Here is a 261,921-nt window from a genome sequence, read left to right on the forward strand (position 1 = left end):
TAAAGTTGTAGGCCAAGGCCCGAGTTTCTGAGGTCACGCTTTAAGCCGTTAGAACTTGAGGGGGAAGGAAAAATAAAAACTGGCCTTTGAAAAAATGTTTCTTGATGCGCATTTCTCAAATTTTGTCATTGAAAAAAACAAAACACAAAAATGACGTGAATTTATTTAAAAGTGCATTTTTTTTTTTACTACTTGAACTTTTCAAATGTAACTTGCCTTGCCTATGTTGGCTAACGCCAATGATGCCATTATTAATTTTATATTACATATGTAAATACAACGTGCCTGAGGATGGAACTTTATTTGAATTTAAAGGGAAATTCAATATATTTTTTTTAATCCGATGGATTCTACGGGGATTTATCACAAAAAACTAAGTCAACCCATTTAAAACCCCCTTCTTCCCCTAAAAAGAAAGACTTTATTCAAAACAACATCACGAGTCACAATCAACACAAAACGTTCATATGTCCATTCCTACAAAAAAAATACATTTGGCTCATCTGCCTGTTGTTGCCATGACAACGCACACACTCGCACACTGATGTACTAAAACGCTTGACCATTTATCTGGGAATACTCGATTTTGGGGGGGGACACACTGTTGAATCATATTGCTTACAAAAATCGGGTATTTTCCAATTGCAGTTTGGAATGAAGAAATTGCAATTCATGTTTTATTAATCGAGGGGTGAGGATGCTTTCAGATTTTCTTAAATCCTCTCAGGACCAAATTAGAAAAAAAAAATCTAATTATGTGTATTCAATCTTAAATTACTTTGGCTTTCAATTAAATTGTGTGTCGAGTGTCTTTCATGGGTGCCTCAAGGCTGTCGAGGACTAAACGGGTCTGATATTAGGAGAGCAAAAGAAGGAAGAGACCGCGGTGGTTCAGTCGTGGATGACGATGGGACCTCGCATCCTCAAGCTGGGGTGCGGATGCGGGGGCCCCAGGACCAGCCCCTGCGGTGGGGGTGCCTGCGAGGCCCTCCGCAGGGTGATCTGCTCGCAGGGCTGCCGACATGCGTGTCGCAGCTGCGAGCGCGACAGCAGCCGCCTCGCCCTCCTGCAGGGGGCGCAGCACGCACACGTGTTAATCAACACGGACTGATGATGACGCCATCACATATTAAATGTAGTCCTTAATTCGAGTCAAGGTGTTTTGAACATGTATACCGCAAAATGAGTACGTAGGGCCTGATTGATTCATCGGCTGATTTTGAATTAGCAAAAATCAGCCTGTTTTTTTTTTTTTTTGCCCATTTCTTCCTCTTATTTTTGCACTTACATTACATGAAACAAAAAGAATGACATTCAAACAATATCATTCCATTTTAACAAGTTCCGCTTTTTTACGTATAAGTGACCATTTGCCAATCATTTCCATATCAGTCATGACCAAATTAGTCACTTAATTGAAACTATATTTGGTATATTAGGAGCAGCCAATGTGGTTCCACTTGTGCTAAGTCAATTGGAAGTCGAAAAAGTCAAACTTGGGATAAGAAAAGCGTTCATTGGGCCTTTTTTTTTTTTTCTCCACCTCTTTGTCCCTCTCACCCGTGCTCTCTCTCTTTCACTCTCACTCCCATCTCTCTCGGCTGTGCCTCACGGCGTTGCTCACCACACTGAGAGAGAATGAGAGAGGGAGAAAGAGATGGAGGAGAAAACCAAGACGGCGGTGTCGTTAGCGTTTTCTCCCATCACAACCATTAACATGTATTACTTCCTCTGAAGCAGCATTGCGTGTGTGTGTGTACATTTTTTTTGCGCATGCACACACGCACGCGCAAAGTGGTCTGGACCCATGCGAGCCCTCGGCGCACCCGCTAATGTGCTAATGACATTTCCACTCAGGACCCTGCGACGCGCGGCTCCTCGCCGGCCCATCTCGCCAACCAGTTAGCGACGCTAATTTTAGCGGCGGCGGCGGCACTCCGAACGGCAGCTGTGCGGGGCCTGGTACCATGACTCAATTAGACAGCATCTAAATGGAAGAACATCTTTCTCCCGTACACCCAAGCAATGAAGGGGGAGCCTATTTGCATCCAATAAGAACATCACTTCCAGAAGGGTGTCGCGTTGGGTACAGAACCATTTTGGCTAACCCAAGAGGAACCATGTTTGGGAATTTATAAGACAAACAATTTGTTTACCTAAGTGGAACCATAATCGGAACCTTATTTGGTAACCTAAGAAGACGCATATTTTGCAATTAAAGTGGAACCATAGCAACAGAAGCGGAACCAAATTTCCAATCAAGTCGGAGTGCGGAACCATATTTGACATGCCAAGTAGAAAGGTCTTAACTGGAGCCATATTGGGTATCTCTGCTGAACCTTTTGGTAACCTTAGTAGGTAACCCAAACAGAACCACATTTGCCGACCCAAACGGAACCGTATTTACCAATTGAACTGTATTTGGCAACTAGAATCACATTTTGGCTACATAAGCATCTTAAACTGATGCGTTTTGGGGAATTTGGTGCCTTGCTCAAAGGCATGGCAGCCGTGATGATCCACGGGAATCAAACCCGGCGCCTTTCAGTTGCAGGCCGCCAAGACTCGCAGCAACCTGAGACAAGAGTTTGAGGCATTTCTCGTTTCAATGCATTGTAATTGCTTGCCTCCGTCATGTCGTCTTTCCTTGAGCAGGACAACATTTCGGCGGCGGCTGCCGCTTCTGTTTTTATTGGACCATTTTTTACCCGCTTGACCCTCGGCCATGTTTTTTAATTTTTTCCATTTCGATTCAGTCATTCAAATGAGGTTCCGAGTGACTATCTGGCATGGGATTTGGATCTTACATCTTTTGTATGGGATGTCGGTGACGGGGCGTCGACGGCGGGAGGGGGTGGGTCACCTTTAGCTTACCTGGTCTCCCGGGTGACGAGGAAGAAGCTGTCATCGGGGGCGTCGATCCAGTTAGGGCGGCGCTTTCGGATCATCACGCCTCCACGGGTGCTTCCGCCGCTGCTGCTGCGCCCGTTGTGCTGTCAAAAACAGCAATGATTACGATTAGCGATTAGAATTGCAATCATCATGACGATGATAATTAGATAATAATACTTGGCAATCTGCCCAGAACTATATTTGGCAAAGTCAACTCAGCGGAACCAAATTTGGAAACCTTCGCTACAGGAAGAGGACTCTTACAAGTACACAGAGCTGGGCACTTGACCCTTTTTTGCCGGTCAGCCTCCCGCTCTCCGGATGCCATCTCGACCCTCGACCCTCCGGCCTTATTCATAAAAATTGTTGGCACGCGACCACGTTCCGGCACCAAAGGGAACCAAATTTGGTCCAAATTCAGTTTTATTTGACCCAACAGGATGCGCTTTTCTCACTCACCAGTAAGGCGCCACCCGCGGTTCCGGGGTTTTCTGCAACACAAAAACACCCATGACAGACCTGCATGACGCACGACGGTGTCATTTCACGCACATCTAAACACCGTACCTGAGCGCCGGTCCTGGTCGGCTCCCCTGCTGTGGTGGTGAAAACTGCGCTTTCCCAGCATGCCGTGGGGTCCGTGCGGCAGCGAGGACAGCAGGCGGCGCGGCGGCGGCGTCTGCAGGCCGGCCGTGCGGTGTGAGCGCGGCGCCTGCGACGCCGGACGGGACTCTGCAATGACCGGCAAAGTGGCGTCAACTGTTCGTCGCCACGGCAACGGGGCAATCAATCCGTCAAGATGGGCTGGACTTACCTAGAAACTGCACCACGCTCGTCAGAGTGCTACGCTGCGCCGCTCGGATTTTGGGGAGGCGGGTCCCGTGACCTTCAGACACCCTTGAGACATCTACACACACACACACACACACACCGTTTACATATCAGCAGAAGCTTGAAAGTCAAACCAAAATGGATGATGATGATGTCACTTACACTCGACACAGACATGAGGGCGTGGTGATGGCGCAACGATCCATGCGGCGGAGTGGGAGAGGGGGTTTGTGTCTTTGCGGCGAGCAATCAATCAGTCGATGGACAAGTAACACACACGTGACACACGAAAGCACACAAGGACTCGGAAGAGATGCTTTCAATGCGGAACTTTATTTGGACGAGCGCGACACCGAGCGTGCCGACGAGGTAGATGGCGATGGAGGGGTGACGAGAGTCCATTGATTGATTGACGGCAATGGAGTGATGATGTCATGGCCCGAGTGGGAGGGAGGGGACGTTCTGCTCCAACGATAGCGTCGCGTCGCGTATAAAAACTAAACATCTGATGATGTGCAGCTCTTCCTAGTGACTCCAAAAAGAAAAGATGATTGAAACTCAAGCGTGATGAGGACAGGCAGTCTTTATTGGAAATGAGGGAGGGGGAGAAGGGGGGTAGGGGGAGTTGAGGTTGTTGGGAGAAAACAGGAACGGGGAGAATACAAAAACAAGCCCAAAAAATGAGAACAACAATAAAAACAGGAAGAGACAGACGGCGGGGGTGCTGATGGGGGTGAGAATGTGCGTGTGTCCACGTTAGGAGGAATTGAAGGCGCTCTTACACTCTGCCTTTATGGCGCCGCAGTTAATGGGGACAAAGGGGCGGCGTGCGGCGCGGCGCAGCCTGATGACGTCGCGGCACATGTGGCGCGCCAGCTTTGTGAGGCGGGTGGCCTGCAGCAGGAAGGCCTGCTTGGTCTTCATGGACGACTTAGGGCTGCCGCTGTTGCGCATGGGAATGTGGTTGGACTGGCGCGGGGCGTGACTCCGCGACCGGGGCTCCTGGGGGTGAGGAGAAAGCCGCAATCACAAAGACCTCCGGGCCAGATCATAACATCGAAAAGAGGTAAGCGAGTATTACGTAACCGTAGCAGAACCACGTTTCGTTACCTAAACAGAACTATATTTGGTAACCTGAGTTCAACTATAAACTATATTTGGAAACTTCAACAGAATCCTATTTGCTAAGTGGAACAATTTTCAGTAACCCAAGCGCAACCTAATAACGACATTTTAGTAACTTAATAGGAGCCAGAACCATATGATCATGACCATCACTTGTCATTTTTTTTAACCTCACCTGATCGGCCTAAAAATCTGCATCGTTTAAAGCAGTGCTTCTCAAATTGTGGGTCTCGTGCGACCCTGGGGAACATGCTTTCTTTTTACAATGTCCAACAATAAAGTGTAATTGCACCTCCACTCCAGTAGTTGGCAGTGGCGCTCTCTTTGCTCATTGCGCACGAGTATTAAATCGACGGTGTGGGTTTGTTTTGCAACGAGAATGCTATTATTTATAGTGGCGGCGGAGAGTGTCTGGTGGTGGGGGGGTCGTGGATTGTTTTCTTCTTGCTTGGGGGGACGTAACAGAAAATAATTGAGAAGCACTGTTTTAAAGCCTGATTAAGAGAAGCTAAGAGGAACCGTAATTGGCAACCTAAATGGAAATGGTACCTGCAATTGAAGCACATTACAACCCCACCCCCCAAAAAAAACATATTTGGTAAACAAAGCAAGAGAATTCCATTGGAAGTCAGATTTGATTTGGATAAATAATTCTTCCACGCCAATTATCTTGACATAGCATTCCCCTCGCTCTGCCTGGCGCCCCCTTTAAAATCGCCCTGTGCTCAATGTATGAACATCAAACATGTGAGAGGTTTGCAGCTCACTGAATAATTAACGACGACGCCTGCCACAATAAATCACAAAGTGTAGCTTCAACATGCACAAACACGTCCTCGAGAGCGCGCGCTGACAAAGTGGCGAGCCGCGGCGGCCGCCGGGACTCACGTTGGCGGCCGGGCTGGGGGACGTCCTCTCCTCGGGCGCCTCGGCTCGGCTGGGCATCTTCAGGCCGCCGTACTTCTTCCAGTACATCCAGCAGGACACGCACAGGCGGCACTGCATGTTGGGGGGCCCCCACGAGTACCACTGGGCCGACTGCATGGCTGCGTGAACACACGCACGTGCGTTGAGACACGGTTAGCGCAGCCCAAAGACGTTTATTGATCCCCCAGCGACGTCCCGAAGGACCTCATCTCCTCGCGAGCGCCTGATTGATCTCACGGAACGACGACCGCAAGCTGAAGGAACTCCATTGTAATAATGACAAATCAATACGCGAGTTGATTTTCATTCTCGCTTCATTTTCTGCTGCACTTGGTGTGGACAAATGTGTCGATTCAAGGGTGCTAATCAAATACATCTCCGAGGGGATCGGACGAGACTCATCATGAAGACATTTTGGACAATTGTATGCGAGCAAACTTCTGCACAGTATGCGTCTGGAATAATCGGCGGTGTTGCGCAAAATGATCGGCGTTGTCCGCAAAGCTCTCAAAATTTCACATCTCCATTCACGGCTTCCGTTTAACAAACTTACTATAGCAGCTCTCGCAGGCTCGGCCCCCGCCGGCCGCGTGGAAGTTTCCGGGCCCCGCGCCGTTCACGGTTGCCATCTTGCCGTTGGTCAGTGAGATCTGGTTGGGGTTGGGTTTATTACTGTCAGAAAAAGAGCGCAGGAGGGGGGGGGTGGATTTAGACTGGGGCCGTGCATTCAATCAAAAGTCTTCAATTATGCATGAATATTTCCGTCTGGCGTCGAAGACGACGGGAACACTAATGATCCCGTCGCCGTGGCAGGGAAGCGGCGACTTACTATGTGGGAATATAAACTTGCTTCAGCTTGCTCTCGGCCTCGGCCGCCTTCAGCCTCTTCTGCAAACACGCACACACAAAATAGTGAGTGAATGCGATAACAACAATGATGAAGCAACATGTGCGGTCGCAATTAATGTTTTGGGATTCCAGGGGTTGATGGATGTTTTTAATTACAGCAGAAGGAAAAAAAAAAAACAGCTTTGGCTTGTTTGCAAGCAAAGCTTACAACTAAACGCGACCATATTTGCTCATTTGAATGGAACCAAACCATATTTAGTAAAAGTCAAATGATATTTTTCTCTCTTAAACGAAATCTCACCTGTTGCACGTATCTGTCTGTGGTCTTCCACATGTAGTAGTACTCTATGATGCTGGTCAGAGACTTCCAGGGAAGCTTGAAATGAGGAACAAGTAAGAAGCGGGAGACGAGACAAGGAGCAAATTAACGATATTCATTTCTCATGTTCTCGCCATCTGGGCGTCCCTTCATGTATATTCATCGGCAGCGTCGTCGTGACCACAAAAGACTGAGAGCTACACGCTTTTGGACCAGTTAGAGTACGGGGGAAAAAAATTGCATGTCGGACACGTATTCATGAACACCTGGTGTCAACACCTCGCAGTGTCAACACAGAAAATGGTGTTCAGGCACGACAATTGAATCAAACAGACGCCATATTTAAGGCTTGAACGTTTGGGGAAAAAATGGCAGCTTTTTTGCCATGCAATATTAACGTCAGCAATTACGTGAAGAAATTGGCTCAGAGCAAGATGACACTCGAGAGTGGCCATCTCGCGTCTGAGCGAGAGCTCTCGTCTTCACACGTCCGCACCGCAGAGGATCGGCGTCTCGGCGCGCAACGCCACTTACAAAGTCTTGTCGGATGTCGTTGAAGTCCTTGCCGTATTTCTCCAGCGCCTCCTCGAACATGGCCGCTTCCGAGGCGCTCCACTCCTCCATCTCGTCCCGGCAGAGGACGGGCCCGCCCGCCGGTACCAGCACGCTCAGCGCGCTCGACAGGTCGTAGTTGTGCGCGTGCAGCGTGTCCATCGCGTGGAACTGCGCACAAAGCAACCAACTGACTTTTACAAGCGGCGAGCCTTGCGAACCGTCTTTGGGAACCAAAGAGCAACCGTTTGCTCATGTGGGCGGAACTTGTAACCGAATCGGACCCGCAGCGTGCAGCACTGCCAGGTGACGTTCGGCAGAACTCACCAGTGTGATGTCACGCGACGCCGCCGCCGCGCTCATGTGTAAACTCGGCTGTCGGACCGAACTGCTGCAGTCCAGCGCCCGGGCGAAGGTACCGACCGCCCTGCAAACAGCACGCAGACCAATCCGTAAAAAAGTCCTTTCCGTCTAAAATGACTCGAGCACGTCTTACCGCGCCACCACCAGAAACTGGTCGATCTGTTTGTTGGTGAGCGGACACTCTGGATCCCAGAGTTTCTCCTCCAGTTTGGCCTGGTCCCTGTCGTCGGCTTGACCTGCTGAACACGCAATTCACATTTTCCGGCTGAAGCAAAACATCTTTTGCTTGGAAGACGAAGCAAACATTGGCCCAAAATTGAAGAATACCTTCCGGGAGCATTTCCGGCACGTCGGCCTGGAAGCGCGGCCCCACTCGGATCTCGCCTTTGTCGGCCAGCAGAGTCTTCTGCGTGGGGTCGTACACCAGCGAGTAGAAGAAGGTATCCTGTTGGGAGGAGGAAGACACAAAAAATGGAACTGCTGATGATTCTTTTGCAAGGCCCAGGATTTTGAAAAGTAGAACGACCCCACCAAGAATGCCGATTTCCTCGTACCCGGCCTTACATCCTGATTTTGGCCACCCCCCCACAACCTCATTTACGAGCACTTATGAGTCAAGATTTCCTCGCAATTTTATGTGAATTTCCAAATGTTTCTTTTTTTTTTACATTGTCTCTTTAGCTGAAGAATTTTTAGCTGTTCAGTAGATCGCTGAATGCTAACCCAAACCACACGCAGGAGCACAAAGATGGCTTAAAACGCATTTTGCGCTCTACTAAGATCCGCATGAGAACAAAAAGATTCGACAACAGCATTTCAAAGAGTACGCACCTCCTTGTCGAGGTACGAAAGAACCGCTTCAGTTTCATTCAATAACGCCACGCTGCACTTCCCCCTAAAAAGAGAAACAAGGCGGGATCGTTAGAAACAGGAAGTGAGCCGAGACTTTTCAAGTGGCGCGTACCTGATGTGCGTGGCGGGTAAGCTCTCGTACTGCCGCGAGAGGAAGAGCTCTCGGTGGCGAAGCTGGTGCTTCTGTTTGTCTGTGAGCTCCGTTTCTGTGGGGTTCTCCTTCTCCTCCTCCAGCTCCTCTGCGGCGGCACCAACACAAAAAAAGGGTGAATGAAGACGTACAACAAAAAGACGAGAGGAAGAAGAAAAAAAAATAATCACAATAAAAAATAGCTTCACAATTTTGCCAGAGAATAGTCTGACGTTGCCATGGCGACTCTCGATCATCTACTGGAGTTGCCGATAATCTTGGTGGACCAGCTCGCTAGCGTAGCTCTCGTCAAAACGATATATTTCGCACTGACTGTAAAAGCAGGCATTGTCCCATCTTTTTAAGTATCAATATTGCGGATAAACGACACTGACACAGAGCGCGGGAAGGTTGACCCGTCAATATTCCGCCTTTGTTGGTTACCAGAAGCCCATTTGAAACGGACTAAGAGCAGCCATTTTCAACCTTCTTTCTCTCGCCAACGGCAGAGACACAATTTTCTGCCTTTTACACAAGTATTAAAAGCCTCTTTTATGTCAGCTCGGAAGCGGGCGTTTTGCCGCCATTTTTCATGCAGCACTTCTGTATCAATGGCGATGATGAAGCTGACCCGAAAATGTTCGGTGGCATCGGAAATTCATTTTAAACAGACAGAAAATGTTTCCGTGACACTTCGTTGCAGAAATGCCCCTCGTGCTGAAAGTGGAGGACAAAGTCGACCCTGGCAATTTTCCGCCTTTGGTGGTAGTTTCCACGGCCATTTTTAAAGTGACTGTAAAAGCCGACATTTTATTTTCCAACGTCTGTAGAAATGCTGCAAACAGGAAACGGGCGAACTCAAAGTCGTCTTTTGAGGCGCCGTCAGAACAACAACTAAAGTCACTTTTGTCACTTTAAAGCAAGGAAATGACACAACGCCGAGAAAGGGTGCGAAGTCTCACACCTGACACTCACTTCTCGCGCCCTGTTGGGTTGCGTCCAAAACTGAATTTAGACATCAAGCCAGCTAATTGGAGATAAAGGCAGCCGCTGTAATAATGTGCCTTTGGTGGTTTCGGGGCAAACGCAAAAGGCGGCACGGCGCAGTATTTCACCGGCTCCTCCTATAATCAGAGAAGCTTTTACGGAAAAACGACATTTTGCCCACTTGTCAAATCAACCCTGGAGCGGAGAGAGTGGCTTCACTGGGAGGAGCAGCAGGGTGGTTTTAAAAATCCATTAGCGACGTAGCCCGCAAAAGCACAAAATGGAGAAAAAGCCCTTTTGTGTGCCGAGCGGAGCGTCACTCCCTCTTTCTGTGTGCACAAAATCTTGCTGGAGCTCCCTTGAGTCATGTCATGTTGATTTAAAAAAAAAAAGAAGAAGAAGAAACGTCTCTTCTTTTTTTTTTTTGCTTTGACTGAGTGAGCGCCGCCGTCATGACAGGCCGGATGGATGTCATGTCGTTGCTGCCTTTAACATGAATCATCCAAGATGGGAGAGAGTCATGTTTGGTCGCATCCTCGCACGTGCGCAGCTGTCATTAAAAGGGCAACTCAAAAGGAGACATTTGGCTTTTCAAAAGCAGCAACAAAAGGGCATTTCAATTTCTTTTTTTTTTTTAGTCCCATCAATGCTTTCCTTGCGCCTTATTTTCTGTTCCTTACAGGCCATCAAAAAGCTGAAAAATGCATTCCAGCTGAAAGCAGCTCAGGTTGGTCCGCGTTTTACGGCCGTCCTGTCAAGGCGCACGCCGTCACGACGCACTTACTGTCTTTCATGCCACGGCTTTATATTTATGGTGCGGAATTTACTGTAATTATGACTTCACCACGACTGCGTTCGTGTCATTTAGTGACAGACGGCAGCCGGTCCAGACTTGTTCACACGTAGGTAGGAATAGAAATCACCCACCAACTAAGCGACTCGAAAACGATTAACGAACACATGACACCTCAAGATGTGAAAGTCAGCCAATCAGAGTGTCGAGTTGGCGGTTGTTGGCCCAGAACAGCGGCTGACCGTTGACTGGCCAACGGTCAGCCGGCCTACGCGTTGACAGCCTGCGGGCGTCACTTGTGGCCGTGCAGCTCACGTCTGAATGAGCTTTAGACGCGTTTATCTTGATATCGTTCGTCCACCGGCAGGTTGTGTCCACGTTGGACCGCCCGTGACGCGATTACAATTTGCGTTCCAAAATCATTTCTCCGATTTTTAGAAACGGTCTTCCACGGACGGCCCTCGGCACGATTTCCAAGTTTGAAAATGTCAAGGGTGGGCGTGTCCCGGTGGTTGCACTCACTTGCATGTTTGTCCGCCAGCTGAATGAGGCTGTGCGAGATGTCTCGCCTCCTGTAGAAGCACACCACCTTGGCCTCCACGTTGCCGCTGGCCGTCTGAAGAGGCGACACGGGAGGGGGTTGGGGGTGGGCGACATGAAAAAAAAAAAGGTGACACACTACCCAAGCTCCTCCCCCCTCCTCTCAATGCAGCCATCATACGACAAGCTTCTTAATTTCCCCGGAGAACCGCTCGCCTTTGTGTCCACGTCAAAGCGGCGATGACAAGCTGAACGGGAGCCGTAATGGCGGCCATTTCACCACGACTGACTGATTGATTGATTGTCTGGCTGGCCGTGTAATTGGGCCGACGGCATTAAAAAAAAATGGTGCTTCTATTAATGAAACAAAATGGACGAAAGCGCATGAAAGTCGGCGTAAGCTCGACCGACGTACTGATTCACGACTTTTTGGCACGAGTCTGTTTGTGCATCAGCCACGAAGTGAAAGTGTTCCTTCAATTCAGCTTCCAAGCTTTTATTTATTTACCTGACATCAAGGACAGAAGTGACAACAAAAGTTTTCCTTTTGTTTGACTTTATTTTGTACAATAGACGTTAGGTTGCTATGCTACATTGCAAAAGTTCCGGAAATGCCTCATAGCAACATGGAGACGGGGGAGAAAAGAACGCATTGAATCCCATCGCCTCAAATAAAAAGGCGTAAATTCTGATGGGTTTGATGTCTGCCAGACGGATAGATGGGATATTCCTGAGTTTGACGACCGATCGGTGACGTATACGCGAGGGCATCTGGCCAAACAGGACAAGAAATTAGACAAACATTAGCCCGTTGATTCCAAAAATACCAAACAAGATTTAAACTGCCCCATTCCGCGTTGGAAATATATCTTCAATGTGTCAGAAAACAACTTGCATGCACAGATGTCCAAATTGCAAGGAAATAACTACCCCAAGGTCAACACCGGGCAGTGTCAAAAAGGAAGTAAATGCATACCTAAATAATACGAACATTGAATGTCACATGACCCTTAACCTGTGATGATCACCACAAATGCCCCCCCCACCAGTATGTTATGGCGCCTTTCTACTTTCCACAAGGTTGTTGTCATGCAAACACAAAAAAAAAAGACCACTGAAAAAGTAAGAGCACCAGAAATCAAATCCACGATTAAATGCAACACTTCTCCAGCCGTTCCTCTTCCAACTAAAACGACATCTCGCTCATCATAATATCCATTAAGACCAATTAAAGTCAGATTTTCTTTTCCTGCACTTAGTCAGTATTTGATGCATGGATGCCACAACGCATCACATCACCACTTCTGGGTTTTACACTTCCATCACATGCGACCACCGAACCCGTTTCGCTCGCAAAATGCAAACGCCGGGGGGTCGTTGGGAAGGAATCCTGAACATCCCCCCTTGGGCACACGTGAACAAAATTGAAGGGAAACACCGAAATACCTTGTTGAGCTCTTCTATTCGCCGGATCAGGTAAGGGTTACTGGAGGAGTTCTCGAAAAAGACGTAATCTGCAATTGTGGGACAAGACAAAAAATTGCATGAGATGTGGAAAACGACGTGTATGAGGAGCCCCTCGAGTTAATCCGTCTTGCAATGCACATATCTTAATGTAATCGAACCTGTGGCCGGCCCCAATTCATACAAGCGACACAGACTCAAAGTAAATGAGCCTTAAAATGAAATGAGCGTGCACAAATTAAGTTGACGTCAAAGCTTTCATCAGTCATTGTGCTCCTAATTTGCTTTGAAACAGGCATCTTGCACTTCATCAATGAAGATTGGGGAAATCTTTGACCTCGACGTGTTGTAAAATAACAACACAGGGATTGGGCCTGTTTTTTTCTGCAACTACTACGACGAACATTTTTTTAAACTTGACTTGAACTAAACTCATTGCTGATTAACATCTAAGTTAATACGGAAAAAGTGCAGCAAGCACTTTCTCAAACTTTTTTTTTTCAATTAAGCTTGCCGTAAACAACGGTTCCAAATTTTGATGTTGTTCACTATTAACTGATGTAACAATTCCTGAATGGGTGCAATGAAAACACTCCTGGACACTGTGATTTATTTTTGCATATTTCACATGTATAAATGATTCTATGCATATTAACAGCACACTATATACCGTTTACACCATTTACATTAATTCAATGTGCAGCATCATGCACACCTACGTGCAATGCATGTTACGATTGTAAAAATGCACACAACTGGATGCATTATAACTCATCAACATGTCATCAAATATCACTGTCACAATGATACGTTCGCTTTACTCTGTTGTATGAGTAAGCACTGGTAAGAAAACATTAACACATGACCTTGATATGCATATTAAGGTCACAAATTATACATTTTATCCTGACACGAAGGACAGCGTTTGGATTCTAATAAAATACAACTACAGGGAAAAAAAGTCAATATTTGCAACAATATTCTATTTAAAATAAAATAACATTTCATTGGCAATTCTGCTGTAATAGCACACAGATGTCCACTATTGCGTGGTTTGTCTCACTTGCATCAATCCAAATCTTAATTTGACCCAAAACATAAAACTCATTGAGCCAAATATCTCTTGTTCAAGGATGATGGGGCCAAGAAGGCTTCACTTGTAACTTGAATCATGCAGTTGTCCTTCAAGTGTGAAGAAATGTCATCCTTAACTCATTCTTGTGACACATTTGAATTCTAGTTTGGTAGGTATGCATTAACTGCAGAAATGGCGACGTTTGAGCGTGAGGAAAGGTGTTCATCAAGGCCCGACGCCATGAAGCGAGACAATCGCTTGATGAATTCCGGTGGGCATGCTAACAATTAGCCGAGGAAGCTAAGCCAATTTGGCCGATTTCATCGCACCGGCGGTCGGAAGCCGGGCGTGCATGTGGGGGGCTGCACGACGAGGCGGTGGAGCGGACCACGACGCCGGTATCCCACGTTGCACAAAAAAAAAAAAAAGAAAATACGAGCGACGTCCTTTGAGGCGCTAGCGTTAGCTAAATAAGGACTCGGCACTAAATGGCTGCGTGCCAACGGAGGCAAATACAAAGGCAGCCTCTCACACACGTACTTCTTGTAGCTCCGAAATCACATTTAAGGGAATGCGAGGTTAGCGCGATCGCGTTGAAACGTTCCAAATAAACAAACGATCAACATCAAGTGTGCCCCCCCCCCTAATAAAAATGTTTACATTGTATGCTAAGCTAGCTGACGGCTAGCGGTGGCCAACGCGAGGCCTGACCCATTTTGGAGCCCAAATATTTAGAATTCTCTTCCTGCCCGCATCACGTCTACTACTCCGGGGTGGGCAACAGCTCCCAAACGACCGTCGGACGCGAGCCGACGCGGGTAACGGCGATCGGACGATCCCGTTCGGTTAAAAAAAATAATAATAAAATGACAAAAAACACACGTCTGTGCACAGTTTTTAAGACAAGAAAAGATCCACATTGACGTACATACCTCCGACCCGGTACATGTTGGCCGCCATTTCTGCCCTCCCGGAGTGTTAGCGTAAAACATCCACTAAGAAAACATAAGAATAAATTAATAAAAAACTATATATTTAGAAAATCGAGTTCCGGATGTGCGCACCCAATCGGGGATTGTGTGGGGGGGATTATTTTGCGTGTGTGTTGTTTTTTTGTTTTGTTTTGTCAATGGAACCCCCCCTGCCTGGTGTTCACACAGTAGCCCTCACAATACAGTCGCAACCCGAAAAAAAAAAGAAAAAAGTACACTGATGACGTCGCAGTGGGCGCGCACGCGCACTCACACGTTCGCGCACACAAGCGCAGCACATCAAATTAACAACCATCATTTGAGATTTAACTCAATGGTGGGTTGTGTTGTATTAAGTATTTTTACCTGAAAGCGATGTTGAATTAAAACAGTTTCTCAAACTTTTTCCACACCACCTAAAAAAACTGAAAATAGATTCTCAAGCTCCACCGTCATGACCCACATTAAAATACAGTAGTGTAGTAAGCCTAAGTGTTAATTAAAAAATAATCCTTAGAGTACATTTCGTTGTATAAACCACCGTAAAATTGTGCATAAAAAATTACTATTGTAATAAATAAATAAAACGGAAGGATGTATAAATAGCACATAGCTAAATTGGGAGGACTATTCTCTCATTTGTGCTCTTGATTTTATTTTCCAGGTTAGGGGGAAATTGTAGCGAAGTAAAGTTTCCATTTTATTTAGCAAATGTAATGGAATAAAAGTTGCCAGAAATATACAAAACAACATAATGAGAAATTATACATATTCTGAAATGCACTCAAGTTATTTTACGTACAAAATTCAAATGAAATGTCTTCCATGTTACATTGTTTTTAAGTCACTGATTCTTTGAAGGAGCCTCTCTCTGAGACTTTGAAAAGAAGAAATCCAAGACATAATGGACACATTTGCACAACCGACACATCCTGTCAATTCGGAACATCAAGACAAACCAAAGCTGCAGAAAGAAGAAACTGATCTGAAGTCACAAATCTTCAATTTGCTCTCTTGGCCAGCAGAACCAATTAATTTTCTGTGTGTTGTTAAAAAGAACATTTTATGCTTTGTTGTAGTTTGTCCTGATTTGGGAACTGATATTGCATGTTCATGGTGTTAGATTAGTGCACATAATTTCTGATGATACTAATCTGCAAACATCAAGCACCAGCCTGAGAATGTCTCGCCTCTTTATTGAACTTCTACAGTGAAAACTCATCACTGAGGAAAAAAAACTTGTCTATTAAAAGTTTGGTTGACACTGCAAGTGAAGACTGATTTATTTGATTTGAACAAACAGTGATGTCAAAGAGAATATCAGATTTGAACATTGAAGACGTGTGACAAAATCATCACAGAACAAGGAGTTCAAGTTACTCAGTTATAATATTTTTTTTAAAAAGCTGTCGGAGTTTGCACGAAATCTCCAGACTAATTATTGAAAGCAACAAAATATATATGACATTAAAAGCCCACTAGAACAACAGAAATTTATCTATAGGACACTTAAAATGGTGGCAGGTGTGCTTATGCAATGGACATTAAAACACAAACAGTGAAGCAGCACATGTAGACAGACACTATGAACTGATGCAAAAAAACACCCACAATGCATTTTTTTTTTTTGCGGCTGATTAGCTGTGACATTTCCATTCATTTTGACTTGGAAAGATGACTTGATATACAAGAACGTCGCCTTGTTACGAGCGTAATCAGAGACTCGATTAAGCTCGTATCTCAAGGCACCACACTCGCACACACATTCACAATGATCCGTGTGAGACTTTTTCAGTGACGCGATTGGCTCTCTCGAAGTCTGGGTGGAGAGAGAGCGAGAGAGTGAGGGGGGGGGAGTCCTCTCCGGGACTGTGCGAGAAGAGGGCAGAACAGCAGGGAGCAACGACACCGATCGACCGACCGACTTCACTTTAACTGCACTCGGATCCCAACCACGCCCCGGGGGGGGGCAGGACAGTGCAGGGCAGCATCATCGCGGGGAGGCTCGCCCGGCCGCCAGGTGTCCCAGCTTCCGCAATGGAAACAGCAAAGAGTCGCTAAAGGAAGGAGGGCGCCATGAAGTTCGGGAAGAGCATCTGCGTGCTGAACGTCGGGGGGACCCGTTACGCCTTCACCCGCGACGTGATCCGGGATTTCCCCCTGAGGCGCGTCAGCCGCCTCCATGCGTGCGCCACCGAGAAGGAAGTCCTGGAGCTGTGCGACGACTACGACCGCGAGCGCAACGAGTTTTTCTTCGACCGCCACGCGCAGGCTTTCGTCTTCATCATGCTCTACGTGCGCTCCGGAAAACTGCGCTTCGTCCCCGGCGTGTGCGAGCTGTCCTTCTACACCGAGATGCTCTACTGGGGGCTGGAGAGCGCGCACTTGGACTCTTGCTGCCAAAAGCGGCTGGACGAGCGGCTGTCCGAGGTCGGGCTCTCCGAGGTCGGGCTGTCCGAGAGTGGGCTCTCCCTGCAGGGGGACGCCAGGGAAGAGACGGCCGCCAGTCCGGTGGGGGAACCGGTGGCTGTGATGCAGCTCACTCGGCGCGCCAAGTGGCTGGAGCGGGCGCGCAGGGCGTTCGAGGAGCCCAACTCGTCGCTCGGGGCGCAGCTGTTGGCCACCGTGTCCGTCGTCTTTGTCATCGTGTCCATGGTCATGCTGTGCGCCAGCACACTGCCCGATTGGGACACTGCCAAGAGGAATACCGTGGAGGAGCACAGGTAATTTGGAGCTCTCCATTTCTGGTTATAGATGATGAAACATATCTGAGGCAGAAAGGAATGTATTTTCCAAGAGAAAAATCTGGAGGCACAGCAACAAACACAAATGTCGCAAAAAGTGATGATCTCATCTCTATTAAGTCACAAATTTACTTGAACAAAAATATATGACAATGTTATGTTGTGCACAATGACAACAGGTGCTTAAAGAACATGTTTGCATAGCTCATGAAGTCATGATCAACATCAAGGTTCTGTAGGTAGTGGGCCCAAGTGTCCATCATAAAAAGAAAGACAGAGGTTTTTATTCCTAAAATGTAATATTATTGTCACCTACTGTCACATAATGCAGAGTTTAAACCTTAACAGTGAACTTAGCTTACATGGAAAATAAAAAATGCATCAAAAATAATGACTCACTTAAGATGTAGCGCTAAAAAAAGTCAAAAAATAGTCACCAAATAAATGTGCACAACAGTCACAACAATTTTATAAGGTGAAAAGAAAATCCGTAAAAGTTAAATACAACTGAACGGTCCTCAGGCAGTGATTCTTTTGTGAACCACTAGAGGGAGCCCGTGTAGCACTTGACACTCAAAACAGCCTCAAGGAGTCCCATTTCCGGAAAATTTCAGGGCTTGTGCTATCAGAAAAACACCGACCAGGGAATTTGATGACCTTATTCTGTATATTAAAAATAGTCTCATATGGGCATCTTCATCAACAGTGAAGTCTATTTGCTGTTACTTAAAAAAGTGTGTTAAACATTAACATGGAATATCAACAAACACTAATCTGTAACTTCAATAAAGTCAATGATGGGAAGCAGTCGGCTTCAGCTCGGGTGTCCAAACACTCTTCACCTTAAATTTTTCCACACTGCAACCATATTATCAATGGCCATAAAGATATGTGCAAAGTACCGGTAATAACATATTGGTTATGTACAGTTTATATTTTCTATTTTTCCAAAAAAGCAGGGTGTTGAAAAAGCAAAAAAGTCAAGGATTTTACTTTGTGCCAGTCTAATTACATCTCCACATTCAGACAACAAAAGCAATCTGGACTAAGCTGTCCTTGACACGGACCTGAGCAAGCAATTTTCCATCTGAGCCACATCTTGCCGGATGATGTGATTGGTGAAAAGCAAGAGAATGCAATTGTCGCGCGCATTTTAGAAAGTAAGCACATGGCAAGCCAAACGACACGGGCCGGCCCGTTCAAGTTCCTTTCAAAGTGAAGCGATATGTCTGCTAAACAACCCCGCCAAATAAAAAAACTGCAAATATATAAACCGAGGCTTCAAAATTGTAAAAAGTCAAGCAGCAGTCAACTGCCCACTGTCAATCACACATCTTGACTACGACCTGGAAAATATGATTTCTTTAATTTCGTAACGACAGGTTTGTCCTGTAAAAATCTGAATTCACCTAATTTTAGCAACAGCCGGAATCTCCTTGAATTCGGGTCTTCATGTGATATCGTATCGCGGCGTACTTTGTACATGGCGGTGGATGCCGTTTTCCGTGTGACTCGATAATGCTGTTTTTTGGGCCTAATTGTGTTTGCGTGTGTGCTTGCGCTGGGCGTAATTCACTTGTAATTGCCTTTCCAATCAATGGCGTAATTACGCGCCAGGGAACGTGTCACCCTTCTCCCGCTTTGCATAACCCTCTTGACTCCTGCTGCGCTCAAACGCCGGCAATTTTCATGTCCTTCATCGTGGCGGGACGTCGGCCTGCTTCCTGGTCTCGCGTAATGAGCCGGCAGACGGATTATCTCAATGCCGTCGAGGATTATGTGTCTCTGGTTTCCTGTTGACAGGATCGTGGAGGCCGTCTGCATCGGCTGGTTCACGGCCGAGTGCATCCTGCGCTTCCTGGTGGCGCGGGACAAGTGGGACTTCCTCCGGCGGCCGCTCAACATCATCGACGTGGTGGCCATCACGCCGTACTACGTCACCATGGCGATGGCGCGGGCGGGGATGCCGGGCGCCGGGTTGGGGGTGGCGGGCGTGTTCCTGCGGGTGCTGCGCATGATGCGAGTGTTCTGGCTCATGAAGCTGGCCCGCCACTTCCTGGGCCTGCAGACGCTGGGACTGACGTTGCGCCGCTGCTACCGGGAGATGGTGATGCTGCTGGTGTTTGTCTTCGTCGCCATGGCGATCTACAGCGCCCTGGCACAGCTGCTGGAGCACGGCTTGGATTTAGGCGCGCGCAACCAGGACTACGCCAGCATCCCCGCCGCCGCCTGGTGGGTCATCATCTCCATGACGACGGTGGGCTACGGGGACGTGTACCCCATCACCATCGGGGGGCGGGTGCTCGGGGGGATGTGCGTGGTGAGCGGCATCGTCCTCCTGGCGCTGCCCATCACGTTCATCTACCACAGTTTTGTGCAGTGCTACCACGAACTCAGACTGCGCTCGGCCAGGTATGCTCGGAGCCTCTCGGCGGAAATTTTGCAGTGAACATCTTCGGGACGCCTTGAATGTTCACGGCATGTTCAGTTCCCCACAGGCAGATGCGTTTTTACAAATAATTCATCACAGTAAAGAACGCAACTCGTATTTTTCGGCATGGAACAGTCATTTAAGTTTTGACTTTTATCTTGGCCGTTTTCAGAACAGCAAAACGTTTTGTTGACTTCCCCAATTCAAAATCTTATCAAATTTTGTTGCCTTGAAATTTTGAGTTCACCCAACATTTTTTTTTTCACAGTGATGCGAGTGCCCCTCTCTCTACTAATTTACACTGAGCGCCTTTTGCACAATAAAAATAAGAACTCCAAATAATCCACAAAGTTCACAGCGTGCTCGGTCATGTACGTGTGGATTTGACTTTTCCTACTCATTCAAGACCGACAGAATATTTGGTTCTGTTACAATGTAATCACTTGAATGTTCCAAACAAAAGAGTGCACTCTCGTCTTACAAAGCTGGCATTTATAACCCCTGATTACTGACGTGACGAGCCAAGATTCACCTCCTTTTCTTTATCTTCGACTCAAAAGCTGTGCTCAAATCCGAAACGATGCAACGTCGCCCAGCATCGTCATCACAACAAGCTGAGAAAGACTTGCTTCGATGCCCACCCGCTGAAAAATGCACTTGACAAATATATTAGCCGTTAACAACGCTCACGATAACCCTCCTCTTGCTCAATCAAAATCAAGCAAGTGTTTAGAAATACCGGAAAAGGGGAAATATTGCACTAGACTGTTTTCAAATGGCCTCCTATAGCGAGAGAGCGCACACAACATTATTTATTAAAGATCAGACCAATCCGGTTGTCCCTGCGGATGGTTGTTTACATTGCGTTGCCGTGGTAACAACATGTCCATGCATGTGTGTGTGTGTGTGTGCGCTGTGGCCTTCAGCCATGCACTTTGTCAGGGACTGTGCACAAAACTGACCTAGATGCATTTAGTATCTATAAAGGCAAGGACGAAGGGAGGCCACACACACACACACACACACACACCCACACCCGCACACCCCCACAAACACACACACAGGATACACGGAAATATGGAGACGGAAATTGTCAAATATAAACAATAAAACGGGATAAAGCCGATAAAAAAAGTGTGATGTGTAGGCTAATAACAAAAAGAATAAAGTGTGTGTGCGTGTGTGTGTCGTGACCCCCCCGCCCCCCTTGTGTGTCAATATAAGTGAGTGAGGTATTTTGGTGTATTTTCATCTCCGCGGCAACCTCATTTCAGGCACACTAATCATAGAGGCCGTTGATTAGTGTGTTTGCGCACAAATAGGCCGCATACACATCACGATTGCAACACGAGCGTGGGGGAAAATGACATCACACGGCCGCCGACGAAGGTTATGACGCTCCATGAATCACGCCGGCTGCTTAATGAAGAGCCTCATATGTTTCCAAACAAAACAATCCAACGCCTCACACCCACACCGCAGTCTCCCGCCACCCCGTCGACATCAATCAAAGATCAGGCTGGAGTTCATCTCTTTGTATTTAAGTGTCAATTTCTCCTTTCTTCCCACGTCGATATTCTTTTCGTCTGTGTCCTGTGCTTTTCAAGTAGCATAAATGTGACTAAAGAGTATAATCAGTACTGTATTTTGGTCTTGAAGGAGCAGTTAATAGCGTCGCGACAAAGGACTTTTTTTTTCACTATTTGTGATGTAGCTATTCTGTGGTTTTGTAAGAATAAAAGCAATTGCTGATCATTTTGCTGTGTGCTCCACTTACTGCAAATTTCATCTTTGTGAGCTGAAATTGGAAGGAAACAAATCAATGCAGCTGTCATTTTGACACAAAACTTTCTGGACTTAACATTATCATCAATACAAACCAACATACACAACCACAATTCTAATATTTTTTCCATCAGTCTGTTTTCTTTTTATTTTGTAGCATTTCTCTTGGCTGCTTCCATCACATGTTGATGTCAGATTTTTCATCCAATTAATTTTCAACCTCTGCGCGTTACCACGTCAATCTAATTTGCTCGTGACCTTCAGAATCAGCAGAGCAAGCTAATGTAACTTCAACTATATTCGAACAAGGACGGCTTCTTCAACAAACCACATTTCAGATTTTCCCCATAGGGCCAAAGCAGCGGCACTCCATGATGGCAGAATTTTTCTCCACTGATTGGTAAGTCAGAGAAAAACTTGCTACAGCAAAACAATGTCTTTGGACATATTAATACATCTAATAATTATCATCTCTTGTGAGTGATTTGTAAGTTTAGAGATAAAATACAAAAGTTTTTGTGGTGTTATATCGAATTAGAAGGAAAATAGCTTGCCTTTACGTGATATTTAAGACGTGTGCTTTAATGGCAGATATTCATTTTATAAAACTCCAGACAATATCACAGGCAAACACAACACTCAATTCTACTGGCAGCACCTTTATTTAATTTTTTTATTTAGTTATTTATTATTATTCTTATTTATTTGTTTTAATTTTTTACATATTTTTACAACATTCACATGGTACTATTGCAGCGTAATGAGGAAAACACAACTAACCAAGTTGAACTATTTTTGACTGACCTGGACTCTATTTATATGTTAGATAGATTTTTGGAGACGATTAATATGCAAACTACAACGCTATTAATATTTTATTCGTGTTATTGTAAAATACAACTAACTAATCCTACCTCTCTCGTCCCTCCAATGAGAAAGTCAGGGCGTAGTCATGTGACCATGACGTCACTTTCCCTCGACGACCGGAGCAGGAAGCCCTTTTTCGCCGGGTGTTTCTGTTGTGATCAGCGTGTTCTCGCGTCATTCTCCCACGCGCAGAAATGTACTACAAATTCAGCGGTATCACGCAGAAGCTGGCAGGGTCTTCTTCGTCAACGGCCTACGTACCCCAGGTGAGTTCTAAAATCGCCGCATGACTCAAAAAGAAGGAGGGTCGCGGTCGCAGTTGGCGGTGACCTTCATGGCGTTGTGCTCGCTTGGTCCGTGCCTGCGTAAAATGCTAATGTTTCCACAGTCCTCGCTAAATTTCCGTACACGATGAGTGAGGGTAAAATAACAGAATTAGTTTCATGTTTCACCCTTTACGATATAATCCTCTCAAATTTTAAAATAGCCCTGCTGGGTCTATTCTTGTAGCGTAATTCGTTACTCTCCAAAACTTTGTAAACATTGTAAGTTGCTCTCGCCTCAGAATTTCTGTTGTGACAAAAGCCCTCCAAATAACCTTTCCCGTCCACCTTTTTGTTTGTAAAGGTTATCTCTCACTAACTGACTTTGTGTGATTTCACATTCAATACCCACCAGATATGTTCTTGTCATATGTGACCTTTTGATAAAGCCTCCTGCCTGTTTGTCTTGCTCTTTATTATGTGACAGTGATGGTGCTCAATTTACTGGTACCATTTGCCGTATTCTATAAAAACTGGAATTTGAACATGAATGCCAAAAGCCACCTCTGTCAAGCCAAAATACCAAATGCAGAATACATCCCTATGCAATGCATGTTTAATTATCATAAAATATTCAAATGATCTATAGTGTGCCGACCGACTCTGGAGATTTTTTGGGGGATAACGTGGCTTTGAGGAATTGTGTGCAAAATATCTTCATGAAGGGTTTCTTGTTGTATTGACAAGTGCATGAGCGGTCACGGATTGGGGCAGCCAATCTCGGCCTTTTCGGCTGGTGGTACTTTCGAGAACCTTTTGGGGGCGGGGTTTCCTGCAATGAACATATCCAATTGTTTTGACTTCTGGCTAAATTATATTCTTTTTTTTTTGTTGGACACCACAAACCTTTTAGTTGAAGCCATTTCATATTGCAAGGATTAAAAGTTTACGAGAACTTGAGGTGGGAAATGGTGTAAACTATTTCCGCAGGTTAGCTGGAGGTCTTCGTGTCGTGAGGCTGTGAAGCTGTTGCATTTTTGCACCTTCATCTTGGCGCCCTCGCACACACTGTAATTATCACCTTTGCAAGCAGGTCATGTGACAAATTTATATTTCAGGCATACAAATGCTGGCGCTTGGCTTCAAACACTTGTGTCCTAAATGAAAATCTTTCATCAGGCTAACATGTTTATATTATGCCACATTTAAAACCCCTGCACGCATGTCATCTGTTTACACACACAACACAGTGAGAATCCGTGGGCAGTTTGACGTCCGTTTCGTCGACATTAGCGACTGTATAAGACCAAAATGGCAGCCCGCAGAGATGGATAAAAAAAGAACAGACTCATCTGCCTCATTATTCTTCCACAAGTGCAATATTAATCAGAATAGCGTGTTTCCCGTCTACGGTCCACTTTGAAGCTGGATAAAGTTACAACTGTGAGTGGGTTAGCGCTTCCAACGCGCTTCCACAGCCACAACCCTTCATATAAGGTGCCTTGTGGACATTGTGACTTACTGGTTGTCCATTCTTTGTGCAGGGTTTGAAGCCAATTGTACCCGCCGAATCATCAACCATGATCTTTGCCACCCCCACCAAAGTGGTGTCAGAAGCGGGGCCCGCGGTGGAGTATTTGGGCGCCAACAAGGTGCCCGACTTTCAGAGGATATTCCAGGTAATCACGTTTGCAAAAAGCAACACGTTTCGCTACAGTTTTCTTTCGATTTGGCCCTGGCGAATCAATCACAAGCGCTCCACTGGGGGCAACGGTGCAATCAATAACACAAGAATAATTAGAGTATCGATGTTTCACTCTAATTGCAACAACTTTCTTCATTCAAGCCAAGAAACTTTTTGTTGTGATTTTCCTGTTCTATTTTAGACATCGGACGGCATCCCCGTCCACCTGAAGCGCGGCGTCCCCGACCGACTTCTGTACCGCACCACCATGGCGCTGACAGTAGGGGGCGCTCTCTACTGCCTGGTGGCGCTCTACATTGCCGCTCAGCCCAGAAACAAGTGACCACCGCCACCCAACCTTCTCCTCACTTGACACTTTTCTGACAGGTTTTCCACCCAGCGGCCCAGTTCAGTGCGCTTTCAAATTGTCCGAACAATAGAGGCCGCGTCCTTGTCACTCGAAGATCGCCAAAAATCAAATTGTACCGCTTGGTGGAAACTTGGATTGTGACATGTTGCTGCTCAGCATGTCAGCACATCGATGAGCCTCCATTTTCCCGTCTGTGATATCCCCAAAATTACAGTTTATCTCACGCAAACAAAACAATGTCACGTTTTCTATTGTACAAAAAAACATATTTAATTGAATAAATGTGATCGCAATAAACCTTTTCAGGGTATATCTGGTGGCAAACACAAGTTTTCTCCCTGTTTTCAGTTCAACTTTGTGGTCGTCAACCCACTTTTTTGCCGGCTGGAAGTACCGTGGAGCTTTTTGTTTACCAACATTTTCCAACGGCTTGGATTCCGATTTGGTCGCAATCGACTAAACTCTCAAAGTGGTGTCGGTTCTGGTACGACGCCAGGAATTGCCAAACGTGGCTGCAAACGAATTCTTAAATGGAATTCTTATTTTCACTCTCTCGCTCTCTCATCAACGAGTTTAAAGCAATCACTCGGCCGCCATGTGTTCGTATTGATCTTCTGGCGAGGTCACAAGCTTTGGAACAACAGGTGGTCTCCGCCGAATCAACTTAGCTGCTTAGTCGTCTGTAAATACCGTCTGCTCGGCTAACGCGTCGTTTATTTACGTTATTGTTATTTCGCTACTGGTGAAGAGCTTTAATTGGACGCCAGCCCGTTTCGTGACACAACGTGCATCTTATTGATTATGCTTTTATTAGTTGTACAAACGTAATTGAAGATGTTCTACAAAAGAAATGGAGTTAATATGGACAAACAAAATGAAAGCAGGCAACCGACGTTCAATTTGAAGCTCCACTTTATTTGGGCTGATTTTTTCAAATTATTTTTGTACTGAAGCACAAAGAGTGCTTCATGCACAAAGCAAACTGAGAAAAAAATATTTTGCGGCACCTGTTGAGTCCTAAACCAAGGCCTTCTCTTCAAATTCCAATCCGAGTCAAAACGAGAAGCCATGCCAGGACAGGAAGTGAGCGAGATTACGCTTCCTATTTGTCTGGTCTGATGCGTCTCACCCATCCTCGCTTTTGCAAAGCTGTCATCTCACACTCGCACCCCTCTGTCTCGTCTCAACTCATCCCTCCTTTCTCTTGTTTGCTCCCCGCATGCTTCATTAACAGTTGGAGTGTCGCGTTACCGCTCGGCAAACATGCCCCTGCCGAGCGACGACAAAGAGAGCCATTGTTGCCGCAAAACGAGACTGCTCAAGTGGGCTGTTGTGATGCGAGAGGGATCGGCAAGAATGATGGAGGCTTTCTGTGATGTAGCGTTCCTCAAAGTCTACCTCTTGACAATTTCATTCAAAGAATATTGTGTTTGGAGTTGCTCTTTGAAGACACGCACATGGGCAAAATGACTAGAAAATGGCAGACTTACTTTTTTTTTTTTTTTTTTGGGCATGGCTTCTGAAGATTGTTTGGGGGGGGGGGTGGCTTCTGAAGATTTTTTTGTGGGAGGCCTAGTAAAATTCGCTTCAGGGGCTGAAGTTTCTTTTGTGGTAGTGTTCTGACAAAGTTTAGGGCTGCTTTCAAACCAAAGTGGCAAACTTCCCGTGTCTTTTTGGTCATGTGACTTTTTTTTGGGTGGGTCTTCTCCAGATAGGCGTGTCTGCTGAATTTTTTGTTGCTCGGTGAAACTGGTTTCTGGGACAGATTTTATTTATTTTTAACTGAGCACCATTATTTTTTTATCCACATGCAAAAAAAAAAAAAAAAACCTTAAATAAATTAGACACGAGAGAAGGAAAATAAGGTCTGTGCAGAAATCAAGGCCACTCACTCCACAGCCAGCCTTGACGCTGGAAACCGCGACGCTGAGGAGTGACAAATCATCTCTGCTCGCCCCCGGAACATAATGAATAAATAACGTTCTCCTGCATGCGACGAGGCACCCGAGAGACGCCTGTCCACAAATCCATCAGCCACCTTTATGATGTGACGTCACTTTGTGTACTCGCACTCCCAAAATACACTTGAAGGAACAAACAGCAGGAGGTCAGATTAGAATTGCTGGACTGATTGACTGAAATTTTCTTTCCTCTCCGCGCAGGAGGGTGCAAATATGAGGCAAAACAAACAGATGCACCCAAGTGGAAGGGGAAATGAAAACATGAAAGGACAAATCTTTTCAAAGTAGGGTTTCAAGCCCGAGTTAAGAGTTCCAAATGATGGCTTCAAACATGTGTGAGGCTTTCAAGTCGGAGTTACCCAAAGTTAGGGTTTCGAGTCTGGGTTCAAATTTGAAATTAACGTTCTTGAAGATGAAAAGCCTTCATGGAGGCCCAAGGAAAAGAGGGGAGATTAATGGCGCTGTAAAAAAAGAACAACATTCATCATGGCACTTTCAGGTCCTACGAAGTTGCAGAGTACACACGCGTGCGTGTGTGTGTGTGCGCCTCAGCGACTGCTTCCAAAGTTTCCTTTTGAGTAGCCAATCAGAATGCAAATTGCTTTGTGCTACAATTCTTTCAATAATAAACACTTCACATGCATTGTTCAAATATGAATTTAGTATACTTACACTATTTATTGCTTACCATAGACCAACATGCAACATCGGAATGTATTCTTTCTTTTTCATCCTTTTTAAAAAAAAAAAATTCCTTTTTTACTATTTAATGATTGTGTATTTGAGGGAATATTGCTGTTGTCATTTTCCTCACAGGAGAATGATCTAAATAGTTGTATCCGGGCTCCCTCTAGTGGCCCATGAAAGAATTACCGCCTGGGCACCGTTCAGTTGTATTGAACTTTTACAAAATGTTGGTTTTTGAATATGTATCAAGGTTTTTTTTTCTTTTATGTGCAATGAATTTTCTTGTATTCATGATTTAAATAATTCACCCATAATCACGCACAGTTAATTTTAAAACTGCATAATCTTAGTGATTTACGATTACATTAATCCCTTGTTAATTGCGAGGTTTACGTTTCTGACACCCCACTCAATAGATACAACTTATAAGAAAAACATTTTTTTTCCTTTATGAATATTTTCAGGCTTCAAGCATAATACAAAATATGCAATGTGAGGTTCAGGCATCATTTTTGTCCATCTTGGGTCGCCGTCCTCACATTCTTCAGTACTGTACGATCTAAAGCAACACTTTTTATTCATGTAAAAATGACAAATAAGGTGGCTCATATTACACTGGCATTTACCGTGTCAGGAATCGAAATAAATAGCAAAAAAAGTGAAAGGAATACAGCGGCTGCGCGTGGACAATTAGTCTGGTCCATCATTTACACTTGTAGGTGAGCTGCTTGCGATGGTAGCGAATCCACGTCGGCGCAACCACAAGGCCCAACAGGTAGCCCAACATGGCGCCCAGGCTGCAGGAAATAGGCCAAACCTAGGAAAAAAAAAACGGTAGCAGGAAGGGAAGGAGGGCAGATTTTTAGGTCATGACGTTGTCTTATTATGGTAAATAGAAATCGTAAATGACAATATGTGAAGCTCTCGTTGAGACCTCCAATTTGAAGTGTGACTCTGTGGTTTGTTGCAATTTCATTTTTTGACTTGTTACTTTTTTGGACTTATTATTTTGCAATTTGATTTATAATCTGGTTACGGCTATTCTGGTGCTGATTTGTAAGGGGGGGGGGTAATGATCTTCCCACCATTACACCGTCACAGAAGGCTATGCTGACAAAGTAAGATACTGGAAAGTCCTCATTGATTACTTTCATTTGAGATGTGACTCAATGAGGAGTTGTCCCACGTGTGCTAACCTGCCAAGGCCTGTCCCAGTCCAGAGGTATCGGGAAGGCTCCCATCCAGGCGCCCAACACCGTCAAGGCTACCGTGATCTGGAGGCAAGTGTCCCAAACAGACATTGCCCTGTGGAGCAAAAGCAGACATTTATTTAATCTTTTTTAATACAGGGCTCCATATACAGTCACACCTTTACTTTAAAGTCAACTCAAATATTTTTTCTGATTGAAATGAAAGAAAATGGTTGGATGTTGTGACGTTTGCTGCTGCCAGCTACTGGCGGTGAATGACTGAAATTCAATCCTAGTTACATTTACATTTACATAACCCCCCACGAAAAAAATAAAACAAAAAAAATTTTTTGACTCAAAAACTTGTTACCCATGACGACTGAAGACTCGGATCCAAGCCTGGACGTTTGGTCCAAGGACGCAGAGACACCGAAGTGTGGTGAGCGAAGACAACAACACGGCTAGGGAGAAGGTCTCAAAAGCCGTGCTGGAAGGTGGATAGTTCGTGTCAGGTATGAAGACATTTTGAATCGATATGTAGTTTTCTTTCGCTACTCACTCAATCAGCGGAGCTCCATAAAGAACAACCACAGTGTGGAAGAACAAGCAGGACAGGAAGAAGTACAAACAGGAACGAAACAACCTGGAAAACTGTACAAAAAGAATGGAAAATTATTTTAGATTTTTTTTAACAATACTTGTTTCACTGGACGTCAGTCTGGAGAAAGCAGGTCTCTCATTGGTCCAACAGAGTGGAGGGCGGAAGATCCACCGCTAATTGGCTGATTCCAGTTAAACCTATGCAAAAATACGTATTTAATTCTTGATCATTTGATATTCTTATAAACGTAAAAAAATTAATACATAAAAAGAACGCTATGTTTCCTTTAATATACACCCGTTGACCGTGTGTTCGCTGACCTTGTATCCCAGCGTGTGCTTTCTGGTCGGCGGCGAGATGCCGAGCAGCCAGAAGATGGCGACGCTGACTGCGGAGACGGCCCCGGACACCGAGTAGATCCACAGCAGGTGGTTGTCGTATACTGAGAAGCCCGGGACGAGCGCCGCGGGGACGACGGTGGCCATGAGGATCGAGGCGGCGATTATGGCGTGCGTGCTCGCCATGGCTCGGATCTCGTGGTCCCACATGACGCTTGATGACACAAAAGCGTAAATAATAGATTAAAATGGAGACGAATGCAGGGCTGAGCTGAGGAGAAAGTCGTTCACCGATAGTTGTGCATCACTTCCGTAAATATGGAGTTAGACGTACTTCCGCCAGCCAATCACAGTTCCGAATCTCGCGAGGTTTGGCCAATCTGATGATTGCATGTCCAATTTATTGATTTAGTTTTATTATTTAAATCAAGAACCGAATGTTTATGTCTACCTGTCTCTATCTTTTTTTGGTCTTCTTACCGTCGAATTGATATTGTACCATTTTAATTTATTGTATTTTGTGTATGTTATGTGATGTGATTGAAGAAATAAATTATATAAATCATTTCGAAAAGGTAAGAAATAAAAGTCGATTTACCACCGAAATCTGATGCTTAAGTTTAATATCATCGGACATCGCTGCCAGCCAATCACATTTTGTAATCCCGAGACATTGACCAATCATGATACATCAAGAACTGGTTGTTCACGACCATACTTGATGAATTAGTATATTGTGGTTATATTAATGGAAATAATTATTGAATGAAATACAAAAGGTATTAACTGAGTGCCAGTTGATTTTACACTTGAATTAAACGTTTTCTTCATTTCATTTCAAAATCTCGCGATATTTGACTGATCCGATTGGTTACGTTGTCAATAACCGGAAGTTTACAAACATCACTTTCCGCTAGCTAGTGTCGTACTTGAGTCCATCTTCACCAAGCTTGTAGTTTATTTCCTTCACTCTGAAGCAAACGCTCCCTCAAATAAGAAGGAAATATGGTCTGTGAAAACTGTAAGTTTGCGGTTAATGCCTAGCTGTCTTCTAAATGTTTGTTTTCACGAACGACGCACCGTTATCGTAAACTAGCACAGCTAACATGTCTTCTAGCTCAAAATATCGCTGTTTTTCGTCCTAAAATCGCAATTTAACTCGTTATCATCTCAGCGCGTGTGACTCGTTTTTTGTATTTGTCGTAGGTGAGAAAAAGCTCGGTACAGTCATCACCCCTGACACTTGGAAGAACGGAGCACGGAATACGATAGGTAAGGTGAAGGTCACACATTTAGGTAAAATGTCTGGAGATTTTCAGAAATTCGTTTTTGAGCCATTCGAATGTTTGAGGAGTTCCCAGAATACTTATGAATTGTTGCCTCATGCATGAAGTTGACAAGCATTGCAAAAATATCTCGACAGGACTTGATGTGCAGAAAGTTCTACTATAATTGAAGTGATCACGTGATAAGTTCCACATCTTCAGTTCAACTTTTGTACTTGGGGGTCAGCTTAAAACACTCACCAAAAACATCAGAGTTCAGTTGTACCTATTAAAATTGGGAATGGCGTGAGTAAGTGACTTGAATGCGCTTCATCCTTAAAGGCTGTAAAATCATATGGATGTTTTTTTTGGTCTGCAGCATGCTAATCTAAATCTGTCATAGGTGCCCAACGAAAAGAAAAGCATTGTACTCCTTCCATTCACAGTGTGACACACACGTCATTTCATTATCCACACAAATGCTTCAGATTTAGTTGGTGCAATGGTGGATATTGCCTTGAAATTAAAATTATATTCATGACCCCTCCCCCACACCCTTTTCCACCTTTTGGGATTTGCGTTATTTCTGATGATGCTGAAAAAAAAAAGTCATGGCAGTTAAAAAATACATTGGTGCCATGTTGTTGAAATGAGGGGAACGCTAAGCAGATTTTGTATTTTCATTGCAATATTCTGTGAAATGTTTTCTTTTTTTTTCATTCCAGAAAGCGGAGGCCGCAAGCGCAATGAGAACAAGTTGCTGACTTCAAAGAAAGCCAGGTGAGCATAAAATCACCAACGCTGTATCTTTAGGAAAGACAGAGCCCCGTTTCGGGTGCAAAGGCTTGTTTACGCTTAGAGACTCACACTCAGATTTGTTGATGTCACATGCCACCCACCAGGCCCCGCCTCTTAAAGGCACAGTCACTACTAAACTGTATTTTTTTTAAATACAAAAAATGTTTCAGGTTCGACCCGTACAGCAAGACGGGCTTTGCCAAGTGTCGCATCTGCAAGAGCTCCGTCCATCAGTCGGGCTCACACTACTGCCAAGGCTGCGCTTACAAAAAAGGTTGGTACAGTTTGTCACATCGCCGCTCTGCAGAGATTTTTAGGGGCGTCAAACCGTTCGTTTTTGACTGTGGGAGAAAAGTTTTTGTTCTTAATGCTTTACGCCCGCTCTTGGCCACAAATTTGATTCATGCTGAAAATGACATCTGTAACCACAATATTCCCTTTTTTCTCTCCTTGTGAAAAAAAATCGTAATGTTAACAGTTGATAGGCATATTCATTGCCTTTAATCAATTGTGCGGCGCTGATTGTCCATTAGTAATGTCATGAAACTTTTTTTTTTTTTAATGTGACCTCTCACACGGTGCCGCGTCATGAAATAAAAAGGCAGTTAAAGAAAAAATGCCAACCAATGAATAAAAATGACATCTCAAACATTGGCAACGGGTCAAGAAGTCACTGGAAAGCACAGTGGTCCTTTTTCTCCTTAAGCGTAATGATTGGATTGATTTGCAGTGTGAAACCGATTGCTAAATAATGTCTTGAAGCAACTGACTCTGAATTGATTGCGCAGAAGAAATTTACGAGAAGTTCCCTTTAAAAAAAACGAATGTTGAGAATAATTTCTGACAAGGAAATGCGGCCCGGCGTCTGTGATTTGAAAAATAGCGTAAGATTTGCATTTGCTGCACGGCCAAAAAGCTAATCTACATTTTCCGTTTTGTTTGCAAAAAGTCCCTTAATGTGAACAAGGAGAGTCGTTTTCCCAATTATGTGATTTAATACAAAACAGAAGTTTATTGGAACGTCTGCACGATCATTTATTTTGGACGCTACATAAAGAGCACTTGGAGCAGACTTGACCTATGGGTCTTGTTTCACCCCAAAAATCATTTTGATTCAACATTTTTTTTCTTAAGCGCATTCTTGCTTCTGGCTGCCAGTGTGCTCGTTGCGTGTCGCACTTAACGTGGCCTCAGTCAAAATCGGAGGGCACATGCTATCAACTGATACTGCGTCACACTCATAAGTAATGCTTATTTGTGTGTGCGCAGTATAAATTATGACTCTTAACAAATCCTGCATTGTCTCAAATGTTACCCAAAACGACATTTTATCAAACGACAACCCTGGGTGACATTTCTACTGTACAGTGTGTGGCCAGCTCACATGCGCTCTCTCTCCCTCTCTCCTCCTTGATCCCTTCAGGAATCTGCGCCATGTGCGGGAAGAAGGTTCTCGACACCACCAACTACAAGCAGACGTCTGTGTGAGCGTGTTGTGTGTCATACGTTTGTCAAGGTCCCCTGAAGCCACACTTTAACTCTTTGCTCCAACCTAGAGTGTGATTTAGTTGTCTATCACAATTTTCCAGGTGTAACGTTCAATTACATTTGGATGTGTTTTTTTTTTAGCTTTTTATGATTTTTTTGTGTGTGTGTATATGATGTAATTTATGTTTTGCAGTAAAATCTTCAGTCTACAAAAACGGTAAACCTATTTGACTTATTTCAAAAACACACCATTCAATAAACAAATGGGTCGTTATATAAATAAATATTGCTATAAAATGAAAATATAGTTGTCATTAATATATTTTTTTTAAATCCATAAATTTGAAACGCTATTAAAGAATACAAAATTGAAGTGATGTTTCAAAAGACACAATTTAGTGAATTTATTTTTTTTAATTAAGTTATTCATCAAACAAAAAGTGCCATAAGTAACTGCAACTTAAAATTTCATTCCATCATAAATGATACTTATTGCAAAGTATGAACATATCGATAAATACAAATGTCATTGAATTGCAAAAATAAATGCTATTACATCATGAAAATGTCGTAAAACGTTTTGGGTTAAAAAAAAAACATAAATTGCATTTAACAAAAAAAAAAGAAAAACTTTTAACAAACGGGACTTTTTATGGATCTATTTGAGAAATGGCTTCTTTCATCCTGATTTTCTTTGAGATTAGTTCAGTGTGCAACTAATAGTTGTCCGATGGACCGATTACTTGACTTAATCTCTGGCTCGCTGCATTTCATCCCGAGTGATCGTGAGCCTCTTGGCTGCATCTCGGAATAGTGCTCTCCTTGTTTGGGCGGGATGGCCGAGTCTCGCTATGTTTGCAGTCTCATACGCTTTTCGTTACAGTATGATCGATCGAACGCGCTTATCTTCTAGACCTGTCGGGCGTCACGATGCTGCGTGATCTCCAATCTTCTTTGAACCGAATTCTGAGAACGTTACAGAGAAGATACATTTTTGGGATACTCGATTACATCAGAATTATTCCGTTTCGTAGAGAAGACTGGTGCATTCTGGTCATTTTGTAGTCTTTTTTTATTTATTTTTATTTGGGTAAATAATAATCAAAATACATGTTACAGATGACATGTGCACACAAAAAAAGCAAAATTCATCTACTTCCTACTCAAAGAGAAATAAGAGTTTATATCTTTCAAATGCTTTATCTTACAAAGACGTACAATTGCAATTCTGTCATAATAATGAAGCGAGAAAAGGCTTAAAACAAAACATACCACTTTGCGCAAGCACCAATGAAATTCCCAACAGGGTAGAAAAGTCAGTCAAAAAATTGCACAAATTATAACCAATCCATATTTTAATGATTGGACATCGTTTTAAACTTTATAGAAATCTTAAATATATTAGTGGAGAAAAACAAGGCACTTGGAATCACAGTGATGTTACGAATCATCAAAGCTGCGGCATTGAAATTTTTCAAGCTTTGGTGTGTGTGTGTTTTTTAATTTTTTTTTTGCGTCCTCTCAGTGCTGAGTGAGGGACAGGAACTCCTCCCGGGTTTTGGGGTCTTCTAGGTAGACTCCCAACATGGAGCTGGTTATCGTGCGACTGTTCATCTTCTGCACGCCGCGCATCACCATGCACATGTGCCTGCGTGCAAAAAAAAAAAAGGCAGTCGTTAAAAATATGAATGTGTTTATGTGTGTCTGCGCGTGCGTACTTACGCCGCCTCAATCACCACGGCGACGCCTTTGGGTTTCAGCGCCTCAGATAACCCGATGGCAATCTGCTTGGTGAGACGCTCTTGAACTGGTGGGGGGGCAAAAACACAAGCACAATGTTGGCAAAGCAAGACTGGATCCATGAAGTAACATCACAGGTCGTCTGTGACCACTCCCACAGTGGCACAGCCCTCCCTCTGGCATATCTGCCGGCCGCTGGTTGTCAGCAAAATGACCAAGACTTGGTCTAACCTGCCGCCACTATGGATGTTTGTTTTTTTAAAGTGATTTAAACGTAATTTGATTCTTCCGAGATATTTTTTGTTGTAATAAATTTTGAATGCTATCCAAATCTGGAAGTTTTACTTTGCCTGGGTTTGCAAAACCCAAGACGGTGCGGTATCGTGTCTCACCTTGAAGCCTTCGACTGTAGATCTCCACAATCCTGCAAAGAAAAAAAAAATTCACTCATCACAATCGAAGTTGTTGATTTCACTTTGCAAATGTTTTGTGTTGTCGCCGTCTTGTATGACTTCATCCTGTTGTTCATTGAACTGCTTTTGTTTAGTTTTTGTCCGTTTACGAGTGAATGCACAAAAGTGACTCCGGTCTGTCAGCTGAAGAAGAATAGCAAAAGGCAACACCCACTTTTCCACGAGAAATGATCTTTTGATGATGCCTTATTCTCCCCATTTTCTGCTGTTTGTTCACGCTCTCATTTTTTTTTTCTTGGGTGTTTTTTTCACCCGCTTGCAAAAGCCAAATTTTATCGCCGTAACATCCCCCGTGGCCGAGCTCCCTGCGCTGGCGTACGTCAGAATTCTGCTGTGATCACAAGCGCCGGTTCCCACGGGCAATGTTCTCACGGGAGTTTAGAATTTAGACTCTTAAGCCCAGAAGAACGCGCTGGGCCGACACAAACGCGACAAGCGCACAAGCACAATGTGGGACCTTTAATCACCTCGCCAGCTTGCTCAGCCCCACCACTTTCTTGTTGGGAATATAGCCGATGTGGACCTGCACAAACAAAGACAAAAATAAATAAATAAGTCAGCTGACTTTCGATGCGGAAACCAAACAAACACAAAACGGCGCCTGGAGTCCCGGCGGCACTCACTTTGCCGAAAAAGGGCACCAGGTGATGCTCGCACAGGGAGAACATGTCGATGCCCTTCACGATCACCATCTCGTCGTGGTCCTCGTCGAAGATGGCGTCGTTAAGCACGTCTGGTGAGACATCAAGATAGCGTTGTTGAACTTTTTTTGTAGTTACGATTCTGTGCCCTAGGAAATGGTTCAACTCCGTGGTGGGCTGCGCATTTCGTACCTTGGCCTTCACTCGCCGCGAGATGGGAATTGAAGAATTGAGCAATTGCGATTGCATTATTGATCCGATTCCCTCGGGGGGTGGAATGAAATTATCCAAAATATTCCAGATTCTGCTACTTGGAGGTATAATTTGGATTCAACGTGTGTTGATTTGGTCATGCTCAAAGATGAAGTAGGAGAAAGGAGTCTCGGACGTGACGAGGAATCGATAAGCGGAATCGTCATGCTAATTAACGATTCAGAGGAAGTGAATTTCTGGAAACCGGTTCTGGAAATGAACTGGATTTCGATTCCCATCCCTAATCATGAGGCAATCGGAAGCCATCGATAAATTAAAATCTCAATTCAACGGCGTGAAACTTAGCCCTTGTTTATCATCAGAAAACCTTGAAGTACAATATTTCCTATTCATCACAGATCCTAGCAGCCATTGAGTTCAATGTGCTCAAATTTGGAACTTATATATTTGAGCCATAATTTATACAACCCAGTCAGACGATTTACAATACTCGTTTGGGGGAAATGTAAGTCGTAAGTTGTACTTGTGCCACTCAAATCATTTTAAGTTGTTATTCTTAACGTCCTGCTCCAGCACATCCCATCGATCAAATCCTGACCAAGTGATTTCTTTTCGAGTGGTGCAGACATGCACTTTCTCTAAGATTGTTCGTGCAAATGGCAAATAGTAACTGACCTCGAGCGGCTTTTACAATATAATTCAACTTGAATCATCGAACTGCTTTTCGGCGAAACATAAAGTCACATCATGCAAAATGTGTGCTCTTGAATGGGAAATAGTGAGGCATAATGTAACTTTATTGACAAAATAGTTCCCGAAATTTAGTTGATATTTAATTGGAAATATTGCAATATAATGGGATCATGCAATATTAGTCGTCTTAAACTGCAACAATTCAAATTTAGTTACATTTTAGATGATCGTATGGCTGAGCTTGGACAAAAGGCAATATTCTCTGCTGTATTATTTCGTTTAAATGCAAATAACACATTAGGAATGGATAATAGCAGAATTTTGAAGAAAAAAAAACTAGAAATACAGACCTAACGACACTTTAAAAAAAAAAATAGTGCAATATGTCAAATAATGCAACATTACGGATCTTAAATGTGAAAACAACGCAATAAAGACGTCAAGTTATTTCTGTCGAATCGTTCAAGGCGAAATGCGCGCTCACCGTCCACCGTCTCGTGGTAGCCCTTGGTGAAGAACTGCATGGCTTTGGCGGCGCGCATCGGCGTGCGCAGCAGACCCTGACGGTCGGCGTCCTCGCCGAGCTCTCGCAAGATGCTCGTGTAGGCGGCCTGCAGGGCGGGCAGCCGGCACTGGTCCTCCGCCTCCTTGCGGGAGCCCTCGTGGAGCTTGCGGTGCGCCGCAACCGCCGCCGCCGCCGCCGCCGCCGCCGCCGCCGCCTTCTTGACGCTCAGCTCGGCGAAGCCGTTCGAGCAGTGGAACTCCTCCGCCGCGACGTCGCTGGCGTTCCCGTTGCAGTGGCCGTTCATGATGGTGCAAAAGATTGAGGATGCTGCTGCTGCTGCTGCTGCTGATGATGATGATGATGATGGAGCCTTTTGGTGCTGTGCTTCCACGTCCAGAAGCGTCTCGCTTTTAAAGCAACCAATTTCTCCTCAACGTCATCGTCATCGTCCAACCCCAAACGGCATTCGTCACGTTGCCCAATTTGCTCCCATTCCCGTCCCCATCACTTGACACGGGGTGTATGATCGTTATCCATCTGTATATCGATTCGTCTCGCTCACTACTTCCCAAGAACGCGCACACGCTCGCGCAAAGCTCATGACTTCACGTGGAAACGTGCAAATCAAATTGTATTCCTGTCGCACTTTTCATACATTCAAAATGTCCAACAGTGACAAAAGCAAACGAAAAACAATGAAGTGGAATGCCATTTTAGTGTGATGTGGTCCATTTTCCCTGGCGTCCAGCGAAAATGGCCTCAAGACATTTTGCTTGATTGCTCCCAAATTTCAACCAACCTGTGGTGCTCAGAAACAATAATGTCCATCATGAGCACACCCACCAAACGTCACAAGAAACCTAAATACGCAAGAAGCCTCCCATTTTGCTCCCAAGCGTCCATTGGAGTCATTTTCAAGTCCTTCAAGCAGGAATTTGAATTGCGACCAACTCGAAACCAGCAAGAGTCCGAAACTTCCCGCGACGGGCAAAGCGGGCCATTTTCGGGCCATTTGGGCCATTTTCCCAAGTCATTTCCCAATGAAATGTGTTTTGTTGCTTCGGTCCGATGGCTTAGAACATCCTCTCGTTTTTATGACTTATGGTCAAATTACGTCTCACTGTACAGTTCGAATTCAAAGTCATGCATCCCAGAGTTTTATGATCTTGGACATTTATTTATAACGTTCCAGGAAGCACCATCTACATCTACATTGCCCTATTATTTTTTTTCTGCTGAGGCTTCAACGATACGCATCTTTTCCTTTTAATGACCACCACTTTTTTTTTTTTTTTTTTAATTATACATGATGGACTTAATGATGGCCGTTTTCCCTGGGCCTTGTTACCCTTCATCACCCGTGAAAGGAGAGTTTGTTCTCCATGGTCGTTATCATCCGTGCATGTGACCTCCTTTTAGACTTAATAGTGAGGTTTTGTAACTTTCAAAAAATAAAATGGACACACTCCATACCAATTATGATGAGGTTACAAACGTTACTCCAGCGCTGATAATCCGCCTTGGGTGAAGATTGCAATGAAGGGCCAATTAGTAGATTTGCCCAATTTAGCTCATGTGATGCCATCAATTGAATTCTCTTTCTTTTGACTTTTCACACAGATTTCCTCCTCAATCCGCTTTTCTATTAACAGCTTTCATACTTTTTACAGTGCTCCCACAGAAATTGAACGTGGCGTCATCAAGCCTATGCTGACACCCCTCATCACATGCTCCGCATCGCCCCGATGACATTTCTCAACGTCCAGCAGAGGATGCGTTTGATTGACACGCTGTGCGACTCACGCCATTTGCTGTCGCACTGTTTCCAGGAAAAAGATGAAAGAATTGATTGCGCTTTTCCACGCAGTCATGACACAAACATTGACATGTGTGCAGCGCTGTCATGAATATACATTTCTTCTCTTGATCCAGTCAACAATTCTTGCCACTGTCTCAATAATGACATTGGCCTTGAAGCATTGGCCATGGCCGCATGGGTGATTTTTCATGTTTTATTTGATCTCTGCACAACTCACTCTTTTGTTGTGTGGACCACTCTCAGTTTGAAAATAAAAGTAGGAGACCCCGTTACGTAGGCCACGTTCCGCATGCAGGAAGACAATAAAAGCTGACGTAAAATATATATATTTTTAAAACAATTAAAAAAAGCAGGGCAGGGGGGTGGTAGGTGTCAAACAGAAGGCGACATTTGAGAACAATTACTGGTGATAAGATTTGCAGTGAGGTCCCTAATGTGCGACCAATGCATTTGTCGGCTAAACCGGCTAGCGATTCGCCGCGCTAACCAGAACGAGCGCTGCTCATGTGTGACGTCAAACTGTTTAATCTGGCATCCTTTGCAGTCACTTCTGTTTATCGTAGCTACAACACAAGATAGTGTCGAAAAGCAGTCGGGAATGTTTGCGAAAACGAGCATATATGTTGGGATGGACACATACGGACCTATTTTTGATGATAAATGGGTGAATTTCCAGTTTGAGATGTTTTGGGATGCAGTTTTGGCAATTCATAATTGCAGTTACAACTACAACTTCTTTTTGCAGAGTTGCAAGCTATTTGAAAAGGCTCAAGCAGATATTTTGAACTGAAGTGAGCTAAAGATATGTCAAAATTAAATTATGACTTGTCAGAATCAAATTGTGCAGTTGATATCTCAAACTGGATTTGCTCATTTAAATGTTCACAGCTGAAGGCCTTTGTTGACTGCAAGCACATGCGACGTCATGGTGAACATATTTTTATTATAAATATTATTATTAATATTGTTATTACTATTATTATTATTTTATTCATTTTTTAGTTGTTCATTAAAATAATAGATCAACAAATACTTTTCTGGCAGCACTGTACGGCTACGTCACTTCCTGTTTGGAGTCGCGTGTGTCAAGCGTGCAGTGGCGGGAGATTCCAACATGGCGGTGCAGCCGAAACAGAACCTTTCCATGGACAGCGCGTCCGAACATGGCTTCCTCAACTTCTTCTTCTCCATGTCGGAGAAACCGGACACAACTTTCCGGATATTTGACCGCAGCGACTATTACACGGTTCACGGGAAAGACGCCGCGTTCGCCGCGAAAGAGGTTTTCAAGACGAACGGCGTCATCAAGCACTTGGGCTCCGGTAAGCTAGCGGGAGTTAGCTTAGCAGCAGCTCGTTACATGCTAATTCATCTAATGGGTCGACTTTAATGCCATGGTAGAAACGTGTGCACATTTTTAACTTGAACATGTGTCGGTCGTCAGGAAGTCGTAAGTTGGAGAGCGTGGTGTTGAGCAAGCTCAACTTTGAGGCTTTTGTGAGGGACTTGCTCCTGGTCAGGCAGTACCGCGTCGAGGTGTACAAGAACCACAGCAAGAGCAGCAAGGAGCATGACTGGAAGATTGAGTTCAAGGTTTGTGTATACTGTATAGATAAACATGCATTACATCATAATTGTTTTTGCCGTGACCATCTCTCAATATTGCTCTCTCATCCAACACGTCTAAATGATATAATAATAATGTTCTAATATCAATTGCAATAATGTAAACAACCCGCCCTCTCACTTGAAAGTGGAGGTGCCGCTTGCTTAATTACGAGTGAATAAAATGGATGTGCAACACGGTTCTACCACCTCTGTAATGAACATTGTTAAAAAAAAAACATTAATAGTTCTCACATTGAACATGGTTATATTTGTTACGCCATGTTGACTTGTCGTGATCTTTCTCGCTTCATTTAGGCCTCTCCAGGAAACCTGACCCAGTTCGAGGAGATTCTATTTGGTGGTGGGAACGGTGCGGAAGGCAGCACCGGCGTGGTGGCTGTGTGCGCTGCCTCTGGCGTGGTGGGTGTGGGCTACGTGGACGCGGCACAACGCACCATGGGCGTGTGCGAGTTCCCCGACAACGAGGTCTTTTCCAACCTGGAGTCGCTGCTCGTACAGGTTGGTCCCAAAGAGTGTCTCCTCACTAAGGGAGACAGCAGCGCAGAAGGCAACAAGTTACGGGAGGTTCGTTTTTTTTTTTTAAATAAAATGTATCATTATTATTTTTTTTTTCATCTTTAATCCTCCATAATTTGTTTGCGGTGGTGGGCTCTGTGCAGGTGGTGCAGCGCAGCGGAGTGCTGGTCTCAGACAGGAAGCGAGTCGAGTTTAGTGGCAAGGACATAGTCCAGGACCTCAACAGGCTACTGAGAGCCAAACGGGGAGAGACGGTGGCCAGCAACACCCTCCCGGAGCTCGACAAACAGGTGAGGGCCACCAGCAGACGGATGCTGGCAAGTGTCCCGCTAGCAGTTCAAGTTTTAGTCAAAAGTTCCGTGTTTTGGATGTGCAGCCCACCTGTTTACAAATTATTTCATGAAACTTGAAACGGTCACCGTGGGATGCCACTTTCCCCAGTAGGCAATGGCAACTTTTCTGCACGAGACCGCATTGTCTCATTGCGGTTTCCCGGCCAGGTGGCCGTTTCCTGCTTGGCCGCCGTGGTGCGCTACCTGGAGCTGCTCTCCGACGAGTCCAACTTCAACTCCTTCAGTCTGACCTCCCTGGAGCTGGGTCAGTACATGAGGCTGGACAACGCTGCCGTCAGGGCGCTCAACCTCTTCCGGGTGGGGCCCAACAATCGCTTGCATTATTTCTTTCTTTCTTTTTTTTGCACTACCTGTTGATGACACGTTGGCCATTTTTTTGCAGGGTGCTCCTGACGACGCCAGCGGGGCTCACTCATTGGCCGGATTGTTGAACAAGTGTCGCACGCCTCAGGGCCAGCGACTGGTCAACCAGTGGATTAAGCAGCCGCTCCTGGACAAAACTAAAATCGAGGAGAGGTAATATATTTACGCTTTTCTGTCACTGGTGCAAAAAAAGGTGAACAAAAAGGATCAAGCTTCTCTCGTTTTCGTTATGGGCCACTTCCTTGTTGTGGTTTGCCTTTGGGGAGTTGCTTCGTATGTTGAAAGCACGGAAATGGCCAGGAGTGGAGCGTTATGCAAAAATCCTTGGTTGGTTGTGTGTGTGTGTGTTTTTTTTTTTTTTTTTACTCGGCTGGTTGTGAATGAGTCAAACAGAAAAATTGTGTCAAGCTTTTGCGGGCTTCATAAAAGGACGCAGCGGGTCGTCTTGACGTGGACATTTGCTGACATGCAGGCTGGACCTGGTGGAGAGTTTGGTGTGTGATTCGGAGCTGAGGCAGACGTGCCAGGAGGACCTTCTGCGGCGCTTTCCCGACCTCCAGCGGTTGGCCAAGAAGTTCCACCGCCACAGCGCCACCTTGCAGGACTGCTACCGCGTGCACCAGGCCGTCGGGCAGATCCCCGCGCTCATCTCCGCGCTGGACAGATATTCAGGTTGCAAACTTTGTCCGTGTCCTTTTTGAGAAAAACGCAACATTTTGTGCCTTTCACATGGATGCGCAATACGTCGTGAAAATGACATGGCAAGAACAATTTTCTGTGTCTAATCGATTTTGCCCCCCCCAACAATAAACGAAAAAAGTACTGACTTCTCACTGACTTTGGAATTATTTTCCTTGTAAGCAATCTCAGGCTTTTATCCATCATCGGGCTTTGTTCTCGTCCTACACAAATCAATGTGAAATTTCCTCCGATTGATTACGTCGTCTGTTCCTCCGCTAAGGCGTTTGGTCTCCCTTCTGTGAACTTCCGAGTTACAAACGGCGCAACGTTTCTCCCAATCTGCTGCGTGTTTCCTCTTAGCATGTTGAATGAGTCACTCTCTTTTTGGTTCCGACTGACTTTGAACACACTCTTTGTTGTTGTTGTTTTTTTTATTTATTATTGTTTGACATTGCGAAGCCGAACCGGAACCAATTCCAATTTCATGGCGTAAACAGCGGACGTCCGAAAATGTTTCTTGAATTTCTGTATTTCTTGACGACCAGCCTGGCCCAGCCCCGCTTCTTAATTAACTTTAATTAGTAAGCTGCTCATGCTTTTTGTCTCAGAAGTCCCCCGTTCACTTTTTGTCGTGTTTGTCATTATCTAAGGCGTCTACCGCATGCTGTGCTGTGATTTGTTTTTCGATGTTCTATGATGGCATTTTTCTTGCTTTAGGAGGTGGTATGTCAATAACGTTGATGCAACTCATTTATGCCGCGTTTGTTTTCTAGGCAGCCACGAGGTCCTGCTGGATGGCGTCTTCATCTCCCCCCTCAGGGACCTGCTGGGTGACTTCAGCAAGTACCAGGAGATGATCGAGACCACGCTGGATATGAACCAGGTGGCGTTTTCTCACACTGAGCAAATTCTGAAGTAGGAAAATGTTGGAGATCGTGTTTACGGCTGTAACGAAAACTTGTGACTTGTTTGCAATCAAAATCAATAGGTTTGATGTTGCTGATGATTTATATTTTAACTTGAATGCTTTGGAGCTCTTTTCCATGTTGCATGCTTTTTTTTTTTAATTTTTTTTTTTATATACATTTAATAATTTGTCTCCTTTGAACAAGACGCTGGTTGCGTCATAGCCTGTCAAACGGGGCCAAGCCCTTTTGAATCGGAATCCCACTGAATGGAATCGAATCCAATCTTTTAACTTTCAAACGTTATTTCCTTGAATCGTTTTGCAGTCGATGTATCGCGACACATATCACGTTGTACTTTATTGTAGCGATGCGCACCACTAATCCAATGTATTATCGCTGCATCGGGGAAAGCTTGAAGTGCTTCAAATTTTCTTCAAATGAACTCAATAGTCTTGTTTGTTTGCTCCAGGAGTGTAATAAATGCATCCCTTGTGGGCGTCTTCTTTATCTTTTGATAATTCAGGCTTAAGAGTTACACGGGAGTGGATTTTCACTCCCGTCCTATCCCAGGCCCACAGAAAAAATGTATTATAGTGAAAAAAAAAAAAATCCTGCCCGGTCCTGCTGCCATTTTGGAGGTCAGCTCCATTAAAAATGGCTCTTCATCTGTCTGAATGAATTCCAATTTTTTTTTTTTTTTTAATCCTATTGTAGATTGAACATCACGAGTTCCTGGTGAAAGCCTCGTTCGATCCCGTGTTGAGTGAGCTGCGCGCGAAGATGGACGCCATGGAGAAGAGCATGCAGGCCGTGCTGAATGCCGCGGCCCGAGAGCTAGGTGACTGCACCGCGCAGCCGTGCCGACGGCGTCCACCGCTCATAAAAATTGCATTGAAGTGTGCGGCAGTCACGCTGCCGAGGAGACGCCGAAATGGTCAATTCTTGGCCTCACGCTCAAATATTTGGTTTGTCCTCAACCGCTGCGCTGGATTCGATGACGTCAGACAGGAGGCGGCGTGGAAACGCGTGTCGCCGTAATGGCGCAGGGTGTTAAATAAATAAGTCACTTGAGGCAACCTCAAACTTCCCGCCAGCATTATTCTAATCAATATATAGCAATAATATGTCCAAATAATTTTTTAAAATGCATAAATGGACCTTGTAAAGCTTATGCAACAAAGTAGCGATGATTAAATATTGTGCACAACGAGAATGTTGAAAGCGTGCGAAATTCAGCGCGTACTGGTCACGCCGTCGCAGGTTTGGACGCCGGCAAGACGGTGAAGCTGGAGTCGAGCGGCGTGCTGGGCTTCTACTTGCGTGTCACCTGCAAGGAGGAGAAGAACTTGAGGAACAACAAGAAATTCACCACGTTGGACGTGCAGAAGAACGGCGTGCGTTTCACTAACAGGTGTGTCCCGTTTGAAATCTGAATTGCGCTCTTCACGCTGCATGAAAAACAAAATCGGATTCGTTTAACATTTGGGTAAAAAAAAAAATTGTGAGTGTTTGTGCGCAAGCACTTGTTTGCATTTCTGTGGAGACGTTTTCACGTGTCTGTTTATGTGCATCGTTCTCGCTTTTCCCGATCTGACCCGGCGTGTGTCCTCAGTAAATTGAGCGCCCTCAACGAGGACTACAAGCGCAGCAGGGAGGAGTACGAGGAAGCGCAAAATGCGATCGTCAAAGAGATCATCAACATCGCCTCAGGTAGAGAAGCCGCGGCATGTGCTCGGCATGCCATCGCGTCGCCATGTCATCGATTAGATAGGTGGGGATCAGCTGCCAGCCGCCTCTTCAACTGGAAACAAATCCACAGGATCTAGCCATCCACCCAAAGCTTTTTGAACTTTCCTGTCCAGATTATTTCTATTTTTAAATTTTTTGAAATTATTTGTTAAACTGTATTTCATATTCATTTATGCCCTTATTTTACCGTAAGCCTCACCTAGAAGACCAAAACATTGATCATCTGTTATATTTTATCAGACAGATTCATTTGCTGCTTGAAAAAAAAAAGACATTGGCAAGGGGTCCTTGAAAATATAATCGGATTATTTTTCAATCGTTCACCCCTCAAATGTATTAAATTTCTCTTAATTGCAACAAGGTTACGTGGACCCTCTGCAAACACTTGGAGACGTCGTGGCGCTGCTGGACGCGGCCGTCAGCTTTGCCACGGTGTCGGTCTCCGCCCCCGTGCCTTACGTGCGGCCGCGCCTGCTGTCCGACGGCGCCCGTCGCCTGGAGCTGCGGCAGGCGCGCCACCCCTGCATGGAGACGGACGCCGACACGTGCTTCATACCCAACGACGTCACCTTTGTGCACGGGGAGAAGTGCTTCTACATTATCACAGGTGAGTTGAGCTGCCCAAATGCCTGATTTTAAAAAGCTAAGCTGAGTTTGGTTGAAGTATTTAACACGCCAGGTTGCTTCTGGTCATTGTCAGTCAGTCTCGTTGCCGTGACAACTCATTACGTTTGCGGGAAGTGTCATTTGGAGCTTTGTCCACACGAGCGCAGATTTCCCCAAAATCAATTAAAAATAATTTCACATTAAATGGTTTGATATGTCCTCATTTACACAGTTTTACTCTTTTTTTTTTTTCTGTCTTGGCCCAAGTCAAAAAGTATTTCCATTGAGCTCAAGTGCCATTTCGGTCAATCAAAAAGCTCAAACTTGCATGTGGCCAAAATTCATTTGCTCGATTGTTCTGTCATTTGGTCGTCAGGGCCAAATATGGGCGGAAAGTCAACGTTCATCCGTCAGGTTGGCGTGATCGCGTTAATGGCTCAAATCGGCTGCTTCGTGCCGTGCGAGGAGGCGGAGCTCAGCGTGATTGACAGCATCCTGGCCCGGGTGGGGGCGGGAGACAGCCAGGTGAAGGGCGTGTCCACTTTCATGTCCGAGATGCTGGAGACGGCGGCCATCTTGCGGTAGGATTCCCCGCCATCTATTAGCGCCGTCTCATTCGTCTCGCGATGGTAACATCCCGAGTTCTTCGCCGCAGCTCGGCCACGGAGAAGTCGCTGGTCATCGTGGACGAGCTGGGCCGCGGCACGTCCACCTACGACGGCTTTGGCCTGGCCTGGGCCATCAGCGAGCACGTCGCCGCAAAGATCGGCTGCTTCTGTCTGTTCGCCACGCACTTCCACGAGCTGACGGCGCTGGCGGCGCAGCAGCCCACCGTGCACAACTTGCACGTAACGGCGTTGACGTCCCAGAACACGCTCACCATGCTCTACAGAGTCAAGCCAGGTCAGTCGCCGACAGTTTTCGTGGAAGACTTACGTGTTAGGGTTGAAAAACAATCAAAGTTTTTTTTTTTCCCTCCTCAATATTATGTTTGCAAATTACAATAAGGAATAAATTAACCTGTCTTATGATATTATTCTATTATATATTCTACTTTTTATTGCCGCATCAGACTTCTGGCAAATTAATATGAAAGACCGTTAACGGACTTAAAATAGTTATTTTTTTTCTTTTCTGTTCCTTTTTCCTAAAATTGCAATCTTTAACATTTGAAAATTGCATTCTTCAACATTGCGAGTTGAATTGAATTTGATGAATTGTTGTCGTGTCCAGAAGTGAGAGTTGGGCCGTTTTGCGGAGAACAAACTTAATTGAGCATTAAAACACGCACTAAAATAGTTTCTTTCTGTTACGTTTGAATCTCCTTGCGGTGAGGTGAAATATATTTGCGTGCGCATGCTTGAATGAGCCGTGCGTGATCCAGTGAGACGAAGCGCTCCTCACAGGGCTCTTTTGTCCGGGTTGCCTTAACCCCCATTCACCCCAGAAAATTGATGCTCCACATGTGTCTCGCTGGTGAGACAAGATTGCACGCTGGCTCAAGTCACCACCAGACTCAAACCGCATTTGGGGAATTATTATTCCATAAGAGTTGCAGACTTGCAACTTGTCTTGAGTAAAAAGTGCCTTAACTAAAAAGCTTTTTCAGTAGCTGAAATCGATTAAAAAATATTGAAAGAATAAGTCTTAAAACAATTTTAAAAGTGGAAATATTTTTTTTTTAAATTTGATTGAGAATAGTCAACAGCAACAAAAGCAAATAAAAAAACAAAATATATATATCTTTTTTTTTTTTTTTAAATGTTTTTGAAATAAAAAATTGTGAGCATACGCGCTTCCTGCCAGGTGTGTGCGACCAGAGTTTCGGGATCCACGTGGCGGAGTTAGCTTGTTTCCCGCCTTCGGTGGTTGCCATGGCAAAGGAGAAGGCCGAGGAACTGGAGGAATTTCAGGAGCCGGCGACGTTTGCGAAGGGGGACGAGCCCGCGGCCAAAAGACGGCGCAGCGACAAACAAGTAAGCTACGTCAGAGCTGCGGGAACTTTTTGGCTGTGGGGAAAAAAACGGACCGAGTCACCCCTTTGGCCAATTAAATTGTTTTGCCACGTGAACTGCAAAATGCGTGAAATGAGTTGACGTTTCGTCGTAGTGCCGCAGACACCTGAGCCTCAAAACGGCGCCTCACTTCTGTCGCTCGTCTTCTTCTTCCAGGTCGGAGAAGACCTGATCCGAGACTTCCTCGAGGAAGCCAAGTCTCTTCCCGCCGCCACCATGACGGAAGAGGAGGTGAAAGCGGCGTTGCGACGCATGAAGGCGGCGCTGCTCGGCAAAAACAACACGTACGTCTCGGAGCTGCTCGCGCGCTCGCTTCCTGTTACCTCGTCGTGAATTTTTTTTTTTAACACTCACTTAGTGTCACCCGTGATATTATCTTGCTGAGATTTCTTAAAATGTACTGGAACATTTTTTACAATTAAAAGAAAACAACAAAATTTGAGACGGTTTTCCGGATTATGTCCCAATTTGAGAATTTACTTTGATGCCGACCAAAGAATGATTGTTACGGATAAAGAATTTCCCAATTGATTTTTTTTCTTTCAAAACCAAAACAAAAAACAGTCACAAAGTCAAAGTGGAAATGTGACTTTTCATTCTTTTTTTTCCCCCCTGAAACAATCTTTTGTTTCTGATGAGAGGAAAAAAAAACGTTTTTCCCACTGGGTTGAAACGTTTTTGTTCATTTCCAGCTGTCGAAGCGTTTACAGTTTGTTGTACAGTTTGTCAATAAAGCTTTGTTCCTGGAAGGTCTTATGACTGACATTTTCAAGCTTTTAACTGTGACATTGGCGACATTTTGACGCTCCAAGCGTTGGGAATTGAAACCAATCTTTTGATTCGAACAAAAAGAATCTGTTTGCTCACAGTGATAGTTTCTCTCTCTGATACGGAACAATACACAAAAACAATTGTTCCACTTAAAGAAGTCAACCACAAATTAAATTAAATTTGCTGCATAACTCATATTCCAAAAATGCAAAATTTATCCGAATGCCGTGTTGAGACTATAGAACATATTTTGCGGGTGACTTCCCCTTTAAATGTTTTATCTTACAAAATGTAACAAAAAAAGTGATTTTGTTCGGTGTGATTTAGGATGAAGGTTTTGTCCTTTTCAAAAGATGAGGAAATGAGTATGAATACAAGAAAAGGTTTGCGACGAAGTGCAACTGCGTCAACCACGAAAACAGAGTACTCAGATCTAATAAAGTTTTATTTAGAAATGGCCAGTTTCCTGTTTTCCTCTCTTTTTTGCCTTCCAAAGAAAGAGGAAAAAAGTATACCCCCCCCCTTTTTTTTTTTTAAATTCCAACTAGCATCTACATAATGGTTATTGAATACTTCACAATATATTAAGTCTAGATGTTATGGTACATGCATACGATTCAGGCTGCATGAGGAGCCACAGTCACCACGATACAGGGGAGTGGGGGGGGCGAATTTAAGGGAGGAGGGTGGGGGCTGCAGATCAACTCCTAGTGGTCCAGTTTAAAGAAAAAAAAAAAAGGAGCTCTGAGGCATCCTATTGGAACCCTCTCCACAAAACACTGACTGCGTCAAACTGTACACACACACACACACACACACACACACACACAACACACATTTGTACAATTGTGGGTGGAGTGGCCCCACCTGTCAATCAAGCCTGAACACAGAGAGGGTCCTTTTAGTGTTTAAACCAGATTCTCTTTCACAGAAAGAACTTGAGCATTGGCTCACCAGGGAGCATCTGCAACCGCTTCGACGGGGGGATGCGACGGGAGACAGGACAGGACGCTAACCAAAGAAATAATAATTAGAATATATAATAAAATAAAAGACATTCAAATACAGTCAGCTTTTTGCTTGGAAATACAAAACTACATGATAAAGCGTTGAAATAAAATCCATTGATCGGAACGTCTTTTTTTTTTTCCTTCCTATTTTTCTTTTCTTAAAAAAAGCAGAAGTGCTCCACACGCACACAAAAAAAAAATCATACACACAGTATTAAGTCTTTCCTCTGCCTCCCCCTAGTGGAGCTTTGCCTGCACTTCCTCACCTTTTGAGCCACACATCTCATTGTCTCAATGGGGTTGGGTGCCAGGGGGGAGGGGCTTTTGCCTGTGTGTGTGTGTGTGTGCGCGCGTGATACGTTGCTGTGTGTGCGATATTGTGCCGCCAGTCCGGTCCGCCTTGTTGTTCAATTATGCTGCAGCGTGTTGGACTCGATAGGCGGCGCCGAGTCGTACAGAGTGTCCGTGTCGTGCGTGGGCTCGCCCGCCAGCGTGCATGGGTTGGACAACGTGCCCGCTCCGCAGTCGCAGAAGAACCTGGAGTGGAGGGGGGAGGGAACCAAGCCACGTCAGCAACGCTACATAAGTCTACACACCTGCCCAAATGCTATTTTTTGTGTGATATTAAATAAATGAAACCCTTGCAACTCAATTGCAGGGAGAAATTCTCCAAAAGAGAGTTAAGTAGCTGAGATGTGGTTGCCTTTCTAAATGGGGGCGTGGCCATCTTAAATGCAAGTCAACACCCAACTGCCACTGTTTCAAAGAACCTCAGATTCAGCTTAAACTGTTCCAGTGGCTTTTTGCTGACATTAGCGTAGTGACAGCTTTCCACAGAATCCATTAAGTACCGTCAGGCAATCAGTTATTAAGTGGAGAAAATCTGCGCAACGATGACATCACCGAGGAACTGGACATCCCCTCCAAAATTTATGATAACAACCGATTAGGGAGGCTACCAGAAAAATTGAAGGAGCTGCAGAAATCCTTGGCTAACACTTGCTATTCATGTGTTTGGGACAGCATACTCAGAAAACTTACCGGAGCAGCTGAACTTTATTTTTGGTGAATCAGAAGTATTTTAAAAAGCTGCCAGTTTTGTGACACTTATTGAATACGAACCCGCCTCTATTATAGGAGGGTGTGTACACTTTTGCAACCACATGACCCAAGTTTATTTTCACTTCAAATAACCGGTGTGAGTCGTTGAAGTTGCCTCACCGATCGTGCCGTATAAACTCCACGTCGTGTCCTTGGTGGCATTTCTTGATGCAGTTGACGCAGATTGCGTTCCTGTCTGTCGTGTTGCACGTGTGACACCTGAGCGACAATGCGGCGCCGTCAAGTACGCAGAGTCCACAAAAGACGGGCGGGAACGTTCTCGGCTCACCTGTAGAAGTCGTGCATGGGGTAGCTGGTGTAGCTGGAGATCTTGTACAGGCACTGTCCTCGACTCACCGCTTTCTCAATGGCGTCCTGGTTGTTGTTGATCTTATTGTCTGTCAACAATGATAAGATCGTCATGACTTCATTCATGCCCCGCCCCCCAAAAAATAAAAGTAAACTTTGTGAAAAGTGAAGCAAGCGTTTGTACCTTTCATGGTGACGTTGACGCCCGATGCCAAAAAAAGTCCGCCAAAGCGATTGTTGAAGATCTGGTTTCCCTCCAGAGTGGCGGTGGCGTGGTTGGTGATCTCGATACCTGGAGGGAGGACACACAGTTTGAGCAGAGTGCTTTTTTTTTTTCTTTCTTTTTTTCCAAATGATGAAAGGGCGTTGCACGGACGCGTGACGGCTCCTTATTATCGTGACCTGCAGCGAAGCCGTCAAAGATGCGGTTCTTGCGGAGGATGGGGTGACTGTTGGTGCTAATCAGCACGCCCGCTTGAGCGTTGCGGAAAATGTCGTTCTCCTCCAGCAGGCCTGAACGCACCAAAATGGAGTTAAAGACGCGCACGTATGCGTCGTGTAGCATGGCGTGACACACGGCCGTACCTCTGCCTCCGTTGAAGATGCAAATTCCGCCGTCGCGGCCGTCGTGTATCTTGTTGCGCCTCAGCGTTGGGTTGCTGTCCGTCTTAATCCACACGCCCGCCATCGCGTTGTCGAAGATCTCGTTGTCCTCGATGAAGCCCAAACCTGCGCGTTGCAGAGGTCACACACGTGGGTCTTGCGGGTCGTGTGTGTGCTCAAAGCAGAATTTGCGGGAACGCTTTGCACTCACCTGAGTTGTAGACCAAAATGCCGCCATTTTGTCCACCCCAGATCTTGTTGCGCCGGATCTTCGGGTTGCTGCCCGTCCTGGCAACCACAAACAGATCACATGAAGTCAAAGTTACATACGGCAGGGAGACAATACAGTGGACCTCTGCAAAAAAGTCTAATGGCCTAAAGAAGCCAGAAGATGGCGCCAAAACACTTCTGTCTAAATTAACAAGCATTCAAAAAAGCTGTTCTTTCGTTTCAACAATGTTCCTTGGCCACAAGATGGCACACAGCAACATTTTTCATTTTCAGATCCAAACCTTGCAAACCCTAGCCCAAGCTGACAACCTTAAACCCAACAACCCTAGCCTTTTTATGAAAAAAGACGACCATGTGTTGTAAGACGTTTAAAAAAAAAAAAAAGGTCAGTTTTAAAAAAAAAAAAAAATAAAACATGTATAAAAAGGCTTTTTTAAAAAAACAAGCAAAATAAAACATGTATATTAAGTCATATTTCTAATAAAAGATGAAATATATCGTCAGGTGTGTTTGTTTAGTCTTAATTTGGATCTCAACAAGGCGGGTTTTGAACCATAAACCGCTTAATCACAATGCAAGGTTCAACCAGGTGAGCTAAAGCTGATTTTTTTTTTTTTTAACAACCATTTATAGTAAGGCTTTTATATTAAAAAGCCCATATATAGTCAGGATTTTTTTTTAATTAAAAAAAAAAAAAAGACCATATATAGTCAGGCTTTTTTTAATAAAAAAAAAAGACCATATATAGTCAGGCTTTTTTTTTTTTTTTAAGAAAACGATGATGTATAATAAGGCTTTTTTTTTTTTAAACATGTTTAGTGAGGCTGTTAAAAAAACATGTATATTAAGTCATTTTTCTAATAAAAGATGAAATATATCGTCAGGTGTGTTTGTTTAATCTTAATTTGGATCTCAACAAGGCGGGTTTTGAACCATAAACCTCTCGATCACAAGTCAAGGTTCAACCAGGTGAGCTAAAGCTGGTCTTTTTTTGTTTTTTTAACAACCATTTATAGTAAGGCTTTTATATTAAAAAGCCCATATATAGTCAGGATTTTTTTTAATTAAAAAAAAAAAAGACCATATATAGTCAGGCTTTTTTTAATTAAAAAAAAAGACCATATATAGTCAGGCTTTTTTTTTTTTTTAAGAAAACGATGCTGTATATAATAAGGCTTTTTTTTTTAAACATGTATAGTGAGGCTGTGATCTCAACAAGGCGGGTTTTGAACCATAAACCTCTCGTTCACAAGTCAAGGTTCAACCAGGTGAGCTAAAGCTGGTCTTTTTTTGTTTTTTGTTTTTTTAACAACCATTTATAGTAAGGCTTTTATATAAAAAAGCCCATATATAGTCAGGCTTTTTTTAATTAAAAAAAAAAGACCATATATAGTCAGGCTTTTTTTTTTTTTTAAGAAAACGATGCTGTATATAATAAGGCTTTTTTTTTTAAACATGTATAGTGAGGCTGTGATCTCAACAAGGCGGGTTTTGAACCATAAACCTCTCGTTCACAAGTCAAGGTTCAACCAGGTGAGCTAAAGCTGGTCTTTTTTTGTTTTTTGTTTTTTTAACAACCATTTATAGTAAGGCTTTTATATAAAAAAGCCCATATATAGTCAGGCTTTTTTTAATTAAAAAAAAAAGACCATATATAGTCAGGCTTTTTTTTTTTTTTAAGAAAACGATGCTGTATATAATAAGGCTTTTTTTTTTAAACATGTTTAGTGAGGCTGTTAAAAAAACATGTATATTAAGTCATATTTCTAATAAAAGATGAAATATATCGTCAAGGTGTGTTTGTTTAGTCTTAATTTGGATCTCAACAAGGCGGGTTTTGAACCATAAACCTCTCGTTCACAAGTCAAGGTTCAACCAGGTGAGCTAAAGCTGGTCTTTTTTTGTTTTTTGTTTTTTTAACAACCATTTATAGTAAGGCTTTTATATAAAAAAAAAAAAAGGCCATATATAGTCAGGCTTTTTTTTTTAATAAAAAAAAAAAAAAAAGACAATATACAGACGGGCTTTTTTTTTGTAAAAAAAAGACCAGATATAGTCAGGATTTAAAAAAAAGAAAAAACAGGCTTTTGTTAATTAAAAAAAAAAATAGAGTCAGGATTTTTTTTTTAATTAAAAAAAAAAGACGACGTATAGTAAGGCATTTGAACAAAAAAAAAAAACGACCACGTATAGCAAGTCAAACGACTTAATATACGTGGTCGTTTTTATAGTAAGGCGTTTAAAAAAAAAAAAAAAAAAAGCAACGACCATGTATAGTAAGGCTTCTTTTTTTTTTTTTTTTAAATAGACCACGTATTAGTAAGGCCTTTTCTTTAAGAAAAAAAAAAAAAAGACAACCATGTATAGTCAGGCATTTTTTAGGCTCGGGTCATGTAACTTTTCTTGGGTGGTGTATTAACATCCCACTGTTTATGTGTGAAGGTTACCTTATTTGTACGCCAGAGTACATGTGATTGTAGATGTCGTTGTCCTCGAGGACGCCGTGACCGTTGTCGTAGAAATACACGCCCACCTACGACAGAAAAAGGGCCACACCATCAAACCGATTGCACATCTTGACACATCGGCTCTGCTTCTGATTGACTTTTGTGGAATTCATTCGCCTAAAACCACAACATAAAACGACAAAAAGCTTAACAAAGCCTCATTTCAGATTTCTCTCTCGGTCTTAACATCGAAAGACTCTGACATTTTTGTTTGCTGGCTTGCTGTCCGATTTTTTCAAAATGCGCACCGTGTCTCACTTAAGGTTCAAAAAACACGGCTCGGGAGTGTAAAAGCGCAGTCCAGCACTGCGTTTGCGCTAGACGGCGATGGATGCGTGTTTGTGGGACCTGTTTGCCGCTGTGGATGCGGTTCTTGCGCAGGACGGGCGTGCTCCCCGTGGTCACCCAGACGCCGGCTAGCGTGTTGCTGTACACCTCATTCTCCTCGATCACTCCTTGGCCCTTTTCGTGCTACCGGACGGTCAAGCACAACGATTAACGGTGAATATAAAAAAATTAAAAAGTCACACGTACCACATAGATGCCGCCGTGCTGGCCGTCGTGGATCTTGTTGTGGCGCACGATGGGGCAGCTGTTGGTCCGGATCTGGATTCCCGCTAGGGCGTTACCGTAGATGTCGTTGCTCTCTATTAAACCCCGCCCATCACCAAATATGTACACGCCTCCCTGGTTGCCATTGAAGATGGCGTTGCCTCTGCGTTGGGGACAAAAAAGGTCAACGTCGCCGTGGGAACAAAGCACATCAATGTTCAAATTGATTGAAATGCCCGCGTTTGTGTGTGAGATGCGTGACTTCACGGGCCGCCCCCGCCCTCGCTTACCGTATCGTGGGGTCACTGTTGGACGTGATCCACACGCCGGCAAAGTTGTTGGCGTAGATCTTGTTCTCGATAAACTGTCCCCGTCCCTTCTCGTGCACGTAGATGCCACCCGTCTGGCCGTGGTGGATCTCGCAGCGCACCACCGTCGGGTTGGCGTACGCCTTCACTTCGAAGCCGGCGATGCGGTTCCGGTGGATGTTGCAGTTCTCGAAGTAGCCCTGAGAGGACGCGCAGCCATAAAAGCGACAACGTTATCGAGGGCTGGGTGAGTTGGCCATCACGGCAAGCATCTTTTGCAAGACGGGCCACATTTCCTTCTCCCCGGCCACCGTGAGCGGCGCACATCAGCACCGGCTCGCTTTTAACGAACAAAAAAAAAAAAAAGAGCTCTGATCGTAATCTTGAATGCGAGTTTGTTTACCATGCCGTGATCGAACGTGAACACGCCGACGTCTCTCCCGTGGTGGATGTGGTTGCGTCTGATGATGGGGTTCCCGTGGTTCTTGACCCAAATGCCCGCCAGTGCGTTGTTGCTAATCTCGTTGTCTTCATAAATGCCCTGAAACGAAACGCACACGCGCCCGTGAGCGCTCGTCGGCCGGATCAGCGGACGAGCGCTTACCTGCGCGTGATCCGTGATGTAGAGGCCCACGTTTTCGCAGTCGCTGATGTTACAGTGCTTGATGGTCGGGCACGCTCCCTGGCCGCTCACGCACACGGCGGAACCCACTGAAAGGCAACACGGGATATCAGCAGACCCGCTCGTGCGGTGCACCGTGCGCACCGTCACGAGTTTGTCTTGGTGCAATCCTTCGAGGGATATTTGCTTTTCAAGAAGAATGACTCGGCGTTGCAAAGAGGGGCTCACGGGACGCGGCTTACCTGTGCACGTGGAGCGTATGATGCAGTGGTCGATGTTGGGACTGCAGTTGACGGTGATCTCCAGACAGTGGTGCGCGTTGTGGTGCTGCGCCGACTTGTCGTCGGGGTTAAACTGACGAAAGAGACAAATGCTCACGAAAGTCCTTCCATTTGGAGCGGGCCGAACGCAAAGAGACATTTTTTTTTTTAAATAAATAAATACAGGTGACTTGCATGGATTCCAAAGCTCAAGTAGAAGTTTTAAATGAAGGAAGTTTATGGCTGTCATCATCATTTTTCTCTCACCTTTATGGTCATGTAGCCGACGAACGCGTCCTCCGAGCCCTCCATGAAGACGAACGTCGAATCTCTGGTGTTCTCTATCACCACCTTGTCCGCCACTTTACCGGGCGCTGAGGGCGACAAGGAGGCGGTGCTGTTAACAGCGGTGCCTTGACTTACAAGTTCAATTTGTACATTCGCCAAGCTTGTAATTCAAATCACCTTTCCCATTGAAATGAACTGAAAGGATTATTTATTTATTTTTTTTATGTGTGGACGTGTGACCTGAAGCGGAATGGGGGCGTGGCCTAGTGGATGACATCATGAGCCTGGAGACTGTTGGCTTTATCTGCGTGCCCCTTGCTCCTCGCGCGTGTTTTCATTTTGTATTCGGCCCTTTGTCAGCTCAATGAATGGCTGAAGGCGCACTCGCAACGCAAAGCAAAGAGTCCCCCCCCAAAAAAACAACGGTAACATCTAAGAGGAAGCTCGTAACTCGGCCGCAGCACATCAACATGCTCGTTGCAACGGGTAAAAAAATATTATCACCCGCGCCAATCATGGTGATGGGAGACTCGATGTAGATCCACTCGTCCGTGTAGATGCCCGAGTGCACAAAAATGAGGCCCTCAAAGTGGGCCTCCTGCACGCCGCCCAACGCATCCTCGATGGTGTCGTAGTACTGAAAAAATATATATATATATTTTTTTTAAATTAGAAAGGCTCAAAAGCTTTACGACGCAAGCTAGCGACACCGCCAAGGACACGTTTGACTCACCAGCATGTTCTCCCGGCCTTTGTACCGGCCCGGGTTGCTGTAGAAGTGCTCTGCGAAGCCCGGTTTGACGTGGGCACCTTTGTACTGAAACACACACACACACACTTGCGTTAGTGAAACATGACCGGAACATCTTCGGCTTGCCGCAAACCGAGCGACGTGACCGAATCCGACCAAAATGCGCCACAGCGCGAGACGTTCGGCAATTACTTTGGAATTTTTATGCGCAAATGACACACCGGCAATTGAACACCCAACTTTTGTTTTTATTGAACGACATTCTTGCTTTTTTATACGGTTACGACTATTACTTGCTGTTATTGATTCAAAGTGAACAATTTGCGTTCTTAAGCAACATTAACTTAAGTTAATGTTACGTTCTGAACGCCGACACCCAAGTTATTAAACGTTGACAAACCTGTTAAAGCGCATCATTATTCAACTTTTGGCCGCTGGACCGCCGTGTGCAGTTACACGCCGGTCAATGAATATTACAGCTCAACGATTACATGGCGCTCGGACGACAACTAACAATTATTTTAATCATAGAAACATCTGTTAATTATTTTGTCAGTTTGTCAGAGAGAGAGAAGAAACCTACTTAAATTCTCATCCCTATCGTCAAGAACATGATTTAAAATTGGCTTCTACTTCTACCTCTAAACACGTGTACGTGTCATTACTTTTGACATTTTTCACAATTGGAATGATCACTTTTATTTTCATCAGCACTCGCTGCTTCACCACTAACTGACATTTTTTTTTTTTTGGAGTCAGAAAAAAAGGTCTCAAAAAATGCGTCTTCCTCAGCTTCTAATGTTTGAAAACTTACCAGCTGTTGAAAGCTCTCCTTCCAGGGGTTGGGATGTTCGTGCTCCTCTGGGCTGACCTGATAGAAGCGTCCCGGCTCGGGGTGCATCATGGGACGCGTGTACTCAAACACCTCCATGTACAGACGCTTCCTGGGAGATCGCACCCCCACCCCCAAAAAAGCCAGACATCAGCTCCATGCAACAAAACAAAAAAGCCGAGTCCTCGGGGTGGGTATCCACTGACCATAGTATGGGGTCATTGGCAAGCTGGCTGAAGCGCTTGCAGACACACGCCGCCCGGCATAAGTCCTGCTCCAGTAAGTAGGAGAAGATCTTCAAGACCACCTCGTCGGGGAGCTTCTGCTGCAGATATTGTTCTGCTGGGGCAGCTGCAATGGGACCACAGTGACATGTCAGAAAGGAGGGAAATACGACAGCAATACTGCAAATTAAATAGACCGAATACAAAAAATAAACTAAACAAAACACAAACCTGGCAAGTCGTGGCTCTTACCCGACACACGCGCCCGCTTGGCCCGATGGCTGAAGGCCTCTGTGGAGGATGTGGACGCTCCCTGCAGAGAAAGACAGTCCAGCTCACCACACACGCGCGCATACACGCAAACGCACACTGCGCCGAATAAAATCAAACCTCCATCAGGCCCTTGCTCGGGCAGGCGGCGGCAGCAGCGGAGGCTGCGGCGCTCCTCTTGGGGAGCAGCGTCTTGCGTCTGAGTTGGTAAGGACTGTTCTGCGCTCCTGGACCAGACTCCTCAATCGCCATCTCTGCTGCGGCTGCTGCAGGAGCCTCCTCATCTACACACATCATCAATATATTTATAACACAGACACACACATTGAGTGGAACAAAAGGTGCAGTGCACAACATAAACTGCAGTGTTTAATAATGACAAAAAGAGCATCTTGACGTAAAGCTCTTGTGCAGGGCAGGCAGCAGCCATGTAAGGCAGAGAAAAGGTGGGTCGAGATTGATAATGCTGTGACGGACACTTTCATTTTGCTGCTGTGTGAGGAATGCAACTGTGATGCAGTCCAACGAAAACGGGCCGCACATTTAAAGGGGGCGACAGGACGCGAGCCTAAAAGGCTCCAAAAGCCAAGTGCGTAGCAAGCAAATTCGCGGTGTAAACAAATGCAGCTAGCTGCGGCGGCTAGCACGCAGAACAAGGAAGGAAGCAAGCAAAAGGGGACAAGAACTTCTTCCAACCAACGCACAAAATGGACACTGTCAAATGCGCTGCAAAGGCGCATACATCCGCGTCCGTGCGGCATTTTCGGCGCAGTGTTCGCCGAGCGTCGTCGGCCCAATGACGGCCGCTTAATGTTTTTGTTCCACCCCAAAGATGGCAGTGCTGCGGGACGCCGCAGATTTACACCCTCGGAATCGTTAGTGACAGCTGGGAATGCGGCGACACACACCGCGAAGGGGGGGAAAAAAACAAAGCGAGGGTGTCCGGAAAGGACAGCCCCATTTCTCCCCCTGCACATACCGAGAACAGAGGACCGATATCGGCAGCGAAACGTCCGCCGTCTGGCTACATACGCATTACGTTGAGCGGACACAACCCCCCCCCCCCCAACCTTCCGCTAGCTTGTAGCCTAGCCGCGCTACAGTCAAACCAAACAAAGCGCGGCCTGGCCTAGGCTACACACAGCGAAGCCTCGGTCTCTCCTACTCAGGCCGGGTGGCCAGTGCCGGGCCTGCCGAGGGGAGCTCGCCGTCCCGCTTGACGCGGTTCTCAAGCCAACCGGGGGGGACGGGGGCTCGTCTTACCTCTGTCCCCGTTGTTCCGCTCCGGCTGCACCGGGCGCGGCCGCGACACTCGCCTGGGTCTCCGGTTGGTGGCTCTGACGGAGTTCATCTGGGGAGTTGGTCGCTGGTTACAAACGCGGAGCTGTCCTCGAGCCGAGTCGCGTCTAAATTTAACCCTCAGCTCCGCACTAGCGCCCGGGCGGCCTCTTTCCGGTTACAGCGAGACAACTGCGACAGAGAACCCGCTGGTATTTGGGGTGTAATTGGCCGTTTTTCTCCGCCGTGTTCCTGCTTCCCCCCCCCCGTAACGCCGCTCGAGCCAGCTCCGTCTCCGTCTCCGTCTGCAGCAGGAGGAGCCATTAACTCGCACGGGAAACAATCGCGAGAAAAAAAAAACAAGAGCCACGACCTCTCTGGCCAATCACGGCACAGCTTTCATATTTCTCTCACGCGCCAGCCAATTGGGTGACGCCTAACAAAGTGGCCTCTTCTCGCCTTTCTGTTGGCGTTTAGACGCAACCAGCCGGCGCGTTGACAAATAAATACAGTACACTATATACACTGAAGCCTTTTAATTGCATTTTATTTTTAATGGACGATACAATAAACTGACATCATTTTCATTGAAATAGACAAATGACGCAGCGTATCATTTATCTTCGCGAGATAGCATACTGCGTCACACTACTGACTGTAAATCGATAATTTAATTTCCGGTTTCCTCCAGTGGCATGTTTTCTTTCTATTAATTCGTCGAAACACATTTAGAATGGAGAAAACAAAAACAAATTTATTGCTGCATTAATAAATGTTAATTCGCCCTTAACAAAGACTAAAGCCACCAGTGACGTCATTGACTAGTAGTGACGTTCGAAATAGGTCCAAATGTCATTTAGCCAATTACCATTATTTTCTTTTCAATTAATGACTAAATTAATGTCCTAAATATTTACATCCATCATTAAATTAAGGGTTTCTTTTTTTTTTTTAAATACTTCACTGTATCGATCAAATTGCAGACGCCGATATTCCATTTGACCACTTGTGGTCAACATTGAGTCCCGAGCACGTTTAACACATTCGAGCACGATAACAAACATCCATCCATCCATTATCTGATCCGCTTAGCCCCACGAAGGTCATCCATGCATGATGAAATATTAAATATAATAACTCTGTGACATGGACAATCAAAAGTGAGCAAAATTATTACTATCACTGTACTATTAAAACTGAGTGACCAGCGTGAAATGGCCGCGAGATGGCAGTACACACGAATTGCAAAACTATACAATACGATACATCTTATGGAAACTTTATTACAATTGATTTATGAACGTCTCCTATACAAACAGTTGCTTTATTGTCCACCCATCAAAGGTGACCATGCACCATAAACACTTCCATTGTCTTGGGCAATCACTTGTTTTATACATCAATTGCCAATTCCACAATGTAGTAGAATATCACAAGATATATAGATACACAAAGAGACACGAAAATTACATCCCTGGATTACATCATAAAAACAGAATAAAGTCAATTATACCCCCCATGAACGATGGGAAACAATATCAATGCTGCCATCTAGTGGTGGTGTGCAGCCATTGCTCGAATTAATACAATGCGGGGGGAGTGCTGTGCTTGTATAGTTAATTAGGCACACGTTGCTTAGGTCTCGCGAGATCTACCGTCATCCCACGTGATGTTGAGTTTGGGGGACATCGCACTTCATCAGCTTGTTTTGATTCTTGTAGCTGGGGCCTTGAAAATGTGGGTTGCCGCTCAGAGTGTGTGCGTGAGAATAAATGTTGCTGTAAGGATAAAAACAAACAAAAATAGCAGCTGAGATTGGTCGGGTCACTTTGTCCTTGAATGCCTTGCAGGCCGTGAAGGATAGCTTGGCTTCAAGATAATAGCAGTTCTCTCACTCACACACACACACACACACACACGCACGCACCCCCGACTCAGGCACACACGTGTTTAAGGAAAGCATCTTTATAAAGGTGATAACACAACAGAGCATATAAAAAACATTTACAAGTCCTACATGTTACAAGATCGGTAACAAAATATAATATTAATAACACTTAATAATCTTGACTTGTGTTCATGTGGTGCCTTTCAAAGATTCTCCGGATACTTAGAAACAATATTAGTTCATGTTTATGACTTCAAATGGTGAATTTATCTGGCACCCAGAAGCGATGCGCAATAGGCTGTGAATGGCTTTTGTTCATTTTTTTCTAATGTGTGAGGGTTTGAAGGATTTTATTTTATTTTTTAAAGATGTGCACAGGCCACAGTGGTGCTTTTTTTACGGAATATAAATGGGCAGAGGGGGTTGCAACATCTTAGTTTTTAAAATTGAAGGCGAGTCAGCCATGTCTCGTATTGGACCTATGAGTTTTTTTTAAAGCCATTTCGTTGGCCATTTTGAACCCACGAGTACAGAAAAAGAATGCGTCAATCAATCCATGAATACTTGTCTGCTGTCCTTTTAAAGGCGTTTACGTCGGGAATGGGATGTCACGGCACCGCCAAGGTGCGGCGAATGTCCTATCGTCATCTGTCGCCGCGGCCGGCTGCCATCAAGCAAATGTTGACCGGGCCGCTCTTGGGCGCCGCCCACGCCGGCTGCTGGCACGACGAGCTGTCGGCGCGGTAGCCGTGGGCGCGCGCCTTGCACAGGCCGAAACGCGCCACCAGCAGGACAAAGTCGCGGCGGAAGGCGCGCGTGAAGAAGGCGTAGAGGAAGGGGTTGGCGCACGAGTTGATGGGGTAGAAGAGCACAAAGAGCAGCTTGGCGTCCGACACGGTGATGAGCGGCCGCTTGAGCGCCGCCGACACGGCGAAGAAGGAGATGGGCGCCATGCACAGGAAATCGGTAAACACCAGCACGGCCATGCGCTGCGCCACGCGGGCGTCGGCGCGGGCCGGCGCGCCCGCCGGGTGGCGCACCGCCAGGTAGATGCTGAGGTAGCAGGCGCACACGCACGCGAAGGCGGCTATGTTGAGCAGAAGCAGAGTCACCACGTACACCTGCGACCACACCGACTCCACGTCCATCGGCAGGCAGATGCTCACCTGCCCGGAGGACACGTCATTAGAGACAACCTCCAGTTCTGAAGATTGCAAAGTGCTACAAAATGTAAATACACATGTGAAAATTTTGGATCTACAACATAAAACGTGAGCGTTATGTATCATGATGGATGCCAAGTGTGCCTAATGAAGTGGCCGCTGTGTGCTCACTTTACTATAGCTGCTCACGCCCAGCGTGGGCATGGTCGCGGCGAGGCAGGAGAAGATCCAACCGGCCGTCATGACCGCACAGGCGTGCCTCAGGCGGAACTTGCGGTCCAGACGCAGGGCATGTGTGATGGTGTGCCAGCGCTCCAGCGTGATGGCCGTGAGTGTGAACACCGACAGCTCGCTGGAAAACACCTGACGCGCACACACACGCACACCATTTCAGAATCTAGGAGAAAAACACGGAACATTTTTTGCGATATTCTCACACGTGACCTCAAATACGTACGGTGAAGAATCCGGCGGCGCCGCATCCCAGCCCCGTCTGCCAGTCGATGGCGTGGTTGTGGTAGTGTCCCCGGGTGAGCGCGTCCGTGGCGGCGATGACCAGGAGGTACACGCCCATGCACAGGTCTGCGAACGCCAGGTGGCACATGAGGAAGCGCGGCACCGTCAGCTTGGATGCGCTGCCTGCACGGACCGCGCGGCGTTAGGGGAGACGCAAACAACAACAATGCGGCTCTTGACACCTTTGAGGAGCGAAACACCGAAGCCATAAGTGGGCAGGAAGTTGCAATGGATTCTCATTCAGACAATCCTTTCATGAGCGAGTTATATGCATGGATACAAAAATGTAGTCATCATAAAAACATTTAAAAACAGTAGCATGTGAAGAAATAACACAAACTTCACATGTAGAATGTCAAGAATCCAATTTTTTCCCCCCACAATGCCAGCACCAACAATAGAGAATGTGTTTCCTTTCTCTGCGCAAGGGAACCAACATGAACGGATCATGTTCAGATGTTGTGAAGTCCGCTGCCGCCATCTAGTGGCGGACTGCCAGAGGTTCACTCGAGTGTCCAGGCACCATCGAACGTCATTCGCGCGTGGCGACATCGAGCAGGCGGACGGCCGCAAGCGTTACCTAACAAGACGAGCAGCACGACCACGTTTCCGAGCAGAGCCAGCACGGACACCACCCAGATGAGGACCCGCAGGGGGGCGGCGGTCATGATGTCCTCGCAGGGGTTGAAGGCGTCGGGCGCCGGGCTGCACGTGACGTTGAAGCTCCCCATGCAGTGCTCCCAGAAGAAAGCGGCGTTCTTGCGGGCCTCCGACTGCGAGCACAGCGGATGCTTGGAACTAAAAATAACACAGGCTCAGAAATCGCGTCTTAGTTGGCGACACCGCAATCACGTGTCAAATGCATGCTTTACGGCGTCATTATTTTTTGTTCATTGTGTCGTCCATTCACGCGTACGTGTTTCTTTGCATGGGCAGGAAGATGCAGCAGTGCGACGGGTAGGTGACGCGAGCCTCATGCAGCTTGGCGAAGGCGCGTTGAGGAGGAAGTTTCTTCAGACGGATGGCAGACTCGGCAATCAAGCTATGGAGGTTGCCCAAGATGGCGTCCGGCAGCGAGCTCAGCGCCGTTTGCGAGACGTCGCTAAAAATTCATTTCAGTGGCGAAAGTGGAGGTGATTTGAGATGTAAGTTAAGGTTGCACGGTCCACTTTTTTTTTTTTTCAAATCCATATGTTGACTCGAAGGAATCCCACTCACAGTAAGAGCAACTCATTGGAAGCGGCAAAAGCGTTTGGGTGGATGTGACTGAGTTGCCGGTTGCCCTTCAGCGACCTCACAGAAAGAAATGTGATGAGGAGTCCGCTCACGTTTGCAAAAAATGTGCCATGCTTGCCACTCACAATCTGTGCATCTTCGTGCCGTTGAAGGCGTCGCTCGCCACCGTCTTGATGCCGTTCCTGGTCAGCCGTCTGTCGCCACCGACGCCAGCCAGAAAAAAAAAAAAAATCAACGCTTTGCATATTTCTGTGGCCCAGCCACGCTTTTTATTCAAGCAGTTTTTTTTTTTTACATGTTCAACTGATCATAAATGGATGATGCTTAAATAAATCGTAATAATGTGCAAATATGTGGAAAAAAAAAAGTATCTCACATGTCTCGGATCGCTTGCGTGCAAACGCCGTTGAAGGCGTTGGCGGGCACCTCCTGAATGCGGCTGTTGTCATGCAGGTCGCTAGGCAACGCACAATTCACGGAAACACATCTTCAAATACATCAAGTGCGAGTGTGTAAGTGTGTTTATGCCCTCACAGCATCAAGTAGTCGGCGGCCGAGTGCATCTTGGAGAAATCCGGTAACGTCAGGATTCCCGTGTTGGAGATGATCCTGTCAAGGGCACAAATATTTTGTGACAGGACTTACTTTGTCAAAATAGGCTTTGTACTTTTTTCGCCCTCCATGGATGAAGGAAGTTGGAAAAAAAAATGAAAAAAGACAAACAGAGTCAAACGTAGTTGATTTTTGAAACGGCAACTCACAGACGTTGCAGCTTGACGAGGTCCTTGAAGGCATCTCCGTGGATGTAGGTCAGATGTTTGGACTTGGCGATGGTCCTGGAAGACGCGAGATTCACTCATGTCAAACAAAATTATATACATTTTTTTTTTTTAACTTTATTTAATTTTTCTTTTCTTCAACGTTGGCAGCAGAACTCACAGCTCGATGAGTTCGGGGAGATCCGAGAAAGCGAACGCTCCGATGGACTCCAACGCGCCGTTTTCTGAGATGAAGCTGTGAGAATCAAAGAAAAAAGATGGATTTTTTTTTTCTCGTTACAATCCGCTTGATTTGGGGTGGAACAGTGACCCCAAAAGGTAAAGGCGAAAAAAAAAAATCTCGCAGTATGTTAGCACACACGTTACTGCCATCTACAGGACCGGAATGTAACAGCATCACCAAGCACATCATTTTTTTGAAAAAAACAAAACAAAAAAAAAACGAGTCAGCCGGTCACGCTTGACCTTGGCGGAGGCTGCGATTAAATCCAAAAAATCCTTTCAGAGTTCCTCACGTTCCGCCACAAAGACGAAACACTTTGGATTGGAGTCAAATCAATCAAAATGGCTCACGTGCCACTTACATGTCGGCCAGACGCGGAAGGCGGGAGAAGGCAAAGTCGGCCACAGTCGTCAGGACGCCGTTGTCGACAATGTGCCTGCGGTTTAACACAAATGCGGGAAATTAGGCAACATTTTCTACCCCCCAAAAAAAGACATCAAATGCTTTTGGTGACAGTGATAATCGTTGTTATTACATTTTGTAGAGCACATTTTACTCAAAAAAGACGTCAAATTTGAGAGTCAAATATTCAGCATAAATTTCAAACTGATTCAAAGCATGTGTATGATTCCCTAATAATTCTCAGAAATAATTCAAAGCATTTTCCCTAAAATTGTCCTAAGTGACGGAAAGAAGATGTGATTCCGACTCACACTCTCTTGAGATTGTGAAGGCCAGCGAAGGCGCTGCCACGGATTACTCGGATTTGAGTCATCTTGGCCTCCCTGTTGACACACACACACACACACACACACTCTTGGATGGCTGCGAGTGTGGTTTTGGGTGTTTTGCATGCAATCGGGGAGGTTCGTCCTTCATGTTTTTGTTTTTTTGCGCTGGCTCACACCTGCATGGCGCTGCCTTGACCTTGGAGGGAACACACACATCGCTCGCTGGGCAACTTGGACCAAAAATGGAGTGCAAATGTGATTAGAAGCGAGCATATACAGTCATTTGAGTTTTTTTTTTAAATCACACCCCTTTCGAATGTTTACTACTAAGTATCCTATAACACAGTATCGTTCCTCCAATAAAAAAACAAAAAACAAAGTGGTCATCTTAGTGGATGGTGGCAAAAGAAATATTTAATTTGTGGTAGAACAAATGAATGAGTCAATTTGTAAATATTTTTCATGTGAACTAGTAAGATTTTTTTGTGATAGTGGATGGGAAAAATGTAATGTATGTAAAAAAAAATAAATAAAAAAAGAAGTAAAATTTAAGATAATACAAGACCCAAAAAAATCCACATCAAAATGTTCCAAATATAAGAAAAAAACGAATGGAAAAATATATATTTTTATATATTAATATAAATATTAAAAGATACTAAGAGCATACATAAAAAATGACAATGCAACCGCCCAAAAATAATGATTAAAAAGTCCAAGATACAAATATAACCAAACAACAATATTTCAAAAAGCCACATAAATAATATTAAAAGTATAAACTGTAAACTAAAGAAAAAATAACTTGCTAGTGCTAAATAGTAAAAATGGCAAAGCAAAAAAGGAACAAAAAATGGAAAATTAAGAAAAAACAAAAAGAAAAATTATGAAAAAAAGTTGACAAAATTCAGTAATTTGAAAAAGGCCTGTGTGTGTGTGTGTGTGTGTGTGCGTGGGGGTGTGCGTGTGCGTGTGTGCGTGTACTCACAGGCATTGCGTGTAGGAGGAAATGCCGCTTGGGATGTCCGAGTCTGAGGTGCGGACGTAGTGACACACAGCTCGTTTCGACCGACCCGTCGTCTGGGCCTCCGCCGCGGTGACCATCATCATCATCATCATCATCATCATCGTCGTCCTCCTCATCATCTTGTTGCCAATTTTCTTTCCTCTCGTCACTCCAACGTTGTGTGGACATCTCACGCAAACACTCCAGCTTGTGAAAAACAAGGTTTGGTGTTTTTAGGGGGCGTGGGTTTTTCTCACATCCCTCCCTCTTCAGCAGGAAAACAGATCATAGCAATTTGAATTCATTCTGTGGTTATCATCGTAATTGTTCAGACTTTTTGCGAAATCACAGACGGCGCTCGCTAAAATCTTTTCAGTCATCCAAAGGAAGAGGGGAAAAAAAAATCGTTGGCTGTAGATGACATCATCAAGGTAGCTTCTAGTTTTCGATGCGATCTGATTACTTACGAGATCAGATTTTTTTTTTTGTCAAATTGTTCTTGACCAGTTAGCATAGTTGCTATCGTAGCTAACATGTACTGTTGAGCAAAAGCAGCCAACATTAATTCGCATTGATTTGCAATCCTCTTATTTGACATTAAGACGAGAAGAAATACAGACGGGAAGCTTTCAGGCTTCCATTTTTAGGGTCGTTTCGCCACTTTCAAAAATGAACTCAGCCTTCACCATTTTGGCCAATTGCTACCAAACTTTGGAGCCCAAATGCCAGACAGACGGGTGTTGCAAAATTGTGGGCGTGGCCGTAACATTTCACGACTGACTATAAAACACAAAACTTGAATTGCGCCACAATTCAAATAAGAACCTTTTGGCCTTGGAGGAGGTCCACGCTGAAAAGTTTTGTTTCGCTTTCATGCGACACTGGGGAATTGATGGGGAGGAAAAAAAAGGAGGACAGCGTCGTGGCCATTTGTGTCTCATTTGAAGCAATAAAGTTGACAATAAAATACGACATGTTGAGTCTGGCGCTTGATTGCGGCTGACAAAATGTTCTGTTTGCTTGCAAGGACGACCTCCGCGCCCACACGCACACGCACACGCACACGGCCACGATTAAAATGCAGAGGCACTCTCGACGAAAGCGCAGAAGCGGAACGAGGAGATCATTCAAAAGGAGACGTGTTGCAGTGTGTGTGTGTGTGCGTGTGTGCGTGCGTGTGCGTGTGTGTGAGACGACGTGAGCGCCTTGATTAAAATGTTGCTGACTCGCGTGAAGCTGTGCAGGAAGGAAGGCGTGGAGGAAAATATTAAGAGGCTCCGCATTAACATGTGACAAATGAAAGAATTTCCATTTTCATTTTTCACCCCACATTTTTGCAAAAAAGGCTGCAAAATAGACAAAAAATGTGGAAGCAGCGCTTTGCCTTTTGAATGCGAACATTTTGCTGGCTGAATTTTGAGGTTTATTTTTTTATCCAATCAGATTTTATTCACAGTGAGTTGCCGTGTCATGCTAATCTGCCCACAGCCATCACAATCGTCAACTATATTCGCTGTTTTATTCAAGTAATCAGAATAAAAATGAATTCTTCCAAAGCCAGCTTTTTCCGTTCTCTGATTGGTTGATCAGAGCAAAAAGATTGCATTTTTTATCATGAAAAGATAGAAAGGAAAAGAAAGGAAAATGAAATGTGTACACATCCACCCACGCACGCACGCCGACGGCCGGTTCACTTGGGTAATATTTTATTTACTCATTAATCTTCAAAACTATTTTTTTCCCATAATAAATTTCCACTTTTTATGTTCATCAAAGAACCGTAACAATAAAAATCAACGCAAAATACTGTAGAAAAAGTGTACACATGTAGAAAATCATAGCATGGTTGGATGGGACAACCGACGGCGGACGCTCGGGATGGAGAAGACAAAGAAGAGAGAAGAGAAACCACATGAAGCAGGAAAAACAAAAAAAAAAGAAACGCAAGATGTCAGGTCGGACACGACGATCATCTCACACACGCGCGCACACACATTTGCTATTGGTTGAGTTCTACCGGCATGCATCGCGTGGAAGAACTGGAAAAGTGGCGTTATGGCACCGATACGCGTGCCAATACGCAGCAGGACCTTGACTTACAAAAGTGAAAATTTGTTTCGGCAGCCGACTTGACAACATCAGGTCGCGCTCAGTCGATGTTGGTTGCTGACGGACGTTTTGCGTTTGTGCTGAAAGTATTGGATCAAATTAAAATGTTCTTGAGGGAGTGCTGAAAAGAACAAGCGGACAGGTTGCGAGTTACTCGAACCCACAGCTAGCTAGCATCATCCGTGGGTGCGGCAATTTATGGAATAGCCCGGTAAGATTATTTAAATTGCTAAGAGACGACGTTGACGCTACGAATGAAGCCCGAAGTCCGTCCGTCGACTGAGAGGAGTTAGCTTGCGAGCTCCTTTCCAGCCACCGAATGCTTTCAATTTTCAAGTAGCGTCGCGTGTCAAATTTACAGACATTCATTTTTACTTTGGAGCGACTTTAAATATTTGTCGCTATTTTCCAGGACATTGGATTTCCAATTTGTCGTTAAATATAAATGTTCATATTAAGCGCGTATGCAAATTATTTTTTTTTCTTATTGCAAACAGGCTACAGATTTCTGTGGATGGCTTGTGACATTTCCATTCGCTTCAATGATTTGAAATACAAATGATTTGAGCATGAATTCAATCTGTAAGTCAAGGTAAGACTGTACATCGCGTTCACAAAAAAAAAAAAAAAAAAGACAAAAAAGGAGGCGCGAGTTTTCTCCACATTTCGTCTCTTCGGCGATTGGAATCTAAGATGGCCGAGGCGTCTCCTCCGCCGGTCTGCAGTACAAATCCACAATTTCACGTGCAATGACAAACAAGTCCCAACAGAGTCAGTCCTCCTCCCATCATCGTTGTTGTCTTCTTTTTAAGAAAGTTTAGGTCCTCCAACGGGATGTTAAGTGTGTAGGTAGATGTGAAGTCTCCCAAGGGCAAAAACAAAAGCATCCGGCGGCTTTTGCGGCCGCACCCTGATTTCCCGTCCCGTCGCTCGTGTGCTCGTTCCATTTGTTATTGTCGTTGTCGGGAAGATATTTGAAAGGGCTCGGATCCTCTTGTTGCTTTTGATTTTTTTAAATTTTTTTGGGTGCTCCTGCTACACGCACGCGCACGCACACACTTTGTCCCGTACGTGCTTCACGTCCTTAAAGGGAAAAAATGTCAGTCGTCGACTTGATGTTTGTCTTTCGAAGGAATATGACATGAATGGAACCTGCGCTGATGTCAATCAGTCCGAAGCCAAGAGAAAGCGCCGGTGCGCGCGCACACACTGAGAATCGGGCCCAATCGGAGTCTTTCGCTTCCCTTGCCAACAAAGTCAGCAATGTCTCGAAAAGACGATCCCGTGCTGTGAGTTCATTAAGAGCCAGTTTCGCCCCGAAACCAATCACAAAACGTCAACAATCAAAACGTATTGACGATCACAAATCCAGGCGTGCGATCGGCCAGTAAAGCAGGCTACGCCCGTCGCGATCATTGAGGCCAATTTTCTCCTTCTTTGTCGATTAAGGTCAGCCAAGACTCGACTTTGAACGATGTTCCTTTTTGGCTTGTAAAATGTTCACAAGCCACAATCGCAAACGTCGATTTCATGAGTTCAATATCGGCGCGCGCTCAACACGGATTTAGGCCGAGCCACGGATTGATTCCGCGCTGAGAAGTGGAACGCTAGTTAATCAGAGTTTGGATTTCTCCCAAGTCGTATTTCGCACACAAGCAACCGCGCGGCGACGCTAAGTCGAGCGTCTTCCGTTTGTTCCTCGGGTGTCGCCTGCTTCTCTGGCCAAAAGTCAGCTGAGGGAATTTAAAACTCTCCATAAGTGTGAATGTGTGCATGCTTGCGTGTGTGGCTGGCGACAAGTCCGGGGTGCCCCCCTCCCCCCCCCACCAGGCCCCGGCACACCTGCGACCTTAACGAGAACGAGCACTGCAGTCAACGCAGGGGCCAAAAAATGGACGACTGACATTTTGAAGCGATGGGTCACCCGACTTTTCTCTGCCGGGGCGCAGGCGGCGGCTTTCATCATGGCGTCATCTCCGCGGGGCATCTGGAATGGTTTGCAAATGGATCATAAAAGGAGCCCGGTCTCGAGGCTCGGCTCGTTTTGTACATTTTGTCCCTTCAAAAGCAGTTTGTTTGTGTACATGTTTGTGCTTGAATGTTGAGGAAACCTCCTTAAGTGTGTGTGTTTAGTGGGGAAGAATATACCTATTTATGTACATTGAGCCTTTAGGTTTTTTTCGGGGGGATATATATAGTGTGTATATATATATTTATATATATATATATATGTATAAAGGTTAGACATAGTACTCCTTGTCCTTGTTCTTCTTATTCTTGGAGATCTTGGTGATGCCAAGCGGCTTGTCCTTGGCGCTGCCGTTGGGCTGCGTGGCCGAATTGCTGATGTAGTTGCGGCTCTCGTCCACGTGGTACGAGCCCTCGTCGCGGTTGCGGTACTTGTACATGGCGTAGAGCAGGATGAGGATGCACAGCGCCGCCGCCGCCACGATGCCCACCACCATGCCCGTGGTGCTGCTGCTCTCGCGCACCACCTCCGACGGGCCCGGGAACACCTTCACCTCGGGGAGGGGGGGGCGTGCTGGCGGTTTAGAGGACAACAATGTTACAACGCAAGACAAATACTGTACGGTGTGAGTCCTCGGTAAACGTCAGCTTTACAGATGCCACGTCGGAGCTGCCAATTTGAGGCGATAAGTTAACTGGCATGACCACCGCACGGCTCCAAAATGCGCCGCCGCTGCGTGCCAGCGCATAAAACGCAACCTAATTTGCATGCAAATCCTCTCGAGCGGAAAACGACAGGAAAGAAAAGAGGAGAAAGAAGAAGAGAGGAGGAGCGGGAAGGCGTCGACGAGAGGAAGCGGGCGAGGTGTTGGGTGACGCCTGCAGCCGCAAACCAGGAAAAGGGAGCCCGCGAATAATTCATTGTGGCGACAGAAAAGAAGGAAAAAGGAGAGTGAAGGACGCGTGTGAAATGGCGGAGATGAGTGGAAGGAGGGGTTGGGGGGGCGTCTCACCTGAGCTGGGATCGCACGGGTCGATGTCCTCGTCGTCGCTCGGGCACTCGGCCGACGCCACCAGGATGTCGTCCGCCGACTGCCAAGAGAAGGTCACAGCGTTAGCGGCCATGTTTGTTTTAGCGGACCCCCGCTGTGGCAATCACCGGCTCCCGTTAAGAACGCCCCCCGGGGGGCGCACGCGGATGCTTCTTATCATCAAAACACAAACTGAACCGTGCGACAGCTACTACAAAAAAAACGTGAAGTATTTTTGTTCAACTTTGCCTGGCTATTTTTGCGATTCAACATTTGCAGATTTTACAGCAAAATTTATATTGCAGATCATTTGCCACGTCGCCGGATTTTGCCAGGGATTATTTTCCCACTCTGTCACGTAGCAATGAACACAAGCCAGGAGGAAACAACACAGAAAAGACGTTTGAGATTATTTCACAAGGAAAAAAATTGCCGAGGGCCGCAACAAACGCGGTCACTTAACATCACAGATACTACAGTAGAGGACACACTGCAAGATGACGACGGTCAACTTCACAGCATCCGCTCTCCAACTGTTCATTTGGTTACCAAGGTTACCCAAGTAACCGTTACGGTTTTGTTCCATGTTTGCGGTTTCCATTTTTTAGTGCAGGAGTTTGCCAAATAGTTTTTTATTTTGTGCCTCAGCTCACCAAAAGTGGCTCGTTTGCGTCGTGTCGACATGAACGAGCAACCGTCCGTGGCCCGCTTTAACGCTCTGCACTTGTAACCCGTATTGATCCGGCTTCCCCACCACCGCCCCCCCCGTCGGTGCCGGCTTCTGTTGCCATGGCGACAACAACTTCAGGCTGCTCGAAAAAAAAAAAAAGAAAAAAGAATACAGCATGTCGGGTGCGGTCGTGATGGTTTGAATTAGCGCGAAGGGGATGTGGCGCTAAACACGCCGGACGTATTTGCAAGCGTGAGCTATGTGTGAGCGTGCGCTCGATCCAGCGCTAAATTAAAATTGGATTGTGATGCATTGCAGTAGACGTCGGCGGCGGTAAAAGCGGAAGAGGGGAGTGAGTGGCACGGCTGAACAAGAGAGATGTAGAAACGCTTGTTGAAAAGCAACGCACGGATTTGCACGCCACTCGGCGGCACCTAATTGGAACGATTTGCATCCAAAGTACACACTCGGGAAAATGCATGTTTTTTGCAAATAACTCATTTCAGATCTCAAGAAATAATCACGTGTTAAAGTGAATTTAAATACCGCTGTATTGACCACTCTTTTTATTTATTTTGAAGGTTAGGCGCAATTTAAGGCTTGTTTTTAAAAAGTTATTTGAATAGCTTTCAATGGCTTCCAATTTGGCAATTGATATTTAGACAACAAGAATTAAAGGAGGCAACAAGTGGGCCTTTAAAAAATATATACAATTTAAAAAAAAACTGCTAATAACTACAAAACGACACAAAATAAAAACAACCAAAAATAATCGTCAAGCACCTTTTTTTTTTTACCATTTTTCATTTTAAAATATGCTCCGATTGACAATATTGAAATTTGGGAGCTGGCTATAGTTCATAGATGGTACTGTACCTCAAGCAACATTTCATTTTTCACAACCTGAATTTTCCGTAGCTGATGCAAACTTAAGTCACAAGAACAAAGAATTTTCGCTAAAAAATATAGAAATCACAACACCAAACAATTCAACGCCAAATAAAAAAGTACAGCGCTAACTGAGCACACTTTGAACTATTAAATGTCAGAACAAAAAACAAAAAAGTCAAATACCAAAACGAATTCAATCAAACGTGAATCAAAGGTCATCTCTGTCTGAGGCCTGTCCCCGCCTTCGGACGCTTACAGAAGATTTGCAAAAAAAGAAAAAGCAAATTTACAAAGCGCTCTGGCCTGGGAGAAAGACTTTTTTTTCCCCTTGGTTGCTTTTTCCAATCACTTCTGCCCACTGAGTGTGAAAAAAAAGTGGGCGACTGCGGCGTCTTTTGAGCAGCTGATCACCACCCGATCGGCGAGCACGTCACATGAGATCGCCTTCAAAGTTGACACTCCATACGGAGGTCTGCACGCTTACCAGGAAAATGCATAGCATAGGAAATGACATTTGTCTTTTTTTTTGGGGGGGGGGGGGCGAGTGTGGAGACCATCCAGGCCCTCTCAGAGTCCCAAGAAAAACAAAGGCTGGCAAAAACACATTTGAGCAGACCGAATTGAACTGTCAATCAACCTGTCAGCTAACCATCGACGACCACAACGAGCCGAATCGACAATTTATCGAGCTAAGCAAATCTGTGTCTTGCCTCGCAAAAAAAGTTGTGAGCGAAAAAAAAAACGAACGAGATCTCTACCTGAGCGGCCGAGCAGTGCCAGCGACCATCCAAGCCTCCCTGACTGCCAAGTTCACACATGGTCACTCCACCTTTTTTATTTTTTTTTCCCTCCAGGTGATTGGTTGCCGCAGAAAGTCACGCCGCCGGCTCCATCGCTCTCGTCGATGAGCAGCAGGAGGATAAACACAAAGGCGCGTCGCTGACGCCAGGAGGAGAGGAAAGAAACCAGCTCCACTCGCGCAGATGGTGAGATAGGAACGCGCAGCCAATCGCGGGGCTTTATTTGGCGGCGTGGGAGGGGGGGGGCAAGAGGACGAGGAGGAGGAGGGAGAGCCGGGGGATGGATGCTAAAAAAACCTTTGAAAAAATAAATAACATGCAAAAGTAAAAAAGGCTGAAAAGTAGCCCTGGAAGTTGGTCGTTAAGAAGAGAAGGTGTAAAAAAAATAAATAAAATTAAATTAAATTAATAGTTCCCAATTCCATCAGCTGACTCTCAACAACCAATCAGATGAGTTTGCTTTCATTCTATCAGTGCCAATACACTCGTGTCAAAAATCGGGAAAAAGAAAAAGGAAGCAAAAAGGTGAGCAGGCAAACGCAGAGTCCTAAAAAGTTAAAGATAACTGAACTGTACGTCGGCTTGAGGAGCTCACGTACCACCACAAGTACGAGTAGACGCTTTGAAAATCACGGCCAATACACTGCCGATTTTTGCCCGATAAAATAAATAAAAAATAAAAAAACACACACACACAAATGTAACAGATTGACGACATTTAAATGAGCGAAATTGACTTGCTAGTCGAGTCCATTTTGTCGCAAACTTCAGGTAAAAATTGCGCTAACGTGCTCTGACGGGGCCGGGCCGACGTGTGACTGTGAGCCTCCAGCATCAACACTCCAACTCGCGCTCGCTCCTCTTCACTTCTCGCTCCTCGCCTGTCATGCATTATTAATCGGCTTTTTTTGCTGCCTCTCATCATGCCAGAATAGAAAAATGCCGCTTAACACGCTCACACACACTCTCGGGCGTCCAATCTTTCCATGCAGATGGCTTTCACTGTGATGCAAGGATGCTGCAATTGCACCTGTGTGTGTGTGTGTGTGTGTGTGTTGCTAGGCAACAAGCGGCAGGAGCTGCTTCAAGTAGACAAACGCAAGAGTTTTTCTTTTTTCTCGCTTTTGGGCGAGAGCGATTCGGGGCGAGCTCGCCGCACTACGGCGAGCATGCGACCCAGTTCTCATGACAGCTACCCGCCGAGCGCTCCCGCAATTAGCGCCGACGCGTCGGGGTTGAAAAGTCGGCACGCCCGGGCGCAGATTGACGGATGACGGCGCTGTCATCCGTCTCGCGCCGACATCCATTATTGATGCCTGAGGCCAAGCTGACGGCTTTCGATTATTTATGAGTGAAAAAAAAAAATAAAAGCAGGCGCTGGCTCCACAGAGGAGCGATTCCACCGGGCGGGGCGGGGGTGGGCAGCAGGTAGCGGGGGGGTTTCGCTATCGCCATGGCAACTTGCAGGGAAATCTTTCAGAGCAGCAGACGTTATTACAGGAAGCTGCGCTGACACGCAAACAACTTGACAGCCGCGGCACATTTGGACTTTTGTGGGCTTGTTCTGGAATATTTTAACGTCACGTTGCGGAATAAAAGCCATTTTACAAAAACAAGGGCCAAATTTGAACACAAACTTACGCTTGTGTTTTTGGAATATTTTAATTTTTGTGTATTTTTGGCCATTTCAGGAAAAAGACTTTTTTTTTACAGATAAAGATTTTTTTTTTTTTTTTTTTGGTGAGAGTTTCATGATTCTGACCTGCTGCGTGGCGCCCTGCCTCCTGTTGCTGGCGGTGGTGGTGCTGACGTCCCCGGCGGCGGGCGCCGAGTCAGAGCGGTTGCCCCCGGCGGCGGCGCTGGACTGCGGCGTGATGGAGGAGGACGGCATGTCGCCCACCAGCCGGGCGCTGCCTTCCACGCGGATGTGCGGGTGGCCCTCGGCCGCCATGTTGAGGATGCGCAGGCCGTTGTAGTACAGGCCCGACAGCTGGCCTTGGAACATGCCGGCTCGCCGCTCGCCGCCGCCGCCCACGCGCACCGTCGTCTGGCTGTTGAAGATGGTCAGCTGCCGACCTGCCCGTTTGCACGCGCACGCACACACACAAGCGCGCACACACGCGGGCGCACCGGGGGAGGAAAGCGGACACGCACGCAAACACACAGTCACACACAAAAGCAACGTTTGAGTGTTACACAATCCCGCGCCGCCCCGAGCCAAGGTGAGAGGATGCGATAGATGAAGTGATGCGCGGGGAAGGCGCGGACGAGAGACACGAGAGCCGAGAGGGAGAGGGGGGACGTGAAGAGGCCGGGGCGGGGGTGACGCCCAAAGAGACGGATGGTTGCCATGGTGATGGGCCGACAGACAGACAGACGGATGTGGAGGACAGCCCTGAGAAGCATGCACAACATTGTCAAGTGTTGTTAAAGGGACTAGAGGCTACTTGCTTTGCTTGCGTTTAGGACGAAGAAACTAAAGCTGCTACGTAAAGTCTTGACATTTAATTGGATTACACAATTGTCACATGGGAAGAAGAAAGTTAAAAACACATTATTTACCTTGCACCTTTTATCACTTTTATCAGCATTTAAATCTCTCCATCGTCCCTTTAACCTGATATTATCAGATACAGACTAACAACAGGCACTACAGTTATTACACAGGTATTACACACTACAGCTGCCCAACTTTTAAAGACTTAATTATGGATTTAGGGTTTTAGAATGTTAGTTGATGGTGCACAAGATAATATATGTAGATATGTAGATAGTCATATTGAATTGTTTTAAAGCTTTTAAGGAATTTTAATCAGGGTTTTTACCTTTGTCGAGTAGCCAATCGTCAACTACTCGACCGAGCCGATAGGGGATTCGCTGTCTGGCGATGGCCAGGCGCTCGTTATCAATGTTGCCTTTAATTTAGAGATGAGAACACAGTAGTAATTACGCACATCCCAAAATCGTGGCACAGGAGCTGGATACAAAAAGAAGAGCAATGAAAAGAAAGTAACGGTCCGCTCATGCTTTCGCGTGGAGGGGGATCGGGGGGGGCAAACAGACTTTGGCGTGCTGGCAGCGGGACGGGAGCGTAGACATCAAATACACGAGGACCTCAAAGGCGCCCGCCTCAGTGCGGCCGCCATATTGGATGTGTCACATCTCGAGCGAGGCAATCATTTGGATTGGATTCATTTTTATAGTCACGTCATGGTGATTTTTTTTTTTCATGAATTTGAAATTAATGAATTATTGCATTATATCTTAAACCTTTGACACAAAAGTAGCAGCATAACGACCAATGCTAAAATAAGTCGCATGCTGTAGCAATGGACTAACCAAGTGTTCATCAAAAGTGAGGCAGAGGTCCTATGCCCCCCCCAAAAAATATTATTTAATATTATTTAAGCCACTTTATTATTGTAAAAAATGTGAACAGTAACACTGAGATTTAATATAGAAAAAAATGCTCACAAATTACGACTCATGATGTATTCGAATAAAAATGATACTTTTGCATGCCACTAGAGGGAGCTAGCAAACGACTCATATGCAGAATGTTTGGGGCGGTGGGATGGTTAGAAGATACTTGGCCTGCTAGTTGAATGACATTTTGTGTTGTCTACATTTCTTTGTTTTTGTTTAACTTGTGTCTTGTCATTGAGTCAAATGCAAAAAACAAAAACGGTTACGACCGCTTCTCTTGTTCACATCCAATACGGCGGCGACATTGATGCAGAGCTATTTGATGTCTACGGTTAGGATTGTGTCGCAGCGGTGGCGGCTGCGTTGGTGCCAATTGACAGGCCGAGACGTTTCCGGTGAGCGGACTCTTACTCTCTGTTCATTGGCTTTAATCTAAAGAGACATTTCAGGGGTTAACATCTGCAAGAGCACAGGGAAATAACGTTACAGCTGCCACATCACTGGCTTTGGTTCTTACATTGTTACAAGTACAGGACACACACCTCACAACAACTGGCATTTAGCATTTGTTTTAGACGACTACCTTAAGATTTAACACTTTAAATAGAATAGAACAGAACAAAAGGAAGAAGAAAACAAACAACATTTGCTCCTTATTTTTTCTCACTAGTTAAACATAGGACATGATTTTTTTTAAACGATTTTTTTTAACTGACTCCCAAAAATGCACCAACTGTTATTATTCTCTTTTAATGGTGAGAAAAAACACTGAATTAAATATTACCTTTTAGCACTATTTAACAGGCCTAGCTAGCGATCAAGCATACACAGTATCACTTTTATGGTTTAAAAAGTTTCATTAAGCAAAAAAAAAAAAAAAAAAAAAAATGCAGTCAGAATTTGCACGCCGCCTGTCCGGTGCCTACCTGAGGGGTAGCGCTCGATGACGGGCAGGTCGTCCAGCTGCAGCGTGGCGTTGCCGCCGCTGCGCGTGAAGCGCACGATGTGGTACTTCCCGTCGTTGACGAACTTGGAGCTCTCCTCGATGTTGATGTCGTCCGTGCCCACGTTGAACACCACGCGGATGTTGCCCTTGTCCTGCGCAAAGCACGCCAGTTCTGACTTGGCGTTGCGAGGGCAAATTGGAATATTTCGGAGACGTACGATCTGCAGCTGAAGGTAGTCGCCGAGGCCGGACGCGCTGTCCACGCGCAGCAGCACGGCGTGTTTCTGCTGCGTGCTGAAGCCCAGGGCCAGCCGGTCGGCCCGGGTGCTGGGGCGCTCGTTGGGGGGCCACGTGTAGACCACCACGCCGCCGTCGCGCCCGAAAATGTACGTGGTGCCGGCTGGTGGGGACGACGTGAGTCATTAGTCAATGCGGAAAACACAAACACTCGAGTGTTGCTCGGCGCCTCACCGTCGTTGCAGAGCGGGCCGGCGTACGACGTCATGCTGCAGTCGCAGGTGAAGCCCTCCCACTGCTGCAGGCAAACGCCCTGATTGGAGCACGAGTCCTCTTGGCACGTCGTGCTGGGACCTGCATTGAACACGCGTGTGGCCACGCACAGGTCATTTCAGCCAGAAGCCAAAAGTCCAAAGAGTCCAGTACATTCATACAGTCCGGTACTGTTCAGGTCCGTTACTGGAGTAGTAGAAGAAGAAGTAAATGATGGTGTGGGCTGGCATCGAAACAAAGTGAACCAAACTGGATGTGTCAAGTCTGGAAGGGCGTACTGACACTAGGCCATGTCAACGCCATTTGGGTTTATTTCGATTGCGCAATCACGGAGATTCAATAATTATGGGCTTTCCCTTAACTCTTATTTCTAGTTGTTCTGTTCTTTTGTGCAAGGTGGCAATTATCGCAAATTACTGGCAAGCAATTTTTTAAAGGCCGCGTCAAGTGAGGATTTTTGGGGGAATTTTTTCGCAAAGTTTGTAAATGCCAAACATGAGTCCTGTCAACAGTCCAGCATGCATCGCTCCGTTTCCACTCAAGAAGAACTTCGTTCCCATCCAGCGCAACGGCGACATGTTGTTAGCGAGCGAGCGTTGGCTCCACCCCCAAAATGTATCTGCCCTTTTGATTGTCTGCTGCAAGGCTGCTTTAGAGCGCTTCGTTGTCAGCCACGAGTGTGTGGATGTCACACAGAGAAAGACGGTGATTTTTTTTTTTTTCAAATTGAACGTGACAGCCAGCGTGTGGACAGAGATTTTTTTTATTCACAATTGTGAAGGTTCATTTGACAGAATTTGTCATTTGTTTTTTTTTTAATCTCTCAAATTTGGCAGTGTTGTTAACACTGTGGGGTGTTAAACTTATTTTCACTTCCACAGACTTCAATCCTACAATTTCTTTTGGATTATTTGTAGTCATTGTTGTGCATGCTTACGCAAACATACGTGACTTTCGGATGGCCTAGTGGCAGACAGTACGCCCCGAAGAGTCCCAAAAATGGAGAGCATGCAGGTAAGTGAGTCCGGATGAGGACAGCAGGAGGAGTTAAACATAAAAGTTATGTTTAAAGGCCCCGGTGGTCTTCTGGATCGCCGTTCTCTTCCTGCCTCATGCTAGCCACAGCTCGCTTCCCGTCCGTCACGAGGCACACAAGACGGACGGGGTGTGGAATGATCGGAACGGGACAGGACAGGATTTGCGTGAGGGGGGGGGCGGGGTTAAGAAGACGGCATGCTGCTGTTGGCGGTGGAGCTGTGGTCATCCCGGGACAAGCGGTGACCGACTGACTGGGGCGGTGGTGCGGATGTCACAACTGTGATGGGGCTCACGAGAGGACAGGCCACCTGGGAGCTTTTTTTTTTTTTGACTCGGGATCACCGGGATCCACACAAGACTGCACAGCACTGGGTAGTTCGGACGCGAGCGGACGTACATGCCGGGGCGGGCAAACCTTTCAGCTCAAGGGCCACATTTGAGGTTGAAAACGACAGATGGGCCAACGGCATTTACAGATTTAAAAAAATAAATAAATAAAAAGTAGTTTATACAAATAAATTATTCATTCTAGTACTGATCACTAATCATCAAAGAAAATAATAAAAAAAAATAAAACTGAAATTTAAATATTTAAATGGGAAAAGTAGAGGGTGGGCCAAGAGTAGGAAGTCATTTTTAAATTAATTTAACAGCCCGGTGTGACGGAAAGAAGAATAGAAGGAAGGAAGGAAGCAAGCAAACAAAAAAAGCAAGGAAGGATTGAAGGAAGAAGGAGGTATGAGAAGAGGCTAAAAAGACGTAAAGGAAGTTGGCCGTCTTAAAGAAGGAAGAATAAAAAGCAAGTGGAGAAAGGAAGGTGGTCAGGTGGAAATAAAAAATAAAAAATAAAAAAGTGAAACTGTTTGTTGCTACTTTTGGCCCAGCCTGTACACGTCACGTTTCTTTAAAATTTCCAAGCAGGCCTCTTGTTGCGATAGAGCGGTCCGTTTGTGTCCCGCGGGCCATCCTTTGCCCTCCCCAGGTATGTACAGCGCACATGAAAAGCGAGATACCTTGCAAGTCAGCTTTCATCAATGTAACTTTTGTGGGCCAAACAAAAAAACAAAACAAAAAGCAAACCAAGTTAGATGGTTAGTCGATGCACACAGATGCCTGTCAAGTGCACAAAGATGACGCAACCGTCCATCTGGGTTAGTGGGTTAGCTTCCCCCCCCCTTTTTTTTTTTTTTTTTTTACCCCCCAAACAGAGAATGACTTGAATGGAGAACGGAAAAAAACCAAAAACTAAAGGAAGGATGGGAGCCCACCCGGCGCGGCGCAACGCCAAGCGGCGGCCGCCTCACCTTCGCAACCTCGCTCCACCTGGCCCACAGTGGCCAACGCGTCGGCCAGGAGGTCGGGCAGCCGGCCGTTCAGGTCCACGGTGGCCAGGCAGCCCTGGAAGCCTTCGCGCGAGTGCACCAGCTTGGGAAGGTCGCGGTACATCTCTTTGGCCACGCCCCCGATGTACAGGTCACCTGTGGCGGGAGACACAATGACGGACGGCGCACCGGACCAATCGTTGTCAAGGAAGGACTCGGGTTTCGTTTCCGTGGACGTCCAGTTGGAGACTTTTAAGCCAGAGCGGACCCCCCCCCCCTTTCTAGGGGGCGCTAACGAGTCAAGTTTGGGGGGAAGCCCAAAATATAAGCCGCCGCCCACCCAAATCATTTGCATGTTGTTGAGTTGCTCGAAGGCGGCGTACCTTTCAAGTCGAGGTTCTTGGCACCCATGGTGGTCTGCGTGGTGACTTTGGTGTCGATCTTGACGGTGTGGAGGTTGTTGGTGTCCCGGGAGATGTGCACATTGTGCCAGTGGTTGTCGTTCAGCGGGCTGTTGGAGTTGCCCTTGATCAGGTGGGCCCCGTTGCCAAGGTCCGAGATGTAATGAAGGTAGCTAAAGAATTAAATCCACTTTTACCGTGACATAATTGCAACATTTTTGGAATCAAATGATTCAATCGATTAATCAGTTAATGCTCACTCACCCTTTGACCAGCTCCACCACGATGAAGTCGTTGCCATCGCCGCGGTTGAAGAGGACGAGGCCGTCGGGCGAGGTGGTCTTGAACTGCATGAAGAGGTGCATGGAGTAGTAGGCCTGCAGCGTGGGCAGCGTGACGAAGCTGGAGCGCGATCGGAAGGTGACCGGGTCGGCCACGATGCTCTTGTAGCCGATGACGGCGTTGAGCTCGCAGTAGTCGATGTCGCCGTTCTTGCACAGGTCGATGTAAGGCATGCCGTTGAGCGCCAGGCCCTGCAGGTGCCCGATGAAGTTGGACGGCACGGCCGGCATGAAGCGTTTCTCCGTCACGATGCCCGTCTCCACGTTGTGGAACTCCAGCTGCGTGTGGTCGCCCGCCATTTGACCTGCGGGTGGCCACAGTCACGCCTGAGATCCGGTCCACGGTCTTGCCGTCTCACGAAAACCATGTGCGGACAAGAATGCTTCCTAAAAACTTGATATACGTCTGTTCAAAAAGAACTGTGCCAATCAGGCTACCAAATGGTTTTCATGAGACAGGCGGAAACAAAAACCACATTACAGTGAACCTCCGCATATTTGTGGTTGGCTATGAGCAAATTTGCCTACTTGTATATTCTTTGGCGCATGAAGCCACATCTCACCTCAAAATATTGATTTGCTCGCATCTGGATGAGCTTTGGATTTCTCTTCAGGCCATTGCTTTGTTGAATTAAAAAAGGGCTTTGCTGCCAACTTGTGGCCAGAATTGGGAATGACAAATCATTTTGCATGGGCACCAATAATGTATGCGCATCAATTTGTATACATCTTTATTTCTATACGAATGTCTCTCTGAATTGCGGCCGTTCACTGTACTGCATATTCAAGTCGTGTGCAAATGGAGGCATTTGATTGGCGGGTTACCTTCGACGGGCTGCAGGTCATCCACGGTGAGCTTGAGGCCCTTGCCGCGCCGGACCACCCGCACCGTGTGCCACTCATTATCATTGAGACCCGAGCCCGCAAAGATGGTCTCTGGGCCTTTACCTACACATAGCCCAGAGCACCGTTACACATATGCACACAAGGGGGCGCCGAAGAGACAAGACATGTGATGCGAGACAAGGACAGACGGACACACACACACACACGAAGATTGATGAAGGGGAGGAAATGAAAAATGAAGATGGAATCTCACAGCCACACACGTTGAATTCCACTTCCAGTGCAGTACTCCACCAAACCACATGGTGGTGCTACTGATACGAGGTAGTCACTGCACCAAAATGTCCTGGTTTCTTATTAAATGACCTTTGCCTTTAGTCTCATAAAATAAAAGCCATTTTATTTTCTCATAATGTAACCAACACAATACATCCTTATTTACCACTTTATCGTTTTTAAATTATGCTGTTATTGTCATAAAAATAATGTATTTTCTTGTACTATTGCAATCTTCTTGTTAAGTCACAACTTTGTTATCATAGAAATTCAAATCATTTTCGCAAAAATCCCAAGGAAAAAAAAAATTACGAGCATACATTTGTAGCATTTTATCGTAAGTATTTTTACGACAACGTCATGATTTTATGCGAAATGGTTTAAATATTTTGAGAACAATGGCGTTTCTATAAGAAGAAATGTGATTAATCTTTTGTTCATTCAGGAGCAGAACCTTGCAGTTAAATCTAATTTTGGAGCGCACACTGTTTTGCCTTCACGTCTTTTCTTGTGTAGTACCCCAGCAAATCTCATGGGGGCACTACACACACATACACACACGGACACACACAGCAATGAAGGCAAATCTCTCCTTGGAGCGCCCACGCCAGCTCCCAATTTGCCATCATCCGTTGCGCATTCGACAGCCGCAAGTTGCGGCGACCCCACCCGCCAAAACTCGTCACCTCAAAAAAAAAACTAAACAAAAAAAAAAAAACCCACCAAGCCACCACACGCTCCTGCCTGACTTCCCTGCTCGGTTGGAGTGAGTGAGCTGATGCTGACCTATGGGCGATAATGACAGGGGAGGCTGCGAGAAGTCAACTGACCTCAACTCATTTGGCTGCGGAAAATGTCAAGAATCACTCACGCATGCTCACACACAAACACCGCGGTAGGGATGCACACGTGTCACTTACTCAGGACAAGCTTAAGTACCAACAGTTGAGTACTCGTGTCTTGAAATTTAAAACGTTTTTTTTTTTCAAAAACAACATTTGTACGGCTTGGAATTCATTTCACTCAACCACAATTTAAAGATATTACTATTATCGTTACGATTATTTTGTCATGTATTGTGTTGTAATTACGTTTAAGTAGTTGGCGGGCTGGTATCGGAGAATTTTGTACGACATGAAATTATTATTATTATTCAATGGCGTTTGTTCACTTTAATTAACTGAAGTCCAAGTTGTGTAGAAAATAGATTTTGGTCACAACTGCAAATATGTTGCTAAGTATACGAAGCGACTTCTTTTTTAAACCTTGACCCAAATGGGGGAGGAGGGCCAGCTGACCACGCCGCACTCGGCAGCGGGAAATGTCACGCGCGCCGTCAATCACGCATTCACAGGTGCGTCAAAGTGCAAAACACGCAAACGCAATTAATGAGACTGTGTTGCGTGTTTTCGCTCGTTGTGTGTCGTGTAGCGTTGTGTAGCGTTGTGTAGCGTTGTGTAGCGCGTTCCCCGGAGGAGACTCAGCTGTGCTCCAGGCATGAGCATCGCATCCTGTTAGCATGGATCACTGCGCTGCACCGTGCATGAGACAAGCAGACAGTCAATACCATTACGTCCGTATGAACAACACGTATGTGTGTGTGTGTGCGTGCGTAAACATGTGTACTTGTGCTTTTTTTTTCATGCACTGCAGTGGGAGAAAGAAAATTGAGGGAGACATTACTGTGAGGGAGCAGTGATCTGTGTCAACCTGGGGAGCGCACACACAAATCCACAACAAACACGTGCATGTGCACACGCACACACACAGGAGGGGGCTTTTTTGGGTCAGTGCCTTGTGCCACATGGCGAGTCTTGTAAAATGAGATCTCATAAAAAAAAAGCATTTTTTTCTCATATTACAACGTCAGCCTCAGAAAATTCCAACATTTTTTTTTTTTAATTGTAATATTTCAACTTGATTTTGGTAAAAATGGCAATAAACGCAGTCGTCACAAAAAATGGTCCTCATAAAACAATTGCGGGTTTATTTATTAACAACTAAGCGCTTTATTCTTGTAAAATTTCAGCTTTATATTCTTAAAAATTGAGATTTTTTTCTCTCCTCGTGTTACTTTACTGTCCTAAAATTGAGAATTTATTCTCCTTAAAAAGGCCGATTTTATTTTTCAAAATTACCAATCTTGAATAGTTTTATGAGGGTTGTAATATTCCAAATTTTACAGCTTAGTATGATTTATCCAATGTTTCGTAAAACAAAAATTTAATTTCCTCATTTAAAGAGTAATTTTCCCCCGATAATATTTAAAATATTTTGGACTCTCCCTGGTAAAAGTTTGTCTGTTTTCTTTCCTAAATTCAACACTGGTAGAAAGTGCAGCACAAGAGTTGACTGAATGGTAGCATGTCTAAAATGTGTCGGTCAGAGATTGGACGCGGGGCAGTGTGGCTGGCTAGCGGCGTTTCTATGGCAACGGCAGTCGTCCATTTCACCGCCTCCTTGCCGTCACGGCGCATTCGTCTCCCGCTTTGCCTCCCTCGCTCGCTTTCTTCCTCGCTCTGTGGTCGTGACAGACACAAACGCCACGCCAGGGAATTCAATTTCATCTGGGATTCGACTGCGCTCGCAGCAGCGTGACGGGAACGTCGCAAGCACACACACGCACACACACGTGCGGTATGAAGCCGTTTCCTAACATCCCTCTTGCGGCCGCAAACAAATAAAAGTCCCCGAGGCGTGGAGGTGCGGCACATATTTTTAATTAACACACTTGCCACGCTAGCACGTTAGCTTGTTAGCTCGAGCTTTCATTCCACCCGTGCCCATCTGTGCTAAAATGGCCGACCAGGACACACACACACACACACACACACACACACACTGAAAGCGACCATGTTATGAGAAAAGCTAAGTTGTAATTTCACGTCATTTTCGCTGCTGTCAGGAAAGTCATGACGAAAAGGAGTAATTAGAGCTTGCCTTCAAATGAAAATAATAAATCGACAATTAAAAAAAAATCGAAAAATAAATATGTAATATTAATAATAAATTGAACGTCCTGTTTGATGGAACAAACTTCAATCCAGCAACACTGAGGCAGCTCACACACACGTCACGTCCTGTTTGCGCTCTTATTTTGAAACCATTTCCGCAACACGACTGAGCAAAGCGACGCCGACGTTCCAAATGCGCAGAGGCGTTCCCAGCAGGCTTTGTTGCCGTTACAGGTCACACTTGTGAGCGTGTTCTGCCTCGTCACTGGACTATTTTCTACCGACTGGGTGTTGTTTCTTGTCCGGCATTACTGCTACTTTTGGGATTCAATTATTGGGACTTAGTGACAGCCTTGGCAAAAAAAAAAAAAAAGTGCTTTGAAAGTCCCCAATGCATTTTATTTGCTGACTTTAAAACGAGTCGGCTGGCCAGAGCATAATAATGAGCGCGGCATTTAACAGGCCGGCCTGCAGAATATGACGATCACCAACGACGGAACGCACGCACACGCACGCACATTGAATGACAGATTGCGATCAAATGAGTGAACACACACAATTGGCAAGAGGAAGAAAAAGAGGATGAGGATGCGGTTATGCGAGATGGAGGCTGACTTACTGGCGGTACAGTTTATCCTGATACAGTCTGGAGGGAGAGCAGAGCAGAGGGTTAATGCCGCACACGCGCACGCGGCCTCCACGCCCTGGGGACGCACACGTCGACACACCCCCAGCGCTTTACCACTCTCGGGCTCGGGCGACGACCCCACCGGGCGGCCATAGCGAAGATCTCACGCCCGTGTCGCCGCCCAGGCCGGAGTCGGAGTCTGTTTCCCCCCCCCCCCCTCCCCCGCCATTTTTGTCACTCGATGTGTCGCGTGGCGTCAACCGCAGAGAAGGCGTGGCTGCAGACAACCAGAGACCCACGCATGCGCCCCACTTGAAGACGTGTCGTGTTAAGAGGGGTACACGCATATCGACGGTCATTCGTGCCTCGCAAAGATTAGATTATCGAGTGGTGTCGGTTTTCTCACCGATTAAGGCAGAAAACCTTTTCATAAATGTTGAACCTGTTCAATATTTACAATCACAAATCATTGCGTGTTTCAAATTGCAATTTAGTAAAGTCTAAAGGATGATCCTAAGCGATTGTGTGGGATTTTTTTCCCCTCCCGATCTATATGCAGTTGCCGCGAAAAGATTATCCGGTGTTGTGTGGTGGAAAAGGCATCTATCTTCTCTGGTTGTGTCGCGCGTTTCAGTAGCTAGTCTCATAAGTCACTCGCCACGATAAAAATGACAAGAAGAGATTTTCTTTTACTATTCTTCACGCTGCCTCTCACAGGCCAGTCTTGGTACTACAACGGATGTGTGCGCGTGTCGCTATGCATGTACCCCGCTTCATTTTGTGAGTTGTCAAGTAGTTTGTGTTGTGTTTGTATCGCTGGGGGGCTGCACAGGTCCACTGGCAGTAAGCAGAGAGTGCAGCTTGAAGCTCGGACCCTCTGTTCGACAAAAACACAGCTGACCTTTGTTGGCCTTGTTGGAATGCCCAACATACAGTGGAACCTCCAAACGCTTTTCGGGGGGGAAATTGCTTGAAAGTCAAACAAAACCGGATGACATGATCTTGTGGAAAGTTACCAAAACAGTTTGTTACATGGAATGAGTCTTGGGCTTTGGTGAAGCAGCATGTGGCTCATGATTCAAATCAATTGCATGTTTGTGATGGAGAAAATTTGAGGGTAAATTCAAATAAAAATGAAGAGGTGCCACTGCAGCATCACCGCAAATGAATTGTATGCCTCATTTTGCGCAACGTCTGATTGGTGAACATGTCACGACATTCCAGTCGGATTCCCCTGGGAGGTAATCGCGAGGACGAGAAGGAATGCGTGCGAGTACCTAGGTTGACGGTGAGGCGCACGCGGCCGCCGTCCAGCTCCAGGCGCAGGGTGTCGGCCGAGTTACGGGACGTGGTTGCCATGAGAACGCCGTAGGCTCGCTGGGAGCGGAAGCGCAGCGACACGTCCTCCGCCTCCGTGTGCATGGCCATGGGCAGCTGCACCTTCATAAACTTGCTGCCGTCGTACGACAGGATGGTCGCGTCTGCGGGACAAAAGGGAGGCACGGACAGCGAGCGTGAGAGAGCGCCGTGAAATGTGCAGTCCGGTCGTTTGCAAGTTGCAAGCCTTGTATGTTGAATATATTTGATTTTTTATTTTCTGATTGTCCTGTTCAATTTTTTTTTTGGCCGAGTTCATTTTCAAGGGCCAAATTGCATGTTTGCGATGCCAACTGCACTGCACACATCCGTCTCGAGAAACTACGGAAAGTGTGTGAGATCGTATGCCTTCATCGACCACCCCCCGCTCTAAAAATAGCGTCGGCGAGATGCCGGCTTGCAGTGATCAGGTTGCATCAGAATATGCGGCAGCGGCGGCAAAGAAACGCTGGCAGCCCCAAGCCCGCAGCCACCATGCAACAAGCTCAGGTGATCCCATCTGCGTACTCATTTGCATATTCATCATGTTCTCACCTGCTGGGGCCAATCGTCAGCCGCTAAACCGTTTACCTCGGAGGACGGCGTTCGTTATTGGACAATTACATACGCGGCTAAATGCGTTCTCGCCATTTCTTTCTTTCCCTCTCCGATGCTTTTCTCTCGCTCTCTTTCTGCGTTCCTACTTTGCTTTCCACCCCCTTCGCTCTTCCTGTTTCCGCGGGAGACGGCGGGAGCCAAGGCAAAAACAACAGAACAGGAAGAGAGGGAGGCTCATGCATACTGATGAGGGGGAGCGTGTGTGTGTGTGGCCATGTCAGAAGAAGTGAGCGAATTTATGTGTGAACAGAGGAGGGTTTAGTTAAGTGAGGGAGGCGGAAGATGTTGGTTAAAATGCAAATGAAGCCTCATTAATGGTGAGGCAAGAAGAAGAAAAGAAGAACAGCACGTGCTGTTTTTCACACCTATCGGTCTTTACCGACAACGTAATATTCCCTTTGATTGCGGCGGCTTCGTTTTGCAGACGAGAAGAGAAAAGCTCCACGCGTCGCCGTCATGGCGCTGCCATGTGGCAAAAAGAATTTTTCAAATCACGTCACGCCCCATTGAAAACATAAACTAATGATGTCATTAAAAAGACAAAAAAAAAGGCTTTGTCACACGTGAATTAAAAGTTCTCCAAAATATTATAAAATGATGAGAAACCTTTTTTTTTTGCAAAAGATGGAAAAAAATACTAAATGTTTGTGATTTATTATTTAAAAAAGGCAAACCCACTCGTAGATTCGCATACCCACAGATTTGATGACAAATTTGTTTTCAAGATTTTAGTCGTCGCAGCCCCCAAATAGTCTGCTATAATAAGCCGTGAAGCAATTTGTGTTGGTGTGATTTTATTATACTGCCCCTCGGTGGCCAAGTCGCACACAGCAAACGGAGCCGCAATGAATTCATGGCGAGGCACCCACCCACTGTTCAATTCTTGTCGTTCCGTTTTATTAGGTTATTACGAGACGTTTTGTCCAAGGCACCGCTGCAGTCAGAGTGATGTCGAAACACCGGCAGTTTCTATGCCCTGTTCTGTCTGAACGCCACAAACACGGAATTTTGTGACCAAGTCAATTGTGTAATTTTGCGCTTTGGGGGGGGGCATCAGAGGCCCCTTTCACACGGCCTGTAAACGGATCATGGCGTCGAATAATCTTTCAAAGAGGAAGCAGTGACAGGAAACGTGTTCGCACTAAGGAGAGTAAACAACGACGGCGGCGGCGGTGTTGTTTCGTTTTAGAAGAGAGGGGGTGGAACAAAGAGCGGCAGAGGAGGATGAGGAGGGAGGGAGCGATGGAGGATGTAAAAAAAAAAAAGAAAAAAAGAAAAAAGGGAGGAAGAAACCGCAGGTAGAAGGCGTAAACACGGCCAATCACGCTCTCCATCTGCTTCTCCATCTGTGCTTCCTTTAATCCAGCGACGCAGCAGTTAGTGACCGCTCAGTGCACACGCGCACGCACACGCTTTGGGATGAGAAACACTTTGGAGTCCGCCGCCGCGTCCTCTTGTCCGACTCCATCTCACCGGCTGTATCAGTCTCGCCGCCGCTGTTCACCCTCTCAATTTGCCGCTTTTTTTTTTTTCCCATCCTCATATCTCGCTGTCGAGATTCTCTCCCGCCGTCCCCTCACCTGCTGTCACGTCGCGTCCGTTCCGAGCCAGCGCCTCCGTTCCCGCCGCATCGATTGCGCCGCTCCTATCGCGTTTTTCACCTCCGCTGTGGCCCCTCGCTCCATCCGAGACTCCCTTTTTTTTTTTTCTTTTTGCACCGCCGAATCAAAATAAGACGTTAAGCTTTCTTACAAATGCGCGGATGGGCCGTCATTTTGTCATCCATCTTTACAAGGGTGTTTTTTTTGTTTTTTTTTAACGCGCACCGCTGCTGTGGGTAAAAACACGTCAACATGAAGACTGAGCTGGCGTCATGTCTTGACGAGCAAGCGGAACTCAAGAAATGATGAACATATATCGATGGTGGCGTTATTTTAAGACGACAAGAGCTCATTTGCATATTGACCGGCCTCATTTGAAGGTATCGAGTACGAATGAAAGCTGCCGATAACAGCCACTAATACTTAAGGCAAAAAAAATAAATAATCGGACATCAACTAAGTCCTCCTTGGCAATCGTTGGCGCTACTCATTTTCACCAGAAAACTGAAGCAAAGAAGGAACGCAAAAACATTTGTCCCAAGTTCTTCTGTTTTACCAAATGTGCAAATTGTTGTCCATAATTCAATTATCAGAGTCTGACCTCTCTCGCAGGAGCGTCCCAGGTATCCGGTGCCCGAGCAGTCACAGACGTAGCGGTTCCATCCCTCGCGGCAGACGCCGTTGTGCTGGCAGGGGTTGGACAGGCACTGCTTGGGCGGCTCCCTGGAGCACGACGGCTTGACGCCCACGGCCCGCTGGGCCTCGGCCAGCCGTCGGATGTCTTTGCTCTGGCCGTCCACAAACAGGTCACGGATGCAGCCCACGTAGCCGTAGTTCAGCAGCGCCGTCCACACCTGAGGCAGAGAGAAAGAAAAAAGGTCAAGCGAGACTTTGACATTTAGTAGTTTCTTAAAATCAAAATTTGGCGGCACAGCTCGGCAATAAACTCAAACCGTTTAATTAGCTTCTACTTGAGCAGAAACTCAAGCGAGCGTACAGTGTTAAGTTTTTGCATTGACGTGTGAATGCCGTTCAGTAGGATGGCGTGACGAGCGCATTCAATCTTCGTGTGCAAAAAGATGCAAGGGACCATCATTAAGTCAAAATATCCACAAATTCTTCTCAAGAGACTGGAGGCTTTTTTTTTTATTTTTTAACCCAAATTATCTTAATGCACCTCCGTGGGGAAGATGAGACCGGCGCGGTCCTCAGGAAGCCCCCCAAGGTAAAGAGTGTCGTCCAGGTCCAGGATCTCGTTGTCGCCGGGCGCCGTGTATGCCGTTCTCACGCTGTTCACCGAGATGGTCCCTGGAGACATTGTCACAACCACCATCATCATCATCATCCCGCCTCTCGCTTTGTACTCCTCCACAAGATAAGCGACGCAAATGTGCACCCTCATCCGTGAGTCATCATCGGCACTGGCGGCGAGCGAGCAACGGCCACCATTTTGTCATCAATAAATCACAGCCCGTTTATTTTTAGTCACGGCCGCCGCTAACAATGGAGAAGTAACGAGGGCGGGATGAGAAAAGTGAGTGCGCTGTTTGCAATTACAAAGTCATAAACAACGCGAGCGTATATCGATGTTGGATTCAATAAGCCGCCGTTTGTTTTCTGACGACAGACAGCAGGCAGACAAACACTATTACTGCCTTTTCCACAGGGGAGTTGCAAAGCGGGCAAATTTTAGCTCGGGCCCCCCGTCGTGCCAACAACGCCGTCCAAAAAGTGACGCGCTCGGAGAGGCGAGGCGGGGCGATGCCGTTTCCGCAACGTCCGCCGCTCCGGAGTCCATCTTGTCTCGTTTATGTCAGAAGATGCATGAGAGGGTTTTGCGTTTTGTTTGCACTGTGCAACAGAAGTCAAATACATTTGGGTGATCAAATCAAATAAAAAAAAAAGTCAACGGAGAGAAAAATTGCAAATAAATAGGAAAAAATCGAAAATGGGACGCATGGAGCGGTACCTGAGCGTCCGTCCCTCTGAAAGTCCACGTGGTACCATTCGCCGTCATTGACCTTCCTGTCGATGGCTTTCGTCTTGGTGGTTCCTGAGCCCATGTCCAGCAACAGGTAGAGGTGGCCGTCCAGCATCTCGATGGCAAAGAAATCCACCTGAACGGCCGACGGGACGTCACGTCAGCAGCGGCGGCGGTTCAAAGTTCACACAATCCAGTAAAAATGAAGCGGTCCCACTCGGGCTCAGAACACGGCTCCGCCCGCTTGCGTTTACCTTGACGGTGGGCGGCGTGCGAGGGTCCTTGCGCTGCATCTGCCGCGGCTTGCCGTGGCTGAACAGCATCAAGCCGTTGGGCTCGGTGGTCCTGAAGTCGAAGGAGATGGAGCCCGCCTTCTTGGCCGTCCACTTGCTGAGCGCCACGAAGGACTCGGGCGTGTCGAAGGTGACGGGATCCAGCGTGGCCACGCTCTCGCACTTGAAGGAGACCACGCCGCTCACCTGCGGGCGCGTCGGCGTAATTGAGACGTGAGATGGAGCTTATCGCCAATAAAACGCAATCCCGTCGGGATTGAAAAGACGCCAGCTTCTGCTCGCGGCGACTTTTAAACAACATAATCCTATTGAGCGGGAGGACAAAGTCTTTAAAGATGGTGTCGAATGAACCCCGACGATCGCGCGGGGACGCCAACATCTGCAAGATAGCGAGACCGTAAAATACAGTTGTGGTATTTAAGAACATATTTGCCCTTATCAAGGTTGTTATCCTTAAAGATAACGAATAAAATAACTACAACTAAAATAGAAAAAAAACATTTTGGCTTCACAAGAGAGCTGTAAAAAAATAACAACGCAATATTGGTGGCAGAATGTCACCTGTTGAGATTGAAAAGACAGTCGTTTGTGTGCTGCTGGCAACATTTCAACCACATGATCTCGTTTCGTCTTGAAAGCGGCTGCGGGACAATAAAGAGAAGACAATATGGCCGACTTTACCTTCATCTTTGGGTCTCCCTGTTTAGCGAGTCGAGACAGCTCCAGCCGCACATCGTTATTCTTGTACACCACCTTCAGGGGAGGGAAAAAAAAAAAAAGAAAAGCGAAAAAGAGAGATTTAAGGAAGCAGAAAGGATGAAACATGAAGTCACCTTTGAATCCCGAAAGATGGAGCCTTTTATTTTGAAGAACTTGTAATTGGACATCGGGGAGTGTTCTTTGATTATCAGCCCGTGTCAGAAGCGGCCACGCGCAAAAAGACTTTAGCCAGTCCTAAATGAAGTGGACTTGAAACCCACGGATACCACCCAAGACATTTTTTTTTCAGGCCGAGTACGAGTACTTGCATTTAAGTCCATCCATTTGAAATTTTTTTTTTTGCAAGAAATATGCAGACAAACGTCTCCAATTGGCATCTTTTTCATTTGAAATATAAAAGGTATGAATTTCAAGCATTGTCTTGCGTTCTTCCCGCTCCACCCGACACAGACCGCTCTCTGACAGCGCGGCAGAAGACGGCGCTTGTGCCGAGCATTCTGATGCGACCGGCGCAAACACAGGCTCGGCTTTATTAACCCGGAGCGCCTTCTTCACGCCGCCCCCTCCCACTCTGGAGGCCGCTGCCATCTTCCTTTGGCACGTTCGCACCAGTTCGCCACGGCCCGCATTAGTCGAGCACGATAAATAAAACATTCCAACGCGTTTACTGTAAATATTAAGTATGTTGAAATACGGTGAGACGAATGCAAGTTGACTAAATAACGAGAAATTTGTCCAAATAAATAAATTTGGTTTGACATGTTTTTATCAAGTGCAATAAAATCGATAGCGCATATTTAAATAAATAAAGAAAAATTTGCGAGTGGAGGAAAATCAACTTGAAATCAAATCAAACAATTCCAATTTAATCTCCGTGAGATACGTCTTCATGTTCTTGCACGAGCGATGACGGCGCAGCGCTATCAAATATGGCAACGTGCCGGCGTGGGTCCGCTTTAAACGCGATCCATCTTAATGGAGGCATACAACTCCGCGTTTGGCACGTCATCTGTCGCCTCGTTTTTGTTTACGACGCTCGCTTGCCGCGTGAATGAAAGAAACACACTCACGTGTGCGTGCATTTCTGTCCCGTCAGAACGGCTTGCGTTGAAGAAGCACGTGAGTCGCGGCCCGGCTAATTAGCATACGGCTAAGTCCCTCAACGGCGCTGCACATCGGCAATTCTCTCTGATGTCGGCGAGGTGTCTGGGAATTTTGCTGAGAATCTGCCAGTTGGAAGCATCTCTGTTTGTGGACGCGCTTTTTTTTTTTTTTTCTATGACGAGAATGTTGGTAAAATATGAGGAAAGGGATATGTCCAAGCAACCGACACGCTAATGACCATTTGCGGTCGACATCGTCATTGGAAAATAATAATTATTTATTGATTTATTTATTTAATTCCGGGTCAAGATTGAATGTGGCATGATCCACCAAACCAAAACGGGTGAAAGATGCTTCTCGGAATGTTTGCGCACGGACATCGGCGGTTATTTTTCAATTTCACGGCGGCGAACGGAACGTGCGGCTGCATGAGGGATGTAACTCAAAGAGATTTGTGACAGGATTAGTCCCGTCTAGGGATGCGGAATCGCTCGTAAGCGAATGAATCAGTCAGACGGAAGAAGTAACTGAGCGAAGGAGAATACAAATCGATCATTGTTTGAAGAGCCCGTAAAATGAATCCGGACGTTTGCTTTTAAATACATTCGACATGTTTGAAGATAAATACTGAAACAGAGAAAGGCCCGTCGACCACCGTCTAAACGTCCCCACCTCTTTCAAGCAGCCCATGAAGTTGTTGCTGACTGGCGAGCCGGGCAGGTCGGCCGTGCTGGGGCTCCCGCCCACGTAGAAGAAGTCGTCGGAGCCGAGCATGGTGTAGTCCTCCTGCGTGTAGCCCGTGGTGGTCAGGATGCCGTCCACCGAGATGGTCACCTACACAACAAAGCACAGGGAAAGGACACGCTATATACTCACAGCCAAAGGCGGCGCTAGCTAGGTGCACACCGGCCAAATTAGCCCCCCGTTACTCTGGCAACCAAATGTGTATGTGGCGGGGAGATGGCCTGATCGCTTTCGGGGAGATGTGTGTGTGTGTGTGTTTCTGATTTCGATGGAGTGCTGCGTGTCAGGAGTGAGTGTGTTGTTTCGTGAGGTCGTCCAGGTTGCGGTCGCCGGTGGAGGTTGTGTGATGGGGGGAGGGGGGGGCGACCATGTCAAATATCTTGGCTCCATGGTGTGGCCATCGGTTTCCAGGTCACTGGTGGCAGAGGTCTCGGTTTTTGGGCCGGTTATTCCACCCGACAGACGAACGATGACATTTGGCTTCGGTCTACGGCTACAAGTTTCTTCACCCAAATCTTGGTTCAGATTTTCTTGGCTGATGGTCTCGGGGAAAAATTGTGAGCTGCTATGACACCAAAGACTTTTGTCAGTTTGGTTCTTTGCGTTTCGAAGGCTGTCGGAGGTCGCATCGTCCAACCTCCAGAAGGAGGAAATGTTTGGAGAGATGAAGTAGCCCGGCTCTTTGTAGTGCTGCGAGTCTTTTGAATCCCGTCGACATTTGGGTGGAGGGGATTCCTCCTCATTCAGAGTTTGGCGACAAATTGTCTCCGATGTGTGATATAGTACCACGATAGAAGAGGATTTGTTGGACTTGGCTGTCGTTTTTCAAAGCAAGTCCCAAGTGGGGTGGTTAGCCCAGATGGAAAGATCTTGCCTGCCTCAAAGTTGTCGCGGTCAAACGTTTTCCAACCCAAAAGACTAAAGACTTTCTTCTGCAAGACCTCCCGGTGAGAAAAATGGCGTCCCAAGTAGGATTGGTAGCAGTAAGTCAATCCACGTTAAGATATTCAACTCCTGCCAACGCTAAACGTAGAAACCCGCTCACAAGACGTCAACCAGAACATGCGAGCGAACCAAACCAACACCATCGTCATGGCAATTAGCGCTGTGGCGGATGTCCACGCCCACTTCAGGGGTCACTTTGTCATGTGACGCTTTAACAAACAGTCACGGAAGCTCGCCCTAAAACGCCGACTCCACCTTTGCATTTTGATTGGATGTTCCCTTCTAATACAACTTTGAACAGTTCAACACACAATTTTGTCATCCAACACGTTCCCATCCTGTCACTTGAAGCTCGTTGTTAGCATCGCTACCGTTTGTCGGCAGTAGCGGGCGCAAGGTGTTTGTAGAGTCCGCAGGCTTCTTCGTGCTAGTTAGTAGGGTCGACGTACTCAGGTCAGGGTTTGGATGATGTTAGTAAGCGGCGATGGTGTTAGTGTGTTGTTAGTTGCCATGATGCTGTTAGTGGGGGGGGTTGCCATCTTGAGGGGGGGTAGTTTTTTTTTAATTTAATTATTTTTTTCAGCTCAGATGACACCCTGACGACAAACACACACACTTATTGATTCATACACACACTTACTTCCACGTGTTAGATGGCTCACAGCTCATTCCACAAGCAGATCTAAAAACATGCAGCGGGGTTGCGCCAAGACGATGATGATGGGATGATGACGCATGCAGCGGCAGCTGGGAACACCGCAAAACAAAGATCGTTCAAGCTTCATGCGCCGATGAAAGGGCCCTCGCACCCCATTTGTTCTGATGGCGTAGTTTGTCCACATTTGATGGCTCGGGCAATAAAAGCTTCACAATTGAGTTCGGGCACCGGAATTGGCCTAAAATGGCCGCCCTCAACAAAAATGGCCGACTGCTCTTCAGTTGTGCTCCTGCGTCAACGTTGACTGCTTCCAGTTGCTATTCAGGCTCATTTGGGCAAATTACACACGAGAATTTTCCCAAAATGGCTGCCTTATCCTAAAATGGCCGACATTCTTTTCAATTTTAGCTCTGAGAATGACTTAGCTACTAGGAGACCTGCTAGAAGATTCAGGCTTATTTGGACCACTTTCCTTGTCGCTGCTCCTCAAAATGCCAACCCGGTATTGGCCCAAAATGGCTGACTTAACAAAAATGGCTGACTTCCCGTTCAATTTTAGTCATGGGTAATTTTTTGGGGGGCTTCCAAGTTATGGAAAATGATTTGACTCGTCCACCCAATTTTGTAGTATTATATTCAACCGAAAGATTCCAGGAGGTCTGAAGCTGAGCGAGGTGATGAGTCGGATTTTGTGCATGCAAAATGTGGAGGCGTGGCGCTGGCATGCAGGTGACGAATGAGCCAATCAGAAGTTATCAGGCGGGGTAAAACAAGGGAAGAGAAAAGGGGAATAAAGAAAAAATAAAGTTTGGCAACTAGAGGGGGGGGTGAGGGCTGGGTGAGGAATAGATTTGTTTTATTTTAAGCTTAAAAAATAAAAATTAAAAATTAACAACCGCACTTATCCTTTTATTGCTTACACTTTTTGTTGTTGTAAAAAGGAAATAAGAGACGGACGGAGGGGGCAAAAGCCAAACTAAGAAACAATTAGAATGGTATCTACCGAACAATGGAATTTGTTTACCATAGCGTGTCCAATGCCTGAATGCTTTGTAGGAGAGGGGGGAAGAAAGGAAAGCAAATCAAAAACTGTGAACAGAAGGAATTGGAAAAAAAGGAACAAAGAAAAAAAAGAAAAAAAGCTCGAAAAAGAAGGCCCTCTGGCGAGGAGTGCTTTTCGCTAGGAGAAGGGCACAGGTTAGGTTAGTAGTATGAATCATTCCATGGATGGTGTTAGTTAGTTCCGCTGGCAGGTTAGTCACAAGTTAGTAGTCACAGCACGTTAGTTGTTGTTGAGTGGATGAGAAGAAGCACTCACCCATGAGATCTGCCGGACGGACGGCTGCAAACTAACAACAACACACGGACGCTGCGTAGCCACGACGACTTCGACATGAGCCTAAGCGAGCTCACCGTGGGGCGCCAAAGTCGGAAATACCACAACATTTCTTATTTCATGAAGGCGGCCATTCGATATTGACGAGAAGCCAGCAAGGTTCAATTTGCACGGCTACTGATCTCGATGCTCAAATGACTTTCTCCATTTTTTGGGGCTTTTCGGTGAATTTTGGCTTTGACTGGATTTTTGTTTATCAGGCACAGAAATTTGACACTTTCTTTCAATAATAAATATTTTAAGTGAAAGAATTGAAAAAGTGTACATTTCAAAGAAAATTGGATGTTTTTTTAGGTGTTATTAGGAAGAATGAAAATTCAAATTTAAGAAAAAACCTCAATTTAACATATATTTAACAATTAAAAAATGTTTATCTACTAAAAACAAAATACATATTTAAATGTATATTTTTTTATATTTAATAAAGAAAAAACATCCATCACTTTTAAAAATATAAATATAATTGGTCTCTGCAAAATTAAAAAAAAATTCAACTAAATAAAAAAATATTTACATTTTTTGACAATAATTTATACATTTTGGGAGTTACCTTGGTAGACATTTATAGAATAAAATGTTCATGTCACTTAAGCAAAATCAGTCAAATTGATTTTAGCGTATTATAAAGATATATTTTAAAAATTGTATTCTTAAAATGATTTTCTTGACTAATTTTTTATCGTAGCTTTACTTTGCCTGGTGCAACTCACTCTATTCACATTTGAATCAATTCTTAATCCACAATCAATTTCACACAATTGACAAAATTGTTAACAATCAATCCAGCCCAAAAGCCTTGGCGGAGGTCGGCGCCTTGCGAGCGCGACGAGGGCTGCGCGTTTACCTGTCTGAGGTTGCGGGTGACCTTGACGTCGTGCCAGGCGTTGTCGTTGAACTTGCCGTTGACGGGCTCCACCAGAGCCTCGAAGGCGCCCGAGCCCAAGTTGATGACCAGCGACACGGCGCCGTTCTTCAGCGCCAGGTTGACGTAGTCGGCCGACTTGCCCGTGTGCAGCATCAGCCCGTTGCGCTGCAGCGTCTTGAAGGACAGCGTGATCTCGTCGCTGCTCGACTGGATGGGGTTGGGCGACAGGTCGTAGCAGAAGAACTCGGAACCCTTGAAGGTGGCCACGTACTCCTCACGTGCTGTCAACACACACAAAAAAAAATTCAAATAATTTTTCTTTTCTTGACATAAGCCAGTATTTTTTTCCCTCTAGATTTAATGAAGACACATGAAGACGCATATTTTGAGAGGTTCATGTGTGGTAGGACAAAATAAAAATGGGTGGCTTGCTCGTTGAGTGCTAATTTGTACGATATAAAAAATAATTTTCAAAGACTTTAAAAACAAGAGAGAAGACGAATTGAATACAACAAGTTAATGATAGTGATTAGTACATTTCCTGGGCCGCGTCGCCTTCCCCCTACGCGTTCTGCTCCGAGATGACAAAATGGTGGGTGTTGATCACAACCAACCGGGGAAAACAAAGCTGGGAAAATATTCTTAAAGAAGCTCACAATGTTTGTTATTGTCAAGCAAATCCACACTGATGAATTAAAAAAAAAAAAAAAACACACACACACCCCTTCACCCCCCCCCACACACACACACATCCACTGCTCTGGCGCTAATTGTAGCATAGTGCACCGCGTAAACAAGCTTTGATCACTTGTGTGGGTTTGCAGCTTATGTCGAGCGAGCGCAAGATGAGTCGGGAGAGCCTTCCTAAGTCGTTACGACAGCCACGTCCGTCTGCCCAACCACCTCTTCTGCAGAGAGATCGAACGCAACACCAAAGTCTGACGCTCACATGTGACGCCTTAGCAAAAGCAAAAAGTTCATTCAATTTTATTTGGTAAATATTTGTAAAATACAAAAGATAAATGCAAATATTTAAAAAGGAGCTCTTTATATAAAATGAGAGATGCAGTCACAATTATTTTTATTACGTATTGAAAAATCAAGAGTTTTTTTTAATTGAAGAATATTGAGATTGCGATTTTTTCAAAATTACTAAAATATAAAAATGTAAAAAAAAAAATCATAATTGAATTCAATAAGAATATGATGGGAAAAAATTAAATCCAAATAAAATTAATATATTTTTAAAATGCTTTTGAATTATTTAAAATAAATAATCTAGCTAATTGAAAAACAAATAATACCACTGGAAAAAAATATTTTAACAAAAAGTGAAGGAAAAAAAAAACTCAAATCATCCTAAACAGAAAATACTAATCATCATCTATTGATGAAGGATATTTCTGAAATGCTGATGCGTGATTTTCTCCGTCGCCGCTCATCATACGCCGCCAAGACGTAGAATGGCGGCCAAGTGCAGCGCAAGCGGCCAATTAGAATTCCCCACCAATGGCGGCTTGCCTGGCACGCCGTTGGTGACCCCCGAGGACATTAGCCCAAGGTTTGGCAATCCATCATCCTTAAGCTCTCGGGCCTCTTATCTACTCGTGCGCGCGCACGCACATCCGCGCGAAAAGTCACAACGGTATCGAGTGTTGCATACGCGAGCGAGGGCGACGTGTTTTCCCGCACGGCCGCCATCTTGCAAACGGGTCGGGCCAGGGTAAGAGGACGAGAGAAGGGGCGGCCGTGTAATAAATCGAGTCAAGTGTAATAGCTTGTTGCGGCTGAGCCGGAGAAGAGCGTCCGAATGGAAATGGGGGCCGCACTCCAGTCAGGAGAATGGACAGAATAATGAAGAGGAGGAAGACGAGGGGGAGGCGGCAGAGAAGATGTCACAATTCAAAGAGCAATTATGGCAAATTGTCTTCCTTTTACGCGGAGAAGAAGAAGAAGATGCGGTGGCAATGTGTCGCCTGCCAGTCGCACTGTGTGATTACCGACTGGCAATGTTAATTAACTGCTGCGCGCGCGCGCGCGTGCGCGTGCAAGACAACTACACATGTGGGTAAGTATAGTCATTTATGTGTTGACATCCGATTGGTTGGACGATTTTTGTGGAAAATTACGTGACTGCCAAATGCGGTAACAAATCTTTTTTTTTTTTTTTTACAGAAAGAGGACTTAAAAAAAATAAATTGCATATTAAATTGCAATTGCAATAGTGAGGGGATTAAAAAAAAACAACATTATTTTTTAAACATCATTCAGCCCTTCACAGGCAACGTTTATTGGTGAGCAACTCCGTTTTTTATGTGCGACGCAGGCTAAGACACCCAAACACAAAAGCAAAGTTGCACAAACACACACGCTGTAATTTACTCGCGTCGTCCGCTTTGCGTTGTAATTTCCACGCGCGGACGGCGGCGCGTAAAGCATCCTCGTGCTCGCTGACCCCGAAACGTTCACACTTCCTCTTCCTGTTGCAAATCTGAGTGAGTACGCGGCATATGGAACGGCATACGAGTATACAGTACACACAGACACACACACACGCACACGCACGTGTTTGGCACACCTGACGCGCTCAGTGTGAGTGGATCAGCTCGGATTAATCGAGTGAGTCAGAATTAGCTCGGTGTGAACGCAGTCAGAGGCGCAACATATGGGAAGAAAGTGCTACCTTACACGGAATGACAGGAATAAAAAAATAAACCACACACACACACACACGCATCAAATCAGGTGGGCGTGTCCGTTATGAGCGGTCTCATGGCATAAAAGTCGGCTGAACATTCACTACGATTCGCCCATGAAAAAGCCAATTTGAACACCGATTGATTTTAGTCAAAGTGTACTTTGTTGGGGGGAAGGGACGAGCCCCTGCCGTGATGAGCAAAAAAAAAAAACAGCAAATCATTGTCGCCCGCTCAGAAGGGGCCTACAATTTCAGCTGGCAGGAAAAAAAAAGAGGATCATAAAGCATCAACACAATGGAAGATTTTAGTCTTTCAATTATTCAAAAAGCGAACAACCTGCACATCAAGTGGAGGGAACGTCAAAGGCACTTTTTGACATTTACGCACAATAATAAATTGGAGGGAATCCGTCCATCCATCATTTAAAAACTAATTACTTTGATAAAGTACGAGGTTTGAAGTCCGAGCTAAATAAAGTCAAATAAATGCAGTTTTGTAATTATAAAACACTAAATTAAACCACGAAAACCCAAATGGAGAAAAACATTTTTCTTTTTTTTTTTATCTTCCAACATGTATAATGTAACTGGAAACAAATCTTTTAATTCAGACGAGTAAATCAAACCATAAACGGCCTCCCGGAAATTACGAGCTCAGTAACTCGCCGCAATCTGTCTCGTATCTTTTCCACCTGCTAATTTCTCACCGTTTCCACAGCAACTGGGTGTTTTTATTTTTTTTCCCCTCCTCATGGATCGCGGGAGACAAAGAGGGGCTGATTGAGCGAAACGCACATTATCATAGACAGCTGTACTAAAAATAAATTGAAGAGAAGACGCGCAGGGGAGGAAATCAAACTATATCGTGTTTCCCACACGATATGCTCTGCACCTCTGCTATTATCGCCGATTTTTTTTCAAGCCATCGCTTTTCATGTTTTTTCTTGACTATTTGTTCTCACATGTGTGAAAATACAGAAAGCCATCGTCACGAAACACTTTTTTAAGCGAATGCCAGAAGAACAGTCAACGTAAAGCCCACGCGCGCACGTACGCACGCACGCACGCACATGCTGCTGTCAGCCGCAGCTCACATTCAGACGCGCATACAGATTTGCGGACGTCACACGCCATCTCATACGCATGCAAACACATTATTAGGCCACCTTTTGAAGTCACGCGCATTCAGTCACGGATACTACAGTACTGTAGAACGCGAGGATGCAGACCCTGAGGGGCAAAATAATACATCGCACATTACAGTATATAAAAGTATCATCACAACTTCACAGAAACGAGGCTTTATCGTATTGTTAAAACTACCAAGTTTACTATTGCAATGAAATTTACGGGAAAACGTTCCAGAAATTCAACGCCATTTTGCAAAACTTGGACATTCCTGAACTTGTCGAGGTGATTTTCTACGATTTCTTGAATGTATTTGTCTTGTTGTAATTACTCAGCGTTTCCCGGGAAACCGGCTAATCGTTTTTTTCGGGGAGGGAGAAAGCGTGATTGAGTGAGACGCGCACGGTCACGGACAGCTGTACTGAATCAAAATGGCGGATGGCGGCGGCACATCAGGCGAGCGCACACTATGCCGCACCTGATGGCGCCGAGGTTTGTGCGGCGAGGGGGTGGGGGTGGGGGGGTGTTTAATAAGACAGCGGGCCGGCAAACAAAATGGAGGGGAAAGGAAGGATGGAAGGCGAGGTGAAGGAGGGAGGGGAAAAGGAAAAAAAAAAAAACGCTGCTCCATCTCCAGTAAATCCCAATGTGGCGAGCTTCAATCAAAGCGCCACTGTCATTCTGGAGATAGCGTGCTGCAATTCCCCCCCCATGTGCTCATTTTTAGCCCACGATGCAGTTCTGCTATCAGCCGCCAACACACAAACACACGCTGTCGAAGGCGTCCCTTCTTTAATAACCGGCAGGTGGATTAACTACGCGCTTAACTAGCGCCAACAGATAGATGAGCAAAGGCTTGCAAATGGATGCAAACGTATGCGGTGCAGTTCAACTGAAAAAAACTTAACGTGGCGCGTCGTGCGGGAGGATATTGCGCCGTCGCCTTGACGCCACACAGATTGGCTGTCGTCGACTTTCTTTGTGTTCAAGGATTTTTTTATACAAGCTTAAAGAAAATTATCTAAATATCTAAACACGTCTTCATCCCAAAAAATCGATGCTTTCTTGTTGCATCTGCGTGTCTGGCCGTTCGTTATTCGTTAACGCTCGCTGAATGTGTTGCTGCTCGAAGACAAAAGTTTTCATCGGCCGATCGAACGTTAAGTGACTCCGCTTTTTTTTTTTTTGTCGTCATGGCCAAGGTGACTCGCTTTGTCGGCGGGCGCTACAAGTGCGTAACGCTGATTAGCGCTGATTAAAATGGCCGCCGTCAGGTGTAATGTCGGGTTTCCTTGATTGCAACGCAAGGTGAGCAAATGACATTTTTAAAAAAGGCAGGTTAAGAAAATAAAATAATAAATCAGTCGAGAAAAACAAGAAAGCGCTTTGGAGTTTTAAGGTTGACTTATTTTGATACGTTTTAGCCTCGTAAAGACCGTTTCGCAGTGATGGCTCAAAATCTTGAGCGCGATTGAGAAAATAAAAATAAAAGAGGTTTTCTCTCGCTGTAGCTTGAATGTTGACGTGTGAGATGAAAAAAGCTTTTACGCGAGGGAACATTGCTTGCACGTGTAAAAGGAAATATATGATTCATATAATGTCAATAAAATTCAAAAGCTTTTAGGTTTTCGAATATTGAAGCGGACAAGTCGGAAATTTTGGTGGCAATCGGTCACCGTTTTCTGAATGGGCCAAAAAAAAAATAATTGTCTCGTACTTCTTACTTTTGAATCAAGCGGCGTTGAATTTGGCGGCATTATAAAAAAAATGTAAAATCCATCATCCAAATTCACTGGATTAATTTACATTTTTTTTTAAATGAAATGGAAAATTTTTGTTGCTCATTTGGCGGTTTAAGCTCCAGCTCAACACGTTTTTTTCACCACGTTTTCATTATCCTTTTCGGGTCAAGTCAGTGTCATTTGCTCTTTTTATTTTTTGCCGGCGCCGCTCATTAGCAAACAATCGGAAGTTAACGCTGGCTTCTTGACTGCAGCTCACCGTGGCCAAACGCATAAAAAAGGGCGGGTGGGCGCACGAATCGGCCGAGAAAAACCACAAAGTGTTTGGAAGCCTCGCGTGCATTTCAAGATTGGCTTCTTGTGAGACGTTTTTTTGCGCCGCGTTGAATCTTTCGCTTCTCGTTCCATTTTGTACTTTGGGGGTTTTCTTTATCTGCGTTGATCTGCGTCGCGTTGGCCTCATCCCCGCTGGTACCCTGGGAAAGCGGCTTGTTTCCATGACAATGTCTGCGGGCGGAACAATGTGTTTGTCTTAAAGCGGGATAAGATCGCAGCTACTTTCATCCTTTTTAGTCACACATGCGCGCACACACACGAGCCCGGATGCTATATGCTTTGTGCGACGCGACACACACGAAACACACACTTGATGAAGCCGTCTTGTTCGCAAATAATAAGCAAGCGCTTTCCGTGCGGGGGGAAATGAGATGGCTCTTTAATGGACGCCGTGGACGCCTATTTCAGTTGTTGTGTTAATGCCAGACAAGCGCCAAAAATAATTGACTTTTTCTTGTGTGTGTGTGTGTTGGCAAACAGCAAAGAAATGAACTTCAAATGCCAGATGGCGCACTGGAGTGAATCGCCAATTGCGGAAAGGCTTAAGTGTGGCATTGTTATGAGCGTGTGGATGCAAGGAAATTGACGTAAAAAAAAAAAAAGTGTCACGAGTGAGTGGATGTGAAGAACAAGTGGAAACCCTGCAAGGAGGCTAAAAAAAAAAAATGTGTGAAAGACAACAGGAGTGCGAGTGAGCGAGCGAGTGCGTCAGCAGCTCGGGTGAGGTTCTGTATCTGCACCGCTGATGAATCCCGACCGCGTCCAAGGAGAGAGAATCTCTGCAGTCTTATCTCACTTCCTGTCTCCCTTTTTGTGTCTCCGACCTTCTCCAACGCTATCTGTGCGCGTATCTGCACTTGCCATCGCTTCGCTACACTTTTTTTTAAATTTCCCGGCTAACTGGCGCCACAATGGTCGGCGTCTATCGACAGGCGCCTCCGAATAAGGAAAGCACTCTGATGTCTTCATACGTGAACGACCGGAGAGAATGGTGCCCGGGAAAAAATGATTTTTGACGTCTTTAGCCGTCAATGGCAGTTAACACACATTCACTTTTTTTTTTTAAATGATACTACAGTATTAACCGTTGCGAGACTGAGACTGGAAAATTAAGAAAGGAGAGATGCCGAGCCTTGCAGCATACGGAGAAAATCTGCAAATCGGATCTGAAAGCACCAACACAATGCGTCGAGAAAGTTCTTTGCGTGTTGGGTTGGCGATCTTAGCCCAACAGTGCCAATGACCGCGGGGGGGCACGGCGCAATCTCTGCAGTTTTATTTTCACAGCCTCAAGTGGCGAAAATCACACGGAACCATCAGTCCACACTCGGCCTTTTAACACCGGAATGCCCTCGCACCTCCGATCGTCTGTTGGAGTGTCACCTCGGTTTATTTTTAGCCACGACGCCGTCTTACAGCAGGAAGACATTTTTCTCCCTGAGTTGAGTCCACCGACATATGCGGGTGTTTGGCGCAGGATGACGTCGCCGTCCAAATTCGTACATTTGGCCGACTTGAGCAGTCACAAATTCTGCTCACATTTCGAGTAAATGTTTACGCGACACTTCTTGGCAACAAATATGAGGCTTTTAAATGGCGGAAAGCGATGCTGGGGGGGGGGCGTGTGCGTCCCTTGGGGAACATGCTTTTTTTTTCGCCGTACTACAATCAAGTGTAGTTGCCCCTCCACTCCACTAGTTGGCAGTGACGCTCTCCTTGCTCATTGTGCGCAGCGAGTATTAACTTTTTGTTTTGAGAAGAAAATGCAATTATTTAGAATTGCGAGTGAGCGGTGGGGGGGCGCAAATTGTTTTCTTCTTGCTAGGGGTGGGGGGGGTGTAACAGAAAATAATTGACAAGGACTGGCTCGGCTCATTGCTCAACATGCTGCAAACTTCGACGCTGAATCCAATTTTCTCGTATTGCGTCTCAGTTGAAGCCGTATTTTATAAAAAACGAATCAGGCCTGCGCGACTTTTATTAGCCCTCCGGGATCAGGATGAGTAAGAAGTACAGGACATGTTGTACCTCACTGGTACCGACTGGTTCTCTGCGCCATGGCGTCTGTTACCGTCCTCAAGCGGGCATATGGCCGAGTCAGCAAAGAGCTTTCCGTGTGCGTGCGCGTCCCGGAGTGAGGAGGAGGAGGAGGTAGGAAAAGACAAGAGGCCGATTTTGACACAAACGCGCCGGCGAAGCGCCCGTCCATCTGTGCGCTTGCTCACCACAAGACAAAAACGTGTTTTGAGGAGGGGAAGAGAAAAAAAAAGAAGAAGCTGGCTCGGTTTGCCGACGCTTTGTGTGTCACAAGCGATGACTCACAATCCGCCTCCCCTGAGCGCAAACGCTCACACCAGGCACGCACAACATGCCGGCGCGCACACACCTCGTCCTCGCTCCCGCGACTTTCGTCCGCTGACCGTGAAAAATTGGCGCGGGCAGCCTTACTCATGCATATTTACAGCGCACACACACACACACACACGCTCTCACCTACTCAGCAGGCACTCTTTAAAGGTTATTGTGTGCGAGCGTCGAGTGTGTGTGTGTCATTTGGTCTCCCGCTCCATGTACATGTTTAAAGGTCACCGCGCTGACCACTTGACGACGCGGCGCGCAGATTGCCGGGATTGATGTGGAGAACACTCGGCCGCCGAGTGCTATTAAGCGGACAAACGGCCTCTAGAGGTAGCGCGCAAAATTAAATCACGACAAACAAGCCAATTACGTGCGACCACTCTCCCAACCGCGCTGCTCGAGACGCTCCAATCGCTGCTTGACCCCAGAAGACTTCGCAGACGATTTCCGGGCCAGACGGCGCTCGTTTTTTTTTTTTTAGCGCATTTTGCTTTCTGATTGCCGCAGCTTGACACACAACTCCTCCGTTCCGTAATAATCCAACAGCTGTGTTGGTTGGCGCCTTTGCGATTATGCCAAATTCCGAGCGATTTTTTTGAAGCGCTTTTACAGCTTTTAAGCAAGTGGACATCGATGCTAATTTTTGTTAGCCAGTCTATGGCATCACGCATTTTATGTTAGCATTAAGCTAGCAGATTTTTGTTCGAGGAAATGACACGTTGGTGTAGATGGCCAATGAGTGTTTGAGTTTTATAGTAAACGTACGACAATTTGAAGAAGGGGCGATTCCACTGATCTGGGCCATATGAACCTCAGAAAATAGAATGCAGAAAAGCACAACAAAATTCACTTTCAAAAACATGACTAACGACAACAACAAATAATCAGTCACTTTTGAAATTTTGGATTGCCAATTGGAAAACGCAAAGAAGAAATGAAACGCGGATGCTTTGCAAAAAAGAAATGAAAATCCACTTTGGCTGTCTGTCTTCCATGCCAGCATTTTCACGCCCTCTCTCCAAGTGGTGTGTTTTTTTTCCCGCGGAGAAAGATAGCAATGTTTTCTACGTAGGAGGGGAAAGGTCCGGGGCTGGCGTCCCCGGGGCCAAAGTTGCGACGCCCCGCGGGGCAGACCGGAGCAGTGCTGCGCCTTTGCAGATACCGCCCGTCGCCCCGCATCACACGGAGGCGAGACGGCGGCCTTTATCGTCTCCGCTCGCCTTTTTCTCAATTCGTCCCGCTTGCAGACACGCGTGCCGTATATCTTTCAAAGACACTTGGCCCGCCCCCTCAAAGAAAGTCATTTGGGCTCTGCGGGCTCCTCAAAAAGCCACTTTACGCTGAGCTAACCTAAGCGTGGCTCCGTCGGCGCCATGTGACGACCTTCACGGCGGCGTGTTCAGTCGAAGATAGCGTGGGGAAGGGTGCGCAACCCCGCATAAAAGTTCGACTCCATCAAACGACAGACTTTTGATCTAGTTTGCGATCTTGCACAACAGTGACAGGACCGTCCTCGATAAAACCAAGTAGCGTTCGGTACGCCCTTGTGGACCAAATTTTGCATTTCGGCTTCACGCTCGAGTTCAATAAAACTAGACACAGCTTTTATACAGTTGCGGTCTTTCCCTAAATAATCATTTTTTTTTTCAGCACCTCAGTCATTTGTCTTAGTTTTAGATTTAGTTTTTTTTTTTAAATTTAGTTTTAGTTTAGCTTTAGTATTAGTAACATCTGTGATGTAAAATGCGGAGGAAGATGAAGGAATTTCACAGTCAGTGGCGCTGTCGTCTCAGGGCCTCTGCGGCATACAACTCACACACTCCAATACAACCAGCAATCCAATCAAAAAAAAAAAAAAGAGAACAAGCCTTTGAAATGCGTCACTGTGATTGCTTGTTACAGGCGTCAATCAAGATATTTCGGTCCGCCGCTTCTTTCATTTGATCGAGCGTTTCATATGGAACGCGTCATGTTCGCCCGTCCAATCAAAGGTCGCAGTGGGACCGCGTGGTCATGTGGGCCAATCAGTGCATTCATCAGCGTCATGCGGCGCGGCACCTACCGTCTTGCCTTGGGCCGCAGCTCCCAATCATTCGCACCCGGCCGGGCACGTGTATGAAAAGCTTCACACACACGCAGGCACGCACACGCACACGCACATGCAGCAGCAGCTTACCTGCGTGTTCAAATTTGAATACCACTAAATTGAGGAAATGGAAAAAGTATAAAACAGGGGTGGGCAAACTTTTCTGTTCAAGAGCAACGTTTGAGTATGACAGCTCAATTGCAGATTAAAAAAAAAAATAATTAAACTCCACGTGTGTAAAATAGATCATTTTAACAATAATAGTAACAAAAATAATAATACATTTAATTTTTTTTATTTTTACAGTTTAATAATAATGAATTAATCAGCAAAATAATATTACTAAATATAATAAAATATAAAAATGTTTACCTTGGTCATTAATTCATTTACAATAAATCAATTTGGAGGGCCAAAATTATTTAAAAAAAAATAGCTAAAAAAATAATCTTATGAAAAATAAATATAGAATATAACTTATATATTTTATAAGAATAAAGTACAGTATATTGTTGTGAAAAAGTCTACATTATGGGAAAAGCGCTTATTGGTCTGGATTGAAAAAAAAAAAAAAAAAAACGCAAAAGGCTGCATGCCCACCCCTGCTATAAACAACCTTGTCAATCAATGCAAGGCCATGAAAAGCAAAATCAATGAAATACCTCGGAGCTTTCCTAAATTCACACAGTGAGCAGTCCAAAGAGGGCACAGAGAAGAAAAAAAGGCATAAAAAATTTGGGGGGGGGGGGGAAATTTGGCATTGGGCGTAAAACAGCAGAGTTGCAACGAACGGCACTTGTTTTTGGGCCATGTTCAAAAAAAAAAAAAAAGAAAGAAGCAGACTATCTCGGAATTGCTTTCATACACTACGGGAACATCTGCTTGGAGAGACGTGGATGGGCACTATGGAAGGCGATGAAAAGGCGGCGACAACACGAGGATGAATGCCCATCCAGGGAGAGCTGCCACACTCGTTCACGCACGCACACACACACACAATGACCAATGCAGCGGCGGATGAGCAAAGCCCAAAAAAAACCCGCACTGCTGTACCTAATAAAGTGATCTGGCGGGAAGTTGCTCTCTCATCTTTCTCTTCCGCATTTCACATTTATTAGTTCCAGCGCAAACGCTGAACTCATCCATTTGGGCTTCAATTAAAAAGCCAATAATCGTTTCCACGGGACCGTTTAAAAAAAGGAGAAGGCGGCGGAGGGAAAACCTCGATTACAGGAAAGAACTGACCTTAGTTCAGCGCCTAGAGAGACAACTTCCTCCCTGCGCCATGTGGTGATGAAGATGGAGGAGGATGGGCAAAGGGTGAGGGGGGCGTGTGTGTGTGTGTGTGCATGCATGGGTGGGGGTGGGCGATGGGTTGGGGGGGGGTGGCAGTCGATGCTACGTATCAGAGTAACAAGAAGAAGTGAGTTAAGAAGAGCCCATACCTTGGTCGCCAATCATCAGGTGTGCCAGACCTTAAAGGAAGACAAGAGCACAGTCAGCACAGCAAAGGATCATGGGGGCGTCAAGTGTGTCGTGCGGCACGCTAACTGCACGTGTGCGTGGAAACAACTACACCCAAGATCTCGCTGGTGCGTCCACACTTACTCATCGTCAACAGAGGCCATGGCTAACGCGGACTCGCCACGACGTGTGCGGCTAACAAAATGTCAGCTTGAAACACGGGAAACGCGGCACTTACCGGCTTGGCCTTTGCATGGCCGCACATCGCATTTGGCGACAAAGGCTAAGACGCAGACCCAAAACAACGGCGGAGGATGATTGACTCAAAAATGCACGAATAGAAAAAAACGAGTCGGGGCAGAGAAGGAATGAGCGACTGACATCGATGAAATTAAGTATGTGCTCGGCATGAATGTCGCATTTCCTCACATGGTTGCTAATTAGCATTTTGAAGCAGTCAGGCGCTTAAATATATCAAATGAGTTTCATTTGCGTTCAACAACAGCAAAATGTTCGAGGCATCGAGTAGGAGCAAGGCGCTTATTTTTGCCAATGCACGATATTTGAGCGCATTTGCTAAATAGCAGAGACCGTCTGATATGGATTATTTTTAGGAGCAAGATACTTTTGTATCCAAACTTGTGCCACTCACTCAAGCACACTGTGTGAGGCATCTATTGGGGTAAGGCGTTTATTCGTGCAAATGCATTTCCTTTCCGTTCACCTCCTCAAATGCAAAGAGTTATTATTTACTGAGTTATTTCTACAAACGTTTCATTTTTTTGTTCACTTACCGAGTGTGTGTTGGGAGTAAGGCGCTTACTTGGGAGAGTGTCCACTTATTCCAATTCCATATTATGTTTATTTTTACGTTTTAAATTTGATTTACTTAAAGTTGTAAATCTTTTATTGTTCACAGGCATTTATTATTATTTTTTTTTTTATAAAACGCACACGACAAGTGGCCGCCTCTTTGGAGTAAGTAGCGGGTACAAATTTAGCCGAGCACCCTATTTGAGGAAATACGGCGGTCGGAAGGGTGCGTCAGGTCAGGGCCACCTACCTGGGCTGTGGCTGTGCTCTGGACGGGTGTCACGGCCAGGCGAGGAGAGAGAGAGACAGACATTCATTAACATGCATGCCAAGCCCTCGGGTTACCATGGCGACTACTTACTGTACATGCACACCGCTCCGGGGTTACCGAGGCAACGCGCATGCAGATGCCACCATTTGATAGGTCCGCACACACGCACGCATACACTAACACACGCAGCTCCATTAAAAAAAAAAAAAAAAGCATGTGGACTCGCTTCCTCACATACTTGTGGGTAGAGAGCACGGTTGTACACATTCCTACCTGCAGGTTCGAGTGAGAGAGCCGGTTAGCCCCAAAACTTACCTTGAGGCCGCTTCCTCTCCTCCGAGCCCACCCTGACAGATAGCATGCACACGAATGGGCACGCGCATACGCACGCAAGCGCACACGCAGGCACACACACACACACACGCACACACACCCCCACACACGCACACGCACGCTGACAAATGATGATGTCAAAATAATGATGTGAAATAGCAGGAAGGGATGGAGTCGCAGTGCAGGAAGGGGCATGCAAGGTTCAACAACAGTGTGTCAAATGTGTGTGTGTTTGTCACCGGAGCGTGTGTTTACGTGTGTGCGTGAGTTTTTATGTGTGTGCCGGTGCCCTTGTGCTCGTAGCGTGGCAGGAACAGGTGGAGCGATTAGCATGCGAACGGCGCGCGGGGCCTCAAGGACGAGGCGAGCCTAACGAGCCGGGTTCACCGCGGCGGGCTCGGCCGATCGTCTGCCGGCGCCGCCGTCGATGTCACAACGCGGTGACCAAACTTTTCACGTGTGGATGTGTTGCCAACGAAATGTAGACGTTTATTTGCAACCTCAATTTGGCTGCGATCAAGACGTTCTTCGTACATATACTTATTTTACCGGCATTCGTGGACTGAGAAAATAACAATAATGGATGGTATTTTAGTTTTAATCCATTGAAAATATTTTTCCCCTTTTGAATACTTAAAAAAAGAAAAGAAAAATCAATATTGACCTTGAAGGGCTTGTAAAGAGTCTTGCAGATGAATGGAAGTGTCAGGAAAAAAGAGAGACAACCTCGAGTGCGCAGAAGAGCCACCGAAGTCATTCGCTTGAGTTTCACGTTGGTTTCAAATGACTTTATCGCCACGTCGTTCAGAGCGACAGGCCAGCGGTCGGCTAATGAGCAATAAGAACACGTTTTGCAGAAGCGCCGCTATCGCGCTGGGTTATGCAAATGCGGCCGACAACTTCTTGACTGGAGACGCGCGACGAGGCGCTCCAAGTCATAATTGAGAGCCTGGGAGGACGACGTTGGCCCACGGCTGATAATTCGGCCATTTCATTTCCTCTTAGTTGACAGTCGGGAAAAAAAAAAACAAGAAAACCTGGAGCGTTCAAAAACAAACCACTGCAGTTGAGAAAAAAATGCACGGCAAAAAAGATTTCAAATGAGTAACTCACGTCCCTGCTGATTTGCTGATGACTTTTTTTTTTTTTTTTATCTTATTAGGCTTACTTTGAGAAGAACAACAACCAGCTGGGACAAGCGGCTTAACGTATTTGGCAAAGCAAAAAAAATCAGAACGATAGAATTGAACTTGGCCAACTCATACGGCCAAGAAATGTTTTTTTTAATTTCAATTTTTACATTATTCGGACTTTACGATTCGATTGGCCGCTTGTCAAAGCCGCTAAAAATGACGAAATGTCGTTTATTTCAAAAAAGGAATGTTTGGACTGAGTGCCATTTGCAGACAACCCAAATGTTTTTTGTGCACATCAGACCTTTTTCTTTAGCTCCGATTACAGCTGGATTGTGTAAGACCGCAAGATAAGCGTCGGCCAAAATTTACAGGAAGAAGCGCGCCAGCTGGGACAAGCTGACCGTTGTTGAACGTAAACAGATTTCTTTCCCCAAAAGGCCAACTCGCAAAGAAAAGTGGAGACGTTGCTCGTGTAAAAGCACTTGGATCACAGACTCGTCTTCCGAGGAACTGGAACGTGCTCGTAAGCAAACGCCGCAGCGACGACGGAGGAGCATGTTTAGCCTGCATGTTTTTGACGTTTACGTCCTCAAACGCGACTGATTCGAATGATCAGCTCATCAGTAAGTTCTGCAGAAGCCTGAAATACACAATGATTTGACTTTCTTTTTTTTTTTTTTTTTTATTAATCCTGCGCTCAACAAAAATGTTGAAAAAAAACTAAAACCAATACGAAAAATAATAACTACAATTTTTAAAAGGCATTAAAAAACCTAACAAACTTGGTTTAAAAACTAATATAATAAACTGAATAAAAAAAAAAATCCAAATGAAAATAAAAACTAACTAATGAAAATCAAACTGGTTCTGACTTGCTTAGAAACGACTGACTCCATTGGAACAAAATTTTGTTGTAAACCGAGGAAGATTTCATTTCCTTTTTTTTTCATTTTACTCTTTAGTTTCCAAGGAGAGTTTTGAAGTTCACGTGCGTTTATCACATAACGACAAACTCCTGCCCTACTCTCAGACGCTAAATATGGTGTCAGCATCATTAAAAGTTGCCACAGTAATACTCGCTATTTTCAAGGTTTCTCAGTCTTGCTTGCGACAAAGGTTACAAAGAAAATGAGACATCTGAGCATAATGCCGACATCAGGCCGTTTTTTTTTTCTCGCATGCATTTTAAGAGTCGAGCGCTATTAAAGCGCTCCTGCTGCGAGGATATCGCTTCCCGGCGGCAACATCAATCGCGATAGAAATGTAAATCCATCTGTATGCAAATAAAAGAGGCCATTAAAAGTCGCCGTTGGACGCCGTACAGTATATATCAATGTACGTCGCGTTGCGTTTAGCCAGAAGAGCCGCACGGCCGCTGTAACCAATGGAAGGCGGGAATGTTTCACCGCGTGTTGTTTGCACATGCGCACGTCGTTCTGTGTGTGTGCGTGTGCGCGGCGCTTCCGCAGGGCCATCGATCGATGCTCGGCCTCCCTCTCACCTAGCAAACGCAAAGACGCCTCTCAAAAGTGCGCCGACACATTCACACCCATTGATTGCTGGGACGTTGATCAATCGATCATGTTGTCGACGGTTCGCAAACACAAACCCATTTAAATTCCTGGAAATAATGAAAGGCTGGCCTCACTTCATCTTGAATGCAAAAAAATTAATAAATGGCCTCGCAACAAATTGATGAGTACTTTTTTTTTTTTTCATCCCAGCATTGAAACGCAGCAGGCGGTGCAACAAGTCAGATGTAATTATCGTTTCTATGATTGAGAGCGCCGCCGGATGCAGGCCTTCACACGACACCGGCTTGCCTTGGTGGCATCTGTAAAGCTGAAGTGAACGTGATCGTGGACGTGTGCTTTTGTTCTTTTAATTGAGAGCCATTATTTAATGAGGAGAAAAATCTCCGTTTTTATATCGAATAAACACCACTCAACAAATCGGCGACGTGAGATCATTTCAAATAGAAATATTCGAGTACAACGGACCGCCACATTTTTGTGGTTTGCCATTTGGATGCTTTTGAGGGGATGGATCCCCCGTTATTGGTAGAAAACCCGCTTATTTGCGATTTGTTTTTTTGGGGGGATTTTTCTTCCCCACATGGCAATTATAATTAGCATCAATTATTCACAGATTTTCACGATTCAGGGGGACATGCTAATAGTACAGTTTGTAAACAACACTTAACAAAAAAAAAAACAATTTGTAAAAACAAAAGCCTTCCTCCCGAAAAGACTCCCAGCACTCGAATAAACAAGGAAATGCAGGAGATCATGAGAATCTTTTCGACCAAACCAATAAAGGAATGGCAACGGGGACAGGAAGCACAAGGACGGCGATACGCTCCCGGCATGAGGTCTCCCCCATTAGTGCTGTCTCCGTGGTAACGCTGGCCAGTCTGTGCTAAAGACTTTGTGTAAGGTAAGGGAAGAGGGTGCTACGGGTGGGGGGGGACAGAGGGAGGTGCGAGGGGGGCATCGGGGTGCGAAGTTGTGAAGTCCTCTCGGTGACAAATGGCGAGCGTGCAGCAAGGCCACGCTGACATTTTTTGCCGAGCGCCTCGGCGTCCGGAGCCAAAATCGATGGCTGCAAGGTGTCACAAAATGGCGTAACTGAGAGAGTTTATTGATTAAGAATGCAGATTGGTGTGGAAGGTGACGAAATCAAATCGGATGACGCTGCGTGGGGGGAGCGGAGGCGGGTGGCCGACATCAGAGGGCACACTTCGCCGCCAACAGCGCTCCACCACATTCAATTAAGCAGTTGCGCCATAATAGCGGAAGGAAGAGCGGGGGGGGGGGGGGGGGGTCTGCGAATGTAACTTGGAAAACATCAGATTTCCAAACGGGATCAGATGAGCAATGTTAAAATGAGAACCTTTTTTGCTATTTAACATGAGAACAAAGTTTGACGATTTGGAAGATCTGTCATGAAAAGTGGGCGCGAGTGCTCGTTGGATGTTTTTAGAATCGCATGGTGAGCAGAATCAAAGTCGCTGGCGGGCCTTAGATGCTATTTGCAGGAGTTGCCGTAAAATAAGATTCCTTATAGTGGCACTTGTTTGGGCCTGAGGCGGATTTGACCGTATTAAAAAAAAGGGGGCCACTGGAAAACATCCAGTGAAGAACATAATATTTACATCTGTTGTCATTGTCTGATTCGCCGCTCGTTTTGGGTCTGTTAATATTCTCCTTCGGTTCCGAGTGAATAATACATGAATCCCGATGCAATTTGGTGTCGAACCAAATGAGAATCGTTCGGCCTCTCTGAAGCGCTATTCTAGTTTTAATGGGAGTCTGTTCTTCTTGCTATTTAACGACGCGTAACCGGCTTGGTCTCATCTTGTGCAAGAACACAAAAACACGCACGGAGGTGTCTTAAAACGCCGCAAAGCGTTCAAAGTATTGACAGGCCAGAAGATCGGCTGTTCAACTATGAGCTGAGCGCGGGGCGAAGGCCGAGTCCAATCGATGGGAATCCATTAGCAGGTGACAAGCATGTAACCGGCGTTGATTTCCAGCCTCTTAAGTGAAGTCCAATTCAAGTCCGACCAATGGCAACATCCGTATGGTCGCGTTTTTTTAAACTCTGCCCGTCACAGAAGCTGCAGAATCTGCCACTTCATCTGCACTTTACAAAAGGGAGGATGCAGTGTTTCGCCACCTTTATTGTGCCAAGCCACGTCCACAAATCCGAAAGGATGATCTCAAATTGACGTAACGATAAGACAAACGAGGCCCGCCAAGTTGAACACCGGCTTTCTTATTTATTTATTTTTGCTGTATGAATGGCAACAGGTGGAACTCACAGCTTAATTGGAACTTGGCCACCCCCAGAGATGGATTTTGCGGCTTAATTTCTATTCCGATTTTAGACTAGTATAGGGACGCATATAACATACTGAATAGAAGAAAAAAAAAATTGTGTTTGTTTTCTTTCACAGTTAAGAAATGAAATCGTTTTTGGTATGAGCTTAGTGGTGGAAGACACACCCGATGATCTCTCACGACATCGCGGTTGTTGCGAATGACGATCATGGAGGGAGGGTCCACATACTAACTAACTGGCCGGCACGGCAACAAGAAATGAATTTACATCAGCATTAGAATGCACGTCTTGTCGTGTTTGTGAAGGCCGCCGGTCTGCAGACGCCGAGAGAAGCAGCAGCAGTGTGAAAAATGCATGTGTGTGCGTGTGTGTTGCGGGCCCTCCTTCAGTCAAAACTCGGTTCGCGAACAACCGCGTTCAAACACAACATTTGCACATAAACCTGCTTTGGTTCACCAACAATGCAACAATTTTACGGTATTTTTTTTATACTCTTCCTTCAACATCCAAAGACGCCACTAGATGGTGCCAAAGCTCAACTAATAGCAAAGTAGTCATTTGAGTCGAGGAAACACTCTCAGCTCATTTTTTTGAAAACATTAGAAAAGAGATTGCACAGGAATAAACTGGCTTTATAACATATAAGTATTGCGCCAGTTCAAGTAGTAGTGCGTTGGATGTGTGCCTTTAAGGGGCGTGGTCTAGTGAGTGACTCATAAATGAGTTCTGGCCAATCTCCATGAACTATTAAATTCAGGGATAGTGAAGAGCAAAAAAGTGCAGGAAACTGACGGCCCTAAAAAGGTTTAGAGTTGCCTAAAGTTGAAAAAAGATGGCGGCAAAGCACTACATTTACCTTCTCAATTACTTCAATGTAGTTCCTTGGCACCAACATGGCACAGCTTGGCATCAGAACAATATTTCTGTCAAACATGGCTGCTGTGAATTTGTGAAATCAGGAATTCAATGATTTCTTTTTAACTAACAAGGAATACCTGAATTGATTCTGAACCTGAAACCAATTAATTCCACTTCCATTTACATAATAGGGACAGACCGCTTCAGTTGGTGAACTGCGTCTTTTTTTTAATTTATTTTTTTTAAATTTGGGAACCGAGGTTTAACTGCAATTGGAATGCGTGTGTGTGCGTGTGTGTATGTGTGATGAGATGCAAGGGGTCAGCAGGGTTCTTGGGCCTTACCTTCACTGCAGTCGTTGCCTTGGTAACCGGTGTCGGAGCAGTCACAGACGGCCCGGTCGTCGACCAGGCTGCACACGCCTCCGTTCTGGCACTGGTGCTCCGGTCCGCAGCCCACCGTCACCGTCACGCCCTCGGAGGCGTCCAGCGCGGCCGGCGTGCCGTTGATGCTCAGCGCCCCCATCCAGCCGCGAAAGGCCGGGTGGTCGCGCACCGACGGAGCGGTGAGGCGCAGCGGCGAAGCACGCAACTCGGCCGTCACCCCGCCCACGTAGGTGTGGCTGAACACCGTCATGTCTCTCCGCTTGCTCTTCACCTCCGCCCAGCCCTCCAGACGCCCGTCCACCTCCAGCGAGGTGTTCTTCCAGTCCCGCTTGACGCGCACAGCGTGCCAGCGGCCGTCGCTCACCGCCACCCCCGAGCGCAGCTCGGCCGGCTCGGCGCAGAAGATGGAGAAGCGCAGGCGCAGGTGGCCGCGCAGCAGCAGCAACTCCAGGAAGTCGCAGAAGCCCTCGTCGTCCAGGTAGAGCAGCAGGCCCTCCTGGCTGTGCGTCCGCAGGCTGAAGCTGAGCACGCTCTCGCAGCACGCGTTCCACACGGGGAAGCGGCCCCACTGGCTGGACACGCCGCCAAACTCCAGAACCTCGCCTTGGGCCTGGCCCCCCGCACTGCACAGGCAAAGGCCCAGGAAGAGCAGAGGGGCCGCCGCCCAGACGCACATGGCCATCACACTCATACACACTCTTGCTGTGCTGTTCACACACACACGCGTGCGCGCACACACACACACACCCACACTTTGAGGGGAAGGGGAGGGGGACGGAGGCTAGAGCTGGACAGCTTGCCTCATTGCGCTTTTTGCCTTCTGGGTTGTGCTGTGGGCTCACGCCGAAACTCCTTTTCTCATCTTTTACAACGTGTCGCCCTCTCAGTCTTGCGCCAGGTGAGCACGTTTGCCTGTGCGGGGCGGCAACTCCATCTTGGTGGCCTAGATCGGGCCGTCTCCCCCCCCCCCCTGCAAGAAACTCCCCACGGAGCTTCGCGTTGATGTGCGTTCGTGCGGCTCACACGCTGCTAATAGAGAGAAATGACACCGTCATTGCAGGATTCTCCTTCCTTCTTGTCTTCCTTACTCAGTGGGGGCAAGGTTGCAAGTGTGTGCATGTGTGTGGGGGGTGGGAGGGGGGTCAGGTGTGCCTTGTCATCACTCTCGAGCCACCTACAGAGAAAGCAAGATGGCACAATCAAGCTACTTTCCATTTCCGCTCACATTGGCTCTCAAAGTGCTGCGGAGAGCATTCCAGAAGTTCCTCGTCACAAAAATGTCTTTTGAGGGCCTTTTTTTTTTTCTTTTAACGGTGTGGTTGTCGGATCGATATGACGTCTTGCGGCATCGCGAAGCCCCCCCCCCCTTTTTTTCTTCAGTGGGCTTGATCACAAAAGAGCAAAGCGGCGCTGCAGTGAATGACTCAAACGTCGAATTAACAAACCGTCGAGCACACACGTACGCAACGAATAAACCCAGCAGGCGGGGGCGGGGGGTGTCTTAGGTGACATGCTGGTCATTGATAGACGGCGGGAACGACTGCGGTTGAAATATCGATTGTCGATTTGCGGCCATTGCTTCTATTTTTCCCCCCCTCTTCCGCGGTTCACTCCGTCTCCAAGCTCCACGTTCGTTCATCAACAAGCATCGACGTCAAATACATATTTCTCACCGGAACATATGACTTCAAAATGAGAAAAAAAAAGAAAAGACGATAAAGAGTCCACCTACCTCGCTAGCTTCCTATGGTGTCCTCCCCCGCCTCCTCTTCTTCCGTCTTCACGCCGCCGCCGGAGGTGAACCTCGCCGCTGCTCTGAAGCCCGGCGGTGGTCGGTGCTTGGCGGGTGGCTAACGCGGCAGTTAGAGAGCCGCTCCACACACACACTTGCACACGCGCGCGCACACACAAACAGACACACAAATGACCACACGGACGTCCTCACCAACGAGGTGTTTCTCGGTCTACTCCCGGGAGGAGAAAAAGGTGCAGTCGGATGATGATGATGCTCCGAGAGAGAGGAAAGACGCACACACGCACGGAGAGAGCGAGAGGTGGTCACGTGACAGAGAGGGGAGAGGGAGCGACACAGGCGCAGAACCAAGACAGGGAGAGAGAGAGAGAGACAGAGGTAGAGAGTCAAAGAAGAGAGAAACAGAGCGAGAGAAAGACAGACGTGGACATAAAAAATAGAGGGAGCGAGAGAGAAGGAGAGGACACTGAACAGAGACAGAAGCAGAACCAAAAGTCAGAGAGAGGAGAACGACAGACACAGACGCAGAATGGTGAGTGAGAGAGAGACACAGACAAAGCAACGAGAGTAAGACAGAGGAGGGGATAAAGAGAGACAGGATGGGGGGGAATGAAGTACATTTGAGGGGAAGAGAGAAAAATAGAATGGAGAACGTGACCAAGAGACGGAAGCAGAACAGAGAGAAAAAGAAAGATAGAACCCGAGAGAGGACGTAGACCCCAAATGGAGAGAGATACAGAAGCAGAACTGAAAAAGAGTGAGCGAGAGACATGTGTGTGAGAGAGCGACCACAAAAAGAGACGGAGGGAAGGGGAAAAAAAAAGAGAGAGCAGTGGGAGAACAAGACAGAAGCAGAACTTCGAGTGAGACGGGGAGAGAGGCAGATGAAGTGAGAGAGTGAGAAATAAAGACGGAGGGCCAAATTGCAACAGCACAAGTCTAGTGCCAAGTGCAGCCCAAATATGTGCAAGGAGGGAATTGGGGAAAAAAAAAAAGTGGAAATGAGCGTTTGCGCCGTTGTGGGAGTGAACATCGCCGACTTGATTCTCAGAGTCGGGGAGAAACAGCGAGACAGACGCAGAGCAGAGAGGAAGAGAATGTGAGAATTAACCAAGATGAGCGGAACGTTGACGAAAGGGTTACTTCCCAAGAGTCCAAATCAGGTGACCGCAACGTTTTTGTTTTTGACATGTGCCCACGCGCCACAAAAACACTTTTCATGATGATCTGGGCTCGCTTGTCTTCCTAACACTTTCTTGGGTAGCTGTCCTTGCACTTGCACGAGCAAGAGAGACCCTAAAACACAGGTGTCAGAATTCAGTCCTCGAGGGCCGCTAGCCTGCTTTGAAGAGCATCATCATAACGGCCCCCAATGCATTTTTTTTAAATGGGTGGGGGGTGCACCTGGACACCAGTCACTGCTCTGTATTAAATATAAAAAACATTTTGAGAAAGACGCTCGCTCAACCTGATCGATTGGGTCAAGGTAGCACTGAAGTTAATAATGTCTTCTGGAGGAAAAGGTCAGCTCGGCCATATTTTGTCTGGGCTTTAGCTCAACTTTATTGAGCATGTGGAGGAAATTTTGTTTCCTGTGAGAAGACGATGCTCAAACACAGCCACACGCTCTCCAATAATAGTGGCCATCTCCGCGCCCTTTTGGGCTAATACGTGCTTATGTGGACGTATTTACTCCGGCGAGGCATTAAGGGCTGATTAACAGCGTCTGTGCGACCGCACAGTGCGGCCGTGAAGCAGATATTAAGCATATTTAAGACCACGGAGAGCCGCGCCGACATTAAATGCCAGCCCGAGGAGCTGCGATCTGATGTGTGAGGGGAAAAGGGAAATGTGGCTAGAGTGGGGGGGGGTTACCATGGTAACAATCTCAGCATCAGCACCGTTTGCATTCCCAATGGACAGACCACCCCCCCTCTCCCCTCACCACTCATCAAACTAACTGCTTGGCTTTCCTCTCCCTCCTCGCCATCCCCAGACCAAGCTGACCTTTCGGAGCAAGAGGCGTTATCAAATAATAACGCGCCTCCATGTTTTCCTAAGAGCAGCGTAAATCAATGCATCAAGGCTGCACAAACCAACTTTGCATGCGGGGCACTGCCCCACCCCATTGGGCAGACGTCATGCTCTTCTATCCCAGAATAAGTACACAATCATGTTTAATACACAAGTTTACAATAAATTACCCTCAATTCCCATTTTATCCCCGTGAATTAAAATTTCCAATCTGGAATATTTCCAACATTCCACAGCTTTATTTCCCACAGATATTCACTGGAAATTTTCCACGGATTTGCCACACGAAAATAGCCGCAGCCATCCATCCATGCATCCAATCATCCAACCTTCCCCTCACATCCACATCATCCTCTTTGACAGGCTGACAGCAACCACCGACCCCGGACTCTTCGCCTACTCAGCATTGAGAAGGTCACTGTGCACATATACTCTCTATATGTGTGACTGCGTGTATAAATAAATATATAAATTGTGTGTGGAATATCCTGCCCAAAATAAAAAATTCAATCGTCAGCATCTGTGCGTATGCAAGCTTGAGTGTGAGCAAGCCACACTTTGTAAACACACACACACAAGTTGGCTGCAGGGCTGCTGATATGATAGAAAGAAACAGCATGGCGTGCGTGTGACATGAAAACACGGCACAAGGGGCGTCTCACACGCACACACCTGCTGTCAAAGGTGTGTGCGAGCTTGCGCGGGAGTGAGTTGGTGCGAATGTGCTTGACGGGCAGCCACCCCGTCCTAAATGAGATTAAACGGGAGGTTTGCCTCTAATCGCGTTATAATGAGTTTCTGTGTAGCTCGTACATTCACTAATTCCGCTTGCCAATAGTGCAAACAGCCACGTGGGCGTGTGTGCGCATGCATGCGTGTGTGTGCGCGAGGTGAGAGGGGGTCACCTCGCCGCAATCTCTTGCTCATTTATAACAATAGCGGCGAGCCGTCCTCATCAAGAGATTGCAACTCGTCGTGTTACCGCTTGCATGCCAACTTGCACACACACACACGCACACGCACACAGTGCATCCATGTATAGATCTGTGCGTCATTAGAAGTCTCAACAGGAATTAGCATTGATCAGCTGACCAGCAGATGGAGAGTGATTGACAGGGAGCAGACAAAGCCTGACTGTGTGTGTGTGTGTGTGTATACATGAAGGTGAGCTTCCATAAAACCAAATTGAGAAAGAAAAGAGAAAGCTCACAGACGCACAATTCATGACTGTGGCACTACATTTTGTTTGTGCCCGATGTCGATTTTCTATTTAATACAGAGCAGAAGCCAAGTGGCGGGCATTGTCAGCCATTTCTGGCCCATGCAATGTGGCAGCCGTTGTGTGTTACGGCCGGTGCCACACCTGAGCCAAAACTATTTGAGTATATCTACGTTCTAATTTTGATTTAAAACGATGAGGAGCTCGATGTTGTGATTTTTTTTTTTTTCTATGTTACTGTTGGGATAAAAAAAGGCACCCGACGAGTGTTCAACTCTGCCTTCAGGCTTCACCTATTCATGACATGTCAAAGAGCTCAGAGGTGACGACACGCCGCTGGTTATCAGCTTGATGTTCATTAGCTGCTCTGAAAGTGCGCAAAAAAAAACAAACAAAAAAACTGACCTTTCTCCTTGAGCACATCTGCGAGGCAGCGGCTGCGTCGGCATGACAACACGCAGGAGGACGGTCGCAGTTGATGATTGCTAAGAAGTGGAAAGTCAAGCAAAATAAAACATTTCCTCAAATAACTGGCCACATTTTCTTGGCTGTGGGGCACATGTGATGGTGCCCCACAAATTTTCATCATATAAGGCCTTGGCGGCGGTAATGACTAAATAAGTAAGTGTACGTGCAGGTGTGGCAAGGCAGGAGGTGGTGGGAGGAGTTCACAGATAAGGACGAGTGGGCAGGGAGAGCAGGGTTACTATGACAACGACATAAGAGATGCTAATTGTCCATTTTCTACCCTCCATAAAGTTTAAGAGCCTCCATGGCTGCTGGCGTTATTCTAAGCCAGTCACGGAGGCCTCCTTTGGGAACCTCAGCCGCCCTCCGCAACCCCCCCCCCCCCCCCGTTCTTGGAGCCACTCCATATTTATAGATACAGTCTAACTTTTCCAAATTTTGTTTTGCTATGTTACACCATAATTTTAACATTAATTCTAATCAATTTTGGGAACCCATGTGACATAAACGGCATTCTGTATTTAAGTAATCACAAAACAAAAAAAAAACAACTTCTTCACGTGAGGCTCATCACTAGCATTAGCTTGTTTGGGGGGGGGGGGGTCTTAACTTTTGAACAAAACTGACCGGACAGGTGCGGCCTCAAGCTTGTGGCCTCCAATTCAAAAAGACGTTTCAACTGCACCGTCGGTGTTCTGTTATTCTTTCGTTTTGCCCCCCTCCATCCATCCCCTGCTTAAGCACTTTGTTCCCGCTTTAAGATAAAGATAATTCAATCAGCTGCTGGCGTCACCATGGCAGCGCCATGTTCTATTTCTAGTGCCATAGTAGCAACATAATGACGCGCGCGCGCGGGCTGCTGATTTGACACACACACTCTTACTTCCTATCGTCCATTTACTCCTTCTCTAGACCTTTGCGAGTCTTCCTCTTTTTGCTCAATCGCTCTCCTCCTCCTCCTCTGTCCTCGCCATCAGCTGGTTGCTAGGCAACTGGGATCATTGATCTGCAGGAGCGCTGTCATGAAAACACACGCACACACACACCCGCAATGGCATAAACACACACGTAGTTAGAGGAGTAGTGCCTACAGTGAAGGCGTCCTCGCTTACGGGATAAAGACCAAGACGAAGATGAGACGACGACGGGCCGCAAGATCGATACAGAAACATATCGAAATAAATAATCAAAATATACTTGGAAAATAGAGGCGGGTGTGTGTGTGTGTGTGCGAGTATATATCAATTATAATAAAAAATTAAATGAGTTCAAACATATTAAAGACTGGAAAATTGACTTGAATGGACTCATGTTCATTACAGCGAGTGAATATAGTTTAGCTTTATTCATTTATTTATTCATCGTTTTAGCAAGAGAGAAAAATGCACATGCAATGCTGGCGAAAAAAGCATTAAAAAATAAAAATAAGGCTTGTGATCAGTCAAGATTAAAAAAGAAAAATTAAAAAAAAGAAAAACATCTCCCAAAAAGGTTCCAGTGACCCCAATTTCGCTTTGTATTGTAGCTCATTAAAAATTAAATGACCAAGAAAATCAATCATTTAACTTGCTGACGGAGCTTCTTCTATCTGATATCAGCCGGCGAGAGAAAGCCAGGCGGCGCTTCTTTATTCTCCGGCAAATTAAGATCAGCATTAATCTTCTTTACACACAGAGCAGCTTCGTCTTAAACAACACGGACGCAGAAAACAAACCAAATGAATTTTACGTGACGTTTATTGTGCTTGTCAGCTTCTCTGCTCGTTTCATGGACGGACGCGTTAACGCCACGGAGGCCATGCAACATTCGAGAGCTTGGCTGGAGACATGACGTGCTTATGCGGGTGTTCACGGGGGATGTTGAAACATTCTTAAGAACGTTTTCACCACATTTGCTTAGCAGAAATAATAAATGTCAATCAACCAATTATTTCAAAAATAAAAACACCTCATTCCTATTTTGTATTAGAATACTCACCATAATTCAACACATACCTTCATAAGATTATGGAAATAAAATGCGACACATCCTACCAGACTGAGGTCAGAAATATCCCACTTTTTCTTGAATGCAGACTGAGTCCAAGCTGAAAATGTTTTTTTTTAATTCACTTACAGTCAGTCGAGAGCGTGCACGTTGGCTTTCTTATCATGCATTCGCCTCGCTACGATGTTACTTGGTCACAAAACGCCTCTTAAAGGAATGCCAAGAGAGCAAATTTGGGATCAACGCTTCTCGAAATGGGAGTCACGGGATCAAGAGGGTCTTTCTGGGTCTGCGTTTTGGCATTTTTAAATTTATTTTGAAGGCCATTTATCAACCCTACCCGCATCCCTGACCTCAATTGCGGCAGAAGTAGCATGAAATCAACGGGTGTAGTTGGGTGGGTGCGGAAGATTCAAATGTTAACATGTTTTTTAAAAGTGTAAAAATAATGACAATAATAAATTGCATGAACAACATAAAATCCAAGCGAGAAAAATAAATAATAAATAATGACATCGGGGAACTCAAATATTGAAAAAAAAAAAGGACTAATATGCCTCTTGGAATGGATAATATATAATAATTCGGTGGGGTGGGGGGTTAATAACTCTGCTTTTGGGGGCAGCTTTTAGAAAAGTCAGCGACCCCTGGTGTCCAAGGCTAAAACAACAATAGGGAATAGTTGTATATGAAGTGCACTGACGCCAAAATCAAATCAAAATTCGACTTCAGCGAACGGGAAACATTTTAAAAAGACGCGCTGACGTTTTGTAAAAGTGACGAATTCATAATACACACCATAGAGCGAGAGAGCGCGTCGACAAAACCACTTTTTGTGCTTGATGCCGGCGATGTGGCGCACTACGACAGGTGCTAGTTAGCTTTAGCTTAAGCTACATTTCCTGTCATGAAAAAGCGGACTTCAAAATAAAAGCTAAGCGCGTTCAGCGGCGCACTGTGAGCACTGTGTCTGTAAAAACCCGCTGTTATTGGGATGTGGCTACTTTTATAACATGTAATATGTGATTTTAAAGGGTGTAAAGCCTTAAAATACAGCTTCCCCTTGACGATAGAAGCTTCAATTGTGAAACGTGACCGGATTTTGTTACTCCACGCAGGTCGACCTTGAATTTTGCTCAACGATGCACCCGGCTTCGTAATGTCCGGAATATTGTAGTTGATGGTTTGACCCCGTACGTTCCCAATTAAGCCATTATTTTTTATATCGCAGTGTAATTTTTTTGTATTTTGGGGCGTCATGTGGGTGTTTGGCTACGGCTCGCTCATTTGGAAGGTGGATTTTCCCTACGAGGAGAAGCGAATCGGTTACATTAAGGGATTTAGTCGTCGCTTCTGGCAGGGCAGCACAGACCACCGCGGAGTGCCGGGGAACGTGAGTTTGACGTCACGACACACCACGCGCGTTTACTATGACGTCATGTTGCGCGACAACGAGAGCTTCTCAAAATAACAGTACTGGGTGTAAATAGCAGGGGAAGGTAAAGCACATTCGAGTTTGAAAACTAACAGAATAGAATTCCCTTCAGTTAATTTTAAAATTTGTCATTCGTAGATTTGTTTAAAAAAAAGTACATTTGAAATACTTTGATATTAATAATTCATTATCGCTTTGAAATTGCATTTAAAATTTAATTCAAATGACTCAACCAATTATTCGTGTAAATGTAAAAAGTGATTACCGGCAGCATTAGGCTGGTCCAGCGTTGTGCAAAAAATAAACAAATTAGAGGCATCTTCGATGAATCGACTTTCGTCCACCACCAAAAAACGTTCTAGTCTAGTCACTCACAGAGACTCTTCGTTCAAACTATTTCGATACAACTTTGTACGACATCCACTGTCTTTTGTGTTCACAGCCTGGCCGGGTGGTGACGCTCGTGGAGGACCCTGAGGTAAGGAAACATTTTATTGACCTAAAATACATATTTCTCAGCTATTCTATTTGCTATCTTAGCAGAAGAGCCCTGAGTTAGTCTTTTATTTTCCCCCATCCAAGCACAAGGCCCGCCACGTCCTCGACGTTTATGACAGCAACTTCCTTTCACCTTTACTATCATAACAGATGAAGATTAATGAAACAACGCCTCGTTATACAGCCGTAAAACGCCAATTAGCGGCTGATGGTCCTAACGTTTACTACCTTGTAAGCTGTCACCGTACGAGCGCATTTTCTGACGCGAGCAGCATATAAAAGAGCTCCGTTGTCAAACTGCACCAAGGTCACGGCATGCACAAAAAAAAAAAAAAAAAGACATTATCTCGTATTCCGCTGAAACAATAGCGAGGATGACGCCTTGTATTGCGACCTTGGATGGGAGATAATTTTTCCCACTCGTCTGGGCCCGGCGATGATAACGTTTAGAAAATCTGCATTGAAGAGGCCAGCGATGCTTATCTGCAAATATTACCACGCAGAGTTGCGTAAGTTAGCATGTTGTTTCTGGAAAATTACAATTACGTGCTTAAATCGGAGGGGGAAAAAAAATCTATTTTACAGGTGTTTTGGAAGATACAAGCTGTTTTTTGGTTGACTGACCGTAAACAAGTCTTTGGAAAAACAGACCTCAAGCTGTTTACGGCCACTCGCAGTGCAAGTTTACGCAACTCAACTTTATTTAAAGTAATTATAACAACGACAGCAGAATGTTGACTTATACAAAAGTCTACTCGCGTAAAGCTAACAAACACAACAAATATTGAATATTGAATCAAGCCAACTTGAATTATTTGGAGTTGCATTTGTTACATTGTTTTTTTAAAAATTATATTCCAAAAATGTTCAAAAACCACCGCGTTGATTACGCAATAACAATTTACAACCTCAATTGTAATATTTGCTGCATGAAATTGTCCAAATTTATTCTAGTCGCTTCCCTAATTCTGATTGTAATCAGGGTTGCGTTTGGGGCGTGGCCTACAAGCTCCCCACGGGCCGTGAGCAGGAAGTGAAGCGGTACCTGGACCACCGGGAAAAGGGCGGCTACCACGTGATGGACGTGGCCTTCCACCCGCGGCCGCCGCTGACACCGCCGCCCAGCCAGACGTTACTCTACATCGGCTCGAGGGACAATCCCGACTACCTGGGCCCCGCCCCCTTGGAGGAGATAGCCAATCAGATCGTGGGCTCCACGGGGCCCAGCGGGCAGAATACAGAGTATCTCTTTGAGCTAGCCGACGCCGTCCGGAACATCCTGCCCGAGGACGACGACTCGCATTTGTTTCGGCTGGAGATGCTCGTGCGCCAGAGACTAAACGACGACGGCTTGCCCAAATCACCACGCGAATAATAATAAAAAGTGTCATCACAGCGGTGCCTTGACTCAAGTGTTGAATTTGCTCTCTGGCAACACTCATAACTCAAAACACTGGCATCGCAAATTGCCGCTCCCCATTTTCCAGGCTAACAAAAAAAAAAAAAAAAAAAAGAATCGACAGTCGTTGGCGTAAAACACAGGATGGGAGAGGATTGAGACTTTCACTCATCGCTTCAGCAAAAAATCTGTTGTCAAATGCTTGAATATGTTCTTAAACCGGAAGAAGTGTTGCATGCACCGCCCTCAGTGGAAGAAGCGATACAAAATAAGAAAGAAAATGTCAGACAATTTTTTTTCATCCTCAAGGCGAATCCATTTCAATTGTGCCACCCCTTCTTTAGCAGGTTTACCAGTGAGGTCAAAGTTCACGTGAGAACAGTGTGGACGATTCACTTCTAAACTTGACCGACCGTACATTCAGTTGCGCAATCACTCATGTTCCATTTTGTGCGTTTCATCTGGATGACGCACGTTTTGGAACGCACCTTCATGAGTTCATACAAACAAAACAATAAATTCGCCTTACCTGGAGCCGGGGTTTGAAAAGCTTTTCTGGAGCAAGACGAGCGCTGAGGCGATGGACTGTCTCCACAACATTAACTTAAAGACAATTGCAGATTAGCCATTTATTCAACAAGACAATATCAACAGTACATACAAATGCCTTTACCTATTTTTATATCTTTTTTTATACAGACTTAAAATATTTACAGCCATGCACACTATCTATTATTTTCGCAATGTTCATGAATAAAGCAATGTACACACAATACATGATTGCTTATTAGGCTAACTGTATAAATATTTACAAAGCTTGTTTATATTCCACATTCAACAGTTAGAATCACTCCTTGACTAGTGAACTGATTCTAACGGGTGTGATAATGAATTCAAAAATGTTTACTTTTAAAACGATAAAGCCAAACCGGTTTTCCCAGGTAGAAGATGAAGGCTGAGTCACTGGGCAGCTTCCCAGCAGCGACGCTCCCAGCATTGTTAAATGTCACTCGAAGAAACAAACAAACAGACAGACAAAACACATCTCAACATTTTTTTTTCTTTTTTTTTTTAAGCATAGTAGCACGGCGACACCAGCAAGTCAGTGAGCACCAGTAGCTGGTCGTCGGTGAAACGCTGCCGATGCTCCCGCCAGTTGTCGTGGTGCGTGCGGCGGAACTCCGATAAGGTCTTTTTCACCGTCATCTTGAAAACAAACAAATCACATGTCCAAATGCTCACTTTTAACGCAAGAACACCCAACCGTCAGCCTTTCGAGCAACTCTCTCGTTGCGATTAAAACCTAACAAGCGGGCTTTTCATTTATTGATGCTAAAATGCCACGCGCAAGCCTTGGGATTAGTGTGACCAGGCTGGAGAGGGTGAGGGGAGGGGCGAGAAAGCAAAAAAAACAGCGACAACACAAAAAGGGGATCACAATGAGCGAAGATGTACTCACGAGTTATGGATGAGCTGCGTTCATTTTTTTTTTTTTTTTTTTGGTGTCTAACGTTTGACTTTGCAGCAGAACGAGCCTCTGACTGATCATCTCTGGCCGGCCCGTCGTGCTCATATATTATTTACTCTTATTGATCAGGTTGCGTACGTCTGAGACCCGCGGCGCTAAATTCTCCTCAAGTGGCCCACCAAGTGAGAGACTCTCCGTTGTTGATGTTGTCCTTTTTTGTTTTTAAGGCGAGCTAATTACCTCGATGGGCTGCGGGTCGTTGAGGTGGTCGCTCAGGTCCATGAGAATGTGCGGCATCCATTTGGGGACGTCGTAAGGACTGGACAGGATGCACGCGCTCAAGCCCAGCACACCGGCATGCCGACGCACCAAATCTGCAACAGCGCAAACAAAATGGCCGCCCGTCACCTTTTCTGCACGACGTCCGTCTTCGTGTTGGTTTTCTTTTGGATGAGACTGCGTTCACTTTTCGGGGAGAGAAATTGTCGCACTTTGCACCAACTCGGATGATCACAAGACGAGTTTTTTTATTTAGAATTTTACATAAACTCATTTTTATTTATTTATAAATCCAATGATCAATGGACTGTAAACAGAATGACAAATTATTTGGCATATTTTTGATTAGTTTTCCCTCTAATTCTTTTTTTTTGGGGGGGGGGGTTTCCTGCTTTTTTTTAAATTTATTTGATTTTTCCTCATTCTTAAATTATGTTCAATTTGTATTTAAGTACAGCACTTTTTAAATAATTTCAAAAGTGTGTATCAAATTGGTAACTCTTTGCATTCATCGGTAGCCTCAGCTCTCAGTTTCAAAAAGCTTGGTTACCTTTGACCTAATGGATCCCAAACACTTTGAACTGAGCATCCTGTACTAGTGTGTTGCTCGTGTATGTGCGCGCGTACCCGTGGTAGCCAGTTCTCCTCTGGCCTTGGGTAGGCGCGTGTGACTCAGCGTCTGCAGTTGAGCCTGCAGACTGCGGTCCAGAGGGAAAAAGTGGCACTGCAGCAAACCGCTCAGGGTGGTTCCCGCCATGTCTCTCACCTACACACAAGAGAGCGGCGATCACGAGGCGGGTTTCCGAAAGGAAAGGCATCAACTATTTATCTAAAAAAAAAAAAAAGGTGGAAGGATTGTGTTGCTCTTTTTAACATCTTGACGCCGATGCTAACGTTAGCCTGTCTATGGCGTTTTGCAATATTTGTCAGCATTAGGCTCAGCGGATTTTCCATTAAAAAAAATTCCCATCACATTATATGATCAGTCTCGACTCCGTGAGAAGTATCTGTCGATGCTTAAAATGAAAGGAGGAGTGTTAGCGAGCGTTTTGCTCATGTCACCTCGAGCTGCTCGTCCAGCAGCAGCCTCGTCACCAGCTTGCGCACGCGCTGCACCTCCGCGGGCACGCTGAACAGCGTGAAGAAGTTAGAGAAGACGGTAATCTGCAGGTAGGTCAGCACCGAGTAGCGCGCGTGCCACGACCTGCTGCCGGCCATCTGTAAAGCACGCACGTGAAGGCGCTGGTTAGCGTCTTGTATCTTCTATGTTGGTGTAGAGCACCTTCAAATGTCAAAGCATGTTCAGAAACGCCAGCGGGAAAAATGAGCCCGTCCTCGGCGGCGACATGACGCATAATTCAGAAACTTATCAGATGGAATAATGTGGTGGGGTCCATACGTGATCACATACAAGATGGTGGACGGTAACAAGATAAATGGCAACACACCGAAGCCAGAGGTAGCGAAATTCTTTTTTTTTTTTGTGGTTTTTATAAAAATATGAATGACCCTTTTCATTTAGATGACACTAGTTGTCAGTTTGCTATTTGCACAATTTTTATTTAACTTAAGTGTATTTAAGAACAATTTTTTCCCCTATATTTGCAGGGCATTGTTTAAGTTCAACTACATGATTTTTGAGGAACCACATCATGGTTTCAAATTTTTTTTTCTTTTTTTTTTAAGAGTCCAAGAACCAAGACTCCGCTGCATAAAATGGCTGCCATTCCTAAATGGACACAAATCAAAGCTGAAACTCCACACTTCCATCACATCTGGATTAGTTGGTGCAGCGCAGAAAGGAAAATTTAATCAAATAAAAAAATGAAGAATATTAAAAAAAAAAAAAAGCGTGGCGCTTGAGTGACCTCTTCCAGGGCTGCCAAGACGAGAGGGATGTGTTGGGGATAGAGCAGGCCCTGGGACATCAGAGAGAGGCATGTGCGAGCGTCCTGTTTCATCTCATCATAACTCTCATCAATCTCCACCGGGGCAATCTGCGAGAGCGGGGCGAGAGAGAACCAGAACGGCGCCGACAATGAGAGAGAGAGGTGTGGAAAGGTAGGGCGACAGCAGCGAGTGCAGCGTTGTGACTAAATGAAGAGAGAAATGGAGTCTAATGGCCAAGTAAGATGGAGTGGGTAATAATGCTGCACTGGGACTTGGCGTGTGTGTGCGTGTGGGGGGGGGGTGCGCGTGCGTATGTGTGTGTTTGCCTTGAAGAGCAGAGGCAGGAGTTGAAGTTGCTGCTGAACAGGCGTGGTGAAAGTCCGCCCGGCGCTCGCCAGCAGCCATTTTAGGACTACCAAAAAAAAACAAAAAAATGAAAACGACTCGCATGCATGCACGCACACACAATGAAAAGCAAAGTCATCAAATAAAGCTGCCAGGGTGACCCGAGTGTGACGCCGTCGCTGGAGCTCTTGACATTCATCATCGTTTAAGCACGTAACAATTGCGTTAATGGCGCTCGATAGAAAAAGAGCTTCCTTTTTTTTTTTTTTTAATTTATTTATTTTTTAATCTGTTGAATTAAATTCATTTGAAAAATCATGTCATTTGTTTGACATAAACAATATAACAGTATAAATAATTAATGACTAAGAAAATATAAAACTATTTACTACCTTAAATTATGTTGTTTTTTTTATTTTATAATAATCTGATGTTTTTTCAGGGTGAACTATACAACATAATAAAAAAAACATTTTTTCATATTAGATACAATAAGCTAAAATATTAAACGAATGAATATTTGGATTTTTTTTTGTTGGACACACTCTAAATATAATAAATGCAATTTAATGAGCAATATGCAAACCCTGTATTGGGTGCAGAGAACGTTTTAACTCACATTACGCATGATTAAATCACAGATTGTAATCTTAACTCCGACAAAATGGAGGCAAATGGACCAATCGGGTGCCTCGGAGCGCTTTTTGCTTTTTTAATGTAGTCTATTTTTGTAGTGAGCATGATTAATACATTCTAATGCACACTGCAGCACTTTGTGACCGGGAAGACGGGCTAAAATTAGCCCAGTGACATCTTTTTCTAAGCTTCCTACCTGACTACATTTTATATGTTTTCTTTTGTCCATTTTAGCAAGACACCGGCAAAATCTATATTCTGACCCGTCTTGAGCAGCTTGACAGCCTGTTTGCGCTCGTCGGTGGTCTCGGGGGCGTTCTCCTCGTGCGCGTGGTTGTGGATCTCCGCCTCGGACGTGAGGGGCTTGAGCCGCTCCAGAACCCGGGTGACGAAGTCGGCCACGTGGGGGGAGGAGGTGGGCTGCGTGTGGGGCAGGGCCACGTCCATCATGAAGATGTAGGTCAGGACACTGGAGGGGGGAGAAGAAAAAGAAGAACGCAAGAAAGAAAGAAAGAACAAGTTCTGACAGACGCAGATAAACAAAAGATTGCTTTGCAGCTCAGTGCGTTCAAATACGATACGATGTCCCAAAACATGACAGTGACACTTTTTATCCAATTTTCTGAAACGATTTTGCCATGGACATAAAAAGCAAACCCCGGTTAAGAAATGAGCAAATTCAAGTAGCGTTTTGCGTCGCTGGCGGTTACCTGCCGATGCGCTCGCGGACGTTCTTGTACACGTGCGTGAGTTTGGGCTCCAGGTAATTGAGGAGCCGATGCAGGAGTTCCGACACGCGCCACTGCTGCTGGGCCAGGCCGCCTTGAAGCACGTACAGCAAACTGACGCGCAAATCACCACAAGGTTACAAATTGCCAAAGAGTGCAAACGACCACGAGGGCGAGCGAGCACCTGGCGTCTCGGAACGAGCTCCCCTCGCCGATGAGCGGCGTCTCCATCAGCAGCTCGAACAGCCAGTGGAGCTTCCTGGGGTCGCGACCCTCCTGTTGGTGGGCGCAAACACATTTAGGGACATCGGCAGCATCAAAATTGTCACCTGGGTCAACTTGACCACATGTGTCTGGTAATGCAGTTACCAATCCAGTCCTGCAGGGGGCACTCTACTACAAACCCTAACAGCAGCTTGAAACTGGCGTAACCCTGTTTGAAATGCCAATTTGAAACCCTACCTTATTCTCGATGCCTTAACTCCTGACGGAAGCTCGAAACATTTGCGTTCTTAAAATTTTAAACTCTCCCCCAGGCATGAAATCCGGATTTGAAACGCTCTTTGTCTTGAAATCCCAACTTGAAACCCTAGTTTCAAATCCTAAATCCTAACCCAATGCAAGTGGACTGCAACAGCCAAAGTTGGAAAACAAAACTTTATATTTGCTCCTTATTGCGCCCCCAAACTTGCTCCTCATTTTAAAAAAAAAGTCTATTTTGGTTCAATAAACAGAAGTGAATGAACCAACATTTCAGGGAATATCGGAGCATCCGTTTGTTGGAGCGCCACAAATGCAATTTCCCAATTAGTCGTGATTGATTTCTTTTAATGGCATTTAGCATCACATCAACGTGAGAAGCGAGCCGATTGGTGTGTTCTCTCACGCATGCGGTGGCGATGCAGGTGCCCCAATCCGTGTAGGTCTCCACCGTCATGTTGGTCAACGCCATCTTGAGCAGCGGGCACAAAATGCGCCATAACTTCTCCACCTACACACAAAAGCACAATTATTAAAGACAGTTCTAGTCCAGTTTGTGTGCCGAGTGTGTGCGTTGCCTTGCTGAAACTCCACAACTTGCTGCCTCTGATGAGCCCGGCGACGATCTCGCAAACGCAATGCTGCGAGCTCTCGTGCGGGTCGGCGGCCAGCTGCTCCAAGTGCGGCCACAGCAAAGGTAGGAAGACGTCGCCGTAGTTGCGAAACAAGCCCTGTCGACCAACGCCGAGCGCGGGTCATTCGGGTTTGGGGCCGGGCCCCGAGTTTGAGTCGTACCTTAAAGAGACAGAAGCGGCGCGGGTTGAAGCTGTCTTTGCCTTTGCGCTCCTCCAGTGAGAGGAAGTCCACCAGCTGCTCGATGAACTCCGGGTCGGAGAAATATTCAAAGATGATCTTTTCTGCCTAAAAAAAGACAACATGCATCTGAGACATTGCTTCTGCTTCCCGTGTGTGTGCGTGTGTGTGCGTGTGTGTGCATGAACCTCGTTCATCTCTTCATAGGGCAGATCATCTTTGAGCTTTTGCGAAGGAGCGTAGATCATCATTTCTCTAAAAAGGACACAAAGAAGCTACGTTGCGATGTCAAATGCGTTACTGGATTAGGACATCGAAAAATGTCCCACCAAAAAGTTATGAAAATTAAATATTTTTAAAAAAGCGTGGGGGGGGGGAATACATTTAAAAAGAAAATGTAAATATATTTTAATTTTGGTGGTGTTTACGCTTTCTTTTATACTTACCATTGATAGATATCATGTTTATATTTTTTTAGTTTTTCCATTGCATACACTCACTTATAAATGTTTATTATTATTAGGTGATTCCAATTACACTATTTATATTTTCAGTTAAACTATTAAAATATGTTGAACAAATATTTAATTGGATTTTTTTAATTAATGAAGAATTGGAAAATTTTAAAAATGAATGTGGATATTTATATATTTATAAATTGTAATATGCATATCTTTTTGGAAAGGGAAAATAAGCACAAATAAAAATATACGATTTACCTAATATTTCGTGACCTTATGGAAAAAAATTCTTTTTGAGTGGCCAAAACAGTGGTTAAGTATTAAATATACTTTTTTTTTAAATCTGTAAGTGAAAATGGATATGTGGACTTTTTCTATTCCTTATTAGATAAGAGCACAAAGGCAGAAGACACAGCCCAGGCATTATCCTGTCTGGGGATAAGACGGGAGGATGAATGAAAGAAGAAGTCCATTCGTCAGCAAGTCGGCCGCATACGGGGACAGGAAGTACCGCCCCCCATACTTGTCTTATCTGGGCCAGGCTGTAAGTCATCCAGACAGGCTCATAATATCTAGGCCGGGCCATGCGGCCGCTCCACCTCGTTAGCTTGCTGTCGCCGTTAAAAAGACATAAAAGTAGACCCCCCCCTACCCCCAGAGATCCCCCACAAGACCTCCGTAGAATGCCGCCGACGGCTGTTTCCTCCTCACCTCGGCCACGAGTAGTAGCCCACGTGTGTTTTCTCCACGTGCAGCTGCGAGTCCCACGCCTCCTCGCTGAGGGGCAGGTCGGCGCTGCGGTACTGCAGCCAGCCGTTGGCCGGGCGGTCGCCAACCCACATGCCCTCCGGGTCCATCACGCCGCCTTGCATCCACAAATCAAATGTCGAGTTGCATTAATTCCAAACTCAAACAATTTTTTTTTTTTGACTTCCAAGTTGAATTTGTTCTGTGAACAAGCTGGTGATATAAAAAGGTCTAATCTGGAAGTCCAAACTATACATGGTGTGCCTTTAAGGGGCGTGGCCTAGTGGAGACCTCGTGAGTGTTTTCATTTTAATATACGAGTGTTTGACTGTGGTTCCCCGTTGCCACCGCAAGGTCATCAGTGGCACAAATGAGCAACGCCACTTTATTAGGAACACCAAGCGGTCAACGAGGGCGCTCGTCGTCTACTCACTAACGTCAGACGGCTTGACCGCTACTTTCTTTCTTGGTCTTTTCAGTTGTTTCAGGATGCCGGCCATTGCTAATACTGCCACCTAAGAGAGAAACAACACAATACTGAATATTACGTAAGAAAAAGACTATTCACTGATTTCCTTTTTTTTTGTTTTCCGTATGGAACTCTCTCATGGTTACTCCGTGAAAAATGAATTTTCTAACAAGTGGCACGCAATGACACGGCGAAGAAGGCGGACGTGACCTTGCGTATGCTGATGGAGTCGTGGATGAGGCTCTGCGTGAAGTAGAGAACGGCGTCCGGCGGCAGCGGGTGATCATCCCTCAGCAGGAGCGACAGCAAGTCGGCGGCCGTGTGCTCAAACTTCCACGGCCTGCACAACGAGACGGCAAGTAAGAAATATCAATATGCCGTTTTACGGGATCTGCCACTTCTTGGGCAGCAAAACTCACAGCTCTCTGTCTTCAAGACAGTCCAATAGGTCATTCACCAGCTTCTCATATTTCCTGAACAAGCAAAAAAAAAAAAAAAGAAATTTCTTTAGTGTAGGGACTTTTTTTTGGTAGTTTTTTTTTGTTTTTATTACTTTGATTTCAGAGATATGAGTTGCGGCTGCATGTCTCCTACCGCGCATTAACAACATTTCTGATTCGTTGGCGTTGAAGCCCCTCCTTCAGCTCCTCAACGGAGGGCGTCACCAAAGTCTGCGACGGCGCCATTAGCTCGGCGATCGCCACGCAGCTTTCGGACACCTGAAGATGAGGGGACGCACTTTAGCGGCGTGAGACACAAAGGAACGCCATCATGGGGCGGGTTGCGCACGGTGAAAAAGATGCCAATGGTGTCGTGCTGCCGGTGGATCCGGTCGACGATGTCGTCAAGAAGTTGGCCCACGGAGTGCTCGTCCAGCGTGGCGGCGGGTGACAGCCCGCAGCGGACCAGCGCCGGCCACACGGCTCCCACGCAGTCCCAGTCGCGCAGGCTCGCCAAGCACACGCCGCTGTGCGCCGCCAGCAGGCAGTACAGCGCCCCCTGGGGGTGAAGCGGGCATTAGAATCGAGAAACAACTTGAACAACGAGAGAGGAGGGCGACAACCCCAAAGAATCTGCGTGAGCTTTGCCTTGAATTGCTGCCGCGTGCCGGCGTTGTGTTGCGGAGACAACAGTTGCACAATTCGGGGAATCAAGTCTCGGTAGGAGAAGCTGTAGGTTGCCAGCGCAGTCATCAGCACATTCTGGGCCCGGCTACGTACCTGCAGGGTCAAAAATTAAAAACAAAAAAAAAATCGATTCCAATTTGGACTAAGGCCATAATAAAGATGTGTTGGGAGTATTTTTTGAGCATGTTGTACCTTACCTGGCTGTAAGTGCTCGTTGACAGCCGCAGGAGGTCACACAGCAGCTCTTGGTGGACTTCTTTGTATTCGCTGCCCTCCACCACCAGTTTCCTCATCTTTGAATTACATAAAAGTCCGAATACCGTCATCAGGTGTGCTTTGCTAAATTCAACTTCACTGAACTCAACGAACATTTCTGGTGATTTTTGTTGGTTTTGTCTACTGGTCGACTAATCGACTAGTCGGTTCAAGTCCTACTATGTCGTTTTTGTGAGATTTTTGTTTGGTGGTGTGACAAAATACCTCATGCTGTAGCAAGACCCGGTCGATGAGCAGAGACCGAATGTGCCGTTTCTTCCCGTAAAGCTGTGCAGAAACAACAACAAAAACGGCAAAGCGCTGGTTTATTATGAATTCACTGAAAAAAAAAAAAAAACGGCGACAGCGATCGTCGCCAGGCTTGCTCACCCGGTTTTCCATCGACTTCTTGACCAGCGTGAAGCTCTTCCAGCGGGCGTCAAACTCCTTCTTGTGTGTGCCTCGGAAAAACAGGAGGTCACTGATGATCTGCAGGCACAAGCCATCGAATATCAGAATTTGGATCAGGAGGACGTTTCATTATTTTTAGTTTTCATCCAAAAGAACCAAATCAAGTTGTAATGATCAACGACTAAATAAACTTCCAAACCCAACTCAGTTTGGACTACAAGATATGAGCCTTGGAGGAGGTAATATTGAGACAAGGCACCTTAATGATAACAAAGAGTGACTTGGTGTCATCTTCTGCGTGTTCCAGGATGTGATCTGATTGGCGGGAGAGGAGGCTCACGTTACAGTAGCATGCAGTGCGTGTGTGCGTGTGTGCGTGTGCGTGTCCACTCACGTAGCAGCAGCCGCATAGTGCGGCTTATCGACTCTCGGTAGTTCTCGAGCGACTCATCTGCACGAATTGGGGGGGAGACAAACGATCAAGTTCGCACATTGGCGGGCGTGCTTATTGTTCAGCATGTGCTTTCTCACCATACTCCACACCGATGTGCAGTTTGAACTCCCCCAGGTTCACCATGGAGGGCACTCTGAGGCCAGGGAGAAGAGAAGAAGCATACATTGAGGCTTAGTGTGTGTGTGTGTGTGTGTGTGTGTCGGCATGCGCGAGACTCACAGGTCGGCTACGTGAGGTCCATCCAGAGGGGGCAGCAAGCTGCCCGCCCCCAGCAGGCAATGTTGCACAATAGCGAGACTTTGCAACAGCGCCTCCCTGTGAACCAAGACGCACATTACACCCCCGGAAAAGGTTTATGAATGCTAATTTAAGAAATTTGCTTGGGAAAAAAAAACATCAGGTTAACCAGAAGCTTTGTATTTACTTAATTGGATTTGGGAGAACACATTTTTAAAATGTGAAACTTCTTTCTTAATTAGTGCAATGAACACTTAGAATTAAAAGTGTCATTTGTTAAAATGAAAAATTAGCTAATTATGCTCATCAAACCATGATCTGGAAGCAGTAATGCACCAAACAATGTTTGCAATGTTATGACTTGACCTAACAAGGAGATATGAAGAATTGCAGAACTTGGAACATTTCTGAAATAGCAAACAGCTAAATTAAGCATTCATTGCCAAATGAATCCAAACGGACGCTCTGAAATCTTGCTTTTCACACCTGCTCATTGGCTGGTCTCCCGAGACGTGGCCCTTGATTCGCTCCAGCTCGGGCTTCAGCAAGCGAGACAAGAGCTGGAAAACAAAGTTCTCCTCCTCCGAGCTGGGGACGTGCCAGCACAGACCCAAAGCGGCAACGTCGCCGGGCCGACCCCAGTCCTGGACAAAGAAGCACAAACTAACGCTGCTTTCCCAGGTTGAGAAAAACAGGGCATGCTTATAGATGAGAGATCAGATCATCAAGGGGAACTTAGAAACTTTCCAGTAACAAGCAGTTCCACCTCCGAAAATAATCAAAAGTTATCATTTTCATCTTTGCAAAGGCAGAAACTTGTTTCCAACTGAAACGCGTCGTGTGAGTTACAACAGACGCTCTACAAGGTCATAAAATGAGCGAGCGAGCGAGTGACCGACTCGTATGGGGAGGTCGTCGCGGAAGCCGCCCGCCGTGCTGCGATACTCGGTGGGGTAGATGAGCGAGAGCGAGCGCAGCGCGTGCTCCAGCAGGACGGCGGCCAGCGCGTACGCCCGTTTGCAGCGCAGGCGCACACACGTGCTCAGGACGCCCTCCAGCTCGCCGCCGTACCTCAACAGCTGCTCGCCGTCCACGCGGGTCACCTGAAACACACACACACACACACGCGCACGCGCACACACGGCAGAAGAGCAAATGAAAAAAGGAAGCAGTGCAGTAAGTCACAGCATTTGGCTCGCTCTCCTCCCAGGAGTAATAAAACGCAAGAGCCAAGGTATCAATAAGTTCTGCTTAGCGACAAAGTGGCTTGATATTTACGAGCTTGTGGCGCACAACGGGGAAATGGCTGCAAGAAATGTCGCGTGGTCATCATTTTTTTGCCCGCAGCCACAGTCGTTCATCTTGCTCAAGCCATATCAGAGATTTTCATGAAATATGATCTTGCATGCCCAGGGGTGGCACGTTGGGAGAATGTTTAGTCTCACCTCAGACAGCAGCTGGAGGTTCCACAGCAGCTCTTTATCCAACTCCTCTTCATTCTGGAGATCCTCATCTACACACGCACACACAGGACAATAAAATGATTATTTTGATTATTTTTGATTCGTTTTCTATTTAAAAATTCTGTTTAATCAAATAAATGCAAGAAGATGATGCTTGGTCCTCATTCATAATTTGCAGAAATATTTTTGGTCTTGTGTGAATAATAATTGCAGTTTCTTTCTTTAGCCCAATGTTTCGTCGGGCGTGAATGGACCTCAGAGTTCAGTTTAAAACTCCAAAAAAATAAATAAATAAAAGTATAACATTTTTTAACTTTTTCTCATTTACATGCACAGACACAATGTCATACTGACTTTCAGTAATTTGGAAAATGACGCTGCAGCAATGTGGGACAAAGAGTCTGAGAGACTCCGCAGGATGACACTGAAAAGACAAACACACAAACACACACACACATTGAGACGCACAAGAAATAGAGAAAAAAAAGCTTCGGACAACCACAGAGAAACGTCTAGAAGTCAAGGAAGGTGTTGAAAAGGCGTGACTTTTTGAGCAATTTTCTATATCGAGGAATAAAAGTCTGCGTCAATGTAATGACGAGACACACAAAGTCATCCTAACACGCCTTCACACCCACCTTTGCGGCCGCTCTGCACATGTCAGCCACCATCCGGCCCGACACGCACGTCTCAAAGATGTTGGAGGTGGCGAAGTTGAAAACTTTCTGCAGTGCCACCTAACACGATAGGATAGAAAAGAGCAAGTGTCAGATGTGCATCGAGTGTGTGTGCGTGTGCGCGTTACCCTGTAGATGTGTGTGGAGCACTGCGTGAGGACGGTGCTGACGGTGGAGGCCAGGCCCAGTTCCACCAGGCTCTCCAGCTGCGTCTGCGTGTCCGTCTCCGTGTCGTCACGAGTCTGCTCCAGAGAGCTGCTGTCGATCACGGCAAAGCACCTAGAACGAGCGAAGAAGAAGAAGAAAAAAAAAAAGGCCGATTCAGGTGCGGTCGTGCGTGACAAGCAACATCCAACGACAAGTGTGGATCGAGATGCGACCTGTCCAGAAATTGCAGGACAAAGTCTTCAAACTCAGCAGAAGCAAAACACAAGTGTTGTTCGATCTGAGAAGCAGAAGAGAGAAGCACATTTGCTTGTTTGCTGTTGTTGTTAACATTTATTTCTTTTTTACCCCATTTACAAATGACCTGACATCCTCAAATAAAATAAATAAATAAATAAATAATAGTCAAACGAGGCCTTGAGCACAAGAAAGTAAATAAGTGTTTGGATGAGTCAAGAAAGCATCGGCGTACCTCCGAAAGTTGGCCGTGTCGAGAAGGAGCGGACGAACAGTCGACCAAAGGCACCAGCGTGGTGAACGTGGCGATGAACTGGAAGGTGATCTGCAACGCAGCCGCCACACTCAATACGGGCTCCTCCCCAATCGAACGCGGCGCTCACCATGCACTTGCTGAAGTCGTTGGGGTCGACGCCCGGCAGCGAGCCCATGAGCAGCGGCAGCACGTGCGTGCGGCCCTCCGGGTAGTGCGCGCTGGGGGCCACCAGGCTGCGCGCCATGCCGATCATGCAGCTGAGCGTGGCGGTGAGGGTGTGCGGCTCCGTCAGGGTCTCCATCGCCGCGTACGTTCTGCAGACGGAAGCCTCGTATTTGAGGAAACGTACAAACATGTCGGCGGGAGTCGCGTACGCACTTCTCCAGCACGGGCGGAATGGCCAGTTGGGGTGTGAGGAGGGCCAGGTTCTGCAGGGCGAAGGCGGCGTCCGTACTGCCGCTTTTACTGCACATCAAATTTAAATTTGAAATTTGAAAATCAAATTTAACATTTAAGCGCTTGACTCAACATTTGAACCCGATTGGACGGTACCTGAACATGGCCAAAAGCGCAGCACCGGTCAGGCTGCGCGTGAACTCCCGCAGGTCCTCGTCGGTCAGCCGCTGACTTTCCGGCACCGGCGTGATCCAGCCGGGGGGGGCGTGGCGTTCGCGGTGCGCCCGGCGGACCACGCTGGCCGGCAGACGCTGAAGCAGGCGCATGAGGCGAGACTGTTTGCGTGCACACAAACGCATACGTGCTCAATTTGAGCGTTATCGGCCAGAAGCACACTGCCGGCAAAAGTTGGCCACTTCATTATGATGCCGAGTCGGATTCAAGCTCCCGATGGCAGGTTATAAATCAAAGCAGAAAAACAGCAAACACTTTGAAAGTGTGTGTGTGTGTGAGATGCTCACCTGCCAGCGGCCGTGATTGGAGGGATGATAGAAGGAGGCGATGCTGTTGAAGAGGCGGGTCAACTCCTTCTGTGCCGGATTTCCTGGTCCACCCTGCACAACAAAAGAAATCAGTGGTCCAACTTCCACTGCCCGTCCTTTTTCGGCAAAGCGGCGATTACTCGATTCATTTTCACACTGCTGATATCCATAATGAAAATGTCAAAGCGAGAATACCAGCAGGGCGGTGATCCACAGCACCAGGTGTCCGATGTCATAGGAGTTGGTAAGGTAGCGCAGCGCCACCATGTGGCTGACGCCTACGGGGAGGTTCAGACTGCGCAGGATCCTGGTGAAGATCTAAAAAAAAAAAAAAAAAGCATCGACCGTTGGATGCGAGCTAATTTAGTGATTCTGTGATTCCTGCGGCAACTCACTGTGGGGATGTAAGCGGCCCAATCCACGTAGCCGATGTTGTCATTGGCGAGGCGAGCGAAGAGGTTCACCAAGTGCTGCGAGGAAAAAAATAAATATTAAAGCGCTCACAATCGGGGCGGTCTGACGAGCGGAGACTAAAGCAAATATTAATATTGCATTTGCACATCAACGCGCGTCGGGTGTTTTTGTCTCACCCCTTCCCAGCTGGGCTGATTCTGCACCGACAACCAAAGTTCCATCAATTCATCGAACCAAAGCCTGGAACAAAGACAAATAAACCTTACATCAATTTGTGGTCATGAAATTTGGAATTTCATTCCAATTTTATTTTATTTTATTATTAGGTATGCAGCCTGCCTACAGTTCACGGTTGCTGCACAGCATTTTTGTAAAACTATAAAACGCATAGAGACAGCGACACCTGACAAGACCAGCAAATTCTTCCCATTCATCTCCGAGCCAATAAAAAAATAAAAAAAATGAACTGCCTCCCACCAAACTGTCAATTGCGGAGCGGGACGGAAAAAGGAGAGTATTAAAAGTGATGCACTGCAGGAAGCCGGTCCAAGACTTGGTGCAGACAAATGTCTCTCGAAAGGCCAAACACGGTGAAGAAGTGCACTCGAAGCGCTTGTTGCTGCTACGAGTTGGAACTCAACTGGCTGGCGGGAGACAAAAAAAAAAAAAAGACGGGAGACGAAATCCAGCTGTTAGCCCGACGCGGCCGAGCGAGCGAGAAAACGATTTCTGGTGCAAAGGTGCAGATGCTGCCTGCGGTTTTTGCAAGACATGATGCAAGCTCAGATCTTCCAGACGGCTTCCAAGGAAGCAATCCAACAGCCTCCGCCAGGACTTCAAGTAACTGTCAAGTGAAAATAAATATGTCTTCTAAATTGGACACTCCACCGAAAACAGTTGAGAGTTGTTGACCCGGCCCAATTTGAATGCTTACAAAAACCGGACAGTTTATCAACTTCCAAAAATAAATCAAAAATAAAATAAAATACATTTTGTGAGTGCGTCACCAGTTCAGTATCTGTTTTGAAATAATTGCATTTCAGGATAGAAAAGAAGCAAGGCGAAAGCCACCGGAAGCCTTGGCCGTGCTCCTCGGGGGGCATGATGGTGGGCAGGAAGAGCTCCATGGTGCCGATGGCCTTCTGCATGACCGCGTCAAACACGCACAGCAGGGGGCGCCACTCGTCCAGCATCTCCTGGGTGGACGACCCTGGGAAGTACCTACAAGAAGACGTTGACGGGACCGCTGAAGGCCATAGCAAAAGATGCGCATGATGAACAAAAACTTACGGTCTGCAACTTTTGACCAAAGCCTTCAGAATGTGATCCACGGAACTTGGAACAGAGAAAGACAAAATCATTCAATTGAAGAGTCAGTCGCACCCTTTCAACAAGAGTTGGCCCCACTCACTTGGGGAACCAGACGAGTCCCAGATGCTCCGTTTTGGAGTGGACCACCTTCTCGTAGAGCTGGTGGAGCGGTCGCCATGGCAACTGGAGGTCGTCCCTTGAAAGCAGCTCCTTTTTCCTATTTGGCCAGGAAAAATTGTTACTCCCTTGTTGGCCTTTTCAGGAAGCGATGCTTTTCTATTACCCAACAATATCCAAAGCTTAATAATTCATACAATTTATACGACACGTTGGCATTTCACGCCGTCAGACGCCATGCAAGAATCAGGAATCAGGAAGAAGAATCAGCCCCGTATGCTGCCATCTACAGGCATATATTCATCAGTGGCAGTTTGCGGGTGGATTCCAGTTGGCGCAAATACGTTACTTGCCAAATTCAACGGATGATTTAAAAAAATTAATTTGCCATTCAATTTGATGGTTTATTGCTCTGCCTGCGTTGCACGCATTTGCCAAGTTCTGCCCCTGTGGTTATTCGTATAAATCCGTCATCAAAAGCTTGCCAGATCCGTCGCTATTTCCATCCAGCAAATGAGGAGCAGACGCTCATTGGGAAGATTTTAAAAAAAAAAAGCCGTAATAAGGTGGAAGAGCAATGGATCGAAACAAAACGACATCCATCTTTCTGCCGCGACTCCTTCGTATTAAGTCGTTGACGTCTTTGTGAAATCTGCGACGGCGCAGTGATGGATGCGGTCGACGCGGCAACAACCTCGAGACAAAGGCCGAGTGATGAATGTTGACGAGGTAGCGGCATCTGATTTAAGGGGACATCGTCGTGTGTGTCAAGCCGCCGCTGGAGAGACAACTCACTTGAGAACAGTCGGACCGATGGCACATGTTCCGAGAGTTGTAAAAGTATTATTTATTGAAGTTAAATTTGTATGTAAAAAGTGTGCATGTCGGGCAAAATGCTTGCGGCTCCAAATTCAATATCTTTCAGGTAATTTAAAAAAAAAAAAAAGAAAAAAGGAAAAAGTGATTTCCTTTTTTTTTTTTCTTTAAAATTCTCAAGACATTTTCAACACTTTAGACTAAATTAATTATTTCTATACATTTTTATTTTAACTGTGCGTGACACCCACTTGAGGAGCTGAATAAGCAGCCTGGCGTAGCTCTGCATCATATGCGGCTCCACGCCGGGCAGAGTGACCAACTCATAGAGGAGCTTGATGAAAAGAACGTGGTCGTCCTTGCTGAACCGTCGGCCGTACAGCTTCAGGAACCTGCGAGGACGCGAAAGCAAGGTGAGGTTGGGTAAAGTCAGGTGCGGGGTGGGCCACACTGAAAGGTCGATCGATTGATCGGATGCTCCATGCTTAAATGGCCTCGCGGGTTAAAAAAAAATAAAAATAAAATAGAACAATGACGTGATCCAATCGCATTAAAAATATTCCGTAATTATTAAACTGTCACAAAAAGTAAATGACAACTCGCGTGTCATTTTGAGCTATTTAATTTGGATCATTACATTAAGTGTCCCGAGGTCAAGCGACTTTCCTTCGTTTCTTTCTGCCGCTTCTTCTGATGATTGGCAACTTACGAAAAGAGTTTCTTGCACCAGAAGGCGACGCCGGGCCAAAGTTCCCGAAGGAGGACAGCTCGGGAAAGGTTGGACTTGATGTCCGCCAAAAGCTCCGAGGCCTCGCGGTCCAGCCGGTCGGCGTAGGGCAGCAGCCCATTGTAGACGAGCTCCTTCTGAGGCGCCAGCACGGAGGGGCCGGCGGGAAGCGCACCACCCACGGTCATCTCGGAATATTTGCCGCGCGGAGAAGAGCCAAGGAGCTGTCATGGAAGTGCTTTGCTAGCTGGGACGACTTAATCCGCGGAGCCGCGCGGGGCGGAAGGCAGGTGACCGGTCGAGGGGGGGAAAGTGTGTCACGGCTAATTAGTTGAGTAAAGCCGGCTGGTAAAGTCCAGTGAAGTGGAAGCGTATTAGCGCTGGAGGCCGTCGTTTCCGCTCTGACATCAGAAAAAAAAAAAAAAGTGGCAGGTGCTGCGTCACCTCGTTTGCGTCACGACACACGAGACCAAGCGTCCCAAAAGATTTGAACCAAACCTAAGACCAAAAGTGACTTGAGGATTTGCACTACAGAAGTCAAAGTGAAGAAAGTAGAAATACTAGAAATAATAATAGAAATACTTTTTTTTTTAATTATTAAAAAGTAACAAGAATAATTGTTACTGTCAATTATATCGAGTACCCCAGAAATATACATAGCGTTGAGTTGTGCAGTTTTAATCACGACTTGATTGACATCCACATGATGAAGATTTGGGACTCCATCTCCCAGAATCCCCTGGAGTCCGCGTGTGCGGCTTAATCTGGACGATATTAGGATCACGGCCCGTTAACTGGATTACCGTCGCTCGACTTTTCCACTGACCCAGAACTGACTGGCTGGATAAGCTCTCTCTCTCTCTCTCTCTCTCTCTCTCTCTCACTCACTCACTCACCAAAAATCAAGTGAAAGTTCTCTTTTGTTTCAATCTGTTGGCATGAATTATTTCTTAACTTCCTCTGACCTGCATCCAGTTGAACACAAATGAAGTGAAACAACGGATTCTCTCGTTCTCTCTGACTCTCAAGAGGGAAGCATGTGCGACCCAGGGGGAAATTAATTTATTTATTCTTTTTGGGCATACTGGAGTAAAGTGTAATGCACGTCCACAACAGTAGATGGCAGTGGTGCTCTCATTTTCTTTTTTAATTTCAGGCAAATTGAGGCACTATAAATCTTTTCTGTTACTAATTAAAAAATGTAAAAAAAAAAATTAAAAAAAAATATGTTTACGAAAGTTATTCTCTGTTGTAAATTCAGCTATAATTATTTTTTTCTTTTCTATCATGTAGAGAAATATACATTCTTGGGCAGAGGTGCACTTATAACAATTTCTTCTGACAGTCGAGGCAGAAAGTCGGGGATAGGGAAATGTTTCTGTTCTTGTTTCTGTGGGCGACGTAACAGAAAATAATTAATAATAAAGCACTGAACTCAACCGACTCCGATTACACAGTGAGTCAGGAAATACGAGACAAGATCATCATCATTTCAATCGTCCTACTTTTTGTGACGTTAATGTTCAGCGGCGCGCCGTGAGAAGTAAGATCGGGCGTCGAGGCTCGGCAAAGGTCCGGAAACACTGATTATGGTATATTTGTGGAAATTAATTCGTGTGTGCGTGTTGGCATGGGCACAGGGGCAAATTTTGCTAGCGTGCACAAATGTGTGCGCTTCGGTGCAGTCTGGAACGAGTGATTCATAATGACGAAGACGACGAAGATGATGATGCACGTTTCACTCGGCAGGAGAGCGAGAAGTGAAAGATGAGACGACGATCCCAACCTATCCAAATGGTCGAATATTGCCGTTTTTTTTTTTTTATCATCCGTTTCTGATCAACTTTCTTCCTCACCACTTGTTTGACTTGCAATACCAAGTTAACTTGAACTATCATAACAACCCCCAAAAAAGTTTCTGAAGTTACTGTCATGGAAACCTCTCTCTCCCTGTCCGTCCGTCCGTCTTTCCGTCCACCCTCCCTCTCTCTCTCTCTCTCTCTCTCATGTCTGTCTCCCTCGCTCGCTCCTCACAGTGAAACAAACAACCCGACAAGTTTGGTCGCAACTCACTGAGCTCTTCCCCACTCTCATTTTTTGCAGACTTCCCAGAAGCTGAGCAGGCGACGGGGAACTAAGCGAGGGATGATGAGCGGGCTGACGACCTTTCCTCGGCTGCTCCTCTACGCGGCCGCGGCGTGCGCAGGTACCGCACCGTCACACGCACTGGTCACTTCACGAGGGACATCGTGGGAAATATTGGTACAACGATGCTAACTGTCTGAGGTCGTCATGTCATCGGAACGTTCATCGTCGTTGTGGCTCGCTAAAAATGGAACATTCCGTCTTACCGCACGAACACGCGTACCGCGTTGGTCCGCAGGTGTGCGCTGCGCCGACGTGGCCAACGAGACGTCGACGGTGTGCCGTCACCCGTGCGAGGAGCTGGTGCAGCTGCTCGCCGACATCCACGACATGCGACTGGTCACCGGGACGCTTCGGGACGATCTGGACAGAGTGGTCAGATGGAATTTCTTTTTTTTTTTCCAGTTACCTCCACCAAAATGGTTTGGATGATTGATGGCAGTATGCAAATGACAAATTCAACGCGGTGGACTTCAGCGTGACGTTTTACGTGAACACCAACCGGGACGACGACTACGCCGGCATCGTCTTCGCCTATCAGTCCAGTCGACGCTTCTACGTTGTCATGTGGAAACAGGTGCGAGAGCGCAAAATCATTTCCTGAACGTGGTTGCTAAGCAGAATTCATAAGGCAGAATTGTGAGAACAGGTGTCTCAGGCGTACTGGGAAAAGAGGCCCTCCAAGGCTTTCGGAACGGCAGGTGTCTCCATTAAACTGGTCAACTCCAGCACGGGACCGGGAGAGTACCTGCGCAATGCCCTGTGGCACACCGGCAACACCCGCAACCAGGCAACGACTCTTTGGCAGAACTTTTCATGATGTTTGTAGCAAATAAGCAACAGTGAACTTTTGCGTGGCAGAAAGCGAGTGACAACCTAGCTAGCGTCAGCGTTACGACACGCTTTCAATTTCAGCGTCCAAAAGAGCGCATACAACCGTGTGCCATTAATAAAAAAAAAATGCATTATTGGCACCCTTCCAAACCATTTTCATCTTCTTTTTGACTGACCACATGGTTAGATTTGAGAGAGAAGGCTAATTTATCCAAAACTGCGAGCAGAGTTTTTGCCACCCAGAAGTAGGAGTGACGTAATGCTGCAAAGATCCCACAAAAAAAACAAAAACATGCGTGTGTGTTTCTCATGTCAGGTCCGGACACTGTGGCACGATCCCAACAAAACGGGCTGGAAGGACTACACGGCGTACCGCATGCACCTCATCCACAGACCCAAGACGGGCTTCATCAGGTTTGGAAACGATTAGCCAAACATCCTTGAGTGTAAACAGCAGCGAGTGACGTGTGAACGCGCTCCAGGATGTGAAATGGTTTCAAGCGTGCACCGCTCGGCCGCCTCACCTTCATATTTTCACGGGGAGATGTCAGAAAAAGGAAGCTCGACAAAAGTCCTCGGTCCCAATTTCTGGGAGCGCAATGTTGCAGCAGCTACACAAAAGGTTGCTTCTTTTTCACCGATGCGCACCTTGGCCTACAAACAGAAAAGCGTGGTCAAAGCGGATGAGGTTTTTGTACTTTTCTTGTGAAGGACACAAACACTTTTTAAATTTGTCAAAAAAAAAACAAAAAAAAACAACGCACTGCCGTGGCAGCGATGAATAGATTTCGTTTGACAATATTTCCAGCACAAGGCTAAATGTGAAAAACCCAAACAAAAAATGCTGTGCATAAAAAGCCTTCAATAAAAAAAAAAACTGTAGCAATGTCATCATTTAAAAACTCATTTATTTGATACAGGCTAATCTTTATTTATTACATGACTAAATTATTAAATTACAGCAATTTATGCTCCAAACATCTTTATACTTTCGGCTGATTGTTTTTCGCTATTTGGAAACAACAACATTGATGAGTGAGGAAATGTACAAAGATAAGTTTCTGTTCATACTTATTTTTTTCTTGGCTAGGGTGGTGGTCCACGAGGGCAGGGAGATCCTGGCGGACTCGGGCGCCGTTTATGACCACACGCTTGCCGGCGGCCGACTGGGAATGTTTGTCTTCTCCCAGGAACACGTCCTCTTCTCTGACCTGAGATACGAGTGCAGAGGTACAAAAACAAATACTGACACATGTCAATGAATTCAAATTGATTTGATTCCTTTTTCCACCCTCAGATAACTGACGTTTGCTGGGACAAGAAAACCCCTCCATGATAATTTTGTCAATTATCTTTTTTCATAAGCAACATTTTTGATTCCAAGCAATTTGCTAACTTTTACAACTTCCAAGTGTTTTGCTTTTCACTAAAGCTTGTAAATAATTATTTATTGCCATGAGTGTACGGATGAAGTGCATTCTTTGGCAACTGTTACCACGGTAACGGGGTCTGCACTGTCATCTAGTGGTCACTTGGAGGCAAAATAACCTTCAATAGGTAGGCTTCATTTGCGCCTTAAAAGTCAGGACATAATTATATATTTTGGAATGTTATTATGCTATAAAGTATATTATAGAGTGCCATTTTCCTGATTACATTTTTGTGGGGTGGGAGCTGGCAATAGCAATGGCCACAAGATGGTGGCAAAGCACAACTTTTGATTCAGTGAAGCTGGGGGGATTCATTGTACAGGATTTTTTTTAAATAAATAAAGATGTGTTATCGTGCCGCCAAATAAAGGCGCTCAACATTGGCTTGGTGAGAGCAAGTGTACCTAATAAAGTGTCCCGTCTGTCTGTTCATTGTAGTGATTCGAAACCCAAAACCAGTCGAACCGGTTCAAGTCTCTTGTCCCCTAACCGTGACTTAAACCGGCTCAAAAAAATAAACAACTAAACAAAACACCACAAACCAAAGTTAGCTGCTTTTAAAAAAAGGGTGGAACATCAATGTTTTATGGCGGACATTTGAGTCAAAATGCTTTTTTTAAAAAAACAAGCACCTGTCCAGGTGAGTGACGTCACCTCTTCCTTCTCGGTGATGTGACGAACCAGGAAGAAGTCGCCACCGCTGCTCGGTTCTTTCCATTTTTTTTCCCACTCTTTCCCTTGAAGTTTTCTTTTCAAACCGTTTTCCTTCAACATTTCCTCGCCATGGGAGGTGTCTGCGCCCGCTTCGCCGAAGACAACCGGCCGGCGCTCAACTTCGCGCTGCTGGTGGTCGTCTACGCCGCGTACCTGCTCGTCGGCGCCGGCATCTTCTCCGCCGTCGAGCTGCCTCACGAAATCCGACTTCGCGATGAACTGGAGGCCAGCCGTCTGGACTTTCTGGCCAACAACACGTGCGTGTCGGACGCCAGCCTGCGCCAGTTTCTGGCGCGCTCGCTGGAGGCCAACAACTACGGCGTGTCGGTGGTGGGCAAAAGTAGCCGCCGAAACTGGGACTTCATGTCGTCGCTGTTCTTCGCCAGCACCGTGTTGACCACCACAGGTGAAACTTCGGCGCCACTCAAGTGGCCCGCTTGAGGCCTCCAATTTGGGCTAGAGTGACGACCACACTGGAAGGGAAGGGAAGGGAAAGGGTGGGGGGACGTTAGGACCCTCGCGGACACAAAATGGCCACCTGTTAGGCATTAGCCGTTAAATAATGATTCATTAAAAAGGACAAGAAAAGATGTATTTAATGTTGAAATTGAAAACCAATGACCCATGACAGAACATTTAGGGCTACAATGGAATTTACAGTATATATAAACTTTTCTGAAAAAAATTATTCAGTCCATTCTCTCCAGTTTATTGAGGGACTGTACAAAATCAAGATTTAGGACTTCTTGATGAAACAATAAATGCATAAAAGGACTATTTTTTGACACTTAAAAAAATAAAATAGACTGAAGATGAATCATTTCAAATTAGACAGAACCTGTACAACAATGACAACAAAAAAAATAAATGAACATGATTGCAAAATGTGCACACCCTCTTGTAAATGGGGTGTGAGTGTGTTCAGAATTAAATAAATCACATTCAAACTGGGTTTAATGGGAATCAACATAAAGCGGCTTGTCAGGTAAAGTGTGTCTGATTAACCTCAAAGACAATTCACATGTTCTCGACGGCTGTTCCTGACATTTTTGGAGTCACACCTTCGATCACTCGCCATTGGCATCTTAGCATTTCAATTTGGGTGTGTATAGCGAGCAGAGGTTTTACTATTCACGGAGAAAGGTCAGAAGCAAATCGTTTTTTTTTTTCTGGTTCGCTCATGTGATGGGTGACATTTATTAAGACTCAAACGCTGCCCAGGTTTAAAGGCATCGTTCACAAAGATAAAATCTTTCGTCAGCTTTCTTGTGCTTCGGATGGTGACGGTTGCATTTGTGTCTAGGTTACGGCCACACCGTTCCTCTGTCGGACGAAGGGAAGGCCTTCTGCATGTTCTACTCGGTGGTGGGAATCCCGCTCACCCTCTTCTTCCTCTCGGCTGTGGTGCAAAGGATCATGGTGGTGGTCACCCGCCGTCCCCTCGCCCACTTCCCGCGCCGCTGGGCCATGTCCAAGGCCAAGTTCGCCGGCGCCCACGCGGCGGTCCTCGCCGTGGTGGTGGCCTTTGCGATCCTCATCATCCCGGCGTGGATCTTCTTCTCCATGGAGCAGGACTGGAACTTCCTGGAGTCGCTCTACTTCTGCTTCATTTCGTTAACTACAATTGGGCTGGGAGATTACGTCCCGGGAGAGACTCACAGTACGGAGAACAACCCTCACCGGCAGCTCTACAAGCTGGTCATCACTTGTAAGGCCGCTAACAGTCTTGCGTTTGAAAATATTTTGTTATTGGGTGACAAATTTGCATTGTCGGGACAAAAGCCAAATCTTATGTAACTAGTGCTTTGGCGCCATCGGATGGCATTTTAGATACAAGTATTATAGTTAAACTGGGGTGGGCGGAGCTTCATTTAGTCAGGTCATGGGTCAATTACTCACCAATTTTCTGAGTTGACGTGCTTTAACATTTGAGCATGCTTATGAAAACGTATGTTTTTGCAGTAATTGTTTAGCATAACAGGAGCATTTCCTACTGTCGTTGAGCATATTTTTGTGTGTGTGTGTGTGTCAGTGTACCTGCTGCTGGGTCTGGTGTGCATCCTGGTGCTGATGGAGACGTGCGTGGAGCTGCCGCAGATGAAGCGCCTTCGCCAACGCTTCTACCGGGATGACCTGCGCGAGCTGGATGCCGAGACGGCCAACATCATCGAGCGGGAACATCCCGCCGACGCGTCCGACCGCGTCATCTCGTCTGTGTCGGAGCAGGCCGACACCGTGCGAGGCGGCGGCAGGCCAGCGGTGCCGTACATGCTAGCGCCCGATCTCAATGGGAAGCTCAACTAGGACGATGAAAAGTACCTGCTGTGCAATGTGTGGAGTTAACATGATCACCGAGGCTGTGATTGACTTTTCACTTGCTCGGATTAATGGCAAGGTCTTCCTTTGACGCGGAAATGGATAGCGGGCTATACAGTTGACGTTTGTGCTTTCCACAAAACTGCTAAGGTGATGGAACATACTGTGATTTTTTTTTTTTTTTCGCCCTTGCCAGAACTTTGCCTGCTGATAAGAACTTGGGCGTGAATGCCGAGGAAGGGCTGCTCAGTTTCCATTTCCTGTCAAAGTAGAGGCTGCTCGAGGAAGTGTGCCGTGCCACGACCTCATTTTCAATATCATCTACCTGCACGTTGTCGTCTTACCTCACTTCATTTATCAACCAAAATATGACAGAGTGGCACTCCAAGTCCTCCTACGAAATATTTTGCACTAGTTACTGAAAAGCAAGGCAAGAAGCATTTTCTTAAGCTGTAAAACTGTTTAACCGAATAGGTTGACTTTACTAAAAAAAAAAAAGTGCAAACTCCTTTCCTTAAAAAAAGGGTGACTTATCAAAGCCATTAAATGATTTAAACAATTGATGTCCTAGTTTTACAGTCTAGTTTCTACAAGAGGTAGTGAGAAACATTGTTATGTTGATACCAAACTGTTGCTAAAGGCAAGTCGTTTTTCATGTGCAATATTGCTGTGAACACAAGAGGGCAGCATTTCTATGCGCTAAACTGGGCAAATTCAGAGCCTTGAAATAAATGCGGATTATTTTTTTAACACAAAAATCTGATTAAGGAAATTAATTGATTCCCCCCTTGAAACAAAATTAATTATTCAAATTATTACTCTGGTCAAAGCAAAGCCACATGCTTTTTGGGCATATTTTGTATGTTACATATAGCAATAAATGTCAAGAAAAGATTTATTAGTGATAGACCGGGCCGATTATCGGAGCCAATATTTGGCATTTTGCCGATTATCTGCATCGGCCTTTTTTTAAAAGCCGATAAATTAAAAGCTGCAGCACACGCCCCTTCTTTATCGCAGTTGTAAATGACGTTGTTTAATAAACATGTGCTTAAAGGCCTTAAAACTCAGTCAAGTTTTGGAGTTCTGAAAATATTTTAGCAACCCTAATTGTGTATAAACTGTGGTCTATTTTATTTGTACAGTCTTATATTGACATCAGAGTTCACGCGCAGACTGACGCGTAGTCCTTCGAAGCGCTTGCTGCGTGCGAGCGTACGTGCGTCTATACAACGTGCGGCCGCCGGGTGCAGCTGGGCCTGACGATGCGCACAATGAGCAAGAGGAGAACCAGGAGGACGATGGCGGTGATGGTGACGATGACCACGTAGCCGGCGTACGGCAGCGGCGGCGTGTCGGGAGCCTCGGCCGGAATCATGTTGGTCAGGTTGAGCATGTAGCCCAAAGTCCAGCCGGCGTCGCTTCCTTTGATCTGGGAAGCACGCGGTGACATCATCAGCATGCATCATGATCAAACAGTAAAGTGAAAAATCATAATTAGGTCAGCTCGAAACTAGTACAAAGGGCAACGCACCTTGTGTATGAATTTGATGTTGGAGTAGGTTTGAGAGGTGAAGTTGTATCCATCGGTCAGCAGCGTGATGAGGTAGGTGCCGGCAAAGCAGTACTCCACCAAATATTTCAACTTGGTGCCTGGATTCTGCTGCTTCACCTGCGGACATTCACACGAAATCACATCGCATGCGCTCGATACACATTTCATGTTTATAGAGAGAGATATTTAAATATGGCGTGTTGCTAACCTGTTGCCATGGCGTGGCGCAAAAGCGCGCTATTCCTTCTTTGACCGTGTCCAGCGGGATGGACGTGTCGGTGAGGTTGAAGAAGCGCATGGTGTAGTAGTAAGCCGAGAACGCCTACCAGCACGCATGCACATGACAACACAACATTGAGAATCCGCTTGAATCAATCGATTGTTGTAATAATGTGGAAAATATACAGTCCAATGTGTCATCATTTTGACAGGAGAAGGTGACAAATTCAGCAAATCCATTTCTAGCCGTTGGTGTGTAGCCACGTTTCGACATTGCGACTTACCCCAAAGAGCCCCTGGACAGCTGGCTGGTAGACCCCGTTGAAGGAGCATTGGCTGTATTTGCATTGGCTGAAGTTAAAGAGGGTCCGGACGACGTCCTGACATTGTTGGAAGTTTCCTATTCCCGTGTGCTGGAAGGACGTAGGAGCTCCCGGCGGCTTCCTGTCTGACACGCAGGGGCTGTCGTAGAGCTTTGAGTACTCTTTGGTTTCGACGTAGCCGGGGTGGAAGCACGGATCCTTGATTGCGGGGGGGCCTGCCTGGTGGGGAACAAGGAAAAGAATGCAAATGGTGGAAAAATCCTGCAACAAACATCACCAAAATATTGTCAAAAAATAAAATAAAAAACATGCACGCACCACCCAAAAAAAGGTCAGGCCTTGAAGGGGCGTGTACCTGAGTGTGGTGCGCCAGCGCCATTCTGAGGGCCTGATCCTTGCCGTAACACAGGAAGCTGTGCGTGTAAAGGTTGTAGTCGTTTCCGTACAGACGGAAGGTCACCGAGTTGCCGGGCGACTCGGCGCCGTCGAACGTTTTGGACACAAAGCTGATCTGGGTGGACGCCCCGCCGAGGTCAAGGGCCCCCGTGGTCTTCAGGCCCTGTTGACACACACACAGAGGCATCAAAGTCAAATGTAAGAAAAAAGCTGGCCAGTAAACGCCATGTGTCAACATGAACACAATTGCAGAACCATATTTGAATACGTTCTGCAGCTATTACGCAATCAAAGTACCATTGAATCGGCTTACTTTTTTAAAAAAAAAAAAAAAAAAAAAGAAATGAGATGAATCGGTTTCCCCTTAAAACTTATTGACACATTTACTGTGTTTTTGACCTGCTTGAGGCGCTCGTCCAAGTAGTTGACGGTGACCCAACCGAAGGCGCCCTCCTCCTGGCCGCTGAGGATTTTGGCCCCCTGGTAGGAGAACGGGAAGCTCTGCAGGCTCTCCGACACGGCCCGGAACACCTCCTCGGATGCCGAGCTGTTCTTCATACTGCACACAAACAAACGAAAGCGTTAGCTTCCATCAGTACAGTAGACCCATTGATCATCATTTTGAGCGCAAGATTTCAGGAACGACAGTCTCTCCTCGACTTATGACTCCTATAGTAGCAGATTTTTTGCGTGTCTTAAGTTGTGAGTAAAAATTTGCATTCAAGCGCAAGATGGTGGTGACATTTGAACTTCACAACAAGCCAGCGTGATGCTAACAAACACCACAAAATGCCATAGAAGGGCTAACAAAAGTAGCATAGATGTTGAGTTGTGGAGTTTGCAATAGTTGACCTTTCTCGACCACCGTAACGAGGCCTCCGAGGCATCTATTTATTCAACGATGTTTTTACTGCGTGTTTGTTGAAAGTACGACACAGCAAAGTTCACGGCGAGGTCATTCGCGTCCTTCCTTACTCGAGCAATCTCATTCCGGCGGTGGCTCCCAAGTAGAGGGGCGTCTGGCTGTGCCGTTTCTTGGGAATGGTCTCCTCGACCTCCCGCATGCACGCCCTCAACGACTGGCCGGCCTTCCACGGCGTCCCCGCGTAGCTGGAGATGCCCAGACCTGCCACGGGCAAAATTCACGTTCACATTTTTGCTCCGTTTTGGTCGACGAGCGAAGATGTTTTTTTTTTTTAGACTTTAAAATGTTCAACATCTTGAAACTCTTACACGAGGCTATTTTCAACCCAATACAGTTTTCTTTTTTAAGGAAAAAAAATGTTATTTTATTTTTACATAAACAACAATGACCATCATCAGTGTCCAAATAATCGATTTTTATTCTTTGCACGCAAACTCAAAAATGTGTTTTTGGGCTTTTCACGGCAAAGCGTCATTCGTGCCGCATCAGAAATTCAAAGCAAAAGTGCTTGGAAAAGCAAATCGTACCCTTGACATTGCAGGAGTGTTTCTGCTCGACCCGTCCCGTGTCGTTGTCCTTCTCGGCGGGCCACTCGTAGATGAAAACCGTCGTGTGCGACGAGCCGGCGTCCAGAACGATCCCGTACTGCGGCGGACAAGAAAAGCAATTCCCGCTCAAATCCTCTTCCGAGCGTGAACGCGTGGATGCTCACAAGCGTGACAAACGATCCGACGATCATGTGCAGACACGCTGCTAAATTGTTGAGCGGAACTGGAAGTGTTTACTTAATCAGCGTCGGAGATGCTAATGTAGAACAGATGCGACGACAGGAATTGTCAAGTCATGACATCATCAGCCATGACTTCTCTTTGAACACGCAACTCAAAACATCTCAAGTGGACGCCTCCCTTGGCAACTTCCAAGGCCACGTGGCTCGCAAGATGGGAGGAAACCAATATCAGAGACACGCACGAGGCCAAGGTCTGCAAAAACGCCACCGTATAAGGATTGAGAATATAGCTCAAGCCTGTCGCGATGGCCACGTTTGTTTTGAGGTGAAATGGAAAGTATCAAACATGGAAGACATCTGACCTTGTACTTTTGTGGCAGGGGCATGTTCTGGACCACCGTGATCACCACCAGCGTAACCACGGCAACCACGCCAATCACGGCCACCAGCACCATCCCAGACTTGTGCCACGGGTTCTTCTCTTTCATGGTTGCTGGTGGGGGGGGGGGCGATCACCACCAGACAGACAGGAAGTAGAGGCCAGGGGGCACAAAAAAGGAGAAGAGAAAGAGGAAGGTTAGCAATTTTTCCGGCTTGTGTCCAGATGTGCGTGTGCACAAATATTACAATTTAGGAACAAAAGAGAGCAGGCAGGCAGGCTGAGTTGTGTGGTACAAAAAAAAAATGAATAATAATAATCTTGAATGAAAAGTAACTCTTTCCAATTATTTTAAAACATTTGTATTGTTAAAATATTTTTTTATGGTACAATAAAATTCTTGTAAGACAAAAAAAAAAGGTTGTTAGTTTTCTATTATATGCCTAATTTTAGTTCGACAAGAAAGTATTTTTGACCAAAATCAGGCCTCGATTCATTTTTTGATTAAATCTGACACAATTCTTACTATATATTTTATTCATTTTTTTGATAATGAGATAAAGGTATATAGCAGTTTTCATTTTTTTTTTTTTTACCAAATGCCACTCTATTCGTGTAAGAGAATGTTTAGTTGACACACATTAGTCAATGATAAACAGAAAAAAGTCACTCATGTTACTTTTCTTTCGGAAGCCCAAACATGCACAAACCTTTTTGGGTATGACATCGCGCAACGTTCTGGTGAGCAAACTGTCAATTGACACACACTCCGTAAAAGATTACTAAACCTATTTGTTCACGACGAATGATTTCTAAAGTTGTTTGCAGCCTGCCGGATTTCCTCATCTCTTCCCGTGTGTTTAGGGCTGTCCGACTGTTTACTGATGGCAAGCACACACACACACACGCACAAATCCAGTGTGCTATTTGCACAAGAAAAAAGAAAGTCGACAATGCGTGGCTTCCTTACCTGCTCAAGTTAAAGAAAAGGGAAAGAAGAAGGCGCCTTCCGCCATTACAAGCGGCCGCTGTGTGTGTGTGTGTGTGCGCGCGTGAGTGACTTTGGAACGACCACCCTCAAGGTTTCCATGGTGACACCTTCTCCCCCGCCAACCAATGAGAGCAGCTGTGTTGCACAGAGGAAGCGGGAGGAGGTGGGGGGGGGGGACTCCCTTGTATGGCACAGTGATGACGTCATCACTGTGACGGATCGGGATCCCCTCCTTGCCTGCCCGTGCGTGTGTGCGTGCGTGCGAGCGAGCGAGACTGGCGTGCAAATTTGTGGAACCATTCATAAAAGCGCTTCCTTAATTATTTCGCCCGTTTTTTTTTATTAAATTGAGGAAAATAAAAATAAAGTCAAATTTATCTCGAGCCAAATGATGAATAAAATTACAAAAAGCAGATGAAATTCAGCAAAATAAAATCTTTTGAAGTTGTGTGAAATTCCACAAACGAAACAAACTAAATGAAAAATGATTATCGGGACGTGCTCCCCTTTAAGTGGACCAGCGAGCGAGCGAGTTGCCTTTCAAATTATCCGGTTCTTGTTTGAGGCAGCCAACATCCAAAGTTCAAGTGTCACTTTCGTGGCCCGTTGGACTCAATTTGTTGACTGGAGCATGTCGACCGCTTTACCTCTGACACTTTTCGCTTGACTTTTTAATGCATTCCGGTTATTAAAAGCGAAGCTTCATGTGTGCCAAAACACAAGATACAACTATTGAAATTGTTTGAAATTGTCAATTTGCATCAAAAGATGATGAGATTGTTCTTGTTCAAGTGCTGAAAGCTAGCAGGCTTCTTTCAATCCCCCCCAAAAAATTGAAGGTCACGTCAATTTGTCGCATGATTTTTTGTTTTAAATCGTCTATATAAGTTGAAAGTTAAAAAAAAAAAAAAAAAAAATCAAACAAGATACCACGCTTTTTAATTTCAAGAATGCTCTCCAAAGGATCAACCAAAACCCATTTGTGGCTTGAATGCGGCAAATTTGGACTCGGAAGGGATGGAAGAGGAAGTTTTTTGCGGGACAATTTTGTGATGACGAGGAGGCGATGTGAAAAAAGAAGAAGTGAGGACAGCAAGAGGGCAAACGTGTCACAAGAAACCCGCAAGACATGTCAGGTTTACGGCAGGACACTGATGTGAAACTGCCCAAAAAAAAACAAAAAAACCCCATCCTGAGCTCAGGAAGTCACACGCTGCAGACAGACTGCCGGCGACTTTTTACACAGTCGCAGATTATTTGCCGCACTTAAACGAACCAACACTCGCACAGCGGCCTTGACTTAACATACTCAAGTATTGATATACTCAATGTACTCACATAGTGAATACCTTTCCCACGATGATAAGTAACTTTCCCTTAATCTGTCACAGCCCTGCAAAAGCTCCAGACTTTCAATCTTGAGGCAACAAAATGCCACACGCCTCCTGCTGAGTAAAGGAAAAGGCGGCGTTTTCTCGCACACGTCAAGCTTTCATTTCCAGATTTGTTTTGTTCTCAAGCGATTTAAGCGTTCAAAACGGAAGAAAGAAAAAAAAATGACGGATGGACAGAATCAAGAACAGATGACAGACTGACCCCCCCCCCAATGTTCCTCCACAACTCCAAATCACATCATTTGTCTATAAAATTGTTTTAAGTACATATCTGCATACCATTGTAAGCTTATTAATTATTAACATTAAAGAAGACAAAAAAAATAAATTTAGACTAACAAATAAGCACTGGCAATGAGAGCGCCACTGCCACCTTCTGGAGTGGATGTGCAATTACACCTTTCTTCTACTACAGCAAAAAAATTAATAAAAATAAAATAAACATCCTCCACGAGTCAACATCACTATTTGAGCAGGACTGACGTCATGAATTGGCAGAAAATGTCACTAAAATCAACATTTTTGTTCTAAATGTGAATGATTTTTTCCTGCGCTGAATAGTGAGTGTGACCGCCACTGATCATACACACGCACACACACACGCAAACAATTGTCAAGCAATTACCTTATTGAATTACTGACACAAGGTTGCCATAAACACAGCCAAAACACACACACACACACAATATGCACTTGTTTGCAAACACACACCCCCTCGTCCGTGTGTGTTCTCAGTGTACTCACCTCTTTGTGCAGACATCTCAGCAGCAATGCAATGCTGCTCTCTCTCTCTCGCTTAAAGCCACTGTCTTCCACCTCTCGCCGACTTCCTCTTCCCCTCTCTCTCTCTCTCTCTCATGCACTTGCTGCTCAACCCCTCCTCTTCCTCAGACTCCCCCTACACCTTTATCACCCCCCCCCGTCATTTACTCAACTTTCCATCTGCTTCTGCTCTCTCCCTTCTCCCCTTCTCGCTGTCTTTGTCTGCAAAAGTGGGTCACACACACACACACTTGCACCGCGGCACACACACACTGGTACCAAAATCCTCGAAAGCCATGACATCATCAGTTTTAGCACCGCCCATTTAAAAATGCAAGAGGGGTGGGGGGGGGGCCCTGTTATGTAACTAAATTCCAGTCCGATGGGAAAACCTTGAGTCCACGGCCACTTCAAGGTCCGTACGAGCTTCCGGGTTCAGCGCTCGTTTGTGACAATGCGCTTCATTGTCACGTGAAGCGAGCGGTGGCACTTGGCTCGGAATTTGGCGAAAATTTTAGAATAAACAAATAATCATTTAAAAATTGAACACTGTACTTTTTAAAAAAAAAAAATTTGTGTTGTTACATCAAATCTGAATTCTAGCAAAGCACTAGATGTCCGACTTTCTCGCTCGTGTTTTCTAGATTTGGGAACAAATCTGATTTGTATTTAGGGGCAGCGCAGTACTTGTGAAAACATTACAATTCCAATTTTAGCAAAAGCTCAACCAAGTGAGAGTTTTCCACATTTGAACGTTTTTTTTTTCGGACAAAATCTTGTCGGCTGCTCAATCTACGAATTTCCCTTCGCGGCTCCGGCATCCATTTTAACGTCTTCAAAGTATCACCTAACAATATTAATATCACATAGAATATTAATATCACATTACAATGTACTTTACTTTGCACTAAAAGCAAAAAAATGTCATTAGAGTCCATCTAATATATTTTTGCTGTGAGGCAGAGCGCTAATGATAGCTCACACTTCGGGAAACACTTTCAGCGAGATGGTGATTGGCCAATCATGACACAGAAACGAGGACCGTGATTTGAACGTAATTTGCGCAGCATTAGGCCCCGCCTACTTCTGACGGTCGAATTCGTCAACATGTCAGTAATTACAGGAAACACTAGAGATGATTCAGTCGTAATCGACACGTTAATATACGGTAGTTGGAGTCATCACATTGCTTTGAAGACAGACTCAAAGTGTGGAAATGATTAGTAAAAATATCGGGGGTGGGGGACACAGACAAAATTAAGCAGCTAAAAAGGCAGTAAAAGAATAATAGCAAAAAAGTCAGCAACAGTGTAAAAAAAATGAATTAAAAAAAAAAGGTAAATATTGTCATCACTGGGCTGGACCCTCGAACATTTTTTAGTTATTTTCTGAAACATTGTTAAGCAATTCTAATGATTTATTTTTTTATTCATTTTATTTAAATAAAAAAGAAATATTAGAATATATCACGGTTTTTCCTCTTTTTTTTTAGACTATCAAATGAAAATAGTTAAGTTTGATCCGTCTTTTGTTCAAAATGGACGGCTATCATTCTTCGGTGCAGAAGAAACTGGTCAGCTATGAAGGTTAGTGGGACAGATTCATTTCCACCATTTGTACGACTTTGTTTCATTTTCAATCAAATTTACACGACTTATTTCAATGTCCAACAGCATATTCATTTAGCGATTAATCATGCTTTCCGAACCGTATACGACAGCAATTCCACCTTGAATGATGTTTGCTCACTCAAACAAGGTGGCATCTTTCATTTGGAGTTCCTGAAAATGTGTCATTTGGGAGCTGCGGGGATTTCACCCAACAACTACGAGAAAAGAAAGTGCAGCAAGATATGTAGAATAATGAACAATGACGCTAAGAGATTTAAAGCTGTATGGTAAATGGATGTCAATGAGCATCATGAGCGGAAAGAAAGTCCAAAATAGAAGGTCAAGCGGCTACAACGGGGTGAATACATAATTCATACGAGCTCCAAGACACACGGCTGACCTTCAATTGGGGGTGGCCGACAGCATGTTACCGTGGCGATGAGGACCCTGAGGAAGTGCTAGGGGGAGTCCACAAAGAAGCTTTGAGATGGTCTGCAACATAAGAAAGAGGATTGTTGGACATGCAGTGAAATTGTGGCGGACTGTGGCCATCGCGAGGCTTCCAGCTAGCGTGTGACAAGCTTCAAGCCTCACGTAAAAACTCAAAATGTGGTCAAAACCAACACCGAGCGTTCATTCGAACAAAATGTGATGTTTACGATCAAAATAGAAAAGTACTCAAAGTAACCCTCGAAAAGTAAACTACAGCGCCCTCATGTGGTTGCACGGAGTAACAACATCAGCTGATCTGAACTAGTACACATTGCCGACAACGAAATGTATTTCTCTCACCTTTGGTGCGTAAAAAAAAATATATATATAATCAAGTAAAATAAATTATTATAAAATAAACAATGCCATAAATTCGAGAAATTTAAAACCCCTCAAAAATGTTAGACATTAAATAAAAAATAACTATTATATAAGATAGAATAAAATCTTAATGAAAAACGAACAGAAACTCAAAATTAAACAAAAGAAATACATAAAAACAAAACAGTCATAAAAAAAAGTCATAAGTTTAAAAAAAACTGTAATAATCTTGCAGGAACATTTATAACAAACATCCAAACAAACATATAGTTATTAATAATGCACTGATAAAAATGTGAGCAATATATTTTTGCATAATTTAGAAGAAAATAACAAAAAAATATTAATAATTTTCATTACTTAACCTGAAAAAAATTAGAAATTTACTCTAAACTTAAAAAAAACATTATTGAACGCATGCACACACACACAATGAGTCAACAAGTTTGCTCAAAGTTGCATGAAATTCTTCCCAAAGTTGAGTTTAATGGCGCCGTCGAGTTATTTTACATCTAGAAGTCTCACAAATCAGACAAGCCATCAAAGTCGTTTCAAATAACTTGAATAGAACGTGTTGGTTGTGTTACTTTTCAAATCATATTCTCTTACTGCATTCTAATTCGTACATTGTTTAAATTAAAAATTGATAAGATTAGTGTCCACTGAATAATGAAACAAATATAGAACTAGACAACAAATCTTGATATTGCAAGTTTTTGTCTATCAAATGCGTATTTTTATGTGCTTTTTTTTTCTGAACGCGACGGGCGGTGTGCCACTGCGAGGGACACAACGGAGTGTGAATCACATTTGAGCACTTGATGAACATGTCGCACAGACTGCCAGGGGAAAAAAAACAAACTAACAAAAAGGTGACTTGCCGTACATAAATACTTTTACAACTTTTAAAAATATTACATGGACATAAACATTCCAAAGTACAATGTACAACAAGAAAAACCAAAGTGAACAGAATTCTCATACATACTGCAAAATATAAATTACCACTTTGTTTTATTTAACCCATGTACAATTCTTTTTATATATAATACAGGCAGGACGGAGGTTTAGTTGATGTTAGGACAAGTGCATAGCGAAAATAGATCTTTAGAAGAAAAAAAACAAACAAACAAAGAGGACAATGACAACGTTGATAAGGCAAAGAATCAGCTCATTTAAAGTTGGCATAGTCGGAGAAAATGTCCACAAAGTCTTGTACCACCCTGTAGCAGAAGTCGTACTGCTCCTGTCAGACAAAACACACAACGCACACACAAAATCAACAAATGCTCATTAAATTTAATTAACATTTCACCCTTATTTAACCACGAGGCTCAATTGAGAAAAAACATTGTACGTTTGGACTGAATTATTATTTTTAAATCGACCCAAATAAAACAGTACATAAAAAAGATGTTATGGACGTAAAAACGACAATGCTTTTTTAAAAAAGGTAAAAGAATCAATAAAGTAAAAACAAGATGTAAAACAAAAATAGTTGAGCTTAGTAAAAACATAAAAAAATGAATAAAATTACTTTAGTCAAAACTAGAACTAAAAAAAAATAGAGAAAATATATGCAAAAAATGTATTTTAAAAAAAAAAGTCGTAAAAGAAAAAGAAACACAGGAAATATAAAAAATAGATTTTGCAATTCCAATTGGTAGTGCAGCACGTGTTGTGCCGCTCCTCCTACTTACCACCGTCTGGACCATGTGCGGCCTCTGCATGCGTAAACTCTTGACAGTTTGGAAGACGTCCAGCAGGCCTTCCGCCTTGACGCGTTCCAAGATATTGCTCAGTGCAATGAACGTACCGGTCCGCCCCGCGCCGGCGCTACAAAGCGCACCACAAAACCACAGCCGCCCGTTAGCGCCGCGCGCCACAGTAGCAGAATCCCCGGAGACCTTTAAACCATCAACTCACACGCACTTCCAAGTGGCAAAAATTCACATGGAAGGAAACAATTGAAAAACAAAGGCCGCATTGGAACCTTTTCTCAAAAATGTTGCCTTGTGTTGTAGTGAGCAGGCCAAAGCAATAAAAGCATTACTTTGGCGCCATCTGGTGGTGGGCAATGTAAGGTTTTATTTAATGATAGTGGGTTTTTTTCAAAGTGTTTTAAGATGTCAATTTTGTTGGCGGTTCTTGAAAAAGGGAAAGTATGTTTTTTTTAAAATAAAATTAATAAAACAAACCCTCGCATTACAATGTTTGAGTAAAGCACAAGTGCGGCCATTTGTTTGCCCTAGTGTGATATGACAATTTCTGCTAGCACGCAAGCTAACGCTATGTTTGTGTTGAACAATTGAACCCCTGAATTAATTAATTCATGCAACACGGGCTTATTTTTTTTGGCTGCATCTGCCAGCACACCCCACCCATCGAACCAAAAGGTTTTTGCCAGCATTTTCAATTGAGGTTAGCGGGAGCGCGTCAGTTTTCTGCCACCTGGAAGTAACCTGTCGCCGATAGTTTTGGACAACCGTGAAAAGGTCTCGAGCGCCCTCCAGCGCGTGTACCTGCAGTGCACCACGATGGGATGGTTGCCCGACTGCTGCTGCTGCCGCTGCACCGCCGCGATGATGTCGATCATGCCCCGCCCCTCGGCCGGGATGCCCACCTCGGGCCAGCCGTGGAATTGGAAGTGCCGGATCACGCGCGTCACCTTCTCCTACGGGAAAACATGTTGTGTTTTTGCAAATTATGTAACAATTGACTTTAGCAAACAATTTCAACAAATGAAAAATGATCATAGCTACAATCTAATAAAATGTATCAAATTTATCTTATACACTTCAAATGTTTATCAGTTATTTGTGGACTATTTGTGAATAAAAATTGTTGAGGAAGGCGAGTCGAGCGTGGTGGTGGTTCTTACCGGCAGGAAGGTGAGTACCAAGTCTCGTAGGATGAAGGCGTCGCACAAGGCGTCGCCTTTCATCTCCACGCTGTAATCGCCGTACGTCTGCGACTCCTCGCTGGGCCAATACTGATAACACTTGTCCTGAAAACAAACCATTACGCCTTTCTTTTTCACGCACGAGCAATACGTTAAGTGCCAATTTGGAGAGGGCTCACGAATATCATGAATTGTCAAACGACAGACCCGCACGGCGCCGAAAGCGTACCTGCTCCCGCTCCTGCAGCTCGGTCAGCATGACGATGGAGTGACACTTCCACTCCCACACCATCCTCCAGAAGTCCTCCACCGTGTGCTGCAGCGGGCCCTGCGTGGCGATGTAGTGGTCCTTCTGTCGGTATCCCTGCAGATACAAGAAAAATAAATAAATACAGAATTGGAATGCGTGCAAAGATCAAATGAAGTGCTTGCCTTTGTAGCAACGCGTGTTGCTAGGCAGAACTTGTGGCAAGCCCAATTAAAATGATTTGAATCTGGAGATTGTTTTAACAGGAACATCCTATTTTTTTAAATAATAAAATAAAAACTAATCACAACAATAATAGTAATATCCAAGTGAATAAACATGACATACATCGATAAAGGATGCGTTGACGTAATCGGTGAACTCTTGACCTCTCCTCATGGAGAGAATAACTCTGTTGAAGTCGTCTAAAAGCGAAAGAAAAAGCGTGTGAGAATCAAGCAGACGAGAGCATGTTCTCCCTCTTCTTCATGGCTTACACGGAATGATCTGCAGCACTCGGTTCTTCTTCATGTTGGCGGGCAGGTTCCCCGTTCTCATGTTCTCCTTCATGATACGCATGTTGGTCAGTTTCTGAGGCACAAACAACACATCAACATCAACACAGAATCTTCCAACCAAAATGAACGACTTGCAGTTCCAATGTCACTATGTCCTGTTCGCTCAACTTGGTGACCGAAAGCAGATTTATATATTTTTTTTATTTCCTTCCGATTACCTTGAACTCCTCCTCCAAGCCGACGCGGTCGCCTTGGTTGAAGGTGTTGTGCAACTTGTGCAGGTGTCCCTCCAGAGACGACACATCCAGCTCTGTGTCTCCGTAGAGGAAGTACTCCAGCAGCGCCTGGTAGATGAACGAGTACTGCATCTGCGGGACGGAAAGGAATGTCTGTGTCGATTTACCGCACACGCAAAGAGAAGTTTTGGGGGCGCCGCCACTCACGTCCGTCTGGATGAGCTGCGAACGCTGCTCTCGGATTTTGGACACAAAGCCGAACACGTCCACTTTCTGCTCGGCGTGCATCATGTCGATCATGCCGTCGATCACGATGAACGTGCCCGTCCGACCAACGCCGGCGCTGGTGGGAGGGAAAAAAAAACAAAAAAAAAAACAACAAAAAGAACGACCATAACATCAGGCATGTCAACTTTAGATTGATGCTGTCGGAAATCTGGATTGAGAAATACATTGCTTTATTTTTGAGGTTGTACAGAGCTGTGCTTAATATTTTGACCTTCTTATGTAGTATTTTTAATATTCGCTATTAAATAGGATATTTTTTTTATTAAAAAGCAAAAATTACAAACTAGTAACAGTAGTAAAAAAAAAAAAAAAGAATGACACAACTGGACTGCATTCAAATGAGATCGGTCTTATGTCGACTAATATTTTAAAACTAGAAAAATATTACAAGCAATTGTCAGTGTGATATTAATAATGGTAATAATTATTTTGGAAAAAAAGAAAAAGAAATACAATCTAGTAATATATGACTAATATTTTTCAAAATATTTGCAAGTGCGACGCGATGCGTTTGGTGTACCTGCAGTGGACCACGATGGGGCCCGCGAGCGGCGGATTGAGCGCCTTGACCTTCTTGAGGAACTTGAGCATGCCGATGGGCGAGAAGGGAACGCCGAAGTCGGGCCAGCTGGTGAAGTGGAGCTGCGTGACCAAACGCGGCGTCTTGGCGGCGTCGCTGGACTGCAACGAGCAGAACGGAACCAAAATGTGGGCGTGGCCAGCGTGGCGCCGTATGACGCATGCGAATGCTACGTACGTATTGTATGCAGAACTTGCGGATGGTGTAATCCACCAGCACGGTGAAGTCCTCGACGGCCACACGCACGTTCCCGTACGTCCAGCAGCCCTGATCAGGCCAGTATTGGTAACACTTGTCCTGCGCGGCACGGGACAAAATCAATCATCTTGTTGTCCTTTTAAACGAGTGAACACATTTGAATTTTAATTCCCCCCCTTTTTGCGTTTGACATTCAATTTATGAATACTAGGCCCCAACCTAGATGGACTTTTCGGAAGAGTGTTAAATGGCATTTTTGCACCGGGTGATAACCACTCACTTCCTTCCTCTCTTTCAAGTTGGTCAGCATGACGACGGTCGACACCTTCTGCTCCCAAATCATCCTCCAGAAATCGGCCACCGTGTCCTCTTTTGGACCTGCCACCACAAAACCTTTATGCTTTCCCCCCCCCAAAAAAAGGTAATCAAGTGAACTTACCTTGTGCTGCTATGAATTTGTTCTTGATGGTGAAACCCTGTTTTGGGGGAAGCGCTGGTAAGAATGTAAAGTAGCAGAGGGGGGAAAAAACAAAATCATATGCTAATTTATGTTCCACTCACGTCGATGTAGGAGGCGTTGATGTAGTCAGAGGCGGGACATCCTTCCAGCTGAGTCAGCACCACCCGGGAATGATCATCTGACGGAAGGCAAAGGAAGATCCCGTTGGCATTCGTGTTTGTCATATTAATTCATGATTACATCCGAGAATTAAGTCGAAGAAGTCACCTGCCGCGACGGTGTGTAGTTAAAATACTAGTTTAAGTATAAAGTGTTCAAATATTTTTGACAAGCAAGTTAACACTTTCAATTGGCTAATAATTTATTAAAATGATAGACAAATGGTATCGATTAGTGAAAAAAAAATATGGTGGCAAAATGTAACATTTTGGTTAGGTCGTCATGGTAACGAGTTCCCCCCTGCTGAGCGGCAGCTACAAAAGTTAAACCAAAAGCAGCTTTCTGTTTGACTTTTAAGCCCAGCGGCTCACAGCCCGGCTCGGCGAGCGGCGCTGAGAATACTCACAGGGAAGAATGTTGGGATATCTGTTCTTGTCCTTGTTGTTGTCCTTGTTGGCCTCCTCGTACGTCCCGTGGGCGTGACCTCCCGGCAGCGACTGGACAACAATTTGTCAACAAGTCAAATGAATGTGATACTAAAAGCACACGACAGACTGTTAGCGACGCCGCATTTCATATTTCACTTGAGTCATTTCCTCCGCTACGAACAGCCGTCACACCTCCTTCATTAGTTCACGTATGCGCTTCCTCTATTAGCGCACGCGATATCAAAGTCACATACGAAAAGTTATACTGACTCAGATGCTGAAAGAGGAAAAGGCTATTTTTCATGTGAGGATGTATAGATGTGTCATGGAAAGAAAAAAAAGACGGTAGATTTCCCAGAATTCCATGTGTAGGAACCACTCATCTCGTTCAGATTCCTAAAGCACTCAAACGCTTCCTGTAGATGGCAGCGTTGCATCACTTTGCTGAATTGTGAGAATTTAGGATTGTCACAATGATTTTTAGGGAGAGCGATGTCTATATGCTGGGAGTGGGATGAGTTCAGACAGTTTTAAAGTTTTACAAAAAAATTATATCTGCTTGACAATTTCTTTTCATAAAAAGCTCATTTCTCCGCTTTTCGCTCAGTTCTTGGCATGTTCTACTGCTTATGACTAAAGAAGAGAAATGTTCCTGGTAAATGTAATGCACATTACAGCACAGATCACAAAATTCAGTCAACAGGCTCTGAAAGGTCCGACAATTTGGGGAACTCCGCTTTGAACGCGCTTGGCAGTGAATGAGTTGAAATAGAACAATTGATTTGCATGCTGGCGTGGCCAACGACAACTTTTCCACTTTCTCATATGGCCCACTTGGAAAGAGGATCGCCCACCCCGGCATGACATTATTGAAAACCTCTTTTTAGATGACCTACCGGCAAACGGCAACCTTTTCTGCTTTTTTTTCCCCAAGTCACTGTTTTGTATAAACAGCACGGAGGGACAAAGTCCACCTGGCACTTTTCCATATTTAAAGTTTGTATCAGAAGGCCACTTTACATCGCCTGCATTTTGCCATGACGTTATTCTGCATCAACGGAACGAGGAGACAAACTCGATGCCATTTTCTGCCTTTCACACGGCTTGTAAAATCTGCCATTTTTGTGTAATGTTGCTAAGTAAAAAGAGTTAAATGATTATCTTTCCACATATCCACTCATTAAAAAATGATTTTGCATCATCAAACAACGCGCGGCGTTGAATTAATCGCAGCAGCACGACGTCAGAACCAACGCCGGCGCCAATTATCCGTTTGCGCCGTTCACGCAACACAAGCGAATACTTGCGATGTGTTCCCATGCGCTACTTTTCATGGGGGATGATAAAAAGAGGGCTTACGTTGTACTCCTCGCGGAAGAGTTTTCCGTCATCGGCCGAGCGCAGCCTATACTCGTCCTCCAGGAGTTCCACGGCGAGCGGCGGGCAGTTCTTGGCGGCCGTGGGGGATCTGGGCAGGAGGACCACCGTCGCCGCGTCTGTGTCAAAACAAATGAGCTGTGTTTTTTTCACGTTGTCGACAGGAAGTCAAGGACGACCACAATGAAGGCGTGTGAAAGAGACACGGCGGCGGCTACGATCGTCACGCTTCACTTGCATCGTCATAAAGCGCTTTCACGTGCCTTGCTCCTCCAGGATGCCATTTGGGATCTTCTTGTCGACTGTGGTGACCGCCGCTTTCCTCTGGTTTTTTAACCTAAAACACGCACATGAGTTCAAATAAAGCAAGTCCAGGAAAACGAAAGAAAAAGGGCTTCCTACCATCTGAAGCTGGAGAAGCTCGACTTTCTCATGAGCTAACGTGTTGGGAAGAAGGAGTTGGTGCGTTGGAGCGATCTGCCGCGCTACCGACCGACCGACCGACAGACTGACTGACTGACTGACTTGCGAGCGAGCGAGCTTGGCTGTCAGAGGGAGGCAACGAGCGCCGCTTCCTGACTCGGGCTCCGCCTCGGCGACTCGAGGAGGAAGTGTTTGTCACCCGGAGCACTGCCTCGGAATCTGGCTCCAAGCCAATCAGCGAGGGTTCACGGTTGAGGAGGAGGGGTAAGACGCAGATATAAAAGCGACAGAATTCAGCTTCCAACGTACGAAGCCACAATCAAGTCGACGTGGTTCAGTCAGAAATTCAAAACAGCAGAATTGTTCACATTGAGTTTGCTGCCTGTTGCTTGGAACAATCCGTGCTGTCCTGCCCACTGAACCCAAAAACAGAACTACAGTGGCAACTTGTTCGCTAATATCAGTGCCGTACTGATGAGCTGAGATGTGTCAATGAACAAGATAGTCGTCTGTCTGAAATTACCCGCAGGTGGCCAAGAAGGGAAGGCCAGAATAAAGTCAAATCTGAGAGCAGGGTTCAGTTTTCGAACTTGTTTTTGTGTTAAGGTTCTGCTGTAGCCGGCTGGCATTTACCTGAGGAAGTACCAGGCCAGCAGCACGACGATGAGCAGCAGCAGGGACAGGACCAGCACGGTGGGGAGGACGTGGTGGCCGGTGGACGGGACTCCCTCTGAGGATGTGCAAATACTTCTTCATCAAAAGCTTTAGCATTTTACATCCTCTTGAATGGCTGCGTATTATTTTAGATGTTATTTTCTTTTAGGAAATGCAAATAAAATAGAAATATGATGTGGTATATCTGGTAGCGCAACTCCAAACACAGCAAGTTCTTGTCCTGGTTTAGAGATGAGGTCATGGTTAGTCACCCACTTTCCCGCTACAAAGAAGTGCTTTGGCGCCCATTGTTTACAAACATTACAAAACGGCGTATGGGCCACATTCTTAAACTGTGAATGACCGGGTAAAGTGATGACTGACTTGCGTGCGGCTTACCTTGCGTATGGTTGCCGTTGCTGCTCCAATTGGATGATGTTGTGGTTGCCACCAAAAACAGAAGCATTGTGACTGCGAGCGAAAAACAACAACAAGACGGATATTAAATTTCTCCGCATGGGAACGCCAAACGCAGAATAGCCCCATTCAGATCGGAGGAATGTGCTCATCCAGTTAGAAGGAGTCACAATGGAGCGACACACTCATATCCTGCTCATTCATTTGAAAAGGCACGCGGCGGGCGGCCACAAGGAGGCGCAATTGTGCAACGTTTGGGAGCAACGCTCAGCAGGATGGCTTGTTTTCATTGAGAAAAGGAAACTGCATGAAGATTAACAACTCAGATAAATAATTGGGACTTGTTTCTTCTTCAATTTATTATTTTTTTTTTTGTTTACAGGAAACACAGCTGGACAAAGTTCTGAGCGTGCTCTGGACACAAACGATAATCTCAAGGTAACACCAGTGCATGGCAAGAGTGACGTTGGATTTCAACCATCCAGCGACGCTCGCGATATCAAAGAGTCTTCAAGATAGTCTCCAATTTCTCGACAGCGACAAGAGTTAGAACAGATGCTCAGCAAGGCTTTAAAAAGCGTAGAGCTACTGATGTGTGGCGGGAGTGCCCAAACCCCTGCAGAGTGCAAACGAATAGCCGCGTCAAGGCAGTAAAGAAAACATACGTAAAACATGCACACGTGATATTAATAAACAACAACAACGAGTGTCCAAGCGCGGCAACACAAGGTAACGAGCGGCAGCGTGCCTCGCAACGTCGGTTGTGGACGACATTTAAGGCCTGCTGCTGCCGGGAGAGGACTTAAAACGCAGCAGACCTTGAGAGGCTTCATTGTGTTTTCAAAGCACTAAAAAGTCACCACGTGTTCCACCCGCTGCAGAAACTGCATCACCTCAAGGCTGCAGGTGTGCGCTGCAGCTGCGCCAAGAAAAAAAAAAAGAAGAGTATAATCAATGAGGTGTTTGTGTTGCGGTGGGCTGCCAGGCCGTGCCGCAGCATCGGGTAAAAGGGGATGGGGGGGCGACATTTGAAGAGGGGGCACCGGAGGAATTTGGAGTCAGCAGCGGCGGAGCGAGCTCGGGAGCAGAAGGTTCGGGTCAATAACACTTCCCGGGGCCATCAATAAAGCGCATGCACATGCGAGGAGACCCCGCTGAAAGAACGATGACGGCATTCTAATGAGCACGAGGAGGAGGAGGAGGCGGGACTGAGGCCTCTCATCGGCGTCCTCCTCATCTTGGCTGTCCAGGAAGTTTGCGGTCCTGGATGAAGGTTGGATATTCAGGTGTGCTCAGGAAAGTCCCGAAAATGACATTTAATTATCCGCCCCATCTCCATAGCAACGCCAGGTTGCCCTGTCTGCCCATTGGTCCAACGAGATGTGTGCAGCATAGACAAGAAAAGCAAGCAAGAAATTGACTTTGAAGATTTTACTCTCAAATGTTACCAAATACAGAAATGAAATGTAGTGTCACGACACCATCTGTCCGTTCGTCCGTCCATCGCGCATCGTCTGACCTCTACAGGGCTCCAGAGTACTCCGTATTGTTCGCAGCCTGTTTTTCACGAGTAATTAGATTCTTCGGCGTGTGACCGCTTGAGCATCTCTTGAGGACCACTTCCTTCCCTTCCGGAATGTCCCCCACATTGCTATTAATAAAGCGGCGTCCTATTCCCGCAAGCGTCGCATTTTTCAACGGGAGGCGGCCATGGAGCTCAAGCCTCAAATTAGACTTTTTTTTTTTTTTTAAAGCACGAGTCATCGTTTAGCCTGGGGTCAGACGGTGGGCATATGGCTACCTTGGCGATTGTGCATTGTCCTCACTCCATTTAGCACTCAGCGGCGAGTCAATGAAAATGGGTCACGAGAGATCTCGGCTCAAGGGGGAATTTTTGAGGAGTCTTTACTTTGGGAGAGGAGACATTTGCAAGGAGCTCCGGGGAAGGTTATCACCCCGGCCAGACAGTTTGTGAGGCGCAGCGCTGTCTTGTGATGGCCATGCATCGGTGAGAGGTCACCCTTCAAAATAAAACGCTTCAGGATGATTTCATTTCAGAAAAATGACCGCAAAGCACCCGTACAAGCAGCGAAGGTGTTCTCGTATCTCCTTCCGCTCATGACCAGATTTAACCCGATCCGCAAGGTATCCTTAAGACCAATGTACTACTTTCCTATTGGTCGGAATTCGAGCAGCATTTTCAGAAAGTGCTCAAAATCTGCAGAGGTGAATTCATGAAGTGCAAGACATTACGATGACAAGCGAAAGCTGCAAAAGACCACAAAGCGATTAATAACGAATGGCCCCGAGAAAGAGTACGCTTGATTAACACCACACAGAGCAAAACCAGTCAGTTAACATCCTGAGCGGCTGTGCCTACATAAAAGAAAATAAATGCAAATCAAAGCTTTTTGTCCTCCGTCTTCGTCAAGTACGGCGTGAGAGCGCTGATTGATAGCGACTCGGCACAAACTAAAGAGCTGCAATTTATTTTGTTCTTCATTGATTTTATTTTGTCAGTCGTCTTTAAACGACGGTCTCTCGCTCGCGTTCAAAAGCGCAGTGTCTTCCGGCGGACAAGAGCGGCATCAGAGCAGCTGAATTCGCTTTTGGCCGGCACAAAGTCCCTCTGTCTCCTCGCATACATGGGCTGGGGGAATTTGGAAAGTGGGCGCTGGGTGAGGCGGGGGATTGTGAGGAGCTCGCAGTGAAAGGTACATTACGTGCTCAGAAAAGCCTCCAGCTGCCAGACTGTTTACTCGTTAGGACGCGGATGTCTGCGACCTGAGGTGACCTCATATGTTTCGATTTCCTTTGAAATCGGCTGTGAATTTCTGACAAACGGCGCAAATACGGCCAAAGACGCACACAAAAAAGTCCCAAAGCGAGCAGAGAAATTCGAGTTGACACGAAGAGCCATAAATGTGTTCAAACCGAGGACCGGAACCACGGCACGGGTATACAAGTAGTGTCGGTAAAATGGGGGTCGCTCGCCCTCCCGCACTCCCTCGCACACCGTCCGTCCATTAATCAATCCCGCCTCCTTCCCAGGGGCTCGGACGGTGTGCCGGCCGGCTGCCGCGCCGCGGTATCAACGACACCCCGCCTACCCGTCAGCAACATCTTGGAACAAGTGAGCAAAATGCAAGGCGACACGCTCACGAATGCGGATGCTCACATGTGGCGAGCAGAACAAATAAAACGCAGATGAGAAATTAGCGTCTGGTTGAGCTAAATGCCGAATTTCTGGTGGAATTTGAGTGTGATTTAGTGTGCATGCTCAGTCATTGCTTGTATTTGACAGGGCATCAAAAGGCATTTTTTTGGTTTGTTTCATCATCCGCAGATTTACACCCCTGCACATTACATGCACCACATTTGCTGCCAGAGTGTCATGAAAACATTTACAAGCACATGCGTCAGGAGTCATTTTGTTCGTGCGCCATCATCCATGACTGTGTTGTGTGTGTGTTAAAGCTTAAAAATTAATGAATTTGACAAAAATCACATTTGCAATTTAAATAGAATGAGAAGTCTACAACTAGAAATTCTTATCAAAAAATAAATAAAATACAACTTGGGAGTAAATAAGTATTTTTTTTTTTCATCTAGCTTTGCCAATGGCGTTTAGTGAGGAGCCGCTCCTCCACGAGATGGCAGAAGGTACGCAATTAACCTCTGCATTCGCTTTTTGTGCCATTTTTCCATCTATCCCTCCATTATCTGCAGCGCTTATCCTCATTCTGGTTTTTCTACTATAAAAGATGTGCCTCGGCTCAATTAGGGTTGAAAAAAAAATAGCATCAGAATCAATTTCTCAAGCCACTTGTGGTGAGTCAATTTGCAATTATTCCGAGCCGTTGGTAGCGCACGAGGAAAGGCGTGGAGGCTGGCCTGAAGATTGCAAAAGTGGTGCTGTGACGCGTATCATGACAAGCAAGTGTGCAGAAGCAAACAGCAATTTCTGTGTGAAGGCATGCAGGACGCCCAAAGCAGAAGTGAGGAACCTGGTGGCAATTTCCACGTCCGTCAGTCAGTCGTTTTGCGCACACTATGGCTGGCAAAAATCAAAGCTCACATCGTTGCCCTCAAAAAGAAACGCCGTTTCTCGCTAAATGGATTAAGACTTCTCATTTTTGGCCCAACGTACAGTCATGACATCATTTAATAGAATGTATAAAAAAAAATTCAGCAGTTGGAGCTACATTGCGCTAATCACTCTTCACAGAAGATAACAAATACACGCCTGAGAGTATTGTAAGATTTCCACTCTTATCTCAAGACACCGTGGAACGCAAGGGCAATTGTGTCTACGGAACACAATGAGGTGATTATACATGAATATGATTTGCACAGTGATGGTCTGCGAAATGGATAAAAAGAAAAAAAAAAATCTCCCCGTGGTCGCTCTGACATTTATTATTCATGCACTTCATTTGACAAGGAGGCCGAAATCACACTCAAGGTCGACAAAGGTGTATTGTACTTTTGGCCACGAAGGGAGAGATGCGCTTTGAACCACCTAAACGAGCAAATCAAAAAAAAAAAGTGACCTGCGAGAGGATGTCGTGGCATCCATCCTCCAAAATAACAGTTTGCCTTCATGGTCGGAGTCAAGCATGAGCGAGAGATGAAGGCGGCGAGTGAGAGGAAGGAGGGAGGGCAGCGGTGGAGAAACGAGCGATAAGCGCCGCCGCCGTGCAACAAAACGTCCCTTGATTCTTGAAGGAGAAGAGGAGGCGACGTGGGGGACAAAGTGAAGGCCCACGCCGAGACCTTGAGAGCCGTGTTTGACAAAAACATCCTTTTGAGGTTGTTGCGGCGAAAAAAAAAAAAAAAAAAAACACCTCGGGTAGGGTCATGTGACTTGAGGGCAAACAATCGCCGTTGCCATGGCGAAGAGACGCCGTATGGCGCTTCATCTTGCAGATGAACCGAACGCTGCCGCTTGCTTTCTTATCGCGCATTTGTGTCGATGAAATTTTTATTTCAACTAGTAATTATAAAAGACAAATCGTGTTTTAAAACACACTGCCGGCTTGAGAACGCAGCTTTTAGTAGCGGATAAAGAATAGGTTGAGAATTGCGACTGCTCCCGTCGATTGGGAGGGAAAGAAATGCCAAGATGGGCAGTCGGACAAGTTTAGGCACATCACACGTGAACGTACGGCACGAGGAACAAATTCCTCCGAGATAATGAGTCGTCGTCGTTAGTAGAAAGTGAGCGCCATCCCGCTTCTAACAAGAGCTGCTGCTTTGGAAGCCAGTTGTTTGGCAACACGTGCGCGCTCTTGTGCGTGTGCAGTGTAAGCACATGCCGTTCTCCATCTGCTCTGCGACACACACCGTTTCCTGTCCTTGCAGCCAACCAGCAAGTCAGGCCTTCCTGTAGCGCACCGCTGCGCTGCAGGGGAAGCGGGCGTGAGAGATGCACACACACACACAAAAGAAAATTCCTGGATAAGATATAAATGGAGGACCTACACACACAGATCACATCCGTCGTCTTTCCTCAAGTGTCGCTGCGTGTTCCCTTCGTCCTCATTTTATCACGGACGCCCCTCTTCCAAAGTCATAAAACGACAGCAGGCTTGCAAGTCACCTCGACAAGAAAACCAAGGCGGCGGCGAGAGCTGGCAAAATTTGTGTGGTCGTTATATTACGCCGATATTTTCTAACCGTATTCAAACAATTTTTTAAAAGAGCGAGCGTTAGGATATTCTCGTTGTCTCCTCAATGAGCCCACGGAGTGCCGAAAATGCAAATCCAGTTCGATGTGGAAAACTTACCCCTGTTAAAGTGAGCCGAATGTGACTTCCATAGCAGCCCGGGGTCACATGACGCTGGAGGACTTCAGGTGGTCACATGGCCCTCGGCCGACCTGGGCACCAGGAAGCGGGTGGCGCGACTTTGCAGGTCCTAAAGGGACGTGCACCACCTTCAGTTGCGGGAGGGAAAAAAAAAAAAAAAACATGTTAGATAAAACATTCCGTGGGTCATCATTCAAATTTCTTTGAACTCTTTGTATTCAGCCCAAAATTTTTAATAAAGTGCTATAATTTTGGGTCATAAAGGCAATTTTATGATCCAGTCTGAGGACTTGTTTGGCGAGAAGAAGAGAATGCCTTTGGGAGCGGACTGTGGGCTCCGGTTGCTGCATAATTATGTCGTTTGGTTCCAAGGGGAACGTCATAAAACGCCAATGATGGTCACGCGACGTAAATGCGGCCAGACAAATTAGACTGAAGAGTTCAACAAGTTTGTTTTTTGCTTTCCCACAAAAAAGACAGCCATCGTACCTCGTGCTGGAAAAAAACAAACTAACAAAATCATCCCCGGATTTGTAGCTTAGTTGCACATAAAAGCTTCCCGCCGCCTCATTATGATCACATTCAATTTGATCCCGGAAGTCTGTCCGTATTCCAGAACTGGTCGCCATCTGATCTATAATCCCTGCATCCCCTCGAGAGAAGCCCGGAACGAGGCTACAGCGGGAGGAGGAGGAGGAGGAGGGGGATGGAGGGCGGGGGTGCGTGTGGCACAATTTATGCACCTGGAAAACAACCACCAGGGATGTCGAACTTCTGAAAACAGAGGCAAGAACTCTTCCTTTCTCATCCACGCTGCTCCTTTTGCTCAACACACCTGTCAAAAAAAAAATGTAAATAAATGTGGTGGGGAGCGTGGCATGTGGTTGCCATGGAGACGGGCTGGCGCAGGAGAGGTGGATTACAGAGCGAGCGGGGGGGGGGTCCTCGCCTCTTTCTCTCTCTCGGTTGCAGTGATGGATGAACGTGCGAAAATCTGCTGTATGCGTTCCCTCTCGAAGAAAGACGTCAGCAGACACAAAGCGTGTGAGGAAACACAGACGAGGACGACATCATGCCGTCCAGGGTCCTTCTCCAAATGGAAGACATTTTTACTGCATTTTAAAGAAATGGAAGACTGACTTGACCATTTTTGGAATTTTTTTTTCTTCTTCAGTTTCTCTAAATGTTACAAATGAAATATCGCAGTGATCGTTTTCATATAAAAATAGAGAATTGTTGTATTTTCTGCCTTTTTTGTAAATAAATTAATTAAAAAATAAATAAATAATCAAAAAATGGGGGGGGGGGCCACTAAAAGACTGTCCACACTTTGCGTTGTGTCAATCGAGGCCCGTGTTGGTCTTGTCTCAGTCTTGGACTGGCCGGACTTGAGGATTCCCCATCCTGTCAAGAACAGCGCTGATTGGCTCTACTTCTTTGCAAGCGGCACGTAAAGGTTGGATCTTCTGCTCATGCTCTGAAGCATCCATTTCTCGTGTCAAACGAGGCTCTGCTTTCACATTTTGGCCGAGATCCTTGCCGGTGATGTCAGGTCACAACGGTGAGCAAACATCTTGTTGCCGCGGTAACACATGTGGTCTCCAGGTTGCGGAGGTGCTTGCATCTGTGGTCCAAAAATGTCAAACAGCTGCTGAGTCTGTGAACGGCGCCACAAAGGGACGTGACACCAAGGTGACACACACACACACACACACACACACACCCCCACCCCTACACACACACACGTACACACACTTGGACACCTTCTTGACTCTCGGGTTGTGGTCAATCAGATTAACACATCAAACGAAGATCTGTGAGTGCCCCCAACAAATCCGTTTATAAAGATAAGCTGTGACACACACACACACACACACACACTTGTCCCTGAGGATGCGGCGAGTCACTATGTGACAATCAGTCCAGCAGATCTCTGCGTGTACAAAGTGCCCTTTGAACTCTGAAAGCGGCACTAACGGCTCCCAACGCCGCATCAGAGAACAAATCCCAAGAGGTGGCCTGAGATGCGCAGTCCGCATTACAGGAAATACTGTTTGAGGAAGTAATAAGTCCAAATATTCTTCTTCAATTACTCACTTCATTATCTTGTCGATGAATTGAATTAAACTCAACGTACATTCATAAAAAATATCGATATAAAATATGATCGTGAGGTGCAGGTGTTATTTTGTCCACTTGGGGACACCATCTTCACATATCTGTGACTTTGAGTGCGTGTGTCTTTAAAAGGTGGAGCCAGGCGAGGTGAGTGACATGCACGTCAGTTGGAGCTGTTGCAGCTTCAACGGGTAGTATTAAAGTGCGTCTGATACTCCCGCCGAACCGATACGATGTGTGTTGTGGTAAACAGGATACAGCGAAGGGAAAGAAGTAAGCAGAAAACGACAGGAAGTGACCTTGAGAGCGACTGGACGACCTTGAGGATTTGGCTCATTGTTGTCATTGTTCAAATATCATCGCTCTTGCTAGCCACAAATGCACAAATTCTACTGCACCGTACTGGAACTTTTCTGCTGGCAAAAGCAGGAAGTACACTTGACCGTTTCTATTCATTGCTCAGATTTCAACTGGAAATATAAATAAAAAATGAATATTCATGATGGTGGTATTCCAAGACATGCTGTGGGCGAGGGGGCCTAGTTTCAAGTCGTCTCAGACAACATTCATGTCAGAAATATCGCACACCCACACGCCGAGCTTGGAAAGGACGTCTGTGTGTGTTTCTTTGCATGGACGTGCTAGTGGGCAGCTGCATTTCTCTCACACACACCTTTGGGAAATACGACGAGAATAACGCACCAGCGGAGGCTTTTAAAGGCTTTTTTTCCCCCCTTTGCTACACAGGTTCGATGTTCCTCGCAGAAAGGGAGTGAAGTCCAAGCTTTCGCTCCCGTTGGCTGCTTCTGCCTGAGGAGCTTGTGGGGGGGGGATTTCCTCCCCTGGTGATTTTGTCATTGTAGCAAGCCGACTCACAAGCAGGAAGAGAAACAGATTGAATCACATCCCCTCTGCATGCATGTGCAACCAAAACTATCCAGACTGCGAGACAGAGAAGATTCAACGTCACGGATACGACAGTGGTCAACGCGAGGATGGCGGCTCCCAAAAAGTTCCAAAAATAGAAATCATGAGTTTCTGTTGCAACGGCATTGAGAATGAATGAGGACACAAAGTTGACCCGATGTTGTTTTGGTTTCTACGAATGACACCAAAACCGAAAGGAACGCAATCTGCTCGGCGCAACGCTACGTCCGAAAGGAAACCGTCAGGAGTCGGGCCGTCTTCCTGTCATGTGCCGCTCCAAAAACACCGACATCACACGCTTTGCTTTGCTCGCCAGCCCGGCACGCTAAGCCAGATTAGCGGGAGGAAGTGGCTGGCTAAAATGCCATATTTGGGAAATATGACCTAGAACATTTACGGCGGACGCGTCTCCACTTGTTAGTCGCCACAGTGTCAACTCTCAGCTTGAAAGAGGCTTGCAATGGCGAGCCCAGGGATTCATTTTGCAGTTTTTTCTTCAATCGCAAACATGTTACAACTCGCCGCTTAAGATCTTATTTACTCCAGGCACTGATAACATGCCTGCCTTTAGGAATGTAGGCACATGTTTGGCGGTAAGAACTCAGAAGTTGTTGATGCCTCCCTCCGCAAAGGCATCACTGCAGCAGATGAAGATGAACCTGAATAAGGATTCTGCGCTGTGAGGTGTGTGATGAGTGATTTTCTTTTTTTACCATCTCAATAGACAATCGGAAATGTTACACCGATTCAATAAAATCCTTGAGTGCGACAAGAGTTCAAAAAGCCACTGCCGTTAGCAGAGAACAGCCGAGCTTCTTGAGTTGTATTTTATGCGTGTGTCCATTCTCAGTTTTTAGGATTTTGGGGTCAGGACAAGTTTACAGTATGATGTTCGGGCACATTTATACATCCGGGCATCTTGCAGACAGAAAAAGGTTGGTTTTGCGCTTGAGGAAGTTAAAAATTACGTAAACTCAAGCAAGCTGTGAGCACGAGAAAAGCGGAAGTGTTCAATTTCGATGTCGGAACACTCCAGATGCTTCAATGCTTAGTTACTTTTACAGTCAATGAAAATGAATATAATATCACAGTCAACATTTTCGGAAGACTGTGTCATGCTGGCGCTACTCGTCACTGAATTAGCGGCACGCGTTGCGGCGTAAACAAAATGTGCGCTGCGCGGAGCAGATAAGAGCCCGTAGGTGGGCTTGGTATCGGAGGGAGTCTTGGAAGCGGGTCTCAATCCGAGCGACGGATTACATCCCTCTTGACATAAATCTGAAGCCAAGCCGGTTCACTTTCACAATCACTGACAGAAACAACAGAGGCGCCATGTCGAAACCCCTCGGGGGAGGGGGAGGAAAAGAAAAAAAAAAATGTACGGATTAGACAGTCATTAATACCCAATCTGGATTAACGCCGATGCAGAGGCCGTGCTACACAGCTGCAGATTAGTCGCACGGCCGCCGCTGCCGCCAGGAGACAATGGCGTTTTTTGTTCCTGGCGGACAACAAAAGGACGACTCATTTCAAACAAGGTCAACAGTGATTATACAACTAAATGGGGGGGCGACTGACAACCCCCCGACCAAACCACCCTATCGCCAAATCAGATGGGATTGGACAGAACACAAACTGACATTTGCAACTCGAGTGGCAGCATGAGTTGCCTTTAGATGGCGGCGTTGTATCATTTTGGATTTCAGATCAGCAAAGCTTTTGAGTAGAAGATAAAGATTACGCGGTGAATCTCAGACGGACACACCGATCGCTCGGAATTCGGCAAGGTTTAGGCACCCAAGACAAAAACACATCAACAGCATGTTTGGGCAACAACGCGGAATAGAAAGTGTGTGTTGCGATCGTAAGAAAAGATGACGCAGCTCATGGAGTGAATGACAAGCAAATAAAAAAAGCCCAAGATGTTCAACTCGAGCGAAGCGGTTTTGATCATTCTAACATCAGAGAAGCTGCCAGTCAAACAACCGCCGACGTGTCGCTTTAATTGCAATTGATTCATTTTTATTGCTCCCAGACGCCGCAGCGCGATTCAATTCAGACGCGTCCAAAAGGCGAATTAAGATCTTTTATTGCCGTGGGGTCGGCTTACACCAGACTTTAATTGCTCTCTGGCGAAAAGGTGGCGGACGTTCAAAACACACGCACGTGTCGCCGGCGCAACGGCCGTCCAGCCACGGATTCCTGGACACGCCTTCGTAACGCCGCCATTAGTCACGTGACGACGACAGCCGTCAAAAAGCATGAAAACAGCCGTTGTCACGGTAACACAATATATGAGACGGTTCCAGTTCCAAGTGGTACTTTTGTTTATGTTTCACACAGGGTGACTTTCACGCAGACGACGACAGACACCACAGATTTGAAGACTTTTTAGCCTTTTTCACATCGAGATTCTGCAAAACCCTTTTACACAGGCACCATTCCGTTTTACACGGAACTCTGCAAAAGTCTGTAGAACTGTTTCAATCTCTAATCTTGAAGACTTGTTTCGACACTCTGGCGTTTGGTGAAACCACACAAAGTATGCGCATTTGTCACTCAGCCTGCTGGATTTTGGTCTGTTTGAAAAGTGTCTCTTTTATGTTTTCAAGTCGCAAAAAGACACCCCCTTTAACAACAAAAGCCACTTTAAGCGAACCTTGAAAGCGGGTAATTGATCCGCCGCAGCGGTCGGCAGCAACTTCCACCCGGCAGAACATTCACGTCAGCAGCTTGTGTGAAATTGATGCCGTCCGACAGGGACACGGCACCAAAGGTGACATGCAATGACACTCTGGTTCTACGGCTTTGTAATGCCGCTAACGCTCACAGACTTTTTTTTTTCCCCACGCACATATTGCTCATACCAGAACTCGCCACTGACTGAGGGCACGACAAGGTAAGTTTCGCAACACATTTCCTGAAATCATGGCAAATAAAAAAAATAATAAAAATCCATAAAAAGGATTAACAGCCCAGCCGGAAACTGAATCAAAGGCTTGCGGGCGACCCGTCCGCGTGTTTGTATTTGAACTCCCAGCGTGCTTTACGTCCAACAAAGACGTCACTCTCGTGGGTCTTTACGCACGCTCGTCACATGCGACTATGAAAAGGCTGCAAAAAGGAAGGCGCGATCACGAGCGAGGCGGTTCCTCTCTCCCGGGAGCACGGCGCATGATGATACAATCCACTTCCTGCCTGCGCGTTGAACAGCTCACGTTACCCTGCCTTTCATGTCAGACGCATGGACGCAATTAATAGAACGTAAACACAATTTGTGCAAAGACGGCGAGCTTATTAATAAGAGAACAAGGGAACATGGATCCTTGTGCAGTGGTACCTCCATTTTTTTGGGGCCAAAAATGATCTAGTGTCACAAAACAGGCAAAGAGTGACGGTCACATGTGTGAGATTTCTATTTCAAGCTTAATGTGTCACATCTGCTATCTTTAAATGATACCGCTGTTTGGGAAATCGTTCCCTCCTGCATTCTGTGCAGCTTTGCGGACTTGGTTCACGTTGTACTGACTGTCAGCTGCGTAAGCAAAATGTTTCCACATCTCACTCTGTGCCCCTTTTTACTCAATGAGATGCGGCCACCTGTGAATGTTTGTGGCGGAAACCATTTTGAGCAGACCATTAAAAGAGACGATCTTGTCATTGGGTTGGGAACAAAAGCGGATAAAACTGGAATTTGAGGTTTCCCTTTCACAAAACGTCTTTGATAGAGCTGTCATTCCCTTCACACCTTCATTGCATTGTTGTCATTATTCCAATTATCTGCTGCAGTGCTGTTGATGCTCTGAAACACAACGACGGTTTGCATTCTGTGGCTTAGCACCTTAGTTATTATATTTATTGACGTGACCCCCCTCACACTTATTATTAAAAACACTTCTTTCTGCAATATCCGATTTGGATTCAAATAACCATTACGACAGTCAAATATACCTTGATGCAGTATTCTAAAATAATTTGCATGCTCCAACCATTTTGGCAACTCGTGAGCATTTCCGAGGAAATACTTATTTCTTGTTATTAAAATGGCCACCACCACCGTGACAGCCAAGTAACGCTTCATTTCAAGTCATTGTATTCATAACAATACTTGCCACTGGCCATTGCCTCGTGGGGGAACTTCTGCGTGAGCCAAAAGCAAAGTAGAAAATGGCAAAGGATGCTGACAGCTCGCCATTGACGTCTCAGGGGGGAACATGAATCAAATGAATCCGGGCGGGAATGACACCAACGACAACTTTAAACACGCCGACGTGCTTTCGGTGCGCACACACGTTGACGAAGCGGCTCGGCGGCTTCAAAAATCACGGTGGAATGCCGAAAATAACATTTTTTTAATTTGAGCTGTCCACGTTTCACGAAAGCGCCGAGGAAGCGTGGCAGACAGGTGGAAGACAGAAGAAGGAAATTAAATTAAAAAAAAAAAAAAACTCCCCAGTCGAGGGAGGCTTCATGGCGACGACGACGACGAGTTAGGCGAGCAAATTGAATTTAACTCACCTGGGAGGCTTCAACATGTGTCCCCGGGAGCGCAGAGTTGATCAGAGGGACGCGGAAAAAAAGAAGGCGAGGCGAACATGGGAGCGTTCGGCGTGGCCGCCTGTCAGCGTCAAAGGAGGAGTCAGCCAGTCAGCCAGCGAGCGAGCCCGTGTTTACTCCAGCGAACACAAGTGGCCGCCATCAGCCGTCTTTCCAAAGCGCGGGGAACGGCGACACTTGGTGGCCATTTGGTGGACTGCAACAACAAGCGAGTGCCAGCATTGACTTCCTGGTGGGACACAACACGTGACAATGACGAACACGGAAGTTTGAAAAGGAATTAATTTTACACCAAACTCGGTCATATAAGTTTATGATAGATTGTATGCCTTGAAAAAACTAATAATAGCGTTATCCTGGGAATACAATGTGTCATTACGGAAGTGTCAATAAAATTTTTCAAAATCATTTGATTGCTGAATTTCTGGCTAGTGAACACAACAAATTAAATACCAATTTTAAACAAAGAATTGTATTCTAATATTTTATATGAAGATTGTGTAAAATATGATTTTTTTAAAAGAATATGTTTTTGACAACATATGAAATCTTACAAAACTTGCAAAAAAAAATCTATGAATGATTAACATGCTGAGTATTTATGTTTCTTAAATATTATGGGGTGCTATTTTCCTTGTAAAAAAATAGGGGGAGGGGGAGGAGGTAATTTCTATTCATTTCAATAAAAACTACATCAATTCTCTCATTCCCAAAATATGAGGGGTTGATCTTCCAGGCAGGGCCTCCACGCCAAGGTAAATCATTCATCTCGTTTGTGCTTTATGACCTGAAAAGTGGAATTCAACTCTGAGGCGGGGATCCCCTGCCACATTAAGGACTTTGCACAAAATGTATTACAGGCACACGACACAGGCCTTTTACAAAACTGTCACAGAGAGAGACAGAATAGAAACTCGCTTGCTTTCTGAAGAGAAGGACGTTGTTGTCGCCAAGACAACCACATTAATCAAAGGTCATAGTCATAACCAGGGCCGTTTTATGGCCGGCGTTTCACTCCACCCTGGAAGATAACACACACACACACACTCACATACACGCTCACCATTCTTCATTTTGAGACGCAAGCGTCGCCGTCATGCCGTCCACGACCAAGACCGTCCACTTCCTGTCCAGCGCGCTGGTCACCTGCGTTTCGGTGGGCATCCTGGGCTTCGCCATGTCCACGGCGTGGGCCACCAAGAGCATGGTGTGCGCCCAAGATGGCAGCGGCTTCTTCAACGGCTCGGCCGCAGTCACGCTGGAGCTCTTCGACGGCAGACTGGAACGGGATATTTGTCCCCTTTTCGGACCGCCTGTTGACTTCGAAGGTTGATATGTTTGTGATACGAATGAGTCATTTGGGATGCTAACATATGACAAGATCGCAAACTGAGTAGGCGAAAGCGCAAAAAGCTGATCAAGCAGGACTTGAGCTCATGTGTTGGTGTTCAAAACAATTTCTGATGAGAAGTGATGACATGCTAACAGCAAGATACAAAAAAAAATGGATGTGAGATCATTTATTATTTTTTTTAATATTTCTAATGTGAACTGATAAAAGGTTAACATGCTAGCAGTTGGTGCCACGAATAAATGGCAACATGGAAAGAAAAAGAAAGAGAAAGAGAAAGTGCAAAAGCAGATTTAGATGGATTTTACGTCATTGGAAACGCTCGCAATGTTGCTGTTTGGCATTTGCGGATTAACTCATTTTTTTCCCATTTTTCATTCCGACCCTTTTGCTTACTTGCATTTTTTAATGATTTTTTTTTGTTTTACTTTTATTATTGTAATCTTAAGGAGTGTCAATGACTCACGGGGCACGGCCTCTGTCGCCACAACTGTTTTTCAAATGAAGACGGATCAAAGGCTAGCATGGTAACATATATGCTATATATGCTAACATATAGCTCCATAGCAATTTGCAGAGAAAAAAAAGGATTATCCATTCTTTCCCGGTCTTGGGTAATATTTCAAATGAACACCAAGAGTTGGTACCGTTGGTAAGCTAAACTATGGCAACTCCTAGCAAAACAATTTATAAACGTGATGGTGATATGATCCAAAATCCTATCCTGGTGTTCATGAAATTTAAAATGACAACTGATGAAATTGGCTTGACTCAAAAAGTCAAATTAAAAACTCTTGTCCGGTACGATTTCAGATGAGGGTGGATTCATGCTAATATGCGAACAGTTTGTATGCTAACATATAGCATCGCAAGCTAACAAGATTGGCTGATGTGCTAAGAAAAGATTTTGTGTGGCACTGGCAGTGTTCCCCAAGTTGATGGAGACCAAAGGCGTGCCGCTCGTGCTGCACGCGGTGACTTTGTGCCTGCTGGCGTTATGTCTGCTCTGCTCGGCCGTCAGCATCCTCATCTCGCTGTACAACAGCGTCAGCAACCCCTACGAGACCTACATGGGGCCCGTCGGCGTCTACGTTTGCAGCGCCGTCAGCGGTGAGACGCGCCGTCAAGCTCAACACGTCCATTCACAAATTCAGCAAAAATTCTTGAATTGGATTTCATTATAAAACGTTTTTTTTCATTTTATTTTCATGCCTACAGCGTGCTTGTCCATCGTGGCGCTGGTGGTATTCGTGGTCAACTTCAGCGTAACGGCGGTGGCGGAGGACCTGGTGAGGAGCTTCTCCGAGAACGTCCCGGTGGAGCTGAAGATCACGTCCTCCGAGATGCAGCTGGGCTTCTACCTGCTCATCCCGTACGCGGCGCTCTCGCTGCTCGCCATCGGCCTCATCTACATGTACGACCACGCCGCCTACACGCAGCGGCGCGAGCAGCAGCGGCCCACCGAGGACGCCCCCAAGGAGATCATGATGTACTAGGACCCTCCTTAATTGAGGGGGACATCATTTAATTTATTTGAACGACATCTTGCAGGGGGGGGGCGGGGCCTTTGTAAATAGTGGCGGGACTCTCAAAGTGTGATCAGATTCTTTATCATTTGCGAGGAGATTTTTTTTTTTTCCTGGGGGTGCTTTTATCATTTCAGGCGGCCATCACTGTGCTAACATATAGCAAACGGCAACCTGATTTGATGACGCGCTAAAGCAAATTAAAATTTTCCTCAAGGCCTTTTCGTCAGCTACTATTTAAAATAAGAATGAAAATGAAAATGTTCTTTTCGACGGCGGTGGCAAGAAACGCACCGGCGCACCACTTTTTTGCCAAGGCAACCAAACGATATTCTTAACCAGCTGCCGGCGCTGACGCGGTCGCATCGGCGACGCGAGGTGTCCGGTGTCCCATCACTCACCGGGGTCACCCGGCCCGTGTTTGGACACGTCCGTCTTTGCGTTGCTCTCGTAACGCCGGCTACCTGCCTTCAAAGCGCCTCTCGCACTTCAAGGCAGCTGCTGAGGGAGCTCGCAATTTGCCTTTTTTTTTTTTTTTTTTAGGGGGCCAATATGGATTATGTTTCGGAGGATGTGCACTCGGCCGAGAGGAAACGGAAAGCGGGCCTCTGTTTGATGTGCCGATGTGACAATTAGTCATCTGTTTCGCACGCCGTTTTTCTTCTTTTTTTTGGGAGGACAAAGCCGAAGCCGGGACGATGTTGGACGAAGCCGAACTAAGTGCAATAATGTTGACATGAAGTGTGTCAAAGCAAGCTAATAGTATCCGACTTGTTCTCCCCTCTCGCTCTTGTGCCTTCTCTCCGTAACTTGCGTGTACTCAAGGCCGACGAAGGCGCTCTAACATGCGCACGGCAACCTGAAGACGTTGTCCGTACACTGCCGTTCAAAGTGGACTCATAAAAACAACGACAATCCCCCCTTCCTTGCATTTACGTTCTTCTCTCCGCGATGTTGGCACTCAAGGCCGACAACGTGGCACTCTAAAGTAGCCATAACCTGTGCCGTTGCACTTTTTGGAAATAAAATTCCTCCCTCCTTGCATTTCTGCTGTTCTCTCCGTAACGTTCACACTCACAGCACAACAACGAGGCACTCTAAATGATCCGAAGGAAAGCTGCCAAAATCAGGACAACGGTTGATGATCTATCGCCACAAGTAAGTGCTCCAAATTTGTCAGTCGATGCACATGAGGCAAACTTGAAGTTCATTGTTCTTTGAGCTGGACTGTACAAATGATATTCCGCAAATGAAACGAAGCCCACGTCCCAAAAAGTTTGGCCTCTCGCATGGCTTCAAACATTTTTCACAACCAGCGCATGCAGGAGCCGTTTTATCTCATGACTTATCTTCTCACGTGGGCACTCAAGAGTGGAGGAAAAAAAAAAAAAAAAGCAGCATTGAAAGCGAACCCCCTTATTGCAAACAACAAAATCAGAGATGCTCGCTAATCTCTTCCTCTCTTTGGAAGCTTTCGGGATTAAACGAAGACGCTCTTATGTGATAGGATTAGTGAGAGACACTTTTTTTTTTTTTTTTGGTACCTGTGAAATGCGATCCGGCAATGTGAAATGGACACCTCCAGCTGCAGGGCAGGTGGTGGGGGTGAAGAGGGGTCGGTGTGTGTGGGGGGGGCAACCACTCTGGAGGGAGACTGCGAGACACTCCATTAGGTACAATTGGATTGATACACTTTTTTTTTGCTTTTTTCACTGCTTTTTCTTTAGTTTTTTTTTTGTCAAGTGTTGTAATCTGCAGTTTATCTTTATCAAGTGTTTTTGATATGTAGCAATAGATAAAAAAATAACTAAAGTTGTGATTATTAAAAGAACTAAACAAGATCATAAAATCACACTTGTAGATAATTATTAAATTATTTGAAGTTAAGTTTTTTTCAATTAAAAAAACAAAAATGCTTTTAAGAAAAATACAATTTTTAAGAGGAACAATATTAAAAATGGATGATGGATGGATAAAAAGGATGATTAATAATATACAAAGGGTTTTTTGCGTGAAGTAAAATGATTCAAAAGAAATACATTCAACATTTTAAGTGAGATCTTTTAAAAGAAATTATTAAATATATAATATATAATGCAATAACCATAATAATTTGTCTTTAACGTTCGAACTGTTCTGTTATCAAAGCGTCTGTGAAGGTTTTGTCAGATCAAAAGACGCCAATCGAGCTCAAATCAAAGCTCACGATGCGTGCGTGTCTATAATGTGCGTAGAAGCGCGAGCGTGTGCGCGTGCGTGTACGTCATCCATCACAGCTGCCAATCAGCAGAGAAAGTGCTGGCCTTCCTCCTCGTCCATCCATCAAGCTTGTTGGCCTCACAGGAACAGTTCGGATCCACTTTGAGTCCACTCTGGCGGCTGGTCTGGCTTGCTTTCCGTGCGTGTGCGCGTATGCGTGTGTGCGCGCGCGCGTGTCCGGGCCACGCGGGTAAAGTGGAGAATTGGCTTCAGGTGCTTTGGAGAAGATGTTATCGCCTGTTAACAGAGGAATGACACCATAATGGAGCAGCAGGGGTGCAATTACCCCCTTCGACCCCCCCCCCCCCCACATCCCCCTCCCCCTTTCCCAGCCCTCAGTGACAAATTAAGATGAATGGCAAAGATAGAGAAGGTGAGCAACCTGGAGAGCAGCACCTTGAACACGTGTTTGGAGGGCATAAAAGACAACATTGGGCAAGAAATGCATCAAGTGAGGCGTTGTTGAAGTTTGCAACTGAGACAGGCGAAAAAAATTTGAAGTTGTCGCAAGCAATTATCGAACGAGACTTTTTTTTTTTTGTGCGAGTTTGTTCCACAGCAGCTGTACTAAAATTGTCAGAGAATACATTCTTAAAAATGGTGCAAAAGTAAAAAAAATGTTTTTTATAATTATGATAGGTATCAAAGCAAAAAAAAAAAAAAAAAGAAATTGTGGTTACAATTGTGGGAAAAAAATTCAAAAGTGCAAAAGTACCATTAATATGATCAACATTATGACAATAACGAAATAAAAAAATGGGGCTCCATTTTTATCCATTTTTTTAATGAATAAAAGAAAAACTAGCCGACAAACATGACAATCTCTGTGATTTTTTTGGATTCCAAATGTTTTTCTTTCTTTTGTGTTTCCCATGATGCAAGCGGACACCTGATAAGCACTTCACGACGACGTGTCAGCTTCTGTCAGAAGTGCCGAAGACCCCCTCGACCCCCCCGAATTGATGTTTATGAATGGCTTGGAGAAGCCGGGCCATAAAGCTGTCAATCATCCCTTCCAACGGAGCTGGCTGGCCGCAGCCAAAGCCTGAAGGGCTCCTCGAGTGCCGCTCCATCCATCAAGCGGCTACAAATGAGCGCGTGCAACTCAATCCTGCAACCGCATTTGGCACAGGAAGCGGCCATTTGACCTTCTCAGCCAGCGCTCCCCAAAACGGACCTTCGGGGTCTGCGAGCCGTAGTTTGTGGGTTCGCCTAATTCTTGTCTTGTATTATTTAAATAAGTGGTGGTGGGAGGGGGGGGGGGTTCCTTGGAAAATCTCGGTGGCAAGTTTGCAAGACGCCGGAGACAAAATGGCGTTTGCCCCCCCCAACAATGGCGGCGCCCTGCAGGAGGCGTGGAGACACGGCGTCTGACAGCTTGAGGGGTCGCAGCTCGGCTTCGGCCCTCGCTCCACAATTAGTCAGACGCGGCAGACCGCTGCCTTGGCTACACTCCCTAAGGGGGGGGCTTGACCCCCCCCCCCCAATTTAAAAGTCAAATGATTCCGCATTGGTGTAGCACTATGCTGAGGAGGGCGACAAGTGCATGCCCGGGCAACAGGTGGCGCTAGAGGCAACGTCCAAGAAGAAAGTCATTTGGGGAAAAGCGTCAAATACAAGTTTGGGTCGTGTTTGAAAACTTGAAGAAACCACTCTCGAAAGTATAGATTTTTTTTTCTTTAACTTTTTCCATTTACAAATTCATGAACTTTTTCCCCTCAATATAACGTAACTTGCGCAAAAACAAAATTGATTTGCACAATTTCAAAAGCCACAAGACCGTAAAAAGTCTTCTAAACACATCACCACCTAGTGGCCTGGCATGCAAATTGCACATTTTTCAGTGTCGCTCTTGACAACTGCGGGCAACCCCTTTCCAAACATCTCCGATACGCTCAATGTGGTTTTTTGCGTCCGCATCGGCGGCCAATCTTGCTCGGAAAGAAACGGGCGCGTCGCCGCTCCAATGTTTACACGCGGCCCCTATTCTTGCGGTCGGGATCCGTGGCGTCGTGTTACCGCGTTCCATACATCACCCTTAAGATGGGGGCGCTCACAAGTTAGCCCGCGCCGCCGCGCCGCTGCCGGTGGGGGTCTCGCAGGCAGCAAGAATGCGGCGGCAGGAAGCGCGGCGGATGGCGAGTCGGGCCCCGATGACAATGGAGGGGTCGATGTGAGGCCCGAGTGTCGCCCCGGGGTGAGCGACTGCACCCCCCTCCCCCTCGGCCCGGATTCCCACCCCTACCCCTATGAGTCGGCTCCGGCTGCTCGTACGCTAAGTTGCGTCGTCGTCGTCGTCCGTGTGAAAGCTCCACCCGCTATCCGTCCCCTGGCGTCCCGGCTCGCCTCTTCCGTCCGTCGTTGACACGCGATGGCGAGGTGATGAAGTGACGCACGGGGTGAAGACAGCCTTATCTGCGGCCTTCCTTCCTTCGCAAAAAAAATAAAAAATACAAGTGATCACACTTACAAAGTTTTTGAAGATGCGAGCTGTTGTTTGGCCGATTCTTCAAAAACTTTTTTTGGGAGATTGGAACAATTTACGATGGCAGCGACGTCGACACCAGCAGCGGTTTGGCCAAAAGGACCAAATAATCGTTGTTCTCCTATTCACAGTTTATAATAAAATAAAGGAAATAAAAATTAAATCATTTTCTTTTAAGTAACACAATCAAATGGATTACTTTGTGCTTTAAAAGTGTCAATTTGACTCATCGGAGACGAATGAAGACAACTTTTTGGGGCTGTTTGTCGTGGCCCAAATAATTCCCGAATGTCGGAAGAGCAAGTTCCTGTGAAGCGGCGCCGCGCACGTTTGCGAGGAACTGAAGTCACTTAAGCGAGTGTCAAGTGATCCGATTTCAGCCGTGATGGACTGGGAGGAGACGGACATCACTCACGGATCCCCCAGGGAGGAAATTCCTCCACGACTTAGTGGACTTTCTTTCTTTCTTTTTTTTTTTTTTCCTTCTCCCGCTGATGACTTCCCAAGCATTTAAAGCCGTGACTTTTTGGACGCCGCCGTGAAATGTGGAAGCGTGCAGCCGAAGGGCGAAAAGCTTTGGAAACCGCACCTTTAAAAGCGCCGACATCTTCGGTGGACAGACGGCAGAAGAAGAAATGTTTTAATTTTGGTCTCACATGGGGGGAAAATGTTATTTATAGAAACAAAATTAGGTTGAAATATTTTCAGTATTGTTCTGGTTTTTTTTGGGGGCAATTTTCCAAGGAGAAGAAAATTTGAGTTTCTCATTTGCTGTAATAGAAAATATGATACAATTCTAGTCAGAATTTAACAACAATTTTAAAAAAAAAATACAAAAATTGTCTGCATTATACCCATTTGAAAAAAGACAATTATCTTAAAAAAAAAAATTTAAATTGCAATTATGACGAGTTGAAATTTAATGAGAAAAATCTTTCACATTTTTCAGGTCAATTTTTTTTTTTTTAAGTGTCAGATGTAACCAGATGAGTGCAGGATTTTTTTTTCCCAGAAAGATGAAAAAATGTGATTGACATTTTTCACTGAAACGTAAAAGTGGCAAAATTACAACATGAACGGCAGAATTTAGACGTCGCACCACTATTTTTTCACAATGAGGTTAAAGTGATCTTTCCAAAATGACATCCACCAAAAGTTGCTCCCTTCTGGTCCATCCGTCCCGAAATCAAAAACCGGAGGAGACGCCATAAAACCGGAGCTGTATGGGAACGTGTTGAGTGGTGCTCATCGGCCGTGATTTATCCCGTCGCGTCTTTGCGACTTGAACGCGTGCAGACATAAAAGATCAAGTACAGGTGAGCGTGACGGCGTGAAATACGGCCGCGCAAACGTAAACGCTGTCAAAAGTTGTAATACATCCGCAGCACCTCCTGCTGACTTTCTGGACGGCGGCCCGACGCCGATCAAACCGCTCCTTTCGCCTCGTAGATTTAATACGCCGCCGTCGTCCCTGAAAGCGTTGCAATCCTTTAAGTGTGACACCATCGCTCAACGCAGGAATGCCAAAGCAAAAAAAAAAACAAAAAAAAACAAATGGCCACAGCTTCAAGGCGGCAACCTAGATCGCAACGAGCGCACCCATTCGAGCACGGACCAACGTAAGAGCTGGAAAACAAAAAAAGGCAATTAGAAATAGTCAAAAGTCAAGGAAATCTGTCGGAGGAGGGGGTGCGCCAATTCTGTCAGCAATGTTGAAGGGGGTGCGTGGTTGAATTTTTAGGGGGGAAAATTGCTTAATAATATTTTTGTGGGTTGTGTGGTGAATTTATTTATTTATGTTTTGTAACAGACTGCTCAACATTTTTTTTTTCGCGGTGAAGGGGTGTGCCAACTCTCTTACACATTTTGGGGGGGTGCGCCTTACAAAAGTTTGGACTGCGCCCCGACATTTTTTGCTTGAAAATTTGCTCTTTAAAGTTTGGCGGATAAAAGGGGGTGCGCCAACTCTGTTGGAATCTGATACGGCAATGTAGTCTGCTTGTAAAAATGCTGACGTTCCATTCCAGTTGGATGGACGGCTTTAATTTGACAACGTTATGATTGCGTCATTATGTGGCGCCGCCTTGTCATTATTGTCAATTGCGCTCTTCATTAAAGGTGCGCCTGAGATGAACGCTTAAATATAGTGACAGGACGTACGGACTGGAATATGGAGCTATTATGCTGTCAGCTTTATTAAAAAAAAAAATAATAAAATCATGTCGTTGCTTTATGAGCTCGGAGGCCCGCTTTATTACAAAGCATTTTGCGTTATTGTGGTGCGCCAAGCAACCGGTGGTGGGAAGTAAAAACAACATTTATGCAAGTCAAATTTTAAACTGTACTTTTCAGAAGTCATTTTAGAGGGGGGGGCAATGGTTGGAGAAGGGGAGAGGGTGGAGGTGGGGGGGGGGGGGGCTGTTGGGGTCCTCTGGCCAGGTCGCTGAGCCCGAGTCTGTCTCCCCTCTGTTGTCTCTCCCTCATAATAGAAGAGCAGGTAGGGGGTCTCATTAGGGCCCGAGGGGAGTTTTGTTTTGATGGTGGGGGAGGGAGGGGGGCAGAGGGGTTGTCTCCTGGGGGGCACTATCACACATACACGCAGTGCAGCATGGGAGCAGGTGAAATCCACAATGTAGTTCAAAGTACTCAGACGTGTGCACCCCCCCCCCCCTCCCCCCCCCCCACTGTCATTTCCAGCAAGGAACCCCCAACGCCCCCCTCCCCCCAACCCACCTCACTCTGGTGGGCAGCTACTTCCTGTGTCATCTGTCACCACTTCCTGTCTGCAAAGAGCAGGCAATGACAGCGCGCAGGTGCTTCAAGCTGTGTGCTGTCACCACGAAAACACAAATCCCCCCCCCCCGCCCCCCCCCCGCCAGACAACATCCATTTCCTGTCACTCAAACGCATCCAAAAATGTGCATATCCTCGCGATGCGTCCATTTTACGAGCCTTGGATGAGGCGGCGTGATGAAACCCAATCAGGTCACGCACATTGACGGACATTCTCCTCACCTGTCACTCATGCAGACCCCCGGCCCCTCCCCCCTGCAGTCATACATATATTCCAGATCTTTCCAGCTCCGGGACCTGTCATCACGTCTTCAACGCAGCACATGCACAACTTAACTTCTGGGGCCTTCACGAGATCGCGGCCTCAAGTGCTACTTTCCACTTCTGCACAAGCCACAATTGGCGGGGCTGCTTTAGAGCGCCTCGTTGTACATCCGTGCGCTGACATCACCAAGACAATAAAAGATGGGCAAGGGAGAATCCTTTGTAAGAAAAAAAATAGCCGACTGGCATGAGAACCAGCATGCGGATGCGTTTTGTGTTGGCGTGGTGCCATTAGAGCGCCTCATGGTTGCTGCGAGGAAAAGCCCCGCGACGACCCTGTTGGGCTATATTGCACCAACCGTAGGCTTAAAAAATATTTTTCTGGCTCAAACATGGACTTAGATGTTGACCTGGGTTTGATCTTCAAAGCGGGGAGAAATGATTACATTTTTAGATGATTTTAGATGAGACAATTTCATTTCACTTCACGGGGGCTTTAACCAAGCGGGGACGAGAAGTAAATAAACATTTTCTGGGTGCAAACTTTGGAATGTCACCCGACATTGCGCTTTGTTTCCAGAGAATGGCACAAAAGGTGTCCTCGGGCCGGGTGGGAGCGACGTCCGGGATGGTTTGTTCCCACATCTTCAGATTGCAATATTTTCATCGGAGCCCAGGAGGGGAGCGCTCTCGATGCCAAAGCGGCCTTTGTGCTCGTCAATTCATTCTCCTTTTCACGCAGCGCCTCACTGGACTCAATTATCCCGCCGCCGACGAGAGGTGCGTTTCGTCCACTTTGCGGGACTTAAACTCCACATGGATGGACGCTCTTCCGTAAAGGATTGAGCAGGCTTCATGCGTGATGTTCGGCAACAGGTGCAAATATTCCCCGCAGGTCCACGTGAAATGTGCCAGAGACAAAAAGCTGAACTTGTGAACCGGGGCGGGGTTGGGGGGGGGGGGGGCGCTTAGAGGGCCGATTGGGGGTGACAGGCGGAAAATGTTTCGGTTTTACACACTTTGATGACTTACAGCCACTTGACCGGAGACATCCTGGTAGGATTTTTTTTTTTTTTATGGACCGAGTATAAAAAGGAATAATAAAAAGTGTGAATGTAGACAACACCAGAAAGAACATGGTCCAATAAAAAAAGGCTTTTATTCAAACGTCAATGTGAGTTTAAATAAAACACAAAACACGTCACTTTTCTTATAAAAATAATTTGTATACATTTTGCATTTTGCACCAGGACAAATGTTTGAGTCCAAAAGGTGAGATTGTCTTTTTCACACCAGCAAAATTAAAAAATTAAAAATACAGGTGGCTACTTTAAATGAGATAAATTATAGTCACTTTTCCATCTGAGTCCACATTAAACTTCAGTTCCTTCCCGGCTGTAGATGAGGTTGTTGACAGTGAAGTGGTTGCTCAGATTGTAATAGTTCAGCCTGCTGTCAGAAAGTAAGGCGGGCGAGAAGGAGCCCAGTCCGGGCATGCCCTCGCGGCCTTGGGGCAACTCGGTGCCGAAGTCCCGCTCGGGGGCCCTGGAGGAGGCCTCGGTTCCGACCGCCAGCAGCGCATTGACGCCGGACACGAAGCCGGCGAAGCATGGGCTGTGATCGGCCGAGTTGGGCGGCGACGAGCGCGGCTCCGTGGAGGCCGGGGACGCGCGCAGGCTGGGCGGGGACGCGCGCAGGCTGGGCGGGGACGAGCTCAGCAGGCTGGCCGTGTCCGAGTGCTTGTGCTGGGCGAGTGAGTCGGGCTGGTCGGCCGCGGTGCTCAAGTCGGCGCGCCTCTTCCGCTTGCGACGAAAGTTGCCGTTGTCGAACATTTTCTCGCAATTGGGGTCCAGCGTCCAGTAGTTGCCTTTGCCTGGGAGGAGAAAAGTAAACAGAAGCATTAAAAAAAAGGATAAATAAATGAATTAAAACAACTTTTATTTGCGTTTTAAATGCAAGACAAAAGGCGGGGATTAGCTGTCCATATCCACGAATAAGTCAATGATGAAAAACGTGCATTTTATTAACCTACGGATTTTAACATCTAAACGTGTTTTCCGCAAACTTTTTAGGGTTCAAATGAACGCATGGAAGCGAACGGCACTCACCGGGGTCGTCCTCGTCCCGGGCCACCTTCTTGAAGCAGTCGTTGAGGGACAAATTGTGCCGGATGGAGTTCTGCCAGCCGGCTTTGCTCTTCTTGTAAAACGGAAAGTTTTCGGCCACGTACTGGTAGATCTGACTTAGGGTCAGCTTCTTGTCCTGCGCGTTCTGGATGGCCATGGCGATCAGTGCCGAGTACGAGTACGGAGGGCGGACCATCTTGAAGAGCTCCTGTTGGCTGGAGATGGACAACCAGCCCAAGTCGGCGCCCCCCAGCCCGCCGGGCGCCCCCAGGAGCTGCCGCTGGCCGCCGGAGCCATAACCGGCCGACTGAAGGTAGGTGGAGCCGCCGCCGCCGCCGCCGCCGCCGCCGCCGCCGCCGCCGCCCGCGGCAGAGGGCAGGTAAGGCGAGGCGGGGGAGTTGTTGAGCCACAGGTAAGGGTTGGTGGGCGGGGCGGCGTAGTCGCCCAAGCCGTAGCCGGAGGGGTGGTTGGGGGGTCTCTGGGGGTGATGGAGGTGGTGCAGGTTCTGGTGCTGGTAGACGCCATAGTTGTCGCAGTACACGGCCATGTCCAGGAGGTCGTGCGCGGGGTGGCCGCTGCTGCTCTGCTGGCTGCTGGAGACTTGCTGCGGTCCGAAGGTGTTCATAATCCAAAACCAAAGAAACAAAACCAACAGCAACCACCGGCAAAGCGCTCCCGACTCAAGTGAACTCCCATCCCGGCGAGGGAGGCGTATTTATGGGCAAGGGGCCAGGTGGAGCCCCCGGCGAGATTCTTTTTTTTTTGAAAGGGGGTCGGTCACACCTCCCCTTTTTCAATCGCGCCCAATCTGCCTTTCAATGAGCACCGATACCATCAACATTTGAAGATGATACCATCTCCTTTTTAGCACAGAGAGCCACGCTTTTTGAGACCGTTTGTTTTTCTTCAGCATCTCGGCGCCAATACAATTAATTACACCAGAAGCAAAAAAAAAAAAAAAGCGAAATAAAATAAAACCGCTTTTAAATGACACATTGGGAAAATTGGCTGTATTACATTTCGAACAATTGTGATTCAATTTATTTACAGCACCATTAAAATACAAGAGGATAAAATAAATTCCAAATTATACAAAAAAAAAAACGCAACTATTAATTTTTATTTTAGCACCCCAACCCTGTAAGTTAAAAGTAATAACAGCTGATGTTAATTGGGGCTAAGGGTCATTAGTAAACTTCACACTTGAGAGCAATAACATTCTGACACCTCGGAGCTTTTCCAACTTGTTTTGTCAACAAAAGGACAGCACACAACAGTTAGTTGCCACCAAGCAATTTGATCGGACCAGAAGCAGCGTGAGCGCCATAATAGTGAAATTAGCGTCAAAAGAGAGCGTTTGTCCTTGCCAAATTCCTGGGATGTCGGCTGTGAAAAGTTCTCCTGAGGTTACGCCACAGCATCTTGAATCAGGTTCAGGTCCGGACTTTGAGCTATTTTCTTCTTCGGAACCATTCTCGTAGATTTTCTTGAGCGATTTTGGGTCATTCTCCCGTTGCTTTTGAGCTTGAAATGTTGCACAGATGACTTCAAGTTCCTCAGCAGAATATCTTCAAGCTGTCCAGGCCCGAGTGAGCAAAGCAGGCCCATCGCACGATGCTCGTCGCAACATGCGTCACAGTTGCGTTGTGACATTTTTTTTTGTCTCCACACATGCTTCCAAATATTTCAACTTTGGTTTCATTCGTCCTCAGAATATTTTTGGACAGCAACAACTCATGAACCTTCTTGGTAAATGTTTTACATACGGTTGAGTTGTTGTCAAAAGACAAATACATTCCTGCCTGTTTCTGACGTTTCCCGTTCTGTGTCAGCGTCTTGTTACGCCACCGTAAATAAACTTAAGAAGATATCGCCGCATGACGCCCATGTCACAAATCTAAAAATGAATTTTTTTTTCTGTTCAACACAAACTTGCGTTAAGTGGCAAAAATAAGGAGGCGACAGACGCGTTTTGCTGGACAAATCCATACACTGTGAATGTTTATTCAGAAGTGGTGTCAGTCGTGAATTTGGAAGAGTTCATATTGAAAATCAGACGCACGTTTCGAAAGCCGCCAAGCGCACGCCGAACTTTTCAACAGAAAAAGTCACTCGACAGACCCTTTTTTTTTTTGTTTGGTTTGTTTCTTGTGTTGTAAAAATGCCTCGTGTGATCTAATCATGCGTTAATACAAGCCATCACGTACAAAACAAAACAAAAAAAAATAAAATCATATATACAAACCTCTGTACATATATCGGGACATTAGCGTTGATGACGTCTCGATGACTTTTGAAGGGTAAAAACTCAAAAGGACTGCAATGAGGTATTCATCTTGTCAACGCGGGTCGGGAGTGCCAGGAATGTGTGCGTATCTTCGAGTGTGTGTGTGTGTGTGATGGGGGGCAGCAGTCGTCATTTTTGCGGTGGCCTCGGTTGTCCGCGTCTTTGCGCTTACTGTACAATTCCCGAATCGATGGACGTCTGCTTCCTGGTGGTCTTGGGAGGGGGCGGAGGCGGCGTCTTGCTGGGCAGCGGCGGCGGTAAATGCTGCGCCACAAACACGAGGAACACAACTCTCACACATTTTCTCCAAAATAGCCTCTTAATGTTAACCGAGAATATTTGGAAAGAAAATATTTGCTTGAAGATTGAAACAGAAAAAACTAAATAATGGAAGTGTTGCGTATTTTTTAGCGTTTGAACTCGTACGCACCCGTTGATGCGGCGGCGGCGTGGTGGCGGCGGCGGTTGGCGCGCTAAAGTCGTGATTATCCAGCAGGTTGCCGTAATCGGCCGTGTTGCCTTTGACGGGAAGAGGAGGCGGGACCTCCGTCTTGTCGCCGCAGCCAACCCCGTTCAGCTCCACATCTGACCACGAATCACAATTTGACATTTGTCTACTTTTTTGGTACAAAAAGTAGTTAATCAAGTCATTGATTTATGGTCAATAAACTAAAAAAGTTTTTAAACATTTTTCTTAAATAATTGGTCAGTTAATTATAAACAACACGCATGAGTATGAATTATTTTATAACTAATACAAAAATATGAGAAAACTAAAAATGCTTCAACTTAAAGATGAAAGTCCAACTCACTGGAGACGGCGTGCAGGCTGAAGGAGAGTTTGCTGCGCGGCGTGATGGGCGGCGGCCCCGGCGAGGAAGACGACGACGACGACGAGTTGATTGACGACGGGGCGGCGGCGGGCGGCCCCGGCGACACCGAAAGGCGCCGGTCTCCGACAATCTGGCTCAGCACCTGACTTCTGGGCCTCTGGGGCCTCAGCGGGCTGATCTAAAAGATGGGAAAATAGAGCCGATGTTGAGAAAGTGTGGCCAGTGTTTTTTGTGCAGGTGCGGTTGCTACTAACGCGTGGCTCAGAGCTTCAGGCTGGCATGACTGCATTAGAGCGCCTCATTGTCAGCTGTGAATGCGTGCAGGTCAAGAAGAGAACAATGGAAGGAAAGGTTTTAATAAAAAAAAAAAATAATAATCTCACATAGGCAGTAGAAAGATTCTTGATAAAGGCGCATGTAGTTTTACAGGACTAAAAGTAGTATTTAATTGACGGCTGTTAATTGAGTAGGCGTGTTTTTTTTTTTTTTCATTTGAACTTGACAGAGTTGATAACAACACTATTTCTCTGCCTATCGAATGTGACCCGAGCAGAATGTAAGCGTTGAAGGATGCTGTGATACCAATCCAACAACAAAAGGCGTGACGCTCCGTACCGTCTCGGAAAGTATGACGGCCTCAACGGGTTGCAACGGGATCTCGGTGGTCTTCATCTCCTTGTCGAAGATCTCCTGGTGCTTGCTGTTGCGCTTCTCCTTCTTCTTATCCCGACGCTCGCGCTCGGGCTCGTCGCGGTCCAGCTTGTCTTGGGACTTGGTGTGCAGCTTCTTGGGGAGCAGAGGCTCCAGGGAAAACCTGGAACAACACAATCACGGAAAAGAAACATCACAAGTCATCTTCTTCTGGGACTGCCCCCCCCCCAAAAAAAAGTTTATATTCAGTCATGTCTTGTGGTTTGAGTTTATCAACTGAATGACACATTGAGACAGGCAATACAAAAATACTCACACTCTTTATCCTCTGCAAAGAATGACTGATAATACTGCGCTCTTTGTACAGTATTTTCGTACGTCTGCATTATGCTGCCCCCAGGTGGCCAAGACGGGCATTGAATTGAACCGCATGCTATGTGTAATGATGACCATGTAGACCAAGTAGGGACTTATGAATCCACGTAGGCATGCCGGTACTTTGGAGCTAGTTACCCGTCGGATCCGGGCCTGGAAGGCGAATTGTCCGAAGAGACGGAGGTGACGGAGGCCACGGACAGAGGCCGCTGCGACGACGGCATCGTGAAGGAACGAACCATCGAGTGAGGACGAGAACCGTGGCGCTCGTCCGCCGCCGGCTGCCAAGTCCATCAGCGTTCAGATAGAAAGACAAAAAAAAAAAAAAAAACATTTTCAGTTGCTTACTTCAAGACAAAAGCTGACACTTACTTCCGACATGTGCTCTAAGTTTTTTTCTAAAAAAACAAAACAAAAAACAAACAAAACAAAAGCATTGAGATTCCTTACCTGATTCTATTAAGACATTTTAATATATATAAAATGAAACGTATGTCATTCAAAGCAATTATTTTAAAATAAAATGGAACGACAAATGCACTAACAATTACAAAAGATAAAAACCCTGCAAAAGAGGAAAACAAAAAGTCATTTTTCAGGCACCTTTATCGAAATAAGCAGAGAAAAACAATTACAAGAAAAATACATGATTTCAATAGATTTGCATTCAATTTTATATATAAAAAAAATAAGCCTATTTTAAATCTGACCTCTAATAAACCAAAATAGATTTATATCCCCGGGTGATTTTTGTTGTGTGCTCTTTCTGCCAGAGGGTGGCGCTGCTGTCTTTTTGTATTTACGTGGTGTTAGCAGCTGATTGCCACGATCCAAACGCAGCAGTTTAAAATCTATTTATAGATCTTCAAATGTTGCTCATTGTCAGAGAGGTATTTATGTTTATTCGTGTGGCCTGTCGAATATTTTGCTCCTTGAAAGTAAAATGTGAAAACATTAATGATGACGATCCGTTCTGTGAAAGGCCGACTCACCAGCGTCTTGACGCCGTACTGTTTCTCCACCTTTTCCCTGAGCTGCTTGAAGCACGCCTCCAGGCGCTCGTGGAACGGCCGCAGCGCCTCCGTCACTTTCTCGCCGTGGATGCGAACGCCTTCCGCCAGATGCGGGATCTGAGGGCGAAACATACGCCATCAGGCCACGTTTCAAAAAAGAGCCCAAATGTTCTTTTATTCCCCAACAATTAAAACATTTAAAGTAGTTTTAAAAAAGGAATTTATGATAATACATAAATATATTAATTTTTTCTTACCTTATTATTTTTTTTAATGATAGAAATATTTTACACATGACTAAGCGCCTCCCTGTTTTAAACATTTGAAATATTTTCTGAATGGAAAAAAAACATTGATCAAAGGTTTTCCGTAAATAAGTTTTTTTTAAATAATCCATAAAATATTTGCAAAAACTGGTTAAACTCTCCAAATATATTTTCCCCCAAAATTTGCATATTTTAAAAAATATTTACCCCTACCTTCCCCCCAAAATTTTAACGTCAACATTTAATTACTTTTTTTTTTAAATAAAAAAAAAAATCTACAATATGAAAATACCAACACCTGCCTCTCCAAAAAGATTTTTTTTTTCAATTTCCAAACTATGAAAATGCCATCCTTGCTGGGATCAGATAAACGAGTGGTGGGGATTTCCTTTGGGTCTGCGCACCTTCATCATCCGGAAGGTCAACGGCGTCAAGAACCGGACGACAAGACTGATACGCCGCGCAGGTGTCGCGAGAAGCGTGAGACACGGCGCCGTGCGGCAGGATTCCCGTCTCCCAGGATACCCGCCAGGCGCTCTATTTGTCGAGCCGAGCGTAATGGAGGATGATTGAGTGCGCCCGAGTGGCGGCATAGCAACACGCTTTGTACGCAGAGAAAGGCGCCAGCTATTTGTGGAACACGTGGACACTCGCTCGCTCGCTCGCTCAAGGTTGAAGAGCTTTCAGCGCAACGCCCAACTTTGGTCGAGACTTCAGTTCGCAAAGTGGCGACTGGCGAGATTGGCCTGCTGTTCAAAGTCATTTTCAAACCGCTCGTGCTCCCAAATTGTTCCCGACCAGCCATTTTTAAAGTGCCGTTCCGCACAATACGTGAGCAGCTTTTCACCAGCCACCGATGGGCATTTCCCGGTGGGTCGTCGCGAGTCGCACCTGCCAGGCGATGAGGTCCTTGAGCTTGTCGATCTTGTCCTGGTCTTCCGGGTGCTCGTACGTATATTTGTCGTTGAAGAAGGCCTGCAGAGGGAGGACGCGACCTCGGCATTAGCTCACATTTTGGGATAATGTTCTCCACATTACAAGCATAACAATAAAGATAATAACTAGAGCTGCAAAAGCACCAAACATTTGTCGTGCTTGATTCATGCTAACACTGAGTAGCATCTGTCGCATCGCTTTCAATGTGTTCAATTCCTGCTTGATTGACATTTGTTTTCATTTCCAACTCTGAAAATTGCGAAAATTGTGGGCGGGCGTGCCAACCTTCTCGTAGTTGGCGAAGCCGCCCATGACGGCGGGGTCCACGATGCCGTTGAGCAGCATGGAGAGAGGGTTGATGGGAAGGTTGGGGTCGTTGAGGTGCTTCTGAACCATGCTGCTGATCTTGTCGTTGGCCAGCTGCATGGTCTCCATGGCGTTCTCCAGGGGGCTGATTTCGTCCTAAGCCGTTTCAAATGACATTTAGTCATATATTTTCAGAATTTATAGGAGGGGCAAATATAATGTCAATTTTTGGGGAGAATGACATTCACAAGTTGTATATTTTTGCATTATAGAAAAAGCTAAAAAAAAAAAAAACAATTTCCTTCAAGGCAACAATAAAAAGCCTTTAGGCTTTTATTTGCTTTGTGTTGTTTTGTTTTGCTGCGTTTCTCCATTGTGGTGCTTTTGAGTTTGTTTAAAACTTTAACAAAGGCCGGCCGTCAAAACGCAAAACAAAAGCCAGCACTTCTGTTGTCTTTGTGCGGCATCGCAAGCGACGCTTGACAAGATTTAAAAAAAAAAAGAAAAAAAACCCCGCGGCAGCTGAATCGATTCTTGTGACAGCGAGGGGACGTATCCAGTGTCTCGTGATGGCGTCAATACGGCCGTCCAAAGCGCTTAATCGCACGCATCGATCGGCGGGCTGGACGACTTCATCAGATGAGGACGAGCGGCGACTCACCGTGCACACGGACTTGACTTCGAACCAGCGCAGGATGCCCGGCAGCTTGTAGGCCGTCGTGTACGTGGTCCTCTCGATCCACATGTTCTGAACACGCAAACACAACACGAAAGACGTGGATTTCAGCTCCGGTGCATTCATTGAAACTGCCGACAAGCACCAGACGAGAAAATAATGACAAGTTTGTTGCAAATCTTCCATTTTGGGCACATTTTGAATATGAAAACACACACGCATCTACTAAAAAAAAAACAAAAAATAAAAATTTCAATTCCGATCATCATATGTCAATAAATAGAAGTGAATCGCTGACTTACGGCAAACTCGTTGTCCGGGTCCTTCTCTCCTTTCCTCACCGGCCGTGAATACTGGAATTTATGGACTTCATTTACCGTGTAGAAGCTTTGAAAGAGAGACGAGACGAGAAAAAAGATGATTCCCAAACGACACTCGCCATCAGATGACCGAGGCCTCGTTGGCTGGCTTGACGCCTTTTATTCGACTTGATAAGGAACCCGAATGAAGCGGGAAAGCGTGGCGGGAACTTCTTGATCTAATAAACAGATTATTAACGGAGCAGATTTGAACGCGCCGCCGGCTTAATTAAGTCCAGGAGGCACTTGAACAAAAGCGGTTCAGAGGCACTGGCCAGCGACGTCAGGGTCAGCGCATGCTAATCAGGCGGCAAACAAAAAGAGGCGGGCTTGCGGTTCTGCAGCGGCGCGATAAACGCCGTCGTCCAGGTGTATTTGCATAAAGCTTGCCACGGGTAAACATGGCTTGTAATTATGGCCACGGATGCATTCGGCGCCACGCATATCTGAGGAGATTTACACTTGGGCGACGCGCGTGAGCGGATGAGGCAAACGCACGCATGCAAAGGCCGCCTTCAACATTCCGTTTCAAGAAAAAAAAAAAAAAAGGATTTGGGGACTTGATGTCATCCAAGCAGGACGTCCAGGAACAGAAATGACATTTCTGGAACGACTCCTCAAGGGTGTTCATGTGACGTACGACTCCGTGTGCTTTTATGCAAATCAATTTTTTGACCTTGCTGCTTACCTGAGGATTTGTTCCGCCACGGGCTTGTTCTGGAACTTGGCGGGTAAATCCAGGATGGGTTTCACCGTGAAGCACTGGACGTCTTTATGCAAACACATCAAGGAATGGCATTTAAAAAAAAAAGAAAATTGGGCGGGGCAAACAATTGAACGGACGAGTGAGTGGGTTGCGTTTTACACTGTCCGTGGGAACTCTTGATGTCCTCGTTGGGCGGCGTGGTGGTCTTCATCTTCTCGGCGTTGGGGAACTGCGTGAGGAGACGGGCCTCAAAGTCCTCCCAACGCTCGTACTCTTTGCCGCGGTAGATGAACATTTTGTTCTGGGGGGAGGGTGGGGGCAAAAAAATAAAATAAAAAAAAACTCACTAACTCAGGCAACCGGACAAAAACGACCTCTCGGAGTGGACCGAAACTGGGGGGAGGGACGCGAAAGCCAGACAAAAAGTCATCAGAAAGGACATTTTCGACAGAGCCCGAGTTGAGACGAGCGCAATTTGCCGTCTGCGAGGACACATGAAAAGAATCAAAGCGAGACTCGAGAAGAATTGTTCTTCAAAGTGGACCTTCGCTAACGCTGCGGGACTTTTTTTTTTCTTTTTGTGCGCGACACAGTCGCCAGAACTCTTCAGATAAGAGGACGAAACGGCGCGTACAAGCGACATCGAGATGAAGGAGTGACGAGATCAGGACAGGAAACGTCTGCCGACGAGGTCAACTTGCTCGCCAACTTTTGCTCAACTGTTTGTAAAGAATCAATGACAATCTCCCCAATGTTGCCTTGACTTATAAACTGGATATATTTTATATTTCGCTTAATAAAATAAAAGACACCTCGTTAACTCGTTTACTCACCCGCAGGAAGGACGGGAAGCCGACGCCGTAGTAGCCGACGGCAAAGTAGTCGGGTTTGGGCCGGATCACCTTGACGATGTTCTCGTAGAACTTGGCCTGCTTGCGCTGTGAACAGACGGGCAGTTCCGTGACAAGTACATCGGATCCCAACTCCATTTTCTCAAGTCAAAGTAGGAAATTTTATTTAAAAAAAAAAAATAAAAATGTTGTACCGTACCAGGGATGCGCTAAGCTGCTCAAAGTCAAACATTTCATTCTCGTACTGCTCGGCGAGTTCCTTGCCCAGGATGATTGCTTCTTCCCACATCTGCAAGGCAAACAAGAACAAAAACCGCGTTTGAATGTTTGCAAAACAAAACGAACCGCGCATCCTGATCAATGAAGCGCGTGCGTCGTGCGTCGTTTACCTTGCCCTTGTCAAAGTAATTAATAATCTGCTGGTAGAGCTGGTCCTTGAGCTGGCCTTGCGTGGCGGCCTGGTAGCCGTCACGCTGGGTCAGGTGGGCGGCGCACGGCTCGTCAGACCACTGGGGGGGTGAAAAAAAAAAAAAAAGATTTCATCATCAACGACGACTGCTTCCAACAATGGAACAAATGCGATCCATTTGGCCGCGGCGGCTCATCGATCCCTCGCCAGCCGGCGCGCGCCATTTACATGCTAAAAGGATTTCTGTTGATCCGCCGCCGACCTCGCCAGCCGCGCTGCTTGTAGCGGTCACAAATGAGTCGCTGAGAACTAGAATGGGCTGACTCCGTTTTTTTTTGGAGATTTTTATCATTTTTTTTTTTAAACATATACCTTGAGTAGCCTGGCGTGCAGCAGCAACGTGTAAGCCGCCTCCGTGTAGTTGTCGCACTCCTTGTGGAGGTCGCACAGCTTGTACAAATACCTTTTGGAAGATGAAGGACATTTATTTTTTTCTAAATCCCAAATGGCGTCATGATCAAAGAAGGAAGCGCTTACCTGATGTACATCTCCTCGCGGTCGATCTCCTTGTAAAAGTTCTGTGGAGGAAAAGGACAACAGCAGTCGTTAATTCCAATCAAAATTTTAAATGAATATTTAATAAATATAAAATATAATTAAAAGTCATTTTAAATTGACATGTTTTTTTGTTTATATTTACTCACATGATCTTTTTTATTAAAAGACAATCGTGAATATTATTACCCATTAGTTATTTATCTTATTTATTTTTTTATAAAAAAAAAAATCTAAATAAATAAAAGCAACTGTTTCCAAATAATTTTTCATGCGACACAAAATTGACGTGCGCTGTCAGATTAATGTATCCTCATACATCAGGACCCTGATCCGGTCTTGTACGGCTGCCTTCATCTTCATTTATTAATTGATTTAAAAAAAAAAAATATTTTTTTCGTTTCCAATGAAAAGAAACGACAAGAGTTGGAATGTGTCAGCTGGTCGGCCCACGTCACTGACCAGCACGTTGACGGTGCAGCTCATGCGGTTCTCTTTGTTCTCGTCGTGCATGATGGTGCGGTAGTCCAGCAGACGCTCCAGCAGGCGCACCACCAGCGTGACAAAGTTCTCGCCGCTTTTGGCCAAGTACTTGTGCTTCCGGCAGTGTTCCAGCAAACTGGAGCAAAAGGGGAGCAAAGAGCGTTAGCCCCTCGGCGCCATCTACAGGCGCAATGTCAGCAAGCTCGCTTACATCTTCTGGAAGAGAACTTTGTACTGCTCGTCCCCGCGGCCGCCCTCCACCTCATGATCCAGCTTGGTGATGATCTCGTTCTCGAACTGCAAAAAAAAAAAAAAATTATGACCATCAAACGTGATCAGTTTGCCTTTCGCATTCAGCGCAACAAAATGAAGCAATTTCGTCCCGTTCAGTGAATTCTTTTAAAATTGTCAATCACATTTTATAATTAGATTATTGGATAAATTCAATCCATCCACTGTCTGTACCCAATGTGTTTAATTATTGTTTTAATTTTATTTATTTTTTTCTAGATGATACAACATATCCTCGCCCAAAAAAAAAAAAAAAAAAACGGGGGTTCGCTGTACCTCACTTCGATGTCATTTAAGGGCGCCTACACGTGCACGCAGAACATACGCCGCAAAGTGGATTTCCCTCATGCAGAAAAGCTTCATTTTATGCCGTAACGAGGCAGAACATTAGGTTGCTCTCGGCGCCGCTGTTGATCATCGTGGCGCAACACAACAAAATGAGATTCACCCAATTCCAAGCCAGCTCGCAGCTACACACCATTTATTATCCCCCACGTTCCCGTTGGAGACACCCCCCCTTCACTCCCAAGTGGCACAACACGTTACCGTGTCCGTTTCAATACGAAAAATTGCACTCGAGAAGAATTGAACAGTTTTTGCGGTATGATTTCATGCTTCAATTCAACGAACATTGTGCTGCTCCTTCGTGGCCACCAGGGGGCAGTATAATACATACAAAAAAATAACGCACAGATTTAATTATAAGTAGAAAGAATATTAGTGAGCAAAGGATGAAGAATGTTGTTAAGTATTGTTATAGATGAAGCAAAAAATATAAAAAATCTCCAATGTACCCTCTGGAAGCTGCACGTGAAGTGGAACTCGCACTGCATCATGTCGAAGAAGATGGCGATGGTGGCCTTGCGCAACTCGATCTCGGGGACCAGCGTCATTTCCAGGATGGGGCCCACCATCTCGGGGATGAATTTGATCTTGTGGGGCCCTTTTGGGATTAGGGGGGGACATCATTTCAATTAAAAGGGGAGGGGGGGGGGGGCGGAGTGAAAAAAACCCAAAGACGAGCAACATTTAAGAGAGGCTGAGGTCGACAATTCCAATGTCCCCACTTGTGTCTCTCTGGACACAACAACATAAAGCTTATTAAAAGTACAATGACCTCATTTTGACAGAAACTATCGGCTCAAATGGCGAACCACAGAGTACGATCAATAGGCCCAAAACAAAACAAAACAAAACAAAAGAGTGTACTTGTGAAATTACCCAGATTGTACCACATATCCCGGATCTCAAAGCCGATTTGCCGCCGCATGTCCTGGTACCTGGAGACATCAGCACCATCAAAAAGGGTTCAAAGTCATATCAACTATTTTGAAATGCAGTACTAATTAAAACTTCAATTGCATTCGTTGTTTGTATCAAGCATTTAAAGGCATTTAATGAAGAATATTTTTTTTTGTGTCACTTAGTAACCAATTTGAAAATTACGAAAAAAAAAACAAAGAAACCAATGGCCCGGCTTGACTCACTTGTGGCAGATTTTGGCTCGCTTGTCGCTGGAAAAATTCTCCAGCTGCAGCGACTCCTGCGTGAGGAAAGCCACGGCCAGGTGGAAGTAGTTGTTCCACAGCTAAGCGCAACAAACAAAGCACGTGTGAGGAACAGACGGTGGTGGTGCAACCAGGAAGGAGAAGAAAAAAAAAAAAAAAAAAACTCTTCCGTAGCAGTTGAACAACTCACAAGTTTTTTGTGGTGGATTAAATGTTCTAAATCACAACAAGTGCATTGCATTTTTTTTGCCAGAAATTACAAATGTAATCTCATAATGACTTTTCCCTCATTAACAACTTTTTGTTCATAATATTATTTAAAAACAATAAAAAAAAGCCCCGTCTCAAACGGAACACGTAATAAGAATTTACATTTATACACAGCGGCGCTTTGAGATACGAGTGAGACGTGAAACTCGTATCACAAGGCACCACCGGAGCGAAAAATAAAGGTGTCGAAGAGTTCATCTCTTACCTGCAGCTCAAAGTTGGTCTGATCCAGAAATTTCTTGTTGAGCACGGCCGCATACTGATTAATGGCCCGCAGGAAAACTCTGCACAGATAAGAGATGCACAAAAGTGTTTGGTGCTCACATCTGATAAATGTGTGCACCTTCAAATCTTTAAAAAAAATGGATTAAAAACAAAAAACGTATTCTAATCGCATTTTGCTTCGCTTTATGCGGCATTAAAGGTCACCTTCCACAGAAACAACTTGGCCTTGTAAAACAAAAGAGCCAACAGCGTTTCAGAGTCGCACGTCTCCCAAATGCCAACGGACTAAAACGCTCACGTTCCGCCTCGCTGAGCTCCTCCAAAGTCAGACGGAGCACTTTTGAACTCGAAGACGCTTCGCCAATCCGCTCCAGTGGCTATCCTGTAAAAGTCTACACACCCCTGTTCGAATGCCAGGTGATGTGATCGATGCATCGTTTCAAATTTTTTTCCAATATTTTAACTTTACATTGTAGTGAGTGGACATAAATATTTTGTTAAAAGATTTTTTAACTGTCAATTTTATTTGACTTTTTATTTTTTTTAATTTATTTTTAGGATTCCCCACTAAAACTATTTCCCCCATCAATATTTTTTTATTTCATATTTGTAACAGTTTTGTTTTCGTCATGTTTGAAGTGACTTTATCCGTTATATAATCTCCCTTTGCCATAAATGAATCAAGCGTTGTGAGTGAAGCAGCTCGTGGCGTCCAGACGGCGCAGCAGAAGGGCTGCGGGGCGCGAGAAAGCGTGCCGGGACGACACCGTCTGACAAACTAATCCGCTGTGATGTCCCACAATTAAAAGTTAATAACTTCAACGGCACGGAGCTTTCAAAAGGCTGGCTGAGACTTTATTTAACACCCCCCCCCCCTCGCCTCGTCTCACCTCCGCGGTAAAGTAGATGGAGCCGTCCACGGGCTCGCCGTCATTTGCCCTCGGAAAGATGGCGAGGTGAACCGAGTTTTTCACCAGCTTCAAATAATTTTTTCTAACTTTCTAACAACGCTATGGGCTGACCAGATGAAGTTTCTTCCCTCACTTCAACGTAGTTCCTTGGTTTTCTATTAGTGACTTTAAGGCCCCCTCAAAAATATGTCGTTGGAATTCCAAGAGGGCCTTTTCACCGCACGACCGTGTTGGATCATTAAAATCTCATGTCGGGCAACACGGCGCTTGACCTTGAACGCAAATAGCGACGCCATACATGATTCACGTGTCGTTTTCTGCCACCCTCGAAAACTGCCGTCGGCGTGCCACACATATTAAGAGTCACCTTAATGATGACTGGCAACGGTTCACACCTGCCACGGAACACCTCGGGATTAGCCTCAGCGAATCGCTTTCTATGGTTTCATCCCGCCAGCCCTGAAAAAATAAAAAAATAAATCCCTCCTTGCTCAGCACTCAAGACGTTTACCACCCTGTCGTGTGCACGCCTCCCTCAATTTTCTGCTGTCGTGCACATGCCAATATAGCTGATATACTTAACGTCGAGGGCTAATGCAAAAACGGCTTTCCAATGGCTGCACACCACCGGCGGGGAAATATTAAGACGGGATATTTAAGGTACTATCAGGGAAGGAGAATAGACAAAAGCAAACAGCTGGCATGCCGCTAAATAATTTTGGTTGACTTTTTTTTTTTTTGTGGGTCTACTTGTGACAGACATGTCAACCACATTTGTTGCTATCAAGAGAAGCTTACTTTGGGGCCTGATTTTAAAAAAGAAATAGGGGGTGCTCCATTTTTATATGATGAAGAAAAGTCAGAGAATTTAGTTGTTATCCCATCTATGGCATTTTGCCTTTTTTTAGCATTACACTAAGGGTTGTAGTAAGGAGCTTTGAACTTGGAAAAAAAAAAATCTAAATTCATCAAAATAGAAAGGCAGGAGGGGAAGGAATAATATTTCAGTATCCCTAATACGTTCCGGCACTTGAACGTGTGTTTGAAGCCAGGAATCGGCCTGAGTGCACGGAGACATGTAATTGGCTTAAAGGGGGGTTGAAAAAAAAGGCAGGACAGTTCTACCGTGAGAACATCCTGCCATTAATTAAAAGTGCAAGGAGGAAAAAAAAAAATAATAATGAGGGAGACAAAAATAGAACGTATTCTGCCATCATGGTGATGGAAATGTTGGAAAAAGGTCGTTTGAAAGGCAGCAAGAAGGAAATCAGAATTGATGGAATGAAAATTGTCACAGTCTTGATCAAAACGATTCAGACACATGAAAACATGACCGAGTTTTTTTTTTTTTTTTAAACGTGGCTGCTATATGGAGAAAAAAAACCCGCCTCTGATCTCTGTTCTCCTGCATGCTATGTCAGAACTTGGGAGTGTATTTCTTTTTGCACAACTTTCACATCCACAGTTCTGCTCTTTCAAGCTTACATTATTAAGACTGCCAAATGATGCCTGGCAACATCTGGACAGTTGTCACGCTGCACAAAGCACTTTTTTTTTTCATCTTCATAACTATTTCAAAAGCTTTGGAGTGCCTCGTTGTGGTCGCGACGACCCGGTGAGGGATGTCGTGCCGCCGCTGGAGGATTTCAGCGGATATTTAAACAGCTCGAGCACAGTTTACGAGTGGCTTTGCTTTTTTCCGGGTTGTCGTACCACCTCGTTGGAGAGTGGATTGAATTTCGCAATTGTTAAGCCTCAATTGACACTTTGACATTCATTTTAATTTGACATTGACTTCAAGATGCAGATCAAGTCATCGCGGTCGCCCGGGTAACAGCGCGACTAATAATCACCGTGTCGGAAGGAACTTTTAGAGCTTTGGCGCCGCCCCTCAGCATTAAGAGCCATTTGGATACAGTACGCACGTGTCATCATTCTGATAAATACGCTCCGTCACCTCATTATAGCTGATGGATGGCGGCCATTTTGAATCCTCAACGCATGTCGGGCGGGCTTGCCTTCGCCCCCGCAGCGACGTTTGCTAATCAACATTTATCAGCAGATCATACTTGCTAATTGAGTTCAGGGAGCATCTTGGATAATGATCCCCATCGATAGGCGAGCGCGTGCCGGCCAGGAAGAAAAGTTGTGTGCAAAGAGATAACGGGAAGGTCACGAGGCTTCGTTATCAGATTCATTTATTAAGGCGATTAACTGCATTTCAGACACGTGATGAACGCGCCGTTCCACATGCGACATCAAACTTTGTCCATACGAGCGGAACGTGCCGGCAAAGATAACACAAATGTGTCGCGATGTAGCGTTAATTCTTTTGACTGTGACGTTTCCTCAGCAGTCATGCAAAAACAAAATATTTTTCTCGCCAAATGTCATGATTAAGCGTCGTTTAGCGCAAATGTTTTCCTGAGCAAAACGTGGCAACATTGCGAATGCACGCCGGTTGAATCGTGCTCATTATTGTAATTCGAGCCCAATCTGCTAATGAAGTCTCAGCGGTGGGAAATCCAATGGAGGACTAAAGACCGATGTGAGGATGACGACGAGGATGAAGATGACTTAGTGGAGCTTCGTGATTCAGCACATCAGCAGCAATAAGGAGGCAAAGCAACTGAACGATCAAACGCGCCTGCGAGGGAGTGCGTTCAGCCGACGGGGCAAAACGGACACACAAAATGTTGTCTGGCAAAGTTCAAAGATAAAAAATAAAACATGTTGCGCAATCTTCTTCCTATTCCTGCGAGGAGGCTTAAGCCAACGTGTGCTCATTAAGCGCAGGAATAAACAAAGACACGAGGTTACCTAGGGGACGCTTGGATGTCTAATGAACGATGAGAAGTCATTTTGCACGCATGCGGCATCCCAGCTATGCGGCGTTGGAGCTTGTTCGGGAAGCAAATGTGAGAGCAAGTCGACGGCTGCGCCGAAAGTTGCCATCAGGAAAGCAAAATAAAGTCGCGGGCGACTGAAGAGGTGACGGAACTGCTGTCGACTGTTAGGCAAACAAACAACTAGATGCAATCAACCACAAAGCTTTTTTTTTTTTTTAATATTTCCACCACGGTGGCACCGGGCCTGGTTGGCATGAATAAAAGACAACAAGCAGCCAAGTAAGAAAAGACGGCAGGCGGGACTTAAAGTTGAAATTAGCATTTCTAATTCATGCGATTGTTTCCTGGCTGCTCATCTGATTGCCGCCGAGGAATCGTGTTGATATTATTTGCATGGCGGGATCGGTGGAGGAGAACGACGACGCGCGGCTACGCTAACCCACTTTTGACTCCTGTTCCTTAGCAACGTCAGCGTCGGTACTCCAAAGGCCGCTGCGGCGTGCCACTTACTTGTTTTGCATCATGTTCATGATGACCCAGTCCGACGGGTAGACGTTCTTCCCGATGAGATCTTTAAACATGATGAACGTTTCCATGAGGAAGTCCTGCAAAAATAATTTCAGCGTTTTGAGTTGACATTTCCCGACGTGCAAACATCCAATCCAGAACCAAAATGGCTGCCAAATTTGGTAGCAATTGAAAAAAAAATATATAAATATATATATGCACAATCTTTCGAATCCTTTCTAAAAATAATCATACAAGGGACGCTTCAATTGACTTTTTTTTTCGGTCTCCACATGAAAGATGCGCCTACCCAAATTTTATGTTGCTCCGTGCAAACAGTTTTGTGGGCTGAATTTTTTTTATTGGTTCATCCCAAACAAGTCAGTCCAGTAGATGAAGTTGAAAATTGGTAACAATCAGACGAAAATTCCCTTTTTTCAATAAATTGACAAAGATGGCCTCCTGTCAGTCTTCTCAGACTTGAGCCTTTCACCACAGACATGCCGACTGAATTTCACGCTGCCCTCGGACTGTTTTTGGAAAACGAAAAGTATGGGGAAGCCCCGAAAATGGCCATTTATTTGGCCCGAGAATAAAAAGGACAAAAGTAAGCAAACAATTTCAAAGTGGTAAAGTCAGGGGTGCATCTTTTCAGGGATTTGAGGTGGAGAAAAAAAACAAAAAACAAAAATCCTCCTGTGAGCTGCAGACAGCTTTGAAATGTGGCTCTGGCTGCGAGAGGAACAATCAATCTGCGCAAAGATTCCAGCTTCCTCGCAGTGATTGTTTGTCTTGCCAACAGCCTCAGCGTGGCCTCGGAGGAGAACAGCGTCAAGGTCGCGGAGTTTGCGAGTTGCACTGCACCAGTCGGGGAGGGTCAGTGTGATGATAATCCCGCCCACAATTCCGACCAATGGAAACGCAATTGGAAATGAAATATTCAGAATTTTGAAAACCATAAAAAAAAGTGGCGCCTTGAGTTGAATTTGTTCTGTGAGCACGCTTGCGACTCAAGTCACTGGAAGTGGAAATCATCTTGTCTCAGCGCATCGTGCAGCAAATTTGGGAATCGTAGTTTACTTATTAAACCTTTTTTTCTTGCGTTCAACACACTTCTACAGGTTACAAAACTAAAACTTATACAAAATAAACTAAAACAAAGCAAGCAAACCCGCAATAAAAACGAATTATAAGTAATTGAATAAAAAAAATAATATTGTCTGTCTACATGTGTTGCTCCATTTGTGTTTCAACGGAAATAAATACTAAAAAAACGTCATATATAATGTAGGCAATTTTGCTTGTGGTCAAGCATACGAACGCGTAAGAGCAACATGTTAAAGTTTTACATCAGTTTTGGGCAGGCGTCTTTCCTGAAACGTTCCGTACTGGCACTCACCACTACGTCGCTCCTTATTTTGCCGAAGGTGTTGATCAGATGCGTGTAGTGATAGTCGTCCATCTGCCTCAGCGTGGCGGTCATGCTGGCCACGAAGCTCCCCTGAACAAAAACAACAACGAGCACGACAAGTGAGTCGAGTCAAAAGTGGTCGGACGGCGACCGACTTGATTGGACGGGAGTTTGGGAGCAGAGGAGCGCTCGCCTCCTTCCCGCAGCGTGCCCGATCTCATTTATCCCCCCCCCCCCCCTCCAATTTGTCTCGGCTGATTAGCGAAGCCTGCTATGTCCCTAAAGGGCCGTCTTGGCTGGCTCACGTTAGCATCGCTGCGCCGCGCAGATAGCCGTACGGATGCCCGGCACGTGCCGGTCGCGACAAAGGAAAAGCTTCAATGAGCTCTTGAATGCTGACAGGTAGGTTTTGCATTGCAACTCCAAAAAGATGCCGGAGCTTTCAAAGTCTGAAAAAAAAAAAACTGTCTCTTAATGTGTAGCTTTTGCCAATTTGGGCTCATTGAAAAGCACATGTGACATTTAAATTAAAAAAAGTGCTACAGTGCTTCACAACTCAATCATTAAGATGCTGTGATATCAGTGATTTTTTTTTTTGCAAAATATATGCCCAAGAGAATTAAATTTTTGTCCGTCTAAATGTGGTTCTCCACCGTTTGTGTTCAAATAGTCGCTAAAAATTGTCCCTAAATAAAAAGATAAAATACGATACAATTTTACTGAATTTTTTTTTTTTATGCGCAGTTAGGCCATTTAATTCTGTGATTCTTTTGCTTACCACCAGAGGGAGCACCACCAAATCACTGCACTAGATTTGGCTGCATCTCTCAAGGGAATTTTCACGAGTTCGCCCAGAAAAGCATTTGTGAAGGTTCGTGTTAACGGAGCGGATGTCCTTGCCTACGTTTAATGGTGGAATCTTATTCCTACCAAAGCCTCCCATTTCTTCATTTCTTGGCCCATTTATCAGATTTCCACCGTGTGTCCATAAAAAGTCAAGTCAAGTAAGGTCTTAAAGACGCTTTGTTGCTACCGTCAAAACACACAGACGAGCCCTTGGGCCCGCCTTCTCCATTCACGTTGAAAATGCACAGCGGCACGCCCGGCATATTTGCCGTCACACCTCGCATCTTCATTCTGCACACGGCGCCTCGACATCTGGCGCAGCATGTGCTCCTGTTCTGCGTTTAGATCTTAATTGTGGCGGGGTGACAGCGGCGGGGTACTTTTTCTTGGCAGCTCTCCTCCTCTCGGGCCGCTCGCTCGCTCGCAACCTCGCCAGGTCCCTCACCTCCGTTTAATTTGCCATCCGGATTTGCCAGCTGATCCCAGCGCCTCCAGTGGCAATTAGGTTTGTTTGCTCGCTGACGAATCAGTCACAGGCCGCCGCGTAACAGGCAGAAAATCAAAAGTCAGATTGGCCGCCGCGTGCCCGTTAGCTTAAGTAGCTTATGCTCCTGCCTTGCGGCAAAATCGGCGTCGAGGCTGAGCGCGCGTTACATGTGCTAAACCGGGATTCTTATCGCCAGGAAGCTTTTTCTCTCTGAGCAAAAGAGTAGCAATAGCGGCAGACGCCCTGTTGCTGTTTTCAAGCGTGCGAAGCAAGGGGACTTGTGAAGAACACTTTGAAGTTTGCGCCGCTTTTATTAATAAAGCTCATGCGCAGGGAATTACCGCCTGCCCTTCATGCCGGCAGCACACGTCGGATCGAGCGATGAGGTGACCAAAATGTCCTCATCAAACAAGTCTTTGATTGTTGTTGTTTCCCATCGGAGCCACACACGAATTTCCAAACTCATCAACGGGAGGAACGTCAAGCAGGTTCAATACGTTTTCGGGGGCAGGCTACGGATGGCGACACCTCCGGCGTAGCTTCGTACGTGACTAACCAACCAACTAACCAAAGGCAACCATGAGAAGTGTAAACGGGGGGGGGGGTTAATTTGGGTCCTAAATGGATCGGCGCCACACGGAAACTGAGCAAACTGTTCTTGCGCCTTGTTCATCGGGAGCCATCCATCAAGATTCCAAGTCAATCATCTAATGGCCGCCCATCGAGCCGGAGTGTTTATCGAGTTGATTTCTCCCGCCGAGCGACAATAAAGCAAAGCCGAGTGCTGGCATCTATCACCGTATCCTGAGGGGCTCAATATCCATCTTGTGCTCGAGGGGGCAAAAAAAAAAAAAAAAAAAAAAAAAAAATGGGACGGATTGTTAGCAGAAATGAAAAAAAAAAAGAAAAAGTGATTAGAGAGTTAGGAAAAAAATGTGAATCTCCAGGAGAAGTCATCTTTTTTGCTTAACTTGACCCCCCCCCCCAAAAAAAAAAATGTTTTTTAGGTTTTAATTCCGCCTGTAGGGAGACGGTACGCTGGTCTCCAGGGAGTCTTCTCGGGTAGACAAAACTGACAACGTGGCAGGAAGAAAGATGAGGACTCGTTTTGTTCCCAAAGCTTCGAACGGCAAAGAGATATGGATTTGCTTGCTCCGAGAGAACGCACACACACACACACACACACGCACATCAACAGTGAGGCATTGGTTCCGAATACCATTTAATGTGGACTAGACAATGAAGTTGGGGGCGTTCTTCAAACCTTTCTATCAATTTCAATGTACTGACTTAATTCTTAAATCCAGTACATAGTCAGCAGGTTGCTCTCAAAGTTTTGGGCTCCAGGTTTTTTTTTTTTTTGTTTGTTTGTTTTTTTTTAACACATGGGGGGATTTATTTATTTATTTTTTTTTTTTAATCCTTACGGCAACAAAACAAACAAAGCAAAACACGTTCCTTTACTTAACGGCTGTGTGTTGCAAGCATTCATCATTTGCCAGAGTGTGTGGGGGTGTGTGTGTGGAGGGGGGCGGGGTCAAGATGTTAATGACCACTGCTCAGCCAGCCGAGCAGATACTATGGATAGAGGGTGCAATATCGTTTTGTCTGGTCTTGCCGGGCCAAATTGCCGAGGCCATTTGTTACCGCGTGTCGGCCCGAGAAAGGCGACGCTGCGAATTAGCCTCGACGCCACGGTTTTGTGGGGGGCTAGGGACCTGACCTTTCGTCGCTAACGAAAGGCAAACTGGCCAATCAAAGTGAATGACACTCTCTCAGTGGAATATTTTTTTTTTTAAACATCTTGGCTATCAAACATCAGTTTTTGGGCTTGCGCACAAACTCAAACCGCTGCATATCGTTGAGCAAAAGTGGAGATCTTGCGATTTCTGTCCACGACACGCGCAACATTTCTCTGGCTTGTTATTCCGCTTCGTACAAACACTCGGGACTGTAAAGTGCTGAAAGCCGAGCTCGGATGCACAGAGGAAACCTCGGCGGGTTTGTCTGATACGAAGCGGAGTGATGACCACAAGGCGGCTAAAATGTGAACGCTTACAATCTTGTTGTCGGTCAGAAGGCAAGAGCGGCTCGCGAAATGACAAAGCAGGCGATCTCGAAATCGATTTTCCAATCCCAGCAGACCCTGCGGCGGGACAGTATGGAGGCTCCTCTGACCCCGACGGCTCCGCACGTGCGACACACGCAGGGCGACAAGGACACTGAATAAGATACCCCCCCCCCCGAGGGCTCGGCTCTGAACTAATGAAATCGATAGCGGAAGAGAGAGGAGTCACTCCAGCGGTTTATCCAGCTGAGAAACTGTTTGCTTACACAAGCACAACGCTGAGCTCAAACTAATAAAAAACAAAAAAAAAACGGCAAAGCTTTTCGAGAAACGCATCTCCGTCGACAAAAAGCCATAAAATGCGCCAAGGTCAAGCGCTCGGGGGGGAATATGAGGCCAGGTGAGACGAAGCTGATCGCAGATGGCCATTGATAAAAATCTAAGCGTAAATGCGATGGGGTGGCAACGGTCACATGACGGAAACATTTTGTGTGGTTTTTGTACGGAACAAACCAACAAATCAGCTCGTTCTGACATTAACAACAAACTTTAACGAAGAATTAGAGGGCACCCTAATTTTCAAATATTTAGGGAGCTGGTAATGTCCTTTTTGACGAGATTGACATTTAGGCTCTCTTTTGGACCACATTTCCGGAGAAGAACCCAATTGGACTGTACAGTTTTGTAGCGCGCACACACAGCACACGCGCGCGGTCTGGAGAACGGCAGCTCATTAGCATGATACCTCAGGCTGGGAAGGGCTTCCCTGCAAAAGAGGGAGACGGAGACGAAGCGGGGACGGGCAAAAACATCCAACGAGCGCCACGCAATTAGTTGGACATCACGCACACGGCAGACGTCCGCCGCAAATGAGGTCGGGTGCTACGAGAATCCAAACAAGGGAAGGGCCGACGAACGCGCGTCGACATGGCGACGCGTTTGATGGAGAAAAAGCGGGAGAAATCCAGTAAAGCACACGGTGGCGTTTTAGCCGTGCACGCAAATCAAAAACTGGACTTAAAATATGATTCAATCCAAACATTTGTTTTGTTTTCTTAAATACACGTGACAAACATTTAACGTGCATTAAGTTGTGATTGTTTCGCAAACCACCCGAAAAAAAAACGAATCCAACAATCTGTCCGAGTGCTCCACTTTGAGAATCACTTTCATAGGCGAACGTCTAAACTCTCACTCCCCCCTTCGTGTGTCCTACCCGCCTCCCGCTGCTCTCTTCATCTCGCCTACCTCTCTCTCTCTCGCTCTCTTTATCTCGCACTCAGACGCTCGCATGCAGAAACGCGGAGAAAGCCACAGCGTGAGGAGCAGCGGCGGCTGCGACAGCCGCGGGCAAAGTGCCATGGGAATATTCTACCCGTAAGGACGTTGCCGTTGTGCGCACGTGTGTGTGTGTGTGTGGATGCATGTGTGTGCGCGGGAGAGCAAGCAGGAGCCCCTGCTGGCGTCGTCACGCAGACGGGAAAAGGGGGAGTCGGCAGGGGGGGGTGCTTAGAGGACGCCGATGTGCAGCGACGACTCCCGACTCTACCGTATGCCCGCCCGCCCGCCATAGCAACTTGTGCCATGGCGTAGCCTTCCCACCGCCCATCGGTGGGCATGCGAGGGGCACAAGTGGGAAATCGTCTTTTCCCCCAGCGCTGCACGACTGACTGAGGTGAGTCTCATTATGGGGGGAGAGGAAAGAAAAAAAAAAAAGTCTTGTTGAAGAATGTCGAGGGCAGGATAGCGCTCTGACGTGTGCGGTCAAACGATTGCGTCTTGGTGTCGTACTCTGATTGCCTCCCTATTGCCGTCCTTTGTGTTTCGCGACAAACAGGAGACCAATCCAGGGTAGCTCCATTGACTTGTGGCAAAAAAAAAAAAAAAAAGTCACGTCGTAATTTGAAGGTCAGAGAAATGATGACGGCAGTTTTGGACTTCTTATTTGTTGCCTCGTGAACATGCAAAGATGAGCGATGGAAATTGTTGCGCGGGACCTCAACGTTGCCACCCACGGAAATCACCATCCAACTCAAAAGAGCTTTCATGGTTAGGCTGATCAAGTAACCGACTGAGTTAGCAATCAAATGACCAACCAAAAGTCCGAAGCAGCAAACAACTCATTTAGCAATAAGACTGACTTTCCAATCAAATCATTTGATGCTCTAACCAACCAATCGGCTCACAGCCTTGCCAATCCAAGAACAATTGGCAAAGTGGAGGAATCGGCTTGAGAACCGCGACTAACCCCGACGCAAACTAATCTGGATTATTGGGCCGGCTCACCTCTGTCGAGATTCCGAAAAATGTGTGTGCGTGAGCTGGCAATGGAGAGTGGAGACAAGCCTTCACCGACACGTCACTCCTCCACTCGGCTCTTGATGTGATTGCAACTTCCCCGAGATGACGAGAGTTATTGCATGCCGATACGTCGCAGAGCCGCGAAGGCAAATTGTAGAGGACGGGATGGAAACAGGATGTCTGCTGGCGTGGAAATGACACGTCGCCATTTGGCTGACACGCCAGAGTGCGTCTTTCACCTCCCGGTTGGTTCTCGAGAGGACCGAGGACGGTGACCCGCAGCGTTTGATTGCATTCGGCAAGAGAAAACCCGAGAGGATGACTCACTGATAAATGTTTGAGAGTGTCGAGTACAAAAAAAAAAAAAGGAACCTCGACGGGAAGATTTTGGAGTTTTTCACGAACCATCTCCGTTTGGGGCGTTCGGGTTTCCGCGTCGGGCCAAGACAAGCCCGGGTCAGGATTTTAACATTACCGAGGGGATGACCCACAATCACCTGTGATGCAGATCAACTTCAACCGTCCCATCCCAATCGGTACCTTACACGCGGCAGAGCGAGTTGCAAAAAAGCCGAGTCGATTAAAAATGAGCAAACACTAAATTGAAGTGAGCTGCGATGAATCGTCTGCCGTGACTTGTGTGAACGGCGCCGACACACGAGCACGACGAGATGAAACATTAACGAGGGGGAAGACCCACACGGAGCAAGATTCTGATTCATCCTCCGTCATACGCCTCCTCTTCAAGCATCCCACTGCGTTCAATTCACGCGCGGCGGCTCGTGTTTGCCGGCCGCGCTGAGGCTGAACCTCGCATCACGCGCAAGCTTTGGAGAAGGAAACAAAAGGGGAAAAAAAAGGGGGAAGACGAGGGCATCTTCCGCAGCGGTGTGGACGGTTTAGATGCCGCGCGGGGGGGAATCCCCGAAGAGGAGGAGCGGCAGCACACTTGGGTGCAGGCGAAAGCAAACAACAAACTAAGAAAGGCAAAGCGAGTCGGGGAAAAGTAAAGAAAATACCACTCAGCGGGGATTACGTTTTTTTTTTGCCTTGGCTAGGAATGGAAGTTTCTACTGTAACACGTACAAGCCTCATCTCAAGTGACTACAGCAACAAAATCCAATTAAGGGAAGATATTTGGTTTTGGGACTCACTCCCCACCACAATTTCCAGACGATAATGCGCACCCACACAGAAGCCGCAGCATCTCCCCAAAAATAAATTAAAAAATGAAAATACAAGCCGCACCGGGCTATAAGCCGCAACGTTCTATGTTGAAAAAAAAAAAAGAGTTTTTTTTACTGCACGTCCAAACAATTTTGTCCTGTAAGTTTGCTTATTAAAACAGAACAGACAAGAAAAAAAAAATTGTAGATTTATTTTGCGTATTTTCTGAACTATAGAGCACCCCCACTGGTGAAAGAAAAATCCACAGAAAAGTCACCCCCCTGTATGAGCCGCATGCTTCAAAATCGAGGAAAGTCCGGAAAATACGGTATTTACGCTTAAAAACCAGTGCGTCGCGTTCTTGATGTAAATCATCGCCACCAACTGTAGCGAAAATAATAAAAAAAAATTTTTATTAAAAATGAGTTTGCACAATTTTTTTGTGCTGTCAAATCGCACTTCTTGGCAAGGGTGTCAATTTTTTGTCAATAAATCCTGTTGACGCAACTTCAGCAGGTATGCAAATGAGCTCCGACCTCGTCACCATTCCAGATTATCATGTGATCTGAAGCATTTCGCTGGAAAGCGACTGGAACTGCAATAGAAAAGGTGACCGGCAATTGCGCGTCCTTGAAACAACGATATGTTATCTAGTCCTCGACGCAGCACAGAAAAAAAAAAAAAAAAAAAAAAAGGTCCTTAAGATGCTGCCTGGCAACCGCTCGGCTCGGCGGCCTGAGCGACAACTGCCAGAAAGACAATCCCTTAAAATCCTGTGATTTGCAGCCGCCTTTTAATCTTGAGGGTATTAAGCCGGCGTTAAACTCACAAAGGATTTTCCGTAGCGGCGCCTCAATGCCGACCTTTGCAGTCAATCACTCGGGCCGCAGAGTGGCGGCGCGTTACGGCGGCGAGCTTCCATCAGTGGCTGTCAAACCATCCCGAGTAAACCGACCCCCTCCGAGCATCATCAGTGTCCCATTAACCCTCTTCCTTTTTTATGAACATAGAATATGTCCCGAGCAAAGACTATTCTCCGAATAATTGTCGATAGCAATTTATGAACTTCGGATCTTTTCCAAATGTATTTAACGCTTGTCTAACATTATTAAAAGGATGTCTCAGACGAAAGAGGAGGTTGATTTTCAAAAATATTTTACACAATTCCACACGCTGCTTCCAAGTCAGACTTTCCGCCTTCACTCCGTAAAATGCGTGCACTCACGGCCAACAACGAGGCGCTCTACGGTCTGAAGGCCCCGGTCCAGACGTCTGCCTTCACCAGACGCACTTAAACTGCCGAGTCGGCTGAAGCAAAGATGCAATTTTGGGCGGGAGGCAGAGCTAGCTAGCTAACTGGGAAGTGCGCTGGTACAAAAAAAGCGCAGACGTTCTTAGATAGTGGGGGAGGAGCGACTCATGTAAGATCCCCAAGTGCATCAATAGTCTGCCCTGGAAAACTGAGACGGCGAAAAACACTTTAATGCTTTATCGCCACAATTCTTTCAATATTTCCATTATTTTGTATTTAGGTTGTAGAATGACATTTGTCCATTTTCAAATTGGAGCCAGGACGCCTGAAAGGGTTTCGAGGCGGATCAAACATGTTTCCAAACACTCATAAGCGTTTGTAATTATGAGCTCAGAAAGAAGCGGGAAAAGGAGAGAGACAAAACAAGAGAAGATAAAGCAGGATTACAGCAAACTTCCATCACGCCGCCGCCGCGCTCATTTGTTCAGGCAGCCTCGCAGCTGTAATTGTCACGGCAGGAGAGTGGGAATTCCTCGGCGGATCGAGACCATGGTGTGTTCACTGCATTTTCTCCGCCGTTATTGCAGTAACCGACGGGCCTCCAAATTGCCAGACTTTCTTTGTCATTTTAGAAATGGCGTCTTGAGACTTTTTTTGGGGTTCCGCTCATGATCGGCATGCATATTATGGGAAATGGCAATTTCTTCGGCGTATTTGATTCTTTGCCCGACTCCTCGTCAGGCTCGAGACAGGGATGTGACCTTTACAGTTGATCAAGCGGTGTTCCTCAAGCTTACGTTCCGGACACCCTTTCATTTGGTATCAAATGGAATTCTGTTTGGCTTGTTTGACTCCATTCAACATTTTAAGAAAGTCTCTCTGCATTGCTTCGACCTCATTGAGATGAAGCAACACATTTTCCAGCACTTAATTAATTCTGCGCTTTTTGCTCCGCACACAACATTAATGAATTTTCCCTTTCGATGGAGCGCGAGAGATAAGACAAAATGAGTCTGGGGTGATAAAGGAAAAAAAAAAACCTGGCAAACATTCAATCCCCCCCCCCCAGGGTTGGAAACGCTGAGCGCTGACATTTCGACCCTTTACGAGTTCACCCGCAGCGACGACTGTCACGCGGAAAAATGCTGAGTCAGGGTTGGGCCGACGGCTATCTGTGAATTCAAGGTGCATCGTGTTAAATTAGCATGCGCCCGCGGCGCAAAAAAACATTTCCATTACTGAGCAATTAATTGTTTTACCGCAGTAATCTGGACTGTTCTTGCTGCGGAGTTGGAAAGAAACGTCTCCACGCTGTCCCGAGAGGTAGTAAACCCGCCGTTTAAGAAAAAAAGGGGGCCAACCTCAGAAGAAGACACTTGGCTCGATGAGTCATGCAATTTTTGCGGTCGGAGGAGGGGTCTCGCAAATCAAGATAACATTTATACGTCAAGAGCCCGCAGTGATGCCAAAACGTCAAAGAAAGGATCAAAGCGAAAAGAAGCGTGCAATGTCATCCGTGCGGCGACGCAGACTGACTCTGTTCATATTTAATTATCAGATTATTTCGAGCGGGGTGGCATTTCAAATTGTCCCGGGACGTAATCGGGAATATTGCGTCTCGCTATTCGGAACAGCGGTGACCTCATTTCGAGAGCGGGGTGTGTGTGCGTGTTTGTGTGTGTTACAGGGGGTGTTCAAGGGGTTTCTTATTTAAAATCTCACGCACTAACTAACAAATATTGACACCGACGGACCACGAGCGAGCACACAAAACAAAACAGTCTCGACTCCTCACAATTTTTTTTTGCAGTTTCCCCAAATGGGATCGCTGCTTTTGTTTACATTGAAACCTGCAAAAAAAAAATAAAAATTGGGCAAAAGCTTCTTTCTTTGGCTCGCGGGTAAATAAACGGGAGCGCTTTGAAAAGGGTCGTCTTTTTCCTGTTGACAGAGCGCCACGGCGACGGAAGATAAGCTCAGGGGAAATAATTGCCCCTGTCTGATTCAACATCTAGATGAGATTGCCGAGTGTTTGCTCGTTGTATATCAGCGGGCGAGAAATTATACGGTGTTTGTGTCGAGAGTTAAGAAGCCTGCGGAACGCTAAATTATTACCTTCGGCTCGGGTTGGAATTTAGTTGCGCGCGGGACGAGCAGGTACCGTAAATTTCATTCGGTATTCACCGACTTGCGTATTTGCGACCAGAGCAGAGTGGTCACATTTAAAGATGATGCGCAGGAATCGAGGGATCGCCGAGTGGAGAAAAAAAAAAAATCTCAGGTTGTACAAAGTTTTGTTGCGAGCGAAAGGAAAAGGTCAGACAATTAAAAGCGATGTAAACAAGAGACGGCGTCCGTTAACAACCGGCGGCACCCGTAAACGCACGAGTTGACATGAACAACCGGCGGCGGTGGCGGGAAAATGAAACAAACAAACAAACAAAAACAAGCGGTGAGATGTTTGGATGACCTCACGGATTAAGAGACCCCAAAAAAAAAAAAAATGGCATCTCAGGTTTCACAGAGAATGGGATTAGAGAGAAATCCCGGCGGATTATCCGGAGCAAATGCCTTAACTGTTGCGTCGCACCAAAAGCTCAACAATTCATTGATTGATTTTTTTTTTTTTTTTAAACGCACGAAGAGATGTGAGTCGCCTGTCTGACGTTCGTCAAGCGATTTCGTCCAGCATATTTCTTGAACATGTTTGAGCCACAAATATGGAATATTTCACGGCACATTTCCACGCTGTGACATTGATCAACTCTAAAGAGGCTCGTCTTTTTTTCCCCCGCCCACCTCTGCCCTCTCTCTGACAGGCATACCAACGGCCGCCAGCGAGGCTCTCCAAATATTTTTTGCGTGAGTTTCATTTAGTGCGTGATGACATTTTTCGGATGTTAAACAAAGTGCTCCGGCTCCATAAAGATCAGGAAACCGATTAAAAGGCTCTCTTCCGAGTTGGCATTAATAAAGCGGATTAGCGAAATTTGTTTAGCAATCAAATTCCAAGGCTGAGAATTGTGATCTTGGCCATAATTCTGCAGGTTTCTCCGTTCTCCGCGTTATTTGAGCTTCAGGGGCTGTAATACGCGAAGCTTTACGACTAAGCCCGTCATTACCGCCGAATGACTTCCTATCGTTCTCCACGCCTCTTAGGCACCATGGTGAGCAAGGAGGGCGGCAGATGCATGCTCACCAACTCCGAGTCCGACTCAGAGACGGCGGCGGCGCCGGCCTTGCCCTCCGCCTCGCTGGCGCTGCAAGTCAAGTATTCCCTGGACGCCAGTCGACAGGTGAGGAAGCGGAACAAGGCCCTGCAAGTGCGTTTCAAGGATATCTGTGAGGCGCAAAACGAGCAGAGGGAGGCAGAGTTGGCCAAGGACGGGAATCCTCTCTCTTACAAAGCGGCGTACCGCAAGTACATGACCGTTCCGGCCCGGCGATCCATTCCCAACGTCACGCGCAGCACCGGGGTGCAAACGTCCCCCGACCTCAAGAAGCGCTACCAGACGTTCCCCTTCGAGCGAAAGAAAGGCCACGCCTTGAAGCACGTGGCGGCCGTGGACACGTACAGAGGGCAGAATAACGGTTTTGTCGTGGAGGTGAATCCAACGGCGGCGCGGACGTGTTTGGACGACGAGGCGGAAGAGGAGGCGGCCCGCGGCGGGAGCAGAGTTTGGCGGACCAAAGCGCTGCTCCACACAAACGAGCGAGTGGCCACGTGCGACGGCCCGTGCGAGAACGCGCAGCCGCCCGCGGGATCGCCGCCAAAAGAGCGGCGGCCGCTCGATCAGGAGGAAGGCTCGTCGCGAGCGCGAACCCTGCCGAAGGTGACGGGGCCCATCGCGTGGAACTCCCTCACCCAAGTGGAGTGCCTGGACAGTCTGTCGGCGCGGCACAAGCGGAAGAAAAGCCTGCAGCTCAACGGGCCGCAGAGCGAAACGTTGCCGTGTCACGCGGCGGACCAGGAGGCCTGCAAGCAAATAGTGCCTCTGAATGACGACGGGGATGTTAAAGCACAGCTTCAAGCCATGGAAAACGTCATCAGCTCCAGCCAGGAGACCATCAAGGTGCTGCTGGGCGTCATCCAAGAACTGGAGAAGGGCGAGGCCCACAGAGAAGGGTAAGTGGCGCCCCCTTCAGAACATTCGCACACCAAGGTCCACTCAGATGAGTGAAGACCAACGGCAAACACGACAAATGTTTAGAAACGAAAGACGGCACGGTATTTCCTTGCATTGGTTTCTTAAAGGCATTTTCTCACAGCTGTGTTGAAAATATTTCATCGGGTTGTCTTTGGCAGAACATAACGGCCAGCATTCATTTCGCCGTCAAAACACAACATCCGTGTCATGAATCCAAATCTCAGCTAATGCATCGTCCGACTTTGATGTTTTTGCAAGGCCAGACTTGCTTCCAAGCAACCGCCACCCACAAGTACGCGCCAAGTCAAGGTCAAAGAGTCGACAGCGTGCGGCGGCAGACCTCGGAATAAGCCATTTATAGTCCAGCGGCGACTGAGTTCAGAAAAGAACGCAGATAGCATCGAGGCCGCTGGAAAATGGAGGATTGTTTATCGGAAAAGAGGCCAATTGGGCGAGGGCCGGCGAGGTTTGGACTGGCGCACAATCGCTCATCTCTGGGAGCTGTTCATTTTTTTACACATCAACGTTTAGCAATGACTTTGATTGCTTTTCTCCAGACACAAATGCCAACTGCAAAGTGTCCGCAGGCGACAGGTGAAGCGAGTGCATACGACACCGTAATTACAACTGATAAAAAAATTGACCGGACCGGACGAAATCTTGAAGTCTTTTGAAATTTGCCATGAGTGAAGATAAGACCCTCTCAACAAAACGCAAAGTCCCACGTGCGCACCTTTGACACCTACGCACGCCCACGGTGACCTTCAAAGGTGGAAAAATCAGGGTGCTAAATATACGTACGACTGATGGCACCTTTGCTTTCACTCTCCCACGAGGGAGGAACGCAGGCCTTATTTTGTCTTATTAGCTCAGCGTGAGACGGGCTGAAATGGGCGTTTGCATGGATTTCGAGGCAAACCTAATTGGTGATCATATCAAAAAAATAAATAAATAAAATAGAAGCTTGACTTTTCCCAAATTGTCTCGAAGGGGGGACATAATGTGCCATTTTCTTCACATCTGACAACACGGAGGTCTCAATGCAACGTCTGCTTCAGTAAAAATAACCCAAGGATCAAGAATTACAGCTGCCTGTGTTGCCATGACGACTGCAGAGCGTTTTTATTTTTAATGCCTACTACCCCAACAATTTCCACATTTCCGATGGACAAAAAAAAAACAAATGGATTGAAAAAAAGATCTGAAATCCAAAGTGATGCAGCGACGCCATCTACAGTCACCTGCGTGTCAAAACCTGAATGTCAAGCTAACATTTTATCGGGCTGCAGTGGCTATGCTAATGTCTGTTAGCATCTTGTCCTTTCGCAGATGTTAATCTGCGCAGTCAACAACACTGCTGCTCCGTTTAACTTTTGGCTCAGAAATTCCGATTCTGCCGAGTCCCAATGTGGATCTCCGCCCAAGTTGCTGCCAACTGCAATCATAAAAAAAAAAAAAATGCTGTGTTGTGTTGTGTCGCTTGACAGACAGGCGCTCCCGAGACCCAAATAGGTGTATTCGAGCAACTAAAAAGTAACTTTTTCCAAAATATGTCGAATAAATGAATGCTGAAAAAAATTGCCCCTGTATCACCTCCCACACATCCCGTCCGCCGTTAATAACCACGCTGGCATCCGCACCTCCGATATATCTGTCAGAGCATATGGCGGGCAAAGGATTAGATAAGGAGCGGGAATTTACGATAGGTGTTTAATTTTTCTTTTTGACTGGCGCAGCACCTCGGAAGGAGAGAATGATTAGGAGACACGATGAGCTCAATGTGAACGCTAACACGTCCATCGGACGTGGTAATAAAACGGCAAAAAAGATGACGGCGGCCATCAAACGGCAATGTCGAACATTCCATTTAAGAGTTTTTACGATATCGTCTCACGCACCAAAATGGAGGCAAAAGCTTTTTCAAGATGAATATGACATGTGCGGTGAGTGGACCGTCCCGTTCAGGCCACGTAAAACGGGAGCGATCTTTGTGGCGGGAGCAACACAAGCGCTTTGTCGACTTAAGGAGAATTGCATCTGCGGTGTACTCAAAGTGGTTTAAGATGACAACAAAGCACATTTTCTCCGCGACGTGACTAAATCAAGCTCCCATATGAATAATATTTTATATTTCATGCAGAATTTGCCGGATGCAACCTAACCCTAAACCCGTCCCGTCACTCCGCTGAGCGAACGACGCCTCTCGTTTCGACGAGACTGACTCAACAGCACCTCCGCTGGTTGCAGCCGAGTAGCGCACTCCCATGGCAAATCCATTCCATTCAATCGACTGCGTTGTTCACGCTCGATTGATCGCACATATTGAGCCGAAACAAAGAATTGAAAGGTGCAAACATAAAGTCAAAGTCATAAAACAGCAAATAGCGCTTTGGCAAACGGTTGCCGGACATTTTCGCCCGCCATCTAATAAAGAACAATAATAAAAAGATGAACTGACAGTGTCCAAAAATAATTAGCTTGTGTGCCCTTGTGAGTTGGATGTAAATGTGAGCTAATGTTGTCAACGAGGTGGTCAAGCTTTGATTAAGCTAGCGGGTAGCGCAGCACGCAGAGTCACCTCTACTCTCAATCAGTGAAGCGTGGCTAATGCCCCCCCCCCTTCCACACACACACAAACACACAATTTTCGCTTGCCGGGGCAGCATGACTCCGTGCTAACGAGCAGGAGACGTACACCGACGAGAACGGCTTAACAAGACCTGTAATGATTACCCCCGCCCCCCTCCACTCCCCCACTCCCCCACAGGCTCTCCTATCGCACCGGACAAGACACGGCCAACTGCGACACATGCCGGAACAGCGCATGCATTATTTACAGGTGAGTGGTGCAATTTAAACGAAAATATTCCACACGGTGACGTGTCAGTGACATATTTGACTTCTTTCGTTACAAATTCTTAAGTATCTGTTCAAATTAGTTGCGGCGATGTTAAAAGCAACACTTCCTCGATCTGCCACAAGCATTTGCAACACTTCGTCTCATGCAGAACAACCAAAATCGAAATCAATGTTGCTTTGGAGAAAAACGGCGTCGATTGGACACACACACAAATATAGCAAGCGCATTGATGCAGGCGAGAGGATTAAAAGGCAATCTAATTATTTTCATCTCCATGAACGATACTTCTCTGGAGGTGGAAGAACACAGGAAGAAAGGAGGAAGCGGAGCCAGGTTAGGAAGCCGAGCCGTGACGGGAGACAAAGTGCGCGGGGGTTGAATAATCATCACCGTGAATCACATTGTGCTTGGCGGAAATCGGATTCTATTGTATCGCTTCGTGATTGGAGAATTGTATTCGAGTAATAGATTTATTTATTTATTATTATTGGACCATATATCAATTCAATGTAGCATTTCGCACATTGTTTCGTGAATCGGACAGAATAGGATCACCGTGAGTCGTAATCGGAGAGAATCGTATTGAATCACAACTGGAGTGAATCCCCGTGCCATTTTAGTTTAGCCAAATTCCAATAAATTGGACCTTAATTGGACTTAACAATATTTGTATCGCAGTGCGCCGGATGCAATTGGATTAAATTGTATCATAATTGGAGTAAATCAAATTTTAATTTGAGCCAATCGCCTCGAATCGTACTTGGGCTCAATTGGATCGTCACGCATCTTTATAGGAGTGATTTGCATGAGACTTGCTTCATACATGTTTTTTTTTTTTTTTGGGTCAAGGCAATTCATTATGAGTATTTGAACACACACGGGGAAAGAAGGCCGCCACATAATCAATATATCAAAAAGCAGAACCACGGCACGGCACCCAAGCCGGAGGACTTCAAGCGGAATACACAAACACAGCCGCCCTTGCCAGGTTCAACTTTCCCCCTTTTGAAAATTCCTGAACCGCATCGTCGGAATGCGTTATCGCCTTCATGCAGCGCGGCCGACGGGAAGGGATTCGCTACTTTTCACACAAAACGTGCGCGGCTTTGAATCGGGAAAGGGTGAGGAGAGGGATGAAAAGATTAGCGGCCTCCGTGGCAGATTGTCGGATGATGTCATGCGTCAAGGTGCGGAAGGGGAGGAGCGGGCAAAGTCAAAGAGGCACATGAGAACAGGAAATGTCAACAACACCTTGACAGTGAAGTCAAATTTGCTCCACGAGCACGTGACTTAAAAAAACAAACAAATTTGAAAATAAGACGCAGGCCAACGGCATAACTGCGCCGGATGAGCTCTTTGAAAAGATGCGCTAATTATCTTTTCAAGGCGCTCTCCTCTCCAACAAAGTCGCCACTTGCACCTTTGCCTGCTAAGGGACCCAATTGCCACTAAAACGCCATAAAAGCGTCGTTATGGTCGCTCGTATATACGGATAACGACACGCTGAAAGGAAAACGAGTCTCTTAAGTGGTGTTTTTTTCCCCCCCCCAAATCCTTGCGTTACCTTGCCAGCTAGACGCAATGACTGAAATTGAAATGTTTCGTCAATTTGCTTCCAAATCTTAACATTTACAATTAGTAGCACTTAAACAAAACCGTCCAGGACAAGTTTGCCTTTGCAAGCGAGTTTTAGCGCAGATTCAAAACAACGCTTGAATGCGTTCGTGCAAACCTTTTGACACACACATCGTCGATTAACACTCTTAACGATGTCATGAGATGCAGCCAAGGTTTCCCTCCTGAGCGGTCAACTGCCGCTTTGAATAAATGACGACCTGACGCCAGTACGACGCAGGGTGGAATTAAATACAAAAACAATGGAAACGGCCCCCAAAGTGAATTAATGAATCGGAAAAAAAAAATTTCTCTAAATGAGCTTAAATGCACTTTGGTATCCACGCCGGGAAATAATAACTTAATGGTGAGCAACAACGGTCTCCAAAGTATTATGGGCTGACTCGCAGGCGCAAGGAAAAGCCTATTACGCCGATAGTGTTGGCGTGCGCGGGCGTTCATGTGCATGAGCGCGGGGACATGTGAGTGATCCCCGCAGAAAAAAGAAGGAAAACAGAAAATGGCAGCAATGGATTAGAACGTGCCCGTCGGAGCTTTGGCACAGACGCAATTAAGGCTTTTGTTGGCGATGAAAGGGCCACACTGAAATATTTTTGCGGCAAATGCTGCGAATCCTCGTTAACCTCCGACAAATACAGCGCGTTGTCGATCACGGCAGATCGACGCGTCGCGCTAATTCCGGCTCAAAATGGGAAATTAGTGACTTATTTTTTGTTTTTGTTTGTTCCTGGTTTTAGGCAAAAGCTAAAAATTTTGGGGTCTGTGTTTTAAATTAATGTTCATTTCTCCGATCCTACTGAGAATGATCGGTTTCGAAAACGGATGAATGGACGTACGTTCCAAATGACGGAGCGTTATCGATCGACGCGTACGTTCTCCTTCTGTCCGAGTGTTTCCATAATAGCTCGGCCATTAGCTTTGCAGGCACAAGACACATTCCGAGGATACAAACTTGGCCCTGATTGATTTCAAGCCCCTGTAATTAAGCGCATGTGATTTATTGCTAATTGCCGCGGCGGTCTCGGCCTTGAGTTGGAAAAGGCCTGAGTGGGGGGTGGGGGAAGGGGGATGGGGGGGGGGATGCAAAGTGCCGAGAGCCTGGCAGGAAGTCATCCGTTTTGGTTCAAAAGGGACATTTTTGGCCAATTCTAAAGTTCACTAGAAAGATAGAGAAAGCTTCATCACAAAAGATCAAACTAAAAAAATTATTTTGGGAATTCTTTCATAGGATCGTTCCCAAATTTGAACGACGTTGACGAGACAGAAAGTTTCCTTTTCATGGTTGCCAACTTCAGCGAACACCTTGAGCTCAATCGATCTCATTTCATCGGCTTCCCGAAAATATCCCGTGTGTCTGCTGTGGCACTCACCTCCACAGCAGCCGGCAATGGCGAGGCCGTTACGCAAGTCAAGCCTGTCGCAACCCCCACACCGCCGTCATCAAGCGGAGGACGCTTCGGGAGATTAAAAGTGCCAGCGCGTTTAGTGTGGCTGAGGCTGTAATCTGAGTCAACCCCCCCCCCCCTAAGTGTCAACTTTAACTCATTCCCTGCCAGCTGTTTTCAAAGCAGACTTTCCCCAAATTGCCGGCCAATTTGAGCCTTTTGACCAATTTGGCGCAATTTGTGTGAAGTCACTCTTCACTTGAGTTGGTTCTTACGTGCTCGGCTTTTTGAAGCCTATTAGAGGAACTTGCTGGGTCACGTTAGGTACGTTCATGCTAGTCCGGCAACGAAGGGCAGACCGCCGACACCGCGGGCCGGATCAAGATTGCCAATTCTGCTTTTTCTTCTCGGACGCGGCTGATGTGTTTCCCTTTTGCTTAACAGCGTGGAGCTGGACTTCAAGCAGCAGGAGGACAAACTGCAGCCCCTCATGAAGAGGCTGTGCCCCTCGGACGACAGCCACTTCCCCGCCCTGCCGTACCCCCACGAGGCCTTCACATCCACGCCCAAGCGCAAGTCCAAAGCCGAGTCCAAGAAGCACGCCCGCTGGAGACTTTGGTTCATGTGAACGTGTCGTTGGGGGGAGCCAGAAAGCCGAGCTTTGCTAACTCGGGAACTTCCGTCCGGAGCTATTTTGGAGGAGATTCGCGTCAAACCGGGCGTGAAATCGCACTTTTTGGCGAAATGTGATGAGCAGCGACTTCCGAAGCTGCCGTCGAGGGAGATTCCGGATTTGGATAGCGGTCGGTCACGTCGGGACTACATGGACTTGCCTCTCACCACACAGCAAAGCACAACAAACACAGTTCAGGAAAGACTTTTTTCCGGAGTACCCGGACGATTTTCACCCGTGAAACTATTCATACAGTCGAAGAAAGCCGCCATCACTTTTATCCATCTTTAAAATTTCACCTTGACTTATCGACTAACTTTGAAGAAGATGTAAGATATAAAAACAATATTGTTAAATGACACTTATTTTCTTAATGGCATTTTTGGACATTAAAGGACATTTTTATCTATAGCTGTATTTAAAAAAATAAAATAAATAAAATTTTAGCTGAATATATTTATGGAGAGGGGGTGGGTGGGTATCAGTTCACATTCACTTTTATTCACTTTTAAAGTTGAGCCGAGGCTCTAATATATATATATATATATATATTTAATTTTTTTTTTTTGCCTTTTTTTTTTTTTTTGAAAATATGAATATCGTTGAAGGGTAATAGCAACTACATTTGTTGATTGTATTGCCGCAATGAAGCGAGCCAGAACTGAATGTACAGCGTAGCCTTGCATTTTCACAGGATTTAAACTTTTTAAAAAAAAACAAGTGGATTTTTAAAGCCAAAATTCAGCTGTTTTAGTTTCTTTTTTATCTTTATTTTTTGGAAACACTCCATCCCAACTATCAGTCTATAAAATACTAGAGGTGTAACGGTACATATTTAAATAACGTCATCTTGAATTCTTCCTTTTTAGGAAAGTGCAAGATCAAGATTTGTCTTCATTTTGGGGAAGCACAACAGCAAGAGTCTGTCGCCTCTTTCGAAAAGTGCATCATTGGCTTTTCAGTAAACCTTTGAACAGTTTAAGAACTCTTACAATTTTTTTTTGCTCGCAGTTCCACTTCCTTCCGCTTGCTTCACCTTTGTATTGTACTCCAAAATCAAAATACGTGTGCCGTTACACCCCAAATCAACGTCCTTTAAGTGACTCCACAAAGGGCTCAAATATCATAAAATAGACATTTGCATTTATTACAATATGATATACAACATTAAATAGGGCTCCTTCTAGTTTCCGAATAGGCATAGCTGCTATTTATTTATAGGACTGTTGAGTCACAGAACACCCCCGAAAAAATTAATTAAAAAAAAAAAACAGAAAGGAAGTAGGTTCAAGTGGTCGGACGATTTTCCGTCAGCTTTACTGCGAAACCTCCACTCTCGTCCGTTGGTTTGCACTTGAACGAAACCGACATATTTATCTGTATCTTGAAAAAGTGCGATTGATTTACGATGTGCAATACTGTGTATTTTATACTCTTTTTAAAATACATAATGAACAATTCAATATGCAAATGATGAAGAATAAAAGCAGACACCGACAGAGCTCAGAATCATTTTTATCTAATTGTTCTTATTGTCCAGTAAGTGTCCAACAAAATTTTTTTTTTTGGGACAATTTAATTTCATTTCTAAAGTCAACAAGTAAATATATTCACCCTTAGTGCAAATGGCATTTGTTCTAAGCAACTTAATAGTCCCTAAACCTCAAGTGAAACCTCAAACTCAAGGGATGAAGAAGGATTAGCAGTTTCTACTGTCATATTTTGTTGTAGGGCCTTAAAAAAAAGAAAAAAAAAAAAAGGAGAACACTCAGAGATTGAACGCGGGAGAGCAACTGATTACGATGCAGTGCCATTTCTCGCTATGCTTCTTGGCTCTGCAGCACTCAGAATTTAGCAGCAAAGAGAAAAAGGCAGGCAGACAGACATCGAAAAACGGCAGTTTTTCTTTTTCTTCTTTTTTTTTTTTTTTTTAAAACGTGACGGTGGCTGCTGTCAGGCTGCAAACAACAAACAGGATGCCAATCCGGGACGACGACGTATCGAAGTAACACGAGAACGTGGCAGTTCGAATAAGTGCCGTTTAGTAACAAATTGTGTAGCACTTGCACAAAGAAGAGAATTTGTTTAAAAAAAAGTCATCAAATTTCAGTGCGAGAATAATTACATTATTTGTATGCAATCTGCTCATGCTGCACTAAGCAACCAGACAAAAAATTGCCTAAATTGGGAAAATGACCAGAAGATGGCGCCAAAGCAATACTTTTATATTAGACATGGCTTTGGCCAGGCGACAAAGTTTTTATTTCAGCAAATAACGGAGGCTCGGTTCCCCACATGAGTGGCGAATTTGTGAAGAGCAAACGGTGAATATGAGAGGAAACACAATCACATCCGCAGCCGGGACCCGTCTGCGTGGTGCCGCTTCATCTACATTCTGTCCGAGCGCCAGGGAAAAAAAAACGGATGGGTGAGAAGAGGGAAGCGGAGTAGAACGCTAATGCATAAATCTAAATGGAAGCGGCAGCCACTCAGTGGGACAAGGTCAGCGGCCGGCCTGCCGCAGGAGACGACCGCCACGCTTGCTGCCAGGCCGCTCCAAAAAAAATAAAAATATTCAAGCTGACTGCTTATTAAATGTTTTTGCGGGCGGCTTCAAAGGCAGAATTGCTTTGATTTGAAAAAGCATTATGAATATGGGGCACTTTCACACCTGGAACTGGCTTTCTGGGGTCCAAATATTTATTTATTTTTTTTGTGACTTCCACAGATGAAAGAGTCTCCCTGATGACTAAACATACTAAAACATAAAATTGACTGAAATATAAATTTGGGAGAAAAAAAATAGCATTTTCGATGACCTGAAGGAGGTTATTAAAAGCATAAATCTGATCTTAAAATTTGACTTGAAGGCCCAGCAAACACGCACGTGTTGCATCTTGCCTTTTACGGCACCACGGGGGGCGTTCACGGGCAGGCCGAGAAGTTTCATTAACCAGGCAGCCTGCATTGCACGCGCAGCACAAAAGAGGGACGGTTTCATGAAAACAGTCCCAGGCCTGCCCGCAGGAGAGCTGATTGCCTTTCAGGAAAAGTGGCGAGCCCGTTCCGAGTCGGGAGCTGCAGGATCAAAAAGGCCCCAACGGTAAAGGTCGCAACAACGAGACGTCATCCGGCGCCGAGTCTGTTTACCGGCAGCCATATTAGCATGCAAAGCGCCTGCGAGATGAGAAGCGCTTCATCGAAAGCGACGATATTCCACATGCAGCCTTTTTGGGTCAGTTTGGCTAATTAACAGCGTGCGCTGAACGAGGCAGGAAATGAAACGGGCCGCCCAACAATGGCCTTTATCGCCCGGGCAGAGAATGCTGGACGGGAATGAATCGGAAAGGAGTGTCGGTAGAGGACACACACGTGGGTGTCCATGGCCGCCTCCAGACGGCGGGGGAAGCATTTTATGCAGAGCGATTGTGTTCGAAAGCCACTAGGACTGCAACAATGGATTACTTTTAGCATTGATTTGTTCGAAAAGGGGGACTAAGTCACCGTAGTCGTATTTAATTAAGACTCTCATAAATGAACCATTAATTGTCGCTTTCATCGTAAAAAGATATTTTATTATTCTCTCGTTAACATCTGACGACAAACTAATGAAGACAGACGGCACGCCAGAGATAAGGCGCAACCTTCAAAGAGGGAAATGAAACCAACTTTTATTTGGAGACGGCTCTTAAGATGGATTAAAGTCATGCAAATTGCGCCAAGTATTTATACGACGCGCGCCAGACATCGCCAATTGTCTAATGAGTCGGAGATCAGACATATTCAAGCAGATAAGACGCAAAAAAATAAAAAGGACCAGAGTACCAGATGCACGCACACGCGGATCAGCAGTCAAACAACCGTCTGCGGCACACATCAAAACGACTCACACTGAGATCGTGAGTGAAAGGATTCCGCTTTAAGCAAGACGAAGCCTCTGAAAGTGGAGAGAGAGAGAGAGAGAGAGTGTATGTGCGTGTGTGCGTGCGCGAGAGAGCATCGACTTACAATGTGAGGTGAATCTCGGCCCATGGAGATGACAGTCCTGTTGACAGTCCTGAGCAGCTTCTCCATGATGATCTGCACATGCCACTGGGTGGGACCCTGCACAGCATTTTTTGGGGGTTGACATTTTAATTTTGATTCACCCAAAAAATTTAAAAAAAACATAACCGTCTACATCACCTTGAATGTTAATTTGCTTAATCTATTAAAACTAAAAAAAAAAAAAAAAAAAAGAACTACAACAGCATATTTGTATTTTAATGTTTTTTTTTAATTAAGCAGCAGCAAGCCAGTCATTGGCTAGGATGTAACCTAATAGTTAAATATTTATTTCAATAAAAAATGTATTTAAAAATTTTGATTCCCAACATTTTTTTTAAATTGTCAACGGCTAGTGCGAGCAGCTAACCAATGGAGAAAGATAATTTGTGATTCAAGCATTTGCAAGCGTGGTCGAAAAGTGTCAAGTCAGCAAACAGTAAAGCAAAGACGTGCCGCCAACATTTTGTTCGAGTGCTCGAGGTCGCCCGCAATGAGCGTTGCTCACCACGTCCTTTCTGTAGAGCACCTCCAGGATGTCGCTGAGCAGCTGGCAGCAGGCCTTGGGCTCCTCGCGCCTCTCCAGGTGGAACTTGAGCTGCTCCGTCATCAGCGGCAGGAGGATCTCACGGCAATCTGCGGGGAACGCAAAACAGTCGCCAATAGCGGCGGGCGGCGCGGCATATGCCGATGCAGACGGATGGCGCTCTCGCGTGGATTCCTCCTCCAAGATCGGGGATTAAACGCAAACAATGCGTTTGCCGCACAAATTGGACAGATTGGAAACGTGACAACAGGTGTTCAACGCCACCCAAGCGGGCATTGAGGAATTCCCTTATGAGCAGCTGTTTAACAGAACGGCAACACGGAAAACGCCGAAAAATCTGCGACCTATTTCCATTCCGGCAGCCGTTTCATACCGTGATGGGTAAAGAGATCGCTGTGGACGATGTCGATGAGGCAGTCGAGCTTCTGCTTGACCAAGCGACCGGGAGGAACCTTTAGGATGAACTCGGTGAACAGTTTGCTGTGGAAATGATGACAGAAGAAAAGTCATCAAGGAGATGCTCGACCGCCCCCAATCGCCAGCAATCACCCCAAATTCCATTTACGACAAAGCGACGGGTAGAAACGGGAATTTCCTCCATTTAGATTACATTTTGAATTTAAAATCATGAACTGATCTATTGCAATACCAAGTTCATTATTTAATGGCATCACCAGCTCAAACTTTTCGACGATTTATCGAGTTCAATGTGCGTTGAGTGATTCTCTCGACATATTTGGAGAGCAGGTGGTCAGACTCCAAATTCTGTTTTATTGACCGAGAGCTGGCAGCTGATTGACTGGAGTATTTCTTTCCCAGGTTTGTGACTCGGGTGACTGCACGCCAAATATTTGCAGTTTCACAAAGCTTTCTTGGCTCAAGACGTGCTGTCGGCACATCGGAGTGGAAGGCAACTAAACGGTGCAGAGCGCTGCCGCGACCGATGGAAACGATGGCGACTCGCTTTAGCATAGCAGATATTCAAATTTTATGTTTCTTACCTTAGTTCTTTCGGGTCAAACACCAGCTTGACGTCATTGACGATAGTGGGAATGTATTTGAGTGCAGCACCCTGGACACAAACAACCACAAGTCTCAATCCAAACTGCACATTTTGGACCACTTTCAACAAAAATGTCATCAGATGGACCGAATTTCATATTTTGATTTCATTCACACATCCGTTAATTTTAGTCAAGCTTGTTTGACTCCGTTTTGGTAGCAAGCTGAATTGAACGTGATTTACACAAACACTTAAGCGATATGAAATTCCAGAGCGATAAATACCTTGAGGAGCAGCTAAAGGGCAGAAAGCCAAGAGGAGCAGCAGTTCACAGGACAGTCAAGGTTGAGAGGAGGAGGAGGAGGAAATGACACCGAGACAGAAGAAACAAAACAAGAGAGTATGAAGTGATCAAAGAGACAGTGTGGACTGCACATAAGGTCAAGCCTATCATTGAGACATTTTTGTCCATTTGTAGCCGTTTGGCAGATCGTGAACACATTTTGAAAATCTTTACATCTTAGAGAATCACACGACACTGCTTTAAAGTCCACTAGCTTAATGCTAACAGATAATTGGAAAAGTGATTAACAGGCTAGCAAATAGCATCACTTGGCTTGTATGTGCAGTCCTCCCATTTAAGAGCACGTCGAAGAGACAGTAAAAGAAAGTGTGGCTAACGATGAAGAAACAAAGAGCCGAGCGTCGTGAGCAGAAAGAATCCAAAGAGCGTCGTCATCGGCGGGGCCGATACCTTGACCATGGCCGTGTTCTCCGAGTTGCTGTTCATCATGTGGTTGAAGGAGGTGAAGAGGTGCCTCAGAGACTCGGTGAAGTCGGCCTCGCCTTTGTTCTCGTAAAGCCTGCCGGGGGAGCACAGCTAACAGTTAGCCACCGGCGCTACGCTCATGATGCTCTCACAAGTGGAAGAGACAACTCAGAAGACTGCTGATCAGAGTTTTGCTTTTTTTTTTCCCTCTCCTCTAGCTCATATTTTGTAATATTTTCCAAAACTTGTTGGGTGTATTTTTCACGACGTATCTGTATTACTTTGTTTCTGATGTTTATTTAATATTCATTTATTTTAGAATTTCTTTCCTTTCTGTCGGCTATATTTTGTTTCTAATATTCTGTAATTTTGCATAATTTTTTTTTATCTTGTATTATTTCCTGATTTTATTTTGGTATAATGAGTTTTTTTTTTTAATTACTGCTTTGTATTTTGCATTTTCTAGGTTTGCATTTTGATCCAATATGTCTTTTCTCACTGTGTATGTATTCATTAAAAAAATCCTAATTTGTCTCTTCACTGCCGCATCGTCATTGTAACGAAAGGCGAGCCGTCATCCTTGGCCAGGTTATCGCGTACTGGTTGAAGAGGACCCGCGAGCGCACGATGAACTTGAAGATGTACTCCAAGGCCTTCATGGCCTTGAGCAGCTGCTCCGTCAGCTTCTCGGCGTTGTCCACGTAGTTCTTCAGAACCTTGGTCAGTTTCCTGCCCGAACACACAAACGGCGCGTCATCATCAGCCAGCGCACCGAGGAGGTCGGCGTCGCTCTCTTGGGACCGCCTCCAACTCACGTGTAGGCCAGCGTGGCGCTGAAGTGCTTGCGGATGTACGTCTCCAGGACCGGGTTGAAGTGCTGGAATTTGCGATCGGCGATGAGCCCGATAATGAACACCTGAGCAAAGATTAGGAACAAAAAAAAAAAAAAAGTTTTGTCAGGCCGGCACGTACATTTGCAAAATTTAAGCTCAAATTCTACATGAGAAAAAAATTCTTGACTAGAATGTTCACACTCACCAAGGCGTCGAAGACGAGCGTGTCAAAGGTGTCGCTGTCCGAGTTCTCCATCATGATGTTGAAGAGCGCGTCCAGCGTGTCTTGCAGGAACTGCAAAGGACGCAACTCATCAAAATGTGTCCCAAGGCCAATTTGAAAAAACTTCAATCCGGGTTTGAAACCTTAAATCTGGATTGAACCCCAATGTAAACACCAAGGCTCACCCAACCCGGTAAATCAGGTCTTTTAAAACACCAAAGCGGTTTTGAAAACCCAATTTAAAACCTTCTAACAGGCTTGAAACCCAAATTTGCAACCCCACCCCTGGTTTGGAACCTCATATTTAAGTTTGAACACCTTCGCATGGCTTAAAAACCCTACCCCAGACTTGGAACACATGTGAACAACCTTACTTTGCCTAACCTTTCCCTCCTTACCCTACCCCAGGATGCAACGTGTATTTTGGTCCCACTTCCGTGACTCATATCCTACAACGAAAACAAAGCCAACGTTCTTTGCTTCTCTCTCTCTTTTTTTTTTTCTGCCTGCAACTCCATCTGGTGACACATAAACATGATGAATCACATCAGGGCCGGCGTGTTTGTCTGTCAGACGGCGGCAGACGAGTGAGAGGCATCAGCCAGCCTTGCTGAAATGTTTACTAATATGGAAAACGATGCTAACACACACACACACGCAAGAAGTGCGAATAATCATCGGTCTGCACACCACACACACTCGCACACATTTTTCTGCGGAACCTAATTAATGACAACACCCCTCCCCCTCCTAAAATGTACTTAGTCACATTTTTCTGTTTATTATTGTGCTCCATCTGTAACTCTCATTTGAAAACCCAACATTAATTTCAAACGTTGATTCAGGAAGCAAAGCAACGCTTGAAAATCACTCTTTCAAGACCTAATACAAGCCGAGAGCCAACTTTGAATCCCTGAGGCTTGATTTGATCCCAATCCCAGGCTTCAAAACCTAACCCAGTCTAGGAACCTTTTTTTTTTTTTTTTTTTTTAATTAGCTTACAGCGTGTCATTCGTCCGGACTATCAAATGTGCTTCGGTGTCCGATTGGTCGTGATTCCTGACCTTGACCACCTCGCCGCCTTCCACCTTCATGAGCTGTCGGAGGTTCTGCTGCAGCAGGCTGGTGTTGGAGCGCCACTTGAGCAAGCCCAGCAGGTCCACTGGGAAAACAAAGGCAATAAAAATGCATTACCCGAGTGCACGCAGGTGAGATCGTCTGAAGGCCTGCGTGGAGAAAGGACCGCGATCCCGATTGGCCGACTGGAGCCCGTCCACGCGAGCTGTACTTTTCCACCAAATTACATTTACTTATGAGGAGTCCCTCTTGTCGTCACACGCGGCTTTTTATATTTTGGGGTTGCCGCTGCGTCGACAGACGATGGGAGGTCAGGTCTGAAGAAGTTAAAGAGAGCTTCAGTAGGGAGGTAGGAGGTTCAAAGTTAAGAAAAAAGATAGGTAGAAAGGTTTGAAGTTAAGAAGGAAGGACGGATGGAAGATTGTTTGGTAGGTTCAAAGGTGCAAAGGATGGAAAGAGAAAGAAGAACGAAGGGATGGAGGAGCGCAGCTGCTTAAATCATTCAAGTCAACAAATGCTGCGGTGACATTGTGGCAGCGCGACTGAAACAGAAAATGTTCCACATTAACGGGAATATTTACATAAGCACATACTGGTTCGTTTTCAATGAGCAAACACGCAAAGAGCCACAAAGGACATGACCTTCCGTTTTTAAACATGATCTGTTGTTTATAATTTGGCGGCAATTTTATTCGAGGAATACTTTAACACGTGTGCTTTAATAAACGCATGAATGTGTTAAAAGCCTGGAGGACGACGAGGAGAAAAATGTTTGTCACATGATCTGCATTTTGGATGGTCAGGTCTGGGAAAGATATTTGCAGCGGGTAGAAAAGTAGGACGATGGTTGAGTAGTTTTACGTCGGGAAGAACGTTGAGTCGCTAACGTGCCGCGTGTGACGTCGCTCACCATTCTGCGTGAGCTTGGTGGAGCACACCAAGGTGGCGATCTGGAAGGAGTCCTTGCTGACGGTGCAGTTGCCCAAGTTGTGGGTGCTCTTGCTCGTGCTGGAGTAGCCCTTCTCCTCCAGTTCCAGCTTGGTGGCGGGCAGGTTGAAGTACAACGACGAGTCCTCCAGACGCTTGGCTTCGGCCTGGAACGGGAAAAATTCACATATGGATGTCCTGAAGCGACCTTTTCCCAAACACAAAACGGGCACGGACACATTTTGCCAATCAGAAAAAACAAAACATTTGAAATCACATTAGTGGCAAAAGGGGATCGTGGCGACAATACGATTATTTAAGATTATTTACAGCTGCCTGCAACCAAATATCCTCCCTAAGCCTATTTTAGGAGCTCGTACCTTGTACACAGTGAGATCGTGCTCGCCGTCCCTCAGGGTGGTCCCGTCGTACCTCATCAGCTTCACGAAAGACAAGGCGAAGATCTTCTCCGATTTGTCTTTTGCTGCGAGGGGAGGAAAAAAAACAGAAGCCATAGAGAGATCTTCAGCTGGGTTTCCCCCCCCCCCGAGAAATATTTAGAAATAAACAAAATGTTATCGTTCGATAAGGTATTCTTTTTTTCCTGCTTTCAAGAAAATAGTCCTTCGGTGCTGATTTTCCGACACGTCGCCTGACGACGGCTTGAGCGCTTGACACGGCGTAAACAAGCGGCAGACTTACGGCCGTCCTGTAAGCGAGCGTTCAGGCCGCGGCCGCATCCATCATGGCCGCCGATCAACAAGCGCACATTTGCGCGAGGGGCACGTGTGATTCATCACCGGTGTGGTGCGCATTCTATCTGCATAAGTTCTGGCCGTGTCGTTTGCCCCGAGCGGTGACTAAATGCCGGCCGGGCTGGCTGCCAGTGGAGAGAAAAAGGCAAAATCGGCACAAGCGGCATCCAGCTGAGGAAAGTGTGAGTTCATTTCAGGCTACATTTCCTTTTGTGGGACAATCAAAGTTACATTTGCGCTGAAGGTGTGCTGCCTTTTGACTTTAAGTTGGGATGTCACTTTAGATTTATGTTTACTTTGCCGCGCCGCATATTTTAAATCAGAGCAGCGACTGCCGGCATGAATATGAAGATGCTTGGGAAAGAGAAAAATACACACCGGCACAAGAATCAAGTCGCCCTTCAACAAGAATACGGTGAAACTATTGTCAATGATTTATATTTTGAAGAAAAAAAAGTGATACTTGAATAAATATGAATATTTTAAATAAATACAGAAAAAAGTCAGATTTTATTTTTACATTACAGTAGTTCCTCGCTTTCCGTCGGGGTTACATTTACCATTTCAAAAATACAAAATATGCACGTGAGGCACAGGTATTATATTTGTCGATGTGGTGTCATCTCCTGACGCTTGACACTGTAGTATCTGTGAGTGTGCGTGTGCGGCTTTAAAATGTAGCCGCATTCAGGTCGTTCAGATGACTTGCACAAAAAAAACACAAAAAAAAGACTTTTCTCGTTTTGATGCCTCCTAAGGATTTTTTTTTCTGGATAAGGATCTCATCTGCCAGATGGTAAAAAAAAAAATAAAAAAAAGCCGAAAAGCCGGTCGATGGTCAGTACTCACAGTCCTGCGAGGAGCGGTGGCGAAAGGTGAAGCGCAAGTGGCTCCTGTTGACGTCTTCGATGGGAATTGCCACCTGCAACGAGCGCAACGACGCGGCATGAACAACCTTCCACAAACGCATTTAGCAAACACGTCATCATCTATTTGTTCTGCGGTAGATTCGTCAAATACCTTGATAGTTTCAAACCACCGTGGCTGCTTGACTTGATAGTAGATGACCGACTTGTACTCGCTGATCCCGTCGTCGCCGGCACCGGGAAAAATAACATTCTGGAAGATACATGCGAGCAAAACGCCCATTAAAGTCACCGTCTGACTTGACTCTTGAAAGTCAGCATGTAGACCGAGAGCGTCCGACTGGCGCGGCTGCCTTAGAGCGCCTCGTTGTCAGCCGTGAAGTATTTGTACGGCAGGTTTTGTATTTTCCACCATTTCTAAGCCCCTTTTTCTCGATTTGCTGATTTTGTTTGGGTTGGGAATGACTTCCAAGTGCCATACAGCTGATAATAGGAGTGCAACGATTTCTGCCAGTGAATCAAAATTGAACCTGAATTGGTGCTGATCCCTCCACAGTTGAGTACATAAACACTCCCCGGGCGACAAATACACAACATCAAAATGTCTGCGCTTTTTTTGTCACTCACTCACTTTCATTTGCAGCAATTGAATAAAAATGCGCTCCCCCTGCGGGGTGGAGGCTTTCGAAAGACGCGTGCTTAAGCACCTGCCTGCAAATCTCGCCAAAGCCTCGCGGAATTGCTGGATAAATGAGAAATTAATTATTTAAGGTGGTCAGCGTGCATCTGCAAAATAGCCGGCGTAGCACCGACAGCGGATGGCTTTGTTTCCTTGCAATCTGCCAGGAGTTTGCGCGCGATGCCAGCTGACTCTCCGGCGCTGAGCTCCTCCGACGCTAATGGCTTCTGACAAGCGGCAATTATGAGGAATAACTGGGCCCCCAGTTTACTCCTGGCCGAGTTGAGGGCGACTGGGGGGCACACAACTCACTTTAGAAGTTACCGGAATTCATGACAGCCAAAAAGGAAAAAGGAGCGTAGCCACAGGTGAGAGGGGGGGCGCGCTAAAGACGTCAAGATGATGAGCGGTCGCTCGCCTGCATCACAAAACCTTCTGGCAACAGAAGGACGATGGCGAAAAAGAAAAATCCAGAGGTGGTGAAATAAATGAAGAAGAATGGAGGCAGGGAGGAACTTTACAGAGTTGTTCACCTCACCAAGTCAGCATGTTAGCAAACTCAGCTTCCAAATTGCGGAGGTGCGATGAGACGTAAAACAGAAAAGAAATAAAGAGTCATGACAGGGAGCGTCAAAACAAAGTCGGAAGTGACATCAGACAGCTTGGAGCGCTGGAACGTTGATGAACGTTGAAATATTTCAAAATATTTCATCAGGAATATTTGATACTTTTTAAGGAGTGCAGCTTCATTTTGCACATTTTCTGCATACTCCTCGTGAGTGTTTTCATTTTCATATTTATGTGTTTGGCTCCGTGTCCTGTTCGATAAATGCATCGGCGGCTTTGACTTGGACGGCTCGAAAGAAACTTATGTTCCTCCCACATCGTGCTCCCTATTAGCCGACGGCCTCTGCAGTACAAGAGGCGTCGTCCCAGCAAGGGTCGGCAATAATTAAACATCCGGCGCTAGAAAAAAAAGAAAAGAAAAAAAAGGCCGGCCACTGGCTGAAGTCTCTAGAGGGCGCTAAAGCTTAATTAGGACAGCTTGGCAGATGATTAAAAAAATATCTTGCGCTTGTATGCAAATTTTGGCTGGAGCAATGAGTCCAAAAGGAGCTGAAAGTCTTTTGGGTGTGGAAGCGACTGTGATAAGGGGGACAAGTCCAAATGGAAATTGACCATATTTGCCGTACCTCCAGTTTTTTGCCGTCCTCGTCGTACACGGACATCGTCACCTCCACGTTTTTGGGGGTGGTCTTGCTCCCCTTGTCAAAGTCACCTTGGACCAGGGTCAGGTAGATGTCATTTCGCACGTCACCTTTCGGGAAAGCAACAACAGATAAGTGGGACAGGAAGTGGCCGAGCAACAACAATCAGGAAAGCAGCCACGTGACTTTCGGGAAAACAGCCAAAACACTAAACCTGGCATGATGATTTCCGGGAAGCCCATCTTGCGAGCCACGGCTGTGGAGCGGTCCACCAAGTGAGGGAAGTCCTTGCGGATCTGGTGGATGTCGCCGGGAAGCAGTTTGAGGGTGACCCACAGCCCTAGTTATTAAAAAAACAAATAAATCAATCAATCAAGAAATAAATACAATTCCAGAAGACTTTCAGGTAAGTGTGTTTTGCTTTTGTCGTTCCAACGATCAACTCAATGAGCATGTTTTTCGTTCCCTGGGTGTTTTTTTTTTTTTTTTACCCCCTCATCTAATTCATCAAGCTCAAGCTTTTGAACGGACGTCATGTTGTTATGAAAAGCGCGCCGAGTGCTCCATTTATCCAGGGAGGTCTTTTCTATCTGCTGACAGAAGCACGAGACACCTTGCATGTTCTTCTTCTTTCCCGCGCAGACGTGTCAAATCTGTGATGATATTTGAGCACAAGCGCCGCGTGTCTTAATTAGCGAATGAATTCTGCTACCATGGCGACGCATGGGAGGTTATTTTAGGTACAAGAACAGCGTCGGTGCTTGACAAAGAATGATGCCACGTTTGAGCACGGTAAGGTTTGCCTGCATATAAATTTGATCCGCCGGAGCCAAATTTGGGGCCGCCGTTGGCTATGAAACCTGATTTTGTGAAAGCTGTCAGAATTTGATTGTTTTTTTTACTAGCTTGTCAAGTTGCTGGGTTGATTTTTTTTTCTTATGCCCGCTGCACACTGAGCAACACATCTAAAAACAAAGTCAAGTGTTGCGTCACTTGCCTAGGATCTGCTCGTAGTATTCATATGACGCAGATTTTCTTTTCCGATAAGTGTGAGCGTCACTCCGCAATGTTGTGTGCCTCCATTTCTATGCTCGCTTACCTTGACCCTTGTGGTTGACCTCTTTGGCCGAGATGACTTTGTTGATGACCGTCTGCAGGAAGTCGCTCTCGCCAGCCACCCTGAATGAATTAAAAAAAAAAAAAAAAGAGATGGAAGATGAATAACATGCACAACACCACTCGTTAGCAGCAAAGCAGAAATGAGAGTTTTGGAAACGGCGTCCACTTGGAGTCAATCGGTCGTCACAGACGGAAACTTTCTGGGCAATGAAAAAAAAAAATTGCTCATCATGTACTCGTCATTTGGCGTTTAGTTTTCGCAGCAGATGTGATGATGTGATGGCGATGAACAAGTGTAATGGTGATGGGGAAGTGCGCGAGGTCGTCGCCACACAATGCAAGACAGACAAAATGTGTTAGTTCAACTGACGCAAAATTGACAATCAAAAAATGATGTCCCTCGCCAGACACCCGAATGCTAATATTACAAAAAATGAGCGTTGATGATTGTGGACAAAAAGCGCTTTTGTGTGTGGAAGTTAATGACTTGATGACATGACCTTTTACATGACGAGAGGATTTGTCTCATTTCACTTCATTTTATTTGACACATTTTTATTCTGTGTAATTGTATCAATTGTTTGAAAAACATGTAACAAAAAAATTGCAATAAATTAGCAGCAGTAAATTGAATTAAGAGCTTGGTCACCGAATGAATTAAAGCAAATCAAGATGCCGTTGTCCAGAGTGCTATTTTTCCGGATGCTTTATCAGTTTAAACACATAAAGCACCTGCTTGCTGTAATGAGCATCATTTATGCGGACGGATGAAATTCCGCGTCACCTGTTGGCCCCGCTGAAGCGTTTGCAATTATGCGGAAAATGGCGTTAAGCAAAAGGTTACTCCGCCTGTCTGTGAGAGTGGCAGCCCGTTAATGAGATTGCCTTAATTGAGTCAGCGGGGGAACCGAGGAACGCACGCCTCTTAAGGTCGGCGCTAATCAGGTGTCAAGGACTGGAACGGGGGGGAACGAACTGACTCCCATGGAGGCGGCGCTGCGGCCGGCCACAGAATGATGCTCTTGTGCACTTACGGTTGGAAGGGGATAAAGTGCTGCTTGTCCTCGTCGTCCATTTTGCCCGTGATGATGTCAGTGACGTCCATGACTGCAGGGGGGGGACAAGGGGAGCATTATTGCAACATTGTTAGGGCGCATACACAAAATGGCTTCAGAGTGGCAAAGACATGCTAATTACAATCATTTCACACATACAATATCCAGGAGAGTTAATTAAAATAATTTTAAAAAAAATTGTTTATTTGCTCCACTGCACTGATTAGCAGACATTTATTTAAGGCAAAGGCATCAATTGGCGCAGAATATTTGAGGAAATTCCGTCATTTCAGAAGACAGATCTGCGCGAACAAAGTCAAACATTCTTTTCAGGACTGCGCAACGGGCTTCACCTGCCACGCCGAAAGGTCTCCTCAAACCCGACGTCAGCTTCTTGGTGTTGTTGTCACGCAGTTCCATGCGACCCACGCGCACGATTTGACACACAAAGCTGATCTTCTCGCGCTTCAGGTCTTCACTGCCCAAATCCTGAAAGCAAACAAATTGTCAAGCAAGGCCACCGTTGCCACTCAGCAGAGCAAAAAAAAAAAAAGTCACTTCAACAGAAAACCAAGTATTACGCATGTATTCAAAACAAACACAGCGTTGCCACCAGAAAGTCAGTTTGGCTTAACGCTAACAACAAAATGCCTTTGAAGGGTTAACGACGAAGGTGGAGTAACCTTCGAAGCAACGGATATTTGAACACTAAGAATGCAGCAAAACATGTAGAAAAAAGTAACTCACAGTGAAGACGGCACGCAAGTTGTGAAGCTGGTCGATGTCCTTCACCAGACCCGAGCTGGACCACTTGACCAGGTAGTTCTCGCTGCCAGAGGGGAGGAAAAAAAAAAATTGAAGAAATACGTCACGACTCCTTCACACGGCCGGTCTTCTTGGAGGGACTCACCTGATGAACTTGGACTCCACCGGGTCGTAAAGCGACATGAGCACCTCGGCGTCCTCTCCGATCTTGCACACCACGTTCTTGAGCGTGACGAAGAGGGCAAACGCCGGCGTGGAGGCGAACTTGGCCTGTCGGCTCAAGTCGATATTCTGCTTCTGCGACTGGAGGCAAAAAAAATTGAACACGTTTTCCGGGTTAGCTTTTCAAATTTGGTTTTGCCTTTCAAGCAAGGCAGGATATTGTTCGACCTTCTCCTCTTGGATGCGGTCCTCGATTTGCTTGGAGGCCGTCTCGTGCGCTCTAAACAGGTTGATGGTGCTCGTGAGCTCCGGGTCCAGAATGTTTCCGTCCTTGTCCCGAACCACCAAGTCCAGATCCAAGTACCTGACAGAAAGAAAAGGTTCAAACTTGCCCATCTTTTTCCTTTTTTTGAGGTCCGAGCTCTCTCTCTTGCTTATATTTCTTCCTTCCCGGAGAAATTTCAGAGTAATAGGCTCAAAATTCAAAACCAATTTTTTTTTTCTTGATTTCCTCTGCAAAAGAAACTCCACATGACAGTCCAAAAACTTGCTACGCTCACTTGTTGCCATAGTCGATCTTGGACGTGACTTTCTGTTTGAGCTCGGAGAGTTCGTCCTGCGGCAGCGTGCCCGAGAGGATCTGGGAACGCCATTCAATCAGGTCGTAGATCATGTCCCGGACCGAGTTGAACATCTCGCGTTTGTCTCCCTGCAACCAACCCAAAACGTCGGCAAACACGTCGGCGCCATTCCGAGACTTGCAAAGAAACGCGCCACTTACCACGTACAAGTCGCGCCATATTGAGGCCCACTCCCGCAGCGTGGTGGTGACTTCCTGCACCAGCGGCAGCTCGGTGGGAACGACCGTCTCCTTTTGCCTGCGGCGCCAGATGGCAAATACCGTGATTTAATCGCAAATCAAAACATTGTGATAAAGCCGTAATCAATCGGTTATCGCAATTTATAGAGCCAAAAATCCAAATTGTCAAATATAAACGATTGCTTTGATGCCATTTTGTGGCATCTTGGTGTTCAGCGAAACTGAAACGGTGCGCTATCTGCACAATTGTGAGTCTTTCCACGTTTTCAGCGGTTATCTTCAAAGCTCTCTCTGAATTCATTTGACGGGTCTCGCAGACCTACGGCGGCATTATTGCGCAATCACAGCATCACACTGCTCAAGTACTGACCCGCTGCCCTCGACGGTGGCCTCCTTCAAGTGGATGTAGCAGGCGGGAAAGATGCCCTGTCAGAGGTGCAACACGAGTCAGACAGGACAATGAAAAAAAAAAAAAAAAGCATGTTCAGGTCAGCAAGTGGGTCAAAACTTGACCAGATTAACCTGACGCTCACCTTTCTGGATTTCCTCCTCAGCCGATGCCCTCTGTACCAGTCTGGGGAAGGATTTAAAAAAAAATAAATAAATAAAAAAAACGAGAGATAATATAGAGACTACAGAGAATGAATAAATATGAGATGCTTACGTTCATGCGTCTCCAGTATGTGCACCGTGTCGCCGATCTGCAGCGAGAGCTCCTCCTCTCCGCGGGCATCGTAGTTGTAGATTGCTGAAATAGACCAGAAGGGATTCTTACGAGGCGCAAGCGGCCTGTGTTTACAAAGTCGGCCCACGCCGACGCCAGCGCCCGGCGCCACTCTTGGTGTCATAATCAACAGACGTCAGGAAAGACCGGACCAAAACACTGGAGGCGGTGTGAAACGAACCACAATTCTTTTTTTTTTTGGTTTGAAGCCACTTTAATGGTGTCTCATAAAAATCATCTTTATGTTCCGGACCGTCGTCTTAAAACAACAGCCGTCACGGACGTAGTGTCGGGCGCTGCGCTCGCGCTTGACAAGATTGACTTTTAATGTGATCTCCAAATAGCGGCAAGGTTTTCCTGGAGACATTCAAGTTGTCAGTTGATAACCTGAAAGGAATCGGAAGGAATCAAATACAGCGGTGACATGAAGCTGCATTTTTTTTTAAAGCTCAATCAGATCCTCTTCCAGTGGCAGCCATAAAATGCACTTGTAGCACTTGTTTGTCAAAATGTGCGTCCGTGTTTTTGTGAGCCGTCAAACAATCCAACCAGGCCACAGAATTCGCCAGAGCCGCCCGCGCGCTGACATGTGAACAAAGCGCCGCACGACCCGCAGGAAGTGCATACGGTTTGTTTCAAGTGCACAAAAGGTACCGACATGGGGTGAGGGCCGCGCAACAACAAAAAAACGGGAAGGCGGTTTTGTCACTTTGCAGCAGGGAGCGCTCGATTATGCCGTCGCTAATGACAGGAAATTCCTGTGTGTTTATTTTGAAGCGGGCCACTCGCTCGGTGGAAATGTCCCAGATTGCTGAATTAAAAAAAAGAAAAAAGATGTCTCAGACCTAGTCGTCACTCTAACCTTAACCAAACACAAACCCGAGCCGACATGACCAAAAACGTTTTCCCCAAACTCGGACTCGATACGAAAGCCTTTGTTACACCTTGAGCCTCATCGTAAAAACAAAATAAACGCCGCACTGGCAGTCACGTCTGACTTTGAATTTTTCTTTTAACCTCACTTTTGCGCCTTCTCTCTGAGCCGTGCATGCGTTCACGGCGGACAATGAGGCACTCTAAAGCAGACAAGCCTATTTACAAAGCTGTCAATGCAGATGAAGAGCGTTCGGCATTGGCTTGAAATCGTCGACGTGAAATGCGTTTGTTTTGGAACGGATGAGTCACAGTGAAAGAGTTGCAAAGCGGACTATTTATAGGTTGCAGGTTTGCACGGCACGATGGCAGGAAGTCAAAGCGTGAGTCTGCAATTTTCACACAAAACCAAACTAAACTCATAAAATTCATCAATTAACTTTTGTTCTAAACCAAAAAAAAAATCTATGACTCATTCAGCCTTTCAAGAAGCAGAACGTAATGATGATAACGCAATCGCAACCACAATTGAAAAACCGGAGAGCAAGGTCGATCGTTGTCGAGTTGGTTTGCACGTCTTTATTTTGTCATTTATTGATTCATTTATTTTATATCTCAGGCGACATATTTCGGGGGTCAGTAGTCATCTTTTCTCTACACTTGCAACTTTTGAGCCCAATCACGTCGCCATTATCACCACTTTAATAAAAAAAATGTTGTTTATAATTGGCTCAAGAGGATGGTGGGGGGGTGGGGGTCATTTCCTGTTGAGATTTCCGAGACTGCAAATGAGCGGCCTTGAGCTCCAGATGAAAAGCGCTCATTAAGCACCATCAGCGAAAGACTGCAAAGTAAATTGCTTTCCTGCCGCCTTTGCGAACGAAATGCACAGTGAACTTGAGCAAGGCACCAGAGAGGCATACGAGAGCAAATGAACACACCAAATGGCATTTTTGTGCCAAATTTCACACCCGCAGTGACTGATACCGCCAATAGGAATCGCGGAATTAAAGGGCACGAAAAAAAAAAAACATGGGACAAACGCAACAACAACAAGGACGTAAGTTGTTGACATTATTTCTGACCCCAATTGCCCGAAAGATGCTGAGCCGGTTGACTGGCGAGTAAACATGAGACGACGTTTTTTTTCAAAGAGCTTAGGCGACTTTAACAACAAGCGCTGATAGAAAGTCTTGAAGTGAAGTTGGCTCTTGGTGCACTGAAGAAGACGGGTCGTCCGATGTCCAAGCCCCCATCGGCCACCAGTCAAACTCGGCTAGATTAAAGCATTGGATGGGGGCGGGGGGGATTTCGGGGGCGGGTCGCGAGCACTTAATAACACCCAAAAGTTTGGCGTTAACCTTTTAACAAACTTTGCAAGCTTGTGTGGGACCTGAACTTTTTTCTTAAAGTTTTCTTAAAGTTGCAAATAAAAACCGGCAACAATTTGACCTTCCCCAGTGATGATATTTTGAATAAATTGTAGCTAACAAGTCGCGAGCGCTTGTAGCCAAAGGTATGCAGCGTCATTGTTAACGCACGTTTTCAAATAGGTTCTGCAGTCTTGTGTGCGTCCAACATTTACAACACTTGGAGACAGAGAGACAATGAAAATGGAAGAAAAATGCTTGAACATAATTCTGCTAACAAACAAAATGTGATTTCACAGAAGTAGCGTGAGGTTCATCATGGAATTTTCCCAATACGGACCTGACCCGTTTTCCCGCGGTTTTCCAAGGTTACATTATTTTGTCAGTTATAGCCGACGAAAATAAGAAAAGAAAGTGACAGGCGAGACGGGGGTCGGGGGGGGAGGGGGTCCCGCTTTCACGCCACCCGCCGCCTAATAGAAGTTGACAGTCGGGCGGCTCTGCTATATTATCGTCACCGCGGCCCGTCTAAATTATGTAATGACGCCGGTCGACGTGGCTGAACTGTGTTTCACACCGCCACCATGCACGCCACTGGACCATCTGGCACGCTGGCAAAGCAAACACGGCGGGGGCAACTCGAGAGACAATGCGAGAGCTGTTTGGATCAATATCGCAGGGGGGGGGGGGGGGGGGTTTACACGCTGTCACAGGTTCGTCTGCATCTTTCGCAGCCTTTTGTTCGCGCAAAGTTAAGCCCCTTTACGGCAGTCGTCAAAGACGGCATTTCCGATTTGCGGCTCTGTACCTCCAAAATGCTATTATGGCGCTACTATCCATCGCGGTTCTGTGACGGAAAACACAAAAGAAGCCTCAAAAGCGGTCGCTAACGGTAACCGGCATCCCGATGATATGTGGCAAGCCGAGACAGCCGTCTCCTTATTTATTGGAGCTGAAACGGTCAATGAAACGCTACAGAGGGCAAGCGTCACATCCGTCATGAGAATCGGGGCACAGCTGATGATTTAAGACACATGGCTCAAATTGTAGCGGTGTGGTTTTAATTGCTGCCATATTTGGTCGACTTCGCGACGCAAAATTGTTTGCCTTGGGTGAAGGGCGACGTTCGACTTTGGGTCTCATCGAGGGGGAGAAAAAGACGAAACATCTTTTGACTGCGTCACCGGCTGTTCCAAATAAGCGCTGTCTCGGATTGTCAGTCCCGCAGACAGCCGCAAACGCAAATCGGAAATACTTACCTCATCGTTCAACTGCGAGACTGGCCAACCAACACTGACTCAGAGATGCCAACCTACAGGAAGTCACTTCCAGTACAATTTTTTTTTTAATTATGTAAGAGTGAGGGGGGGGGGATTCCATGGGCCTCAAACAGCTAGCTACGGCCCTGGGCCGAGCCATCTGAGGTATGATTAGTGGCTGGCTCGTGCATTGATGAAGGCAGCAGCATCGAGTCGCGGCGACAACTTACTAACGTGAATTGCGCAACACGTTGACCACCAACACTTCATACGTGCATCGCTATCATATCCTTTAATTCAGCACCAAGCCAGGCCGCTTCGCTGCCTGCAGCTGGGAAATCCCTCCTCTTGACCCCCCCCCCCTCAAGTCGGTGTCCTCATTCCATGTTTTTTGTTTTTGAACATTTCGCAAAGATGCCAACCGCATGCTGATTATATATCGTGCTTCACTTTCCTCGTCAAAATCTTAGAGACAGTTTGATAAATTGTTACAGGGCATCTTCCATATCAATCATTTTGTATCAGGATACTGTCAGTATCAGTGACAATATCAGCAGAATACGTCCTAGTCCAAATATTAAAAACAGCTGTCTGCTACAAAACAGTTTGACAACCACGAAGAAAAAAAAAAGCATTGACAGTGTCAGTCAAAAAAGAGCATTATGAGTAGAATTAGTGATACATCTCTGGTATCGATAAGTAAGCTAATATCGGAGCACGGACGTAACAACACAACTACCTTGTTGAGTGAATCGAAACAAAGTGGAACCGAACAAAGTACAAAGAAGGCAGAAATGAGCCAAAGTTGTATAAACGTTGCCTCCGGGAAGCTCAAGTGGAAGAGTTTGGAAATGTTGCGATTTGAGGCCCCTCTCGTGTGTCCGCGCAGGAAACAGCAGCAGCCGAGGCGCGCCTCGAAACAATTCCCAGCGTCTTCCCCAAAACATTCGATTGTTTGTTTTTTTTAGCCATTGCGATTCAAAACGCGCTGGCAACTTTTTATCCCCAAAACACAGTCACGCAGTCGCCTAACTCGAAGGCAAAGCCGGAGATTGGCGACCGCGTCGGGCTTCCCGTCCTTTCCTTTTCCTTCTCTTCCATTTCCAAACTTGTTCAATGTTAGAGCTAAAAGGCGCTAACGATGGAGTTGCTGCTTTTTGCTTTGTACTTACCAACGCCATACTTTTCCTTCTTGGTGGGCACCCAGCGAGACATCCTCCGACTTCCCTCTCTCGTTTCCGCAAGGCCCCCCAGCCAAGACCTCGTCGCTCGCAAAACGCCCGACTTTTGCTTTACTTTCCGCCGAGAGTTGAGCAGCTACTCCGGGTAGCCATGTTTTTTTTTTTGGAGAGTCCACCAGGGGGAACCACGGGAACTTTTTTTTCACCCGGCAGGAATCCGACAAACAGCAAGGGGCGAAAATTAGTGGAATGTTTATTATTATTATTATTATTATTTAAGCGTCATTAAGCACACGTGACTCCATGATATGCGCATTTTAATAATTCGAGTGAGCTCAATTACCAAAATTGTTTTGATCACCCGGACACTTATGGATGAATTGGCGTTTTCTTATCAAAACAAACGTGTGGTCCTCCATTAATTGATGTGGGTCATAACAAAAAAAAGCATATATCTTAAAAAAACATGTTCGCGATCCAGTGTAGCAAGGTAGACCAATAGAATCGCATTTCGTCGATTATGTTGTCACTAGTTGCTAGGCAGACTGAGGCGTAATCATTTTTTGAGCCACACCTCAATTAAACTTGTTATTATTAATTAACTAAGCTATTATTAATGAATGAAGGCAAATGTTGACCTTTTTTCACCTATCTTCTGCCTTTGCCTTGTTTTTGTCATTAAGATATTGTTTAATTACAAATATTGGAAAAAGTCATAAATTCTTCTACCGTAGCCGAGAGTTTCAGAACAAACAGCTACATAGTGCCTTGTGAAACAATGATCATGAGACATAAAAATCCACAACTGTTGGCAAATGAGAACAAATCCATGATTCAATTGTGCGCTTTGAAGGTACTCCGCCACATGGGCCGTGTTCGTTTGTTCGCTGTTTATGCCCACATCATGCTCTCATTATGTTGCGTGATGGCCCTCTCAATTATGCACCTCCCGCCTCGCCCTCACTCCAGATGGCTAATGTTTTTTTTTCTTCTTTTTTGGGTTGCTTGTATTCCCTCGTAAAAAATTTTTTTTTTCTTTATGCACTGCTGCGAGGGGGGAAAACATGCAAAGACAACAGCTTTACGGAGGTTAATTTACGAGAGACGATTAAAAGTCATTAAAAAAAACTCACCTATACGAAATGTGTCCATGAAAATGGACATCTATTACTGTTATATTATTTTATGTTATTGGTGCAACGAGAGGCAGTTTTTTTTTAAATTAAGTTTATGGTTTGTAATGAAAAAGTTTATTTTTCTTGTTGTTTTGTACAAAAAGGTTTTATATTTGCTACGTCAGCTCTTGTGACATTACACTGACCTTCCCGAACATGTACAAAAGAAACTCTGTTTTACTCTGTGTCCTTGGAATTGCTGTTTATTATTTTTCTCACGCCGAATAAATCACATAACGC

General features: G+C 45.8%; 21 protein-coding genes across 35 annotated transcripts; 9 read left to right on the forward strand and 12 right to left on the reverse strand.

Moving 5' to 3' along the window:
- Positions 1-588: 588 nt before the first annotated feature.
- mta3 (metastasis associated 1 family, member 3) lies at positions 589-14,905 on the reverse strand. Of its 2 annotated transcripts, none has more exons than XM_088284542.1 (19): positions 14,632-14,905; positions 12,607-12,674; positions 11,143-11,236; positions 8,823-8,949; positions 8,690-8,753; positions 8,186-8,303; positions 7,992-8,094; positions 7,823-7,922; positions 7,478-7,666; positions 6,926-7,000; positions 6,605-6,663; positions 6,329-6,447; positions 5,737-5,894; positions 4,506-4,725; positions 3,707-3,799; positions 3,460-3,624; positions 3,352-3,383; positions 2,875-2,993; positions 589-1,066 (listed from the first exon to the last, which is right to left on the reverse strand). In XM_088284542.1, exons 1-19 carry the CDS (start codon positions 14,657-14,659, stop codon positions 892-894), a joined length of 2,106 nt encoding a protein of 701 aa, XP_088140668.1. In that variant the 5' UTR covers positions 14,660-14,905; the 3' UTR covers positions 589-891. The 2 variants fall into 2 exon arrangements, with proteins under 2 accessions (XP_088140668.1, XP_088140667.1); XM_088284541.1 differs by having other exon boundaries at positions 7,992-8,097; positions 14,632-14,904.
- Positions 14,906-16,612: 1,707 nt separating this feature from the next.
- Positions 16,613-21,587, forward strand: kcng3 (potassium voltage-gated channel, subfamily G, member 3). Its single transcript, XM_088284528.1, has 2 exons — positions 16,613-17,393; positions 19,218-21,587. The coding sequence occupies exons 1-2, from the start codon at positions 16,747-16,749 to the stop codon at positions 19,861-19,863; spliced, it is 1,293 nt and encodes a 430-aa protein (XP_088140654.1). The 5' UTR covers positions 16,613-16,746; the 3' UTR covers positions 19,864-21,587.
- Positions 21,588-22,594: 1,007 nt separating this feature from the next.
- On the forward strand, positions 22,595-24,901 carry cox7a2l (cytochrome c oxidase subunit 7A2 like). Its single transcript, XM_088284342.1, has 3 exons — positions 22,595-22,763; positions 24,305-24,439; positions 24,647-24,901. The coding sequence occupies exons 1-3, from the start codon at positions 22,692-22,694 to the stop codon at positions 24,785-24,787; spliced, it is 348 nt and encodes a 115-aa protein (XP_088140468.1). The 5' UTR covers positions 22,595-22,691; the 3' UTR covers positions 24,788-24,901.
- A 3,121-nt stretch (positions 24,902-28,022) lies between these two features.
- On the reverse strand, positions 28,023-29,976 carry pigf (phosphatidylinositol glycan anchor biosynthesis, class F). Its single transcript, XM_088284583.1, has 6 exons — positions 29,883-29,976; positions 29,574-29,805; positions 29,212-29,303; positions 29,023-29,139; positions 28,659-28,767; positions 28,023-28,279 (listed from the first exon to the last, which is right to left on the reverse strand). The coding sequence occupies exons 1-6, from the start codon at positions 29,894-29,896 to the stop codon at positions 28,166-28,168; spliced, it is 678 nt and encodes a 225-aa protein (XP_088140709.1). The 5' UTR covers positions 29,897-29,976; the 3' UTR covers positions 28,023-28,165.
- A 490-nt stretch (positions 29,977-30,466) lies between these two features.
- Positions 30,467-33,364, forward strand: cript (cysteine-rich PDZ-binding protein). The gene is made up of 5 exons (XM_088284524.1): positions 30,467-30,612; positions 30,798-30,863; positions 31,582-31,636; positions 31,825-31,928; positions 33,078-33,364. Exons 1-5 carry the CDS (start codon positions 30,597-30,599, stop codon positions 33,140-33,142), a joined length of 306 nt encoding a protein of 101 aa, XP_088140650.1. The 5' UTR covers positions 30,467-30,596; the 3' UTR covers positions 33,143-33,364.
- Positions 33,365-34,475: 1,111 nt separating this feature from the next.
- Positions 34,476-37,876, reverse strand: gch2 (GTP cyclohydrolase 2). Its single transcript, XM_088284462.1, has 6 exons — positions 37,387-37,876; positions 35,979-36,088; positions 35,823-35,878; positions 35,275-35,306; positions 34,865-34,949; positions 34,476-34,790 (listed from the first exon to the last, which is right to left on the reverse strand). Exons 1-6 carry the CDS (start codon positions 37,709-37,711, stop codon positions 34,664-34,666), a joined length of 735 nt encoding a protein of 244 aa, XP_088140588.1. The 5' UTR covers positions 37,712-37,876; the 3' UTR covers positions 34,476-34,663.
- A 2,431-nt stretch (positions 37,877-40,307) lies between these two features.
- Positions 40,308-48,799, forward strand: msh2 (mutS homolog 2 (E. coli)). Its single transcript, XM_088284376.1, has 16 exons — positions 40,308-40,548; positions 40,671-40,819; positions 41,150-41,419; positions 41,515-41,661; positions 41,872-42,021; positions 42,107-42,240; positions 42,560-42,759; positions 43,542-43,651; positions 44,391-44,514; positions 44,937-45,087; positions 45,289-45,386; positions 45,787-46,032; positions 46,408-46,612; positions 46,687-46,934; positions 47,838-48,007; positions 48,203-48,799. The coding sequence occupies exons 1-16, from the start codon at positions 40,341-40,343 to the stop codon at positions 48,377-48,379; spliced, it is 2,787 nt and encodes a 928-aa protein (XP_088140502.1). The 5' UTR covers positions 40,308-40,340; the 3' UTR covers positions 48,380-48,799.
- Positions 48,800-49,319: 520 nt separating this feature from the next.
- Positions 49,320-60,320, reverse strand: fbxo11b (F-box protein 11b). 2 transcript variants are annotated; one of them, XM_088284378.1, is made up of 22 exons: positions 59,949-60,320; positions 58,806-58,969; positions 58,668-58,728; positions 58,398-58,542; positions 58,174-58,303; positions 57,342-57,425; positions 57,113-57,245; positions 56,588-56,694; positions 56,303-56,414; positions 56,043-56,149; positions 55,842-55,979; positions 55,421-55,638; positions 55,113-55,293; positions 54,927-55,049; positions 54,519-54,604; positions 52,052-52,128; positions 51,823-51,966; positions 51,640-51,750; positions 51,422-51,529; positions 51,218-51,326; positions 51,049-51,147; positions 49,320-50,364 (listed from the first exon to the last, which is right to left on the reverse strand). In XM_088284378.1, the coding sequence occupies exons 1-22, from the start codon at positions 60,034-60,036 to the stop codon at positions 50,235-50,237; spliced, it is 2,655 nt and encodes an 884-aa protein (XP_088140504.1). In that variant the 5' UTR covers positions 60,037-60,320; the 3' UTR covers positions 49,320-50,234. The 2 variants fall into 2 exon arrangements, with proteins under 2 accessions (XP_088140504.1, XP_088140503.1); XM_088284377.1 differs by having other exon boundaries at positions 58,647-58,728.
- A 906-nt stretch (positions 60,321-61,226) lies between these two features.
- LOC148317779 (lutropin-choriogonadotropic hormone receptor-like) lies at positions 61,227-64,358 on the reverse strand. Its single transcript, XM_088284380.1, has 4 exons — positions 64,111-64,358; positions 63,472-63,653; positions 63,186-63,377; positions 61,227-63,017 (listed from the first exon to the last, which is right to left on the reverse strand). Exons 1-4 carry the CDS (start codon positions 64,259-64,261, stop codon positions 62,496-62,498), a joined length of 1,047 nt encoding a protein of 348 aa, XP_088140506.1. The 5' UTR covers positions 64,262-64,358; the 3' UTR covers positions 61,227-62,495.
- Positions 64,257-68,571, reverse strand: LOC148317780 (uncharacterized). Its single transcript, XM_088284379.1, has 11 exons — positions 68,331-68,571; positions 67,488-67,712; positions 66,482-66,553; positions 66,130-66,204; positions 65,706-65,780; positions 65,528-65,602; positions 65,301-65,375; positions 65,143-65,223; positions 64,892-64,960; positions 64,749-64,823; positions 64,257-64,632 (listed from the first exon to the last, which is right to left on the reverse strand). The coding sequence occupies exons 1-11, from the start codon at positions 68,444-68,446 to the stop codon at positions 64,437-64,439; spliced, it is 1,134 nt and encodes a 377-aa protein (XP_088140505.1). The 5' UTR covers positions 68,447-68,571; the 3' UTR covers positions 64,257-64,436.
- Positions 68,572-69,869: 1,298 nt separating this feature from the next.
- Positions 69,870-127,746, reverse strand: nrxn1a (neurexin 1a). Of its 10 annotated transcripts, XM_088284385.1 has the most exons (29): positions 127,654-127,746; positions 125,753-125,886; positions 124,807-124,886; positions 121,128-122,444; positions 119,354-120,569; positions 112,819-112,836; positions 111,737-111,766; positions 99,923-100,224; positions 98,707-98,730; positions 96,008-96,169; positions 94,193-94,264; positions 93,473-93,697; positions 93,207-93,354; positions 92,415-92,545; positions 91,839-92,091; positions 88,940-89,143; positions 87,654-87,680; positions 83,784-83,906; positions 82,882-83,263; positions 82,600-82,790; positions 82,199-82,372; positions 81,908-81,934; positions 79,818-79,937; positions 79,565-79,746; positions 79,327-79,498; positions 77,800-77,889; positions 76,737-77,050; positions 72,596-72,674; positions 69,870-72,156 (listed from the first exon to the last, which is right to left on the reverse strand). In XM_088284385.1, the coding sequence occupies exons 5-29, from the start codon at positions 120,084-120,086 to the stop codon at positions 71,855-71,857; spliced, it is 4,485 nt and encodes a 1,494-aa protein (XP_088140511.1). In that variant the 5' UTR covers positions 120,087-120,569; positions 121,128-122,444; positions 124,807-124,886; positions 125,753-125,886; positions 127,654-127,746; the 3' UTR covers positions 69,870-71,854. The 10 variants fall into 10 exon arrangements, with proteins under 10 accessions (XP_088140511.1, XP_088140510.1, XP_088140518.1 ...); XM_088284384.1 differs by lacking the exons at positions 124,807-124,886; positions 125,753-125,886; positions 127,654-127,746 and having other exon boundaries at positions 121,128-123,029; XM_088284392.1 differs by lacking the exons at positions 77,800-77,889; positions 124,807-124,886; positions 125,753-125,886; positions 127,654-127,746 and having other exon boundaries at positions 121,128-123,035.
- A 60-nt stretch (positions 127,747-127,806) lies between these two features.
- chac2 (ChaC, cation transport regulator homolog 2 (E. coli)) lies at positions 127,807-130,183 on the forward strand. Its single transcript, XM_088284399.1, has 3 exons — positions 127,807-128,248; positions 128,733-128,768; positions 129,771-130,183. Exons 1-3 carry the CDS (start codon positions 128,114-128,116, stop codon positions 130,161-130,163), a joined length of 564 nt encoding a protein of 187 aa, XP_088140525.1. The 5' UTR covers positions 127,807-128,113; the 3' UTR covers positions 130,164-130,183.
- Positions 130,184-130,801: 618 nt separating this feature from the next.
- Positions 130,802-153,741, reverse strand: psme4b (proteasome activator subunit 4b). Of its 2 annotated transcripts, XM_088284382.1 has the most exons (50): positions 153,150-153,741; positions 152,159-152,298; positions 151,612-151,741; positions 150,477-150,616; positions 147,633-147,773; positions 146,549-146,665; positions 146,428-146,472; positions 146,209-146,358; positions 145,314-145,377; positions 145,119-145,193; positions 144,919-145,041; positions 144,703-144,795; positions 144,338-144,516; positions 144,164-144,250; positions 143,913-144,099; positions 143,765-143,854; positions 143,508-143,572; positions 143,256-143,406; positions 143,089-143,187; positions 142,805-142,874; positions 142,433-142,500; positions 141,887-142,090; positions 141,474-141,631; positions 140,970-141,065; positions 140,828-140,883; positions 140,691-140,747; positions 140,556-140,611; positions 140,276-140,374; positions 140,111-140,173; positions 139,828-139,923; positions 139,592-139,723; positions 139,293-139,502; positions 139,098-139,222; positions 138,923-138,976; positions 138,714-138,843; positions 138,468-138,549; positions 137,999-138,152; positions 137,015-137,081; positions 136,809-136,934; positions 136,592-136,744; positions 136,420-136,524; positions 135,718-135,809; positions 135,516-135,647; positions 135,069-135,274; positions 134,151-134,236; positions 133,803-133,931; positions 132,997-133,152; positions 132,562-132,700; positions 131,896-132,029; positions 130,802-131,393 (listed from the first exon to the last, which is right to left on the reverse strand). In XM_088284382.1, the coding sequence occupies exons 3-50, from the start codon at positions 151,615-151,617 to the stop codon at positions 131,259-131,261; spliced, it is 5,382 nt and encodes a 1,793-aa protein (XP_088140508.1). In that variant the 5' UTR covers positions 151,618-151,741; positions 152,159-152,298; positions 153,150-153,741; the 3' UTR covers positions 130,802-131,258. The 2 variants fall into 2 exon arrangements, with proteins under 2 accessions (XP_088140508.1, XP_088140507.1); XM_088284381.1 differs by lacking the exons at positions 150,477-150,616; positions 151,612-151,741; positions 152,159-152,298; positions 153,150-153,741 and adding an exon at positions 148,091-148,618.
- LOC148317784 (thrombospondin-2-like) lies at positions 147,682-152,722 on the forward strand. The gene is made up of 6 exons (XM_088284401.1): positions 147,682-147,794; positions 150,212-150,314; positions 150,659-150,830; positions 151,404-151,501; positions 152,178-152,317; positions 152,385-152,722. Exons 3-6 carry the CDS (start codon positions 150,819-150,821, stop codon positions 152,390-152,392), a joined length of 258 nt encoding a protein of 85 aa, XP_088140527.1. The 5' UTR covers positions 147,682-147,794; positions 150,212-150,314; positions 150,659-150,818; the 3' UTR covers positions 152,393-152,722.
- Positions 153,049-156,110, forward strand: LOC148317785 (potassium channel subfamily K member 1-like). Its single transcript, XM_088284398.1, has 3 exons — positions 153,049-153,637; positions 154,535-154,939; positions 155,264-156,110. The coding sequence occupies exons 1-3, from the start codon at positions 153,301-153,303 to the stop codon at positions 155,533-155,535; spliced, it is 1,014 nt and encodes a 337-aa protein (XP_088140524.1). The 5' UTR covers positions 153,049-153,300; the 3' UTR covers positions 155,536-156,110.
- Positions 156,111-156,657: 547 nt separating this feature from the next.
- Positions 156,658-163,365, reverse strand: entpd1 (ectonucleoside triphosphate diphosphohydrolase 1). Of its 2 annotated transcripts, none has more exons than XM_088284396.1 (10): positions 163,204-163,365; positions 160,058-160,188; positions 159,493-159,610; positions 159,016-159,166; positions 158,440-158,599; positions 158,000-158,203; positions 157,606-157,863; positions 157,311-157,424; positions 157,082-157,219; positions 156,658-156,979 (listed from the first exon to the last, which is right to left on the reverse strand). In XM_088284396.1, the coding sequence occupies exons 1-10, from the start codon at positions 163,217-163,219 to the stop codon at positions 156,773-156,775; spliced, it is 1,497 nt and encodes a 498-aa protein (XP_088140522.1). In that variant the 5' UTR covers positions 163,220-163,365; the 3' UTR covers positions 156,658-156,772. The 2 variants fall into 2 exon arrangements, with proteins under 2 accessions (XP_088140522.1, XP_088140523.1); XM_088284397.1 differs by lacking the exon at positions 163,204-163,365 and adding an exon at positions 161,045-161,675.
- Positions 163,366-166,100: 2,735 nt separating this feature from the next.
- On the reverse strand, positions 166,101-188,107 carry ptprea (protein tyrosine phosphatase receptor type Ea). Of its 2 annotated transcripts, XM_088284414.1 has the most exons (21): positions 187,905-188,107; positions 180,321-180,469; positions 174,514-174,585; positions 174,094-174,190; positions 173,301-173,374; positions 173,020-173,156; positions 171,639-171,729; positions 171,175-171,251; positions 171,053-171,089; positions 170,894-170,991; positions 170,593-170,712; positions 170,356-170,516; positions 169,755-169,890; positions 169,530-169,679; positions 169,291-169,384; positions 169,142-169,218; positions 168,776-168,910; positions 168,526-168,651; positions 168,167-168,318; positions 167,345-167,480; positions 166,101-166,890 (listed from the first exon to the last, which is right to left on the reverse strand). In XM_088284414.1, the coding sequence occupies exons 3-21, from the start codon at positions 174,578-174,580 to the stop codon at positions 166,816-166,818; spliced, it is 2,040 nt and encodes a 679-aa protein (XP_088140540.1). In that variant the 5' UTR covers positions 174,581-174,585; positions 180,321-180,469; positions 187,905-188,107; the 3' UTR covers positions 166,101-166,815. The 2 variants fall into 2 exon arrangements, with proteins under 2 accessions (XP_088140540.1, XP_088140541.1); XM_088284415.1 differs by lacking the exons at positions 174,094-174,190; positions 174,514-174,585; positions 180,321-180,469; positions 187,905-188,107 and adding an exon at positions 173,440-174,059.
- Positions 188,108-188,984: 877 nt separating this feature from the next.
- Positions 188,985-190,790, forward strand: clrn3 (clarin 3). The gene is made up of 3 exons (XM_088284416.1): positions 188,985-189,271; positions 190,219-190,404; positions 190,513-190,790. The coding sequence occupies exons 1-3, from the start codon at positions 189,040-189,042 to the stop codon at positions 190,788-190,790; spliced, it is 696 nt and encodes a 231-aa protein (XP_088140542.1). The 5' UTR covers positions 188,985-189,039.
- Positions 190,791-199,761: 8,971 nt separating this feature from the next.
- foxi1 (forkhead box i1) lies at positions 199,762-201,703 on the reverse strand. Its single transcript, XM_088283988.1, has 2 exons — positions 200,730-201,703; positions 199,762-200,494 (listed from the first exon to the last, which is right to left on the reverse strand). Exons 1-2 carry the CDS (start codon positions 201,370-201,372, stop codon positions 199,995-199,997), a joined length of 1,143 nt encoding a protein of 380 aa, XP_088140114.1. The 5' UTR covers positions 201,373-201,703; the 3' UTR covers positions 199,762-199,994.
- A 39-nt stretch (positions 201,704-201,742) lies between these two features.
- Positions 201,743-260,657, reverse strand: dock1 (dedicator of cytokinesis 1). Its single transcript, XM_088283986.1, has 52 exons — positions 260,498-260,657; positions 255,764-255,847; positions 255,633-255,673; positions 255,470-255,525; positions 255,061-255,157; positions 254,840-254,988; positions 254,508-254,643; positions 254,263-254,420; positions 254,100-254,181; positions 253,706-253,841; positions 253,332-253,404; positions 252,278-252,357; positions 251,393-251,518; positions 251,164-251,288; positions 249,446-249,544; positions 249,275-249,347; positions 248,051-248,154; positions 247,654-247,837; positions 246,731-246,828; positions 245,649-245,738; positions 245,426-245,526; positions 245,211-245,339; positions 244,596-244,704; positions 243,840-243,910; positions 243,212-243,318; positions 242,800-242,927; positions 242,256-242,351; positions 219,414-219,515; positions 218,018-218,112; positions 213,728-213,806; positions 213,232-213,332; positions 212,966-213,024; positions 212,539-212,687; positions 211,665-211,750; positions 211,433-211,589; positions 210,953-210,993; positions 210,788-210,878; positions 210,396-210,515; positions 210,206-210,295; positions 209,989-210,093; positions 209,315-209,456; positions 209,138-209,219; positions 208,393-208,477; positions 208,076-208,162; positions 207,394-207,570; positions 207,064-207,147; positions 205,886-206,023; positions 205,032-205,174; positions 204,483-204,681; positions 203,847-204,045; positions 203,465-203,619; positions 201,743-203,298 (listed from the first exon to the last, which is right to left on the reverse strand). Exons 1-52 carry the CDS (start codon positions 260,538-260,540, stop codon positions 203,203-203,205), a joined length of 5,637 nt encoding a protein of 1,878 aa, XP_088140112.1. The 5' UTR covers positions 260,541-260,657; the 3' UTR covers positions 201,743-203,202.
- Positions 224,126-238,679, forward strand: insyn2a (inhibitory synaptic factor 2A). Its single transcript, XM_088283987.1, has 4 exons — positions 224,126-224,501; positions 230,706-231,672; positions 234,462-234,533; positions 238,019-238,679. Exons 2-4 carry the CDS (start codon positions 230,711-230,713, stop codon positions 238,200-238,202), a joined length of 1,218 nt encoding a protein of 405 aa, XP_088140113.1. The 5' UTR covers positions 224,126-224,501; positions 230,706-230,710; the 3' UTR covers positions 238,203-238,679.
- Positions 260,658-261,921: the final 1,264 nt, after the last annotated feature.

Source organism: Idiotropiscis lumnitzeri, chromosome 20 (assembly GCF_059441095.1).
Source record: "Idiotropiscis lumnitzeri isolate Australia: NSW breed Sydney's pygmy pipehorse chromosome 20, RoL_Ilum_1.0, whole genome shotgun sequence".
NCBI classification, from domain to species: domain Eukaryota; kingdom Metazoa; phylum Chordata; class Actinopteri; order Syngnathiformes; family Syngnathidae; genus Idiotropiscis; species Idiotropiscis lumnitzeri.

Excerpts from the sequence above, each read along its gene's own strand:
- mta3 (XM_088284541.1), bottom strand. The coding sequence starts at position 14,659 with ATGGCGGCCAACATGTACCGGGTCGGAG. Across the intron at positions 12,675-14,631 it reads CAACATGTACCGGGTCGGAG|ATTACGTCTTTTTCGAGAAC; the intron begins GTATGTACGTCA and ends CCACAATTGCAG. Across the intron at positions 3,625-3,706 it reads GAGCGTGGTGCAGTTTCTAG|AGTCCCGTCCGGCGTCGCAG; the intron begins GTAAGTCCAGCC and ends CGGTCATTGCAG.
- kcng3 (XM_088284528.1), top strand. The coding sequence starts at position 16,747 with ATGAAGTTCGGGAAGAGCATCTGCGTGCTGAACGTCGGGGGGACCCGT. Across the intron at positions 17,394-19,217 it reads AATACCGTGGAGGAGCACAG|GATCGTGGAGGCCGTCTGCA; the intron begins GTAATTTGGAGC and ends TCCTGTTGACAG.
- cox7a2l (XM_088284342.1), top strand. The coding sequence starts at position 22,692 with ATGTACTACAAATTCAGCGGTATCACGCAGAAGCTGGCAGGGTCTTCT. Across the intron at positions 22,764-24,304 it reads CAACGGCCTACGTACCCCAG|GGTTTGAAGCCAATTGTACC; the intron begins GTGAGTTCTAAA and ends TTCTTTGTGCAG. Across the intron at positions 24,440-24,646 it reads ACTTTCAGAGGATATTCCAG|ACATCGGACGGCATCCCCGT; the intron begins GTAATCACGTTT and ends GTTCTATTTTAG.
- pigf (XM_088284583.1), bottom strand. Across the intron at positions 29,140-29,211 it reads TATGGAGCTCCGCTGATTGA|CACGGCTTTTGAGACCTTCT; the intron begins GTGAGTAGCGAA and ends TCCACCTTCCAG. Across the intron at positions 28,280-28,658 it reads ACTGGGACAGGCCTTGGCAG|GTTTGGCCTATTTCCTGCAG; the intron begins GTTAGCACACGT and ends TTTTTTTCCTAG.
- cript (XM_088284524.1), top strand. Across the intron at positions 31,637-31,824 it reads CTGACTTCAAAGAAAGCCAG|GTTCGACCCGTACAGCAAGA; the intron begins GTGAGCATAAAA and ends AAAATGTTTCAG. Across the intron at positions 31,929-33,077 it reads AGGCTGCGCTTACAAAAAAG|GAATCTGCGCCATGTGCGGG; the intron begins GTTGGTACAGTT and ends TGATCCCTTCAG.
- gch2 (XM_088284462.1), bottom strand. The coding sequence starts at position 37,711 with ATGAACGGCCACTGCAACGGGAACGCCAGCGACGTCGCGGCGGAGGAG. Across the intron at positions 35,307-35,822 it reads GGGCTGAGCAAGCTGGCGAG|GATTGTGGAGATCTACAGTC; the intron begins GTGATTAAAGGT and ends TTTTCTTTGCAG. Across the intron at positions 34,950-35,274 it reads CTACAGTCGAAGGCTTCAAG|TTCAAGAGCGTCTCACCAAG; the intron begins GTGAGACACGAT and ends CCCCCCCACCAG.
- msh2 (XM_088284376.1), top strand. The coding sequence starts at position 40,341 with ATGGCGGTGCAGCCGAAACAGAACCTTTCCATGGACAGCGCGTCCGAA. Across the intron at positions 40,820-41,149 it reads ACTGGAAGATTGAGTTCAAG|GCCTCTCCAGGAAACCTGAC; the intron begins GTTTGTGTATAC and ends CGCTTCATTTAG. Across the intron at positions 43,652-44,390 it reads CCACGCTGGATATGAACCAG|ATTGAACATCACGAGTTCCT; the intron begins GTGGCGTTTTCT and ends ATCCTATTGTAG.
- fbxo11b (XM_088284377.1), bottom strand. The coding sequence starts at position 60,036 with ATGAACTCCGTCAGAGCCACCAACCGGAGACCCAGGCGAGTGTCGCGG. Across the intron at positions 58,543-58,646 it reads TAAGAGCCACGACTTGCCAG|CTGCCCCAGCAGAACAATAT; the intron begins GTTTGTGTTTTG and ends GTCCCATTGCAG. Across the intron at positions 56,415-56,587 it reads TCGGCTACATGACCATAAAG|TTTAACCCCGACGACAAGTC; the intron begins GTGAGAGAAAAA and ends CTCTTTCGTCAG.
- LOC148317779 (XM_088284380.1), bottom strand. The coding sequence starts at position 64,261 with ATGGGGAGCTTCAACGTCACGTGCAGCCCGGCGCCCGACGCCTTCAAC. Across the intron at positions 63,654-64,110 it reads CGTGCTGCTCGTCTTGTTAG|GCAGCGCATCCAAGCTGACG; the intron begins GTAACGCTTGCG and ends CGGTCCGTGCAG. Across the intron at positions 63,378-63,471 it reads GCGCCGCCGGATTCTTCACC|GTGTTTTCCAGCGAGCTGTC; the intron begins GTACGTATTTGA and ends TGTGCGCGTCAG.
- LOC148317780 (XM_088284379.1), bottom strand. The coding sequence starts at position 68,446 with ATGAGACACAAATGGCCACGACGCTGTCCTCCTTTTTTTTCCTCCCCA. Across the intron at positions 67,713-68,330 it reads ACCTCCTCCAAGGCCAAAAG|CTGGAGTGTTTGCGTGAGAT; the intron begins GTTCTTATTTGA and ends GTTTTTCACAAG. Across the intron at positions 64,824-64,891 it reads GGCACGAAGATGCACAGATT|GTCGCTGAAGGGCAACCGGC; the intron begins GTGAGTGGCAAG and ends TCTTTCTGTGAG.
- nrxn1a (XM_088284385.1), bottom strand. The coding sequence starts at position 120,086 with ATGAGTGTGATGGCCATGTGCGTCTGGGCGGCGGCCCCTCTGCTCTTC. Across the intron at positions 92,092-92,414 it reads GTCTCATCTTCCCCACGGAG|GTGTGGACGGCGCTGCTGAA; the intron begins GTGCATTAAGAT and ends TCTCTGCCTCAG. Across the intron at positions 81,935-82,198 it reads GGTGGAGCGAGGTTGCGAAG|TTACATTGATGAAAGCTGAC; the intron begins GTGAGGCGGCCG and ends GGCCCACAAAAG.
- chac2 (XM_088284399.1), top strand. The coding sequence starts at position 128,114 with ATGTGGGTGTTTGGCTACGGCTCGCTCATTTGGAAGGTGGATTTTCCC. Across the intron at positions 128,249-128,732 it reads ACCGCGGAGTGCCGGGGAAC|CCTGGCCGGGTGGTGACGCT; the intron begins GTGAGTTTGACG and ends TTGTGTTCACAG. Across the intron at positions 128,769-129,770 it reads CGCTCGTGGAGGACCCTGAG|GGTTGCGTTTGGGGCGTGGC; the intron begins GTAAGGAAACAT and ends GATTGTAATCAG.
- psme4b (XM_088284381.1), bottom strand. The coding sequence starts at position 148,296 with ATGACCGTGGGTGGTGCGCTTCCCGCCGGCCCCTCCGTGCTGGCGCCT. Across the intron at positions 145,378-146,208 it reads GAGCACGGCCAAGGCTTCCG|GCTTTGGTTCGATGAATTGA; the intron begins GTGGCTTTCGCC and ends TCTTTGTTCCAG. Across the intron at positions 140,174-140,275 it reads AGAAGTCGATGGAAAACCGG|CTTTACGGGAAGAAACGGCA; the intron begins GTGAGCAAGCCT and ends GTTTCTGCACAG.
- LOC148317784 (XM_088284401.1), top strand. Across the intron at positions 151,502-152,177 it reads CCCAAGACGGGCTTCATCAG|GGTGGTGGTCCACGAGGGCA; the intron begins GTTTGGAAACGA and ends TTTCTTGGCTAG.
- LOC148317785 (XM_088284398.1), top strand. The coding sequence starts at position 153,301 with ATGGGAGGTGTCTGCGCCCGCTTCGCCGAAGACAACCGGCCGGCGCTC. Across the intron at positions 153,638-154,534 it reads CACCGTGTTGACCACCACAG|GTTACGGCCACACCGTTCCT; the intron begins GTGAAACTTCGG and ends ATTTGTGTCTAG. Across the intron at positions 154,940-155,263 it reads CTACAAGCTGGTCATCACTT|TGTACCTGCTGCTGGGTCTG; the intron begins GTAAGGCCGCTA and ends TGTGTGTGTCAG.
- entpd1 (XM_088284396.1), bottom strand. Across the intron at positions 159,611-160,057 it reads CCCTGCCACAAAAGTACAAG|TACGGGATCGTTCTGGACGC; the intron begins GTCAGATGTCTT and ends TGTCCGCCGCAG. Across the intron at positions 158,600-159,015 it reads GCCGGAATGAGATTGCTCGA|TATGAAGAACAGCTCGGCAT; the intron begins GTAAGGAAGGAC and ends GTTTGTGTGCAG.
- ptprea (XM_088284414.1), bottom strand. The coding sequence starts at position 174,580 with ATGCTTCTGTTTTTGGTGGCAACCACAACATCATCCAATTGGAGCAGC. Across the intron at positions 171,090-171,174 it reads TCAACGCCTCCTACATCGAC|GGTTTCACCATCAAGAACAA; the intron begins GTGAGTGGAACA and ends CCCCCAAAACAG. Across the intron at positions 169,219-169,290 it reads AGTGCTGCAGATCATTCCGT|ACGACTTCAACAGAGTTATT; the intron begins GTAAGCCATGAA and ends TTTCGCTTTTAG.
- clrn3 (XM_088284416.1), top strand. The coding sequence starts at position 189,040 with ATGCCGTCCACGACCAAGACCGTCCACTTCCTGTCCAGCGCGCTGGTC. Across the intron at positions 189,272-190,218 it reads ACCGCCTGTTGACTTCGAAG|TGTTCCCCAAGTTGATGGAG; the intron begins GTTGATATGTTT and ends TGGCACTGGCAG. Across the intron at positions 190,405-190,512 it reads CGTTTGCAGCGCCGTCAGCG|CGTGCTTGTCCATCGTGGCG; the intron begins GTGAGACGCGCC and ends TCATGCCTACAG.
- foxi1 (XM_088283988.1), bottom strand. The coding sequence starts at position 201,372 with ATGAACACCTTCGGACCGCAGCAAGTCTCCAGCAGCCAGCAGAGCAGC. Across the intron at positions 200,495-200,729 it reads CCGGGACGAGGACGACCCCG|GCAAAGGCAACTACTGGACG; the intron begins GTGAGTGCCGTT and ends TTCTCCTCCCAG.
- insyn2a (XM_088283987.1), top strand. The coding sequence starts at position 230,711 with ATGGTGAGCAAGGAGGGCGGCAGATGCATGCTCACCAACTCCGAGTCC. Across the intron at positions 231,673-234,461 it reads GGCGAGGCCCACAGAGAAGG|GCTCTCCTATCGCACCGGAC; the intron begins GTAAGTGGCGCC and ends ACTCCCCCACAG. Across the intron at positions 234,534-238,018 it reads AGCGCATGCATTATTTACAG|CGTGGAGCTGGACTTCAAGC; the intron begins GTGAGTGGTGCA and ends TTTGCTTAACAG.
- dock1 (XM_088283986.1), bottom strand. The coding sequence starts at position 260,540 with ATGTCTCGCTGGGTGCCCACCAAGAAGGAAAAGTATGGCGTTG. Across the intron at positions 255,158-255,469 it reads GCCACCGTCGAGGGCAGCGG|GCAAAAGGAGACGGTCGTTC; the intron begins GTCAGTACTTGA and ends CTGGCGCCGCAG. Across the intron at positions 245,340-245,425 it reads AGCGCCACGCTGGCCTACAC|GAAACTGACCAAGGTTCTGA; the intron begins GTGAGTTGGAGG and ends GTGTTCGGGCAG.